The sequence below is a fragment of the Anser cygnoides genome, chromosome 4 (assembly GCF_040182565.1).
Source record: "Anser cygnoides isolate HZ-2024a breed goose chromosome 4, Taihu_goose_T2T_genome, whole genome shotgun sequence".
NCBI classification, from domain to species: domain Eukaryota; kingdom Metazoa; phylum Chordata; class Aves; order Anseriformes; family Anatidae; genus Anser; species Anser cygnoides.
Genome location: NC_089876.1, coordinates 24034092 through 24270812, shown reverse-complemented (window position 1 = coordinate 24270812; position 236721 = coordinate 24034092). Strand labels below are relative to the sequence as shown.

Below are 236721 nucleotides of genomic sequence, written 5' to 3'. Positions count from 1 at the left end.
GTTGAAATATTAGCCAAGAATACACATTCCTTTTGCGAAAAGTCATGAAAGGACTCATTTTGAAATGAGAAAAATGAGAAAAATCCACAAATCTAAATTCACTGTGTTGAATGGATCTGCATGAGCCTGGCTGCTCAAGACCACCAGGCAAGTAGAGAAAATTATTCTGCCTTAGAGCCTGAAAAAACAATATCCTATACAGCATGTTTGGGAGAAATACATCAAATCATTACGGCAGTATATTCCAGTAACATGAAGTGGATTCCTTGCACAAACTGACCACTTAGATTGTTTCCTCCTACCCTACTTGTTCAGTAACAGCAACCAATGCAATTCACTGCAGAGACATAGAACTTGGGGCAGGGGAAGAAGTGGTGTCCCATGGTGAACCAAATCGTCACCAGTAAAACAGCACAGCTCCGTTGGCTTCTGGAGAATTGTGCTGATCAACATAAGCTGAAGATCTGACTCTTGCTGTTCAAGAACAGTTGAGCCTGTGTTGCTTGATCTTGCATCAAAATTATTGCCCGTTGTCATAGCAGACACTTCATAATAAGATCTAGCAATTAGAATCTGGCTTCCACATTGCATTTTTAACGTCCACAGATAAGAGTGTTGGTCAAAGAGGGCATCTGAAAGAAATGTACTTCGATGCATGGCAATAAATATTAACGCAACAAATATATATATACACATATATACACACAACTTTTTAAAGGTTACATTATTCTTGCTTGTATAGAAAGTTATATCTTACATAATGTTAATTGGAAATACAGCAATAATTTCTAGCCAAAGATGACAAGTAGGAAGCTTAAAAATAAAAAAAAAGGATTTTGCATTTAGAGGTTGTATTATTATGTCCTCCAAGCTATAAATGGTGAAACAGAGGAATAATGCAGTTTTCAGACTTATAGCTGCTTTAAAATTCTTGATGTTTTTTAAATTTCCTCTAATATTTCTTCTGAAAAAAATATCCTTAAAATCTAAGAGAAGATATGAGAGCCAGAAAAATATATTTCTTGAGCACGTTGATGAAAAAGAAAAACAAACAAACAAACAAATGCTCCATATCATTTCAAAGGTCACAGACAGTGGTTCAATTTAATAAATAAAACAAAATTAGAAAACATACAGGACCTCAGTTAAGAGCAGAACTTGTAGATGAAATGATAAATGATAGACTGAACATGACTGGCAAGGAAATGACCCACAGAAACCCTCACAGGACTGGACACCACCAAGCACTCTGTGTAACACATAAAATCTGATTTTTTTGTTGTGGTGGGGGTGGTGAGTAAAAATCTGCTTTTTTTCAGAATTCCTAGTTATTCCTAGCCTTCCTAGCCTTTCCCATTTCATTTTCAAATGAACTTTTCCCTCTTGAAGAAATATTAGCTTGCAAATTGAATCACAAGCATATCTTATATTTGACATCCCCCAGCTGATTTCTTCTTTTGGGCTTCAGTATGTAGGGGAAAGAGATTAAGCCAAATTTGCTTTTAGCTGTTCTAAAACAGCGGATCAAATCTTTACCTATTTTATGTGAAAATTGTTAAGGCAATGGGAGAACCTTACTAAGGAAAATCCTTCAAATAAGTCATGCTACAAGATGATTTCCAGTGGGGCTGTGATGAAAAGCAGTTCCCTATCTGACTGTTCTTATGTCCATTGCACTACTTTTAGCATTTAAAACTTCCTTATTGTTTTATTGAAATGGTTGTTATGCCTGAAATCTCCCTCCTGTTGGGAGATTATTATGCTCCATATTCATAATGACAATTCTGCTGCCCACAGCCCTGTTTCTGAAGGAAGAGCTTTGATGTCTGGTATAATGTCTGTGGTTTTCAGAAGAACATCAGAAGAAGAAAAAAAAAAGAGGTATTTACTAAACAATAGATAAGGCCTTAACTGTAATCATGCCTGGGAGGAAGTGTGAATAATTTCTGTGTATACAAAGAGATTTAAATAATCTAATTAGAGGAAGGTCATATACTGGAAAGCAAAACTTTGTCAGGCAATAAATAAAAGCATAGGGTTTGAAAGGACATTCTCATCAGGTTTCAGGGTGGTCTTTGATTTTTAAAGGTTATTTCAATCCTGCATGACCTTGTGGTTTTATTTATGCCGCAGTATTGTCTGTGAGTCCAGCTGTCCAGATGCCCTAGGCTCTGTATGAAAAGGCATGCTGGCCCTGACCCCAAACTCACTGCATCTGGGGACAAATAATTGCAGTTTGAGGGTGCTGGTTGTCACCAACAAAAACGCTGTATCAGATTATTCATAAACAGTTTGAGCTTTCAAAGGGTCAGACCCAAGAGCAGAGTCAATGCTCTGGTGAGCAGGAGAGGCAGAGGTGAGACGAGTGCGTAGGCCACAGCGTGCCAGGCAGAAAATGAGTTCCTCTGTCTCATCGTGACTCGTGGCTCTGCCTCTGCGCCAGGAGCTGTTATGGTTGGCTCCAAACACACGTGGGAGCGCTGGCACCCAGCTGCACGTCCTCCTCGCAAGTATCCAAAACTGCCGTATGGTTTTCGTCACGCAGCTGCGCTCCTTTTCCAAAGGAGCGCACATGCCCAGTCCCACACGTCCCTGTGTAATCTATTTAGCTGCGTCTCCTTCCTTCCTCTCAGCATTGTAAAACACAAAGCGCGGATTCAGATACTGATCCAACAGGTCTGTGGGCAAGTCTTCTGGGTGCTCTTGTCCCTCGCTCTGGGACTGCTGCCCAATAGCTCAGATTTCTGTTGCATGGGGGATGTCCCCCTGGCTGGGCTGCGCAAGAAGTTAAAGCAAGGCTTTATAGACAATGGTGTTTGTTGAATCTGTGTCAGATGTCAGTGTCACACACTGGTTGCACAAACACAGCTGCCTTTAGTTAATGATCAGCTAAAACTGGCAGGGAATTAATCTGGCATTAGACACTCACTATATAAGATACAAAACTCCTTTCATATCCGAGGCTCCTTGCTTGCCTTTCCTTTCACCTCCAACGTCAGGGTGCTGACCGGGAGATTACACAATCACGAACTCGTATGTTCTTTTTTTTTTTTTTTTTTTTTACCTTCCCCTCCCCTCATCCCACAAATCCTTCATAAGTCATCATTTCTCTCCTGTGTCATGGAACAGCTTGTGTATGAGAGGTGACGAGTGGCCCCTCCGCCCAGCTCTGGCATCCCCATCACCCTTAGCTCCACGGCTTCTGCAGGGGTGGAGACATGGCCTTGAGCCCACCCCACCATTTTTCACAGGAAAATAACACAGAATCGGATCTCTTGCTGCCAGTACATGCTCTGGCCACTAAGCTGTTATACTAAAAGGACATTACCACTTGCCTTGGCCAAGTTTCTTTGAATGAAGCAGTCTTAAAACTTTGGCTTGTATGCAGCTTGATCCTGCTGGTGTTAGACTTTGAGCGCACATTAAAGACAAGGTCTCTGAGAGCATGTAGCAATGGGACAGCTCATTTTCAGAACCAGGTCAAGTTTAGATATGAGATAGGCAACTGAGCTGAATCAGGCCTGATTAGATTAATGCAGACCTGAGCACACACAGAAGATGTGCCTTTAGTTATATAAGGAGATGTATTGTTAAAACTTTAGTATCTTTTCCTATTATATACCTTTTGGAGTCCATCCCCTAACACTAGGTTATTGACTAGGTTATTAATTCTGTCTGATGTGTATCTGTATTCTAAGACTTCCAAATACCTCTAAAAATGCCTGTTGTCCTCAAGCATGTTCGTATGTCTCATGGGAGTCACCAAACTTTCTTAGTCGTGGGTGCCTCCATGAAGTGCAGTGCTGGCTGTTAATATCAGGATCTGAAAAGGTGATCTTCCAGCAGGATGTGTACATGAGCAGTGCTGTCATAAGTATAGATTAGTTATAGCTAAATTATTGTGCAAATGTCAGTCTTTAAAATGTAAAATCCTGAATGAATGAACAGTGACTCATCAGTCTTATCAGTAGATTTCTCAATTTTTGATTCCAAAATGCCACACAGGAACTTAACCAAAAAAAAAAAGAAGAGGATGAATACTATGAGGAAAGCTTTGAAGCTTTGACTCAGTTTGCAGGAAATTTTTTTAGGATAGTGGCAATCCTTCACTGATGCTGTTGTTTAACTGAATGGATGACCCACCAAGATATCTTTCAGCAATTAGCTAAGGGAGTGTTTTAGTTTAAAACCTGCATAATATACATATTAAACTCTTAAATTATAAAGCCAGACTGGGCTACTGTGAACATCTGTTTTGACATCCTGTATAGAACAAACCACAGGATTTACATTAATTAATTAATTTTTAATTTTTTTTTTTTCACTAGAAAATATCTTTTAGAAAAGCTTTTCAGAGATGGACGATCTCTGAACTGTGTCAGTACTTATTTATCTTCACTATTGGAAGACATCTGTCTTGAATCAGAATTTGACAGGCTAATGACAAACATATACCTGAAATACCATCCCTCATGTTATTTGAGTTATTACCCCTGAACTGCAAAAAGACTCATAACTTGCACATAGCCTTCAAAAAAACAAAGCAGAATTCACACTTATTTTAAAATGTGGCCAGAAGTAAACCAGCCTCATCTGTTTTGCCTGTAGCCCAGGGCTGTGTTTCCCAAGCAGCAAGCTTCAGAAGGTTCAAAGGTATGCCCCAAAGCATTACAGAAGCTTTATTGCCTCTGTGCAGTGTTGTAAAACATTCTATATACTGGTAAATGATGGGTCTGCCTGAACCAAAAAAAAAAAAAAAAAGAAAAAAAAGAAAAAAAGAGAGAGAGAGAGAAAAACAGTAATTTAGAAGTTAGATTATTCAGTAACAAGACTTTGTTATTTCATTCCAGTGACTTCAAGCCCTGCATTTTCCCCCTCCCAGCAGTGCCCTAACCACTAGAATAGAGGTTACGGGGAAATAACAAAAGCAGTCCCCTTCCTAGGGACTTTGTAAGGACTGTGTAGTCCTGCCAAAGAGAATTCAAGATGCATGTCATCGGCAGGCAGTGTGACAATGTAGTCTATCAAGAAGGCCCTTTGCTAAGAGAAAAGACCGGGCTCCATGACTTGCTCCAAGGACTGCATGCTGAATGTGCAGAGACCAGATGAAGTCTGGTCTAGTACAAATTCATGCATTTTTAGCTATTCTAAGACAGCTATTTTAGCTATAATAAGAGATTGGTCGGCAGGGTTTTGAAGATGATGGTATAGATAAGGCTGTTGGGCTGGCTCAGGAGTGAGAACTCTCTGTGGTTTAATTTGCTTAGCCTAGGATCGGTCTTCCCCAGAAAAAAGGATGTGTTCAGAGTTGAGACATCTGTGCAAATTAGCAATGAGACAAGGCATTACTTGTTTTTACTTCAGGATAAACACAGTGAACCCTACAGCCTCATCAGGGAGCTGTTTGGCTAACCACACTGACCCTACCAGGATCCTGCACTGGGACTAAGGCTTGAGTAGGTTCTTTCAGTCGAAACAGACACATTTTGTGGTACTATTTCTAAAGGACCAGTGAGTTAGGATATGTTCTTGCTTAGGTAAGCACAGAGTCTTCTAGGGAAAGAGCAGATCTTTTTTCAGAGTAAAATAGTAACACAGTAAAATATAAAACAGAAATACTGAATCCAATCTGTTTTAAACATACTTTAACATCTATGGATGAAAACGCCATATGAGAACAAGGCAACACTTATCAACATTGTCAGCTAGGCTTTACATGTATTACCCATCTAATCTGGAAACATTTGACATAGAAATAGTGATCTCTTAAAAGCATAAAGACTACAGTATTGCAGTTGTCACACAAAAGTAATCTTCTAAGTGACTGGAGAAGAAGGCAAGAGATTTGTCACACTCTTTCCAGTCCCAAGGTCAGACAAAGTGTAACAGAAATACACGGCATTTATACAAAAGGCAAGAGTCATATCCAAGAACTTTGATACAAAAGGGCACCAGATCCCTGGGCAGTGGCCAGATCACGAGGGCAAGAAAGTGCGAGTTCATTGCAGTGCCTTACTGTGGCAATGTTTGCCACTGGACTTTAAACGCTGTATTTTTATTGTTACCTATCCACGTTTGTAACAACACTTCTTTGCTCAGAGGGCCCTGTAGTACACGAGGGAGAAGGAATGATGAATTTCACTGGAACTGGTTTGCCCAGGGAGGTGGTGGAGTCACCGGCCCTGGGGGTGTTCAAGGAAAGGTTGAACGTGGTGCTTAGGGACGTGGTTTTGTGGGTGATAGTGGTGGTAGGGGGTTGGTTGGACCAGATGATCTTGGAGGTCTTTTCCAACTTTAATGATTCTGTGCTTCTAATTTTGTTTTCTGGTAAGCACAGCCGAAGGACCAAACATGCTTCACCCTCATAGTCGGCCACCAAAACGCAGCCCTTCCCTCACAACGCCCTGAAGCGGCCCAAGAGGCGACCCCGGCCCCACACGCCGCCATCCCCTCCGATCGCCCCGAGCCAAACGGAGCTCGGGGGGGGGGGGGCCCGGCGCTGCCCGCAGCCTCCTCACAGCGGGGGGCTGCGGGAGGCGGCCGCGGCGGGGCCGGGCCGCGGAGACCCCAGGCGGGCCCGGGGGCCCTGCGGCCCCTCAGCGGCGGGGCGGTGGCGGGGCCTGCGCGGCGGGCTCGGCGCCTGAGGTGTCCGGCGCCCATTCGCCGGCGGGGCCGGAGGAGGGAGGGAGGGAGGGAGGGAGGGAGGCGGGCGGGCTCCGCTCCGCTCCGCTCCGCTCCGCTCCGCCCCGGCCCCGCGGGAAGGGAGGAACCGGGGCCGGGCCTCGCTCGGCTTCCACGGCATGAAGCAGCCGCCTCAACCCCGCGGCGGCCCTTTAAATAGCCGCCGCCCGGCTCGCAGCGGAGCGTCGCTTTGAGCTCGCCGAGCATCCATCGCCTCAGCCCCGCTGCCCGCAGGCTGTAAGTCCCGCGGCTGCCGGCCTGCGCCTTCCCCGGGCTGCGGAGGCCGCGGCCGAGGCGCCTTTCCCCTTCCTTTTCCCTTCCCTTTCTCTCCCTCCCCGCCGCTGGGGGCCCCCAGCCCTTCCCCCGTGCCCCCAGCCCTTTCCCGGCTGAAGGGGGGTGTTTGTGCTGCGGGGTGGCCGCCAAAAATGCTTCCTCGATGCTCTGGATCTGAAAGCTTTCCCTATTAATTGTGTCGCGCATTTAGGATCCAGCTGTATGAACGCGCTTCTTTGTGGCAGCCCAGCAGAGGAGCACGGATGCTTTGAGGTTTCCTTTCAAGGCGGGCGCCTGGCCGGCCGTTCCCTGTTGTGACCCCCCGCTTCTCTTGTTTCCTCTCCCCTTCTTGCCAGAGCAATCATGTTCGAAATCAAGAAGATCTGCTGCATCGGTGCCGGTTATGTCGGAGGGCCAACCTGCAGCGTGATTGCACAGATGTGCCCTAATATCACCGTTACCGTTGTGGATGTCAACGAGGCCAGAATCAACGCCTGGAATTCGGACACGCTTCCCATTTACGAGGTAAACTTGTCTCCCTGGCATCTCTCCTTTGAGCCAGCCCTGCATTTGCTTCCCTTCCACCGCATGGCATCTCCTCATGGCCCTCTCCTGAAGCTTGAGAAGTGTAGCACAATGATGGCCTTCAAAATGAGCGTTCTGGAACAGCCGCTCATTAAATCAGATTTTTGAAACAAGAATTTGATATCTGGTGTGGGAGGGTACTTAAAGGTTATTTACCAATGGCCTAGTAATGACAAACGTTACTGTTTTCCTAGTGAGTTGTGCTAAATCATGCTGACTTTCTCTTGCGATCTATTTAACCATAACGTAGTCCTCTTAATCAGTTATAGATATCTGCTGTGTTGTTGCACAACATTAATGTGTAATAGTGGGCGATAAGCTTCTTCTGTTCTGAATGCTGCCAAAATCTAGCCTGTGCTGCCCATCTTAACTGTGTTGTTAGGTGAGGACAGTCATGTTCCTGACTTGCTTATACCATATATATTTAGGCTAGGAATATTAGGACATATTAAAACGATTTCTAAAAGTATCATACTGTTTTTTCCTTTGTTACAGAAGGCTTTTAATTTGAAAGTGTAGTAAGTACTTCCCTAATGCTAAAGAGGATTAGTGTCCTTCGTCAGTCTTTTCTCTCTTCTTCGTTGTTTCGGGAGATATAGTTGTTCTAGGTTCAGGTTCCATTCTTAAATGGTAATGAAAACTTATCTTCATGTGGCTCCCAATGACAAGGTGCTGTTACTAACAGTTACTGCTTCTTCTGGCTATAAGAAGTCTTCTGAATCCTGTCTGTGCTGTAGCACTTAATTTGTAAGAGCAGGAAAAAAAAATACAAAAAATAGTTTGACTCTAAGCAGAGATGAGTAGACTTCCTTTGTCAAGCATATTCAAAGGAAAATGTGTGTAATGCTCAGATTAGCAGGCAAGACTTGAAAAAAGATCACAAAAGGAAGTACTTTGTTTGGTATTAACACTTAGACTACTAACACTTCGAGTTTAAGTAAAAATAATCTTGGCTCTTTTTTTTTTAAAAAAAAAAGCTAAAAGCACACACACAAAAAAACTAAACAGCGCAACATCTGTTTCCTGGAACTGTCCTTTCCTTACAAAGAATGTACAAAAACTGCCAAGAACTAGTTCAGACAGTTGTGAATTTGAGTCATTGCACACAGAGGTTTTTGTATTTTTTTTATTTTTTTTCTATCCAGTGTCAGAAGGTACAGTGAAATTCTTTCACTTTCTAGTGAGCTACCTCTCTATTTACATCCCAATAAGACTATAGATGAAATATTTGATGGGTGGTTCTGCCTATGTTGACTTTTCCTTTTCAGTTAGATATCTGGTATAAAGTGAGACGGCAAAAATGCCTTGCATAAGAAAGCTTCTACTTCATTTTCCTTCTCTCTCTCTACAGTGAACCTTTGCCTTCCTGGCACTTACTCAAATACCTCATGTCATGATAGGCATCTCACAAGTTGGAGACTTGATTGCAAGGTTACAGTGTGTGTGACTTTATTATCAAACAGAATATAAAGGCTTCTCTTATCTATGACAAACATATCTAAATTAAAACATTCTATAGCCCATCCTAGTACAGAGGCTTGTTTGCGTACACATGACCTGCTCCCCTTGTCTGAGTGGAGGTGTTGAGGGAAGGAAAAGTGTTCTAGCACTGTCTGTGTATCTGGAAAGAATCTCATCAAATTGTGCCTGTGATTCTTCTGCACTGCAGGTGTGGTTCCTGGATAAATTTAGTATTTAGTCTGGTAATCTGGTACAAACACGTGTGGTAGACACAGGAGAGAAAGACAACTCCTTTTGTCAATCTGTTGCCTCTTTCATTGGATTTGAGCTTGCTAACTTAGTGTAAATTGATTCTGTGGGTTTGTTTGTTTGTTTGTTTTTTTAATAGTGAATCAGTTTATTAGATCTGAGTTCATTTGTTTGGGAGATCATGGAATGTGTAGCTGAGGGACAAGGAGAGGTGCAGACACGTTTTTTTTTTTTTTTTTTCTCCCCACAGCCTTGGGAGTATTGTAAGACTTTGTTCCTGAATCTACTTAAAGAACCTGTAGAGTGATGTTAATTGTTGTTCATGGCAATAGAGCTAAGCATGTGAATAACTGGAGCCTAAAACCTGTTGTGTAAATAGCAACTCAGTGTGGCTGAAATCTGAGACTGTTTTGAGTGTCTTGACTAAGAAAAGGATTTATTTATTTTTGCCCTTGTATAAAGCTACAGAAGCTTTACTTTACATCTGACAGACTGAAAATATGCCACACTGAGCAAAAAAGTATCTGAAATTACATGCTGTCTGTTTGGGCATGTACTTCCACTGTTCTGTATGCCCCAAAAGACTAATGTACGGCATTAACCTTAACTGCTTTTTTTTTGTTTTCTTTCAGCCAGGGTTAAAAGAAGTGGTAGAGTCGTGCCGAGGAAAAAACCTCTTCTTTTCCACCAGTATTGATGATGCCATTAGAGAAGCTGATCTTGTATTTATTTCTGTAAGTTTAGGGGGTGATGTATGTCTGTATCTCCTATGTATTGCTGTTTTTATGTTGGGAAGAGGTCTTTGGTTTAGCGTATGGATTCATTTAGTCATGTCATGTCACTGTGTCACAGATTCTTCCTTGTCTGCATACTGTGGGGAACAGTAGTAAGCTTTTTATTTTATCTTTATCTTGCACTTGGTTTCTTGTAGCCAGTAGAACACTTGGCAGGCCAACAAGCCCTGATTCCAAATGATAATGCTGATGTTTAGCTTGGTTAAGTATTTGGGGCCCTGGAGCAGGATTTAGTGCAGATCCTTCATTGTAGTGTACTGAAGGCCGTGGGAGTTTGATAGGATTCCGAGACTGGGATGGAAAATCATATACTGAGCACTGGTTACAAAGGTGACTTATTTCTAGAGGCTATGTATTAATGGTAGGAGCTGGCAGGAATTTTCCTTAATATCCTTTAGGAGGCCTTAATATTTCTAAGCTGTTGACACCTCTAAGAAGCAGATCCAGTCAAACATAAGCAGTGTGACCTCTCTTAAGTTTCTCAATGCGGAGTCCAGAAGGACTGACTTCTATTCATCTTGGTAGGCCGCAGCTGAGACTCGTTACTGAAGTCCTCTTTTCTTGAGATCCTCTCTTTGTTAGGGCACCTCAGTACAGAGCTCTCCTGATAGTATATTTCTCCATTCATGAAGGCTAAAATAAATGCTACTTGGCTGGAAGATTGCCACTAATACAACCCATGTATTGCCACCTGGGTTCCTGTCAGACTTGTAAAATCCCAGCAGTTCTTATGTTGTTGCTATTTCTTTGAGTTTCTAATAAAAAAGACCCTTTGTCTTAATCTAATTCTAATTAAAAAAAAAAAAAATCTTTCTTAAACTGAACAACATTTTCTGTATACTTCACTATAGTGATTTTTCAGCAGCTCTACACTTAAGTTTAAACCCACTTTGCAGTGCGTTTCACTGCCTCACTAGTTGCAAGACTCTTATAATGTGAATTTTAACACTTCCTACATTGGACAGGAAATAAAAGATGGCTGTCTGTAGCAATAAATAAATTGTTGCTGTGTCCAGGATAGGGCCTAAGCTTAATAGAAGCCTGCAGAGCTGTTATGAATTGCTCTTGTTTAAATTCTATTTGAATAGAGGCTAGTGAGCTTTCTTTGGAAGACAAAATGAGTAACTGAGAAAGCTAATAGCTGTTCACCTGATACTGCAGCTGGAGTAATTGAGGGGCAGAACCAAACTGGGCTCAGGGAAACAAAGTGTCTGTCCTAACACAGGACCAACTGAATAGGTGAAATTGAGAGACCAATAATGTTTCTTCTCTGCCTGTGTATCTGTAACTAGGTTAACACTCCCACAAAGACCTATGGGATGGGAAAAGGCCGAGCTGCTGACCTGAAATACATTGAAGCTTGTGCTAGACGAATTGTACAAAACTCCAATGGCTACAAAATTGTCACTGAGAAGAGCACAGTTCCAGTACGTGCTGCAGAGAGCATTCGTCGAATATTTGATGCCAATACGAAGCCTAACTTGGATTTGCAGGTAAGCATGATCTTTGAGTTGTGTTTTAAGGGTGCTGGCTTTTGCTTTTTAGGTGTTCTTTATTTCACACTTCAACTGTGTGCTTGCAGGTGCTGTCTAACCCAGAGTTCCTCGCAGAAGGAACAGCCATCAAGGACCTGAAGAACCCTGACAGAGTGCTTATTGGTGGAGATGACTCTCCAGAGGGACAGAAAGCTGTCCGTGCACTTTGTGCTGTTTATGAGCACTGGGTGCCCAAAGAGAAAATCCTCACAACTAACACCTGGTCATCAGAACTTTCTAAACTGGTTAGTACTACTCACCACTTGTCTCTGTAGTGAGTGAAGGATGCAAGAGAGACAAAGCTCTTAAGCAGTTCACCGAAACTGAGTGATGCAGCTAGCAAAGACAGACAGGGTCTGGAGGACCCAGTGTATGTCAAAGGATATTTGTCTTTATCAATGATCTTGGTTGATCTAATAGATTGTATCAATTTCCCATGAAATCCTTGCCTCACATTTATTGCTGTGTTATTACTAAATAAGCCATCAGTACTGCAGAAATTGTCTACCTTCACAAAATGTTTCCAGGTCTGCAAGTTAAGTATTATGTTATTCTGCTTAGATCTCATTAATTAGCATTTATGTATTAAACTGCTTATTACCATTTAGTTGCTCAACTGAGCTACACAGTACTGGGGGAAGAATTACTTTAGTATCTTACTCATTGATCTGTGGGCACCCTGGTTTCCAGAAGAATTACATTTTCTATACTATGTTGTTTTTTCTTATCTACAGGCAGCTAATGCTTTCCTTGCCCAAAGAATCAGCAGCATTAACTCAATCAGTGCTCTGTGTGAAGCTACGGGGGCAGATGTTGAAGAAGTAGCAAGAGCTATTGGAACAGACCAAAGAATTGGAAATAAGTTCCTGAAAGCCAGTGTTGGTAAGTGGATTTTTTTTTCTCCTTCTGGGCTTCCATTTATTACTGCAATAGATCTATTAATAGCATTTTGAAATACATGATCTGATAATCTAAAATCATCTACATCATGGAAAAATACTGCTGTGAAGTGCCAGCACAAAAACACTTTCTGGTGAAATGTCTAGGATGGAGGGTGTTCTAGACTGGGTAATGTGAAGCACAAAATAACCTTATTAAATTAACCTCTTTTAGAAGTTCATGCAAGAGTGAAAGTATATAGTAAATACACTTCCAAAATTCTATTTGGTTATTAAAATTTATCCTACAATGTGTTGCTTCTGGGACTCTGAGTAAAGTTCTACGGGTCAAGGATCCTTCTACTGATTATTTCAATTCTCTCTTAGCTGTGGTGATCTCTTGGTTCTTGGCTATGATTAAATAGCCATTTGGGGTTGGGGGGAAGGGGAAGAACCTAATCTTTGCATGTTTATTCTGAGAAATACTTGTACACATCTCTAGGTGGGGGATGAGCAAACCTAGGAGCTTGTCTACCTTTGCTTGATAAAAACGTCCTACAATCTAGAGACTCTTACGATTCATTGAGACAGGTTTAAAACTTCTATTGACTTAATGGGATCTGAAGCAGACATTAAGGCTTTTGTAATTGACAAAAAGTAGCTCCAGGTGTTGGACTCTGAAAGATCCCTAGGGGTTTTCATTTGTTAGCAGTGACATCCTGGGGAAAAACTATAAAGCTGACTGTCAATGATTGCCAAAAACTACTTGATTACAAAGAGTGGGTTAGAGTAGTACCTTATTAATGCAAGGCACCTGTAAAATAACAGCCTTCTTTTTCAGGGTTTGGAGGTAGCTGTTTTCAGAAGGATGTCTTGAATTTGGTGTACCTTTGTGAGGCACTGAACTTACCTGAAGTAGCCAGATACTGGCAACAGGTACAAGTTTCCTTTTCACTTTTTTTTTTTTCCACAGGGTGTTGTTTCTTCAGCTCTTGAGTATTGTCCATGTGTACGCTCTGTAGGCTTTATTTGGAGTGAATTAACTTGTCTGAACCAAATGGATTGGGAAGTTGTTTGGAAGTAGCAATAGAAAATGCAAAGTACAAGTATATCTGGACTCCTAGTTCTGGCTTTGCAGGAGTCTATTCCCCAAAAAGTGCAAAGTACTCTTTTCTAATTATCTGAAATGTGGCTGGATGTTTCTTGTAACTCCTCAAACCTGTGAAACTCAGACATCCTTCAGTTTACTCAGTATAAAATGAAAGCAGACAATCCCTGGAGCAGTGAGGGCTGCAGGAACTAACCACACCAACTTGATAATCTGGTGAAGAATGGTAAAGCTACTAGTCTTTAAAGAGACAAGAGACAAATTGGTTTGGCTCTTTAGTCTCTGAGATCATAAGGATACTTCCCTTATGCAACCTAGCTGAAGTCTTGGCAGCCCAAATGTTTAGGAACACTTATGGTTTGCTCTCTATGGGGTTGTTTTTTAATTAACAATGAACCCTTTAGGCTTATGTTAATATAAACAAACTAGTTTAAAATTTTTACTGCCTTTAAGTTCTCTTACTCTGGTTTAAGAGTAATTCTTTGCAGTGTTTCTCTATGACTTAAGCTGTGGACAGATCAGACAGTAAGAATACCTTATTCTAACCCTGCAGCAGCCAAAGTGCTGTGTTCATGTAGTGTGATCCTGTACCTGCACCTTCTTCCTCAGAGCACTGTCAGCTTGCAGAGGTCCATCTATCCCAGCCCACTGTGCTCAGGTGCTCACGTAATCCATACGTGCAATAAGCAACTGTGAATCCCTTCCCTGCACCATGAATATGGCACTGTCAGCGGACTAAAGTCTTCTTCACTTGACAACACACATACAGAAAGAAATGTATCTCTCTTGCCCTGTCACCTGTTGGGCTTATGTTCCCCATCACCACCTTACCCTGCTGACTTGTATAATCTCACTGCTTTTATTTCCTTTCCTCAAAGAAACCCAGCTCACCCATATCCTTCTTTATTGTTTATACCTCATGTTCCATAACATAAGCTTAACATAGCTGCTATTAATTCCTGCTTTGAGTTTAACTATACTTTTCTATTGATTTCTGACACTTCCATGTCAGTTCATGGTAAACATTGACTAGGTGGGGAACCTGCCTTCCCTGTTCTACCAGCGATCTGGTGCCCCGTGTGTTCGAGCCTGGGAATCAAAGTTTGAAGCAGGCTGGAAGGAAAGCACTAAAGCAGCCAAGTTGAATGAACCTACTTCTATGTAATAACAAAACCAAGACACTTCAAGGTCTAGTTTAGTCACGCTAGTTTTATGCACTGAAATCAGTTAAAGTAGATTAAAAAAAATATGATTGCTGTGAGAACACTTCAGATATGGCAGGTAGGGAAACATTCATCTGGCGATGGGATATCCATGTGACTTCAGGTACTCTGAAACTGCTTTCCATGTTTCTGCCTAGAATGAACATGTAGTAACTCACTTTTTTTACATCACAAACCAGAAAAAGCCTAGCCTTTGAACTAGCTGATACAAGATGGGGTGTGTGTATATAAACGCATTTGTAGTCACTGATTAAAACTGTATGTATCTCAAGTTGATAAATGAACTGAATTAATCTTTGGGCTATTTATGATACTGAGCAAAAATACGTGGCTTTGTCTTTCAAGCCTCTTTTAAACTTGCATAGCTAGTTTGGCTTTGAATATTAGCAGAATCCAGTTACAGTTTAAAATGGCTCTCTTCTAAGCCGTAACGTTTTTTTATAATTTCAGGTAATAGACATGAATGATTACCAGAGGCGAAGATTTGCTTCCCGTATTATTGACAGTTTGTTCAATACTGTCACTGATAAGAAGATTGCTATTCTAGGGTTTGCATTCAAAAAGGATACTGGGGACACCAGGTAAGACAGTGAATTCAGTGTGCTAATGTGGATTCCCTACACTTGTCACAGCTGTGCAGCTAAATCCACCAGCTCAATTCTGTTAAGGAAAACAGATCAAACATGGGATCCTTCAGCTCTTCTGAATGAATTGCTTTGTTGTATGGATAGTGGTTCCTAAATGAGTAAGACAGCTGATTACTGATCTCTGTAACATACCTGAATCTTTCAGTAGCTAGAACAGATAACTCATTGTGTTAAGTCCTTAACTTGCACGGGGAATGATTGTTTGACTCCTTCTCCACAGTAAAGAATGCAAATATTTTTGCAACTGATTCTAAATTGCTGTTTGAAGCCAAAGTTTCAGCTTTGTTTCCCCAAAGATGTTTAATTCCCTCTTTCTGTAAAGGGCAGACTTGATAATAAAATTCTCCCCAACTGCAATTTGTGGGGCACACTTATGAGAGTGATGCCTCGTTACTTGTGGTCGGCAGGAGTGTTGGGGTGTACTGTCTTTCTTTTATGATTCAGCAGAAGAGACGTAAGCTTTTTTTTTCCCTTTGTATTATTCTTCTTGGCCTCCCTCAAGATTTTTAATTTATTGTTGGCATGGATTACCACTAAGACTTTTAATGTAAAACCAGTATAAAGGCTCTGGCATTACATATCATGACACTTGAAGACTTGCATTATTTAGAACATAACATCAGGTTCTTCAGCTGTTTAATTCTCCTCCCTAGAGAGTCATCCAGTATCTACATTAGCAAGTATTTAATGGATGAAGGAGCAAAGCTCCACATCTATGATCCTAAAGTACCTAAGGAACAAATCATCTTGGATCTCTCACACCCAGGTGTCTCAGAAGATAATCAAGGTAAGAATGCTCATGTAAAGCTTCCATGCCCCCACAACAAGAAGAAATCCCCCCAAACCTATTCTCAAAATATGCAAGGTCTGTTTAAATACTGTGCAATCACTTTCACCCTGGCATGATGTACTGTTGGTTCTACTTAATGTACAAGATTGCCATAGCTCAGAAGATTACTGTAACTCTTCTCCCTTTCCCCTTAACCTTTATAGGCAAAGGCTAATTCTGTACTGTTGTATCACTTTTCTTTTAACAAATAATCCTTTGAATACATGGAAAAAAGTTTTCTCTGCATAATTTAAAGGAAAAGAAACAAGAAGGTCCTGTAGTAGGAGAGAATAGTGTTATTCTGTGAACAACTTTGTGTGCTGAGTCCTATCTTGCCTGCTCATGTAAAGCAGAAGTAAAGAAATAATTCTGGAATTCACTGTAGAGCTTCCTCTTCAGTTGTTTCCAGTGGTGAAGAGTGGCCGGAAATGACCTGTGGTGAGGAAGGTGTGTGTTATTTGACAAGTCCTTGAATTTGAGGATGATGGGAGGGGTGCCTCTAGGCAGCTGCTGAGGCAGAAAGAGGGTAAAGGCAGCCCTTAGTGTATGCAATGAGACGTGTATTTTTTCTAGTGTGAAGTGAGCATTAAACAGCAACTGTGGCGTGCTGGTGTTGTACAGTCTATAACCTTTATGGGAGTTGGCGTTTGATCAGTTGATAGTAACTTCCAGGTCTAGAGATGCTCTTGACTGTGTTTAAATCAAATTTGAGTGCTTAACTTCAAACATCAAAATACCAGATTCTATTTGGACGCCAGGTACAAATGTAATGAAAGCAGCTTGTCACTTTGTCATTAAATAATGACATAAGACGTGTCTAGATAAGTGACCCAAAACTCACCTTGTTTGAACAGGGTGACAAAGACTCTCTTGCCAGGAGTGCACCAGATTGCCACAGATGTGTGCAGAACAAAACTTTATTTTCCTTGTTACAGTGTCTCGGCTGGTGACTATAAGTAAAGATCCCTATGAAGCCTGTGATGGTGCTCATGCCCTTGTAATTTGCACTGAATGGGATATGTTTAAGGTAAAAATATCATCTTTAAATTTAACTGAAGGAAAATAAAGTGTCAAGCTACGTATTTATTCTGTATGCTTTAATTGCTTTTTACAGGAGCTGGATTATGAACGTATTCACAAGAAGATGCTGAAGCCTGCATTTATCTTTGATGGTAGGAGAGTTCTTGATGATCTTCACAATGAGCTGCAAGTCATTGGCTTCCAGGTAACCAGCTGGGTGATGCTTCAGGGTTTTCCTTCTGCTTCTGCACAGTGAAATGAGGGAATAGCAAGGAGGGGGAGGGGAAACTCTTCTCTTCAGGAGAGGTTTTAAATTTAAATCAATCTGTACTTAAGTCTCTCTTCACTAGTGCACTTTTCCTCCAGTACCTTCCTGGTACTTTAAAAACTCGTACTCCAAAACACCAAGCTACGTTAGACTCTGCCATCAACATTCAACAGTATAAGCACACCTTGAAACACTTCTAGTAGAGACAGAATCTGAGTAATACTAAAATCACCAAATCCCTGAATAATCTGATAAAGCATCTCAGCCAGTCACAATTAGAACAAAATCAACAAGACTGGATGCACATTTCAATTTCATATTGTGTATCCCTGAGCACAGTGACTACTTGCCTAATGGCCATAGACTTTCCCTCTTGATATCTTTTTCTCTTTTTTTTTTTTTTGTACTGATAGTCCTATGGAAGATAAGGCACACAAATGCTTAAATTTGCAGGATGCAGCTCTTTAGATACATGAAGTGGGAACCTGTGAAAGGCTTTTTTTATTATTTTTATTTTTTTAACTCTTTGCACTTGCACTTGTATTTTCAGAAACTGTCCCTGGGCACACTGCTTTATAGCTTCTATTATGCTAGTGTTCATCAAATGTAGTCATCACCCTGGCTTTAGTTTCTGTATTCCTCGTGATTCTGCCTACATGACTCTGCTACTTCGCCGTGCTCACTTGCTAAATGTGCTTTGTCTTTCAGATTGAAACAATTGGGAAGAAGGTGTCAGCCAAAAGAATCCCTTTTGCTTCTTCTTGTGAAATTCCTAAGTTCAGCCTGCAGGACCCACCTGTCAAAAAGCCTAGAGTATAATGTTTAGTAGGTACTAAAGGAATTATGTGGACCTTCTTAAGGATAATAACTGTAAGCCTATGCTTTTTTTAAGGAAAAATATTTTTCATAAACTAAAGGCAATTTTACACTAGAAATGGTACCCGGTACATGTGAATTCAGTCTATTTTCAAATATCTATTTTTATAGCAATTTTTTGGTTACTGAAGATGGTACTGACCTGTTTTTAATAATGAAACAACCTTTTAAGTGGAAAAGTTACCATCAAACTGCAAATTTTTACTTCCAGAAATGTTCCTAAATTGCACTTTAAATGTTTCAAGTGATGTGAGCGGGGGGGGGGGGGGAAGAAATGGAACATCTCTCTACTTCAGTCCAGTTATAGATAGTGATCAGGAACTTTGGCCTCACTTCTTAAAATTTTCCTCTGGGGTTAATTCTTTCCCCTGTTAAATGCCTGTTTTAACTGGCATTGAAGTCAAATTCACTTAGAACTTCTCTTAATAGGTTTGGGTTGAGCCCTACCCCAGAGCTGACTGCAACCGTAATGCCCTGATCCTGACCGGGATCAATGGGCATGGATGCAGTCTGAGCTGCAGCTGTTGGGAGGCCGGATAGATGTCTGCAAAACTATCATGTCATTGGCAGTGGACTAGCAGCCATAAACTGATCCGCTGGTAAATCTCGCTTGTGATTCTTGGTTGTCTTGCCTACATTCCATGTGCAGCACATAAATTATTGAGTTAATCAGATTCCTGGGGCAAGTTTTTCCTAAGTTACCACAATACAACCCATCTTCAGCAGAGGAGCATTCTGCTTGCTGCTTGTTTAAATGTTGAATTTAAGCAGAATTACCTTAATCCAGTATCAGCCCAAGCAGAAAGCAAATGGTAGCTTCGAAGCTACCTGATGGTTATTTTTTTTCCATCCTTTCTGCTTATATACTTCAACTGAAAGCAGCTTTCTTAATGAATCTGCAAAACTTATCCTCTGCTGTTCAGAAAATAAAAATTCAGCCCCATAAGTTAGTCAGCTTTCTACCTCATTTAATTAGCAGGAATTAATAGTTCCTATGTATCTTGATACTTTTTGCCTTTATTTTTACTTGTTTTTATTCTCAATTGGCCAGTGCTATTAAAATCCTTGAGATTATGAAGTTTGTGTTCGGCTTGTTGCATGAGGTTGTGGAGAGGAATGCAGTTCTAGAGAAAGATGACCATAAACAGGTTTTGGACTAGAAGGCATAGAAGTCTTAGTTGAATAATAGTGTTGGGATGTCTTTTTAAAAAATAAATAAATCCTGTAACTAGTCACAGAACACCTTCTGGTTTTATTCAACAGACGTGCCTTCAAGTATGCTATACCAATAGTTGTACTGGGAGCACAAGATCAGCGACTTGGTAACGAGAGTGCTGTTATTGGAACTATTTACCCACAGCAATGCAGATACAATGTGAGCTTTAGCACAGATCTTTGAAGACTTAAGGAATTTATGTAACAAATTGAGGAGACAATGCAAGGCAGTGTTATCTGTTCTGGCTGCAATAGCTGTATTCTTGTGCCAGATGCCCTCAGATCCTGTACCTCAATGGCTTCTAGATGAGGACTTGCTAAGTAGCAATTGTTCAATGCTTTGGGCAAATACACCTCGAGCTTTTTGCTGTATCACAAGACTCTTCTTTGAATATGTTATAAGATAGCCACAGAGAGCGGAGATTATGGGGGCTTGAATGCACTCAAACTATCATCTTCCATCATGACATCTTTTCTTCCCGAATCATTAGTGCTGCTTTCATACAACACCCAGAGGGCAAGGACAACCCTGCGGTACCCTTGTGGTCTGTGTAGCTGTAACGCAAAGGGGAGATCACACCCTCTGTGCAGGCAGACACCTTCAGGGCTTCCCCTAGCAGTACCAGAGGGCAAGCTGGTAACTTCTTGGGGATTAAGAGGGTACTGCCAACAGCCTCCTAGCACAACTTCAGTCAGCATGAGTGCTCTCTTGTCCTGAGCTGTGTGCAGGGTAGCAGCACACTGTTTCAGGACTCAACAGGATGGGTGGATAGCGACTACAGAGAATCAGAATGCTATTCAAAAACTTGCACGTAGCTCTAATAGTGGCCTCTCTATCGGACCTGTCTTCATCAGTTTGAAGTAGCAACATGAAACACTTAACTTCCTCTGAAGTGTTTCTCCTGTTGGCCATGCAAGAGCTGTAAGGCTGATTAGGACTCCTGAGGCTTCCAGTGCCTTTTCACACACTCCCAAGGAGACCGAGGAACCAGGAACAGCCCTATTCCTGTTCTGTTTTTCCTGAGGACTTGGCCGAAGCCTGGAGTGTGACCTGTCCTAATCATCAAGATGACAAAGACTGGGAAATTTTGTTATACTGGGACCACTCTAACTGGGGAGTGGCAGATGGTTTTCTGAAGATCACTAGGTGGTGACTGGTACTGGTGTTTCTCTTGCTTTCTTGAGTCAACTTTTTTCATCTGCTGCATTCTTTCAGTGGGACACTAGGATTCTGGGATGAATCAGGTTTAGGGATTTGAACAGCTGGTGGTGCATGCCTTCAGGATACCAAATACCTTGCATATATGCAAGAGAACCTTGCCACATGCCAAAAGAAACACGTTCAGAAGCTTTTGCAGCACTGTGAATAACCAGTTATCCTCTTCAGAGTACGGTTGCCAGGGAAATAGAGTTGGAGATGACTTGCATTCCTGCTTTGAAGAGTTTGTGCTCACAAGTAATGCATGGAAGAGGTGGTTCTTAATGTGATCGAGTCTGTGTTTATGAGATATTAGAGCATGTAACTCTTGATGAGAATTGTATACTATGAATAATAGACTTCTGTGCTGTTTTTTGATTTTTTTTTAATAAAATACAATCCAACATTAATATGGCTTTCCATTGCAAAAGCGTGACTGTAACAGCTGAAGCAAATGTGGCTTAATGCAAGCCTATGAACAGCATATGGACCGCACGTATGCATGGTCTTACTCAGCGTGTACTTAGACAAATCCATGTGCCAGACAAGATGTACTGCTTTTTCTTCTATATGTCTCTTAGTCCAGCTAAAACTAGTCTGGTTGCTGGAGTGAGGTAGTCAAGAATACTACAAGTGAATAGAACAAACACATTTTTGATCAAGCTAGTAGTTAGAGGAGAACTTTCATAGCAGCTAACAACTTTATACCTCTCTTTGTCCCTTAAAGTTCAGTTCTTCTGTTGGAGGTGATTGTGAATTTATAGTATTCTATAGTCTTGCTCAACAAGTTGAGTTTGAAATGAATTGTAAAACAATGCAGGAAATAACAGGTAACTGATGATTGCTTAGTGTCAGGTTTCATTACTTTTTTTTTCCCCTCCCTGTTCCAAGGCAAAATTTTTACTGTAAGTTGAACATCATCTTTGATAAGAAGTTGTAAAGAAGCATACCCCTTTAATTTTTATATAAATGGGACACCAATATTATTTGCTGATGAAGTGTGTGTGGGGGAAATTAGAACTATTCTTAAATGAACACTTGCTTTGTTTATTTAACCTAGAGACTCTAAGTCACAGATGCAGCAATTCTCTAGTCAGCTGCATAAGACTTAATTATGCTTCAGACATTGTAGTAGATTGATATAATGTTTAAAAAAAAAAGCTACTCTCTTAAAGAATCTGTGTCAATTTGAGATCATAGTCCCAAAAGTGTTCGTTTTCCTGCTTGTGAGGAAAATTATTGTTTTTATAGTACTTTATGGCTGTTTTGTGAAACGCTGACAAAAGGGAGTGACATCCAGAAAGAAAATGTCACTAACCATGAAACTTCATCAGAAACAAAACTGGAAAGGTCACGAGTTCTTGAAATATTTGGTGCCTTTAAAAATGTAGTTATAGGAAAAAATGGGTAATAGGGAAGAAAGATGGTTGTAAAACCAGTTTCTCACCTAGGAAAAGAATTTTAAGACTAGACAGTTCTATTGCACAAATTGTCAGAGGTCCTCAAAGACTAATTATATTTTTTTCTGTTTTGTATACTCATTTATAAAGTCAAAATGGATCTGCTTTCTGTAGAAACCATAGCAAAATGTGATTAGAAAATAGTTTATATAGCTTGTGTATCTTGATGCCTCCTGTCAGACAGTTGTGTAAAAGCATGAGATCATCTGAACCACCCATGGGCAGTTCACAAAATACTTCTACCATGAAATAACATTACTGGGTTTAGAGAAGCATTATTTCTCTCGCTAGAAAAAAAAGAAGTCACGGATAATTATTGTGCAATGTCCTCTTATCGGCTTTAAAATAACTGTGTGGCTCAGAATTCCTTTTTCTATTTTTCTGGTGTCAATATGCTGAAAGAGTAGTAAGTTGGCAAAAGCAACGGAAATTCTCTTAAATCTGCTCTACAGGCAAGTCAACAACATTATTCATAGCAGGACGTCTAATAAACGCTGGCAGCTGTTAAACGTGTGGGTATCCTGGTGTTGGGGAGGGAGCATTCCATTTCCTTACCACAGCCAGTGATAACCTTCCCCTGCTCTGGTATTTGGTGTATTTCAGCTGGCCAGGCTCAAAATGTGCCTGGTCTTTCCAAGACTAATGGGCAGACAGTTTATTATAACTTATGTTTTGTGCCATTATAACATGTAGCTATTACTACGTTCTTTATGACCCAGGTATGTCTCCCCCTAATTTACACTACCATTATGCTGTTTAATTAATACTGCCTTAAGACTGTTTGTATTCATAATGCTTTAATACTGCTCTACTTAATTTCGTGACGAGTTAATTGTGCGCCCCTGGCCTCGGTGGTATAATTTGACTGTTGTTGTTTGTGACAATACCAAGTTTCTGTTATTCTATTAACTTGCTAATTAGCTGTCATCCTTCTAACATCTTGCTGTGTGGAGCGTCCACTCTCCTTCCTCTAGACAACAGCAGCGTACAGAAGTACTGCAGCCAGCTACAGGATTACTTCAACGAGGTTGGTTTGGAACTAGAGAACCCCTTCCTGGCGTGTTTCCCAAACAACTTCATGAAGGAAAAAAAAGCTTAAACCACCTCAAAAACTGTATATGATGTTCAGAGCAGACAACGGAGAGACTATCATGACTGAAAAGAGAAAAATCTACAACTGCTAGTATACCATAAGCCATGCTTTAATTTCACTTGAGCTTAGTACAGTATATAACAGATTCCACATTTCATCCACATCTCTGCGTTCAGATTTAACAGCCAGATCAGGCCTCCAAGGGGCAGGTAACCAGACCAATTAAACAAAACCACTCCAGTCTTAGGCTGGGTATTGAACTCTCCCCTTCAGTGCTCAGACAATACCTATGGCGTACAAACACAGCACGGAACATCCACGGCTCTGTACAGATGAAGAGCGTTAGCTATCAGAAGGGCACAGTTAGTTTTTGTAAGATGCAGATAAGAGACACCACTTCTTGAAAGATCATTAACAGTACTTCCTCTGGTGTGGCTAACCGTAGCCCTACTGTGGTCCTTTGACATATACACCTCTCTATTTCCCGGAGTCCCTGCAAGCTTGCATTGCATGATAATGGTAAGATACATCAAGAGATCAGTACCTTTTGAATTACCCGTTATTAGCATCGTAACAAGGATCTAATTGCAGCAATATTGATGGTACTATCACACCTGTTTATTTAAACCCATCTGATTATTTCAGCTTACATTTCCTCCACCTCAATTCCTTTGCTCTTTCAGAAGCAGTTCTGTCTCCTGACTTGTTACTGAACACTAGAAGTACTACGTAGTTGTAGCACTGCCAGGAGGAATTAGGTAAAATGATGTTAAGTGTTTTGGCGAGAGTAAAGTGTTCTAGAAGGAGAGTAAGCTTATTCATGCCTCCACTATCTGGTCTTCTGTATTTCTGGAACTGAGTGTAATTATGAGCTGAAAAAAGGATCCTTAAAACTGACTGCTTTAAATAGGTTCGCTCTCATTTTCAGATGACTTTTGTCTTCCTTTTTTCTACTAAGTTCTTCAAGAAGAATTCACCTAGTTGAAGGGGAAAAAAAACCACAGCAAAAGTGATTTTTGTGTTTCCATGAAATAAACGAAAATACACATTCTTACTTAATGAGCATTGTATTCTACAATACAATTGCTCTTACCACTATTCTGTAGCAATTATATTCTACACAATGCTGCTTTCAATATGTACAGCAAGGACATAAGAAAACCCAAACCCATAATCCAACAAGCAACAGCTCTCACCCCCTAAAAATCCTTATTTTCTTCATGCCCAATTTTATAGACAACCTCTGCTGCTTTGTGCTTTCGCCCAGGCCAAGGTGAATTGATTTAATTAAAAATTAATTCCTATTTTATAAAGTATCAGCAAGCTGTAGCGAAGCCTGCTATAAATCTTGTTTGAATTGGCATTAAAGTCGTCTGAGAAGCAGGGTGCCCCTGGATGATGATTACTCCCTGCTCTCTGCTTAGGAAAAGGCAGGATGTTGGATCTGCACAACAGTTCAGTAAGATCAGTTGCTACTTACTACCCAGTGCTTTGTCAGAAAATGCACTGCCGTAAGTGCAGCTAATTATTTCTAGGGCACTGCAAATAAATTCTGCCAACAGCAACAAAATTGTATCACGAAGGGCCCCCTTAAACCCTGAAGTGTTTAAGAGGCAGAATGTAATGGAAATCTTGAAGCTGGTGCCCCCTCTAAATGGATCCTGCCTCCCGCATTAAGCTATCGTACAAATACCGGGTAGTGCCACACTGATGCACTCAGATGAACTACAGAAGACAGGAAGTGTAAATAATAAAAAAACAAAGGATGACTAGATAAGTTGCCCTTGAGCAAAGGTGAGCTTTGCTGACCATTACTTCACAGTTTTAATTTTTATATAAAAGTCATGTCCTAAATAATCTAACACTTTGTAGTAATTTACCTGCTTTATAGGAGGAACGCACTAAAGGCCCACTGGCTGTGTAATGGAATCCAAGCTCGTTTCCTACTTTTTCCCAGTATTTAAATTTTTCAGGAGTTATATACTCCTCAACCTAGGTAAAAAAGAATTAATTTTGATCAGGTCTTAATATAAAAGAAATAAATATAGACAGCACATAGTGACATGAAACAGTTACATCTCAAGTTCAAAACATAACATTCCAAAACTTTCAACAGTCAAGTCATGAAAACTATTTTCCTCTCTGCTTTTCACCCACAGGGTGTATTTTATTCGCTTTTCAGATATAGCTGATAAGTTTAGAATATAATTTCTAGTTGTTGCTTCATCATTTTCTTTACTCTGTTTTTGAATGGTCCTTTTGCACAATCCTTTTTTTGTCCAAATTTGTAAAAAAAACACCCCACAGTAGTCCTACAAATCTCTTCACTAACAGTTATTTCAGTGGAACACAGGAACAGAACAAAGACCCTGGCTCTGGACAGATTACAGAAGGAGAAAATGGTAATTTTCACAGCTGAAGTGGCACCATTACAGGACAGCCTATGAGGCAGCGAACGAGAGCTGGCTTGAGCCATTACGTTCGAGGCATACACTGAGGCTCTTGTTTTGCAGAATCATGCCTCAGCTCCAGCTGTCTCCCCAGCTAACAGTAGCAAGTAGCAATGTGAAGTCTGCAGGAGACGGAAAGGATTAGACAGTTGAAGTCATTTCTAGCAAGGAGCCTGTAACACGAAAATCAAGTTCAGCGAAGAAGGAAATTTTTCCCAACATCCATGGTCAAGGATGCATATCAAATCCCACTGTAGAAAGAAGAAACTTTACTGCAAGGTAAAGACCAAAACACTGCATGTAAATTAAAGGCATGTTTACCTTTAGGTGACGTTTTGTTGGTTGCATGTATTGTCCCAGGGTCAAACAATCTACATCTGCTTCACGCAATACTGTGAAAAGAAAATTCCTCATCAGTGGCAAAAGTATCACAAGGGATTGCCAGCAGCTGGGAAACACCCTACTTGCAAGGCTGAACCAGGGTCACCCCGCAGCATCTCGTGGGGGTTACATCCCGCAGTCTCCATGAGCAGTAACCACGCACTGCATTCTGCAATCCTCACTCGTGCAAGACCTGATGTAGCTCAGAGCCAGAGAGAACATCGTCACTCTGCACTGCAGTCACTTGTCTCACTGCAGAGATGACACGCTCTTTTTTATTTTACTGCTTTTCACTGTGTCTTTAGGTCAGAGCCCTTGTTTGACAAAAAATGGATGCACGCGCATACACTTGGCACTTCTACATTGTTTCAAAGTCTTCATGCTGAAGTTATGCATACTTGTCTGAAGAGATATAAATCCAAGGGAAGTTGTCAACATCTTTTAACAGTTTTACACACTTAAGGCTATATGTTAGTTTTGATGCCTGCAGAAACTTGCAAGCGGTCTGCTAATACGAGGCAGGAAGGATGGGAAAATCAGGAACTGTAACCTTATGTAACTTATGGTCCAGACTGTAGGATAGGTGTAGAAAAAATAGACTATATCACTGCATTCTAACTATGGGTTGTTGTGCACAAAAGAAAGTACGAGGTAGACATTCTTTCAGCTGGATATAGGAGAAATGTTATATAATTAAATAATTTCTTCTTAAAAGTACATTGTATTCACTTACCACTGTGAACTTTTCTCCTATTAAAAATAAATTGGAAAAAAAAAAAACCAAAAAAACAACACATAAGAAAATGCTACAACTCCAGGGATAGCCTTTTTTTTTTTTTTAACAACTAAGTAAGCCAAAGTAAACTAAACAATAACGTCTTATTTCTAAAAAGAAATGTGCACTAAGGCAACTATGTTGCAAGCCCATTGCTTGATTACTGCAAGGATTAGGGATGTTAAAATAGTCACAGAAAGATAGTTATAACTGCCACTGAAATCAACAGGGAATGGATGTACATGTCAAATTGTTTCTGAAAATCTGACAGCCATACGGAAGCTAAATATTTCAGAAGTTTGGTCATTTTTAACCAAACTTTTTTTCCCATAAAGCCTTGAAAGCCTTTCCTCCAGGAAACTGATTTGTGAGGATGCTCACCGCTGTTTTCAAACATAATAAAGTTCATACACGCAAACGTGTATTTCAGCCCCAACTCACGTTTCATCGTTGCGTACACCTGTTCATCCGTCTCGCCCAGCCCCAGCATGATGGAGGTTTTCGAGATAACCCCAGGCTGGACCTTTTTAGCATGCTTCAGCACGCGCACAGACTGCTCAAAGTTGGCTCGGGGGTCGCGGACCTTCCTTTTAACATTTTCGGCACAAGGAAAAAAAAGAAAGAGAGAGAGGAAGAAGGCAGGTAACTCAGAGATGCCGAGAGAGCTTAATCCTGCTAAATTCTACGAAGAAAAAGAGAGAGTTCAGAGGTTTCACTCAGGGGTCTCGCACCAGCAGGCGGCTGCTGACACTCCCCCTGCTGTGGACGAGGCTCCGCGGGCAGGCAGGGAGCAGCGAGGGGGCACGGCGGGGCCTCTCGCCGCCCCCCCGGAGCCTCTCGGTGCCCCCGGGGCCCCTCGGGGCGCTGCGGGGCCGGGCCGGGTCGCGGCGGATCCCGTCAGGACCCCCCGGGTGCGGGGCCGGCGCCCTCTGGCGGCGGGCGGCGGGCAGGGAGGCGCCGCCGCGCCCGGGGCACGCCGGGAGCTGCGCCCGGCCCCCGCCATTTCGCCGCCCGGCCCGGCCCCGCTCCTCAGCGCTCCCCGCCGGGCACCGGGGGCCGTGAGGAGCCCCCCCGGCGGGGCTGGGGGCTTCTTGGTTCGCTTCTGCGGCTCCTTCCCCAGCTGGCGGCTTCTGGCAGCCTCCCCAGCCTGGGGTTGGGCGTTAGTCCCTGTGCCGTGTCAGGGATGAGGTCTGACGCCCCACATTGGTCTAGTTTTAGAGAGTTTTCCTGTCTTAGCAAAGTTTTTCTCATGTCGAGGTGTGATGATGATGCCCTTACAACTGCAGAAAAACAACATGCTAAAGACTGACATGAACATACCCAACAAAGCAAGCACGTTTCCTTCCAAAACACAATCCAAAACACAAAACAAAAAAAAAGTGTAGGCTAAAGTTGGGTAAAAACACTTACTATTGAGAAAGTTTTGCAAATAGAGTACCTCACAAAATACAACTTTTTACTTTTAGGACAATCCTTTCCCTTGAAAAGCCTATATAAAACCCCAGGGTAAACAGATACATAACATTTTTTCCATTGGCAGGTTATATAAGACAGGAAAATGTTGGGGTGTCAGTACCACTCGTGAATGGAATGTAGAGAACTGAGAGCCAAAGCCTTAACGATGATTTAAATAATTAGCTCTGACTCTCTCTGTCATAAAGAATCCCTTTTACAAAATCCCTTTTGTTTTTATACCATCTTCTACTTCCATTTATACATACTACTTTTGCTTACCTTTGTAATTCTGGAACGGTTTCCACATTGTGAGCATACACATCTAGTCCTGACAATGCCACTTTCTCCACAGCTTGAAGGTCCCCTCGAAAATCAGGAGTTAGGCATTCTACAAGAATTTTTGAATTCCTGAAAAATAGAGACAGAAAATGAACAAATCTATGGGATTTGTATCAATGTTGCTAAAAAGCTCAATACAGCAAAAACAGAACAAAAAAACCTGAATCAACAATGCTCTGATAAGCAAAGCAAAGTTAATTCAGGATACATTGCTAAAACAAGAGACTTCTCCAAACACTAAGGATTACTGTTCTGTTTGAACTACAATATTATTAAAGAGCAATATGTTTATTTCCAATTTTACTGATGTGAGCTAACACAGAATGAAAGTCAAATTATATAAAAGCCATTCTTGCAGTCTCTTAAACAATCACACTTATTGTCTGTACGTGATTTTTTGTCAGTTGCAGGTTAACTTAACAAGGTTTTCAATATTATTTTAATATCATAGCTTTGATATACAGAGGAGATATATTCCTGACCTGACACATGGTTAAAGAAATAATCCAGAGCTTAGCTTTAAATAAACCTGAATTGGAAATGTATTAAAATTGAGACCATACTTTGGGACCATTACACCAGAAAGATGAAAAACAGGGAAAAAAGGTATACAAGCAGGCTAAAGGCAGACTTTTGTACATGTATGGTCCCTGAAATAACTCAGCAGAAGGTAATTTTGACCTACATGCCATACCACTCTCTAAAGGTTTCATAGTAATACATTATTAATATACCTTTCTTTCAGATGAGAGACTGTCTTGGCAAAGTGTTCTGCTCCACCATCAGGCATATCTAGAAGCATTTCAATTACTCAGTTAAGCTTTCTGTTCAAGAAATGTATTCACTTATTAGCAGTGCCACAAAAAATGCCGAGTCACATTTAAATACAAACAAATAAAGCAGCAGTTCTTGGTCAAAAGCTGAAACACCAGTCTTATCTTACTGCTTATGCCTGAAGGTTACAACAGATATTCTACCAAGCCTCATTCTGCACGCAGACTAAATATGATCATTTAGGGCAGGCTTCAAATGTTTACTCTAAATTTACTTGGTTTTGTGGGTGCACTGTCGGCCTAAGCAAAAAATGACTTGAACCATTTATGGTTTTGATCTGACAAACAGACTTACAAAAAATAAATATTTCCAACTAAGTATTATTGCTCTTTTATTGTAAGCTACTTTGAAGCTACTGGACTTTCAACTGAAGTATACTGAAGAGTCTTCACAACAGTTTTGCCCACCTATGTGGTGTCACCACAAAGGAGCTACTACAACCATAGAAAAAAGCAACTTTCAGTATTGTTAAGAATAATTTATTCAGCTTTAGCTGTTGGGAGGAAGTTCTGTAATATTATTCTGTATGAATGTGGATTTATTTTTTTATTTGCTCAGCAAGTAACAGAATACAGTGCACATGTTTGTACTTTGCAAAAAAAAGTAATTATATTTAATAAAATATTGTGATATTTTTAATGTCTAGACCTCATTGCTCTCTACAACTACCTAAAAAGAGGGTTTTTAGAAAGGAGAGTGTCAGTCTCCTTTCTGAGGTGACGTGGTAGAACACAAGGCAACATCTTCAAGTAGCTCCAGGGGAGGTTCAGATTGTTGACTCCTTTAAAATAGGAATCCACAACAACTGTGCTGAGCAGTAAGGTCTGTCTTTACCCCATGTAACGCATATGAGAGCTTACACTGGAAGATGTTAATGACAACGTACTAACCGTCTCTGTCCACAGATGTCAATACAACGTAATCCAAGCCCCACTCAGCAATAGCTTTAGCTGTGTTGTAAGGCTCCTCAGGATCCAGTGGAGGTGGATTTTTTGCTGTCTTTACTGAGCAAAATCTGCAACCTCTAGTGCACGTGTCACCCATCAGCTGAAATAAGAAAGGCATTCCTACATCTACATGTCACACATCACTACCGTTCAGCCGAGAAACAGCCACATGTGCCAAATCAGACAAATCCCAATAATAATGAAAATAGTAAGGACAGTGACATACCATAGATTTCATATAACAGACCCAAAACACTGTAGCAGAAATTGTAGCATATTGTCGGAGATACAACAATCAGCTCAAACAGCAAGAGAATACTTATGAAAAAGGTAATAGCTTACCATAATAGTAGCTGTAGCTGTAGCATATTCGCCACCTCCCCAGCATTCTCCAATGTTGGGACAACGTGCTTCCTCACATACCTGAGGTTAAACAGACAGTCCTGTGATGTGTATTTCAACACTAGCCTACAAACTAAACCTAAGTCCTTCTGCGATAAATGAGATTTAACAGTCACACATTGTTATTGAAGCAGTCAGCAGAATTGCTAGGAAGAAAGTCATTGGTGCATTACATCCATTTCCACTCCTTTCCTCTACCACAACTCCAAAAATTCCTCAGACAAGTAACAGCCTTATTAATTAGCGCAGCGCCATTAATATTTTACATTTACCAATTGCACAAGATTCAATATTCACAAGATCTATGATACATCAAAGCATGATCTTGCTCTGAAAAAAAAAAACAACCCTCCATGCGTACCCACCCCTTTTTATCATCTTGAACATATATTTAATGAAATGGGTATTTCTAAAATTTCTTTTCTTACAAAACAGTTATATAGCTCTGAAACTGTTTCCATTAAAAATAGTCACATGTAGCATCTTCTGACCTCAGTGGTGATGCAAGCAGTAAACTCTAATATTTAAAATCATAGCAGAAAAGCATGAAATTCTCTATAGGATTTTTTTTTCATTAAGGGTAAAATTCACCACAGTCAAAAAGGACCAGCTTTGGGCTTGCAAGACCATGCAAGACATAATTTCTACCTGTCTTCCACAAAAAAATAACTCTGCATCATTAGAAAAATCCCTTATTTCTACAGGAAAATTTGGTTGGTACTAGACTTACCGTGTGAAGATTTAAACTTCTCAAGGTATTCTTTAGTTTATTGTAATTCTTTCCCATGGGAATCTTTGTTTTCAGCCATGGTGGAAGCCGCAGCCTGAAAAAGAAATCAAGCAAACAGGATTAATAAAATTATGATTAATAAAATATTTACACAAGTTTCCATTAATTTCTTAGATCTACATCAACTTGTTACATATCACAATGAGGAAAGGTTCCCTGGATATTGACACAGCTCAGTGACCAATATTAACATCGCTCATAGTCATAACAGACTTCCGTCTTCCATGCTTATTACCATCCCAATATTCAAAAGTAGGAGTTTGTTGTCATTGGAAGGTTTAAAACTGTTAGCAGTGGGATTTAATAGTGCAACAGTGGAGATGGCAGCAATTAATGGCAGTGTAATTTGCACGCCTATCACAAAGTCTGATCAAATTGCTAACTAGAAATGTTTTAAGCATTTTAAAATTTACTCTGCATTAATTTGTTTTTCAATATCGATAATAGTTTTTCACCACTTCACTATACTCACCTCTTTATGTATACTTATAATTCGATACACAAGCACTCAAGTGAGCAAAATACCACGATGTTTTAATGTTTCACCGTGTATTTAAAGTTATTACTGTGTTTTTTCTTCAAAAATCAAATTGGCAAGCACTTTGATAAGATAATTTAAAGACAGCGCACTGTGTGTGTTCTGTAGTTCATACTAAACATGCGAGATACTGCATGGGCGCAACTGCAGCTGCTCGAAATGACCATTACCTTTCGCCTTTCTGGCGTTTTAAATTGCCCGTATACTCAGCCCAGGCACTCTTGTCCGCCAAATCTCCAGAGACAAAGTCCTGTAAGTCCGGTCCGTTTTGGAGAAATTTCTTCTTTTCCTCTGGCAGGGAACCTGATGTCCCGTACCGGTTACACACGTGGCTCCCCGACACCTGAAAATAAACAAGAGATGGCACAGTTTATTGATTTATAAATGTATCGGTTATAAATACCGCCAGTTCACAACCACCCAAGCCCATAACACTAAATACTCCTCAGCAGGCTCCCCCCGGCCGACCGCCGCCCCCTCACCCGTGCGCGGGGCCCCAGCAGCAGCCGCCGGGCGCTGATCACGGCGGTGCCGGTCCCGCAGCGGCCGCCCCGCGGCAGCAGCGACATGGCGGCCGCCCCCCCCAGCCCTTCCCCCGATCGATGCGCTCGGCGCTCGGCTGCCCGCCCCCGTTGGCGCGCGTCGAGCCTCGCTCCCTCCTGCCTGCCTCCCCGTGATGACGTCAGGGGGCCGAGCGGGTATAACTACGTGATGACGTCACGCACCGCCCCTTTCCGCCCCGCGCGCCGCCAGGTGAGGGGGAGCCCGCGGCCGCCATCCGCCCCGCGGCCGCCCCGCATCCGCCGCCATCCGCCGCGGGCGGTCCCCGCAGCGCCCCGCGGGGGGTGCGGGCAGATTCCCGGGGCGGTGCCGGCCGCCATCGCGGCGCTCTGATGGGGCTCTGCGGGCCGGGAGCCGCCCCGATGGCGCCTCCTCCCCCCCCCCCCCCCCCCCGGCGGAGGCCTCACCGCGGCCTAGCCTGGGCTTGTGGGGCGGCGCCCGTAGCTGGGGGGCTTGGGGGGCGTGAGGGGGGGAGGGGGGCGGCGAGGGGCTCGTCTTCGAGGCTCCCAACTCCTTCTGGTTGTCGCCCGTAGGATGAAGACCATTCTCAGCAACCAGACCGTTGACATCCCCGACAAAGGTACGGCTGCGTGCGGAAAGCCCCCCGGGTAGCGGCACCGCGGCCGGCTAACGCGCTTCTGTCTTTGGTTCGCAGTCAGCGTGTTGCTGAAGGGCCGCACCGTCATTGTGAAGGGGCCCCGGGGAACCCTGCGGAGGGATTTTAACCACATCAACGTGGAGCTGTCTCTGCTGGGGAAGAAACACAAGAAGGTGAGTGCTGCACGGTTGGGGTTTATGCTCCTAGGGAGAAGGTGGGGACGCATAACAGGTCTTTCATGCTGCAAGTAAATTATTGAGTGTTTATTTTTGTATTTTCTGAAAGAAAGTGGAGTTGTGGGGCACTGACCCACTCAGCCTCCGTGACAGTCCTGAAGTTCTGTCATGTTTAGGGATGAAGTTGTTGGTTGATTTCCTTCGTAGCTGCAGTTATAACTACCAGGGAAAGGGTTCCCTGTTGTATGCTGTTTTTTGAGCTGGCCTGTTTAAACTAGATAAAATTAATTCTGTGCATTTAAGTTTTCAGAATTGGCAAGTTACATTGGGAGAGCTGGTGTTTTCCAAATAGGTGCATAATATTTTTGTGTAGTCTTAAGGATTTAAGAAAAAACGGGAAGAGTGGGTGATTTCAGTAACTTATTGACAAGCACCTGCTGGATCATAAAAACACTGGCTCCTTATGTAGTGCATCATTAAGAAGCTGATAGATTACATATGGGTGACTGACCCCAGAACAACTGGTGTGCTATTCGGAAGGTTATCGTATTCTTCAGCCAAGGTGTCAGAGCTTTTTTATATCCACTGCCTGTCCTAGTTTCTCTGAACTTTTGTGGGTAATGGGGCAAAAAGAAGATGAAAAACTTTGCATTGGGTGTTGGGACATAAGGCTTGAGCTGGATGGGCATTCAACAGTCATCCAATAATACTTCTACACTTCTAGTAGTTAACTTGAACTTCTCCCTCTTAGTTTGTCACAAAGTTCTTTGGTTTTGGTTTTGAAATGTCCTGAAAGCTTTGTTATTTTTTTCTTAACCCAGCTGCGTGTTGACAAGTGGTGGGGTAACAGGAAGGAGCTGGCAACAGTTCGCACAATTTGCAGCCATGTACAGAACATGATTAAGGGTGTTACGCTGGTAAGTTGTATTTTGATGTAGGAGAACCACGTCGTTTTTGTTGCAATAGCCTTTTACTTCAGTGCAAGCTTTTTTCAGTATTCAAGTTAGTGTGCATGTATGCTTCTTTTTTCTCCCCTTGCTGTCAAACAAGTTCTGCAGGTGGAGAAAAACCTGAACAATAAGCTTCAAATATTTCTTGGGCTTAGCAACTTGTCCTTACTAGGAAACTATCGTCAGTATATTTCATTTTTAAATGTATCCAGTAAGCATTATGCACCTGTGTTTTTTTGGATGTGCTTTTATTTCAGTATCTGACGATGTCCTTTATCCCAGGGCTTTCGTTACAAGATGAGGTCAGTGTACGCTCACTTCCCCATCAACGTAGTTATCCAGGATAACGGCTCACTGGTGGAAATCCGAAACTTCTTGGGAGAGAAGTACATCCGCAGGGTGCGCATGAGGCCAGGTGAGCGCACCTGCAGGTGTTGCACTTAACTGTTTGTGACGGGGTTTCTAAACTGTCTTCTTTAGGCTGCCATGGACAGCAGGAGATGGCAAATGACTGTCAAAGCAGCATTTTCCAGTCTGTCTGAATATATGGAACCTTACAATATGTTTACTACTGTTCAGATTTATAATTGACAATGATTGTAACTTGCTTTTCATAAATCTTTAGTAGGGAGAAAGCTTAAAGCTAGTTAATGCAATAGGAATTACAAGGATCTCAGTTTAATTTCATCATCGTTCAATCTTGACAGTGTTCATTGGCATTATAACTGCTGGTGCTCAATTTTAAATTGGTGTTTCTGTTTCAAATGTAGTATGTGAACTAATTTTACAGTACCTCATATTTTTGGTCTTTAAAGTGTTACTTTGTTCTGAGTATCTTGATTAGCCAGTAGCACACATCGTGATTTTCATCTTACCCAGTTTTGCATAATTGGAGTTTTAGCTAGGTGTCTGACAGGGCAGGCGTTCGATGGATCTTATTAAAGTTCCACAAGGAAGAGACAAAACATTTCTTAAACACAGTTACCCTAAGATTGTAGGGGGTACTTCCCAGATGAAACTTTTTTTTTTGGTAGTTCTACTGCTGATGAAGGTATTGGTGTTACAGATGGTGTTTGAGGGTGGGTTTAGATGAAAGCACCAGGCTGGTCTGATGTGATACAGTGTAGAGTGATTTACAGTAGCTGCAACTTCAATTTACAGTGGAATATTAATTTGACTACTTGCTTTCTTTAAAAATTGGCTTTTATTTTAAAGATACGTGTTAGTTAAAATGCTAGCTTAACATCTATTAATTAAATAGATCAAGCTATGAAACCTTACTTGTGTTTTTCTTGCAAGTGAAAGTTTCCCATTCAGTTCTTGAGTGTGGTAGTGCTTAACCCCGTGAATGCCTCCAGTGTCTGGTGACATGTTGCTGAACGTGTCAGAGGGTGGGGTTTTTCCTGATGACTCTTAGTTTGGGTGAATCCAGTTTTGTCTGTGCGTAAGAATGTGGAAAATGGCACCACCTAGCTGACAATGTCATGCTGGCAAAATGTCTAGTCTGTGTGCTGCGGGGGTGATTAATGCTGTAATGCAGGAACGCTTCAGTAGGAACGTTACTCGGTGCAGGTCATCTTCTGGATTGAAGGCAGCTAATCTTTGTGTGCTGGAACTCTTGAGGGAGGGCAGCCCTGGAAGAGCTTTTGGGGAGACTTTTTTAACTAAGTCATTGAAGCTCGTTATTACCTAGAGTAATACTGTCAGGATCCATGAATTGTGGTAGGACAGAACCGCTGTGTCCTGAATACATCTTTGCTGTCTTCATCATTGACAGATGGTTTGTGCGTTTTGCTTTCTGTAGGTGTTACCTGTGCAGTGTCTCAGGCCCAGAAAGATGAGCTGATCCTTGAAGGAAATGACATTGAATTGGTCTCCAACTCAGGTTTGTGAAGTCAATGCAGGGGGAGATTTAATGACACCGTCACTTTTACCTGAAGATGTCAGTTTAGCAAACTTCTTTTCCTTTTTCTCTAATACTGAGGTAAATGACAGTTCAGTGTGTTTGTTCTTTTAAATCTGGTCAGTGTAATTTGCTTTTTATTGGTGGTTGTGCTTTTTTAAAGCTTAGAGAAAACCTCAGCTTCTCAGATGTACAAGTATGCAGTAATAGACCATCTCTGCCCAAAGTTGCGAAGCTAGGCTCAGTGAAATGTATTCTTTCTTCATCAGAACTGACAGTTTTTCAAGCTATTGTTTCCCTTCTCTAAGTGACAGTGTTATTTATTAGTTGAAATACTGGAGAGGCATTTGGTTGGGCCGCTTGTTTTGCGCTAACGGTCTTGCTTTGTTTGTAGCTGCCTTGATCCAGCAAGCTACTACGGTCAAGAACAAGGATATCAGGAAATTCTTGGACGGTATCTACGTCTCTGAGAAGGGAACAGTACAGCAGGCAGATGAGTAAAACTCTAACAGGTTGGTGTCGTCTTAGGGAGAGTGGTGTTATTTTGTACGTTACTATGCTGTGTTTGTCAGGTGTGCTAAGTTCTTTCTGAGGACAAGGCTGGCACCTTAGCTTGTTTCTTCAAATCTGTGATTTTGGGAATGTGGGAGCTGGGAACAACAGGGATGTGAGGCAACGTGCTTGAGAAGCAAACACCTAGAGATGGTTACCTGAATGGGGGACTTGACAGGGCTCATCTGCCTCAGTGAGGCAGTGCTGAACCACGTTGCCTATAGAGATGCAGTGGTATAAGGCTTCTTGTAAAACTTCTACCAGATTTCTTGATTTTTCTTAATGACTTGGCTTTACACTGCTGTAGGGATAAACATCTAACTGAGGCGCTGTATTTCTGTGCTGTGAATGCCAGTTGTGGTAGCTATTGGGAACTGAAAACCAACTGACCTGGGATGAAAGACCAGTTTCCAGCTATTTACACAGAAGACTTCCTGGTTGGACACTGACTTCACTTTAAAAAAAAAAGTGGATAGCACTTAATTTATATATAGGGGTCTTCTGTGTAGTGTGTGTAAATTCTTGTAAACAAAGTCAATGTGACAGACAACTATTTAACGTTGTGTATGCACATTTGCTACTGAAGTTGAGTTCAAGGATTTGGGGTTGATTTAAGAATTTTAACTGGTGGAGTAGTTTGAGACATCTCAGCTACATATGATTCCATACGTGGTACAAAATACTTGTGTAGGATGAGTCAGGCTGAGTTGTATTTAAAATAAATGTTGTGTGGCTTCTGAACCTGAGCAGGAAAGAGGATCCTCATGAAGTGACTTTCATAAACTAAATCTTAGTGGCAGCCAGATACCGGGCGCTTACAGGCTACTGAAAAAAATATTTTTAGTGCTGTTCAGAGTTCTTGAGAGACAGGGTGACTTGTTACCTTTGCTAAGCAATTTTGAACCATTTCTCATTGTCAAGTAATATTTTCTGCATAAACTTAAGTACATTTTTGAGCTATTAATTTTTGTCTTGCCTTAAACCTGTCAGATCAATTAACTTGTCATGTGTACATAAACGTTCAATTTCACATTTGCTATGTTAAAGCCTTTCTAAAATCTCTTTCACTTTCTGTTTACAGTTGTCTAGATCTTGAAACAAACCACCATGAGACAGCGTATCAGCAAGTGCTGGATTGAAGCATCTGATACAAAAACTGAACAAGATGAGAGGTTTAATAAAATAAAACCTATTTCATATATTGGCCTCTTCTTTAAGAACTAAACAGTGATGATGTGATCCTGCTCAAGGTCTGTCTTCGAGAGAAGCAGATTGTCACAGGGTGATGCAAAATAGTTTAATGCTGCGTACATGCTTGCAGCCTCAGTTTGTGCAGTGCTGCGTGTGGGTCTCGGGACATTCAGACTGAATGAAGGCTGATGGATGGGAATCCTTGTGCCACATAAAGCCATGAAGCGGTAGTTTTAAACCAGAGTGTTAAGAAACAGCAAAAGCCTTGTTTTCACAGAGAGGAAATTAGTGTTCAGTGTTATATCAAAACCTCAAACCGACGACTGCAAAACCTGAGCCCAGCAAAGGAGTGATCCTAAACTTTGCGGGCATGGCAGTTGTACGTGGCCTTCTACTGTTCAAGCTGTCCCACTAAATCAGTCCCAGAATTCTGTATGATGATCACAGAATTCAAGAGGAGCTTTGTCCTGGGATTTTTTGAGTGGTAATTTGTGACTTTGGGTAATGGAAGGATGTGTGCACCTCTAATACCTCTACCATTTGCTGCACAGGTAGAATGTTTTATTGTGTAAAACAGTAAAGTGATCAGGGAGGTTTGGTCTGGTACTTACCTTTGGATAAATGAACCTTCTGTGATGGCCGATACATGCAATATATTGGAACGAATAGTGTGCATGTATGGATTGACACAGGGTTCAGCCAGGTAGTGGGAGTTGGGGTTCAGTCGGTTGTGCAATGTGCTAGTTCAAGGATACGTGAGAAGCTTCTGTAGGTTCTGCATAAGGAGCTGCCACAGTTCTTTGATGTCAGAGCGCACATTTGGTACCTCAGGCAGTTCTCCCTGGACGTACTGACTGGTGGGAGCTCACAGCCACAAGTGAGATTCTGGGTGGGTGAGGATGTCACAAGACTGAGGCAGCTAGCTTGTAGTGGGAACACTGGGCTCTCTGCATCCTGAACATGTATTTACCACAGGGGAAGGTTGTAAAGCGGAGAAAGGTGGTAGGAGGTCGATTGCTCTTGCTTGTACTTGCATCTTCCACCCCCCAGCTCTTCCCTCAAGCTGTGGCTCTAGCTTCTGCAGTGCTCTGTGTCAGAGACCCATTACAGGGCTAAACATGGCCAACAGTTTGCTGGAAGTCAGGTGTTTAGAGGAGAGGAAAACCAAAAAAAGAGTTCAGCTATAGAAGCTGCTAGGGATACATTGCTCTGGAAGTTCTCTAGCATAGCAAAACGTGGGTGAAAACAAACTGGAAACAAGTTACATCTTGTCAGTACATCCCTAGAGCTGCCTCCCTGCCTCTCTCCAGGTGTGTTGTACCTGCACAGCCATGTGTGATCTGTGCAGGCATTTTGGATGCATTGATGGGATGACTGAGAAGGCTGGCCGCTGTGAATTTAAGTGATGGTACAGCTTGTGGGGAAAAAAACGGGGCTTGTTTTGAGATTGCTGAAAGCAAACTAGGGGAAACCTCCGGTACCTGAAAAATTATTAGAAGGTTCATTTATCCTTGAAGTCCGTTATGCCCAGGTTGGTAGCTTTCATTTAATGCAGCGCTATCATGAAACCCAGCCTAGAGGACAGAAATAAAATGGTAACACAACTTCAGTATTGTTTTCTGCTCAACAGTTTAAAGTCCTTGCTAGATTAAGAGAGAATTCAAAAGGAACTGAAGAGGTCGAATAAAGTCTAGCCTAGGGAAGCTACGTAGGACAACTGTATCCTGTATTCCACTGCCCGCAGGCTGTTGGAGGCCAGTTTTTCATGTACTGAGACCAGTTCTGCAGCACACGAACCGAATTGCTCTAGGTTGATGCTAAACAGGTGGGGTGCTGCAGGAGTTTCCACGATGAGCTCCATCCACCAGCACAGCATTCCCGGGGCCAGTCTAGAGCTTCACTAAAGTAAACCCCATCAAAACGTGGAGGAGTTTTGTCTTCAGCACAGTTTCACTCGCTAGATCTTGTATTGCACTGACTGCTAATCCAAGCACACCTCTTGCCGTGGCGTACTGCAATGAGCAGCTCTGGCAGCGGGTTGGAACGGTTGGTGGGGCTGGGAGAGGAGCTTCCGACGGTCCCCTTCGCTTCTACAGCTGAAGGGCTGGCTTTAGGCTGGCTTCTCCTATGGACTTGATGTAACAAATCTATGGGGAGATATTACAATTTAGCGTTGTCATGCTGCAGAGCTTGCACTAGGCAAGGTATCTTCTGTAAATGCAAGGGAGTCCCTTGGTCATTGCTAACTAGGTACTCACAAAATAACCCAGACTCACAAGTTACTCAAAAATGAACAAAACAAAAAGCATACATTTCAGTCCAAATACAACAAAATAGAGCTGCTGTTAGAAAACATTTTTGGTAGAATAGCATCTCTGAATATTATTTAATTTGTCAAATAAGGTCTTTGCAGCAAACCTCATGCAAAGAAAGGTGTCTTGGCAGAAACCTGTGAAAATGTCATTTTCACTAAAAAGATTGCACACAATTCTTAATGGAATAAATACTTCAAAATAATAAACTTATCTCATGGGATTTATACCAGCCATGGTTTGCAATGGTACTTTAGCAGAGCTAAGATGATGATTTATATCAGATTTTCTATTGAAAATATATTTGATGAACTATCAAAGTGCAGTTTAGATTAATCACTCAAGTATATTAATATTTACTACTTATTTTCATGTTCTCTGCTCATAAAAAGTTTATGACTGCCCCATTTTGGAGAGGAAAGATAGTGATTATATATAATTATGACTTGTTTCCTGTGGCTAATGTTAAAATCTGATCTCTTTGTCTAATATATGAGATACAAGTATGTTGGTCGATAATGGAGTTAACCTGGATTTGTTCTTGTAGAGGTATCGTCAGACGATGGCCCAGCACATTTCATTCCTGGTGTTGCACTTACTCGAAAGCTTGTGGGCTTTAATAACGCTTTTATTTATAAATCCTAACGACTGCAGTTTCATGCTCAACAACATTTACGACATGAATATACATCACAGAAAGTTCTGGTCCAAAGAGGTTCATATAAAAGTGCGCATCAGTTCTCACAGCTTAATATCTCTTTTCAAGTCAGACTGTTTGTAAGGTTATTCCAAGGCACAGGAGAGTCGTAAAATTTTCTTCTTTCCTTTTTTAAATAGACGAATTTTTCTTCTATGTACAGAAGGTGAAGAAAAGTAATTTCACGAGAGACAAATGTTGTCGTAGCTCTTCTTCCTGTGCATGCAATTACCTTCTGTTTCCAAACGAAATGCTTGGTGAGTATAACTGGAGTGACTCGTAGTGCTTTTCTGCAACTGTCTATTCTGTGTGGCCCTCTGTAGAACGCACGCAGCAATGAATCTTGTTGAAAGTGGGCTCGTGCCCCCTTTTAAAGTGACACACAGATGCGCTGGATATTCTTTACCTTAAAACGTTTTCTTCTTTTTCTTTTGTGAAAAACAATGATGGTTAAGAGCAAGATAAGAGTAGAGAAAAGACAGCAGGCAAAGAATATTAATGGTTTCTTCTGAGAAATAAATAAACAGAAGCTACACTCCTTTTCTTTGTTGGAAGGATCACAGATTGAATAGTCGGCAGGAAAGCCATTATTACTTATCAGCTTGTTGTAAAATTTTATTGAAGGTTTCCCTTTTGAGTCAGAAGTGAAGAATCCAAATCTGGGCTTGGATTTTTCTTCAGTCAGTTTAAATGCGTAGTAACCTCTAATCTTGACTTTATCAATGTAGTATGCTGGGAGGGAAAAAAAAAAAAAGAGAGAAATGAATGATTATCAATGTAAAAAGCATAACCATCAGAAAATATTTACTTACAATTAGTGCTTCCAATAATGCTCAGCTCCAGCTATCTTAATTATAAGACTGTTTCAAAATAAATAAATAAAAGAATTTGGGATTTTCTGGACCTACTCTGTGAAAGGTGGATTTACAAAGATACTTAGCCTGTATCTTTGAATTCCTGCATTTATTAATGGCACTTTGGAAGGTAAGTGCTTGCCAGCCTTCTTCCCACCCCCTGCATTGAGTTGGGCAATGGGACCATGCCTGAACCCACCTGCAGTGACCCACAGGGAGCAGCTGCTTGTCTGGGTCCTGAGAGAAACATTCACACAATTCCTGCCTTATTCCAGATCCAGCTGCTCAGCCCCTCAGTGTACTTGGCTGTTAGTATGCTGCACGCAAGCACTGAGTGAAAATACTTTAATAAAATCATAAGTAGCAGTCCTTGGTGAGTAAAGGTCTCTCCAATCCATATGTAAGCAGGGAGCATGACTGGGGATGTGAGCCGGACTCAGCAAGAACATTGTAAAGTGGGGAGACCTTTCTGTGAAGTATCTGAAGTATCATGCTATCTGAAAACCAAAATGGGAACGCTATGATGAGTGCCCTTTAAATGACCTTTTCCTTTGGGTAACAGCAGAATAACTTATTGTCCTCTTGTTTGTAATGTGAAGTCAGCACGAAAAGTAAATCAGCAAATACTCATTAGTCCTGTGGTGACTGAGAAAGAGCTAAGTGCTGGAGGGGGAATGCTCTGGTTATTGTTAGTGTCCAGAAGTAATCTGAAGCCATGTTTAGCCATGAGTAATTTGATTTTTTACATAGCTAGCTTCTAGAGAGCCAGTATACGCAGGCTGTGTTTGGGGACAGGCTCCTCAGCAGAGCTTTTGGACACCCCATGTCCTGATCAGGGAAGTCTTCAGTGACTGCCAGTAGGAAGTAGTGCAGCGTTATACTGAAAGTCTTATTTTGGGTGTATGGTTCAGTTACTGCCTTTCAGGTAACTTTTTGTGGCTGCCTGGGTCCCAGCCTAATGGCTGAGCTCTGCTGTGTTTCTCATGAAAAGCTGTGCGGAGCTCACTGCTCCTTTTTAATGTCTGGTTGGAGGAGAAGGGATGGGAGGGATGAGGCCTCCATGGCATTGCTACAAAACAATAAGCTATTGCTGAAGATCATTGCCTTGGACAAAGAAAGAGTCTTGGGTTTTGTTCTCTACTTCCATAACTATTAATTTTTCTCAAAAGTAAAGAACTAGATTTCTGTAGGTGCAGAGCGAAGAGCAAGTAGAGGAGCAGGAATTGGAACTCTCCCTTCAATAGGAGCTCCTTAAAATCTGATGACCTGCCATCTTTCCTCTGTGTCCCCCTCCAGGTCTCATTGGGCCTGTTTCTGCTTTACTGTCCAATGACTCTAGGTAAGCAAGCAAGCAAGGAGGCTCTTGCCTTTCTCTGTAGAGCAGAAATTAGAGTTGTCTCTTGGTATTTGTTGATCTGAAATAACATCTTCTATGAAGTTCTGAGACTAGCTACTCTGTTGATGCAGGCCCCTCCCCTCGTCCAAGCTACTTGCACTGCTTGGGGCAAGGCTTAGGTCTATGCCATGAAAAGAGCTCCAAGAGGCTTGAATGTATCATATACTTACCTTTTAAAACCTCTTGTACATATTTTCCTAAGTAATAATTCCGAAGTTCGTCGTTGTCTAAGGACTGGTCGTCTATTCCATTGGCCGTGATGTAAATATCTATGTCACCGTAGGTTCTTTTAATCCACTTCAGAACCTTGCGCACTCCCCAGGGCACCACTGCCAGGCGGGAAGGGGAGCTCAGGCAGGTGATGTCCTGCAGAAACTGGATGTCACGGTCAAACTCGTACTGGCTCCCATTCTGGGGCTCGTGAATCACAAATCGCGTGGTGAAATGATTCAGAGCGTAGAAGTCAGCTGCACCTTTAACGAGCTTCTTTTCCTCGCTCGTGAAAGACGGCAGAGAAGAGTGCGAGAGGCCTTTTCTGTTTTTAAAGAGAATGTATTCCCTCATCGTAGCTGGATAGTCCCCGGTCTTAAATATGGGGTCGGCAAACCAGCCAATTTCAAACTGAAGGAATCTGTTGGCAGCCTTGGCGTGGGATTCGAAGTAGGGGTTGGCAGGCTCGGCCCAGTCCGAGTGCAGGGACAGGGACACTTTGCCATGCTGGAAGGACCGGTACTGCTCATCGTATATCTTCCAGGCCATGGCGTGAGCTATTAATAAGTTGTGCGCAGCCCGGTACGTGTCGCTGCTGCTCCTATTGTAGACATCGCTGAGTCGGTTAGGCTCGTTTATTGTAATCCAAAGTTTCACCAGATCACCCAGCTCCCGAAAACATAAAGCTGCGTAGTCTTGAAAAGCGTAGGCAGTAGAGTGGTTCAGCCACCCTCCCGTCTGCAGCAAAGGGGCCGGCAGGCCCAGGTAGGCGTGCGTCGGGTGGTACAGGGTGACCATAGACTGGACATTGAGTTTTAGCACCTCGCTGATCACACACCTGTAATACCTCAGCACTTGCCTGTTGACCACTGACAGATCTCCGTTGGGTAAGATTAGTGACCAGTCAAGTGCAAATCTGTAGTGGGTGACTTTCATTTTTTCCAGGAGGTCGAGTTGCTTTTTAATACTGACGAAATCCGTACACTGTGCTGGCCGGGTTTTTAGCTTCACCCCTTCCACTTTGTGCAGGAGCCCGTCTCCTGTGACGTTCCACAGGTAGAGGTTTGAATCGCAGAACTGGGGTGAGGAAGCCACGGACTCCGCCTGTGGAATCGAAAATAGTGTGTTAAAGTGGGGTCACACCGACCCTGCCACCAGCCTACACTACATACATTTTCACACAGATAAATCTTTCTCATGGGGTTCACTCTGTGGTCATGCAAAGAGTGGTTCTCATGGTGCTGACAGGACCACGAGGTGGTTAAGAAGAAGCAACAGGGGATGCAAAAGGCAGACATGGACTGTTTTGGCACTGCTGCTAAGATCAATCTTGTGAAACCATGGTACAGCGATCCTTGTTCTTACCGGTAGTCCTTCTGCCTATGCAAATATCTGACACAAACAATTTGTAGTGTTTAGTATGAGTTATATCCTTGCTATCTTCTACATGTTAACAAGATTTTGTGTCACGCAATATATTTTTTTACTATTCCAAATTTTAAACATTTTTGTAGGATTTATAATCATACAGTGAAGTTCAAAATAGTTAGATTAAATCTGTCCTTTTTTTTTTTAAGGAAATGGACTTTTCTGTGCTGTGTGTTTACATGGAATGATTAACAAAATGTATAGAAGCTTTACTTTTTTTTTTTTCTATAGGTGTCAGTGAATCTGTTACATTACAAAGTTTTGTTGGTATTTTTTGAAGCTGACTTTTTTCATTGGACTACTTTTCTGTATACGATGACAAAGAGCATCTCAACACTGACAATAGATATTGGTCATATTATCTACCAAATTTGAAGCAGAACTAGGTACTTTGGGAAACAGTTTAGGAAAAAAAATGGCATGATCTGTTTTTAGATGTGAGCAAAAATGATAAAGGCTACATGTGCTGATGTTGGTTATCTTCACCTGTGGCCTAGTCTTTTTAAAGAATGGCTTATTGCCCGCTTGTGTAAGTGGCACTTCTGGCCAGGCTCAACCCAAGAATCTGTTCCTGTCTTGTTCAGTAGCTTTAGATGAGGTCTCTAGTGCAAAGTTAACTCTCCTTGCACGAGGGTGGCCACCTTGTCCCTGCTCTGTGCCACCCTTTCCCCTGTGCTGCTGTGGGTAACCACATATCCATGCTGTGAACTGCATTGGCAAACTCCCCTGGTTGAAAAACGACCCAGTCTGGAGCAATGTCTTGGCCTAAAATTCCCTGATCTGATCTGCAGCTGGGAGCAGGTGAGCAGAGCAAAGGACTGGGGTCTGCTGCTGCTAAGGACACGTGCCCAGCACCCTGTGACTAGCTCACACTAGGAACCCATTAAACCAATAAAACTGAACCTATACAGTTATGACTAGGCTTAAAAGGTCTGCTTGTAATGTGCACTGAGACTCCTGAACAAAAGGTGCTATACTCAGTCCTCTATTCACAAAGTAAAACTCTGAATTGCCCTCCCAGCACCGGTCTTTTCAGTATTTTTACGCTTACCTTAAGAACAGATTCTGTGATACCCCAGGAGAAGTCACAGGAAAACTGAGCTTGCAAACTTGGGGTAGACTCTCTTGGGAAGAAGCCATTTTCTTGTATGATTTGCTTATAATACCGTGCAGATGACTTGGGAATCCTTTCCTTTTTTTCGCTTTTGAAGTCTACATAAAACAACCCGCGCCGGATGTTGTAAGCATGTTGCCATTCAAAGCCGTCAAGGAGCGACCAGGCTGTGTAACCGAACACATCTATGTTGTCGTATTTAATAGCTGCATAAAAGAAATTAACATTCATTAGCCATATATTTAGGACTCTAACATATATGAGGGATGATTTATGAGAAAGGTCTATTCACTTTGAAAATCTTGAGGGTTTTGTCAGTGCTAAGAGGGTTATTGGCCCATTGTAATTCATTGCAAAACTGTGATAGAAATTGTATAGCCTAGTCCTTACTCAGTAAAAATATGAAACCAAAACCTACCAACCAACCAAAAATCAACCACCTGTCACTGGTTCTTTAAGAAAGTGTTGAATGTTTTGTGTGGTTTTTTTTGTTTTTTTTTTTAGCTGCATTTGGTGATTTTTCCGTAACAAATCTTTGCCAATAAAATTAGAGAATTCTGACTAAAAAGTAAGACTAAAAATCACTTGTTTTAGATTGCTTCTTTCTTTGTACTTGTCATGAGGCTAAAGCCTTCTTTTATTGTCCAACCTTTACTTAAAGTATCCCTGCAAGTTCTAACATTCATGAATGTCTCTTCAGCTTCTAAAAATTAAATGTGTTGGTATGGACATATGACTTCAGAAGAAGCTGGATGGATCAACCCAGAGATGGAAATGCTTGGTTTAGTCACATGAAATGCATGTTTCTTCTTATTGTCTCTATACTTTGTAAAAGATTATGCTCTTACGTCTAGCGTGTGAGGAAGATAACAAAATTAATGCTTTCTCTGATGTGGAACATGATCACTAGGAAGGATGGTAAAACTTCCAAACCAGCTTCTTGCTGGACACCAAGTAATATCAACATTCATCACGCACTTAGACCACATGCCAACTGGCAACCTGGAAGAAAAAAGTCCAAATTCCACAATCAGTCCTGTTAATGGCTAATTGCCACCTTTTAGCTAGGAACTAATGCAGGATAACTCCCCACGCTAACTCATAAGGGCTGGAATATCAAGGGCAAAGCAGTGAGCAAACAGGGTTACTGTGGATGTTGACACAGACAAATGGACAGCCATATTTTACCTGTCTGCCAAGTAATAAAGATGAAGTATTCCGATGTAAAGCTCTCACCCAACAATATTTTGCCTTATTTTCCCAGGACAGCATTTCAGCTTGCATAATTTTATATTTCCAGTCAACTTTTTTGCCTTAGTCACAACATGCTGCAACGTCAGAAGATGGTTTTGCACAGTATTTGTATTCAAACAGCAGAGAACAAGGTACCCAGGTGTACTGTCATAGTCCAGCAGTGTATTTTACTGGCTGCTGCTTAAAAAGATCAGAAAGCCCAAGAATTTAGTGTAAGTATATAAGAAACAGTTAGATAAGGATGGAGCACTGGCAAGAAGATAAGGGAATTTAATGAAGTAATGCACGTATTTTGAAGAGAAGCAACTTCTAAATATTAGGGTAACCATGGGAGAAGACACAAAAATCTTTGAGAATATCAAATGCAAAACCTGGAGGCGGAGAATGATGTAGAGAATAAAGAAATAGGCCAGAATGCTCTTGAAAGCAAAGATGAGTACTTCATGTCTGAAATTGGGAAGGTTTAGTCACTGGAAGTAGTCACATAGGGACAGCCTAAGTGACATTTTTGAAAAATTATTTTTTGTAGAAGCACTCTGAATAGGTGGAGTCTAAATTAAATTCTCTGAGCAAAAGGCACTGCAATAATTGTGATGATGCATGCCTAGATGAGAGATTTGGCTGTTTAAATGGCTAGGACCCCCCCCCCCCCCCCCCCACACACACTATTTTATGTACATTTTGTGGTAAAAATAATTAATATTTAGACGGATGATAGGTAGAGATCCTGTGGATCACAATGAGAGTATATTTGTAGTGTTTGCAGTGGCAGCAAAAGGAGATGGATGAATGTGGTGAAGAAATTAAGGAGGGCTACTTGCCTTGCTGAGCTTTACTAATACCTAACCATCCACATAGTGACACCAGAGAGAAAAAGACCAAGTTTTGCATTTAGACAAAAAAGAGAGATCTGTTGAATAGACACATAGATCTGTGCATTGCCTGCAAAGAAGCGTCTGAACTGGTGTCTGTTGCCTATGCAGAGAATACAGTGTAGGAGGAGAAGACAACAGAAGTCAGGATCTTCACTTGAAATTCGGAGCGAGAAGGAGAAAAGTCCTCCTAAAAACTAAGGGGATGGCCAAGGGGCAAGAACAAGGGGCTGAATGTAGAAGAGGTCAGGAGTTAATTTGTCACCAGAGTTAACATCCATGGAAGCAGATCTTGAGGCATTTATGAGTCTACTATAGTTGGAGTCTTGGGGTCCTCCTGTAGAAGTGTTGGTTTCAATATTGACAGATTTATGCGTGCCACCAAAAAGCTATAGCTCCAATTAGAATCACAGAATATCCTGAGTTGGAAGGGACCCACAAGGATCATTGAGTCCAGCTCCTGGCTCCACACAGGACCACCCAAAAAATAGCCACGAGCCCATTACAATCTGGCCTATATAAATGACATTTTGAGGTTAAAAAGATCTCATTGGTTTTGCTGCAAGGAGCACCTTTATGTTATACCTGACTTCTCTGTCAGTTAAAATATGAGAATATATTCCAAATGGTACTCCTGATTAGACAAAGTTTGCTTCACCAGAAAATGCGTTAGTTAAGAGGTAATCCTGTATTTTGAAGCAGGGATTGAAGTATCATTATACATATAAATGTAGATTACAGTTCTGTGGTTATTGGTTGAACATTGAACCAAGTATTTCAGAAGTTTGGATGCACAGATGTTTTTTACAGGCAGGTCTGCTCTAGAAGATTGAAAAGGCGCATGCTATGGATTTCTTCCATAAGTGTCCAGAAATCTACCTGCTACGCATCTTCAAATCCAGGCCTGCACCTAGGATTCCCCGCTGTGTCAATGCAGTATTTAAAATAGCATAAACTGGATACTGGAACGTAACCTCCTCAAAATCTGGCAAAGTCAGGCCATACCGTATATATTAGCCTGTGTGAAGTTTACGACTTGGATCAACTTTACATGGACAATCTTCATTAGAAGCTTAATTATGTTTTTTGGTGATACAGGACTTCCTGACTTCCTGACTTCTCACGTTTTCCCTTTTCTGAGGATAAGAAAGGTTTTTCATGAAGGATCTGAGCCAACCCATGACAACAATATGGCATGTGGTATATGATGCAGAAGGCACCGCCCTGCTCTAAGGCTCAGTAGGTGTCACTCCCCCAGCACCGAAGCTGAAAAATGGGATGGGGAAAAATAATACTGGTTTTGCAGAGGCTTCAGTTATTAACAGTGTTTATGTTTTGTATAATATTAAATCTTTTGCCTTCAGACAGCACACCCTGCACTCTGGCATTACGAAGGGAAAATACCGAGATTAAAACGGTGTATTTAAAACACATTATCTCTGTTTGCCATTCCGTAATCTTGAGGAACGATTACTGTTTTTCTGCTGATTTACTTTGTGTGTTTGGCACTAGAGTAGAACCTCAGCATGGCGATGACAGCCTGTTGTCACTGCCTCATTTTCCTGCTGTCAAGGTATGTACCCACATGAAGATTTTACAGTTGGGCTGCCATCAGTGAAAAGTGATATGCAATATATTTGTTTACATTCATTTCTGACTCAGTTTTGTACCCAGATGTTGGACTTTAGCTTCCTGGGACAGAGACTACATTTTTTTTTCTGTTTGTACAACACCTAGCACCAGTGGATCCTGATCCATGACTTGTACTCATGCAGTAGAAAAAAATTAATAATTAACTTAGTCACCATTATGTCTTTTAAAAAAGATTAAATCATTAAAAAGCTAAATGATCTTAGAAATGATATTTAAAAACTCTCCAAAAATCCAACAACTAACTTGCACACAAACCTTGTAAAACCTTATTTATGAAGTTTTTCATCATGTAGATGGCTGTGGTGTCATCGGTTTTCACATGGCTGTCAGTGAACCAGCCATTCTCCGCAATCAAGATCCGAGGACTGTCGTATTCCAGTTTAATCCAGTTCAGTACTTCCCTCAAATTGAGTGACAAGTTTTGTCCCATTTTCGGTAGAGTGTTTGGAGGTTTGAAGTTATTAGGACCAAAGGAAAATGCAAAGAAGTCAGCTGTTCCTTTTATGTACTTTTTTTCATCCTCAGTAAAGCGTGGCAAAAAAGATAATTCATTTTTCAGTTCTTCTGGATAATCACCATCCCCGTGGATGGGTTTAGCAAACCATCCAAGTACTCTCTCCACAGACTGCTGGCATTTAGAGATGTCCAAAGCATCATCTGATCTGTTGGGTTCGATCCAGTGGGATCCCAAGACTATGGACATCAGCCCCTTCTGATATGGTTCAAAGTGTTTTTTGTAGTTATGCCAAACTTTTGCATGAGCCTGGTAAGAGAAAAATAACATTAAATTATTACTCTTTAATAAATCCCTGCATGTGCAAGCAGCTAGACAACCAGGTAGCTAGATCTGATTTGCTGCAAAATTCTATGGCAATATTGATGAATGGTTAAGGTACAATAACCACACTGCACAGCTGCAGTGGGCAATAACTGTTGTAATGCAAGGTCCTCAGATGATGGTAATGCTCAGCATCTCCTGTGTGCTGTTCCTGTGACACATCAGGCTTGTGGCTTTTTGTCTTTTAACATGGGTCTGAAGGTTGCAAGATGTCCCAGCAGGTATGTGGAATAGCTCTTCCAGGCACTTTGGGGCTAAACTGCTGTTGACAGTGGGATTTGAACTCAGAGAACAGAGTCCCAGCTAGTTCTTTCTTTGTAAAGCAGTGATTACTGACACGGTTAAAATTTTAAACTGTTTTTCCAATTTTTACATAAATGATAAACCTCAAATTATGTTTCCTTTGTCAACGTTGGCTCTGTGCTATTGATTGGTCTGTACTATGGGGGCAACCTGGATTTACTCTGATGAAACCACGTCCACCCCATATTGTTGTTCTTGCCATTTACTTCCAGCGGTTTGAATTTGGACTAATCATACAAGTGTTCAACTTTTAAGTATTTGCACAGACTCTAACTATAAAATTTAGAGAAAGGTGCAAGCTGCAGCTGCAAAGTTTGAAATAAAATGTCAAGTTTTATAGTTCTGTGTGAGAATTTTGATCCAGGCTTTTAGTTCATTTCTTCTTTGAAGATATAACGTGATAATTTTCCTGACAGTACATGAAATAGAGCAAAATATTCATTTTAAGTATTCATTCTGAGAGCAGTACCACTTTCATTTGAAAAGAAAATCTGTCAGCCTCATCTCCTAAATTTTATTGGTTATGACATGATTCGGTACTCATGATAGGCCAAATACGGACTTCTCTAGGATAGACAGAAGTTTTGCTAAGAGCGTTAGTGGCAATGAAAGCATGCCTTGTATCACATCTTAATTCAATTTTTCTGATCTTCATCACATTTTATAAGGCTTAACATTGTCACACACCAGAATTACCTTCAAATGTCACATTGTTAATTGCTTAAATAAGAGATCACAGCACTCAAGCTTTCTATGGCCTATGCATTAACAGGAATATATGGGAGATTTAGGAACCACTAGCATTGTCCTGAGTCCTATAGGAAAACAGGATTGTTAGGGTGTCAGAGAAGGATGGCTCTGGATCAGGGTGAAGGAGGAGGATGTGACAGAGGAGAGGAGCTGACCTCTCTCCAGCTGATGAGTTGTTAAATAACTCAAGGTTTACATTGCTCCTGAAGTGTGGCTCTATACGCTGAGCTAGAAAGAAAATAACTGTTTGCACCCAGAAAAAACATCAAGAAGCATTGTGAAACACTTAGAGTGCTGAGTTAGACTGTCATCATTACCAAACCAAACAGCGTTGCTTACATTTGACAAAAATTTCAGTTAATTTATCTAGAAATGCACAGCCTTGACAGCTTAAAAAAACCCCAAACCAACAAATGGCCTGGTGTCAGGTAGATATTTAGCTAAGCTCAGGACTACTGCAGAAGTACCGTTTGTGAAATTTTTTGTATCGGTTGTTTATGGTTTCTAAGGTCATGCTCGTAACATTCGTTCAAGGTCTGTCTTTGAAAGTACTGATAAAGCAACATTAACCTTTGAGATTCAGGCTAAAGGGAAATCAGCAAAGTTGTACTCAGGAGACGAACTGCAAGATACAGTTATGATATTATAAAAGGGATTTCCTACTGGTCTTGTCAGAAAATGTATATGGCCAATGCCATCCCCTCACTGTCCTCTCCAGAAGGTCCCTTCAGCCCCAGGTGGCCAGGCTTGTTTTGGTGTTAGCCTGCACAGGCATCTGCCCCAAGGGATTTCTCACATGGTTGATATATATTTTTTTCCCAGACACAGCCTACTACCACCACTGTTTAATGAAAGGTGTATATTTGCATTGGCTTAACAAGAAAAACCCTGCTGAAATCAACTGTGTTATTCACAGGGCCAAGTAGCATGACAGTGGCATCAGGTAAATCTTAGCAATTCCATGTTTCTAAATGAGGTGGAGAAAGAAGTCTTTGCCAAAAAAACAACTAATTAGCATGCATGACCGACAAAACAACCAGGGAGAACTCATTATATTCATACACAATTTCAGGAGGTTGATTAGAGGAAAGTAAAGTTACTACTAAAACATTGCCTGCACCTGTGAAAACAGCCACAGGTACAATTGTACAGGAGCAGACGTCTAGTACAAATACAAATACGTACATTTAGGGTAAGTCAAGATAGCATTTTCACAGCACAAATTCATGTGTGTCATCTCCTAGTTCCGAAGGTTACATCTATTCAAAAATAATTGTGGCTGGTCTATATTAAGGTCTTTACAGATGTAGCAGAGGCAATAGCATCTGCTTGTCAATATTTCTGGTTTTAGTTAATTGTCTGTAAGGCAGCTTAGCACCCTCAGATGAAGGGTGTTCTCTAAACACACTATTATTGATGGAACCAACCGATTGTTAGCATTTGTTCTGTAAGACAGCATGAAATAAACATCATTTTAAAAGCTCTATCTTATATATATATCTTATAGCCATTATAATGGCTATTTTGAGAAAATCTTGACTATTTTTTTTTCTTTTTCTCTCCCCCCCCCCCCCCCCCCCCCCTTCAGTTACAGTTTAATCCCTAATCTTTCACTTTCCTTGTTAGATCAAGGACAAATGTCAAGGCTAAGTACACAGTGAAAGCAGGATCAATATTGTGTATTTATTCTAGATATGCATGACATTAATTTCAGCATATTGTCCTGGTATTAGTATAGCAATTATTCCATAGATTTGAAAGGCACAGCAAGTGCTATGTCAGTTAGCATTAACCCTGTAAAAAGGCTAAATAGAATGAGTTGATTTAATAAAATAAAGACAACTGTGTTGTTCTCCCCTCTTCTTGAAATATTCTCATAGTGCTTCAAACTCTGACCCTGTAAATTATGTTGTATGTAGACAAAAAGCCTATTCTTGAAAGACCGACACTTTCAAGTTCATAAGGTTTATTAAAGTAAAGCAATTTTCCCTGAATGCCTCAGCAATGAGCACACAAAACAAAGCCAGGTGTATACGGAGTTATTTCAGAGTGCTAGAGAGCAAGAACATTTAGAATTAGAATTTAAAAAATCCTAATAAAATGATTCTCACTTTGTGTTGTTTGTTTTTTCAAACCATGAGGAGCTAGAATAGAGAATTTGATGACGATGGTGTAAAAATCACTTTAGAAGAAGAACAGGTGTGTGGGGCTCATTTGGAGAGTTTATTTCAGTTCAAGGCACTTCTGGTCTGTGGTAAAGATGACATGTGGTCAGTAGAGCTAAAACTTTTTTTTTTTTCTTTTTTTTTGGCAAACTGACTCTGAAGCTGAATCCTTGTGAAGAAAAAAAAAGGCTCTTGACATGCAGGTGACTAAGTTTCTGAACGAGTGGTTTGAAGGACTGAGGTTTTACTATCAAATTTGTTGTATGCTATCCATCTTGCATTTGGCTTGCATCTTTCCTGATGATTTCCAAGAAGTGTAAGAAAGCTAGGCTGAAAATAACTAATTGTATAAAAAGGTGTGAATCAGTTCTGATTCAAAACTTGCAAAATACTGTCATCACTGATGATGGCCACTGTTTGAAAAATCCTCTGGCAAAGACATTTACAAGCATAGACAAATCCACTGTCTGTCCTAGAGCTATCCTTGATGGAGACCAATTTCCCTCCTCCAGTAAGAAATATGGGCACTGGCGTAGCTTCATCCTTCTAGACCCTGAGGAGAGGAGGACCCTTTGCAGAAAAGGAAGAAAGTGTCTGGGTGGACTTAGAGATAAAAATGATTCCCCATTCATTCGGTAGAATTTTTTTTTAAGAGAATGAATTATGGTACTTCTTTGGGAAAAGCTCATCCAAACATCCCAAAGATGATGGTGTCCATGAAGAGATCCTGGCATAGAGACTGCTACCAAAGAGCAGGGAGTAACACAGCTGGGCTCAGAGATGAACCTGATCTGTAACAGATCTATATGGAGACATCATATTTGAAAGGGAATGTGTTGCCTTTTCCCAGTATATGTCATGAAACCAAGCCCATGAAAATAAAATAAAAAATTGTAGGGAGATTTCTGTATTCTGATAGTTTTCTCCTTGGGTTTTCTGCAAGATGGAAGGAAATGGGGAGTGTGAATGGTCTTTAACAGAAAACAAACAAACAAACAAAAAAGCAAGCCTGTATCTGCCTGTTACTTAGCAAAGGCAGAAGTGCCTGGAGGGCACCAATACAGAGAACGAAAAGGCAGCCTGGTCTGTAGTTTGTGATATTTACAAACCTCAGTCTAAGTAATATATAGAAAGAACATAACTAGATCCAGAGTTAATGGTGATGATAGATCAGGTAAATATCTGATTTAGCTCCAGTCACAATGATTCACCTGCTTTATACTTTCCTGCTTCTTGTCCAATTTAGTTACTATTAAATCAAAGAAATCCATGTAATTTTTCTGTGTGCAATTTTTTTCTTCTCTATCTCAGTATGACAGCTGCCTCAGAAGCAAGCTCACAGTTTCTGTGTCTTTGATGTGTCTTTCAAGTGTCACATGGCAAGTCACATCTTATTAATTGCTTTGCAATGTTGCTTTGGTAAAGTGGTGTCTGCTTTAATGAATAAAGGAGATACAGATTGACTGTCACTCTCCATACGGTATAAGATTTCATGTGTTCCAAATATTAGTGATAATGATCATCCAGCCGAATAGAGTTTTACCTACGTGAACACCTTAGCAATTCATAAGCTTCAAACTTCAGATTTCCTATTCATTTCCTGGCAAGTAGTATCAGGTCCTTTAAAATGGTTGGCAGCCATTATGACCCTCTGTGTTTATCATACATAGTAACATGCAATGTGTATTTTAAATTGAAATGGTGTTCTTCTATATATTGTTTTCCCTGTGTGGCGTTCCTAAGCACTCTGCTTAGCAGCCTTTGCCTCTCCATTCAATAGTCCTCTTTATTTATGTAAAAGGCAAGACTGTCTCTTGCCTTTAGATGTAGATGCATCTGGTATTGCCTTAGAGGGATGCAAGCAGGAAAGAAGGAAAGCACATGTGTTAGCTGATACATAATACTTCATGCTAATAACAGTATATGTCTCTTGAGTTTGATGAAGATAGGTAAGCCCTCCTTTTGTTGAAAATCCTTGATAAGATAATTATCAACCTAATGACCTACCAGAATTCATTCACGGAAGCAGACTGTTATTTTATTGGTTTTAAATTGTATGGACTTCTTCCTTTTGCCACCCAATTCTTTGAGTTTTGAGCTGTTGGGTTTCTTTAATCTACTAAAACTGTCAGTTAAGAATTAAGAGAAAAATTCTTCAGCCCTCTTCTAGAGACACAAAAATCTTCATTGACTTTCAAACTGTTCTTACAACAAAATAATCCAAAGTCCAGAAAAGCTGCAGTTTATGATCTGTTATATTGTTTTTGTGATTCTCTGAAACCTAGCTTCAGTTTATAATGGATATACCATATAAAGGCACTCCCTTATGCAACTGGTAGTTTGTTCTCACAACACTGCAATTGCAACAGTGCACTGGCAAATTAAACTAAAAGTAGGACTAACGAGAGAGACCCATCTATGGTTTATCTAAAGATACTCCGTATATTTCTACAAAAAGGCTTTAGAATGATTATTCAGCTGTTTGCTAAGTAACAGAGTGATGGCTAGATTAGTTTAGATTAGTTTCTCTTGAGCATTACAGATCTGGTTTTCCTGCTCAGCATATTTAACAGGTGGACCTGGTAATGTACCTAGGATGGGATAAGAATATTGTCTTTCAACAGGCTGTCCAAAAAGGAAGCCTTCATATGGACAAGAACTTGGCTCTTCCTAAAGCCACTGACATAAATGGGAATTTTTACAACAAAATTGACTCATGTCAACAGGCTCCTCAAGAGCTTCAATTCCATCTCCAACCCCAAAATATCATGCTCCAGTTTCTCAAATGCATTACTACAAAGTTAAGATACTTTGTAATGAAGACCTAAAATCTTCAGGAATTTTAGTGTCACAGGAGAAAATTGCTAGTACATCAGGCAATTTTCATGGTGCTGTGAGAAAGATACCACATGAAAATAACTTCTGCCCAGTAACAACAATAACTGTTAATGGATTGTGCGTTGCTGAAAAGTCTCATTAAATCTTTCATTTAAGTAATTTGTTTTATACTTGGATGCACAGATTTTAAGGCTAGAATGAACTATTAGATAAAGACTGAGTTAAATAGGAAATTAAGGAAATTAATTAATTAATTTGAATATCAGACCCAGCTGTGCTTGACTTCCTGGCACACCTAGTTGATTCTTCAGCAGAGGTATTGCTCTCTGTGCTGTGTGCTGCTTACATGGATTTTAGAGTGGGAAAATTTAGAAATTGCCTAGTGGATAACCCAATTTTGATTGTGCCACTCAGAAACTCAGGCAAGCAATACCACAAACTCGTGTTGTGTCTTTTACATGTATTGTATCATATATAACACTTGAGAATGAAAAAAATGATTGGACGTCAGTTCTCTTTGAGACGCTTCACAAATCTCTATAGTTAGATTATTTTTGTGCTGTCTGAAATCAGTAACTCTAGATACTGAATGACTTTTTTTTTTTTTTTTTGTATAAATCTTCTACTGACTGCAGAGTGAGTTTTCTGAAAAAGGTTATTCTCCAAGTCGAGGCCTGGAAACTAATACATGAAATAGAAGTTGCAGAATGTTTTAACTGCTCTGGTAGTTAATATTTCCCAACATAAATATTTCTTTCTGTATGACAAATATATTCAGATTTATTTCTTAATTATATTTGTAATGCAGGGTATGTAGTACAAAAATTCTCTTTGTGACAGCTAGGAATTGTTTGAGCAGGGGGCATTATACTAGCTTCTCTATCAAACAGACAGGACCATGACTTGCTCTTTATAGTACTTTGAGCACTACAGATAAAAAAAGCTATATTTATATTGTTAATTATCTTAAACTGCTGTTATTGGAAATTGTTTTAAATAATAGCATGAGAAAATAAGAATATATATTCTTATGCATACAGACAAGCTACTCTGTAGAATGAAATTCATAATCTATTAGAGATGCTGTAAACTCTGTAAAGCACCAGCATGAATGTCTCCGCATTTTTCCTTAAAGATACAACCCACTTCAGACTTTTCTTTTTGTCCTTTCCAAAAAAAAAATACCATGAACTTAGGACCCAGTACTGCAGCTGCTGAAGCTATTGATCATGGGATCAAGCCTTTCAGTTGTGTAATTCTGTAGAAGATAGCCAATACATAAAATAGCACCAACATAAAAATTAAAATGCTGAAAATGCTACAGAAATAATGTAATTTTGAAACTCTTAAATACTGAAGGGGACATTTGTTTTCTTCTCAAACCAAGAACTGATGACCTCGCTAATTCAGTGATAAACATTTTGCAGTATGATCTTACTAAGCCAGAAGTAATCATATATACACATCTTCTACTGATAGTAAAACTGATCCAATAGGCAAATAGAACTAAATCTCTGTATAAACTAATGGAACGGTCATTTTAGCGTAGCTGAATGACTGAACAGTCATTTCAGTGTAACTAAATGAAAAGAAAAAAGAGGGAAAACTATGGTCTTTAATAGACAGATGTTGTAGGCAAAAAGAAATTTAAATAAATCAATAAACAAGCACCTTAAAACAAATAATTACTGAGTCAGCTGTTGTGACTACAACATTGAAATCAATTTGAGATTTTGAAAAAAAACAACTGCCTTAGCTAAGGGTTATTTCTTGATGTTTTCACATTCTTTGATTATTTTTTTAACATTGATTACACGATTGATTCATCCCATTATTTCCTATGACAGTGCAAGATCAGTTTATAAAACCTTACTATACTGTACCTTGATCAGATTGTGTCCTACAGTGTAGACAGTGGTTACTTTCCCTTTCTCTCCGGGAGCATGAATACCTGTGCCATACCCATGCCAAGCAACTAAGTAAGGATTATGGATGGTAATCCAATACTTAACACGATCCCCAAAGGTCTGGAAGCAAAAGGTGGCATAGTCGTTGAATATATCAATTACTGATTCATTTTTCCATCCCCCATATTGTTCTTGCAGTGTCAAGGGCAGGTCCCAGTGGTACAGGGTAACCACGGGGTCAATATTTCTGTAGACTAGAGAGTCAATAAGGGTGTTATAGTACTGGAGTCCTTTTTCGTTGGGAGCTGCTACCACCCCAGTGGGAAAAAGCCTCGACCACGAAATTGAAAACTGGTAAAAGGTAACTCCCAAAAAATCCAGAGCTGACAGATCTTTGTCCAGCAAGTTGTAACTGTCACTGGAAACGTCCGTGCTGTCAGCATCTCTGAACTCCGTGTGGATGAAGCGGTCCCAGATGGAGGATCCTTTCCCGTCCTTCCTCCAGCTGCCTTCCACCTGGAACGCCCCTGTCCCTATGCCCCAGAGAAACTCTTTGGGGAAAGTGTCATACAAAAACATCTGTGTTTCACTCACGGGACTGGAGTTAGGGTCCTTTTTCCACACAGATCTTCCCTCTCCGGCAAGCCCAGCGACTATCCTTATGAAAACTAATGTCCAAAAAGCAACAAATCTCTTCAGCCGTCGGCCACACATTATGCCGTTTTATAACGCCAGTGTTAAAAGTCAGATTTCCTTTACTGCCGCTGAAAAAAATCCATTCATTCCCTGGAGTCCCTGCTGTGCAGACTGTCTTCATTTGCCACTAACTGCTGGAGTGTCTTATCAAAGCTTCACTAAAAGCTTGCGATCGTAAAAGCCCTGTCAATGATTAGCCTGAACTGTGAGACCTGGAGTGGGTCAGAGAACAGCGTAATTTTTAGGGAGGTGGCCTCTGTATGATCACCGAGACACCTAGGCTGAGTTCTTCCTGCAGGAAAACATGTTACCTGAGCAATACGAAAAGCTCGGTCACTCGATGAGAGCATATAGGTGACAAAGGGTGCTCAGAAGCTATCCCATTCTTTGTTCCTCGTGCAGCTGTTTCAAGGAGAAGAAATAGAATTCAGACTACAGCCTCCATTTAAAAGGCAATTTATCAATTTTTAATGAATCACATGTTAAATAAAAAGAGCATGCCAGAAGGGTTTGGGGTCTTTTCCCAGAGTTTAACTTTACCTATGTGAAATTTAACGTACAACATTAGGATACAGTTTATTACTAGAACCAAGACAGACTCAATAAAAACAAACCAAACTCCATTTTTCCCCTCTCTGGACCATATTAATTTCTCTCTGAATTTTTTTCTTTGGGTACAAATCTCCACATATTTACCAATATCTTGTGAATATTTCCTCATATCATCCACTCAGAGAAAAGACCGAGCTTGCTCCTTTTCTGGGGAGACCCCTGAGTGCTATTTTGTCTCTCCCCACAGCATAGCAACTTAATGAAGATTACAACACTTAGACATATGCACATCCCACTGACTATGTATAAACACAAAGCAGGTCAATATTTCTTCCAAATACATGCACCCTTATAAAAGTCCTCTGTGCAGCTCTATGCACAGCAGCAGTACAAAATTAACAAGGTCTGTTCTAGTCCTTAAGCAATTTCCCTTAATTTCTTTAAATAAAAATAATTAGCAAAGATAATTAGGCTTGAGAGATGCTATTTTGGTATTGATTAATTTAACAATCTCAGTATATGCAGCTGGGTTATCAGTACAGTGAATATCTTACAGAGCAGCTAGACAATATTTTATAATCTCATCTTTTAACATATTTCAAATTACAGCAAAACTACATGCGTCAAGACATGGTAAATTTACTAAATACAGTAAGGCTGATGCCTGCTATTTTTGCTTTTCTTCAGGCACAGTAATATAAAATGTATTCACACTTAGATCACAGCTGCTCAAGAGCAATACGAGGCATCTTTACATGCAAGACAGTTATACACTGAAACCTGAGCATGGGAACCACTTACCACATAAGTATAGCACCGTGTTTGGATGAATTAGTCCTGCTGACATGTAGGAGATGAAAGTCCAGATGGACTGCTGGGCTACTGCTGCTTTATTGTTCCTGCTACCTCTGCGAGCATGTTTGCAAGCAGCCTGGGTGTCTTTGGCCAGCATTGCATAATGCCATTCAGACATACCTTGAGTTTAACAATTAAGCTGATTAAGACAATGGAAGATGGAAGACATATTATATTTGTTTTAAGATAAACAACAGAACATCTACCTTGACGCGTGTTTGTAAACATTTCTCTGCAGTGCCTGTACAAGAAACAGTTTCATCATAGATGTTGAAGAAAGCTCCCACCGACATCTTCTGCACTGCAGATCTCTACTGGCTGGGCTCTACTGTATTGTATGTTGTGAAACAGAACTGCAACACAAGTCTTTGTAGATGCTGCTATATCACTAAGGTAGTTTGTTACCACGATTACTGGATGTTTGAGTTCAGAACGCCCATAGAAGCTCTGTAACACTGTGGCTTTTTATTGGTGAGGTAAAACCATCAGGCTTCTCCCCAGCAACTAGAGCAGAGTTTGCACAACCTGCATCTTATTGCAGGCAACGGGGTGCATATACATGAGATGTGAAAGGTGCAGCAGAGACTTGTGCTCCCAGATGCTTAATCTGGACAAAGTCACGAACTGGATTTCTTTCCTTATTATTGATATGACTTGGAGCATGCCCCAATCAAGGTTTGGAAATGTTTTTCACTACAAGACTCCAAATCTAGTTTCTTACTGCTTTGTCACTTCAACTGTTCAGTCTATAATGTAACTTCATAAAGTTAAAGAGGAAGCAATTAAACTGATGAGAATCAAGTAGTGACTTGAATTTGGAAGGGGGCTGTGATTAGCTAGCTGAGCAGAGAGGGGGAAAGGAAATATGTGACTGTTAATTTAGAAAACAATTAACACAGGCTAGTGAGATGTGATCAGGGACTGTTGAGAAGCGAGGTTGCGGAGGGAGGGGAAGAGAAGAGGCAGGAATTAATTATTCCACTAGCTCAAGTGGTAAAGTCAGAGCAGGCTCTAGCCCTGATGCTGTTTGTGGATGTCAGTAAGATGCTGCACAGTGGGACTTCCTGCCCCCAGCCGTGCATTTAATGGCCCTGGTTTCAGAATGAATCACGGCTGGGAGAGGCTGTGGTCTCCAGGGCACCTGCCATTGCTGTTACAGTAGTCAGGAGGCCTAATAATTACACAGTTCAATTCACATCTATCAAATTTCCTTTTCTATTCTTGCCTCTGCCAAGATTAAGTGATTCAAATTCTGAAACCAGCTTCTCACTTGACCACAGATTATGTTTCTTGGGTCAGGGTTTCATCTTGAAAACCTGGGGTTTGATCTGCAGAAATGTTGAACACGTTACTTGCAAAGTTTGAATGTATACAATGTCAGCATGAGTTAAGACACTCATTCTGTCTAGATATTCAAATGAAGATAGAGAAAAGACTTAAACACAAAGTTCACTTAGAAAAAGTGTGATGTTTACAATAGCATCAGCTGCTCAGATCTGCTAATGTTAAGTGCTCCAGAAGCATGACTTATGTAACTGTCCTTCACGCTGCAATGCAAGTCTAAAACTTATCTTTGCCTTATACAGCAGAAACTGTTTGAGATGGGATCAACTCTTTTCTGAAGACACATAATCGTGATGGCTACTATAGAAAGCTTAACGTCAATAGAAACTAGAGCACAGATTTACAAGGAATTTTTGGTCTGCAACAAAATGCAAATTCCTGTTTCTAAAAGTTTTTTTTTTTTTTTAACCAGAGACTCTAATAAACAGACTATTACCTACAGGATTCATCCAAAATACAGCCTACCATCTAGTAAATGAGTACTTTAATGTTTATTAATGCCATGAAAAAATGTAGAATTCAACCTGAAATTTTAATTTCAAGAAACATACTCTTGCTGTGTTTTCCCACAGAATTATGATACCATACTTCTTTAGGGCAATTCCTAACCTCTGAGGTTCTTTGGACATCTGTGAAGCTCAGAACATCTCTGTTGCATGATACATCATAAAGATTTCTTAAACATGACATGAATTGTCCCCTAAAACAGTCCAGAAACACTGCCTTATGGACTTCAGAAGTATATCAGTGTTACGTTACAATGTTATCTATGCTGTACTTCAGTTAAGTTTCATGTAATTCAAATCTGTAGAGCAGTAAAAACATTACCTCAAGATAGTTACAATGAAAGCTGATTTCAATTCCAAAATGGTATCAACATAGTAAAATACAAAAATGTGAAAATAAACAAAAAGAAACAGACTATTTTTCATTTATCAGTATAAGAAAACACTTCTGCCTTATAAACTTGAAAAGGCCTTCCCTAATAACAACAGTAAGACTGGTTTTGTTCAATAGGGAAGAAGCCTAAAGCTAAATTAACATTTCAGTTTTTTTTTTTTTTAATGTAGAAAACATCAACTGAAAAGTCAAACAGTCTGATTTTCAAAAATTTTTCAAACTGATTTTCAAGTCTGATTTTTTATTATTTGTGTTTCATAAATACAGTGGTGACATTGAGTGTACTTTTGCTATGTTTTAAAAAATCAGCATTTTAAATGGGATAATATACCTTTAAAACATAACCCATGATCAATTAGAGGATCAGGAGGGATACTGCCTTCATTTTACCTTGCAAAGCACATCTTAATACAATGATTATTCAGGTTTGTTTCCTGTGGAAGTACGTGTTTTTTCCTATTTGCAGTGGTTTCACAGCTATGCATGCAGAAACAGACCATCCCCCTGCTGTACCCAGAAATGAATTCCAAACATTCAGTCTAAAGGGTTTAACCCTTCTTCATGAAGGGTTAAACTCATGCCTTCCAAGAAACATGAACATGTCACAAGCCCACAAGCAGATACTGCTCTGCTGGATGTTATTCTCGGTAGCTTTATCAAGTACAAACAGAGATAACCACCTGCAATAATTCTTTTAGCATTATTTAAACAGTTTGTGTGGCTCTTACAAATGTCAGCCTTTTTAACTCCTCTTCAATTCTTGTATCAGGGACATGCACAGCTTTAAAAATGACGTAAGAATTAAACAGGTAAATACAAACATATAGCTAGAGATGTTTTTCTAAAGAGATACTGGTTTTGTTTGCATAGCCATTATAGTTGAGTAGATACAGAATGGCTTGCAAAAAGTACTGAAAAGTGTAGCCTGTATTCTGGTCTACATTTACTTGCTTGCTCTTTCATGTGCTTCTTAAGCATTAATCCAAATTTGCAAGCTGTGCTAATGTTACAGATATAAAAGAAAGAATCCACCAGCAACTTCTATACAAACAGGATCTTTCAATTACTTGACGTCCAACTTAAAGAAGTAAACTTGAACAGTAATTCGTATCATTAACGTGCATGATTTCTCAGATTAGGCAAATGGATCTGTCTTTTATCTGTGCAAGTGTCTTTGCTGGAGTTTGATCATGTCACCGAATGGTCTTGTTATGGGGAAAAAAAAAAAAAGAGGTGAATACAGAAGGTATATAAATACAGAAGGTATAGAAATGATAGCATGGGAAATAGGACTATGAGACAAGTACAAATTGAACTTGGACTTTTTGCTGTTTTATGAGTGGTTTTCTATACCAATGGCAGTATTTTAAATGTCAGAAATTCTGCTTGTCCTCTCCTTTTTTTTTTCTTTCTTTTTTTTTTTTTTTTTCTGCAAGACTGGCAATAATTTGAGATTCAGTAGGTTGGGTGAATTTAAACATCAAATATTTATTGAGAGGGGATCTAATTAGAAAATTAATTAGCAAGTAGAGAAGAAAATGGAAGAAAACATGCACGATTTCACTGGAAATGGATGCAAAAAGGTGACTGGGTGTGCTGGGCCTGTAGCTTGTGCTTCTCACAAGACTCCCTGCTAGGCCTGGGACTTCCCTGGGGCTTTAGGGATGCGGGAGAATCCGGCAGAGGAATAAACTCCTGGCACTTCCTGCAGGACCAGGGAAGGGGAAGAAAAAGCAGGGAGATTGTTATGGCAGGGAGGCGATGTTAGGGCCGGCTGTATCCCCTGTGGGGATACACTGCCCCTGTGTGCCTCACGCGCTTCAGCGCAAAAAAAAATAATGATTTATCTAGCGGAGGTAAACCTCGCCAGTGCAAATGGCAGGGCTAAGGAAACACCTGTTCCTCTAGACCTGCACGTACTGCAAGGCCACCATTTTGAGGTGAGCTGCCACCTCCATTAGGGAGCTGGGGTTGTTTAGTCTGGAGGAGGCTCAAGGGAGGCCTTATTGCTCTCTGCAACTGCCTGAAAGGAAGGTGTGGGGAGCTGGGGGTCGGCCTCTTCTCACAGGTAACCAGTGATAGGCCTAGAGGGAATGGCCTCAAGTTGCGCCAAGGGAGGTTCAGGTTGGAAATGAGGAGACATTTCTCCTCAGAAAGAGCAGTCAGGCACTGGGACGGGCTGCCCAGGGAGGTGGTGGAGTCACCGGCCCTGGGAGTGTTCAAGGAGAAGCTGGACGTGGTGCCTGGGGACGTGGTTTTGTGGGTGACAGTGGCGGCAGGGGGGTGGTTGGACCCGAAGATCTCGGATCCCTTCTCCACCCTAACGACCCCAGCGTTAGCTCCCGGGGCCGAGCCCTGCCGCCGCCCCGCCCTTCGCGCCTGTGACGACAGCGGCGCGCGCCGCGGTGGCGGGAGTTGGCGCGAAGCTTTGCGGGGTTCCGGGGTTAGGGGGGGCGGCGGCGGCCATGGAGCCGGAGGCGTCCCGCTGAGGAGGCAGCGCGCCGCCAGCAGCATGGTGAGACGGGGCGGGGGCTGCCCAGCCAAGGCCGCGGGCCCGGCCCGGCCCGGCCCGGCCGGCGCGGCCCTCCGCCGGCTGGGGGTGGGCACGGGAGCGTTGCGCAGATGGCGCGCGGCGGCCGGTGGGCGCCTGCCCGGCTGCGCGCGGCTGCAGCCCCGCGACCGTTGGGGCCGTTGGGGCCGTTGGCACGCGGCGCGCGCCGCCCCCCCCCCCCATCTCCTGAGGGTGCGGGGATCCCGCCGCCCTGAGGGGAAAATAGAGCCGTGCCCAGGGGAGCAGCGGCCCTGGGGTGCTCGTCCCCGGGTGGCTGTGACTGCCCTGCTTCCTCCTCCCCCCCAGAAAATGGTGGGGAAACGAGGCACAGGCCGTGTGCTCAGCCCGGGTGGGAGGCAGCCTGCCCCTGCTGCGGCTCCGCGCCCCTTTTGGTCAACGTACGTCGGGGTGTTCCTGTGTCAAAACGGGGCAGTGTTGGTACAGAAAGGGGGAAAGATAACTTGGAGATTGGAACTCGATGATAAACAACGGAGGATGCAGTCCTAAACAGGGCGTGAAGAGATTGTAAAATATAAGCTTCTATCTGTGTGTGTGTGTGTATTTGCTTTCCAAAATGTGCATACTTTACAAACTGCTGCTCGCTTATGCAGCCATTATAAGATGGTATCCCCTCGTCACCTCTTGCTCAGACACGTTTGCCTCTGCTTAGGTGGAGTCTCCGTGCAGATGTTTTACGGGCTTACCTAAAAATGCAGTTCAAAGCCAGTTTAGCTTTGGTTTTGGCCCCTTCACATAGAGTTTAACTTTTTTAAAACATCTCACACTCAATATTCAGCCATGATGGGCGATACCATATCAGCCTGCCAGCACTAAGAATCCTGAAACTAATAAACGGTGGTATTTTAGTCATCAGCCACAAACTACCCATGTTCTTTGGGAGGGTGAGGCTTCTGCTGACTACCCTGTTCCCCTGCCAACACCTTGTTAAAAAACAGCTTACTGGAAGACTTGTTTCCTCCTTTTCTACCCCCGGGTATAAAGGCACTCTCTCCCTGTGTAGTGTCTTTTTGAATGTTACACATCTCTCAATGTCTGGCACTTTCCTAGAAGAGAGGAAGGTAGCTAACATTTTGGAAAAGTATGAGTTGCCTCAGTCCATTCCCTTTTTTTTTTTTTTTTTTTTCAGTGCTGAAAAGAGGCAGAACTATCACTGTACAGCTGTGGAGATAGAGGCAAAAATACAGAGATGCTAGTTGCCTTGTCCCCAGCTCGGTGATGTGCAGTGACAGCTCAGGCTTACTGGGATTTAATATCAGACTCTTTCAAACAGGCCTTTTTCATGTACTGCCAAACATAAGTGGCCTTTGTCGGGTTGGTTCTGCAGCATCTTCTCAGCTGTGCTGAGTGGATGTGTGCGGAGTTACACAACGAACTGATCTGTGTTTGAGGGGATTTATTTTTACTCAGATTAGTTGCCTGACCCAGTTCCCATGCAGAGAACTATACTGGTACAACTGAGGGGAATGAGTGATTGGGAGCAGGGGCTCCTTGAGCTGCTTTTAGCTGAGAAAAGCAGTCATATGGATGGCTGTAGCATTAGCTGGAATGTACTCAGAACTGTGATACTGCTCTGAAAATACCGTATAGTACTTGTGCTTCAGCAGCCTGGTTTAGTGAGAGGTGTCCCTGCCCATGGAACTAGGTGATCTTTAAGGTCCCTTCCAACCCAAACCATTCTCTGATTCAGTTACCACTATTATCTTCAATTTAATATGATTAAACAAGCAGGTGTTACTGGTTTAACTCAAGTGATACTACAAATTTGATTTCAGCCAGTGCAATTTTTCTGGATGTGCCAGATATCAGAGGTGGTATTTGCAGAAAACTTGCACTGAAATAGACAGACAGTAAATACATACAAATGACTCTTTAGATGGAAGGCTCTTACAGACACTCTTTGGAGTACCTGAAGTTGTGCTACTTCCTATTGAGCTAGCTAGGTTGATAAAATTCAGTTTTCTACCTCATAATGTAGTTTTGAGATGCAAACTTAGTAATGTTATTTTGAAAAATATTCTGCTTTACTGGACGCTAGTCTTCCAAAAACACTGCCTGTTATGGTTAATGGGTTTTATGGTGTTGAGATTGTTCCAGCATCCAGGTGTTGGTCTTTGGTCTAGGATGCTTTTGAAATGCAGGAAAAAAATGTGCCAGAAAGCCAATATGGAATGCTTATGACTTTTATAACTGACTTTTTTTTTTGAATTGGGTACTTACTGAAGCCTGAAGGGTCGCCCTTACAAACTCTTTGAGCCTTTCTACTACCTAACAAATAGGTTTCATTCTACTAGCCTTATTTCTCCTCAGTAAAACTGATGTATAACAATCTTCCAAGAGAAAACTTGCAGCCTACCATGATTAATTTCAGTTGTCTACTGCTACTGCATAAGATTGAGGATTTGAAACAATAGTCAGAGCTGGCAAGACCTAGCCTGCATAGCCGTTACTGAGGTCGTACCGCTGCGCAGACAGCTCGGCAGGAAGCAGTGCACCTGAACACAGCTTTTCAGGCTGTCCAGACGCTATGCATGAGCTACCCCCCTAATTTAGTGAGAGTGATCAGAAATAGCGCCTTATCTGGGGCTGTGGCTAGGTCTCTGCGACATTTGGTGTCAAGATGTGGATCAGAATCCTTGGTTTAGTAGCATTGGTTTAAAAGATGCCTCTAAACTGAAGTGCTCGGTAGTAATTTCATCATATGTATTTTCAGATCTGACTGGTACAGACCAGAGTAAAAAACTCTCAACCCTCCCTCTTACTTGGGTGAAACTGCTCAAAGTTACACTTAGCGTTGCTGTTGCTGAAGCTCCCGTGAGGAGCCAGAGTAATACAGTCCCAGCTCTTTAATTCCAGTCCCGTGGGGATCACCTGGGACAGCCATGCTGGTGAATGTGTCTCCAGAGATACATATATTGCTTCATTTCTGCAGTTGGTTGTGCAGTGAATTAATTATTCATCTGGCTTCTCTTAATAAATAGCAAAAAAAAAAAAATCTTTCTCTTTTGAGTCTCAGATAAAAGCATCTGTGAAAGATAACTTTCTTGTTGTACTGTGACGTACTTGTCTCCCAAGCAATTCTGAATTCACAATCTGTTACCGTCCAGCGGTGTCTAACAAGGTTACCTAGAGTAGGCTGGCTGAAGAAGATTGGAGAATGTATAACTCTGAAGATTGAAGAAGACTGTACATAGTTGCTGAATTTCCTTTGTAGCTTAGGGCTGTGTAGTTTAGTCGCTCCTAAGTAGATTGTGACCAGGGGAAATGAAAATTTATTACCCGTACAGAATCTTCTACTCAAAAATGTCTAGGTGGCTTCTGTGCTGTTATATTTACAGTATTTTTGAAAAAAAACAACAACAACTAAACACAAACACGTAATGATAAAAAAAAAGAGTTGCAATTTCTTGAGGACTGAGGTGTAATTTGCAGCAAGAGAGTAGACTGTAGTGTTAGCACAGGGAGGCGATTTTGGACTCTAGATGCTGTCTCACAACAGTATTTTCAAGGAATAAGTAGCAATTTAATGGTGATTTCTTGATGGTTAGAAGATACTGCTTTGAGTAAAAAAAAAAAAAGTGATCTGATGAGGCAGAAAAGAATAATTTACGTGGTATAATTTGGGCTTTAGCAGTTGAGGAACTGGGATTAAAATAGTGGAAGTAGCTGGGTCTTTGGCCAATTGTCAGGGCAATTTCATGTATTTTGTTTATTAAATCTGCATTTAATAACCCAGGATACAGTAGTATTGTCTTATAGCAGTACCTAAAAAATATCAAGTATTACTGCATATAATGCTAGCAGGGCAGCTCATTTACTAGTTAAGAGTTTTTTGTTAAATTACTGAAACAAATAGAGAGTTACTGTTGATTTAAAATTAATTGTTCTCCAAATATTTTAAGCTTAAAGTAACATTATCACTATAAAAAATAGAAATAGTGTTGCAGTATTTAAATCATTTTACTATGTAAAAGATCTAATGAGAAGTGTTGCCTGTGTTACCTTATGACTAAGAAGTCAGTGATGATGATTGAGTGATCTAGTCCATGAATCTATTTTGTAACTTTTTACATAGGTGCTTTCCTCAGACGTTTTGAATACAGGTATCTGCAGTTACAATTTCAGAGTTGTATAGTACTGCGTTTATATTGTAGGAGTACATGCAAAATAGCTAAGTGATGAAAATTTATGCCTCGAGGCATGAATTCGATAGACAGAAGCGTGTGTAGTCTCACTGCTTCTCAGTTCTTCATTTGCTGAATCAGTAACATTTTATGCAGGTAAAATGTAAACAATCCTTTTTTTTTCCAGGAAATAATACTTCTGAGTCTAGAAAATTGTTTTAAGCTAAATATACTAAATAAATCTATATGTGTCCCATACTTTGTTCGTGCTTTCAAGTCATGTATTCCCTTGGTTTTAGCCCTATAAGCTTTGATAATCCAAATCCAAACCATCACAGGACTGATAAGAGAAAAGGAGCCTGATACACACATAATCGTCGGTCATGGTTTTATGGAGATTTTAAATAAGATTTTCTTAACAATTTACTACTTTACCCCTAGATCCTATAAGAAGGAAGCACAACCCAGATGTGTGATAGCTCTCACTCTCTGATGGGGAGTAGCTGCCAGCTGGGTAGAGTATGGCCCTGAGCCACACCCCTTACCTGCCATATATTTAGGCCATACCAGAAACTTTCTGTCTTTCTTTACAATGGCAGCTACCCCTGGGGGTAGTGGTACCACAGAGGTACAATTTTTGTGTTTGTTTTTTAATGGAGCTGTAATATTAGGTTTTTAAACAGATTGGTGTTTGTGTGTAGGCTAGTGCATGTTGTAATTGAAGCTTCAGCTACTAATCTTACTTATTTAGGAAGCTTTTTATAGTTGTACTCTGGTAAGATAACAAAACAAGGTTACAAAACCGACCTTTCTGGAGCTCTTTGTATTATATTCTTAATGTATTTTTTCTCAATTTATTTCTTGCTGGCTAATTCTCTTAGTGAGATCAGATTTACTGACCTAAATTTATAAAAAGGTGGAGGATGCAGTAAGTCCCACTAATTGACTGCTTTCTAGATCTTGGTGCTTTTTTCCTGTTTACATCGTATGCTACTTCCTACCTGAGTTGGTCATTTCAACAATAAAAACACTGAGCTAGGTTTGTGATAACTAATTGAGGAAAAAAATCTAGTTAGACATCTGTTTGAAGTTACTGTATGCCATTGCTAGTGGAAGTTTTCAATTGTATATTGCTGAAGAATTTGGTAGAAGGGGAAAATAAACTTTTTTTCATGATTCAGACACAAGAGAAAGGTTGTGCAGTATCTGAGCAGCTGTTTTTAACTAGCTGGTCTTTGTTGTCTTAATTTTAAACAAAACTTGTAGATCAACAAGTATTGTAACAGGAGTTGCTGAGAGAGTATCTTTCTTTTAAACACACTGCTGTTTTGCAGCTTGAAACTTCTAAGAGTTATTTGTATTTAAAAACTTACGAAAGTAATTTTCCTTTTAATAGGATATCCGGAAATTCTTTGGTGTTGTACCCCCTGGGAAGCGACAAGAATGCGAGAATGTGAAAAAGAGTGACAAAATAAAAAATGGGGAAGGAGACTCGAGTGGGAAAAAGAGGGGAAAAGAGACTAAGGTTAGTTTTGCTTTTCTTATTTGTAAAGTGCTTGGTTTCTCTGATATGCAATTGTTTGTATCTTTTTTTTAAAGTCATAATTCTTCTCAGATACTTAAAAAACAATGTGGTATGTCAGTTTTTTTATTGGTATGGCTGTAAACTTGCTTAATGCTTACTTCTAGCAGCAAAACTTTGTGGGTGATGAAGGGGGAATGACTAATTTTCAAAATATTTGGATTGTAGGAAAAAGGAAAGGTAGGTAGAAGTTAAGATGGTCAGGTGCTAATGTAGGAGCAATCTGATGTATTTGAAGTTATTTTAGGTATGGCCTGTAGTTCTCTAAGCAGTTCTCTTATTTTTTGATTAAGGCTGATGCTTATGCACAGTAGATGTATTGTAAAGATTTCATACTGTCCAGTCAGGTAAATGTCTGTGGGAAGATGCTCTCTGACTGTTTTTTTTTTTTTTTAAACACCTGTGAGGGAGGCATTAACATTACCTTTCTTGGAGGGGACACTTAGGCAAACTTGTTGCAAAGACCGAATATTGTAAAATGACAAGTTAAATAAGGGTGTGCTCTAGATTCACAGTACTTTTCATGTTATTCATCTGAACTGTTATAAAACAGAAAGGAGTGGCTTTAGAGGGCTTTAAAATCACTTAGAGGGAGGAAAGATTGCTAATGGGATTGCTTAATCTGAAGCATCAAAATCAAGAAGTAAGGTGGCCTTTTAAAAAACAAAAAGAAGTGTAGTGCGTGTGCATATAATTTCAGTGCTTCAATGTGAATATAAAGGGCCATTCAGTGGAATGGAAAGACATCACAGTTACATTGTGAGCTGTTATTTTTACTTTGCACTTCTCCAATTACATCAAGAATTTTACAAGCTTCAGGTTAGAATTGGATGCAAATCATAAAGCATATACAGTTATGTTTATCTAGGATTACATTTTTCAAAGCATTTACAGCTGCGTGTGACTACCAAAACAGCATAACCAATAGTTTTTTTATTTTGCCAAGGACCATCCTTTCTTTCTGTGCAGCTTGTGATTTTCCTAAATACCTAAAACATCTCAGTGGTTTTTTGTTTGTTTGTTTTTTTATAATAATAAAAATAAATCCTTAAGGTGAGTTAATACTAGCTACTGCCAGATAAAACATGTTTGTCCACTGTGACAATTGGTGCAGTGTGTTAGGTAGTTGCACTGTCTAACCAGTGAGAAGAGAAGGTGCAAGCAACTAGGATGCTGAATAGGAAATCAGTCTAGCTTCATCTGTTGTGTATGGTGCTTTTTTTCCTCCTTCTCTTTTTCAATCAGCTGTTACTCTGAAGTTATGTCAAATTATGGTGGTTATGGCTGAGCCGTGTCCAGAATAGAACCAAGAGCGTACTGGCTGAATTCCTTAGAAGTAGTGTATTGGCCTGTACCACCTTTGTTTCGGGTGGGACCGTGCAGTTTCTTTTTTTGTATTAAAACTTGGAACTTTGAAAATCTGTTTGATTTACTTTAATTGGCATTAAACCTGAATACTAATTCTCAAAATAATCATCTGCTGTTTACATGGATCACGGTGAGCTTTGCTAGTGCACTTTGTTCCTTGTTTCTTCTCCCCTGCCCCTCTTCTCCCATTCATGAGTTAGAAAAAAGCTGTTCTCAACTGTAATAAATAAATAATTTCTGTTAGGATTTGTTTGAAACTTCCAACTTTTACTCAGTTAAATTTAGGACTCATTTACTGGTTGAACTAATAGGCTGTTACTCTTAGGTGAAGAATTCCCCCAGTGAAGATGTTCCCAAACAAAAGCAGACATACAAGAAAAAAAGAATCATCTATGATTCAGGTAATGTTTGCAGTGGTTTCAGAATGCTCCTTTGTGTCTTTGCATAAACGTTCAAGGTGGATTAGGTAAATGTACATCTGAAAGAAAGCTGTGCTTGGTTTATTTGTTGTTGTCTTCGATAAATGCAATATTAAAACCACTTTATATGCCACCCTTCTAGAAGAGGGGGAGATCTTTGAATGCACCGGTAATTTTTATTACTTCATACTAATTATTGTTGGATATTTAAAATGATTGTTGGATAGTTAAAGTGATTCTTAATAGTGCAGTGTGTACCGTGCATGTAATATACAGTGCACGCTATATACTATATACAGTAATTTTTAACGAAGCTTCTGTTTAAAAAAGTAAAATAAAAACTAGTCCAGACAGCCAATTCTATCAAAATTCCAGAACTTTTTGATTACAAAGATGTATATAAAATGTGGGGAGTTTCAGGCTCGCTGCTGTGTTAGGGATAAATAACATCCAACTTTGGGTACAGGAAGCTGACTGTGTACTGTAACATCACAATTACAGACAATGCATGAGCAGCATAATACAGGAGACTATTTTAAAAGAGTAACATATATTGATACATGCCTTTCTCTATTAGAAATCTTGTAAATGTTAATCCCATAGTTGTAAATTTACCATGTGGAACACCCACAATACTGTTTAAAGCACTCATCAAATATTCTAAAATACTGTTTGGAATATAATATTAAGGAAAACACCTTTTATAGTGCTTGTATTTTAAAAAAAATCACAAAAAAGCCACTTACCTGTCAAGTTAGTTAAATTAAACTAGGAATTTCAAGCTTTTAAATTATTCTCAGTTGTTAGGTGATTTAATTCCTCTTTTGTTGGATTCTAAGTTTTGAATAGCTGTGAAACTGAAAAGATAGCAGGAGTTTGTACAATTCTTGACTTCTACTGAAGCCTTTAGCTTGAATTTTTAGTGACTTAATAGAAGATTGCTTCTTTTGTATAAGAAAAAGGATGACAGACATCTGTCAGATTGATGCTATTATAAACAGGAGAAATTGTTCAAATCTTCAGATAAACTGTTTTTAAAACAGTTCGTTTTGCTGTGGGGAATTGCAGTGGAAATATTTCTGCATTTAGATTTGGAGTACAAAAGTAATAAATAATTCAACTGCTACCTTTAAAATATTTGTACACCTCCGCTTTAGTGCTGTTATCATCTGGAGGTTTTGTTACTTCTAGCCCATTAGCAGTTGGAAAAGAAAAAGAGAAATACTCTAAGTACATAATGATGGAGAAGGTTTTTAGGGACTGAAGTCAACTGATGATACAAAATTTATACACATGTTTATATGTATTGTAATTTTAATTAAGATATATATTAGGTTTTAGCATGGAAAAAGGTAGGCTCTGAAGAGTGGCTATCTGTTACATGTTAGTTGTCTCAGCTTCTTCAGCTAGTCCTGCATACTTATTTGGGTATTGGCATATATAATCTTCAGTGGTGTAAGTTTGTCCTCTTGACAGCTTTTGGGATGTAGAGAATGTTGAGGAGAGTGGCGGTCTACCAGTGCTCTCCTGAAAAATCAGGGAGTAGAACCCCAGTGATACACTCCCCCCATGGCAGCGGGGTTGGAATTAGATGATCTTTAAGGTCCCTCCCAACCCAAACCATTCAATGATTCTACTCTAGCCTGATGTTAGCTTTTGCAGTAGATGTTGTGGAATACACCAACATAATATATAAGTTTAATCAGGCTAATGAATCTATGTTAAAAGTTTGTTGTTGTGGGGGTGTTTGTTTTTTTTCTTTTAAAAATAATCTGATGTGGTAATCTGCCAATTATACTAATTTTTGGAAAGGCTTTTACACAGATGTAGCAGTTCTTAAACATGTAACCGTATTTCATTTTACTTAAAACAAACAAACAAAAAAAAAAAAAACAAAAAACCAAACTACTGGCTAGACTGAGTTCTCTACAAATTTTGATTTAGCCATGTACATGCTAGAGTAAATGATGGCTCGAATATTAGCTGATGGAGAAAAATGAAGCTGTGCTTTGACCTTCTACGTAATATTTTTTTCTCAGCTGGTTGTATGTGAACATGTTAACTGATGTTATAAGATTTGTTACTTAAAGTATGTATTGTATATGGAGGAAATCTACATTTGTGCTGTGGTCAAAATACAGATTCAGAAGAGGAGGTGCAGTCAGTGAAAAAGTCCAAGAAGCCATCAGAGAAAAAAGCAGCCACTCCAAAACTTGGTAAAGTTCTAAAGCAGCATCCTGTTGTTTATGTTTCAGAGACAGGTAATGGAAGTGCGTCGTATGTTCAGCTGTAGTGGGGTGGATTGTGTTACAGATGGGATGCATTGTTTGACTGATGTACTCTTAAATACATCTATAAGACCTAATATGGAGGACAAAAAATTATATTCTCCCTAAGCTAAAGCACTTTAGAAGTTAGTCTCCAATGTTGTAAAGAGCAGGGTAAAACTGAGGTGATGTTGGGTAGTGGCTTAGTTGATTTAATTAGGCATATAACTTCATGAGATAACACTTCTTCTGTTTGAGTATTTCATAGATTTAGGGAAAGCAGTTAAGTACAGGATGTCTTTTTAATATAGTTAAGCGACTCACTAGCACATTTTGTGAAATGATTACCATACATAGGTCTGAAAACCTGGATTTTTTAAACTTGGTATATGATTTTTCCCTGTCTTTAACCTTTGCCTTTAACCAATATATTGGTGACTGAAAAAAAAAACAACCACCACTTTTTTGTTTTATTTCCTTGACAGCATAAGACCTTTTTTAACATTATTTGTCTATTAGCCTTTTAGGAAGAACAGTAATTGGAAAAAACAATGGTAATGAACTTGTATATACCATACTTCTCAGTCTTGCATTTCAGCTTTCTAAATGATGGTTTTTGCTTTTTGTAAAGAGGAGTGGATATAATTAATCACTCTTGATCATTTTGGGGTATTCTGTAGTCTTCTGAAAAGAATCATGAAAGTGATTAACTGTTATATTCTAAGCAGTTTTGCCTAGAACTAGCCTCCTCTTTAGAAGCTGTATAGTTCAGCCAAAACCACAATCTTAATTCAAGCTATAAATACACTTCACTGGAACAAATAAGAGCAAATTCTGTCAGTTTGAAGATTATTGTGCATTAATTTGTTGTGGTGGTTATTTGCATGGTTGTGGTTCCTTAGTATCACTTTTCAGTGTTGCTTTTTGTGTGATCCCTGATATTTGTGCTCTCGGGGAGAGTCTTGTTAGATTGCAAACTTGAAGGAGACATTCATCTGCTGTTATGGAACCTGTATCCTGCAGAATCCTCATTGAAGAGGTTTCCTTCTCAGCGCCAAAACAAAATACTGATAGTGATTTTTTCTTCCTTCAGGTTTTCCTAGTTTTATCATGAAGCAGTTTTGTTTATAATTATTTACTTCATATCATGCATTTTCCTCTATTAAATTGGAGATGTTATGAGAAGTTGTATTGGTATTAGTTGACTGGCAAACATCAGTTTATGCAGGCTTGTGTCTCACTTGTGAATTGAGCGTTCTTAAAGGTATGCCACCAACATAGATGAAAATACAGTTTTTGTGAAAATTGATCTGTGGAAGAAAATAAACAAGTCTTCTAGTATTCACGTAACATTTCAGTACTTCTTGAATATGAACTTTACTTCTTTTGGCATCTGCAGACACTTGGCTGAATATGTGTTCATGTGTGTTGTCATGTGAAGACTGGTTTTTTTTTTTTTGAGAGCATTTGAAATATGTGCAAGTATCCTTGCAGCTTCAGGGTGTGCTTTTACTAGTAGTAGTTCTCCCATTCTGTTTTAACTAAGAGAGCTGTTAGTAGCATATAAGCAAAGATTAAGGTTATATGCAGGCAGAAAGAATTCACGTTCTAAGATTCTGACAGTAGGATGAATTATATTCATGACTTACTGAATAGCATAGATTGGAAACATATCAAATTTGACTGAAGTTCACTTTATAAGATAGAAAATAGTGTTTTACTTTTTTGATACATTGTTTCGAGCTGAGAGCTACCCAAGTAAAATGTTGTCTTGTTAGGTTTGTTCTTTTCAGACAGATTTGCTTTTAAAAAGTGATTTTATTTATTTATTTTTCTGGACTGGGTCTATGGTAACTTCATGTTAATTTGTTGTAATGCAGATAAACTGAGGTATTTGATACCAAACACCAGTTACTGTACTCAGATCACCAGTGTAACACCAGCTGTAGAATCTCCTCTGAGTTGCCCACTGGGTGGGCACATTTTGGTCACAGAGATGTTTCTTACATTTGTGATGCATCTGCCCACTTCTTACTGCTTTACTTTACTTTACTTACTTTATCCAGTCTGAGTTTAGCTGAGGCTTTAAATATCAGGTCTTACACATTTGTCTCATAGTGTAGTTTTTTACTAGTTGCAGTACTTCCTTGGTATATATTCTTAGAAACTGTGATCAAATTTAAGGCCTATGCAGACTTGAATAAATTTATATACCTTGTATAAAACATGTTTCTCTAAGTGTTAGATTGCCAATTCTTCTGGTATCACTCTTTGAGTTTTAGAACGCATAACTTGGAAAAGTGGACACCGTCCCTGGGTTTGGTATCTCTTTTGTTAAGATAATTGCTGAATATAAACATTGCCTCCCTAATCCTTCCTTGTGTTTTTAAAACAAAAAAGTATTGTTTGCTGCTGTGTCCAATTAGAGGCATGACTGAGTTGGCTTCCTCCCCAGCCTTTTTGTTTCTCCAGGCTCTCTTCACAATCATGGTTTCTGAGATGGATTGTAATTATTTTATTTGTCCTAGGTATTTGACCTGGCGTTTAGCTGTAACATGTCACATACTGAGATGAGCCCAATTTAATAAACTATCCTGAACACTTTATCTATCTTATATGTCCATATCTGTTTCTCAAAACTTAATTTCTTTTGACAGTTTTGCCAACAACTCTTTCCTAATTAATTATAAATAATATTTAATAGCATTGATGCCAGAGTAGATAAAAGATCAGATTCCTGAGGAATAAATGGTAGCTATTTAGCTTTATTACACAATTCTAGGTGGTGTAATCGAGCTTTTCTTCATAGGGATACCATGGGAATGCTGGTCAAGGTTATTAGTGAAATCCCTGAAAACTGCGGCTCAAGGTTACTGTTATCTAAAGAGCCTTAAGTACACACAGGTGACTTATAGTCTGTGACTAAAACAATGCTTTTATAATCTTGAGATTTAACACTTGACTTTCATTTATATTTAATCCATATAAATTGTTTCTTCAGCATATTGGAGCTGGGGAGAGGTTGTCTCAAGTGAGTGTGAGACTGCTATTAGCTTGGGCTAAACACATTTTATAAGAATAGGAATATAGAGAAGATACTAATGACACTGTAGGAATTTGTCCTTTTCTTGTTTTTAGTGTTACGCAGTTGAAAACTCAGATCAAGAATAGTGTCGTTGGACTTGCCCCAAAGTCAGTATCGTTCTCCAGGGCTATATCCTCAGAAATGTTTGAAAAAGTCTTTTGACATCAAGTAGTCGGTAGGAGCTTGGTAGTCAATTGTCTCAACCCATTTTTGAATCTGATTTGAAACCTCCTGTGATTACTTGAACTTTATTTCAGCTCTCCTTTATGGCTTAGTGGGATACAGTTTTCTTGAAGATTATTGTGGGAATTACTTTTTGGTTTGTCTAAGAGTAGATTTATTAGCTTGAAAAGTATGTAGTTTTTATCAAAAAAAAAAAAGACAAAGTAAAGCAAAAGTGGTTTCTCTCTGTGGTTATGTAAGTAATACTTTGTTATTGAAATATTTAATTTAAAGAATTATCTAGTTTACTGATGGCCAGAGTAGAAGCCATTTTAGCAGGTAACAAGGGAAAAAGAAAAGCCTGCCTTGTGATAGAAGAGTCTGGCAGATTGGGAAAAACCCAAATGTTTGTTGTACTTGTTAAACAGTCGAACAAAGTGTTATTTTAATGAAGTATGGAACCTTGAGTTTTGTTTGTGGGAGATGACCTGCTGTTGTGATGCATTGAGCCTGGTCTCGTTTCATCATAAGTGGCTGTTTGACAGGAACTGGGACTTGAATTGCTTTTAGTGAACACTTGATCTTTCATATATGTTGTGTAGCAGTAATTATGTCTATGTAGGAATTGCCTTAACAGTCTGAATATTGCAAAATGTAACTTTAAAAGAAATTAGCCTTGTTCTAGGTGGTAGGCTGAATTATTTATAAAGCTAGGAAAAGTGAAGGTGGTAGAAAGCGCGTAGGATTGTAGGTTACTGGAAAGCCGTTCCTTGAGGGCTTAGAATACAGGGCAAGAAGAATAGCTTGTGAATGTGCAGGCTGAATATCACTGCTTTTAATATAGAGAATATGAAAAGGAAAAATCAGGAAGAGTTGGATAACTGCTAGTGACCAAAGAAGCCCTCAAGTCCAAGCACTGTTTCAAGTTAGCAGCAGATTGTCAGTGAATAAGCACGTCTCACATTGAACTATCTAATAGGGGAGTAAAAAATTGTCACTTTTACTTTCTGGGCAATATTGGCACAGTATATGCTTACAGAAGTAGCTATGCTCGTGGAAAACAGCTCTTCATGTAGCAGCTTTCCTTTAAAATGCTTTTTGAAAGGTCAGTTGAGAGTATGCAGTTGAACCTCAAGGGAGTTTGTCTTAAAATGCACTTTGTGGAAGGAGTTACGAGTTCTGGCAGAAATGCTATGAAGAATCAAGAACTGGTGTTGCAGAGGGCAATGTTAGAAGGTACTTAAGAGCAAGCCCTACAGAAATGTACTTCATTAGGTGCCAAGGTGCGCTCTTTACTCCTGATAACTTGTCTCTGTGCCTAATTTCTCCTTGCATAAATTTAGGAAAACCAGCAGTACATTGTAAGGGTCCTGTAATAACTGCACTCAGAAGTGGTGAGAACAGCATTTATTCAACCAATTAATGTCTGTTCTCCTTTTCACCTCTAGTATGACTCATGAATCCAGTTGCAGCTTAGGCAGGTTATTTTTCACTTAATAAAATACTTCACCAGATTGTAATGGTTTTTGACCTGTAAGTAAAAACAAATCACTTTTTTTTTCAGGCTGTGTGTCATGTACAGGACAGCACACTTTTAAGCTAGAACCTAGGAGCATATTTGGGAGTAAAATTTCATAAATATGGACTCTTGCAGGTTAATTCTGTTTACAAAGTAACTGCCATTTGAAAAAAACATTATTTACTACATCACTGATTAGTACACTGTTACTGTAGGTACTTGAGTGGCATGGATACAGGTAATTTATTTGCAGGTACCTTCGCTTTTTATTTTTCACTTCGAGGGTTATGGTACGGAGTTTATATATATATATTTTTTTTGGTATAGATATCACATGGCACACCTATTGTGTTAAAATTTTCTTGGTAATTATTCACTAGTTAAAAATTTAAGATGTAGGAGAGTATTTTTACAGCCTTATTGCAGGTTTTTAATTATTTTCAAAAGCATGTGAAAAGAGACTGGAAAGTTTTGTATTTAACCGGATAAAAGTTTTTGGAAGAAAAATTAGAATTTCAGAAGTTCTTACAGTTCACGTTGTTTGCTGTAGATCCTCTCCTTTTAATTTTCTTCAATGCTTACACAAATAACCTCATGGTATTTCTGAGAAAAGGTCATTTTAGCTATTCAGTATATTGTATTTGAACGATAACATTGGGCAGGTGAAGTTCCCTAGTTCCCATTCTCCTGTATGAACTTCCCGTGACTGTAACACTTCCTTCAGATTCTCATGGGCTTGAGGAAAGCATAGCACTTGTTGAAAATTTTCTCCTTTGGATCTTCTGATAGAGCAATTAAATAGGGGCTTTTTTCAGTTCCTTTGTAGTGTATATGCATTTGTTGTTTCTTTTGCAGCGATTATTAGTGTGCTGAGTGCTAGTAAAGTTTTCTGGAGTTATGCTGTTAGGCACTAAAGTTACAGTTTTTCTGTGGATAAAGTTATTTTTAAGGCATATTGTTTTAAAAAAAGCAAACTAGGAAAATTTCTTTCAGAATTCGTAGCATCTCTTAGAATGGGTGTATGGTTTTCTGCTTTACCTGTTCCCATTGGAATAAAGCAATATTCATCATGAAATCAGTGTGTTAAGAAAACTACCAAGCCTGTTTTATTTAGACTAATAATAAAAGGGAACTTTCTTGACCTCAGATGCAGATCCTTTAAAAAAAAAAATCCACCTAGTCATTAAGATGTAGTTATTGTTAAAACAGTCTGGAGTTGCAATTTAAAATAGAAGAACACTTCTTATGCAGTAACGTTTTACCTCTCTTAAGCTGTGGTCTCACATGGCATAGGTTTTTTAAATAAAATTTTTCATAACACTGTCAGGTTGTTTAGTTTTGCATTTAAGATATAGTATTGCAGTTCAGTTTTCTTGCATTGTTATCTTAAAAATCTCAGTGTAAAGGTTTCTTCTGATGACTTGTTCATTTTTGAGGTAAAGGCTTTGAGTTTTTTTCTGAAAGCTCTTTTAAAGAGGAATGATGCTCTGTCTTGACTGCACTTAGACTTATCAAGCAGCCAGTTAGCGGTCTGCTCAACAGATGAAGTGTAAAGACTTAAATCTCTGAAATAGTGCATCATTTGCCCATTACATTTGTAAGTTGCTCTTTAAAAAACAAACAAACAAAAAACACACACCAAACTCTATCCACCTGAGTAACCCTCAACCAAAGTAAAAATACTTTATTTGTTGGTTTGTGTTCTCTGCTGAAACTGGTACCAGCATATGAGCTGCCTTGTTTTGCTTATTATTCATAAGTTGCCTGAAGCTTTTGTTATAGTTCATATTGACTGCCCCATTCTAAATAAATTGACTTAAATATGAATGTGATGTTTTGATGTCACTTAGCAAGTTCATTCTTTAGAGTAGGGGCTTGTCAATAGTGGCTTCAGAGTAGCAGCTTTATTAGTAGCTTTATTAGCTGAAGACGTTGCTGCTTTGCTCTGACCATTCCTTTCTTCTTGGTGGAGATGTCCCTTTCCTCCTTTCAGGTATTTTTACTGAGCTACTTAAGTAGTGAGTTTGACTTTACTCAGTTATTTTGCTGGATTAGTTTAAAAGTGTTTCTTGGTAGACTGTTTCATTTTATCTAAAGTGGATCAGTGTGACCTGAGTAGCTCAGTAAGTTGAGCTGCCTGAGCTGCAGCTGGGGGAAAAAAAAAAAAAAAAAGAAAGAAAGAAACAAACAAAAAAACACTAAACAAACATTTATACTTGCCAGGATTTTTTCAAGGTTCCTCCCCTACCTTGTTTTTTTCTTTGACAGTGCTGAATATTCCTGTCATGCAGATAACTTTAGACAATGAAGCAGAAGAGGGAGTTTGATTGCATGGTGGGGATTCATATCTGCTTTTGGGAAATAAAGCTGCTATTATGGTGAAACTAACCAGTTCAAGTGAATGAACTGGAATAAACTCTGTAATAAACTGGAATTTTATATGGCAGGTATGATTATTTAATTGGAAAAGTTGCAATAATTGGTGGTTTTGCAGATCATTTATGATGATAGTTTATTTCAGCTTAAATATATTCAGCCTTCTGATATATTGTAGTGCCACCGAAGTGCCTTTCTAAAGATTAAAAAAAATAAATATATAAATATACATATTTGACTATGAATTTCATTTGGCACATGCTGGACAAAAGACTTCATACAGCTATGTGGTTTGGCACTGAAGTGTCCAGTTACAATTAGACATGGCAGTTACTGCATTAAAGTTTGGGGATCCCAAACCACTTTCCCTTAGTGAAAAATGTGACAGACAAATTCTTGAAATTATCTCTGATAATTGGAAAAGCCAAAGAGATGTAAGTTGATTTCAGAGGAGTAAAACTTGTATGGTTCTGGTAGGCTTTGTATTTTTATAACAGGATGCGACCTTGACATGTGGATATAGGCAGAGTGCTAACAATTGTGGTTTAAAGTGCATGTTTGTAGTACATCTGAAATCAATGAGCTTGTTGAGAAATGACATTAAAAACCTAAATGACTACACAGGCCAGTTTTTAAAAGGTAGGTTGCAACTACTGTGTTTTTAGAGCAGGAAGACAATAGGAAAAAACACTTCACCAGTCGTACATAGCATCTGTTTAATTCGTTTTGAAAAGAGTTATACTTCATGAGCTCAAATACAGTTGTTGGCTTTTTTTTTTTTGAGGAGTGGTGGTTATCTTGCAGTTTTTAAAGACTTACTTTAAGCAAAAGATGAATACAAAACATGTAGACCTAACAAGTATTGGGACTGTTAAGTACTGATAAATGCGTACTAACATAATGAAAGCCTGATGCAATGACTTCTCTTCATACAAGCACTATTTCCTCCACCTTAAACTTCAGTTTGGACAGTAGTACCTACTGCAAATTAGGGCAGGAGCTGCCTGAAGTACTTCTGCAAATGTGTGACACTAAAAATTATCAATGTCCAGGATATTGTCGTCTTGTACAAGTAGTGTAGGGTTAGTGACTTTTGGATAGGATACAGTCCTCTAGCTCCATGTGGAAGTCCTTTATATGGTAGTCTGCAAACATTTACTGGTTTAGCGTATGTTTATCCTGATAAGTACTAGTTACTGTTAACATCTGGTTGCACTGCTTATGTTTGGAGTTGGTTTTAGAACATCCTGGAGGTTGTCTCTGCCTGGAAATATTTAGCATTCTAAACAGGATAGGAACCAGGGAATTATACACTCTACTGATGAGGAGCTCAACAGTACAGCAGGATCAAATGGAGATGAATAAATACGCGGTTCAGAAGGCCACAGGGTACCATCCTGTGCTGCTTGTCACCATTGTCACTCCCTGCAGTAGGTCGCTACCTTTTCAGATTGGCTGAGGCCATTCCTGAACCCAAGTCTTTTAAGTGAGCTGAATTTAATGAAATGCGTAAAACATCCTAGATAATTTTTGCTAGAGTAGGGTTAGGGAACAACCACGTGTGTTGCTCTGTAATCAGCAGGTGAGAGCCAGTCGAGGAAGGACAGGGACAGGAAAGAGGAAGAGCAATAACAAACAGTTGCAGGTGGGCTGCGGGCATTAGTTTATTAACCTAGTTGTGCTGCTACTAGAGCAGCCTGTAAAACAGAGCCAGATGTGCTCAAGTGTCACAGAATAGTTCCCAAACCCCTCAGGATTTAACAGTTGTTTGTTGCTAGGGAAGCTTGTTCTTGGAAATTACCTGGCATAATGGGGCTCGGCTTCATGTGTAAGGCTTGCATCCAAACTAATTGAAAGCAATCTCCTGGCTGTCACGCCTGTCTGTTCCATTAATCACATGAGTATCTTGCTCTTTTGTCACATCTACTTAATTTCCAGAAACCTTGACCAGAAGACGTGCTGTTGGCTTGCATTTGCAAGTCTTCAGAGCTGGGAGGGCGAGGGTGGGGGGAATGACAACACCACGGATGTGTATTTTCTGGGTACTTGTTCCTTGTATAGCACACAAGAAATGTGTGGATGTAAACAGCAAATAGGATTCTGAGAATAGTCGTGTTCTGTTATACAAAGATTTTGCAAAGTAAAAGTTGTCTAGTTGATGATAAAATTGATTCCCATTTCTTAGCCTTGTGTGGAGGCAGGTAGTTAACAACAACAACAACAACAAACCCACCACCGCCCTATTTCAACTCTTCACCTAGCAATTGCTCTTTAACATGGCTATAAAAATGCAGTTGAACTACAACTGACTTTTTTATAAGCCAAAATCCAAATTTTTGTGCTTGTTTTCTCATAAATTGTGTGGGAGGGGAATGTCTTTCTCCCCCTTTTGTAGGCTGCAAGTGATTTACAGGTGCTGTGTTGCAAAACATAGATCTGAACAGACCAGTAGCAGTGCTGGGGCTCCCCTGGTATTTTCAAAGCTGCAAATTAAGTCATCTTCATCCTTCTAGTGGAACCGAGAGTGTACAACTGATTGATCAAGCGTGGTGTTCACTTCTGGGGCAGTAGGCATGCGCGAGCGGTTTGCTTCAAGGAAGAAGTGTTAAGGTGAAGGGTTACTGCAAGAGTTGAAGTTCTTATGTATTTGAAGTAAGGGAGAATGCCTGGAGATCATGCAAACTTGTGGTGTGCCTTGTGGATTTCATGAACCTGGGATGAAACTAGCCTGAGCACCTGTCTGCTAAAACATCTGTTGAAACCCACTTAACAGACTTGGGATGAATTTTGTTTCCTAATGACCACTTCCGTGTTTTCATCCTGTCTTTCACTATTTACATTTGTAGATGACTGTCCCAAAGTGCTCTTGTTCTTCTTGAGCTACTACTTACAGAGCATAAATGCTTCTAATTCTGTCGTTTCTAGGAAGGACGTAATTAAAGCAAAGCTCTAACCATTGATAATATTTAGTACTGGCATCATAAATGACTCAAATCCACATCCTTTTTAATTAAAAACTTAATTATATTTACTCTGCATCTCTCTACTTGAGAGAAAGCAATATCCTGTTTTTTTATTATTTAAATGGTTATGAGTGAATAAGGAAAAAAATAAATCAATATTGCTTGCAGACCATGTGATAACAATGATGAATAGAGATTCTTTTCTAGCATTGTAGCAGTCCCTAGGTTAAGAAAAGTGCGTGAGTGGTCAACAGAACAGAATCTGTTTTTTTTCCCCAGACGAATATAATTATCTCTGCATTATCTGTTGATTTTTAGCAATAGGTACATTTTACTCCTGCAAATGTATTTTCTCATTTAAACTGGAAAAATCAAAAGAAGCAGAATATTCTGAAATTAGCTTTGAGATAAGCAGTCTTTTATATTCAGATCTCAAACTATTACAAATTAGGAGCCTAAAGCATCTAGTGTCTAAATCTCCCAGATATGTAATAGTTAAATTAAGCTAAATGGCAGTAAGAGATTTACCTCTGCCTAAGGAAAGTACATAATTTGGCTAAGAATCGTAAAGCTTTTAGCTTCTTGGTAAAATTTGCTGCTGATGTTCCCATTTGAGGGACCTGGGCTTGAGTTTTATCATTCACGTGTCTTTGTGAATCAAATTGGCTAAAATGCCTTTTTCTGGTAGATAACTTCTTTTGGGGGGGGGGGGGGGGGCCTTGATTTTAAATGCTGAGACAATTTCTTCCCTTACGGTCATATCTCTGCTTTATTTTTCCTTGTCTGAATTTTCTCTCACGGGAATTGCCAGGATCCCCATTTATATTATTTGCTGCTTAGTAAGTGATGAGTAGCAGACAGTTCCAGCTGATGACTAAAATGCCCTTGTTGCTGCTATCTACTGAGAAAAGGTTACACAGGAAAAAATTCCCTCTGTTGCGTGTCTAATATATAACAAATTATAGATCCAATAGACATACAACATAAGCTAAACTTAGGGAAGTGATTAAGAAAAATTTATGTATGAAAAAGGAAATATGGGGGCTTAAGTTAGTGACTGGAAAATGAACGTATGTTTGCAATAGTAGTGTGAATTTAAGTTTAATTATAAAACGTGTTTAGAACGTTCTTTGTGTCTGATATGTTGAGGGGAGTGGTCTAAACATCCACACTTTGAGAAGTGTAAAACCAGACTTCAGTTAGAAGCATGCAAATAAGACTGCCTCTGTTTCTGTTCCCGCCAAGTCTTTGTGCTTTATTCCTTTTGTATCTTCTGTTAATTTTAGGACTTCTCTTGCAGTTTGCTTCTTAGCCCTTTCACGCTTTTGAAATCTGAAGATTTCACAAAGAAACTGCTTTTATCACTGATCATAAAGTTTGTCCAGCAATGTTTCATTTTTTTTTTTGTGTTCAGTGATCTGTGGGCTAATACTAAACATTGTGTGAGCCATTTCCCCCATCTAGTGTGTTTAATGGTGGTTATTTGGTGTTTTTAATTTTTTTTCTTAATTGAAAAATCTGATCTGTATGGTGAGCTCTTGTATGATTCCAGTTTCCTGTGAAATGGCTGCATTTCTTTAAGATGCTTCTGACTGTACTGGAAGGAGGCTGTGTTTTAGTACAGAGACGTAGAGGATAGAAAACAGCTCACAGAATATTTGTAAAAAGGGCAAAGCAGAAACATTTTGACACCATTATTTAACAAAAACATTCATAAGGTATGAGCAGTACTTTACAAATAACTGAGTAACTGCTGTCCTATAATCTTATGCAAGAAGCTACCATGTGGGCTCTTTGTAAATACAATGTTGTAATATTTTTTCCCTGCTTGATAGTACAATGTTGAGGGATTAAGAGTATATAAGTCTACAAAGCATGCATTATCTGTTCTATTAGTGAATGCTACAAAATAACAAAACATATGTGAAATACAAAGCTACACTTTTTATATGAAGGTTGTGCTATGCAGTTGGATGTTGTGTTGGGGGAGGAGAGAGTTCAAATTTCAGTGACCTAGATTTCTGTTACATCCTTGCATAAGGATCTGCTTCCTTACAGAAGAAGGGAAGGCATTCTTTGCAAACCTTTCTAAATGCATTTATACAAGTAGCAGACTTCTGTCTCTCTATTTTAGCTCTCAATTTATTCAGACTTAGCTATTAGCTATTTAGATGCTAAATATTATATTATGGAACTTTACTTTTTTTTCTTATTCTTTCTTTTTCCAAATCAACTTCTAAACACTTGTAGTATTTTCTTAAGGTCTGTGTTAATGGATCTGCCCAAAATGTTTCTCTTGACATAAGAACTCTCAAGAATTATAAGAACCATCTACTAGAATTAATAAAATATTATTCATGTTTAGATGAAGATGACGACTTTGTCAATAAGAGAATTTCCCTGAAACCAAAGGAGAATGGGGCATCAGCAATCAGTTGTCCAGGAACAACGACGGTGAAAAAGGAAGATGTAAAACCACGAGCTAAACCTAAACCATTATCTCCAGTGAAGCTGACTCCCACCTCAGCTCTCGATTTCTTTGGAACAAGTAGTGTCCAGCGATCAGAAAAGAAACTGGTAGCAAGTAAAAGGAAGGAAGTGAGTACTAATGATGTTCCTTTAGGTTACTTGTGTGTTTGATAGGAGAACAAAATAGCCAACTTAATAACTTTAAGAACCTTCTTATCTGCTTGTCCTATTGGATGTTACATTTTCATAACCAGTCAGGTGTAAGGTCAATTTTGATGGTATGTAACAAGCATATTAAATCCTCAAAGACAACAGCAGAGTAAAACTTCCATGTTTGAGAAGAAAGTACAAAGTTGAAAGTAGTATTTTCTTTATTACTGTTTCCCATATGATTTTCCTTAAAATTTTTACAGTCTTTTGAGAGGAGTGAGTGGATGGGGTAGCTTATAGCTCGGGGGGAGGAGTTGCGCAGAGGGTAGAGGTAGCATGTTGTTTTCCAAAGCTTTATGGCATATATATTTATGGAATAACAAAGCACCAAATAAAGTATGGAGGAAGTTCAAAATTCACCATGTAGCTTTTGTCTCTGTCAAGCTGGCCAGCTGTGGTAGCATCAGAGGTGTTCAGCATTCTTTGAAAAAATGGCATGTAGATGATGTGGCTTTGTTTTGAATAGTAAAATCTCTGGAAAACAACTGTGGTTAATAATGTATAGGTTAGAGAGCTAGGAATAAAATGCTGCATGTCTAATTACCAGTCCTTTTCTAGAAGTACACAAAATGAGTTGTACAGGTTAAATTATTACAGTTTACACAATATTGGAGAAACTGAACTGTTGATACTTTTTTTTTTTCTTTCCCCTCTTAAATATAGCCCTCACAAAGCAGGGACAGCACAGTGGACGATGAAGCTATTGCTAGGCAACTGCAGCTTGAAGAAGATTCAGAGGTAACAGCTGTATACATTTGTTGCTGCATGCCAGGAGCAATTTGTTTAACTTAAAATAGTTTTTAAGAAATTAAGATGGACTTTCCATGTACGCTATATATAAATAAATATGTTCATGTAATCTGTATACTTGAACTCTTCTGCATGTGTGCAAACATAGTCACACGGATGTTATTTCAGCGAGGTAAATAGAACCATGTCTCACCTAATGTATTTTCCATCTGTGCAGACTGTCTCTACCTATGCAGTTGATGGTATCTAGAATAGTTTTGTTTTTCACTTTTTGCTTCTTTGTGGTTTTTTTCCCTATTCCCTCAGATGAAAAACTAAAAACCATTCTCACCTGTGACTGTTTCATCTGTTGTCATCTGAGTTTTCTTGTAGTTGAGAAAAATGTGAATGACCCATAACTCATCTGTGGTGAGGTGCTGGCACAGGTTGCCCAGAGAAGCTGTGGATGCCTCATCTATCCCTGGGGGTGTTTGAGGCCGGGCTGGATGAGGCCCTGGTCAACCTGATCTGGTGGGAGGTGTTCCTGCCCATGGCAGGGCATTGGAAATGGATGGTCTTTAAGGTCCCTTCCAACCCGAGCCATTCTATGATTCTGTGATAGGTGTGTATCTCACTTACCTATTTGAATAGGTGCTAATGTGAGAGACAGGTGTACTTGTCATACGTTTCCTTCACTCCGGGAAAATCAATTCATTTCCCATTGGTAATATTGAGCATCCTTTAAAATAAACATCACAGATGCAAAATATGGTCTTATCCTTGACCTCCCCAGAGGTCAATATTTATTGACAACAATGCACGTTGTATTAAGGAAGAGAGAAGGTTTTACCCCAAAGGGCCGTGTTGGTTAGAAAAGTTAACTTGAAGATCAGTTGTCACGCTGTATGCCACAGCATCATGTTAGGTGAAACAGAAACGAAACCAAACCTGACTTTGTTTTGTACGATTTAATAAGTAACTTTCTTAGACTCCATGTGCAATATTTGAGTATTTGTTCTTGATGGCTCTTTCTATCAAAGAAAATCAGTTAAGTAAATATCAGTATTAAAAACTTACAATATATTTTAATTAAATTCCATGAAGTAAACAAAATAAAAGTAGAGCTAAGGGCAGTAGTTAACTTCTCCAAAATTGCCACATCATTTTTTTATAATGTTAGTAGTAAACAAAGAGTAAAACTCATTATTGAGACATCATAATACTTGGCCTTTGTTCCTACTTTTCTATTGGGACCATTGTTGAAAGCTTTTCTGAAGCTAACAGGTTGCATCTCAACGCAAGCTGGTGGTTGTGAGATGCTGTCTTCAAGTTTCGATCACTTATTAAATGGAAAGGATACACAGCAATAAAATTATGAAGGGACAGAAATTGTCTTTGAAAACAGATTGTTTGGGCCTATTGATATTTCTAGTACAACAAACCCAAACTCTGCTCTTTGCATTAGAGTTCTGTCTGTCATTTTTGAAGAAACAAGTCATTCTGCAGTATCACCTTCACAAGTTTATTTGCATCTGGTAGGATATGTATGTTTCTAGTTATGTGCTGTCTTATTTTAGATAACTGTTTTGTCTTGAACAGCAAATAGTTTTAAAAGATAGTAGAATTAAAACTTGTCAGATGTTAATCTAAAACTTTTTTCCCCTCATTACAGCTGGAGAGACAGTTGCATGAAGATGAAGAATTTGCTAGGACTTTGGCCATGTTGGATGAAACACCACAGAAGAAAAAGGTTGAATTCTTTTTAAACTTCATTTTCTAGAAAGTGTGTTGGTAATTGTGTTATATAGACACCTGATCTATGTCTAAAGTCTTGAGGCTTCCATACAGATGCCTTAAAAACAGCAAGAAGGTGTTTTTTCATGAAAAGAACATGGTCAATTTTTTATAGTTTCTTCTTGGATTTTCCTCGCTCAGTAAATTGTTTCATTTCCAATAAAACTACAGACATTACTGTATTTTTGTGCAATTTATTTTGAAATGTAAATATAAGCTATAGTTCTAATTACCCACTGACAATTATGTTGAAGTTATATCCAAGATGTTTTGTTTTCATTGTTTTCACCGTTGCTCATCATCTTATCAAATATGTACTTGAATGCAAATATTTAGGTAAATCAGTTATGAAAAGATTTTTAAAGTTTATAAGGCTCTATATCATAATATCATAGTTTCTAAGAATGCAGCTTTTGTGATGATGGCATTTATATAATCAGAATCTGCTATACTGAGTCAAATGTCCCCTGTTATTTAGTTGCAGTGAATGAAAGCATATACCTAAAAAAGCATGAGAATGGTTTGAGTAATAGAATGCTTCTCCTAGGAGTTTTCCCATTCTCCAACCATTCCCAGTTCACTGACTTGAACCAGATTTGATTTTTATGTATTTAGGATCTCACAAGGTTCTTTTTAGTGGGCAATCACCCACAACATGCTGAGATTTGCTGTTGAACCAATTGCAAATCTGAGGGGATGTATGCACAATAGAGCACCAGAGAAATTGGCAGTTGGAATGGTGTGGCTGTGGCAGAATGGAGCATATTCTGTAGGTTAATTTTTACTCATCTCAAATGAGTGGACTGCCTCTCTGTAATAAGTGAAGTGAGGTGCCGAAGACTGATGCCTTAGATCAGTCATGGCTCCTCTGTTTCAGGAGGACCAGATCAAGTAAAATGAGCCAAAGGCACCAGTTGATGAAAAATAATGGGAGAAAAAGGAAGGAGGAAAATACTTTTCTTCATCAGAACAAGCAGGAATCTCAAGTTTTTAACTCTAACCTCAGTGATGTGAGTTCTCCCAGTTTCCATAGTTTGTGTTGTAAGGCAAAAGACTAAGTCTGGCACAGTGAAGTATTTGTTGGGTTGTACATCAAAGCTTTTATAATTTAGGATTGCTAATATGAATATAGCAAACATTAGTACTTCCAGATTATTCAGTAAACTGATTAGGATTGATACTTACTGTAACCTGGGAGTTTGTCGGGTGTTTGAAATGAGGAATAATTACGTGCATGGCTGAGTGTAGGATTTGCTCACCTGCCCACCTTAGAAAGAGTTTGTATTCTGACTTGTGGTAGGGATCAGTGTGTCTTTTTTTGTAGGTGTGTCATTCAGCCTGATGTACTTAACAGAAGGGGAACCTAACAGATCTGGACTTGATGGTAACATGGGACATGGCATCTCTGACTTTGGCATTGTTTGTTCACTTAGGCTCGGAGGGATTCAGAAGAGCAGGCAGTACTGAGCTTCAAGAGCAGTCCTAATGTGACAGACAGATACAAGCAATCTCAAAGAGGTAGGATGCTAATATTATAGATCTGATGAAATGTTCTCAATTTTCAATTAGATACATTCTTATGTATGTGCTCTTCTCCAATCTTTAAAGTGAAAGCAACAAACTCAGCAGGTGAAGCAAAACAACCTAAATCTGAAAATTCAAAAGGGTCCCATTTACCCCCACGATCAACTGATGGTAAACTAGCAGAAGAGTCAACTGATAAGACCTTGCCTTTGAAACCTACCTCTAAGCTTGTGGCTCTTAAACGAAAAGAAGAGAGTGCTGAAAAGGAAAGAGGCACTCAAAGTTCAGTATCAAAAGAAAAACTTCAGGGAAAAGAAGAGAAGAAAACACCAAAGAAGGAGAAAATTTCTCCAAAGAAGGCTGAGGTAGGAGCTATCCATAGGTATTTAGTTAGCTTGGTAGAGTTCACAGGGAAACGGTTTTCTATTGTTATTGTTTATATATCACTGTTGTCACTTGGTACTTTGTTTGAGCCTTCTAGGTGACTTTCAAATCTTACCAGAATTCAAGTTCCTAGCAACTGTAGAAATGTAGGAAAGAAATTAGCTGGAAAAATATAAATTGAATACATCAAAGAACTGAGAGTTCATTAATGCTCACTAAGGTGTGCATGTACACTGAAAAATCAATTCACTGTCCTTTCACACTTAACTTTCCTGAAAATTTGCAGAATGCAGGAGTTCTGCTACTTGACTGGTGAGTGAAACTTCTTATGTGAGCGTAGGTGACCTTGTGAATGCTATACTGCTGTTAAAAATCAATGCCACTATCATTCTTTTTTTCCCCCCCTCTCTTCCATCTCCAATTTCATGTTTCTGAAGTATATTTCTTATATTTGTACATAATACGTTAACAATAACTTAGTGTTCTCTTAACTGTCTGATTCAATAACTATAATTAGCGAACATATTCCATCCCGGCCACTTAAAAATGTACTTTTTAATCCTAAATACAAAATAGCACGTTTATTTGACATTTAATTAACAGTTGTAATTGGGAGGGAGAGCCTGCAACTGTTTCTGGTGAGTTTTAAATAGATTTTTACAAATAAAAAGCTTAGATGTCTTAAGTAGAAACACTAAAAGTAGATTTTATAGAAGTGTAGATCTTACCAATACCTGATCATCATTCTGGAATCAAATAGGATGTGAATTTAAAACAACAATTTATTAATAAAATGACTATGTATATGCAGAATGCAGATGAATGTACTGAGAATAAAGGTTGGGTACAATGTTTTTAAATTAAAACAAACAAAGCCCCCAAGCCAAAAACCTGAGCTTTGTATTCCTTGGCAATAAGTTAAAAACATTTAAACTTCCTTTTTCTTTGCTGCGTAAAAATGACTTAAATTGTGATCCTTGAGTTTATTTCATTGCTTTTTTTAATGTACCATATATGTATTTTTATATATACCATGTATTTATCTATTTTTCTTTTGTCCAAGTCTGTAAGTCCTGAGGACTCTGAAAAGAAGCGAAACAATTATCAAGCCTACCGAAGCTTCCTTAATCGCGAGGGTCCGAAAGCTCTGGGTTCCAAAGAGATACCCCAAGTAAGTTTGGCTACAGTAGAATTTCTGTGTGTAGCAGTGGTGTGCATCATAGACTTCCCTCCAGTTCATAAAAGTGATCTAACAAGTATCAGCTAAACTATTTAAAAACTGGCATATATATTTTTTCTCAAATACCAAGTATATATTGGGGGAAAAAAGCTAAACTGGAATGCAAAACGGTGACTATATGAAAGGAAATATATTGAGAAATGAAACTCAGTACCTGGTTTATAAAGCCATTATGATGGAAAATAGTTATTGGTCTTAAAGTCTGAAGTCAGTCGGTCTGTCAGTCCTTTAACGCTGTGCTTCAAGCACAGCATGTTAGTCACAGGTATGATAGGGATAGGTAAACTCTGTGATACTTTGTTGGCAGCTACTCCTTTTAATAGTTTTTGAACTTCTACAGCTGCTATCTATATTCAGGCAGGTTAGGTTCATTTTTAAAGTTTCCTTGAGCACTTGACATGGTAGAAGTTTAAAAAGGTTTGTGGTGAAAGGGGTATCTGTAGCATTGCATCAGTTAATGGCGTTTTCTACAATGTTACGGTTCTCAGGGAGCTGAAAACTGCTTGGAAGGCCTGACGTTCGTAATTACAGGAGTTCTGGAGTCTATTGAAAGAGATGAGGCCAAATCTCTGATTGAACGTTACGGAGGAAAAGTAACTGGGAATGTCAGCAAGAAGACGAACTACCTGGTTATGGGACGAGACTGTGGCCAATCTAAATGTGAAAAGGTGAGTAGTGTTGTGCCTGAGCTAGGCAGAAGTGAAAATGTGAATTTTTGTATATTACTGGAAATCAATACAGTAATCTCCTCTGAAATGGAGTGCTATGAATAAAATTTATGTTAAAAAGGAAAAATTACCTAGTATGGTTTAGGGCTTCATTTTATTTTATTTATGTCATAAATATAAATATGAAACTGTGATGGGGAGGTTCAGGCTGGGAATCAGGAAAAAGTTCTTCACAGAGAGGGTGGTCGGGCACTGGGACAGGCTCCCCAGGGCAGTGGTCACAGCACTGAGCCTGTTAGAGTTAAAGAAGTGTTTGGGCAGTGCTATCAGACACAGGATCTGATTTTTTGGGTGGTTCTGAGGGGACCCAGGAGTTGGACTCAGTGATCCTTGTGGGTCCCTTCCAAGTTGGGATTTTCTACGATTCTATATATGCATACACACATTAACAACAACACAACAAAAACAGCTTTTTGTTGCTCTTATTTTGTGTTCCTAAACATAACCTTTACTGGAAAGGATTTTGAAGTGAATTATGTAAATCTCATTAACCTTCTAATTCTTATTTTCCCAGGCATCGGCTTTAGGGACAAAAATTATTGATGAGGATGGCCTATTTGATCTTGTTCGAACTATGCCAGGCAAAAAGTCCAAATATGAGCTGGCAGCTGAATCGGAGGTTTGTTCACTTGTTACAAACGTAGTTGTGTGTCGTGTGTGGTTCCCCAGATTGCAGGGAGCTTTGATCTCTTGTTCCGTGGACAGCAATCCTATGATTTGACCTACTAGGTTAGAAGTATTGAAAAGGAAAAAAAAATTGCTTGTGCTTTAAGGATTCTGCTTTAGAGAGGTAAGGTTTATTCTAATCAGACATTTTGTATTTTTAGGTATCTGACTGAGGGAGTAATCATGTCTTCTTAGATGACTTCAGTTTTAAACCCTGAGCCTTTGTTTATTCTTTGATGATATATGGTACCTGGAAAGGCCAATTAAAAAATTCTACTGTAAACATGGGACAGCTACTTGTAAACCATGTATATAGATAATGGATTTAATCTTTGTGGTACTTACTGTAAAAAACAGTAATAAGGTTTTTATGCACAATTAAATCTAGCCTGTAGTGGCTGATAAAATGTTATTAAAAATTCAGTTAGCTCTAGCATGCTTGATGTTCAGTATACATACTGCTTTGTTGTTTCCGATGCGGCTGTGAATTGTGTGTAGATACTGTTAGTACCTTCAGGAAAAGCAACTCTAAGCCTGTACTAGCTAATTACTTTAGTTCCCTTTTGAATTGCTTTGGGTTGAATACTTTCAGCTTATTTTTAAATGACAACTGTGTTTCTCTTTAGCCAGTGTGTGCTTGAAGAGCACTTCATTTATGGAATGCAGGTTGTTCCCCATTCCTGCTCCCTTCATCCTGCTCCAGGCGTGTTTTTTTTTTGTGTGTGTGTGTGTTCAAGCTTGGAAGTGTTGCTTTGAGAGCTGCACTTCCACTTCATGTGTGTCTGATGGCCTGTTCTTTACACCTTGTCAGTCATCAGTTTTGGATTATTTTGTTTAATGACCTGTCAGGCTTGGTGAGTAAGGAGACTGCTGGAACTTTTACTGTTCTTGGAATGCCCAGAATGTTTCCTGCCTCTTCTGTGGGCTGTGCTACAGAACCAGGTGACATCGTGTTTAACAGTGGTTTATTTTTCAAAGAACACTCTTTGATCTCCTCTTGGAAGTTTTTTAAAATCAATACAGAAGATTTGTTACTTTTTTAAGCACTCTTGTGCGTATGTGCAAACATAGCATGTTTGATTAACGTATTTATTTCTGGAAATTTTTCTTTAATTTTCTTATCTTTTGTTTTCCTAAGGCAAAGAAAACAGAGTCGAGACATAAAAAGACACCACAGAAAACTGAAACTGGCAAAAAGAATTTTAGCCCCCTCAAAAGGGAAGCTGATATTAAAAAAAGAAATTCTACTCCTGAGAAGGGAGGTACCTTCAAATCTGTTAAGAAAGAAACTGCTGCCGCTCGAAAGCTTGCAGACTTTAAACAGCAAACAGCGGAGAAGAAAGAAGTCCCAGAACCTAAGGGGACCTTGGTCTCTGAGATTAATGAAAATGGAACAGAGAGATTGCTATGGGTGGATAAATACAAGCCTACGTCTCTCAAGGCAATCATTGGACAGCAGGGTGAGCAGAGCTGTGCCAATAAACTTCTGCGATGGCTCCGAAACTGGCACAAGAATACCTCGGAAGACGGACAAGGTGACCAGCGCGGTTAACTTCTCTGTGCTCTTCCATGCCAGTCACGTTGCTTGGTTCTGTGTGTTGACATAGGTCCTCTGGGAGAGGGGAACAACTCCAGAAATCAGGAATGAGTCTGAAGTCAAATGCATTTTTTAGCAGCAGTTGAGTCCGAGGGTTTTGTTGAAGCAGTTGCTCACTTATCCCCTCCGCTTTCCCCCAAAAACAGAACAGCCAACTGTCTGAAGATATGTTTTTTTAGAATTGTGTGATATTTTCTTAAATGTGACTATTTCCAAAATAGACTAAAATAAGCTGGCAGCGTGCGTACATGTACATACATACATGCATTATATGTGTGTGTATAAATATAAAATACACACACACATAAAATGCCCTCACATTCAGTCTGTTGCATTATTTTTCACTATGAGAAGTGCTAGCCAGTGCTGACCCGTGTACACATGGGGAAAAAGCGGGATAGCAGTATGTCTAGAGGGCTGTCATCACATGTGGGGAAGAGATGAATTGTTAAGGCCCTTGTTCTTTGTCATGTAGCCAGTGTCATGCATAGTGCATAATCCTGTGGACAGTTTTTTGTGATAAAATAGCATACAAGCTTCACTGCAACCATAATAGGTAGTGTTTTTTTTTTTGTGGTGTATTTTTTTTGTTCTTTGTTATGATGTGGGTGTGAGAAAATTGCCGAAATAGTTGTGTTCCAGTAACATTTTTCAGTTTAGAATCTCTGCAAGTGTTACCTAATATGACTTAAACTGCTTTTCCCCATATGCTTAGGATGCAGGTGTGCATGTATTTTTTTGATACTCGTATCAATCCTTAAATGTAGAACTCAGTAATAGTTGATGTCCCTAAAGATTTACATGATGTGTGCAGATTATTTGGTAATATATATGTAGATAAAACCTGGAATCTTCTTTTATAGCAAAGGCCAGCAAACTTGGAGGCAAAGATGATGGTATTAGTTCTAAAGCAGCATTACTTTCTGGTCCACCTGGAGTTGGTAAAACTACTACAGCTGCTTTAGTTTGTAAGGTAAGTCCACATTAATAGTTGTTCCCAAGAGTATTTGTTTTGTGTTGATTCTGTAGCTGGATGTGTGCAGGTGGCTATCTCCAAAATTACCGGGTTCTGCTCCCAGCCTAGCTCCACCTGGTCAGAACAGGTTTGCAGGTGGCCTGGGGAGGGCCATGAAGGTGAGCAGAGGGCTGGAGCACCTCTCCTATGAGGACAGGCTGGGGGAGTTGGGGTGGTTCAGCCTGGAGAAGACAAAGCTCCGGGGAGCCCTTACAGCTGCCTTCCAGTACCAAAAGGGGGCCTACAGGAAAGCTCTGGAAGGACTCTTCATCAGGGAGTGTAAGGATAGGACAAGGAGTAATGGCCTTAAACTAAAAAAGGGTAGGCTTAGAGTAGATATAAGAATGAAATTCCTTACTTTGACAAGTTTCCTTGATTGTGATTTTTTTTAATATATCTAACAAAGATACCTTTCCCAGACTTATTCAAATTCAAATGTCTCTGTAGGATGAGTGAAGTTAACAGCAGGATGTCTGTTACTAAATCTGAATTTAGGAATTTGTTTTTGTGAACTTAGGGTTATGCTGTGTTCAACTGTTCATGAGAGTCAGCTGGGGATTCCATACTGTAAGAATGCCCTTAAAGCTAAGCATTAGTACTGACTTTGCAGATCATTTTGTTCTTAAGTGACTTGCAAGAACTCTCTTAAAATAGGATATTAAGAATTAGCAGCTGTCTGGTCTTTGTGCTGGGAAAGAGAGATTACGTGTTGTCTACAGCTCAAATGCTAAAATATCTTGCTTCATTTTTTTATTCCAACTGTGCTTCTCCTTCTCCAGAGACCTTAGAGCTTTGTGCTTACAGAAAGGTAGATGATCCAGAGCTTGTTTCTCTGGCTAATGCTGCACCTAGAGCTGGGTGTGCTGACTTGGGCTCATTTCTACGCCAGCGTGGTATTTTTTGCCTTTAGTTTGCAACTTAGCTTGCTCACAGCTGCCTTGGGTCTCTCTGCAGAGTGTTTCACTGTGCTCCCCAGACACAACTGACAAAACTGGGTTATCCAGACCCCAAGAACAAAGCTGTGCGCAGCACGCTGCTGTGGCGTGGCATGCCCTGGTGGGAGAGTTTGCTGATAAAGGAGCAGCTGGGTTGAGGTCCTGAAGGGAGTGACAGGCAGCCCAGCCCTGCTGTGAAGAGGTCGGGCTGCTGGGAGAGCCATGTATTTTCTAGCTGTTAAATAGTTAAAAGCTTTTCTTTCCATCAGCTTTCTGAGGGATGCGGCATGCTTCTTCTCCTGACTCTGAACACAAGATTTTAATGTGCATCTGGAGATAGTACGGAGCTTAGTCAGCCTCAGCTCATAGTTCTGTTTCTGTCCCTTGTGGAAGCTCTGTTAATCTTTCACAGCTAAATCTGTGCCTCTGACTTCTTCATGCAAAAATTTTGTGCTCTTTTGGGCACGTCTGTTCCATGTCTGGTTGTAAGTATTTTTGGAGTACAAGAGAGAAGTAGTATAACGGGAGAAAGAAATCGAAGCCACAAATTAGATCTGGAAGTGCTGTTAGAAGAGCTTTCTTCTTGAACTCTGAAAATGATGTTTTTAATTGAGTATGCTTATGCTCTTCTCACTGATCTGTGTTCTCATTTTTGTGTGTTTGAACTAGGAACTGGGGTATAGCTACGTGGAGCTGAATGCCAGTGACACTCGAAGTAAGAACAGTCTAAAGGAAGTAGTTGCTGAATCGCTTAACAACACCAGCATCAAAGACTTCTGTTCTGGTATGTCTGTTGTTTGAAGGAGGATTCTTCTTGTGCTAAGTGTCTGGTTACAGGAGGGACAGAGCTTCCTTATTGCACAGCAGTGTTAGGAAGAGAATCAGAGAATCAGTTATTAATCAGCAGAAACTACTAAGGAGCTCTGCAGTTGCTCTTGTGATGCATGGGGTTTAATTCTTGGAAGATATGCAATGCCAGCTCTATTCTGTGAACATAAATTCTGCATCAGCAAGTGGTAGAATGAGAACAGAAGGTTCATCAGCACTTCAGTTGTGTGGGTTGGGCTCGCATCAGTATAAAGTGTGGGGTAAAACTCTGAGCAAGCCCCTATTTTATTCCCGTGGGAATAAAATACTCTATTGCAATCTCATTCTCTTGTCCATGTTCATTTTCAGGCACATCCTCATCAGTTAGCGGGAAACATGTATTGATCATGGATGAAGTGGATGGTATGGCAGGCAATGAAGACAGAGGAGGGATTCAGGTGAAACTGCTACAGTTACTAGCTAATGCCATTGCTAAGAGTGCACACCATATTTCACGCCAGTCTACTGTCCTCAGTCTGTGGTCTGTAGAGTCTCCAGAGTACCTGTTTTAGAAGTTTGTCCTTTGGACTTTGGAAGTCTGAAAGAACTATGCAGTGGTAGAGATGGAGAAAAGACATTTCTGTTTTTAAAAACAAAAAGAAAAGCACAACCAAAACCACCCAATTTGTCCCAAGGTCTCTGCAACTGGTACTTGTTCTCTTCAGCAACTCAGGTTTTAGATTCTGAAGATTACCTGTGGTTGCATGCAGTACTTTGACAATAAGGGGCATACAGACCTTTAGCTCAAATACAGGTATTTACGTTGCAAGAATCTGAAACTGGTTTTCACCTTCATTTGAACAGACAAAGTTTGCTCTGCTAAGTCCACTAATGCCGAAGCCTCAGGGCTGAGCTCTTTGGGCTTCCTCCTTGTTTATGGCAAGGTGTGTTTGAAAAGCAGGGTGCTCCCTCTGGGCATGCACAGGCTGGGTCAAACTGATCTTTGGATGAACTGATCTAGTCCTTCTGGTGGACAGCTGTACTCTGGACTATTTATCTTTGTTGCTTCTTGAAAAATGGTCAAAACGTGATTGCTGGTAGTGGAAGCAGATAGATGCACCAATACTACTGCAGCTGAATAGAATCACAAGCAGATGAAGTAGGAAAAGGGGGGCAAAGTTTTCAGTGTGGAAATCACAGTAGCAAGTATGTTATAGGCTTGAATCTGACAAGGATCTGATTTAAGGCAGGGACTGATGCTGCTTGGTATGACATCTTAATCATTCTTCTGAAGTATCTGATGCGATCGTAATGTGTTTATATTGCAGGAGTTGATTGGTTTGATTAAACACACAAAAATCCCCATCATCTGCATGTGTAATGATCGAAACCATCCTAAAATCCGTTCCTTGGTCCACTACTGCTTTGATCTTCGTTTTCAGAGACCTCGTCTAGAGCAGATTAAGGTAAGGAGGATGGCTCTATGGGCTACGCTGAATTACCATCAGCAACTTCTGTCTCCGTGTGGCAGAAGTCATACAGAATTGGAAACATTGCTTGAAACTTAATGGATTACCTCACTGAGTATCTCTGCTTTACCAGCTGGGTTGTCTAGTTGTTTGGGAAGAAAGGCTCAAGGATTACAAAGCCTTTCAGATTTAGAAGCCCATCTGAACTATATCCAAAGACTTGTTTTAGATGATCATTTATGTTTTTTTACATTTTATGTTTTTACATTTATGTTTTTTAATACCAATGAGAAGGGCTGACTTGTATTTTGCAAGAAAACTATTTAAATTATACTTGATTCAAAAAAGGAAAAAAATGCAACTCTCTGTGTCAATGTGTTCTGTAGGGGAAAAGAATTAATGGGAATTCTCTGGTGACAATTTCTCAGAGAACTGTCTGTGTTACAGGGTGCCATGATGTCTATTGCGTTTAAAGAAGGCTTAAAAATTCCACCACCTGCTATGCATGAGATAATCCTGGCAGCAAATCAAGACATCAGACAGGTCAGTGCCAGTTCAGCATTAGCATCAATTCAGAGAAGTATGAAGTCGTCCTTGACTTCAGTGTGGTATTTGAATGATACTATTATTTTTAGGTATAGGGATCCCGCTTTTTTCTGCTCAAGTCTTAATCTTTCATTTAAGTGCTTTTATGCTACCAAATTGTCACTCTTGTTCTCTAGGTTTTGCATAATCTTAATATGTGGTGTGCAAAAGATAAGTCATTGACTTATGATGAGGCCAAAACAGATGCCAGCAGAGCTAAAAAGGATATCAAACTGGTGAGTGTAAAATACTGGACTGGCTTTTATTGTGTTATTTTGATACAAATACTTGGCTTTATAAGCATCTTCTGAAATAAAGTACTAATAGCTTGGATACAAAGAGCTGACTAGTGTTTTGAGTACATGTCAAACTTGCCACAAATAGTTGAAGAGCAGTAAATCCAGGACTGAGTATGTTTTTTGATATACTGGTCTTCTAAGAAAGATGCAGTTACGAAGCTCATACTTTGCACTTTGATTCTTTCCTTTAGGAGAAAATTCTTTTAATGTCAAAAGTAAAACTCATTTCTCAAAACTGGCAAAGCGCTATTCATAAAGTACATTTAAAAGTAGAATAAAGAACATCGAGCTTGTGCTGCTGAGTCCAGATATTGTTGGGTGCAATCAGTGTAGCAATTCTGTGCTGTGTCTTAGTGTTTGTTTGACTTGCAACCCATTGACTTCTTGAAATATTTACTTAGGGCCCTTTTGACGTTGTCCGGAAGGTTTTTGCTGCTGGAGAGGAGGCTTCTCGTATGTCTCTTATAGACAAATCCGACCTTTTCTTCCACGACTATTCCCTAGCACCTCTTTTTGTCCAAGAGAACTACGTACATGTGAAACCGGCTGCTGCTGGGTGAGTTAGTCTATACCTTAAATTGACAGCTTTTGTGCCGGGGTGTGAAATTAGACTAAAACCTATATGGATGTTTCTGCTATGTAATAAAATCAACTCTTTTTTCCCCTCAGGGGAGATCTGAAAAAGCACTTGATGCTCTTGAGTAGAGCAGCTGATAGTATATGTGATGGTGATCTAGTGGACAAACAGATTCGCACCAAGCAAAACTGGAACCTTCTACCAACACAGGTGAGTGTTCAACGCTCATTTTGTGTGCTTCATGGTATGGGTGTGCAGTATACAAGGCTGATCCCTCAAAACTGAGGTTTCTGTGTAATTTAATGACCTATTATAGCTCATGCTTCATGTAGTATTCTTCTGTTCTGCTGGGGAGTAGAGCAGTTTCCACATAAACACGAGGTTGAACCCATGCTGTCTCGTGAAATGAAGTCTCTGAAACATTGAAAAGCTTGAGCCTTCTTTATAAAGTGTGGGAACATGTGGCATGTACAAGTTCTGACGTGGTTACAAGCCTACTGGGTTTTGTTTCCTATTCCAGCCTTTTACCAGGCCAGTATTTCTCCTAAAGCACAGAGGACTGAAGCTTCTTCACTGTACCTCTTTCAGTGATCACAGAAACTTTGACAAGATGTATGCTTAAAGGATCATGTCTGGCACCAGAGAATGTATCATAGGTAAAGCTGGAAGGGACCTCGGAAGGTCACTGAGCACATGCCTGCCCTGCTTAATGCAGGTCCGAGTAGACAAGTTGCTTATGTAGCTTTGTTCTAGAGATCTCTAAGTCGTTGTGTTCTTTTGAAATGTCTCCCTCACTATGCCCGTCTGCTGGAGATGATAGCACTTGTTTGTGTGAAGTCAGCTGTCTGTGTGACTGTATTCGGAACTGGACAGGCAAAACAAGCCATTCTAAATAAAGGCTTTTGAAAACCCAGACCACTTCATAGCTATTTTAGAACATGATAAATAGGGTGGTACAAGAGATGAAGCTGTAACCTGGAAGTGGTAGGATGTAGAAGAGAAACAAGCAAAGTTCTCTTAAAACTCGCTGTTTAGAGTGAGGAGCTATCTGTATTCACCTACCTACTTTCATTGAAACAAGTGGAGTAGTATGTCTTGGTGTCAGCGAGACTAAATTCATTGTGATTTAAGTTTGGCATGTGTGTTACTTTTTTTTTTCAGGCTATTTATTCGAGTGTTCTCCCCGGGGAGCTGATGAGAGGTTACATGTCCCAGTTTCCTGTCTTTCCCAGCTGGCTGGGGAAATTTTCATCCACAGGCAAACACGAACGGATCGTTCAAGAACTGGCAATGCACATGAGTCTCAGGTAGTACTGACTCTTCTCTTTGGTTTATATCAGTAGGGATATCTGGTTCTCCTGTAGCTCGTTGCCTACCAGTAATTCCTTGCTGTGCTTGGTACAAGTTTACATGTGTATTCTAGGAATACCCTTGGGTGTTGTTGGTGACATTTTCTTAGCATTAATCTGGACTTGGGGCACTTTCAGTACAGTTGACTGACTTTTTTTGGAGGCTGTTTTTTTTCTTCTTCTTTTAAGTTGGGTTGTGTTATCCCTGCCCATGGCGGGGGGGGTTGGAACTAGATGATCTTTAAGGTCTTTTCCAACCTAACCTATTTTGTGATTCTTTAATTCCCCAGACTGCTCAGTTCTTGGGTGCTGAATTCCTTGCACCAGGTTATCCCTAGTCCAGATATTGCAAAAGAAATGACACAATTCAGCTTGCAGTTAACTCTTAAGGCAGCTGATAATCCATTTGGTGAGAGCCCACCTACAGGTTGGTTGCGTTGAGGAGCGAGCTGTGAGTTGCTGTAGAGATTTACTCCTCTCTTTTAATTTGACAAAGAACCCAGATGTGCAAGAGGACAGTAAACATGGAGTATCTGTCTTATCTGCGGGATGCACTTGTCCAGCCTTTGAAAGACTTTGGAGCAGATGGTGTACAACAAGCTATAACTTTCATGGACTCTTACTGCCTGATGAAAGAAGATGTTGAAAATATCATGGAAATAAGCATGTGGGGAGGCAAACCCAGTCCTTTTTCAAAGCTGGATCCCAAGGTAAAAATTTACAAGTAATTTTTTTCTTTATCTTACATATTTTAAAAGGAAATTCTACAATGGTAGTCATGGTATGGATATGCTGTTGAAAGGCTGAAGCTGGGGAAGATGCAAATAAATTATCTTATTAACTATAATTTGAGACCATAGAAGGCCTTTGCAGCTCAGCTGTCAGGCATGCTACTAAGGGTTCAGGGACACGTCCTGAAAGATAAAGGCTGCGCTTCATTCAGCAGTCTTTCATGTTGCCCCCAAAGTAGAGGATCACTGGGAGTCAGCTGTGTCAGGGGCATAGTGAGAAGTGGAACAGAGAAGGGAAAGGGAAAGCAGGATTGCGCAGGTGCTTCCTACATGCAGGCTCCTGACTGCAAGCTGTATCAGCTTCTCGCACTGCTCTTGAATGCTTTCCTGTATCCTTTTGTAAAAAACAAACAAACAAACAAAACCCTTTTGGTCACATCACCCCAAAGGAAAGGTGATGTAGACTCTTGGCTAGAGAGTTGGTTAGCTAAGCTGATGCTCAGAGTCTCCTTCCTACAGGTCAAAGCCGCTTTTACACGTGCGTACAACAAAGAGGCACATCTGACTCCGTATTCCCTTAATTCTGTGAAGACATCTAAAAGGCAGTCAGGATCCGTGGCGACCTCTGAACTGAGTGAAGACCTGAATGTGGATGAGATCCAGTCTGATGAGGATGAGCAAGACAGTGTTGAAAGCGATGCAATGATTAAGGTGACTTAGTTTCTTCAGTGCTAAACTACCACACTAAACTTTTTTTTTAGTTAACTAAAATGTCTAAAATGGGATTCCTGGAAGGGGAGGGGAGAGATGAGCAAATCTCCCCCCTGTTTTCCCCCATTGATTGCATTTTTGATACGTGCTTTTTGTCAGGTTACAGTTGAATTTTAAACTGTCCGCTTATTCTGTTTGTAGCAAAAAAAGGCGAAGTCTTCCAAGCTGCCAAAAAGAGAGAAAAACGAAGAACCAACAAAAAAAGAAGGGAAAAGGAAGGAGAAAACAAGACATTAAACACAGTAATCTTGCTCTGGATGTGGCTTTGCTTATCTAACTTCTGTCAGGAACATGAACGCTCCACTGATGTAGCTGGGAAAGTAGAACCAGCGCGTTGAAAATGCTCCTCTTATAGAGGTGATGTAGCTACTGTATTCTCACACTATGCAGTGCTGTACTTACTCTTAACGTGCTACGTTACAAGCTATAAATATTCTTGTAAAACAAGCTCCAGGGTGCATGAACATGATACAAATGTGATGCTTAGTTACCTGGTGTTTTTGCTAAGTCTTCGTAGGACTTCCATTTTTTTTATAAATCCCTGTTATTATGTGGTGAAATCTTGTAAATAGTACATGATGCAAGAAATCTGATTTGCATATTTGTACATTATAGGAATTAAGCAGTATAAAAGATTACAATAAAAGGTGTTTCACACAAGTTTTTTTTAAATTTTGCTTAAGTTCCTGGAATGTTTGTCTTTCTCCTTTCCTTTTGAGGTTCTGGCTTTTCTGCATCTGTCAGGATGTGGTTATATTTTTTCCCCCAGCTTTGCTTTTGTGTTTTAGAGATGCAGAAAAGCAGTGAGGGATTTAAGCACTGTCTCTTCAAAGTTTGGAACTAAAATGTTCTCTTTAATCAAAGCTAGAACAGAATACCTAAGAATACCTAAATACTGTTTAATACCTAAAACTGTTTAACAGACACTGTTAAATAGAAATTAGCATGATTAAAACTCACTTGATGTTGGATAAGAGAACACGTAGGTCTTCCGCCACCCACATCACACGGTGCCCCTTGCCTTTGGTGCAGACGAAATGTAAGTTTTGCTTGATAAGATTTTAATTTAATCAGTGGGGTTTATTACTATAATAAATCAAAGTACAAAATTTATCAAAAGCTAAATATTTACAGATTATCACAAAATAGAAGTGATATGGTGGTTGTTAAATCCCAGTGGAGAAAACGTGTAATGCAGTGATAGAGTTCCTTGCAGCTTGCTGAACAAGACAGGCTGTTCTGAAAACAAACAAACAGTTAGTCAGATCCCAAAATGAAGATTCTGGTAGCAAACTACATGATCGTCTGTGAGTAAATAGAAAAAAGTGATTAAAAATGCAAAAATAAGGTCAGTATGGTGTGTGTGTGTGTGTGTATATATATATATGTATATATATATATAAATTCACAATGGCACTTCCTGTTACTTTGCCTTTATAGCTAAGTTTTCATATAAGGTATCTGCACCAATACATCAGCCTTCAACTGTTACAGTTAAATAAATGAGGAACTTTGTTCGTGCATTTTCAGTTACCAGTTCAACAAAACCAAACCGCTGGATCCAGCTGTGCGGTACAGACAAAGCCTTGGTTTCAGTCTTTGAAGTAAGCATGTCAAGCCAATAGTATGTTGCTGTTATCCTGTGATAGCTTCCGTGTTAAATATATTTGGAACTTACTGTACAGATCGTTTCTCTATCATGGAAACCCTACAGCATAAGATCATGTAACCTGCATTTCAGCTCTGTTCCTTCTAGTTAGGAGCTCTTCCCTCCTCCCGTCCTCCTAAAATCCGATGGCTGATCAGTAGAAGGATTTGCTGAGATCTTCAAACGGCTCCCTGTGCCACTAAAACACAGCTGGTGTTCAGGAACACACCAACCCAGACTGCTGCAGATGATAACCTGGTCATAAAGGTAAACCGGTTCCGAAGTCTCACAGGGGGAATGATGTAACAGCTAGGTTCCTTCCAGTTCCAAAAACTACTGGGCTGCGTGCACTTGAGTGCAAATATGTGATAAATCTGCACCTCAGTGATCTGAGGGAGAGAGGCCTAGGCTTTAAGTTAAATTCTTGGAACACTGAGCTTTCCTTGCTGGGAAAGACTTCAAGTGTCTTCTAGAATGAGCCCTGTTAAATAAAAACAAGCAACAAAAGAACCCAAACACAATACAACACAAAAACCGTTTCTTGTACGTACCGGAACTTACTGGTCCATGTCTTCTTGTTTGAGGTATTGTGTGCAGTCACTTATTTTCTTAAGATGAACAATGTTAATTCTTTCAGAACACATTGGACATATATTCTCAGTCTGTAACATGCTGTTTTAAAAGAAGGGTGGCAGATCAAAGGGTAGTTCTAACACTAGCAAACCTGTAAAACCTATACTCTGTAAAAATAAAGGCTAGAGCAATACATTGTGCTTCTGTCTAGGTGGAGAAAAGTTTTGTTTTTTTTTTAAACATTTGAGAACTAAGATTGCAACAGGAAGGTTGCTGCTGTTTACAGGGGCATGAGGAAAATGTGGCCGTTAGAGCACAGACAAAGCATTGGGGCTAGAAGGTAGTTTCTGGAGAAGCAGTTCCTGACTGCAGTACAAGCTACCCAAGCCCATTCCCATACAGATGGGTAGCAGGGACAAGCGGTGGTAGTTGTGTTAGTGGGTGCATATTCTTGTTTCAGTGGCTGCTGCTGTGCCTGGTTCACTTGAAAGTAATGCTCTGGGAGTATGTTCGATGAAATGCTCAAGTAAGAGTTTTTCCCCACCCTCAGAGGCTTGCTTGTTTTTAAGTACCAAAGAAAACTGTTTGCTGCTAAACTGTGAACAAACTAACATTGGAATCCTTCAACAGAAAAAATGAAGTAAAAATCCCAACTTACTTCTTGAATTCTGAATAGAGGGCAGGGAAGTCACAGTGGGGGCAGACTGTCCAGTCATCTTGTACCATGTGCCGGCCCTGCACGCAAAGGCAACAAGTTGTTAAAAGGTATGTAGTGTCCTAGCAGACTGGGCGCTGAGGTGTCGATCTGTTACTGTGAGAAAGTCTCAGCGACAGCATTCTAAAGGTCTTGATGAATTTAAAAACAAAAACAACAAAACAACCCCACCATAATAGTGTTACTTATTGTGTAAATTCTGTGACTAGAAAAAGAGCTCTGAATGAGACAGCATTTTCATGACGATTTGTATTTCCTTTTTTTAAAAAAAAAAAGTATTAAATTACCGCTTTATTTTAGTTTGGCAATTTTATAATGCTATTTGTAAATCTGCATAGGGAGGGCTGTTTGTAAATTTACAACAATTTTTTTTGATGTTACGTGACATTCAAAAAATGTCCCCAAGCCACGTCACCTGAGCCCTGGGGGCTGCATTTGACTGTCAGTCTGTGAGCATAGCGGCAGTCCGGAGACTTGCCACTTGAAGCAGAGATTATTTCCTTTTTTTTTTTCGGTATGGTTTCTAATTTGCTCTTGATACAGAGAATTGTTATATAGGTTGGTCAACATTATAACATGCAACAGTGCCTTGAACTGTATTCAGCAATTTATGCTCTAATACAATATACAACAGTAAACTCTTCTGACGCTTTCAAAAGATACTAGAAAATTCTGCTGTCCTCATGATGTTACAAATACCTGTGATGTAACTGAGCTGTAACTAAGAGGTGGCCTAATTACGTGAAATGTACATGAATACGTACTTCGGTTTTTGGCTTGCAAAGTTATGTATTTAAGAACTTTTTTTTTCCTCTTAAGATAGTACTTCTGAAATATACTGATCATAATATTCTGCTAATCCAATAGTTTAAAAAGAAAAGCTATATATCTTTTGTAAGACTGATTCTTTAGTTTTAATAAAGAATGTTTATTTAAGCAGGCATCGAATGTTGGAGTTAATCTGTGATTATTCTGTAATTCTAGTGTGACAAATCACTTCAACCTTGTAAAAAGTGTTACACAGGATCTAACCTCAGTATAAAGAATTTGTAATGATATTAGTAACAGTGAGAGGCATAGCTCTTCCGCTAGGAAATGTGCTCCATGCCTCTTCAATATACTGTAAAGAATCCTGAAACAAAAATATCAGGGCTTCTCATTTCTGTTAGGATCAGTAGTACTGAAATAACCTACCATTACTTAACCTTGGAAGTGCCCTAAACTTCTGTTATGTTCTGGCCGTTCCTAACAATGGAGTTTTGTGGAGCCTTTCCCTTTTTTAAAAGCAGTCCTGGCAGCTTGAAGTTTAGGGGAGGAGAGCTGTGCCCTTCACAAGCACCTGCCCAAAGACCAAAGGGGGACTTCTACATCCACCAGTAATGCTCTGCCTGTCAGTGCGCTCTGCCACGCACCCGCTGCACCCAGCTCTACATGTGACGGGTGTTCAGGGCAGTCCTGGCACATGAGCTGCTGTCCCAGGGAGGTGAAGCCTCCCAGAACCACTCTGATTTTTAGGGTTAGCCTTATGGGCCGGCACTGTGTGGGTGGCAGCTGAGGACACTGCTGGGTGTTCCTTCAGTGATAGCTGAAGATGAGTTTCACTCATGTGGTAACAGCTTGGAGAAAGCAAACAAACCTCAGCTTGAAACTACTAGCGAAGTGAAGGTTCTATTTTTAACACCCAGAAGGATTTTAAAAAAAAAAAGCTTTGTGCTCATCATCACCAGCAGCACTCACGGTTGCAATGCAGTAAGGCAGGCTGTTTTTGCACCCGGGACACAGGAGTTCGCACTCGGGGAGCTGGAAGGCGCAGTGCGGGCAGGCTGTCGTTGGCTCTTCTGCCTCACTTGTGTCGGGACGTCTAGAAGTAAGGCACCAGTGTGAATAAAAAGTCAAGCTCTGAACTCGAACAAAGGTGTTTACAATGCTTTTGATACTTAGCAGGTGTTTTTCCTTTTAGCTAGCTGCGTGGCTTCCAGTTGCTATTTTGTTCTACCAGATAATTTCCTGCAATTATCACCTGAGCTTCATCACCGTTACGTAAAGTCAGAAATGGGTCAGTTTTTAGTCTAATTGTAAACAACATAACTGTAGTTTGATATCTTTCTTTCAAAACTGGCCACAAAGTAACAAGAATTAAACCTGCCATCTGACTGGGCCAACACCACATCACAAGTCTGTTTTTGTCAACTGTTTGCCAGAATGCTGGGCCTGATCCAGACATCCTGGCCTTGGTTAAGGGGAGGGGGAAGAGGAGGACTCTTTTTTTTTCTTTTTTTCAGGTCTTTTATGTGGCCTTAATGTTTAATGTTCTAGGGAGTATTTGTAGAAAAATACTTTAGATTCACTTTTAGCATGTTTTCATTTCAACAATGAACGAGATACATTTTTTTCCTGATGTTTAGCCTAGCAAGTTTTGAGACAAGTAGGTGGCTTCCTGTGCTAGTCTGTAGGGAGACTGATTTCACATTTGATTAACCTGAGCACGCATCTCTGTCCCTTGCAATGGCCTATTCTTTTGTCTCCACTTAAGAAACCCAAGGCATGGATAAGTAAGATACATTAAGGACAAGTTAAGATACATTAAGGACAAGTCAACACAACTTTTAAAGTTGATGTCCTATTTTAGAAGCTTCCTGGAATTTTCTAGAAATATCAACAAGCAGTAGGGATGGACCTTGCGTGAATTTAAAACAAAATGGTTAAAAGACACTAAGCAGGATAGGATAAATGGTTCTCACAGGACACTTCTCTGTTCAGCATGCTCATAAAATATGGTGTTGATGCCAGCTCATAAATAATATTGAGACTTAATATGGGCCAGCATCAAAGAATTCCAGAAGAACTTTGAGACCAAATGACAAGAAAATAAAGGGGTGGGGGGAGCCAGAGCGAGCCTTTAGACTGTAGGCTTTAGGAGCAAAAATAACATTGCAAATAAAACCTTGATATTGGGTACACCTGAAAGCACAGATTAACACCGCTCACCTGACCATTGCTTCAATTTTCTTTTTGTATTTCGGATCTATTTTATTTCGGTACTCGGGTCTCATCAACATGGCAGCAAAATTGAAGGCGGAGTTCTTCAGTCCTGCTCTGTGACACTCAATTACTGTTGAAGTCAAAATTGGTACGATGTCTGCAACAGAATGAAATAATACCAAATATTTATCTACTAATATTAATGTTGAAAGCCTTTGAGCTACTAGGGCTTAACAAGTATCGATGAAAAATGACAGTATTTGTCTTCTGCCTCACAGTACACAGTTGCACAAACCTGCAATTCCCATAACCATAACCAAAAAATTATGTTTTCACCTCTCACTGCCTTGCACCAGGACTGTTTTGATTACAACAATTTCTCACAAAGCTGGTCTTCGCAGTTTAAAGACATAATTTGTAATGAAGTATTTGGGAACACTGGCTGTAAAAAGATAAACTGGGATTACAACTGAGCGGGAATTAACAAAGGACAGGCTGACCTGCGGCACAGAGAAGGGCCTGTGTGCACATGCAAAGACGGATGCACTCACTGTCAGTACTGTGGTCATATGTGACAGGAGTCTGCACACAGCGGTCTCAAAGAAAATTTGTCTTTAATGAAGCTCAATATAACAAAAAATGGTATTTTTCAAAAGAAGCCTGATTAAAACCTTGTGATGAAGTCACAGGATTGACCAGCTCGTTACATACAATCCTGAGATTTGGGCATGGCTCAGGCAACTCAGTGTTGCAGTCACAGTGGTTAAGGCCACTTTAAATGACGGATGAGGAACTCGGGTACTGAAGAGCTGTCCCGTGGAGGAGGGCAGGGCACTGAAGAGTCTTTGTTGCGTGTGCAGTAAGATCGCAGGAGGACAATGCACCTCTAACACAATGGCTTAATGAACTCCTCTGCGCTGCCAGTACTTACGTGACGGGAACTTGCTGATGTTGTTGGCTACACGTATGAGCATACGCGCTCCCTTCATGTGATCTCCACGTTTCACGTGAGCCTGGAACACAACAAACAGCAAATTACCTGCAGCCTTCAGAAGGTATGCATCCGTATGTACACTTCAGTAAATCAGAGACTGTGCAACATATGTGCAAACTCAGTTTTTAAGTTCAATACCTTTACTAAAATATAGCTGTGTAGAATCATCAGGTTTGTAGCCATCTCAGAAGGAATTTTAATCTTCTGGGTCTTTAATTCTGAATACATACTGAAAAGAACATCGTGTGCGTTTCGGTAGTTTCCTTAAAAACAAACAAAACTGAACAGTAAATTTAACTTTTCTTAACAATTTCTTTACTAATAACATAAAAGGAAGCTAGACAGGAAGCTATATTAACTCTTAGAGCAAAACCTTTGCATGACAATTTCTTTGGAAAGTCAAGCAGCTGCTTGTCGTTGTATCCTAAACAGTATCAGCCAGGGAGTTAAATAAGAAAAAAATTACACTTGCAGAAGACATCTAAACAGCAGCAAAATACACACGTGGATGACAATTTTGCATAACAGAACTTTAAAAATGGAAGATGCTGTATCCAATACATTGCTCCCACAGTAATGTAGAGAAAAGGTTCTGTGAGAGCATCAGAGCACTTAGACCTGTTACCTTTTTCTGTTCTTCAGTGTCAGGTATTTAAAAGTTAATGCTTAAATTTTAATGTAAAGAACTTCTACTTTATCATTTGCTCTGACATCTCCTTGCCTCTGCAACTGAACAAGCCCCAGACCTTTCAGAAATGATTTACATTGAGTGTTACTTCACTAGATTATACTGCTTCAAGGTTACTGGCCCGGACTTTCCAGAAACCACAGGATTCCCCTGACTTACCAACGCAGCTGAATTAGTTGTTTCAGCAATAGTTTTTCTCTACATCTCTACAAAGCAGTTTGTTTTGTTTTGTTACAGACTATAATTGAATCAAGCTGCTGTATTGGTGTGACAGCTGAGTATCACTCCAGAATTAGCTGCTGGAAAACAGTATTAATTTTTCATGCGGTGTCACTGACTCTCAGTATAGCATGGTCAGTCTTAAAATCAGGTGAACATAAAATGGCATACCCAAAGGAAAACGCCCAACAGTACAGACTTATGTTTAAGTTTTAGTGGATTTTTAAGGAAAAGAATAAACTATATTGGTGAAAACTTCAAAATCAAACTCACTGAAATCTCCTGAAGGAAGAGGGGAAAATCTAAACCTGTGCCTCTGCAGAGGGAACAGCTACTGCAAGACAGGTGACTTTACTGAGAAAAATGTGCTACTTATTTACACACTGCTGCAGAACACATCGATACCGGCAGGGAATATGACATACAACACGGGGTACGGCATTTTAGGTGTATGTTTTCAGATTCAAAGCATCTAGTGAATTGAATAATTAAACCCCTGAGCCTTTACATTTCTGGCTTACATAATTAGCACAAATGAATTATTTACTGCTATGATGAATTGGGAAATCATGCTTTTCAAAGGCATAAGAGATTTCCCCCCCAAGCTTAGCCCACTGCTGAGGAGCAGTCCATAAATGTTAATTTGCATGGGCATAACTGTCCTCCTGTTCCTGAGGCTGCTACTTTTCCTTTAGAGATTATCTTTCTTAACTTATATGAAATGAAAAGTGAGCAGTGTTACAGTAGGGCTGTCGCCATGGCTACAGAAAAATGCAGCTAATGGAGGAGACAGAAATAAGGGCTAGAAACGAAATTAGCTAATTTCTTTTTTTCTGTTTCTAACTTCAGGGGAAAACAAGACTTAAGTAAACAGGTATCTGATCCTTCAGCAGAAAACATCTCCTGTGCACATCTCCTACTGAAAAAAATCAAGAGCTTAAATGTGCAAAGACTAAAGGATCAGTAAACTGATTGCATGGGAACTGCATGTAGTTTAACTGCAGTTGTAACATCTGTGCTATACAGATAAGCAGAGTTGCAGCTAGACCCCATTAATAAATTTACTTGGATATACGGAATAGAGTTATTTGCCATAATTTTCTGTTTTCCAAACATGTAATATGCAGTTACGAGTCCCAGTCTTTTCACAAAGGCTACTTCAAATTCAAAACTAAACTTGAATATAATTAAAAACTTTGTATTTACAGAACAGATTTGTTCTAAGGCTATATAGGATACATTATATAGTATAATCCTATATGAATAACGGTACCTGCAGTATTGCAAGGCTGTAGCATCAGATACGTTGTGATATCAGGAAGAGAAAGGCTTACCTGAGCACTGCTCCTCCCTGGCAATTATTATAGCAGTCCTGGCAGCTTCTCGGTATTGCTTCAGTGCCATGTACAAGCGGAACAGGTACTTGGCATCCTTAATTAAACGATACAAAAGCAATTAATACTGACTAAACACATACTGTTGTGCTCCCCTTCTTGACCTGCCTGTCCCACCACCACGCTTTCCAAAGGACGTGGACAAGCTGCCTTGGTTTGTGAAGCACTGTCCACACCACCAGGCTTTAGCCACGCTACGTTTGTTCCCCTGGGAGCTCTGGCTGCTCGGCCAGGGCCAGACGAATGCCCCCTGAGGGCCCTGGGGTTAGCTGCCCTGTACGGGTGGAAAGCTAACAACTTCCAACCTGAAGTCATCTACGGCAACAGGAGAGAACCAAAGGACTCCAAAATCTTGCTGGAGATGCTTGAAGTTGTTATTGTGTCTCTAGATGCAGATAGTGCTTAGCGTGATAGTGCTTAGCATGAATAAGGATGGCTATAGGTGGTTGTGAAAGCCTGTACTGCACCAGGACAATAGGGCAGACACCCAAGACAGATAAAAGAGTTGAAAACTATGGGGACAATCAGCTAACAAAGTGCATAAAATTTCTAGTTTGCTATACTATGTACTGTTGATATAAGAGGACTCAAGAATGGCAAATGCAGCAAAGGGTTCACACAAGAACTGGCAATCCAACATCAAAAAAACGAGTGAAATATTTTTAAACCAAAACTTTAAAAAGCAAGATGGCAGCATTGGTACCCAAATAGCTAGCACACTCATCAAGAGAACTGCACTTCCATGGGTATTTTGAGAAAACCCTCAAAACCCTTTTGTTATTCCTAAAAACACAGCCAAAATACAAACTGCAAGATAATATGGCCTTGCTTATGAGGAAAAGGAACAGTTATTAAAAAAATAATAATCTGGCCTAGGGCCACTATTTTATATCTTTAACAGTGATTTCAAAAATGGAATAAAAAAAAAAAGAAGTGTGTAACAATCTTTGAAATAATCAAGATTAATTTAATCTGCAATACTGTACATAATGGTATGTTCCCAACTTAAATACAGGCAAATCAGAAAAAAAAAAAAACCAAACACTGGTAGCTTTATGGACAGCTTAGCAAAACCAAACCAATCAAAAAAAAAAAAAAGCCAAACACAACTAATTCTGTGATATTATTAGTAAAACCAAACACTTACAAAGTATATATTTATGTTAAAATAATAAAAAAATCCTTAAAAATAATTGTATTAATCAACGTGCTGTTCTCTGGAATACTGTGTAGCTTCTGTATGCAAGTCTCAAACACACAAACAAAAGACATTAAAAGGAAGAGAAATATGAAAGGTATAAATGCGTTTCCTGATAAAGAAGACAACTGCAAAGATTAACTTCTTACTTGAGAGGCAGGGAAAAAAAAATAAATAAATAAACAGAAGAAAAATCACTGAAATAAAAGCAAGAGAGGAAGACTGGTATACAGAAAGAAAAAGGGCAGGTCAACTTCTTCTTTTTAACTCTCAATATGAGGCAAAATGTTAAGTGACTGAAAGTAAACTAATGATGGAATGGAATTTTAAGTAACACTCAATCCAAAGTTAGAACATGGTAAGTACCTTAATTTAACAATTTTGAAACAGTTATTTGTACAATAAAGTAAACACAACTGCGTCTATTAGTGAATATTATTTATCCTGAGTTCCCTGAGTTGAGCCGAAAGAAAAATATTATGAGTGGTAGGTCAGGATGTAATTTTTCCCAGCTCCTGACACCTCCTAGCACAGACGCAGACAGCTGCTACACCGCGGTAGCAGAAGGCTGCGCTTCCCCCTCCAGGCTGCACCTCTCCCTGTTCTCCTGCCCAGGAAGAAGGATCCTGTCCCAGAGAAGACCAGCCACCCAATATGGTATTTGCCATGCCCTCAGTTGTGTTTTCATTAAATAAAATATTTAAATAATTCACGCAGCAGCTGTATGTAGAAGGAAATATAAAAGTAGAAGGCATTTAAGAAGAAGTGAGTCTTATGTTCTACTTTCATATCATAACTTTCAAAATTAGCTGTTTAAAAGCAATAAATAGAGGAAGGAATAATCAGTTGTCACCACATTTCCTAAAATCTTCAGAAAAAAAGAATTATTGCAATCTAACTGACCTTAATTTTAGATAGCCAGAATTTTAATTTAGTTTTGCTTTTTAAACCACTTGTACTTAGAAACTATGCACACATAAAACAGCAGAACCTTGCTAGTTAATGTTTCCTGAAAAATACAACAGGACACACGTGAAAAATTAAGAATCTTTGCAAGTTAATAAATACAGTAGGCAACATAATAACACATTAAAAGAAAGGGTTTATTATTAGACAATAGTGCAGCAAAATTATGCTAGGTATAATAATTTTCTTAATATGGTACTTCATTAAAATCCCATAAGGTTGTTGGGTGAGAAAAGCAACCAGGCTGCTCTGAGCAATTACCTGGTTCGAAGATGAATGCCAAAAGGATTAGCAAGTTTCTGCTGCACGGCTATTTTAAATTCACTCTCACTTTCAGCTTTACAAAAGTACTACCACATAAAAGCTGCTATTCTCTAAAACCAACCCCATGTGCTTGGTATGGCTCCATAGCATAATAAGGATAAGGGTGAATTGCTTTCTAAGTCGATTTTTTAAACAAATAGGTATGATTTGATTAAGTAAAATTATGTTACTCACTGAGAGAGACTATGGCAGATTGGATTATAGCATTCAGAAGAACAAGAAAGAGCTTTTAAACACAGAAAAGAAAGCTCTACATTGAATTTCAAAACAATGTTAAATATGGCAATTACGGCATTCACACAATTGCTGGATGTCTTCTAAAATCTTTAAAACCTCTTCACTATGGAGATTATGCTGTAACTCGCTCCCCTTACCCAATCCTAGGCACTTTTTTCAACCAGATGGCTAGGCTGCTGCTCACAGAAGAAAGACAGGATGCTACAGCTACTATCCACCCTACTTTCAGCATAAATATGAAATTACTTCTGCTTACACAGATGCTGCTCAGATTTTTCACACTGTGCCTCTATCGGCTTCATTCTCTTCTGGTCTCCTGCAGTTGGATTCTGTTTGCTTGATTACGTTTTGCTTCTCTCATAATTTTATTATTGTTAACATTCAAATCACAGATGAATAGTAAGAGGTAAATAAAAAGAGATCCTATAGACATAGAGGATTTTTTTCTTAATTTTAATTTTATAAAAGCAAGGTTGACTCGGCCATCAGCTGTCTAGTTGTGTCTAAAAATCCGACATATCAAATCTGTTGACACTATATGGAGAGCAGAGAGACAGAATATTTAATCTCGCTAAAGAATCAAAAACCACATCTGTAACATTAGGGGTGAAATAGCCTTACTGCACCAAGACCACGTCATCTCCATTGTTACCAAACCTTACTCCCCTCAGTAAGGCAGAATTTACTCTCTTCTATAAATATAATTTTGTATCTGACTATATTTACTGTGAGTTTGAGCTCAAGAGCTTAAGTTCCTTGACTGAGGAATAAATTGCAGACTGCAGTGCCTGCACCTGAGGTCTGGCTTCCATAGCAGAAAACCTTGTGTGCAGTGCCATTTGGCTCACTGATCACACACCAGCAGTCACCCTGCAACAGAGCTGTTCGTCATCGTAACCTCAATGCTGATGTTGTGATGTCTAGCACCGTATTTACAGTGGACGTTTTTAATCTTCCCTGAAAAAAAAAAATCACAAACCGAGTATGATCAAAATTTACTTCTTGTATTTCAAGCATAAATCCAACACACGTTCTGCTTACACTGTGAATTATCCTTTTCTATTATCACCAAACCTATGGTATTGGCTACTAATACACAAAAATCTGTCAGCAAATATCTTTCAACTCCCACATGCCTACCTATATACATAAGAGATGAAATAGTCTACCAAAAGCCTTTTATTACACCCAGTGAATGCTTTGCAATTAACAAAGGAGCACGAAACCTGGAAGGAAAGGCAGTGGTCATTTCTAAATTTTATCACATGACTTTAAAAGAAGCCTCACAGCTGCCTCTTAGCACACAGAGCACCTCCTAAATCATATCCAAAAAAAAATATGGTTTTAAGGATCCAAGGAAGATTTCCTATGAATGACAACATAAAAATCAACATCCACAGTATTTCCTATTGTTAATCAAACTTCCATGCTAGTAAGGTCTGACACCAAAAACCTTCAAATGTACTTCCTGTTATTTCATTTTTCTTTTTTATCATAAATATGTATTCTCCAACACAGAGCAGAAACTGTTTTAGTTTACAGAAGTGCAGCCTCTATTTGCAGATAAAACTAACTTGATGAATAACCAATCTGAAATTTAAAGTAAACATACTAAGAAAAACAAAGATTTTTTTTTTTCAAAAAAAAAGTTTCCGTTGTCATATGGGCATTCACACGAAGCCGGTACATTTTCAGGTGATCTCAGTGGCAAATCTTCCCTTCGATTCACATTTTAAAACTGAACTGCTTTGGGTTAAGCTCTTTTTGAGTCATTGATCACTTAAGAAACAACAGAGAGCTGAATAATTCTGAAAGCCTGTCCACAACTTTTGTCCTAAGTTGATGTGTAAATGGTTTTTGTCCTTCATTCACTACTACTACCACCTTACTTTCTTCCACTGCAACAACAATAAGACCAATTCCCCATTCTGCTAGAAGACGTCAGTGCTGCAGCTTGTCTTGCTGACTGACCATCTGGGAAAGGCAACTGCCAGTTGGCTTGCTGCTATGACCAAACAGCTAAGTTTTGTCTCTTTTCCTCAGTGTGAGCATTAATTTGGATCTACTCTGCTAAGCTTAGAGAAAGATGATTGTACCTAAGATAGTTACTTGCTTTCTTATCTTTCTGAAACTGGAATTACTGGGTGAAATGGCTCAAAGAGTGATCATATATGCGTTACTCCCCAATAAGAGCAAGCTAAAAAGCAATCTGTAGCTACCAAAAAATTTAGGACAAAATAAACTCAAAAGACCTTGCAGTACAGCAACAGGATGCAACAGCAGTGATAGAAATCCAGTACCTTAGGCATGCCATCGCTCTCTCCCATAAGATAATCTATCAGCTGATTTGTTAGGGCTTCATCTTTTGCCTGTCCCACCTATTAAATAAAGACAGAAGAAATTATCATTACATGAAAGAGGAAGGAAAAAATACTTATACACAAGGAGACTTTTTATTAAAAACTGAAACTAGATATATTTAAAATACATTTTTTCTTAGTTCTGTGTGCTTAAACCAGATGGTTACTTGGTTCACCAGCTCTGACATGCAGTAGGTTCACATTTATTTTTTAATGCGCTATGTCGGGATTATAACCAACAGGTCTCTATCAGCACGAACTGTTCCTCTGCTTCAGGGTTACGAATCTAGGCACCACGAACTGAAGCGCAATCACAAAGCTATGTCTATCAACCCAGCACAATTTGTATCTCAGAGGAATATTCAGTGCTGATCAATAGAATAAAGCCAGCACTATCTGGCCAAAGTTGAAGAGACAGTCTGAAAACATGGCTGAGATGTTGGATTCCACAGTGATCCATATCATACAACTGCAGCAATAGCCTTTGTGCTGTTTCATAGCCTTTGGCTTACTCATCTGGGCTGAAACATCTGGATCCAGAATGAATCATTCAACACCTCAAACATCAGTCTTACAAGCCTTGCCCATAGCTCTGTGAGCTGGAAGGCCTTCAGAGTAGCTGTGCTAGCTCCATGCGGAGTCAGCTCTACCGTTTTAAGGATCTGAAAAAACTCTAATGATACCCAACAAGATTTTCAAAGCTGGGAGTCCTTCAAGGGGACAGATGCAGTCAGAGCATAGTTTGCACAGTGGAAAGAAGATAGCACTAAACACTAGTGCTAAGTATTTCCCCCCTGCTCGGCCCTGGTGAAGCCACATCTGGAGTACTGTGTCCAGTTCTGGGCCCCCCAGTACAAGGGGGATAATGGATGTACTGGAGAGAGTCCAGCAAAGGGCCATGCAGATGACTACGAGCCAGAAGCATCTCTCATACGAGGAAATGCTCAGAAAGCTGGGACTGTTTTTCCTAGAGAAGAGAAGGCTCAGAGGGAATCTCCTCAATGTATGTAAATACCTGAAGGGAGGGTGCAAAGAGGACATATCCAGGCTCTTTTCAGTGGTGCCCAGTGATGGGACAAGAGGCAATGGGCACAAGGTGAAACACAGGGAATTCCACCTGAACACAGGGAAACACTATTTTACTGCAAGGGTGACTGAGCACTAGAACAGATTGCCCAGAGAAGTTGTGGTGTCTCCACCCATGGAAATATTCAAAACTTGACCAGAAGTGGTCCTGGGCAACCTGCTCTAGGTGCCCCTGTTTGAGCAGAAGGCTTGGACCACATGACCTTCAGAGGTCCCTTCCAACCCCACCAATTCTGTGATTCTGTGAGAGAAGAAGAGAGAATGGAGGCATGTTGACCTCTCTTACCACAGTGCACAGACTGGAAAAATCAGCAAGACTGAGAAGTCATATACAAATATTGTTACAAAAAGAAAGTTCCACACTCAGGTATCTCTGACTCGAAACCATAAAGGTACTAATGTATTAATAAACTCTCCTAGGAACACTGAAAACACTTTTTCCACTTGTGTCAGAACTAATTTACTCAATGTAAATATCACCTTTATTGATAGGGTTTTCCTTCTATTTGCAATCTGTCCAAACACACTCATTGACACTAAGAAAATGCAATAATACTGAAAGTACACCTCTTGAAAAGATGAGATTTTTTGTTGTTGTAACAAAGTTGCTTACCGTTTCAATTGCCATTTCTATAGATAAGTTATCTTCTGTGCTTGGACTTTTTATAAAGTGCTTTAATGCCTAAAATGAAAAAAAAAAAGAGTTAAAACTGAGATACATGAACTTAACATTCACCTCACTTTTATCAGGTTGTTTCTTTCTGTCTTTTGACAGAAAAGTAGTGCACTAGATGCTTATAGCCATCAGGATAACCACATATGCTATAAAGGTAGCAGCAGCTCTTACTCTTGCAAGAAAGAGTATTTACACTTAGTAGGCATCATCTGACAGACCTGTGTGTCAGGAGTGTCAATTGAAATACTTCCTTCTTTTAAAATAATGGTTTAAGTTTGGATATGCAACGCTATTTAATAACCTATTTCTTCAGTGACCAAATCTTCACTGGTTAAGCAAATAAACTCTAAGTAAATTCTACTTATCCGTTCACGTCATTTAGAGATTCACAGAGAATAGTGTGTTGTTGATTCACCTGGAGCCTCTACTGTTTGAAAAATTTATGTGCGTGGCACTGTATAATTCATAATTCATAATTCAATAATAAATACAGAGAGCTCACTCTAATATAAAAAGGTGTAAAAAAAGCTAAGTATGTATATCAGTTACGGCAGATAAAAAGTCTACCATGAACGTCTCTAATCTGGAAGTCCTGTACTTTGGACAGTTTCTATGACCCTTCAACTCTCATTGGTTTATCTTTTAAGTACTGACCCGTGCATATTGGCCACACAGCAAGAAAAATTTTCCTGCTTGAAAATGTTTCTTTTCTCCTTCAAAATATAGTGCAATGCTCTGATAATCTTCATTGCTAGTATTCTCAGAACCTGCAACACAAAGAAAGGAAGGATAGCAGAGTATTCTTATTAAGTAAGACAAAAGCCTACCAAAGAATTAAATTCCTATTTTACAAAGGAAAACAAAGCCAGCTAGACTCAAATTGTCTTACGCATTCGTTTTTCTACTTAATCAAAGACTAAATGTCAGACATCAGGAGCTAATAACGCAGCGTAATAATTGTTTCCATAGGTTTTACACTGTAATGGGATTTCTGTTTTTTATTTAACAGACATAATAAAATGGCATAACTATGACCCAGTAATTATTTTTTTTTCATTATGTCTTGGCAACAATAAAACAGAAGAAATAATTACGAGATTATCACTGGGATTATTTTATTTAAGATTATGAGAATATATCTGTATTGCACAGTAAAAGACTATCAGGAGCAATCTAACCATGTAGCAGCAGGGAATACTACCAAGTCTTCTAACCAAGTTTCCATTTTACTGCACACATCTAAAACAAAGACAGCCACTTCTTCAGAGTAAGTTTTAAAGTTTTTCCACCCACTTAAATTACAATTTGAGACACCCTATTCTGGATAGGAGGGAAGGAAGAAAGCGTAAGGAATAATAGGACAATACTGCCCACCTTGAAAAGCAGCTGTAATAGTACATCACTAAGCTAACTGTTGTCAATCTTTTATAGTTACCATAGCAAGAATAGATTTTTAAAGGAAGAGATTAATCAATAACACGAGACAATTTGGTAGAAACTTATGTACTTATGTGAAACTGTGTCCACAAAGAAGGCTGCCTGACAGGGGAGAAAAACAGAAAATGCGTTGCAAATCAACAAGCTGGCCACTAACTGACTTGATAACCTGAGGTAAAAGTGAGCTTCTCAGCAAGTCCTCCTTTTGCCTTCCACTGAGACAACAGGAGGCCATGAAGGGCCTTAAGGGAAGATAAAAAAAAAAAAAAAAAAAAAGGACAAGTAACATAAATGTTTTAAAAAAAAAAAGATCTGGAACCATGACAAAAAGAAAAGAGGGGATAAAAATCAATTTTACTAGTAAAAATCTAAGTTTCAGAAAAGTAGTACTAACTATATTAAGGTCAAAGAAAAAGATTCCACAACTGACATAGGAAAACAGTCTAGACAAATGCTTTACCTCTGTAGATAAACAAACAAAGCTCCAACACAGTCAAGAATTTAAGAACAACCTATACTGAGGATCACGGGAGACACCTGAGCTGAAAGTGAACCCTAGCTTATAGGCCTGAATGAGACACAGGGTGACAAATCTGACCATGGTGACTGAAAATAGACCAGAAATGGAAACCAAATTTCACAGCCCTTGTCTTATCATTTCAAATTGGTCTAAAGCAACTAAAAGAATAGCACAAAACATTACAAACAAACTGCTGAACTCGCATACTCACTGATGATATCAGCATAAATCTCCATCTTGTTGTGTTGTTGAGCTAATGTGAAAGCCTCATTATTGCACTTGGACATGACCAGGAATTGGATGGCAGAGCCATAGTCACCAAGCTTCAGGAAGAATCTAGTCAAAAGGAACAAATTAATACTTTAGTTAAGTAACATAATGAATAATACTCCAAATGTTTTAAGAAACATACTGTATTTTGTGGCCTACAAGTATAATACATTTCTGGTTTATTTTATATCTCTAATATTTTAAGTAGGTTACTAAAACTAACTTAGTATAAATAATACAGTATGGCAACTTTTATTATTGTCTAAACTCACTACTTCAGGATAATATAATTGTTAAAAAGTTAAAGATAAATTAATAAAACAGTACCTGCTTAATTGCCCCAAATTTTAGAGAACTCAAATCACTAAACTGAAATATATAGTCATTGACCAAGCACTAATAACCAGAGTCTGACACATTAGCATGCCTCACCAACTTCCAATACGTATGGCCTCTCTTACCCTTTTTAAACTCTGACTGCCCATCCCATAAACGGAAAGTTCAATAAAACAGGAACACTAAGAATATAACTCCTGAGAGAAGTTAATAAGAATACTGTGTATAACAATTGATATTACTATGTTCTCCATAGTTGCATCTAGAAAATCACTAACTTCATAAATACAATTGTGGTTTAAGAGTGATACATGATTTAAACAGAAAAGAAAGCAAATGTAAGAAGAGAGATGTTATGGGATGCATAAAGACTGCTGTTATGGAAATATTATATATTCTACAAGCTTACAAGATTTATTTAAATTCAGTTTACTATACTAAGCACAATTTTAGTCTCAGACAACAACATGGAAGAAAGAAACATAGTTAACAGCTCTCAAAGGTTTTTAATCTATGATTAAAAGATTTGATGATCAAAGATTTTTTAATCTATGTCATATATTATTACCTGGCCACCATCTTTGCTCCATCAAGAGACTGTGTTTCTCTCACAATATTAACAGCCTTTTCAGGATTATTAAGGTGATCCAAATACAGTCGGATTACGCTGTCCCACTGTTTTGCATTTTCATAAGCCATCACAGCTTCCTTGTAACTGTAAAAGCAATGGTTTCAGTTTTTCTAACTTTTAAATAACTCTTTACAGTATGGTATGAAAGAAACAAACAGTATTTTACTTCTAAGAGGTTATTCTATGTCACCTTCTTTTCAGTTTGCATTTAATAGCCTTGTTCTGTATTTACCAAGATTTTTTTCTCTCTTTCTTTTTTCTTCTTTCACTCTTTATCTTGGGAGATGGAAGGTTGAGACAACAGAAAAATTTCTGCCACACCAGTATTTTTGACCTACTCTGCCAGCATCCCTTTGGGTATATCTTAGTAGTAGTTAATCTGTTCCATCAGTGAACATCATCTGTTCCATCGGTTCTATATTAAATCACTTGGGACCGAGAGAATAATAAAATCCACACAGATGATAGATAGTTGTAGAATTTCGAAAATTATACTTTATTTTCTGCTCTGTAAACAAGTTCAATGTCTCATTCTCACACTATGGAATTGTCACAAACAGTATTTTTTTTCTTATCAACCCAATCATTTAGCTTTGGTGGTCTCCCATTATAAGCTGTCGTTATTCTGGAGCGCATTTACTTAGAAGCAATGACAAGCTGAAAACTACTTTTTGTGATTAAATATAACCTATCTGGGGCTTTTTCATTCATTCAATAGTTTCACTGTATTCAGTATTTTGCAAGGGCAGTTAAGATGTAACAGTCATGTGTTTCTAGAATGAATTTTTTTCATGATTATTCACACTTTGAATGACCTTAAAAATCACAGCTTTATGAAAGGAGCTGTTAGAAACAAACTAGACTTCAATGCTCTGCTAACTGAAATGCTGCATTGGGTGCAGTACCTTAAAACCTTTAATAATTTTTGTTAAAAAGACAGTAATGCTTGAATGGGAAAAAAAAAACACACAAAAAAACAATTAAAACACATCTTTGATACTAGTGGTAGGTCCTTAGACTATGTTAAAATCTTTATGTAACACTTAAACTTACGGATTTCAGAAGCCCTTTTCACAAGGATGTTCTGTGTAAAATTTGAAGTCTTTTATAGAAAGAACAATGTATTCCATAAATAATATTATTTTATAAATGCAGATAAGCATGCAAACACACCTGCCATCTGCTTCTTTGGCCTTTGCATATTGTAGATGAATCTTCGGAGATGACACATGAGAAAGAAGCTCACCAACCTTTGCCCTAGACAGACGAGATAGTAGTCATTTAAGAAATATTTCTGATTTCAGATTTTCTCCAGTAAAACAGGCATATTTATATTGATACTGAAAAAGAGTTAGGAAAAAGCAGTAACTGAACATAACCTATAAGCTTTGAAGGCATTTTTATATTTTCAAAAGGCTGCACTTGATGGAAACGGAACTGGAAATTATAGACTGCTTCATGGGCATACAAGCCTTAAGTAGCACAGTACCTTCCTTGTTTGAGATGTATGAGCATAAGAAGTGCCAGACTGACCATTTCTGTCTCTATTATTCTCCAACTCATCTACAGAAGCAGCACAGTATTAAAACTGTACCTACAGGAGGGGTATTTCTGATCTCTACTATAATCTACTCTTGATATTAAAAATGCATAAAACGTAATTAGGTAAAAACTAAGGCTTCAAGTCTCTCCACAAATTGTACTTATCCCCTGTAAGTTTCACAATAACCAAACTCACTTTAGACATTAATATTATTGAACATTATGTTAGTTGCTTTGACAGCTCATGATACTGACTCCGTTTGAACCACAAACTTAGAACTGTTTCCAACCATCTGAATATTCAGTCTCAGCCATGTATTTTACAACCAAAGAAATTTAATGAACTAAACAGTAACTACAAGAATAAAATGATTAAATCCAGTGCACACACACACACACAAAGGACTCAAAACCGCACGTAACTAATTTAAACATATCACACAACCAGAAGAAACAGGAAGACTATCCTCCATTTCCAGGAAGACTCTATTTAAGCCAACGTTAGCTTTTGAGAATATCTGGTGAACACTGTTCTTCTTCAAGCTTGGTGGAGGGAACCATAAAAATCAATGAAACATAAGACATTTTGCAGTATTAACAGATTTGTCCTTTCCTAAAGAGCACACAGCACTTCCTCTGTCTCAAGAAATGTAACACTTCCCTGGAACCCGTACGTACCAGTTTTTACACCGGATGTATACTGATGCTGCCTTGTCATAATATTGTCCCTTTTCATACAGCTGAGCAGCTTCTGAAAATTGCTGTAATATTGAAAATCAATATAATATCATTTGTAAATTCTGATTACAAGTAAATATCTGAATGTATTCACAAATTCAACCTTAGCTTTATTAACTCATCTGCATACCTTCATGCTCTCCAGAATAGTTCCACAGTCTCTTTTTAGTAACCTACTGGGATGCTTAATGGCCTGGTTTACCCCTCGACGGATATCTCCCGTTCGAATGGACATTTGAGCTATTCCAGCGAGGCAAGCTTCATCATGCTCCTGGTACTAGCAATCAAATAAAAAGCAGTAACTATACGTTATACATCAGAAACCTCAGCTCACAAAACTGTAGCAACAAAGCACAGAATCAAATTAACAAAATATTACATGGTCTCAGTTAAATCAATTTTTGTCTAGCAATTCTTGCTTAACTTCAACTATTATTTACTTATTAAGAACTCCACTTAGTTTTCTTCTTAACCTTTGGTGTTAAATTTTTACATTTTACTTACAAAATCTGTCCAGGCCAAGCCTACAGAGAATGTTTTTACAGTTGGCTCAGTACTATTCCTCTTTTTCATTCAAAGCCAACAGTAAAAACAGAAAAAGAAGGAAATATTACACTTGCAGTCTCCCTTCATTTTTTTTTAAAAGGTGGTGATCCCACTGATATTTTATAAAGCCAAATGGCCTGAATTCAGAAAACAATTGCTATTTTCCCTATTACGTTTCCCTATTATCATTTGATCTGTTTCATAATAGACATTTTGCAAATATCAGGGAAAACAATGCCAGAATAAGGGAGGATCTATTGAACATTATGTTTATTTTCTAATGCAATCCTTGTCTATCTTTATGCAGATAACAACTCAGTAAAGAAGAACAGAAGGAATAATTAGGACTTTTGTTTCAACAATGAAAATCCTGGCAATATTACCCATGGTATTTGCATGTCTATTATGAAACTGTTCAAATGATAAAAAAAACTAAGTCTAGTTGTGCCATGTTAATACAATGGCAGTACTGCCTTAAAAGTAGAGAAAGCATCGTTCTGTGTATTAAAAATAACAGAAGTGCAAAGACTACTATCCCAAAAGCGGTAGTTGTACAGATTTAGAGCTGAATACAAAAACCTAGTAAATCTGAAACATGACAACTAAATGTGCAGTATGATAGTACACATGCTATCGTTACTAAAAAGGAATTACCTTATTGTCTCCAGTGATTCCCTTCTCATAATGTGCCAGAGCATTAATATAATCACCCCTAAAAGAAAATTGGAAGTTATATGGAACAACAGTTTTAACAGGAAGTGATAATTACCTTCCCACTACAACAAATCTTTGAGACAGGTTATGCATCTATTTGTCTTGCTTCAGACATAAAGACTGCATACAAGGATGCAAGGTATACAAAAGATGGAAGTCACACAGTATGTGATTGTGTTTCCCTCACACTTTATTAAGCAATTAGTGAAAAGGGCCATCCGTTTCTCAATTCCTTTACACTGAGACCAATACAATTCCCTGAAAGACAGGCAAAGAGTACCCAAGTGTGCAATATGCCTCAATAATTCAATCTCTACTTCTACACATTTTGCTGGAAAATAAACCAATCTTCTAAAATTATTTAGTATTTTTTTATCCTAAAAATGAAAGCTTTTTTTTCTTAAGTACCTTCAGTTTTCTTAAGTACAACACAAGTTACAGATGGTCACATAGCTTCAGTTGCCCATTCCCTCCTCTTTCTGTGACCAGCAAGCGTCCTCCCACAGATCTAGGGGCATTATGGAGATGGGAAAGAGTTTTTCCAGGAATTTTACTAATATATAGAAATTTTCCCCTCGGTTTTGATGTTAAACAGACTGTGTTTAATCTACAAAGAATTACCTATAGAACAGACTTTAAAATCTGGCAAATGGATGATACATTCTCTCCTTCAGAGACTGTCAGGCTTGAAATTTGACACTCCTCTATCTAAAATGTGTGAGAATATGAAGGTTCTTGGGTGTTGAAAGAAAGACAGGCTAAAGTTTTAAATGCAAGGCTTTCATCTGATATAAGAAGTGTTAAATGCTGTAAATTTTCTCTATTTTCCAAACACTGATCTGCAACAAAGTACTATTTAGTAGATTATATTATATAGTTGACCTACCAGTTGAAAAGAACACAGATATACTGTAATTAATCAAAAGTAACTATTATTTTCTAACCTATGTCTCTAGCGTGAAGTATTCACACAAAACTAGTTTTCCTGGCACTATAGTGGCAAGAACTGACAGGCTCCCTTTTCAGCAATAACGTAAGCTAATGTATCTCAATTCCATTGTTTTTCTAATTAGCATGAGCACTGGTTTAATATTTTTATACAGCAGCATTTTAGGAGAACTTACGTGAATTCAAGCTGCATTGCATACTCCTTTGATATGAATGGGATTTGGTCTGGGGCCAACCGCTTAGCCAGCTGAAGTGCACTGTCCCAGTGTTGCAAGTCTTTTCGCATCTATGAAAAAGAGTAACATTTTCTGATGCAGATATCAAATTCTGAATTGTAATACGAAATTTATACTTGCACAATTATAATACTATAATATTTATAATACTTATAATATTATATAAATACAGTTATAGAGCTAGTACTCTAGAAGGAAGCAGACAATTTGAGAGAGCTACATACATCCTAAAAGAATGTCGGGTGGTCACACAATAGCACGAACAAAATTATAAAAGGGCAAAATTATCAGAAGGTAAAATATTCCAACATTAAGGTGAAGATTGCAGAAAAAAATTTCACACATCTTGAATACCTCAAGTGCAGCAGTAGGACGGGAGGATGCCAGATATAAATCCTGAGCCAGATTAAAATCACCAGTAAACATGGCAAGATGTCCTGCTAAAAGGTTGTGGTCTTCTATTCCCTGTAAAAAGACACAATAGGTCCAATAGAATGCCAAAAGACAAGAAAAAAAAAGGTCATAAACAACATAATCCATTATACACAGTAAAACAATACATCTGGACATTTGACAATTACACATATCAGATTCTACAAACCAGAAAAAGCCCTCACTTTCTTTTTGTAGCTCAAAGCCAGTATTGCAATCACTGTCTAAAATCAGCATTTTGCAGAAGCATATTCTTAAGGTACAATTTCACGTACACTTTTAGAAGTCTAATTTCAATCTGCCTAAAAAACATTAGTGGCCTTAAACATTTTCTCACAAATAACAAAGGCAAAGAGCCTGTCTGACACATGAACATATCCTGCTGCTCTCAAGCAAATGTGGGAAACAATGTTGTGCATCCCAGTAGAATGCTGCAGCCACCTGAAGAGCAAACTGTCAAGAGTTCTGCAGTCTGAATGTCTGACTACTAACTCCCTTGAAAATAATTCACCTTTTATTTAAAAAGAAACAAAATTTCCACAAAAAGAATAATAATTCAGCAATTCTTAAGAAGAATTAATGCATAATGTTTCCCATTAAAAGGGACTTTACATTCTACCTTTATTTGTTCTAGTGACATCACCATCCCAGCATTACCAAATGTCCGATAAACACGTATTGCAAAATCCACCTCCATATGATATAAGCAGGCTTTGGCCAGTTCATTCCAACCAGACGGGTCATTCAGAAGCCTGCATATCTCCCATGCTTCAGAAAACCTATAGAAGACAAAAGTAATTTAAAACTAATATTACTTGTATCTAAAATTCCTTCTCAACGCATTCTGTTCCTAATACTAGAGCAGGGAAAACCCAAGAAGTCTCTACTTCTAAGCCATGGAGAAACAATTACCAGAAAGAAGGGAGAAATACAAATATATAACTTACAGCACTGTTTTCTCCTCCTTCTACCACACTTTTTCAGGAAATCACCTGCTTTTCCTATTCTGGCATTCTTTCCGTTATACTGATTTTTCTTTGTTTCATTACATTGTGAGGTGAATGGGCAAGAATCACTTTTAGCTGGGTTTGGAAGAGCCACTGTCACAGAACCACAGATCAGTTTTGAAAAAATTACTTTTACTTGACAGTGGAAAAACAAATAAAGCAGCAGTGTGTCACTTACTTTGGTCTGCATAGACAGCTACATGGCCTGAGGGATCAATATCATTTATCAATACTCAGTATGACATTTTTAGATCGCTAGGATACACTGTATAGAGCTATAAGCACAGAAGAAAACATTTTACACAATATAATTAAAACACAGATGTACCTTTTCAACATTAACGTTTGAGTAAGCATTTCTGCCAGCTCATTAGGTCCAAAGTCTTTCAAATTTCCAAGGAAACTGTGAGTACTGAGATAGATATTGTTTGTTTTCCCACTCTGAGTCTGACAAGTTAGTTCTCCATTATACAACAGCAAAGGTTTATGGGAAAAGGGGACATCCGTGCCACCTGCCAATATAACCTTGGACCCTAGATTTCAGGATCAGGAAGAAAAGAAGACATCATTTAAAAAAATCCCTACTTGGTAAAAAATATAGTAAGCAGTCAGCGTAGATCTGCTGGGTATTAAACTCAAGGCTTCTAATTCTCATAGTCACGATCTACTGTACAAGTGTATGCTTTTTAGCATTGTAGAAATACATAATTTAAATCTTCTAAATTATTACAGTCATTTTCCAAATGTTTGTAGATAAATTTACTGGTGCTTGTCAAAAATACAGAAATTGCTATGATTACAGTTTTGGTAAACAGTAAGTGAATACGAGTTTTGTCATCTCAATCTGAAGAGTTTCTCATGAATATTTCAAAATTCAGTTAAAGCACAACATGTAAATTTCAGACAAAAGATTATAGTAGCAAAAAGCCTGAAGGGTTAAGACCAACTTTACAGAGAAACCTACGCAACATCTAGTTTTCTGTTAATCAGTTACACTTCAAAACTTGTGTACCACTGTTCATTTTCATACGCAGTTACGAAAATATTTAACAGAAAAGAAAAAATAGAACATGCTTTGCTTTATTAACTGAAATAGTTAATAAGATTTTAAAAGAATTTACAGTACCTTGAATGGCATCTTTATGAAAGACATAAGTATATGCTTTATCATCATCATAAGCAACAAAAACACCTTTATCCATTGGCCAGTTTTCCCACAGGATTCCTTTAATAGTTGGTGAGAAATTTGGAATCTCATATAATCTATCACTTACCTACAAATAATGCAAAAGTAAAATTACTAGGAAGCAAGACTAATGACACAAGGTAAATTTTCATCATGATAATGATTAAAAATAAAGAAACAAAAGTAGTGCAGAAATATGAAATTCATATTACAAAGAAGTTTTCTTATGAGCAGCGACTCTGAATAACAATAATTGTTTAACTCATAAAGGAAGTAAGTAAGTGTTATAAGCATGATATTTACTTTCCTTAGAAGAAGGGTATTGAGACAGGCAGTGAAACTGAAAGGTAGTACTTGTTACCTGGCTAAATTATCTGTATTTGAATACACAAATACATTCATTTCTGACAACTACTGACAAGGAAATTAGTATAATTAAATTGTCCTGATCTACTGTGACATTTGTATTTCCTTACATTACCATTAGGTTATCTTCAAGCCTTTCTGGCAATTTCTTCTTCCAGCATACATGCTGGAGTGACATAAGTTTTTTCATTCTCTACTACATGCACTGTAAGAGCTCACTTGTAAATACAATGGCATGGGTATCCCACACTAACTTACTGGACAGTAGACAAAGCCATCACTTTTTTCATCTATGAAAGCCAGCCTGGTTCCATTGGGATCGGGAAAAATTTTTCTCACGCTGACAGGATGACGATATTCATTCACATATTGCCAGTCTTCAATGTAGAAATAATGAATAACTCCAGTCTAACAAGAAATATCAGAAAAATCTAATAACGGCACTAATAAATGACAAATAGATAATTAACAGGATCGTAGTTTTTCCCTTCCTAGAATTCTGAGCATGAAGTGTGTTTAAAGAAATTATTTCCAGCTTTTTTTTTGGCTTCTTTCCTCCTTCACAGATGTTACTGGGCAGGACAGGAAAACTTGAGTCTTTTCAGGGGGTGGGTAAAAAAAAAAAAAGGATGTTTGAAGATTTTTGTTTATTTATTATTATTATTTTAATGAAAACCCCATTTCCTGCTTTCCCTAATAAAAAGATACAAGTATCCATTACTGTAGCAGGACAGAGCTTTCTCTTTCTTCTCTGATTAGTACTAGTTGTGAATTCCAGTACATGTGACTGCAAAAAACAGAAATAAACTAAGAATCCAGAGATCTGAATTCATCCAAGTAAACTTAAGACATCCTAATGTAAGAGCAAAATTAACCAACATAACAATAAGATCTTCAGCCAAGATCTGAATTACCTACTGAAAGTGCTTCTTTCTCTGCACATATACAGGAGAAAATGGAAACTAACCTATTTATTTGGTTCTGTTTTGGTTCCTATTACTTGACTTCTCTTCAAGCAAAACATAACCATGAGAGAGTTTTAGAGAAGGGGATAGAAAAGGTGTGCTCTTGTTCTCTCTCTGCTTTACGGAGAACAACTATCTTTACTGCAAAGTTCTCAAACCAGGGGAAATTTCTGCCTCTTTCCTGAAAGGAGCTTAACCTTCAACCCGTGCTGAAAAATTTGCCTCCCAGGAAGAACTACAAATTCTTAAGTACAGGTGTACCTAATCCAGGGGGAAAAAAAGTAATCAAACTTACTGTTGAAAAATTGTGTTAATCACCTAGTACTGCACAAAGAACAACAGAAGTAAAAGAAGGCTTTCGAAGTCAATTGTAAAACTTGCACACACCAAATTGATCAGCTTTGAATCTGGCATTTTAAATTCATCAATACCAGTTTTACCTAGATAAAAAGGCAACTGAGGAGACAGGAAAGCACTTGACTCCTAGAAAACCATTCAAGTTATTAAACCAGTGATAACACCAAAGACAGCAATTCTGTCTTTCCTCTGGAAGGTCACACCTTGTCTTATAAAGAGCACAGAACTACAATGTCAAACGTACCTTGTAATCCCAGTGGCAGAAAATACTAAACCCGAAGAAACTACCCCCCCCCCCCCCCCCCCAAATCTCCCCCCAAAACCATAACAATGTGCACATGTTCACATCGTTTTTTCAGTGCCCTCTTAATTTCTATCCTGGTTGAAACACCCCTAAAAAATTATCTTCTGACAAAAGCTTCAATAGTAAGTCAAGACCTCCATTTACGTATCATACCTGCTTACCTCATTACCTTTTTGTCCACATCTATCACATTACCACCTAATTCAACATATTTTCAAGGGCTATCTTTTTGCTTATATTTGGAAGACACATTGATTCCCAAACCTCTCACTACTGCAATAGCATTAAATTCTGCTATTAAAAAGCAGCCCTTTGCACTAAACACTAGTAAAAGCAAAACTTAACCCTCCTGCCAAAGCATCTCATACAAATTCAATAGTAAAGGAAGTTGGATGCAATTTTGACTGCTTTTGCATAGAAGATAATCCACATTAAATTTCTCAGAAGCATAATTTCTGCTAAAAATATAATGAGTAATAATCCAAATCATTTGGTAGAAATGTATTCTGTTTACAAAGACACTTAAAAACAGAAATAATACTCACATCCGTGCCATATATGAGGAAGTCACCAGTTAAAGCATGGCACAAAATTCGGCATTTATCATCACCAGCTGGGAAGAGTCGAGTTTCCCGTTCTTCCTGAGCATCCAAACCTTCACTTTCTATCTAAATATGAAGAATAAAATGAACTTAAAAACTCCACCGTTAACAACAATGTATCAAAGTTTGGCCTGTATCAAACTGTATGCAAATGAGATGAAAACAACTTTTCCTGTCCACAGGAAATAATTCAAAAGAAAACATTTTCTCTCACCTGTTCTAGAGTAGTTTATATTTCTAAAGTCTCTAGAAACTCAGTTTTATATTTTAATTAGCCAGAAAAAAAATATCTGAAGAGTTTTTATTTTTATCTCCTTTAACAGAAGATTACACCATTTTCTCTCAAGTTTAAAACTTAACTTGTTTAACTTAAATCTACTCATTAGTTCAGCACTCCAAATTGCCAGAGCTCTTACCATATGCAATTGGACTTTACCCTCAAAGAGAGCAGCAGCATAATCAGAATTAAGATGCATGTTTGCTACCGTACCCAGGTACTCCACATCTTTGAGCTTTTTTACATCTACAGAATTCAAACGGAAAAGAAACAGATATAAGCATTTTGATTTTGTATAGGTCTTCATTTATCATAATCTAAATTTGCAGCTGAGTAACCAGATGTGAAGAACTCACAAATAAGCAGAGAGACAAGTCATACATACAGAGACTTTCTTCTTAGCAGTCAGAAAACTAGTTAGAAAGTACAAGAGAATCTCTTCCTATGCAACTGTGACTAATATTCTTACAGTCTTGATTAATCTATTGTTATTCAAAAAAAGGTTCTGGTTAGAGAGGCATGAAAGCTATAGACACCACTGTCCAAAATCTGATTATAGCATAACAAATTTCACCTTACACCACACAAACAACATAAACATTTACCAAACTCAGCATTTAATACAGATCATACAGATCCTTAGTATTTAAAGACAGGGTCAAACAATTTCTCAAAAACTTAGAAGGCTTTCAGTAATTAACAACATGATCTAATAAATAAATAAAATTCTACATTTCATTACCTATACCTTGAACCTAAACCAATACTTTGTTTTATCTAATGTCCCTGCCCATGACAGGGGTTTGGAACTAGATGATCTTTAAGGTCCCTTCCAACCCAAACCTTTCCATGATTCTACTTACAATGTCTTGTCATGACTACTTCAGTTTGTGAAAATCATTATCTGGTCCTAATAGGACCATATGGCAATTCCAGTTGTTATTGTACAATGCAGAATGTCCAGCATTGCTAAACACAATACTGCATTTACAAAAAAAAAAAAAAAAAAAAAAAGAAAAGACATGCAATGATGCAGTAGTTTAAAATAAGAGAATGAAATCTCTGCTTACTGTTCTCTCCAAGTGCATAAAACCAAGCCCGATTGTTCATTCCCACAGCCAAATGATAGACACCAATAGCAACAAAACTGGGCTCTACTTCAACAGAGACAGTGACTGGTAGCTCCTGTAAGAAAAAGAGTATCAATTTCCATCCACTATTAATTCTTACTTTACTTTTATCTAAACGAAGTTTAAAAGGAAGAGGCTATCATACTCTCTCCACGTGATTGGCTATAGTAACTTCAAGAAGAGAAGTGAGGTATGCGATCCGCGTACTGCAAGCATCTCCCAGGATTGGAAGCTTTGTCAAGAAAACATGAAGGGATGCTCTTCGTGTAGATACTGCCAACAACTGTCCATCATCTGTCCAAGCCAGATGTTCTACACCTAAAACATTTACAAGTTTTTGCAAAAAATCATTTACAGGACTACTGAAATGAAACCAAGAAGCAATCACTTCACTTTAGAATGCGACAATGACAGGAATTCCTACCTAGGAATATGTGTACTAATGTATTACAACCTAACCAATTAATATAATCTCAGGATTAACTAGAATCACTCAAACCAAAACCATAATTTACTAATTTAGCATTTTCCTAAGAGTGAGTATAATAATAACTGAAATATCTACAGATATTGCAACAGGAGATGATAGCAGTAACTCGTTACTCAAGAACTTATAACAATGTTCTGGAAGCTACTTGCACAAATCAGGATGAGAACAGATTAGGCATCATCCCATAGTCCAAGAGATGAAGAAAAGCTCCAAAAGACTCAATCACCCAAAAAAGGTGGAAATAAGCAGAAAACGGTTAAGTATATTATCTTAGTAATCTGAATAGAACATATTACAGATTCAAAAAAAAAAATCAACCAAACAAAAAACCACCAACAAAACAACCACAACCAAACCCGAAAAACTGACAACCTCTAATTAATCAAATATTCTTAGAGCTGTACTTCTCTATACTTCAAACAGATAAAGTAAAACTTGTTAGAAATAACTGTATTTTCCCATTTTGCTATGAGTCACTGAATGTATACTAATTGAGAAAGAAGGACTTTATGGTAATTTCTATATTTATACAGTTTTTCAGCAACAATGCTTTTTGTTAATGCATGAATGTAAACAGAGTCGCCATCAAAATTCTGTTTTACCCAATTGAAAAAATTTCAGTCCTCAAGCAGAAGACTATTAACATACCTTTGTTTTCATCATCCAAGTTTATTATAGCATACATCTCCCTCAGGTCTGACAGATCATGGATTTTAATGCTAAAACAAAAATAAACAGTCATTCTCACTACTATAATTTTCAGTCATCATAAACTGGAATAAACCCAATCCAGCCCTATCAAGACAGCCTAATTGAGCAAAATTAGAGCATGAATGTAAAATGCCTTCTATTTCCTAAAGAGCAATACACACACTCTCTTTCTTTCTCTCTCGTTGTTATCCACCACTCTAAATAGATTATCACTGCAACCGTACAAAATGATTTGTTCACAGAACTAAAGTCTGAGGAAAAGGCACAATTCATCCAGTTTGGAAGGCCTCCAGGGTGGGAAAGAAACAGATGAAGTTACAAGAGATGAACCCTATTTGTTATGTATAAAACTATCCCTTACCAATTGTCTCCACATGACGCAGCTTTGTTCAATGACTGTGATATAGCAATGCTGGTTAGATTATCCTTATGATTATGAGCTTGAAAGATTTCTTGACCTATTTCACGAATGTGCGTAGAAATGACTACAAAACACCCTCGTGAGAAACCAATCATAATGTAGCCATCACCATACCTGTTAAATTCAGAGAAGAGACATTTGTTGTACGAAAATCTGTCAATGCCTCTCTTTAATGGGAAAAATAATCAAAGTATGGGAATTTATATATATAGTGTAGTACAATACAGTATAGTACAGATTAAGGTGAAAAAAACACAAATATCTTAAAGGAGAAAAACAAAATTTTCATGCAAGTGTGCTCAGCGTTTAATCTTAAATCTTCTTTATTCTCTCTTCTAAATTCTTTAATGCCCTTCTACTTTCAGCAAGCAGAATACATGACAGTGATGCTAGGAGAAAGAATGTGAGTATCATCACTAGAATAAGCATTCCAGAAGATGGAAAATTCCATTTCAAGGTCATGGCTGACTCTGTCACTTCAAAGCTATGCTAAAAACAATAATGGCAGTCATTTTGCCCTTAAGGCATGCTGCTACAAACACAGTGAAAGTACCAAAGCTACAGTGTGTATTTGTGATTAGATAGCTTGTTTACTTTTCACAGTGTCAAGTACAAATAACCAGGTTAAACCAGAAATAGTTACTTGTTTGAATTAACCCTGACATGCTGTATCTGATCTGCTTAATTGAAAAAAAAAAATCACAAAGGAAACCGTCTGGGTTCACCTTGTTAGATACGTGGCCACAAATAAAGAAACATACAGCTACAAATTTTCTTACAGAGTTTATGTGTCAGCAATAAATGTCAATAACACATTGACTGAACAAAGACTGTGTCAAAGATACAGAAACAGGATGGCTACTTTTGGGTACAGAATGGAAACTTCTGGTTAGGGGTTTCTTCAAGTGAATATTACTAATTAGATTACCTAGCAGGGAGGCTACAAGAACTTTACTTAAGTTTGTAAACCCAGAAAAAAAGCCAAAAGATTCAACTCCACCCCCAGCTCTTTCATCAGTTACTCATCAAAATAGAGAGCAACTTATAAAGCCCTCAATTTTACCTACTGTCAGGACAGCAACAGTATTATTGTTCTAAAACAGAGCATACCAATGGCGAATACATTTTGACAACACTGCTTTCGTAGCCAGTGAATTGTTAAATAAAAGAATTACAAAATGTAGATTCATACATCCAAGAGAAGTCCAGTGTGAGCAAGGGATATATGCTTTCATTTCCAGCATTTATCAGAACTACTGGGAAAATCTTCAACTTGTTAATATGAGAATGCTGCATTAAGGAAGTTCTGCTCACCATCTGTAGGTTACAATACTGCCATAAGACTGCTGAAATTTCAGATCAATCGGGTTATCAGGATCATTCAAATTAAAAAGAAAGAGAGTCTTCTTGCCGACCACTACACTTACCTGCCAATGAATGAAAAGAAAAAATTAACTCAGTAAGAATGGCATCACTTTAAAATAAAGCCCTACATTCTCCCTAAAAGATGAGATTCAGCACTTAAGGTAATCCTTAAGAGCCCCATGGATTTGAATCCTGAGTCTTAATTAATAATGGAAGAGATTTTCAGGATATTTCCCTTGTGAGCCAGTGGTTCACAGATCTAAATGCAAGCCCAGGAGAGCACACATCTCAGATTCAACACTTGTCCCTGCAGAAGCATTATGCGAACCTATTTCCTCAGAGGAAAAGACAGCAGGCCACATGGATCCTGTTGGACTACTCTCACTTGATCAACAACGTGTTTTTCAATCTACAGAATTTCTATCTGGAAGGTTGTAGTGATGGCTATCACAACACTGTTATTTCAAGTAACTTGCTGAGATTTCAAACACAAAAACACCAATTCAAACACACACACAAACAACCAAACCAAACCAAACCAAACACACAAGAAACAGCCTGTTCAGATTGTATTAACCATGCATATTTACAGTTTGATATCAGTCGAGGTAAGCACATTTATTTTGATGAAAACCACAGAGTTGTTGGACTTCACAGTCGAAGGCAGGGTGATGGAACCTTTTTTCTTTTAATATTATTTTTGTTAGCAGTGCGTGTGTGATTGTCAGGCAAGAGTAAAGCACTCATTTTAGAAAGAGAAAGGAGGAGAAGATTGTTTCACCTTACTCTTTAACAAAGATACTTTGAAGGGCTGTTTACAAGTCCATTTTACATTTCTTTCTGTTCCAGCCCTCCTTGTCTAAAAAGAAGAGGATGGTTTATTTGTAAAATAAGTGCTGAAAGACTGAAATACAAAGCTGTACTTTGACATAGCAGGTACTTTCAAACTGAGCATGTGCTGACCTAGAAATCCATTAATTCAGAAATACAAACTCAAATTCAGACCTGTAATTCCTAAATTTACTCCCTTTTTTTAAGTATGTTTTCTGTCTCTTAAGACAATTTGCTTATAATTCCATTGCAGCTTAATGATGAACTATTTAAGAAGTACTATTTCTTAAACTCTTCTAAGAAATTATAGGAATTATTTAATTACAGAATCACAGAATCGTCTAGGTTGGAAGAGACCTCCAAGATCACCTAGTCCAATCTCTGACCTAGTACTAACAAGTCCTCCACTAAACCACATCACTAATTAATATTTCAATGCATGTTAACACACTACTTATTTTGATCCAACTTGTAATTTTTTTTCCAGGGTCATTAAGTACCAGACTGGAATTGATCGTTATCAAGCCATGCTCCCTACAAGAGCAGACACCTAGACAATAAATGGTATGTGGCTTAAGCTGCTGACACACCATTCAAGCACAAACCAAGAACTACAGAATTACAGAACGTTCTCTAATGTTTTACAGCAAACTTGAGAGCTGAAACAAACTAAACTAAAAAAGGAGAAGCCTAGCCTATTGCATATCCTGAGGAGCAGCAGAGGAAATCAATGGTGTCAAAGCCCTCGGTTCCTGCATTTTCAAAACATCTGTTAATTAAAATTACCCTAGGAGGCAGAGAACACTGCACTTCATCCAGAGAGAAAAAAAAAAACCCTACAGGTCCTTGTCAATGTAATACAGGGGAAATTCTTTCCTGATCCTTATACTGCATAGACTATATCTGATTTTGAAAATTGAATTATCTGTCTATAGTTAAGTGTATGGATCTGGACTAAGTGTAACACAGTACCACTTTGCTATCCACAGATTTTAGTTTTAGTACGTAACTGCTGATCATTTACTAACATGCTCTGCTAACCCTTATCATTGCCCCATTTTTCTGTACTTCACCATTGACTGATCTAACGGACCTTGATTCACTCAAGGAAGACAATGAAGACAAAGAAAATGCAGCCATCTAGACAGAAGCAGCATCATGCTCACACGGAAGATTGATACCGGGCTTCTAGTCTCACCAATGCTGAGGTTTGCACAAGACAAAAACCCAAAGACCATTGACCTGTTCCCAAAACAGATCTGCTGTCTGCTGAAAAACTGGCCTCTGAAAGGAGGCATCTCTGCAGGTTTGACATTCCTGTACTGTTTCCATCTACATATTGCATACATTGTTGTGTATTTATATTGTGTCTTTCTGTAAGTTCCTGCACACATCTCCATCTATTATGTTTACTACTACTGCAAAACTGCTGTCATCTGTCTTATTGCTAACCGCTGCCCTTTTTATGAACACATCCTTAGTGAACAAAGGGGTATAGCTTTGCTTTAATGGAAGTTTTTTGGGGGAAGAAAAAAAACCTAAAAACTAAAAAACAAAATGAAAGCTTTACCATCAAATTTTAAGTCAGGGGAAAAAAAAATCCTGGCCCACACTTATTGCCAGCAGATTAACACTTTTTGCAGGATTTTGTATTAACTTCTTACTGTGCTTTCCCTGGTTGATACTCTTTCGTCAGTCTTCATAACTGAGAACTGCATATCACTGGGTTCTGAGTTCACTGAGGTCTGCAAGAAAGAAGTTCAGATTGAAAAATTAGTACTTAATGCAACAAATACCAATGATAAACAAGATAGACAGAGTTATTGCATTTAGTAACAAAAAAAAAAAAGTTGGAACAAACACGAAGCCAGTTTGGATTATAATGACATGTTAGAATCTCTGCAGAGATTCTAATATCATAAATCATGCTGCATAACACAGAGGCTCAAATGTTTAGATAAACCCTCATTCTATGTGAGTTTTCCCAAAGCCTCTTTATCCTTGCAAGCAGAGGGACTTAAAAGGCATAGACTCCCATAGGTCCTAGTTCCTTTACGCTGTAGCTCTCTCAAGAACCAGGAGTATCAATGTATGTCTTAAAATCAAATGTGGGTTATAAATACTACCTGTCTTATAGTATCCCCTTCCTGATTGCTTATAGTAATCATTTTATCTTCACCGCCTAGAGCCAGAAGGTTTTCAGTGCTCCAACAACCACAAGTAATCCGCTTGGTGTGCTTACCTGAAAAAGAAAGAAACCTATACAACACCAATGAACACAACCACAGAAAAAATCTGGAATGGAAATATATTCTATTTGGCTGCTAAAATGATCAGAATGTGAAGCAACTTATCAAAGAAATAACAAGCTCAATAGTCAAATTTTATTTTTTAACTTTCTAATGCCAGATTGAAGTCTTTCGACCTTATAGAACTTGCAGAGCCCCTGCTCTTCCATTTCTTTGCATCAAATTTCTATTGTTAATTTTTCTGTCCACAGGTGTCCTAAGCAGATAAGAAAAGTAACTTAGCAACACCAATAACCACATAAATCCCTTGCAAGTTGTAAAGGAAGAAAGATAGCACAAGTTTCTCATGAGACAGTATCACGTATGTGTATATATATTTTTAACGTACTGAACTATAAAAAACACTAATATAAAAAATGGAAGGTGCAAGTTGAGTATAAGCACAGTTTTGACTTGTGTACTCACATACAGAACAAAAAAGAAAAGCGTGCACATTAACAAAATTCCACCATTTCAAATGTGCAAGCCTAATTTCAAAACAATGCATACCAAGAACAGGAATCTTGCGAGAAGTCTGGCGGTTATATATAAGCAAGTTTCCCTTAGTGGTTCCAACGGCAAGTAAAGTTCCAACTCGAGACCATAACAAGAAAGACATTGCATCCCTAAAATAAACAAAATATTTACTTTGTGTAGTAGCTTCCTTTCATGTGCTTACATACAAAAGCATTTTGCATACTTGGTTTGAAGTTTTATGAAACCATACAGACCAAAGCAGAACTTCTAAATGAAGCAAATGTTCTCTACAAGAAGTATCAGAGTTAAGTGTCCAAAAATTGTGAAAGTAATAAAAAAGTGCTAGTAAGTAATGGAATAAGACCTGTACAAGTGGAAATGTGCCTGCAAACCCAGTGGCTTTGATGGATTCATAGGTAATTTGACCAAATACGCAGCTTTAAGAAGCACTCTAAGTTATCATGTAGGTAAGTGCTATTTTCCAGGTGCTTTCTGCATTGTTTTTTGTACTTAATTCAATTGCTGTGCATTCAGTCAATTCCAAATGAGTAGATCTACTTCTTTGATATTAGTCAATGTAATACAAAAAACTTTGATAGAGCTGTTTTAACTTGAATTTTTTGATAAAGCAGGGATAGTTTTAGTGTATATTTAAGGGCCCGCAGAAAAGTACTACATAGGACATTTTAAAAAAGCAAAACAATTTTAATCAGAATTTTCTAATTAGTGTGGCTATTTCCATCAATGCCTCTCAGATCATCTTAACTTTTACTGCAAGAACACTATATCAATTTCAAACAAATTTCATTCATTAATTAATAACATTTGAATACATACTTATTTTGCATGTGAGGGGTTTTGCCTGTGATTTTTTAATTTCAAGAAAAAGATACCAAAAAAGCCCAATTACCACATGGTTTATATGACTTAGTGCTTGTTCTGCTTACATCCAGTTCTGCTTGTTCTGCTTATGTCCAGTTTTAATATACTCATATATGGTACTAGATTTTAAAATGCAGAAATATCTCATAATACAATATTCCTATTGAAATTTACGAACTACAAGTGTAAACAGCAGTGGAAAGATGGAATATTTCCATATTCTAGACTCAGAGTTTTCAACCTAAATCCAGAAAAAAAAATATCCTCCAAAAACCCAGCATCTCTCCCCACCTCCATTTTTCCAGCTGACCTATTTTGTTGTTGACCTTTTTTTTTTTTTTTTAGTGGATGAAACACTCGGATTTTAATATCTTTGACTATTTTTTACTGTAAAAGAACATATAAAAAGAAGGGTTAAATCAGAAGACTTTGTCTCCATTTAGGTTAATAAAACAGAGGCAGTACCCAATCAGCTGTTTCTCTGCTCAGGTGAGTGCCCTAATAACCAGATGACAGATTCAGTTCCACTCTCTTTCCTACACACAGTGAATGTTAATGTACAGTAGAATAGTTTAGTGGAATAGATCCAAAAAATCTATGAGTTTAATTGTTAAACCAAGCTTATTTGTTAACCTAATGCTTGATTGTTATGTAAACCTCAGAAGAGGGTCTGTGACCCAGTTCAGAAAGACAGGGATCTGAACCTGTGCCTTCAATATCCCCTCTCATCCTGACACAGTCTCTTTTCTGAATGCCACTTCTGTCCCTTCATAACTCTACGGGAAACAAATACTAACAGCACTACAAATCACCCCTCTTACTTTTAAGTTCCTGTTTACTTGGGTGATACACTTTGGAGAATGCATGGCTTGTACAGATACCTAAAAAAAGTCACCCATCCTTGCTGCTACCAGACTGGAAATACTGAGAAACTCTTTTGGGACTTTAGCCTTGTTGACAATTAAAAAAAGAAATAAACGCCACCAACCGAAAACCACTTCAAAACCAGCAAATCATACCAGAAAGAAACCAGCAACAAACTGTAGCATATTAGCTTAAGAGTAAATGTGCTATGAGGGTTCCAGTAAAAAGATGATCTTTGCAATATATCCTCCACATCAACAAGCCCTTTAAAGAAGCTCTTTAAAAATACTAGAAAAAAGAAATTCCAAAGCTGAGAAGTGGAACGGGATGGTAACTCCTATGTTCGAACTGTACATATCTAACTTAGCTATCTCCTAGTCTTTCTGTACTCTTAGTAAACAAACAGTAAGGTTCCCTTCAGAGGGTAACTCGAGCACTTGGGTACCCAATTTGCAAGGTTATCTTTTTTCTCTCTACTGGAAGCCTGAAGTTGGACTTCAACGTTAGAGAATATAAGTGCTTTCACACCAGATGAATGGGCCCGTGGTTCACATGTCAGCATGCATTCCAGTTTCTGGAAAAACACACATGAATCAACAGGCTTCTCAAATAGCCGCATAACTATAGGATTTTACAAGTTAAATGCAACACATACTTGACACTCAAGCAAAAAAAAAAAAAGATTACAAAGCATGAGTATGATGCCTTGATGGCAATTCAACCAAGTTAAAAACCAAACTCCTTTATTCTACCTTCACATCAGCTTCTTAGCTGACATAAAAGAGAGCACAGAGAGCAGCAGCGCAGAGTGGTCTGTCTTCAAATACACTTTAAAAACAAAACAAGACTTCCTTACCTCATGCCACTGTCTAATTGGCTGGTTTTGTTTGTGTTGGCATCCCAGAGATAAATGGCACTAGATTTATCTGTGATTATTGCTAAAGTATCTCCATCTTTATCCCAGTCCAGAGTAACACAGTTACTGAAGAAAAAAAAAGTAGGGTTTCACTAATAACATTATAATATGTTTGAAAATATAAAGAAACAGGCAGAATTAACCAGTTGAAGTCCCCATCCTTCCTTTTCCCTCCCTGGCAAACCCATGACAAACTGGATTTATCTGGAAAGTTTATTTTTATAGCAACCATGCCCTTACCCAAATCTCATCAAAATGACACAGGTTGAAAGGAAGGTCAATAACTAAAAGAACTGCTATCTACATTCTAATACTTGAAATACCAACACCTCAATTTTCAAGTGACAATAAAACCTCCTGTACGGTTCGATTTTTCTAGAGACTATTTAGTGTTGGAATTATTTTTCTCCTAGATCAACAAGTATGATGATCTTGGACAAGAAAACTATGCAGAAGTATACCTGGTAACTTTCCTCTCTTTTGGCATTTTGCTCAACAGAGCGAGCACTTATCATAATTGCTGGGCAATGCTGTGCAGAATAAGTACAGGCAAAAGTACTCTAAAACATACAAAATCTTTCCTCAGTAAGACTATGATACAAAGTACCACAAAATGCACAGTACCAAGAATATAGTCACAATTAGCATAGCATGGATATTCTGTTTATGACCTTACTATATTCTTTCTTACTGTCATGATACATATCTTCTAACATTTGTAATGAATTAGATTGAGTTTGCTATTGATAAGAAGTGTTTTGGGTTTGAAGATGTATTTTTCTGACTAACCTTGACAGCTTACTATGAATTCAGCTTTTACCGTCTCATATTCCATATGTGCTCATCAGTTTGTCTTCTTTTCCAGGCACAAACACCAGAGTTAGTATCTATGCCTATGAAGTTCTCTTACTGTATAAGCACCTCACCAGAAGAATAGCACTTCTAAAGAAAACAATTTGAAGAAAACAATTTAAATCCATCTCAGTACCTACCCTGGTAAGGTAATTTCATTTCTCTTCTGACCATGACGATCAAAAATGCTCACAGTGCGATCACCTCTAAAAAATATTAACATATGGAATAATTCCCTTTCTTTATCTGCAAATAACGGGTTAAAACTTTTTCCACATTGAGGTTTTATAATTGCAGTAACATTGCTCAGGAGTATCATGTATTTACATTTGTAAGGAGTTGACAGATATCTTGCTTTGGTTTAGATCTATTTAATAATGCTTTTTCCTCTACTTTCAATGATTTCTATGCAATAAATAGTTGTAATCTTACCCTGTTACAGCAAGGAAATTTCCCAAAGTTTTCTGCCAAGCAAACTGCACAGAGGAACCAGACCAAGATTTTTCTATTAGACTGAAGACTTGCTGTGGAACGAAAAGAGGAAAATTGCACATCTTAACGTCGTAAGCATAAAACAATGTCAGAACTTTCTACACGAAGATAACCAACAACTTTTGGATGATTCTAATGTACTGAAGTACCAAAATGCCAAAAAAAAAATTTTGGTTTGTGCTGGAAAAGTTGAAGTTTCTGGTGCTGGGTGTTTGCACTGAGAACTACTGGGACTCTACCCACAACTACCATTTTTTCCACTTAGTGTTCCTAGAATCAAGATTGCACAAGGCTCCCCCCTTCACATCCAAAGACCAACACATCTAATTCTTCAAATTTCATGCCAAAGTGCAAGACCAAATAGCATCTTCAGTGCATAAAACAGAGCTCACTATCTACTCTTTTAAAAGATGTGTAAGTATCTTGTTCTCCCTAAATCGTTGGGTCTTAAAAGTTGGGGCCACAAAGCAACTCAACTGTAAAAACTTTCTATTTCTCACTAAGTTCATCAACTTTCTTTTAACTTTCACACTACCCTCATAACTTTTCCATAACTAGGGTGTAGGATAAACCCAACAACTTTTAGGACTTTTTCCCTCTCCCACATCATCAGCTGAACACCACTGTCTGGCATCCCACAAAAGGCAGGAAGGCTTGTTTTCGTATTATTTTTTCCCCCAAAAGGTCTCTATTCCTTCTTCTGAGGCATTCTTTACGTTTAATTTACGTTTTAGTGAACAAAACGAGCAACACCACAAGCGCTGCGCGCCAGAGGCACAAAAACCACCCGACAACAGCGTTCAGCTTTGAAGCGAGTTTAATGAAAGACGCAATTTTAACGAGCATTTAACCGACGACGACTAACAGGGGAGCACAGACGGGCTCCAGCACTTCACGCTCAGCAACAGGAGGCCCCAGGGCCGCCGGTGACGGCTCGGGAGCCGCCGGTGGTCGGCCATGAGGGGCGCGACGTCCGCTCCCCAACCCCCGCCTCAGGCCCCCACCGGAGCGCGCTCCCCCCCCCCCCCGTGCGGCCTCACCTTCATCGCGCCCACCGCTCGCTGCGCAGCGCCCCCGTGCGCATGCGCCGCCCCCCCCAAAGCCGAGCAGGGAGCCGGACCCCCCTCACCCCGCCCGGCGTCGGCGTTGTTGTGGAGATGGGGAAGGCGGGAGAAGGCCGGAGCCAATCAAGGGTGGTGGGCGGGGCCACGTCCCGCCCCGGAACCAATGGGAAAGCGAGGCCTGCGGAGGAGGCTCCCATAGAGTCGTACGTTACGCACAGTGCGTTACGGGGCGCCGTAGGGGGCGCAGACTGCGCAAGTGCTGACAGGCTACGACGGCCGTTCGTAAAAGAACATTAATTATTAACATAATAGTCACCCCCCAAAAGCTACAGAAAAAAAGGCACTGTCCGCCCGAACTGCGTTTAAGTTTAGCTGTATTCAGTTTCAAACAGTGCAGGTTTCGTCACAAAGTTTGGCAATTTCCTTTAAACCAATAAATAGTTCGTTAAGAGCACTGACACACGTCAATTTAAAATTACAAACGTACAAGACTTTGGGTGTTGGACGCTTCGATTTGGGAAACATTCAATGAGCTCACATCTCCACATCCTCCATTACAAGCAACCGCCTACTGTTGTCAAAAGGGGAGGAGCAAGGCACAGAAAAGCAAATACAGAAAGACCGTCAGAAACATTCAGACCCTCCAAAGCCACTGTGTGACATAGCAGAGGAGCCAAAAAAGGCAAATCATAAAGCCTCTGAAAAAAATTAAGCAACTGTTAAATAAGGTAGCTGATTTGGTATAATCCCGCCAGGAGCACACAGCTCTCCTATAAGATGCTGAACATGCTTAAGTGGTGGTAGTTGAGCATCTTGTAGGACAGGGCTGTTTACATTTTGAAATCATCTTATTGGGAAAAAAAAAGACAGACAACAGTTTCATTTCATCTTATAAAATCATACTTCTCAAATTAGTGCAAAGCCTCATGTAAAATACAACTAAAGAGGATCAAAGTAGACTCTTAGTCTAGATGCAATGGAATGCTTTGAAAATTCCAAAGTGCTCTTATTGAATTGGTTAACTAATTACACTTTAGAATTTTTTCAACTAATAACTCATGCTTACAGCTTTTTCCTTAAAAATAATAACAATGTAAATATAAGAACCAAAGTAGAGAAAAAGGTATGATGTTCTCCATCTTATGGAAAACCTTTTAAAAAAAGTACACTGGATATCAAAAATCTGCAGATATTATTAAATAGCAGATTTCTGTTAGCATAATAAGACAATATTTAAAATAAGGCTTTGGTTAAATAAAAAGTTTTCTAAACTAGGAATGATGATAAAAGTGCAAAAGATTCACCAAATACACAACTTCATTTTTAAGGCAAGCATTACACCTGCCATTTACAATGGTTTGCATTGGTTTGTCAGACTGCATTGTAATAGTTCAGATACCTATAGCAAAACATGTTTATTATAGGCAAATTAAATATATGGGGCCCAATCCTGGAACTTGTTTCACCAGAGATAGACTCAATGACATCAGTGGAGCTATATCCATTAATAACATCACTCCTCTGCATTTTAGAGGGATCAAGGCCCTAAATAACATTTCATTATCCCAGTGAGTTCACAATGAGTTTGCTCTTTTCTTAGTATTTCCTCAACGGAAGTCCTCCTATGGCAACATCTTGGTTGCAGCTGATTTGCTTGCAGTTCTTCTAATGTACAGGTAACAAAGATGATTCTTTAAAAAGTGCTTAATATTGGTCTGTAAGAACAACAGGTAGGTGTACGTCAGCTGGAGACCAAACACTTTGCTGTTGTAGATATCCTGCACCTGGTGTTTACTGGTGCACTTTTAGTTGGCTAGAGGAAATAAGAAATTCTCCTACAGAAGAGACTGTCACCTTCACAGAGGAAATAATTTATAGTTTTACAGTCACAACACATGCTCCAGCTCTTCCTAAGCACAATGGTGCAACCTGTAAGTGAAAAAAAAGTAAAAATCCATGAGAGAAATATAGTCAGGTTTAAGTATTTTTTTCTTAAACTGACAGTATTTAATGCTTTTAATAACAGCTGTACAGCTGCAGTAGAAGCAGTATCATCTGCACACTTTTACCTTAACGTAAAAAAGTAGCAAATTGGCTCAAAACTTGGATAAAAACATGCAGAAAAAAGAGAAGCTGTTACATATTAAAGGATAAGACACTTCAAAAGCATAGAAAAAGACAAGAACATGAAACAATTCTTAATTTCTATTGCTTAGTATTACAGGAAAAATAATCCTTTCTTATGGCACAAACTAGATACCTGAGCTAGACAGTCTGAGTAATTGTTGGCAAAACTATAGATTATTTTCTCAGCCAGAGAATGCCAAATGTCAGGAGCAACCTGTCTTTTTTACTTAAGTATTTGATAAAATCCTGTTGAATGGAAACTGGGAAATGATTCTGATTTGAAAAGCTTTTTTTTTTTTTTTGTAACCATAAATTACTTCTCACAAGACCCTTTTCTGATGAGATTCTGTTGGACTTGCAAAGATGAAGGTAGTTGTCTAACACTCACCTTAGCTTCCCCTTTTAAATTTCACAACATGCTATTTTTATGCTCCAATACTAAGTGCTACAGAGACTGTCCTTAAGACAAAAAAGGTTTTTGGTGTTTATACCAATTCTCCTGTAACTTTTTTTCCAGGAACAGACTTACCCCTGAGCTGTCTGTGGCTCTAACAAATTTAAGCTGAGAAAATTGCACTACTCGTACTTCAGCTGTGTGTGGATGAAGTGGTGGCAGACTGCTGAGATAACAAGAAAAGGAAAGGACAGAGATGCTTCCAAGTACCTCTAGTAAGGTTTCAAAACTATCCTATGTACTGGGATTGGGAATCAGAGAGATGCATAGTGTCAAGGCTACGAATACAAAGAGACAGAGGATAAGGACAGAGACAGTCACCACCTAGCTGTCATACATGGTTCATTTAAAAGCAACGGCCAGATGCACAGCTCCTCCCCTCTGGTACACATTTTTGCTTTTCCTTTAGCACAACGAGTGCTGTCATGGGTTACCACTATCAGTTCTGGTACTGGAGGACCCCAGGTCTGATGACCTACCCTTTTAAAAAATCTTGTAGAACCAGTATGAAGTGAGGGGAAATGGAGAGTTCAGTTTTCTGCATCACAAAGATTTTGATAGAGAACAGTTTAGGAAACAATAAACTCCTTATTCTCTTTTTGAACGAGCAATTTGGGGCCACTATTGGAATAGCATACTCATAAGGTCAGAATTCAATTGCCTAATTAAGTCAGAATCCAGCTGCCTCAATACTGGTGTCTAACGCTGTTTTAATGACCTAGAACATTCATCCTGTAACTGGACTCCAGAAGGGCCTCTGTCTCCTACAGATTCCCTGTCGTATCCTCCAGCCTTCTGTGGATGTCTCAGACACTCCTTGTATCTTAAATGCCAGAAAATACCTAATGACAGGTTGCCTAGGCTCCTCTCACAGAAAGGCACATTCCTGGAGCTGTAAAAAAGTGAAAGTAACCAAGCTTTGAATTGACAGTAATGGTTTCTGATCATGAATTGAAGATTATTTTTTTGAGATGGGTAAAAAGATACGGGAAAAGGCTTTCTGAAAGTTGTACACACTGTACATAGCATTCATATCAGGAAGGGATTATTTATGAAAAGATGACCAAAACCTTGAAGAAATTGATAAGCTTGCTGAGAGATGTTAGAGCTAAAACTAATCTACATTTATCATTAATCCTCAGCATAAGCAGAATCTTTTATGACAATTTCAGGAACATGTCAATACATTTTCTTACAGTAGCTGAAATTGTCAGAGAAAATAGCTATATTATTGCCAAAGAAACAAGGGCAGTTTATTAGACTTTAACAACTGTCTGTTCAAAGAAAACCACCTTGAACTGGCAGATGAGAGAGAGAGAGAGACAGAGACTGATTGACTAACTTACAACAGGCTAACAAGAAAGTGCTTCTTAGAAAAGGATTAATTGTAATTTTTTTCTCCTTGCAAAACGAAGCATGCTTGAAATAACTACAAAATAATTAGTAGTGTGTGACCTGGTCAGAAACTATACCTGTGTCCATTCATTTGTCTGGGGATCATAAGACTCCACTGTATTAAGGTATGTTTGACCATCATATCCTCCAACAGCATACAACTTGTCACCAAGAAGACATACTCCCACTGCATCTCTGCTAATGCTCATAGAGGCCACAGCAGTCCACATATCTGTTTTTGGATCATACCTAAAAGATAATTTGTGTTATGCTCTAAAACTGTTGCCAAAATTTAATGAAAAAAAAGTACTGGAATTGACACACAACATAGTAGAGAACAGGTATTACTAGGAGATCACAGACTTGGTTGTTAATATTTCAAAGGACTTTTTTCCCCAGACACTCTCTTTTAAAGTGTTTCCTTAGTCATCTGGTAACACAGTCAGTACTAGTTACCTACTAGTACTATCTAGATTCTTATCTATCTAGTGCTGCTTTCCATACAGTGATATATACGTATGCATACAGATGCTCTTACTGTATTTTTTATTGCACTGATAAACATACCACTCTGGAAACAGTTCTGCTGCTATATGACAGTAGAGCAAGTGCTTGCATTATGTGGTAACTACTAAATGTCAAAGCACCGGCTGTTTGGATTGAATGTGGTTCTAAAGACAGTTAACTTGTCAAGGAAGATTACCATTCCAAAGGGCAAAGCTGGAGAAAAATGCAAAATTCTTAAGACAATCTACAGCACTGCTTGAATCATAACTCCATATCATCAGAATCATCAGTAAAAACAGTTTAATGAAAAAAATGTCATTCTAGAATAATATCTGCGTTCTTTAAAAGTCAATAATTAGATAGGAGGGTCCATTCTATTCTTATATCAAGAAACACATTGTAACCTGACTGAAGGAGATGATGTAAGATTACAGATGCTTACAGCACAACTGATGGAATCCCAGGCTCTGAAGGGCTCTAAGGAACTATACAAGGAAAATACTTATTTGGCCAGGACACCACCTTAAGACCATACTTATTAGAAGCAAATGGTCTCAATTTGTTTGCATGAAGAACATGGATGTAATGAGCGGTAACATTTTCATCTTTTGTTCCATGCTCAAAGTATTGCAGAAATGTATGTTTTATGCGAGCATAGTTGTAACACGAAAATACCACCCAAAGCACATGCTGCAAACAGAAGTATAATGTAGCGAAAGAAGGTGATTCATGAGCTACATATATAATTTATTTTTTAATTTAAGCTAGTTTATAATTCATTTATAAATCAATGTATTTCTCTAGGAAAAGTGACTTTTATTGCAGAATGTAGTGGTAAACAACTATTTGGAAGCTTAATGCCATTTTTTGAAACAAGAATTTTTTAGAGGAGCTACTCCCATGAGGTTCATTTTCCTCCATCTTCACCTCATTTAAAAAACAAGGACAACATGCATTACAAGATCATTCGTAATTATTAAAGTAATATGTTATGTAACTGTTTCAGAGAATACTGATGCAGAAGAATAATGAACCTATTGCTTTCTCTTGGGCTAATTAATTATTTATACTTCTCTAAGAATTTGATATTAGCTAAGAGGTAGCTTCCAATCTGTAAACCTTTCTGGGGCCTTTTTCAACAACTTTCACATTTTAAGTGGTACAGACCATATTATGTATTTTGGGGTCTATTAGAACACAAAGTTTGAAAACTACTTTATTTTTTTTTCTCTAAGAGGGCAAATCAGATAAGGAAATCTAGTAAATGGAGATGAGTAACAAAGAATCACTTTTGTTAAGTGCTGGGAGATAAGGAAAAAGAAATAAAATTTGAGGAAAAAAGGAGAATTAAAGCATATTTCAGAAATACTTGAAATGACAGTGAAGACTTAATGCATTGCATTATGAAGAATTTACTGTCATTTTTACTTTTTTTTTTTTTTAATGGATCAGACGTGATTCTACCATTTCTAATACAGCAATTCCACAATAACTTTACGTTAAGGACATACCAACTTTGGAATAACTGAATTACAAGCGTTCCAGTGTCACCAGGGGGTACAAGAAAGAATATATTTAAGGGTCCACCAACTTGGATTAATTATTCATTTTCAAGTTATAATATGAACTGGTACAGGTTTCTTTTGTGAAAGAGTAACTACTCCATTTTTAAACATCTTAGACTCCAAATTGTTCTCAATAATCAATCATCATGCATTTTACTTTAAATAATCCGTCCTGGCAACGTTCTGAATCAGCTTACGACTACACAGTATGTTTTTATATATAGGTTTCCTCTGCTCACCTTAAAAATATGTCTATTTTATTGGGTTTCTACTTACAGATCTTTCTCTAAATCACTCTATAGACTGGCATTTTTAGGACTACTAGCAGGATACACCTTCATCAGGATATTACCTTTCTACGCAGTCTGACAGCCTGGATGTTAAGTTTGATGCTGGGGCATCATGACCACCTATTGCATACAAGAACCCATTCCAAGTGGTTACACCTACACCACCTCTTCTTTTTGACATTTGAGCACAGAGAGTCCATTTGTTTGTATGAGGATCAAAACATTCTACCGACTTAAGACAAGAACTTCCATCTCGACCACCAACTGCATAAAGCCTGTAAAGTAAAAAGAAAAAAAAGGTATTAATAAGTATTGTCTGAACAAGATAGAAGTTACATAAGTTTCCAGTGATGTATGAAGGCCTTCCAAGTTTATTAAAAAGTTTAGGAGACTTTGAACTTTCATTAGAACATTCTGGTTCTAACACTGAGATTGTACATTTTCGCTCCAATCTTTTTGTATTGTGATTAGTATACAATAACGATCATTTACAGAAAATGGATTATATCTATAACACAGCATTTGTTTTCCAACCTCTGCCCAGAGCTAAGATTTTCAAAATGTGTGACTTGACAAAGTTACATTTCTAACGGGGTCATAGTGAAAATCCAGTAATAGATGTGTGCATGTAAGAACTGCCTTTTGAAGTATTTTTCTCGATCTGAACTTTAGTTTATGAATGGCAGTGCTTTGTTAAGTCCCTCACACCCACTAGGTGGCCTATTTTGCTCAGTTCTTACATAAGGGTTTCTAGCATTTGATATAAAACAAAGGGTTATTATTTTTTTTTTGAAAATAAGGATGGAAGGAAAAGATGGGTTTTAGGAGCAATGCATCACTAATGAATCTTCAAAACTAATCAGTTGCATTTAAAGAGTTTATGCAACTTTTATGAGCAACATAGGCTTAAAAGCAGAAATGCCAAGCAATGTTATTTTGAAAGGTAAGAATGCAGAAGGCATTCTAAAAAGGAAGCAACACATCAGAAGTGAATTCTGGTTTGAGAGATCAGATGAAGCATCATTAATGAAATCCCTTCATGGTCTAAGGCAGATTAGTACAGTTCAATAATCATATAAACATTAAGTACTGTGTTTAGTGGTGGACTTGGTAGTGTTAGGTGATGGCTGGGCTTGATGATCATAAAGGTCTTTTCCAACCTAGATGATTCTATGGCTTCACATGATGATAGAGCGAACACTTCACAACAGTTACCATGAAGCACTACTTAAGATGTCCTCAGTTTGGGAAACACTTTGTGTTTGTTTGTTTTGAGTAGATTGACCAACAAACTTAAATATAAACCTCTTGTAAATATGGTTGACCCAGTAGTTCTCCATATAAATTTTAATACTCTTTAAATAATGCATTTCCATGGGAGTGCTCATGTTTAATAACACAAATTGTTTAACATAAGGAATGTACTGAAGTATATTTAAAAAATCATATTGCAGTTCCAAAAAACTTGTGACTAAAAATCAATCCGCTATGCAACACAGCATTTAAATGAAGCCCCCTGCTCTCTCTCCCCCAAAAACATGTCAGAATTTTGATCACTTCTGCAGTGATTTCACATGCAGAATATGGAGAATAAATTAATTTCTCTTCATGAAGGTTTTGAGCAAGTCATCTGAAATATATCAAGTTACAGACACATATTACTAGAACATGCAGAAGTTACTGCTCCCTCAGCTCAAAGGCAATAAATTTGCATGTGCTTTCAAACCTTTTAACTATAGGCATCTAGTGTTGCTGCCTATGTTAAGAGTCTAGGCTATGTTCTAAAATAATAGAGAAATGTGAGACTAATTCTGGTGTTTTTTACCACACCTGGGACTCTCTGCTGAATATATAGGAAGCTTCAGACCTAACTTAGGCATCTGAGACTGCAGTTCCAAGGCAGCTCAAGGCACTCTGCTTGCTGGTTGTTCAAGTTCTTCCCTCCTTCCTGCACCCAGGTGAGCATTTCCACTCATTCCTGGACTTGTTCCAGATCTCACAGGACCCTTTGCAGGTGCATTTCAGCTGTACTAATTTAGCAGGTGACTAACCTTCCAAAAAAAAAAAAAAAAGAAGAAATCGTGAAAAGCTTTTTGCTAGCTCACAATACTCAAACAGCTCAAGGGAGACGTGTCAGATAGGATATAAGCAGGAAGTTAAAATTTCTTGTCAAGAGTGTAAATATTCTGATATAACCACAGTAAGTAAGTTAGGTTGACTTGGTATTCTGTAGCCACACTGGCAAATACGTGATTTAGATAAACTGCCTAAAAGGCTGGTGGAAAGTTGGATGGACTGCTCAGAAGAAGGGGCTGTGATCAGCAGCATGAAGTAACCAGCTGGCAGCTGGTTACCAGTATTGTTCCTCCCAGGCTGATATTGTGGCTTGATACTGCTTAATGTCTTCATTAATTATCTGTAAGATGTAACGGAAATCAGCCTTGGGAGGTTTGCTGATAATATCAAATTAAGGGGAGTAGCTGATACGCTGGAGGGCCTGGCTATTATTCAGAGAGACTTATACAGGCTTGAAAAGCGGGCTGACTGAATTTGCCTTTGTTGAACTTTGTAAGAGTGCAAAGTCCTGTACCTGGAATGGCCTATTCCCATGCAATAGTACGGGCTGGGAGCTGACTGGAGAGAAACCAACTTAGCAAAAATAGACTTGGAGGTCTTGGCAGACAACAAATTGAACTGAAATCAACGGTATGCCCTTGAAGTAATTAAAATTGATCTCCCTTACTCAGTACATATAAGACTGCTCCTGGATACTGTGTCCATCTTTGGGCTCCTGGTAAGAGAAAGATCTTACCATACTGGAGCAAGTCCAGCTGATGGTCACTAAGATAAGGGAGCTGGAACACATGATACACGAGAACTGTGCAGTCTTAAAAAGAGACAGCTAAGGAGACATCTTCAAACACCTAATGGGAGGTTATATAGAAAACAGTTATCAGAGATACACAGTGAAAGAAGAGAAAAGTTGAAACACAGGAAATTCCAATTATATCATAGAAGAAAGATGTTCAGTGCAACGGTGGTCAAGTATTGGAACAGGCTGCCCAGAGGGTGCGTTAAATCTCCATCCTTAGGAGACATTTAAAATTCAATTAGATATGACCTGAGCTACCTCAGTTAACTCTGAAACTAGGTCCAAGGACTTTAAGGGTGGTCCTGTTTTGAATTGGTGTTAGATCAGATGACTCCGGAGGGTCTCTTCCTTTGTTTAAGGAACTAAGCATATTTTCACTGAAAAAACAGCTGTAGAAATTTCAGGTACCACTCCAGATCAGATTTCATTCTGACAGAGTTTTGTTCGCACTGAGTTAATGTAATATAACACAAGTACTCCCCACCTTTACAATAATTTCAGAAGTTGATTGTTTAAGCTATCATGGTAAGAGGAAATCACTGGTGTCTCACTGGTTCTTAATGCTATTGACATGTATCTATCAAGAGAAGTTATAGTCATTTAGGATGTCCTATAATTACATTAAAATAATGAGATAGAAATTGAAAGTTGCCTTCACGTACTTTCCATTTAATATTGCTACACCAACAGTGCTCCTTGGAGTTGACATACTAGCTACAAAGTTCCACTGACGAGCCTGTGGATCCCATCTTTCTACCGTGTTCAGGTAGCTCCAGCCATCATGTCCTCCTACAGCGTACATGGGACCTTCCAATACGGCTACTCCTAAAAACACAAATATGAAAAGCTGGAGAAAAAAAAGATCTCATTTTCCTAGCGACAGTCCAGCATGCACCAAAAAATATTTTAAAACAAAAAACAAGTTTCCTTTTGGCAGCCAATGCTGGATATAATCTGAAGGAGAAAAGAAGTTCAATAACAAGTTGGCATGAAACAGACACCTCTCCCCCCTCCAACTTTAATTTCTGAATAATTTTCAACCAATCCTAAAGAAACAGATAACCTTTTTAAAAAAAGCATTCAGTCTTCACAGAAAGCTACATACCAAGACCATGACGATGTGTGGACATCGGTGGCATTACACTCCAAGTTTTCGTTCTAGGGTTGTAGCACTCCACAGTATTCAATGTTTTCAGTCCGTCTCTGCCACCAACAACATACAATTTATCATCTAAGACTGCAACTCCAAACTGTAGTCTTCGTCCATTCATGTTTGCAACGGGAGTCCACATGTTGGTACGAAGTTCATACTTTTCAATGCTTGTAGCTCCTAAATGACAACACCCACAAGTTACGAAAAAGTGTAATCTGAATTAAGGTAACTTTTATTCCAGCTGATCCTACAAGACAGCAAGAAATCCTACTGCATGTTTTTAATCCTATGTATATGAATAGTCTTTTTTGACTTCCTCAAGAATCAACTGCACCATTATAAATAAGGATTTTTCAGTGTTTTTCAAGACAAAAAGCAGAATTTCTAACATCTTTTCTAACATACAGAATGAGTCCTTTAGAAAAATGCATGTTAGGAATACAAAAGAACATTATGAAATGCAACTATATATTGAAATCAGCTTTTTCATAACACTAAAAAATACGAGAATACTAGAAATACTAGAATACTAGAAAAAACCCGGTGTTATATGACATGAAGCTTTCAAGCACAACACACAGACTATGAAACAAGAAACAACTACCAATATCCATGTAATCTGTACTAGAAGTATTAACTTTAAAACAAAGACTGAACCTTCTGTACCATAAATTTTCTAACTTGCCAGATTCCTTCTAAATGCAACTAGACAGTACTGGAGGTTACATAAGATAAAAAAATCAAGTAGCTTTGGCGGAGCTATCTAACAATTAGTCAAAAAGCATATTTTTGGTTTTATACAAGTGCACGTCATCTCTGTGCATTTTCTGTCATCTTCTCCCTTTCCAAATTACTTCCCACACAAGTAAATAAGTATATAGTTTATACTCAATTCAACATTTAACTACTCAGAAATCCAATATTCCCCTGACAATTTCAAATCAATCATAACTCTAGCTTCCAGAATGTTTACAGTATCTTCAATGCTACCTATTTTTTTTAAACCAATAGTGGTTTTTATGATGTTTGTTTTATATTGCGAAATCTTTGAATTTTAGAATTAACACGTTATAAAAACATCTGTCAAACATTTCTTAAAAACAAAACAAACAAAACCCCCAGCTCATCAACTACTCATTATATAAGCCAACACCTTTTGTTGCATCCATTCCTCCAACAGCAAACAACACTCCCACTGTAGATTTTCTAGGTTTGGTGCGAGGACTTTGCAACATAGGCCGTCTCTCTGGCAACAGATGGTACTTCATTGCTTCCATAATGAGTTTTTGACACTCAATGTCATCCCTAAAGAGTGCATTATTTTCCATATCTGCCAGAAACTGCAAACATGAAAGAAAATTAAACAAGCTGAATTGTTATAAACTACATGGAGAATAAAAACAAGATTAGAAGAAAACATTTTATCCAAAAATTTCCATTGCTGGATTTAGAATAAATGTATATTCAAAAAGGTCATATAAATAAGACTAGGGTAAAGATAAACAAAACATTCACATTTGATGCTAAACCACTGAGTATAAAAAACAGAAAGACCATCTGATCTTAATGGATGACTTAAGCTTAATGGTCCAAAGAAGAAAACAAAATCTCCTCATGTTTCAGTGCTGCTGAAAGTGTGTTCAAAGAAATGGATCAAACTCCAAGTATGTGTGTCAGTTTAACCTCACTCTCTGATTCCCAAGCCCACCCATTCCAGATGCCGATAAAAGCGGTTTCAGGAGCAGGCTGAATATTTTAATATACATTCTATTCATAACTTTTTAACTGACCTATGGTATGATATCAATTATTACAAAGCTTTGTTAAATATTTTCAAATCAAGGATGCTAGCAAATTTGAGAAGTGTTACATTTTAACTCTAACCTAAATAAAAACTAATAGAAGTTCTGAACTTTGAAGATTCTGGAGCCTTTGGTATTCCGCATTTGTCAGACTGCAGGAAAAATGTATTAATAGGTTATAAGTCCCAGCTGTAATTATTAGAAGTCTAGACAACTGGTGTTCTGAGCTGCAAGACATGACCTGAGTAACAGAAGAAAAAAAACAAGGGAAGCACCCCACTGGGACTCTGGCAGTTGTCAGGACAGCAAGACAAACGCCTCTCACTCCCCATCACAAAATCCAAACGCTGTAAATACGAGAAATACAAAGTCCACAAACCACGATGAGATGTTGTTGTTGAGCTGTTGACAGCCAGCTGATGACAGGTATAAAAATGCTGTGAAAGCAGGAATCATGAGCTCTAAAGGAACTCATGATGAAATAGTTGTGCATACAATGGTGTGCATATCCCTGGCTTAAAACTGCCTTAGGACTGTCAGGTAGCAAATGACATCCATGGCTCCAGAAGAGATACAGATAGTTACAGGCTGCTAAACTGGACATTTCTCTATCAAGGCAAATCAACAGAAACTATGACAGAAAGCAGAATTAACATACACAGAATAAAAAACTAAACTAAACTAAACTTTTAAAGTCACTAGAGACTTTTAAGGAAACTAAGCCCGACTTTTTCATTATTTCTGTAATTGGCTAATGCTCTATTTGTAATAGCAAATTAAAATATTCTCATAAATTATCTAAAGGAACTTAATTTTCATTCCTTAATTTCAGTCCTTCCCTCCCTTGGTTCTTCTCTTGACACAAAGCACTGCTCACCTCTTTTATCACTTCATAGAGCCACTTCGTGATTATAAAATAATACACTAAAATCCATTTTTACCTGTCAGTATGTAATGCCATGTTATTTTATGTAGTTAAAAAAAAAAATAACAGTGAATTAATACTGTCCTAAACTGAACACTGTCATAGTTGCATGCACTGAAAACTGCAGCTTGTACTCAACATTGCCAATTCAGATCCCCGATACATTTGTCTAACAGATGAATAGCATTTAATATTTAAAGCAACACTATGTCTGTATGCGTGAGTTTTGTGTACAACCCACCTTTCCCCCAGTTTTCTCACCTCCTCCTACCTACAGAGAAGTTCTCATAGCACAAAGTCTCACTCTGAAAGCTGCTTCATCTCAGTTAAAAAAAAAAAAAAAGCAATCTAAGATAGTTTTGGTACCCTAAAAATCTGCACACTCTTTAGACCGAACTTATTGTACTAGAATTTTCTGTAAACATCCTTAACTTAAAAGTACTTGGAATTGTCTTATTTAAGAGAAATCTTCCTATTATTTCCAAGTTTTATTATATATGTAGCTCCTTGTACTAAAAGCATTTATAACTGAGCACGTGTTAGCATGAAACTCTAGTAACTGGAAACCTGATGACGAGAAGTGTAGTACAGCTACTTGAGTACTACGAGTTCCAGAATGAAAGGAAGCTGAACTCATCTTGTAGCTCAGGAATTGGTAAATCACCTTTTTCACGTATTTATCAGAGATGAAACACTTGCTATCTTACAACTTACGAAAATGATACATATTCATCTTTAGCCTCTTACAAGTATTTAGGACACTGCATTAACCAAAGAGATAACAGTGTTATATACAAAGAGATGCATAAAAAGATTAATGGAAAAAAAAAGATTTTTCTTTTTTTTGGCTTACATTGCTGCAGTTTCAAAGTATTTCCTGAAGCTTTTTTTTTCCTTAAGTATACGGATCTAGTATTCTTCACATCTCTCCTCGCAACATTATTGATTTCAGCAAGTTGTTCAATTTTCTAATTTAATTTCTTTCAAACAGCTTTAACTCTTCAACCGTAACACTGGAAACCTTTTCATTATGTTAGGTTTGCTGTCAGATTGCCTAACGTCATGGGATCATGAAGCAAAACATGATCCTGAAAACTCATTAAGACTCTTTTGTGCACTTCAACCCAATTTATTCAATGCACTAATTGTTGCCTTATTAAAATCACAGCTGTAGCACTTTACCTTGTTAAAGTAATAAATAAAAAGGCGACAGTGAAATATGATATTAAAAATATAAGTATGTATTTGGAGAACACATGAAAAAATAAGGATAAAATAATTAATGAAATATGATATTAGCTTTTGTGTTTCATTCTGCTATTTTTCTAATCAGTTATTGACTGGACATAATTTGATTTCAGTATATACTTCTGGGTAAATTCTTTACTTTCAATTTATAAAGATGTTTCAATTGCAGTTAATTAAATAAAAGGAACACAGAAGTGGTTATAGACTTTATACGTGATCATCAATTAATTAAATGTGCAAAAATAGAATGATTTCCTCCAGGTCAACTGGCTTGCACTGTATTACGTTTCTAGAAGAAGTGAATTGCAAGGTCAAGGCTGCACTTGAGAAAATCCTGCCAATGCATATGTAATCATCAGTATGGAAACACTAATACTAAAATGCTTCCTTGTGAATCTTACCAGCCAGCAAGATACTGAATGAGAGACAACACACGGAATGTTTTGTATGTATCGCTGCGAATCAAGTAATCTCACTTTTTGTTGTATTAATGACTTCTACTTATTATACATATTTCATAAAAAAATCTCTTCTTATTTAAGAGATAATTCCCAGGAAAAATGCATGGCAAAGTCCTTTGACTTTATAATAAGCGTTAAATATTACTAAAGAAAGGACAGCAAGGAGGGATAACAAAAGGGGAAAAAAAAACAGTTTATATGCCTGCTAACAGATAACAACTACAGTCCTACACGTGACACTAACAAGAGGAGTCATTCCCACAAGACTGGGAAAACTGTCATTCACAACTGTTCAAACAAACCAAACTCAAGACTTCCTCAACAATGCGTGTAAATGTTCAAGAAAAATAAAAAGTACCGTCTGGGAAAAAAAAAAATGTACCCGAAGATGTATTACCAAGAGTAAATGGAAGAAAAGAATAACTCCAAATGATTTATTCAAATTGTATCTCCTACATCTCAAGGACAATTATAACTATCATGCCTATACAACATGTTAAATCCTTACACGCAGCTCTAAGAAACCAAATCACTAAAGAATTTAGAAGTTTTTGTGTGTTGTCACTATCGCTATACAGATGCTGTAGGCATGCCCACTATAACCACGGTATATGCTAGGAAGGAGAGAAACTAGGCAGAAATTGAGCAATTTACCTGTGGAGCAAGCAGAGGCAGTCTAATGTAAGCCAGGAGTTTACTGAGATCCTTCCTTCTCTGTTCCAAATCATGTCGAACCCATGTAAGTAGTGCATTCAATATAGTTTCTTCATTAGGAATATTCATGTCATCACTTGCCAAAAGCTTTGCAATTTCGGTGGCTGGCAATAGCAGAAATTCCTGGTTTCTAATTACTTCCATGAAATTTTCCTGAAAAAGAAAAAGAAAAGTATTTTGAATACAGATGACAGCTTCCTTTGAGGACAGGTTTTTTTTGGTGCTTTTATTATTTATTTATTTATTTTTATTATTTATTAAGGAGTTTATTTAACTCCTACTACATCTTCCCCACTTGTCCGTCCTTCATGCTACCTCTCAGTTGTGCCAGGAAATACCACTGGAGGAATGACCAGGGAGAATAAAATATGAGTTATTTTGACTAATTATCATTTCCCAGACTCTACCACCAGGTTCCACAAACAAATGTGCTGGAACAACCGACGGCGAAGTGCATGGACAGAAATGAGCACTGGGTTGTGGGGGTAATCATCATGACGCTGCAAATTGAAGAAATACTTTCTGAAGTACATGTTAAAAAAATAAAAGGTGTAGTTTGTTTCTGTTGTCTATGTAGAACGCAATGTGAGATGCTCTGTGAAGCAAAGAGCATAACATGCTGCAACACCTACTGGGTACACTTTTAACTGTTTTCATTACTGCTACATTAAGCTATGGTGATTCAAGTTTTCAGAGGAAATAAACAACACTGACAATTTCATTGTTCATTTTCAATTGGACATTTGAAGTTTATTTTACTGTTTTTCAGGTTTTATACAGCTTATCTGATAGGCTGAGGGGGAGAAAAATATACAAAGAATCCACAATATTGTACACTCTGATTTATTAACAATGTTTACTTCGATAGGAGTATTCAATTTTCTAACCTGTTCTGTCATTTCCAGCAACAGATTCTTACTTCAAAGGAAGAAAATTTGCAATATATAGCACTTTTCACACTGATATCCCATTACCTCAGAACAATACGACTTGCAGAATATTCTATATGGATTCTCACGGGCTTAGACAGAAAAAGCAGAAAAACATATAGAAATACAATCAACATTATGAGCTTACAGTAAGAAACCTGATTTTTTTTGGAATGCGAGAGAAAAGGGTGAGACGATATATATTCCTTTCCCATACACCTTTAGGCAGAACAGGAAAGAAAAGTAGAAGCACATAATCACAACATGTTCTATAAATCACAACATGTTCTTATACTTTGATAGCTCAAAAACCAATTAACTCATACTCCAAAGTGAGGGTAGATTCATGACAGTAAAATGGTATTACAATCAATTTAGTAAACGTACTGTTAATTGCTAGATAGCTAAACAACTGCGTTCTGGTTTTGCTACCTATGCTTATAAAACACATGGAGGATTAAATGCATTAGGATCCACAGATGGGGAAGTCTAACTGGACCAAATACCAAAATCACTCTTAGTGAGTATCTTGTTTATTGACTTAGAAAGAAATGCACACTAATGAAAAACCTCTGCATTAGAAGCATCTACAAACTGGGAAAAAAATAGCATTTTTAGGGTGAAAAATAGGGATCAAGGTGTGAACAGAAGCAGGACGGGCACTGCAAAACAGGTATAAATTTGGCAACAAAATGGCAAACAAAACATACAGCACAGTTTGGCACTGCATATGCCAAAAGACACCATGACAACAAAGGCATTAAATTCAAAGTGGAGTACCTCAGTACTCCAAAAATACTAATGAACTGAACAATATTGAGCAAAGAGAAAAAGAATAGTAAGGATTAAAACAATCCATCTTATTTGAACGCTACACACATATAATTATGCTACAAGATGTCTAAGAGGAAAGATCAAAGTGACTCCACTACACGGGTAACTCTGGAGTTGATTTAAGAATAGGAAACATTAGGAAAATAACTCGAAGTGTTAATCTGTGCACATAGTAACTGTGTATTCCTGGACAGAATTTGGAAAGGAAATTTTGAGATTTAGTATCTGAAAAGCTTTCCTAGTAGACAGAACCAACTGGCTACGCAAACATAGCGCTTCTGCATGAAAACTGTAATAGGTTACAAGGGGGACAGAACTCTCTTTTCCTCTTTAATTAATTCCGTGTATTACAAAATTAAAGTTAAGAAAATGAGCAAATGCAGATAACAAAAATGGTGAAAGGACCATATAAATATTCTGTAGCATTACCCACACCCACTTTTATTTATTTTACTCTGGGAGTAAGTTGAAGCTGAAAAACCATCAAAATTATTTCCAGGTTTAAACACGCTGTTCACAGAAATTCAGATTCCACTGAAGTCATTTCTTTCACGGCTGCTTTTTGGTTGATTCTGTGCTAGAGCATATGCAAGCTGGAGCTGTCCTTTTAGTTTTGCGGAATATACAGGAAAATCTACAGCAGTATACATTCTGAATATACAGCTGTGACAAAGAGAAAAGCCAACACTTACTACCTTAAACTTCCCATATTGTCTATCCGGGTCACAGGAAGAGGAAGGGGAAAGCACCTGCAGGGAAACTTTCCTTTGTCTCTGAAGGCAGTGACAAGCTGATAAGACAGTTACCAATCTTCTTTAGAAAGCTTTTTTCCAACTGGATTTAATCACTTCAACAGCTGTTGTGTGTAAAAAGCCTGATTTTCCTTCTTGTTGCTTGTAGACAATTGCTTTCTGATGGGAACAAATTCAACTTCCTCTTGCTCCAATTCTATTTTTAAAGTAGATTCCTTGTGAGCACAGTATCAAAGCATTCCACTGGGAATACAGCCACAATCTTTGGCCTATGTCTGTTTTTCTTTTCTTTTTTTTTTATGATCAAAATCTGACAATTCCTCTTCCTCTACAGACAGAGATTCTGAAGACAAAAATGAGGAGCCAGCGTGTCATCTCCTAGCATTCTTAACCTCCTCATTAGCCTTTGCTTTCCTTCTTCTTATGGGAACTCTCTGTGGAGGAACAGGATATTTCAGAGAACAAATGGTCTGCAGTTTCGGTTGGAAACTTTATCAAACAAGTAGCCTGAGTTTTATGTACTGGCTAAAACAGGGACACAGTGGCATTGTTCATCCAGACCGTAGCCTTAAATTCACCCCTCAGCAGCTGCAGAGTGAATAATACTGATATTCTTAACCAGAGGTCTGTCTTGGTACAGAGCAAAAAATATTAGGAGCACATGAAGGAGGTCATGATATTTATTTTTAAGTGATACTTCATCCCCACAGTTGAATCCAGTTAGATAGTTAGGCTCCCTCTGTACTATATCAGAAGGATTAAAATCTCAGAGTGCATCAAAATACCCACAGGCTGAGAAGAACTGTACGCAGGAGTCCCACAGGATGCTCTAACCACAGGGATCTGTTTGAACTCCAAACTTGGGCAAAACTGAAAAGCAAGATGCGTTTGACTCATAGGATCTGAGGAGGAATATAATTTTGTCATCTAATGGCTGCTTTGGTCAGCCGGTCAACTGAGGTATGCATTAACCAAGAAGAACTGAGCTATCTGACCTCCTGGTAAACTGTTATAGGCAGATATATATAGGATGGCAGCTACTTTCCTTTTAGACAGCTTTCACTGCTGTGTTTAGCAATAAACCAACCTAAGGGTTCTTCGCATGCCCTGGGTTTGTTTTAGAGTACAGCTATTGCAGCTTTGCACCTCCCTACGTAGTTTTGGGATTCTGAGACAGGCCGGGCAGCATGCAGAAAACTATTTAGTCTCACCAAGACAATACTGATCTTTTGTGCTAGTCAGAACTGTACTGAACTTAAAAGACAGAAATATCCTGAGTTTTCACAGCTGAAAACAAGTGTACAACTATTTTCAAAATTACTGAGCAGGGTACTGCAATTTCAGGTGCAAGAATATAAAATCATTGTTTTAGGCATTGACACAAATTTTGGGTCTGGTCTTCTGTAGACAAAAGAGTGTTGAAATTTCTTCCCTTTTCATGTCCAGAAGACTTCTGATGAAATGTAACATGACTTTTCACTATGCTTTAATGTGTGGAGAGGTGAAAAACAAACATTACAAAACTATCTACACACGGATTGTCTTAAGCACTATCACATTTAATGTTTAAAGTATCTTTTTTTTAAAATTGTAATTAAAGTATAAATTTGGCTACTGATGAAGCTACTGATGCTTACCTAAGCACAGCTACCTCTACTCACCACAGATATTTCATGTTCTGAAAATAACATTGGCTACCTTTTTCTCATCTGAAAATATTAACTTCCCTTTTGTGTGAAAGAGGAGTGAATGGTTTTCATTCAAGGTACGCTATCAACTATTTCAAACAAGCAAAAAGACAAAAACAGCTGTTTCTCTGACCTGAAGACAGCTAAATTCATCAGCAAGCATTATGCTAGAGGGCATGAAAAATGCACAGAAGGCACTCTGTTTGAAAAGGCATTATGAATTAATGTGAACAGATATACTACTGTCTAGCCTAATAAAATTTCTAGATTTATAATTGTATGACCCCAATACTACGTAAAAACTACAACAAAACAGGATAATCTCTGTACAAAAGATACCTTGATCTAAACACATCTGATGATCCTGTCAATTGTATTATAAACCCAATGCATGAAAATCAAACACAGAGTTACTCTTTAAAGTGCATTACACCCACAAGTGATCACTTCAGTTTATTTCATATTTCACTTAATGCACCCTGAGGATTTTTCAAGCTTTGCTTAGCTTGCAGTGTCAAAAAATTGACCTGTTTTGGTGATAACTTTGAAAATTTCTCTCTTCTGAATAAACAGCTTAACTGTCTACAGAGTAACCAATAAAATAATGCAACACTGAAGCCCTTTTAGCGTAACATACATCTATATAACTCTGATATGAAGAGATGCAGCATTCAAATCCATCTGACTCATTTATATTTTTAATCACATTGTATGGTGCAATTAAAACCATGCCACAAAATCATGCTAATGTTTTCCAGTGACACTAATGAATATTACTTAGACAGAGCAGGTCTATTAACAGAGGTAAGCCTACTGGGATAACTCACTGATTGGTCCTTCAGTTTAACCAAATGCTCATCTCATCTGAATATCTGGTCTTCATGTAAAGAAATATTTTAATTAAGCTGGTGAGATGCTAATCAAAATAATGCATGTGTCATAAAAACTGTTAAAACTGAGAAGTTGCTTTAATTGAAGAAAAACAGGTATATGACAATTTCATTTTATGAAAGGAAAAGAAAATCTCACAGAATGTAACATATATGAATTAAAATACAACCATTTTGTATTATTCATTACCTCCTACTTCAAAAAGGAGCACAATTACATGGAAAAGCCAGAAGTATATAACTACTCAGTGTAATCCCTCATTATTGCAGCATATAATTAGTTCACTGTTTTAATAAGCAGAATTTACAGGTACTACCAGTGTGCTTAACCCTTATGCTCTAATACTTCTATACTTCTTAATGGAAAGAGCACTGAGTGGCCAGCACTTAGTACTGCTGAACATTTTCTTCTTTCAAACAGCTTTTAAACAAATGAAATTACTTGGGGATTTATTTTAATTGACAATTCAATTGGACTATATATTTCTATGCAGTTTCCATAGCAACATTCATTTCAAGCTAAAGAAGCTGCTTCTCTATTACTCATTATTACAAAAATTCAATTTCATGTCTCCATTGGAACTAAACAACATTAAAAGAGGCCTCGGGAAGAATCCATCTAGCACAACTAATTAGTTTTGAAAATGGCTTTTTAAAATCCACCTAATTTAAATTTCATCCACATCAAAGCCTTTAAAAGCAACAATTTTGCCACAGAAGTAAACAATGGCCAAAAGGCATAGAACTATTTTCCTGGGGTCAAAAAGAAAGATGCTGTAAGAGAGAAGTTCGTAGCCTCTTTCCCCCATAAAAAGCCATGAATTGTCAATCAAAATAGTATGACTACAATCCCTAATAGTGATCTTAAGGATACATGAGTCTAACATTTATTAACTTTCTGATCTTGGCAGTTGACTGATAAAGGTTGGGAGGGACATGGAAATAACACACAGGCTTATTCTGAAAAAGAACAAACAGGTCAAAGGAGGAAGTCTCTCTTTGTGCTTTTCGTGTCACTGTTTCTCTCTACGTTAATTCTAATAGTCCTCAAAGGCATAAAACACGTTTATCTTTGCTGTTTCATCTAACTGTCTATCTAATTGAAGTCTTCTTGTTTTCATTTAAGCAATAATGAAGGTCAAGAATGGAACCATGTAAGTTACAATCTACACACTATTTATTGACCTCTTTTGGTAAATTTCTACGTGTACGTAATTTAAAAAGATTAGAGATCCACTCACTGAGGAAGAACAATGATATCATTGTAAAAGAGATGGCTACTTTAAACTGTAATAAATACTAAACTAAATTTACTTTAAGCCAAGAAGAAACAAAAAAGATGACAGCACTTTCTAAAACTGCACAAATTCAGAAAGCAGAAGGAAAGCCATGGGCTTCTAATAGCAATTGCACAACAAAAAATTAAACCTCTTGGATCCATCTAAACATAGTGACAATGCAACACCAAACTACACAGGCAAATTAAGTACTATCTCCATTCCCACATCCCTAATGCAGTATCTTCATGACCTCATTCAGGTCCCAGGAGCTTACACACGCAAAATTTCATCAAGAAGAGAGAAAAATACCTCACAAAACTCTGCAAATAACAGATGAACTGACTTAACTCAGAGATAAGTATCCTGCCTTCTTCTGCTGATAACATTACTAAAATATGCTGGTGAGAAGGAAAAGAACATTTACATTAAAATAAAAGCATGATTATTGAAAAGATGAAATTTAATTAAGTTGGCAGGTCAATCTCTCTCTAAATGAACTCTGCAAATATCATTTGCAAATTTGCATTTGGCCACATATAGCCTAAGATCAAATCGTTTGATGCCATGCTGATATTCTATTACTAAGAAGTCAAGTATAATACAGAATCTACCTTGGTGAATACTTAAATTTATACCCCAGGTGTAACTTAGAACCTGATTACTCCAGCTCATTATGAAATTTTTTGATTTATTGATCTGTTATTTTGGATAGACGGCAGCTAGCCCGCTGTTAAGTGTGTAGTTTTTGACTGAGAGAAATACGAACTAGCCTTTGAATGATTTTATTGAACGCGTATCACACAATTCCACTGCCATTACAAGGAAGCATTATGCATGCCTCCTTTCTTCCAACTCTAAACCAGCAACTTTACAGTTATTCTGTCATTTCTCATCATGGTAACATATGTGCATTCTTGTTTGGAAAATGGTCAAGGCTTTTTGTAGGAAAAACACTGCTATTTTACTCAGACAAACATTCTGTATTTTGCTTATTAAAATAACTGGATGATGCTTAAAAGAACAACATACCATAGTGTAATTGTGAGCCACTTTGTGCAAGTCAGTGCAACCCTGCGCATCAGCAAAAGATCGGATTCCAAGGCAATTGGACGGGTGAAGCTGCTTCATGAGGAATTTACAGCATGCTTCTACAACCTGAGAGAGCTGAAGAAGGCAAGCTGTAGACAACAGGCACTCAATATTATCTTCTTTTAATTCAAGGCGACCTATCAACATTAAAAAGCAGATGATACATTTTTGCATTTAAAATTAGTTAAATTCTGCAAAACTCAGATGCAACAGAATTATTTACAGGTTGTGTGACAGAACATAAGGCTTGGCAAATATCACCTTCAACTTTAGATAACCAGCTTTTAAAAATCAGCACCTATAATGATGCAAGGAAAGGGAATCCTAATAAAATTCCTTTTTCATCAGTCATTATACATTCAAAACATTGAGTTAATTTGTTAACTCAGCATATAGTATTATCAGAGAAACTACGTCTAACCAGGTTGCCTCAGGTAACAGCAATGGGTTTTTTAATGTAAACGCGGAATTAAATTATGTGAATGACAATTCCTAAGAGCATTTGAAATCTAGTAATAGAATATAATGCTCACAGGAGGACAATTCATTAGATCAAATTGCCATTTTCATTCTAATTACCTGTATATGCATATTGAACCAGAGCCCACAATGCATTTGGCTCCACACCTTCCATCTTGATTTCCTCCTGTCTTGCTTCCCTTACATCATTGGTAAACATCGCTGCAAAGTAGTCCGAAACAGATGAGAGAACCAATCTGAGCACATCATGCAGGAGAAAGACAAAGAGAGGAAAAGAAAAAAGCTTAGTCAACCTGATTTTTGTTCATTTATGAGTCATTATTTTACAATTTGAAAAAATGTTGTACTGAGAAAAACATTTTTAAATTGACAAACTGCTCCACACTCCAGTTCCCCTCTATGCATAACGAAGTACTGTGACTGAATCTACATTTGCTGCTGAAGTAAACAAATTACTCTTTCAAAGCTCAGTGACTTTTGATAATCTACGTGGCAACAACCCACAAAACCACATAAATTGGAAATTGAATATAAAGAAACATAATGGAAATTAGAAAAAAAAAGTTGAGATCCATTTGTATTATATCGGTTACGTTTTCAAAGGTGAAAGAATGACTTGCTAGTCCTTTTTCAAAGTGCTTTAAAACGCTTTTACTCTTGATGCACACATACATTCATCTACTAATGCTGGTAACAGGACTACACACAGTCAACATGGAGATGGTACAGACAACAAAACCCCATAAGGAGGAAAATATGCCGCACAGGACAAACTAATTAACAAAGTAATCTCTTTTGTGGATACGTACTGAGCATTTTATTAATTCTGATTATTTGAAGATACGGAGTAAGTAAATGTGGTAATATGCTCAACAGTGGTTTTTTTTTGCATTATTTTTATATGTACTTCATGTTTTATTCTCAGTGCCACTCCACATGTGTAAGCATGAAGATGTCTCAATATGCGTTCACAAGGCTAGAGCTAAAGAAGGAGATCCACTGAAGACAGAATATTCAATCCATAGTTCTGCTGTGTGAAACCTACCCGAACTATTAAGGAAGCCTGCTGTTCTTGTTCCCAAAATACCTCCAGGAACAGCCTTGTAGGTTGGATCAATGTTTGTGCTGCAGCAGCACGCTATTGTCCCTCTCACATAGAATTCAAATCTAAATACACTTGCATAGTTACTGAGCCACAGAAACACCAAACACAAGAATCAAGCCTACAGCAAATATGCTACACAGTCCATCTGCATATATTCAATAAATCTGATACTTCAGGAAACATCAGTTTATCCTGTGTTGAGTCATTACATTGGCTTGTTAAGATGATAGAGATGCGGGACCTCAAAAGAGAATAAAATTCACTTAAAATTCGAGCACCAGAAGAATAAACCTCAAATGTATTAATGGCAAGGATTTGCAGGTACATATATGAAGTCATAAATTTAAAAAAAAAACCCCTGCCTCTTAATTAACTGCAAAATTAACTGCGAAGAACTGTCTCTTAGTTAATTAACTGCATAGTAATAAATATTGACTGCTCTCAACTACTTTTTTTTTCCCTGCACATCTTCTGAACAATAACCATTTGGACAGGTCTACAGTCAGGTAATCATTTTTTTCTACTTGCTAAGTCAACAGTGTTCTGTAAGAGTGTACATGGAAAAAAATCTTTTTAAAATCTTGTATATTTGAAGAAGTTTTGTAATGAGAAATAAGGTTCTGTTATTTTAAAGAATATATGGTTCTTGAAATACAAGATTTATTCTGTATCTCATTTGTGAAGAAAAATTAGAATAGAACCTCTAAATGCATCACTTCTAAGCGTTTTAACCTCACGTTTAATGATACCTGCAATTGAATGGAAATATTGCCTCCTAAAGATCTGCAGAAGTTCAGTGAAATTAGAGTAAAATCATATAAACAACATGGGAGAGTTTCTACAACTGCTTTTTGATTTCACAAGATTAGATCTGTGTGTGCAAAATAGAAGTTCTTACCACAAAGCAAAGTGTGTAGATGGACAGATTTAAATAATCCAAGTATCCCTGCAATTCTAATTAAAAAAAAAAGAAAAAGAAAAAAGCAAACGAAATATTCAAACTCTGGCAATATCGTCTTGAACTTCTATGTAGAATAGAGCATGAAGAAGAAAGGTTCTGTTTCCCACGGCACAGACCTAACACCGAATATTGACTTTTTTTTTTTTTTAAACTAACAGCGCAACTGTTTTAGTTAGCTGCACCATTATATACAAAATGGTTGGACTGTACTTATCTTAGCAACAACTGTTGAAGAAACGCCAAATAATAACCCAAAGCTCTGGACAAACATCTCCTACCAGCTGCGGTGGTATCAGCAAAATTCTCCCTGTCATTTCCAGTCTTGAAGTCCTCCAGAAGAAATTATTTGAAATTCAAAATGCAATCCACTTCGTGTTTTTGCTAACCTTGTTCAGATTGATGAGAAGGTATATACGCTTCACAATGTTATGTGCTTTCCAGAGAGTGACTTCCATATGCCAAAACAGCACGTCCAGCCCAGGAGCAGATTAAAACAAGTAATGTACCAAAGCATATACTACATGGATAACAAATTTAATTTTAGCCAACAAGCATGTTCACAATAAAAAGTCTTCGAACAGGTATCCACATATTTCTCTAAATATAACTTTTTCAAAGAAAGAAAGAGGATTGAAAGATACAGTGACAACACATCAAGGTGACACTGAGCTAGCATAAAAGAAAACACAGCCAGACTCTCAGTCATCTGGCCTTATTTTGTCCCATGTTTTTCTCAGTAGTCAATAAAAATCAATTACTACTTTACTCATGTCATTTGACACCCACTTGTTCATTGATTTCTTAATCTCATTACTAGTAACTGATTTTTCTTTCGATTTTTTTTTAGATTGTCTGAAGATAAACTGCATTCCTACATACAGATTGTACAATGTGAAGCAGTTATACCTTCATGTAACTGAACTGTCCACAGAAGGATTTCCCCACCCTTATTTGATGTTTTTGCCAAAAAAGCTCTGACATAGCTATGTGACAAGTACAATTTTTCAGAAGAAAATCTGTGCAATGACTATAGAAACTACACTTATAAATAATATCCACAATCTCCCTGACAGCTTGAGCCATCATCTGCAAATCTGGGCTTCCTAAGTATTTAACACCAAAAGATTCTCTATTATTTATAAATCATTAAATTAAAAATATTTGACCAAATCAAGAGTTCACTGGGAACTACTGATGCTACAAAATGCTGCCTTTCCTCATTTAGAAACTGAAGTTATGTTTTTTTTGTATTCTTAGTTTGTAGTCTTTTTTCTATCACTAACATTTCTTTCCTAAGTGGCCCAACCAAAATGCCTGAGAGAGCAGTTGTGGTGGTATTCAGCTGCCCAGCTGGGTACAGCCACGGCACCCACAAGGATCCCTGAGCCCTACTGATCAGTCTCTCATGCAGACAAAAAAGTATGCAAATGCCAAAATTTTTCATCTGGAAAATCGTAAAGTGTGTGAACAGTTAGTCTCTCTGGAAAAACATTCAATGGTTACGCACTAAATGCTGGCAAAATCTGCATGTTTCAGTAAGTTCTCCTGTTCTTACGGGAGGTTCTAGGGTTACTGATTTCTTCAATTTCTGTGGTTTGTACTGATCCAAAACCAGAAAGAGGCACCACGACAGCTTAACTCACTTTGAAGAGCTAGGCTAACTTCATTGTTACTTACTAAGAGCCAGTAAAACGTGTACTTCTTGAGGGAATGGCCATAAGGTGCATCATCTAGACAGTTTTCTAGGCTTTCAAAGCAATTATTGGGTAAAATGCTGACAGCTGCCAAACCTGGCACTTTATAGATTCAGTATCTCCTAATCTGATTCACCTGTCGGAATGAAATTAAGCTTCCTAACATCTTCAAGATAAAAGGGGCAGTTCCTAGGCACCTCCTGGTTTCTGGCTGCATAGCGGCTGAGAGTAGTCCTATGGAATTCGACAGCTTGACCTCCTGCTACGAAGCACCACGTACAGTGGTTGCTTCAGCTAGTTTCTACTCTCGATAACAAAACATGTCAGTAATAAAAGGTGTATATAAAAGTGGTACCATCCCATACAACCACTGTGTTTATTTAAATTAAATTCATTTAAAATACCCAAAAATACATGTAGCGTGCAGAATTTGATGTTGAAATGACATCCAGTTACATCTTTCTTCCAGGGAAATCAAACCTTTCAAAATTCCTTTGCCACTTCTGACACAAAACGATGGTTACAATAAATCCTTTAGTAAAATCTTTCAGAACAATCACAGTTAGCAGCAACAAATAACTTTTTCGCATAAACCTAGCACAGAACTGCTTTTAGATATATTTTGATTTTTCAGAAACATACCGTGTTCAACTTTTATAAACATGTAATTACAACAATAAAAAAACTGCAGTGCAGAATTTACAAAGTAAGATAATACAGTATGTGAAAGTAAGGAAGTATTATTAAGCCATATGGAAAAGAAGTACAAAGATAAATAGACCTCAAGATAAAAAAAAAAAAATGTCTGCAGACCAGGATTTGTACTCTTCCAAACAAGTTTACTAGCCACTAGAGTACATAAGCTTCCATTTCCCTTCTTTCCTTCAGTGCCATGCCTTTTAATATTTTCATCTGTCAGTGTCAACATGAAGGAAAAAAAATAAAAAGGCTCTGCACAGATTTTCAGATTGCTGGTTAAAGAATGTGATGCAGTGCAGGCTTTAAATCCCCTCTGGCCAGAGATCTCCCATTCCTTAAGTGAGTTCTGACCATCAAGTTATTACTAAACTTTTACTGTGGATATAGCAGTTAGATGAATGTAATAAACAGAAACGTAGTAAATGACCTGAAATGTCTGAAATTGCTGTGGACGCATGAACACCACCTGATACAAAAAACTAGACTCCATTTCTCACATTTAATAGAGTCCAGCAACATTTCTTTACAGAAGTGGAGGGTTAGGGAGTAGAAGTATAATGCATTTTTTTCCTTGTAGAGAACTGTCCCCTTTTCTACTTACTTTTTGATCTCTTAAATAAGTTCTAAGCTATAATTTCAGCACAGAAGGAAAAGATAAACAGCCTTAAAAGAACAGAAAATGCCATATTCAGAAAGATTCTGGCTATGTGTGATACTCTTACCTGTAGTAGACTCAGAGCCCTAATTCTTTGAATAGACTCAAATGAAAACCTCTCAGAATTTTACAGTAATGTACTACCTGTGCTTTTTACTATTGCAGACACCAAACTCACTGCTCTTTTCTCCAATATATACTTACTTCATATACTTCAGAACATTCAAGTATCATGAAAAGCAGAAACTGGGAATTAAGAAAAAAGATACAAGAACTATTCAAAATTGCAGGTTCAAACCAGAAAATCTGCAAATTGCTCTATACAAGAGAGTGATTAATAATAATGAAAAATATTCTTACTAATTCTATGTGACCACATACCGAGAAAAACTTTTTTAAATTAAAAAAGCTGTCCAGTGTAAACAAACTTTGTTTTCTTACATGCCCTTAGTGTGCTAAGCCTTTAATCTAGTATCTATTTAATAAATATTGTTAGTTATTAAACCTTAAGGTAAAATATTCACGACTCTTCTGAAATATACGGAGAGTTCCAGCCTGCGGACAATGCTAAAGAAGTCAGAATTTGGACAGGTTGATGCAGGCAGTACAAATCCTACAGAATTTTTTCTTACAACACAGGCTACAACAAATGCATCAAGCCAATCTTCTCACTGATTTGCTTTTTGTAAATTTCTGAACCAAATGTGACATTTCCATCTTTATATTTTGTGCTCTGGAAAAGCTCAATTTTCAGTGAGGTGCTTTGAATGCACCGAGATGAAGACCGTAGTTATTTCTATGTTTCCCTCAGAAAATAACTTAAAACAGTAAGAGAAAGAACTTACTGTTGCAAAAGGCAAAGCTTCTTTGTAGGCTGTTCTAACATTAAAAAAGTGAACTAAGGACAAACATAAGCCTCCCACCTCCTGCTACAAGCACACAGTGTGCTTCTTTGGCCTAACTTTTGTGCATATTTAAAACACAATATTCCAACTACAGCAAGATGCTTCTCCTCCTGAAGAGGAGGACAGAGCAAGTAACAGGTGGCAGCATGAGCCTAATGCACTACAGAAACAGATGCAGTAGCAGAAACTGAGGGAGCAAAGTCAGTTCTATAAATAAATGAGGAACAGGTAAAAAAACACATTAAAGAACTTTTTAGCATACAGAATGTTGTGTTTATCTTGTTGAATCAAAATCTTCCAGTCCTTAGGAGATAGTTGCAGCTGTCCTCTGCACCCTTTCCACGCTTTTTAATCATTAAATAAACCAAACCCAGAACTATATACTGCAAAGGTGCCATAAGGAAGTTAAATTATTTCTGTACTATTATCACAACTATTTTTTTCTGTTTACAGCAGTTTACAGCAAGCAGTAAAAAAGCTCTTTGACTTCTAAATTACTTCAGTGGGTGCAAGTCCAGTAGGGGTACGTGCATTCCCTGTTTTCATCTGATTTACTCTTTGCATAGGAACCATGAAGTTTTGTGATTAATTTGAACAAGCTGAGCACTGATCTTACGCAACTCTGTAGCCATAGGGAAAGTCAAATCAGCTTGCTCAACCACACTTCCTTTGTCTCTCCAAAAAAATTCATCATCCGCAAAAGTGTTTACAAAGGAATCGAGGTCAGGGGCTGGGGGGAGAGCAGGGCCACCCATTTTAGCAGTAATTGCAGAAAGATTTGCTTTATCCCTGATTTTTCCGTGTTGATTACAGTCTTGACTGTTTAAAAATGAGGTTTCATAAAACAAAGGCTCACTCTGAGAGCAACAGCAAGTTATACTGTAACTACCTCCCTGCTCCCCAAGTTGGTTCCCATCCCCATGCTGTCCTTCCTTCAGCTGCGTTAGTACAACAGTGTGGCTGAATAAAAAAGCAGAAATCTGGCTTTTTAAAGAAAAATACCAAACCCAAACCAGAAACCTATCCCAGACTTTATTAACTATAACAGCATTAAGCTGTGGTTTCACTGCGAGGGTAGAAATCAGCGATGGAAAACAGGAATGCTTTAGGCTATTACTCCTGCTGTAGAACTGATCTTACAAAAACACAGTTTAATTACACCTAGGTTCCTATTCAAACTATTAATCCTGTGCATTAAATATCATAACATGCTTCAGTTATTCATACTTCTGTTTCATAATCTTTGGTATTTTCCTAGCATTTAAATGGCATACTGTATTATCTGTTAATTATGCAGACGGCACATACGGTAATGTTTGATCAAATTCAGCCTATTAACACTTACTGTCAGTGCTCAGTAATCTGCTATCAAAGGACTTGTTACTATGGGAGACAAAAAACTTCATGTGGACAAGGGACTGTCCTTGTTGCTAATTATGACTCCAAAAACTTAATTATAAGTTGAAAGAAAAACTCAGTCTATGAAAATTTATTTACTCCATTCAATGGTACAAAAACTACTGCTGCTGTTAATGGTCTTAGGCTGCATTTGGGACTTTTTTGGGGTCTTACTTTGTTATTCAAATACCTTACTATATGCTTGGAGACAAAAAGTGTAATGTGAAAACACCCCAAACATTTTTGATGCTATGTCACATACAACAGACAGAAATTAACTTTTAGTTTACAAATAAATGTTAAAAAAACATAAGCATGTTTAAAGTATTCCAAACTGTTTAGGATGTTTGGATGTTTTACAAAGCACAGAACACACACTTTGACACCACATTTGTAAACTGATAAAAGGTTACTCCAAATTATAACAAACTTACCTGTGAGCAGGAATTCTCCGATCACCAGCAACTAACACCACATCACATAGCTGTTTGTGTCTTAGATAATTCTCCATCTTTTTAAAAGTTTGTTCAGCGTGATTGAGAGCCTGAAAAAACTCATCTGATGTACAGGGCTCCATAGTTTGACAAGATGATAAGGTATGACTGCTGTTGGAGGTTCTGCCGAAGACAATAACAGAAATCTTAGTTTGCACAATATTAAGGTGCAGCAATTCTCCATGCAGATGATAAAATGAAAACCACATCCATACTCCCTTCCAATTTTATTTCTGTTCATATTCATACTTTCTTTCTCCAAACCCAATCTAAGCCCTTATGAAAACAGATACAATAATTCGGTGCTGTACTTTTCAACTAACGGACATGCAGCGATCAGTCCAGTAATCACATCTATCTATCACTGTCAGACAGGAGAAAGAACAGGCATCTACCACGACCCTGCAAAGTGAAAAAATGATGGAAGGATGCAATAAGGAATCACACCTCTCCCTGCCACACCATCATGCACATATGTTAAAATCTTACTTCACACTTAGCTTGGGATGCCTAGAGCAAAACTTGGCATATATGGAGCCAGAAAAGGAGTGTGGATGCAAGGGAAAAAAAACACATGAAGAAACACATCAATATACTACCACTCCTGCTGCATGAAGCCTTAAGTATTTGAAATGAGATCCAGCACAGAAGTCAGTAGGGGGGGAAAGCAAGGGTGGATGGGGAGAAAAATTATTCCTGTCCATACACAGAGCAGTTAACAAGAAAGAAGAAGAAAAATATAAATGGAATGCATGGGTCTAGGATATACAGGAGCCAGATCCTAACTATGTAGACTGAGGGAAGCACACCTTTTCTTGATCACAATTTTTTCACTGACTACTTCTTACTTTGCACTGTGCAGGCAACTTAAAAATATACTCTAGACCTACTATAGTATTTGGAAAGACATGGATTCATGAGACCGACATCCTGAGCCCTGTTCTCACAAAGCTCAGTCCTCAGCTTGGGATACTCATTTGAAGAGGAATCCTCAAATATCAAAGTCTAAATTTTCAGCAGAAAGATGTTCTGTAAAGTTTCTGGGGTGTGCACATGTGCCCAGATAGCTAAATAGGCCAAGTAATCTGACACTGAAACTCAGATCTAGTAATGGATCAGAAACGAGATACCTGCCTACCTACTTCCCTGGAAGGACTTTATCTGAAACGTGCTCTGAAGTTGTGGTTAGGCATTTATTTAAGCTGTGTCAAGTTCTTCTCACCCCCCATGAGTCACTTGTTCTGCTCCACCACCGGCCCCTCTGACATGCTGGAACAAGTCTTCTTTGTGGCCATGTGTGAAACCGAATCAAGGAACTCATATACCTGGAAAATAAATGAGGGTAGGAAAAAAACTACCTTTCTCCCGTATCAACTCCTTGACCTGACTCACTCTGTAACCACGCAAAACATGATGTTGTCAAACTGGGTGGCGTTTCACAGCGAAGGAGCTAGTACTTAGGGAAAGGGACTCTTTTGTTGCACCGTATTTTAAATCTGATTCTTCAACTTACCCCATTGAAAACGATCTCAAAGAAGAAAAAAAAAATCTACCAGGTATCAGGGATCTGACTTATATTACAGCCTCATAAAAGAGCTGTGCAGATATGACCGAAGAAACTGGTACGGAGAAGCAAAAAACGTTCTCAGCCAGCGCTTTCCTGGCCCACACCCTCAGCAGAGCTACTGCCAGTCCCCAGGGTGCACACGTGCACCCTCTGTGCAGGGCTCACTGACAGCCCTGATTTTGGTCAATAAGGAAAAGGAACCGCAGTGATGTCTGTTTTCCACGAGCCCAAGATAAAGCACTTAGGACACAGCAGAGCCAGGCTCAGTTTGTTCCCTTACCTGAAGAAGTTCAGCACCACACCTGTCCTCTCTTCTAGCAAATAACTTATAAAACATTTTCCATAGAGAAATGAAAAGGGAAGGGAAAGAAAGATTAAGTTTAATAGTCTATAAAGAGAACACGAAAGAGACACCTGAATAGTTGAGGTGCTTGCACAAAAGGGGAGATATGGGCTATTTATGCCTATTGCCCAATGACTGCCTATGAAAATTTCAAATCCTCCCACCCTTTCCCCAAACTCTCTTCCAAATCTGCTTCCCAGTTCAGTTCACCACAGCCTCAGCCAGGACAGCTGCAAGAAGAGCGGCAGGGCAAGCCCTGCTTTTCTCCCACCCAGTAGCAGCACCAAAATGCCTCTCCAAATTCTTGCCTGACATCCTTCGCTCCTCGAGAGGAAAGCTGGGTACCTAACGCTGACCTGTGGTCTCCGTGCTCTGAGCAAACATCCAGCCGAGGGGACCTGCACCTCGGAGCATCACGGCAGTCCTGCTCCTTTGGGATTTGGCTCTCGACTCAGATTCATCTTTAAGTACAGCACAAACTTTCCCTCCCACAGGCTAGAGGCTCATCTGCACACCTCACACATTAGACTGATGCTGTCAGCATGTAAGATGGTTACATGTATTGAAGAACCCTTTCTACACAGTCCTTTAAGATTTAAAATATTTTTACCAAGTTAAGTGAAATTATCATTATTTCCTTATTTTTATTATTGATAACTTAATGTTAGTAGCGTGTTTTTTTTTTGTAGTCTTCAACTTTAATCTCACTTCAGTGTTTCTTTTCATTCCCTGTTTATGCCAAACAATCCTATCTAACACTAACCAACCAATAACTTTATTAAGTATTTAAATATAATAATTTATTAGGATGATCATATAAACTTAAGTTACTCTAAGGACAAGCTCTTTCCCATGCTAGCTACTCACTTTACTATCCTGGTGACAAATGTAAAGAAAATAATATACTAAAAATGCTGGGTTTCTTGGACTTCTCTGTCTGACGAAGCATTTATATATGAGCATGCCTTTTTAAAATCAAAGCTATGTACAAACCATGCTATAAAACCATTCACTTTCAAAGGATTTTATTTCTTGAAGTAGGATGTTTGGAACAAGAAGCTCTGCCCAGTCAAACAGCTCATCGCAAAGCAATGAAGCAATTAACCGAGCTGGTAGCAAAACAGGCATAAATGAGTTTCAAAAGTAACAGCATAGACGATGGTGGCTGGAGAGCTGAATTCACACCTCTCCTTCTGCTGTTTTTTGAGGTTTCATCGTTGTAGCTTACACGAAGCCACAGCACAGTTTGCAATGTAAAAAACAAAACACATACCAGACTTCTTCTTTCCTCCCACTTTTACTAAATCTCTCTTCCACATAAGACTTGTGTATCTCAGTTTATGGGGGAGAAGCACAATCTGCTCCTATTAAGAGGATTTGCATCTTTCTTTTAAAGTATTATTATTTTAAAGGAGGAGTTACAGTAGTTATTGTATACCAATCACGTTAGTTAAAACTTAAGAATTCCTGTAAGTGTTAACCTTGGTTACAACAAAGTTTCCAAAACTTTTTTTTCAAGCACGTTACTTCGTGGTCTATATTCTAAATTATTTTTCTGACGGTATCTTTTAGGTTAGCTATCTCCATGTTTGTTTCTTAAATAAAAACCAAACAAGAAAGACTTCAATATGACCAGGAAAAAATAAATATACATTTCAAACTATTAATTTTGGAACACAGAGGGAGGAGTGAACTATGAATTTGAAATTAATTTTAAAATCTTTTTCTGAAAAATATGTAAAACTTTCTGAAAAACATTGTCTGAAAATTATATGCAAATTTACTTTTCTCATCATCTAAGATGCTTCCAGTGAACACCTGTTTTTTTTCAGAGAATAAGGCAACAGCCCTCAACATTTTAAATCTTCATGTATTACATGAAGAATATAACCTTTTAAATTATGACATTTAAACAAACAGAAAATCAACAAGCCAATATGGATACCTCAAAGTGCAGACAGATTGACAAAAGTAAGCTTAATGACATTTCAAAGAAGACTAACAATAATAATTTTGTTTACACACCTCAAGATGGTTCAAATAATAAAAGAGGTGTAGAGATAAGTAATCTTTACTGTCGCATTAAGGTGGTTTCCTGCATTGGAGTTTTTACATAAAACTTGTCAAAATATATATTTTTTAATCAGTTCTGTTACTTACAGTGATTCCTCCAAGCTAGCTGACATTTTATTGCATGGGGAGACATGAAATAATAATCTGCCAGCTTCCATTATTTAATATGATGCTTTACAGAGTCAAATATTTCCTTCTTCAAAGTTAGAAGGACAAGAATCTCAGCTGATGACATTTCTGTGCTTATATCTACAGCAAACCACTTCCAATGCTTTAATATATGCCTGCGTGAAATGAACCAAACATAACTATACAATGCATACTAGGTATGCTCTAGGTCTTTTCAGCTTGTTATCCATGGTGCCTTCAAGGTCTGAGGACTGCTTTTAAGGCACCCACTAAAAGCAGAGGAAAAGAAATCTATTGCTAATACAGCGATCTGTACCCCATGGGAGAATTTTGCAATGTCTACAAATCCAGAATGATGACCATCGCCTCAGGAATGCAGGAGAGTTAACAAACAGCAGCAAGAGAGGAAATCGGAGAGATGAAATGCAGCAAACTATCCTTCAAGATCATACTGGTCGCAGCACATAAGAGCATGACATGAGCAGCTTTACGGCCAGCTAGCTCTGATCCCTGAATGTGAATGATCTGTTTGCATCTGAGATAATTATGATATCAGCCTTTGTCAGAAATTGGGAACCAAACCTGGAATTCACTTACCCTTATGCCACCAAGCTCTGTACTAATGACAACCGAATTCTACATCCTCTCTCCTCAGAATGAATCCTATAGTGATCCAAAGCTTGCAGAACGCCACAGGCCTGACCAAAATGCTCTTCTACCTGTGCCATATGACCCAGCAAAGAAGAAAGGTACACACAGAGCAGCGAAGCTGCTCCTGTCACCGCAGGCTTTCAAGGCTCATAACCAGGCAAGAAGTTCAGAGAAGTGAAGAAGCAAGATAACTCTGTAGCGTCCACAAAGTTTTTTGTCTCTTTTTTGAAGGATTTTTTCATACACATAACTTGTTTCTAACGGAGGAAACACGGGGTTTTCACAAGGGAAAAAAGCCCTCTGAAAACTACATGCACAAGTGAGTTCTGTTTTCTTTACTCAAGTCAATAGGTAAGCAGCTGTATCTGATGATAATGAAAAAGAGGACCACCTTATCATGTTCTTAACAAAGGAAAACAACAGTTGTTGGGCAGACTTATGTGGGTTATACATTCTTAATGAAGGGAATGAACAAGATATGCTGTCAGTACAACCTCCCCTGGAGAACAAAAACACAGACAACAATACCAAGCGAGTCCTTATACTACCATTAGTTACATATTAAATTGTACCAACACCGAACTCAAAAATTACCTACAATACTTATTTTAAAGCACGTAAATAAAACCCTAGCAAGAATTACAAGACAAAGAAATTACAAAACAAGTCCAAACACTGTATGTGACTAGATACATAATTAAAAGACACTTAACATTGACTTATTTCAAATACTAAATGCATTGAAGTCTGCTACTCCGTCTGCAAAAACAAACGGACCCAAACCCATAAATAAAATAGTAGTACTAAAAAGACTTCTCCCACCCCCTCAATACGTATCTGCAGTTCAATTCTACAAAGTGACAAGTTACTTTTGTCATATGTAAATTCTCCTACAATTATAACCAAATCTGTACTAATTTTAAGCTACACGTTTATCTCCCTGAATTACGTGTTTTTTTCTGCACTGATTGCTTTGCTACGGTGAGAATATCCTACTTGGGGTAACGCGGTACATAAAAATTTCACACCACAGATAAGTGTGATACGGTGATGTTACATCTATATCGTATATGTTATCTAGTGACACCGCTATTTAAAAATTCATACCTGAATACCACCTAAAATAAGAACTCTTCAGAGGCACGTTATTTATAGCTCTGTAGTTGTTGCAGCACGGTAAGGCTGCTGTTACGAAGAATCAGTAGGCATTACTTCCTTTCCCTGTAATTTTAGTACTTTTGCAGTAAGTGACAAAAACAAATACACTGTGTTGACTCCTAAGCATTTTTACCCTTCCTCCTTTCCTCCGGTCTATAAAGGTTGCATAAACCACAAATAGTTAGTGTTTATATTCTGGACTGCTTTGCCCTTGCACTAAATGAATTCTTCTCCTGGGGAATGGAAAACAGTAAAACTGCTTTAACTAGATTGATCTGTCCCTAACATGCTTTATTAAACACCGTACCCTTTAAATAGGCATGCTTTCCAAAATGCTTTATCATTGCAAAGTTATCTTACAATCAAGAAAGCAAATACCATAAAATTTACTCGAAATGGTAAGCTAACTACTCTGCAATATATGCAGTATAAAAGAGGAAAAATACTTCCAGTGAAGAATGGCTGACTTAAGCACTAAAAGGAGGTAAAAGAAAGAAACTAATACTTAACAAGAAAGATATTGCCTTGCCTAATTTTCCACCAACTGTTAAACACCTTTCACATTTAATAACAAATTGTAAGGTTTCATCTTTAGTAACAATAGGCAAGAGAAGAACACCAAAACATCTTTATAGACACAATAAAACCATTCTTTCTTTTAAACTAGGTACAGTTTAAGGCAGCTGAGCAGACAACTGCAATCATTGTAAAGCAACCTTCTGGTATTAGTTTACAGCACAACCTGGTTGACTTTCAATAGATTATTTCTTTCTTCAAGTTGTACATGCACAAACAAAAATGATATTTTTTGTCTTACAGCCTAAATATTCTTTACTGTTTCATCTCCCTCATCTATAGAAATACGTGGAAAGATCAGATAAGAGTGACAAGTAGCTTTAATTTTCACGGTTTTCTCCGAACTGGGACAGATTCTCAGCATAGCTAGACAGTCAGTTATCACTTCAAAATAATTTAGAAAGCATCCTGTAACATCACCATGTAATGGACATCACCTTATTCATAGCAGCAAGTTTTAGGTATAACATTTAAACCAGCAGTGAGTGCACGCACGTCTTTGCACTTTACTTATCCACATTGACTAAATAACATTACCTTTTAAAAAGGTCAGAGTAAACACACCAAAACCTGTTTATAAATCATTTTCTGTTTCGGATGCACAGCAACTGCTAGGTTTCTGAAGCATTTCAATCTAGGATAAAGGCTAGCCTACACATGCATGCCATCTGTAAACATGAAATAAAAACACATTGCTCACAATAGGAAAGTAATAATTAACCTGCACGAACTGCTGTCCGATTCATTTTCTTCTTCACTTGCTCTATCATCTGTTTCTTGTCTGTCAAGCCAACGTGCACCTCCACAGTCTTCTGCAGAGAATTCAAATGCAGGGATTTCTGAGGTGGATGCCATTGGCCAAGGAGATGAATTCTGGAAATCCTGTTGGCTAGACCTTCTGTAACCGACTGCTGTTAAAGGTAGGTTACCCGAATCTAAAAACTTTGTGCCACCAGTTGTTACATTTTGTCCTCTATTCCAGAAGTCTCCCTGGTGGCTTTCGATTGCGGAATTAGGGGCTGATGCCTGATGACCAAACCACCTCCATCTGATTTTTAAAATCTGCTTCACGTCAAACTCTTTACGAGAACCAGACATCCTTAGTGAGAGCCAGTGATCGTCTAGGCAACAGGGTAAGAAGCAGCACACATAAAAGAAGATTTGTGCACCCAACCAAGACAAGAGAAACACATGCTCTGCCCGTCTGTGGCAGGCAGAGATTCTACAGAAGGAGGGGGAAAGGACTGCATTCACACCGAAGCGGCTTCCTTAACCGTATGTCATTTCAGTACCAACAAAAGGCAACGGAGGATGAAAAATCTCGTGGTAAAAAGGGAAGGTGAAACAACCATCTCAATTGGGAAAAATGCTAATCGGTTTACCCTAAAAGCTCCGAGGCTGTTTCTGTTGCTCTCCTCTGACCATTAGCTTTCAAACACACCAAACAGTGTTCATTAAAGCCCTTTCAAGAGCTGAATACCACCCCCTCTTCCTAAACCACAAATGCACGTAATTCCTGTACTGCATCACACAATCTCTGCTTCTCTCGCTGTTAACTCTTGCTACTACGGGGGGTGGGGGGGGGGAAACTGCACAAAGCAATCAAAATTCTTCCTGCACTGCTGAAGAATAAACGCACAGAAAAGACTAAAACCAGCCCAAAATAACTGACTGTACTGAGGAGAAACTGAACTGGGTATTGAACGGGAAGAAGCTGAATGATTTTCTCCTGTTACGGGACAAGCACTAATTTAAAAAAAAAAAAAAAAAGGTAAAAGAAAACAATAAAAGAACAGCCTGGAAGGCTCAAGGGACTGATACTGGGTTATGGAGCCTTTCATCTTGCTGTGCTTCGATTCAAATCTAGGTCTGCAGTAACCCAAAATTTCTCACATTCTGTTTCTGAAGCGAGCGAATGGTTGCCATTCACTTGCACATCACTGAAAGAAGCAGCAACCAAAGCCAACTGGTCACTGTCCAAGACACCAGAAACACCCCCTGCAAAATAGCCAGCAGAAGACCTTTGCTTCTTTCTCATCGCATGGAGTCAGCTGTTTCAGATCAGGATAAAGACACTGTGACAAAGGAGGGAAAAAGACGTACGTGTACTTCTGGGACAGAATTCCCACTAGGCGGTCTGGGTATGTAATGTTTGAAACTATGCAAATATGTTTTCACTTGAATGAGGAAAAATCAAGTCAAAAGGACAAAATACACAACAACCAATTTATATTTCCTCTGAAAAACTAGCCTGTTTCCTCTATGACATATGGAGCTAGTTAGGTCTAAAATGCTGGGACTCGTTGCAATCACACGCTAACAACAATTTCAGAATGCCAAAGACACTGGATTTCATCAGTCCTTAATGGACAGAACTGCATTTTCGATCTTCACAGTTCAGCTAGTCTGTTCAGATCTCCAGGATACAAATTCAACAAGTTTATAGGAACTGCTTCTTTTCCATCCTTTCCCCTTACCATCAGAAGTGGAAGTTACTACCTCTCAGATGAGCATTACCAGCTACAATATATGCTTCTCTGATCTTGTGATTAGGATTTGTGTAGGGTTCTTTAGAACAGCTTATACGCAGAGCCCATGTGAAAACGTAAATAGTGCCCAATTTTACCACCCAAAAAGCAAACACTCTGCTTCATGTCAGGAGAAAAACATGCTATTTTCTTGGGAACAGCAATGCTGAAAGGGCTAGTTTTAACCTCAAAAGCTCACCCACCATTACTCAGAACATAATTATTTATGAAACTGCTTCTCACAAAAGCTATCAAAGCTCATTTCTACAGAAACAGTGTTCCAGCTGTTCTCTACAAGAGATGCTGAATTTCAAAGTTTCTACCTTGCTAACATCTTGGTCTACCAGAAGGTACGTACCATGGCCTTTGCAGCATACCCAGAGAACAGTTAAGGGTAACCCAGGAGGTGAGATGATCAAGTAAATAAATATATGATGTTGTAGTCATCTTCGCTGGGGATTTCATGTAAGCACAGTCAAACGTGGAAATATTTTAGAAGGATAATAATTTAACATAGAAGCATAAATCTGCACACATGTTGAACCGAAAAGATATGAAATGCAGTCCCTATCCATCTTGTACAGCTATGCAATTTTCAAAAGCTTAAGTGCAGTGTTCCAACACTTTGTGCAACTGCAAGTTGGGTGAAACTACAGTACCTTTCAAGAAGAATTAACAAAATGGCATCTTTATTTATCCTCGCCTTACGTTTTGTGTTGGTGTTTGGTGTTCCCCAAAGGTGGACAAACAGGATAAGCGACTGGTGTATTTGTTAATGTTCACCATAGTAGTAGGTTTTTAATTATCTGTTTAACAATAAAAAGTAAATTTTAAATACCTTTACTTCTGCTGGTATGGTAAATCCATTATACATAAGGACTGACCTGAATTTTCTTTCTTGCATAACAGACTCATTTGAAATTCAAACTGTCCCAGTAAAAGTCTACTACAACAATGGCAGATTTGCCAATTCTGGTGCTTTTTCAGCACTTTCTTATGACTCACTGGGAAACACAGCCTAATTATTGCTTTTTTCCAGCTGTGCAGCTATGGGCTCAAACAGAGAATAGAAAAAACAAGATGTGTGGTAGTTTTAAAAGATGAAAAACAACTTTTCTATTTTCTTTAATTTTTCTAGATTATACAAACTCCTGTTCCTCTATACACTCTCCCAACTTACAGTTTTAAAGTACATTTTTATATATATAAAAATATTTTCTGTTTCATATGAATTAGATACAAGCTTGTATACAAAGAAGGACAAAATGAGGCAAGTGGCACTTAATTCTTCAGTGTGAATTGGTAAGATTGCTCAGGAATAATTGAGGTCCTCTTCTTGTTCTCCAACAATTTTTCTTATTGTGACTATGATAGATTTTATAAGGTCCCCCTGCTGGCAGTTAACAGACTTCTGAGGAGATCTCAAATGAGTTGGTAGGACCACTGCTTACTTGGACCACCTTACCTCTGACATCTTTTCTGGTTGTGGGTGCTCACAGATCCAAACACTCACACCCAGCCTATATCTGCTCCCACCATAAATCTTTCTAATGCACTAAAACTTTCCTTAGAAAACTGCTAAAAAATAAGGTTGTATGACAGCGTCTTAATCCAACACAGCATATACAGACTTTGCAAGGATTCTAAAATATTTTTTTTCATTTACTAAGGCAAAATATGTTAAAATATGTTAAACTCGCAATAGTGCCAGTAAGTAACACCGAGAACATGGCATGGCAGCTTTATGAATTGCTCATTTCAATATTTTCAGAACAGTTTATCTACACAGAGATAGAGAAAGCAGAAAAAAAATCAGCAAAATTAGCTTTACTGACATTCTTTGATTTGCATATGATCTATTTATTTACACAAATGTTAAAGGAAAAATGCAATTCAGCAAATAGTTAATACAGTAAAAATGTTGCCTAAATTTTATTTCCAAATATTCAGACATACCTAAGTGCATCGCTGGGCTATGTATAAAAATTATTATTTAACTTATTAGATCTAAGTGCTTTTACTCATTACAACTTCTCCTTTTTCACTAGGAAGTCAGATAAATTCTCAAATAAGCAAATACATCTATTGAATACATTTTTGTGGCGTTTTTAAGATTTGAAGCTCAACATCACTTTTCATGGCAACATTTTTACTGTTACAGCTACATTTTGGCTTCAAAAACCTATTGCCATCCAACTTCAAGGCAACTCAGATACAATATTTGTCAAGGTATATATTCTGTCAAGTTAATTTAAAACTAACAATTTTTAAATTGGAGATCTAGGGAAATAAAGGCTCAGCTAGTCCTTATACTAAAGGCCTAGATATTAATGATCCTTTTAAGTGCCAATTAAGAACGAACATGTCAAAATAATTAAGTCCTTGTTTTGACTGCAGGAGAGCTGTTTCTCTCCTGAAAAAAAAATACTTTACTTCTCAACAAAAGCATTACATAGAAAAAGATAAATCTGAGACATAACTAGACTTGTTAAGAGGTAATGAGGTACTATATTATTGCCAATGTTTAAGATCCTAGATACTTATTCTGAAGCATAAGAATGGCTCATTGACCGTAAGATGTTCATCAATTAATCAAATGCATACTTACAGCAATAAAAGACGTTCAAAATTTAACACCTTTTAAAAAGGTATTTTAAAATTTAAAATATCTGGAGGCATTAAAATAACTGTCTGAAGAAAATTGCTATAGACAAACCCTGGTTTTGCAATTCCACTTTTAAGTATGATTATGTTAAAAGAAGTGTTAAATGTTTCCTTTTTCTGTGTTCCAGTCCAAAAATTATAGAAATTGATGAACAAAGACTTCAGAAAGATAGTTACACTCATGCTCTGTGATCCTATAAAGCAGTAACTACTTCCTATACCAAAGTTTTTGTAACCACAAACACTTCTGATTCATGTTTAGGTGAAAAGTCCCTTACAGCTGCAACAGTGTAATTCATACAGGAGGAAAAGAGAAAACTACTACAGCTACTGGCTGTACTGACTATATGTATTTAAAGTCATTGTTCTGACTTGCAGAAATGAGCTGCTGCCAAATTCTGGGCACTGCATGGCAACTTTCTGCCACTTAGCACTACACATCCCCCTCGAGAGGTACAAGCCATATGTTTAGAAACACTGCCTTCACAGCACACAGCTTTACATTAGCATGAAAAGACCTGTACAGAGCAACAGCTTGTTTTGCAGTTTTATTGAAATAGAAAGGAAAAAAATGGACACAGATTTCCATACGTTATAGAAGACTATGGTTGTCAGATCCTAGATTTTTTTGGCTCAAGCATCATAGTGGTTCACACAGAACAACAGTTGTGACCCAACACATTTACATTTCTTTAACCTTCGAACATTAAACATCGGTTTCTGTCTAAGTGACACCCAAGCACTATCAAGAACTGCACCATTTGCAAGTAAAAGTAATGCAGAGCTAATCCTGAGTAACACCACAGTAAGCACCCTGAAGCCTATTCACTCTCAAGTTTGCACTCCAAGTACATCAGGTGTTTTTTCAGTTAAAATTCAGGTATAACACAAGATGGACAACACTATGACATGTCAATCCCCAAACTCATAAAAGTTTTCTCAACCAAAAGATTCAAAGTCACACAAAGATTAAGAGAAGCAAAAGATTCCCAGTTGGTACTCTCCAGGAGCACTCATACAGCTGATTCTAATGAAAACAAGGTAAAATCAGTCTGGAAACACTAACACTCCAGCACAAATCATCTCTTCTAGAAACCTCACTGCTACGGACAAGTTCTGCAAAATGCTGTTCTCCAGCTATTTCATACAACGATAGAATACCCCAAGCTGGAAGGGACCCACAAGGATCATCGAGTCCTACTCCTGGCTCCACAGAGGATGACCTAAAAATCAAACCATATTTCCGATAGCACTGTCCAAACACTTCTTGAGCTCTGGCAGGCTCAGTGCTGTGACCACTGCCCTGGGGAGCCTGTCCCAGTGCCTGACCACCCTCTGGGTGCAGAACCTTTCCCTAACACCCAGCCTGACCCTCCCCTGCCCCAGCTCCATGCCGTTCCCTCGGGTCCTGTCGCTGTCCCCAGAGAGCAGAGCTCAGCGCCTGCCCCTCCGCTCCCCTCGTGAGGGAGCTGCAGGCCGCCATGAGGCCTCCCCTCAGCCTGCTCTGCTCTGGGCAGAACAAACCAAGGAACCTCAGCTGCTCCTCGTACATCTTCCTCTCCAGACCCTTCACTACCTTGTCTTCTAAACTTCATGTGATTGGTGATTGCCCAGCCCTCTAATCTGTCAAGATTTTTCTGCAAAAGCTCTCTATCCTGAAGGGAGTCAGCAGCTCCTCCCAATTTAGTGTCATCCCCAAACTTAGTATGAATTTGAGTCCTGCATCCAGATCAATTATAAAAACATTGAAGAGAACGGGTCCTCGAACAGAGCCCTGCAGAACGCCACCAGTGACCAGCCGCCAGCCTGATGTAACCTCATTTATCCACAGCAGGATACTGTGGGAGACAGCATCAAAAGCTTTGCTGAAATCCCAAAAGATTGCAACTATTAGCCTCCGTTGGTCAACTGGGTGGGCAACCTTGTCATAAAGGAAATCAAGTTAGTTAAGCAGGATTTTCCCCTCATGAACTTGTTAACAAGTCCTGCCAAAAGGAAAGCCTTTCTTTAGTACCAGTTTATGAAGGTATTGCCTAATAAAGCTACAAAAGGCCATATACTACCATTAAAAGAACAAGGGAAACCCAAACAAAATCACATGGTGGTGGTTTCCTGTTATCAAGGTAATACAAACATGGGCAAGGTCACCTCTGACGATAAATCTGCAGACCAACTGAAGGTAGGCAAACTAATTTGCAGGCAAACTAGGGAAGGTATTTTTACATTTTTCCAAGACATCAGCAGCTTTATTTCACCACAAAATCTTGAGTTTCCCTCAGACACCCACAGGAAAAATCAGTAAAGAACACCACTACCAGTGTTGTCAATAAAGGAGTGGATGCTTGTTCAGCAAAATATTACAGGTGCTCCCAGTTTGGTGTTAGGCCCCATATAGTGAACTACCAGATTTTAACACAATAAGAAGAAAGTACGTGTGCATGTCATCAGGTAATAGAAGATAACACTCCATGACAGTCTATATAAACTTCAAGTACTACATAGATGTCTGTGGGCAAAAAGTTTATTTAAACGTCAAGCTACACAATGCCACAGTTGCTGAAGCAAGGCATTTCAAGACACAGATGTAAACATCCTAAACAAATGATTTAACACTGAAAGACACCTCAAGAGACTCACTGTATCTTTCTCATTGAGGACTTCTGCTTAATTAGTAGCTTCAGTTAACAAGCCCCTACTCCCCCACGAGACAACAGGCTGCAAAAGGGATATAAGGATATCATGGTTTATTATATTCTTATAAAATAAACACTGTGACCTCATTTGGAATTTTTTTTTGTGTACAACTGTAACTCAAAAATAGGATGGCAGAATACGAGGTTCACAGAATTCCAGCACAAATGATCAAAGTACAAAAGAAACATCTCACTAAAAGACAATGCTTATGAGAATCATATCAGTGGCTGTAAGAATCATATTAATGTCTCATTAACACGAAAACCAGAACTCGTCTTTAAGTTGAAGAATTATTGTTACACTTGTTATACGTAGTGTTACACAAGACACACATGACATGACCCAATTGTGCATAGCATCACGGATGTCAAACAGAATCTTGCAATAAAAGTCTTACCACTGTTTTAAAAGCTGTAGTACTCAAAAGTCAATTAATCTGCAGTTTTTCTACATTATAAAAGTAGAACTACATTTAAAAATGGGATGAACCTCTCAGAAGGAAAAAAAAGCCTCTGAAATTCCACCACTAACTGATTCTACTATTCTCTTAAGCACCCTGAATTTACTTTTCCAATGTAGTCAAAACCGAATGGTAGCCAAGGGTTTGTTGGGGATATGAAGGTCAAAGGCAGCCTTGACCTGCAGTGACCGTGAGATGGTAGAGTTCAGGGTGGTACCAGTTCCTGAGAGGAGGGAGTAGGGCAAAACCCAAGATCATGAACCCGGACTTCAGGACAGCAGATTTAGCCTACTCAGGGATCTGCTGGAAAAAGTCCCACAGGATAAAGGCCCTGGAGGTAAGAGGGAGCCCCCCTCCTCATACTGACTTCACAGGACTGGCTGCTGTGACAATGAAAGACTTGTGTCTATTAATAACACCTTGAACGTAATCACACAAGTAACATGAAAGCGACATAATCTACCAAATGAGCATCCTAATTCCATTTGTGTACTCCCATAGAAAAGTGCCTTTATGGAATAAGAGCCTTAAAAGTAACAGCTGGACAGAAATAAATCATTTTGGTAAGCTCAAGATTGGGTAGATAGAAAACATTTTGATCTACTGCCACTTTGTGGTTGTGATCCTTACAAGTACTGAAGATGACTGCCAAGCATAGTAACTAGGAGTACAGGAAGAGAGGAGTTCAAACCATGAATTCCACAAAACTCATGGAATGGAAGTGTTGTTCCAGAACAGGATGTTCTCATCTCTGCTGCTAAATGAAGAATTCATTCATCTCTTATACAAAATAAACAAACGTAATAAATGCCTTACTTTCTAAACAAATACTTTAGAAGTATTCTTTCCTAGAACGTTACCACAAGGATACCGTTTGTGCACACTTTCTTCTCCCCCTTCCAGTATGGTATGAAATTTTCTAGGCTAACTCTAAATATATGAGATTTAACTCAATACAGCAGCACAGTGCAAAGCAGCAGTTTTCCAATTCAGCTTGTCAATGATGATTGCTCTTTATACAATTCACTGAACACAGATGAAGAAATGACTACACAAGAAATGCCGCAGAAAGAAATTATCTCAATTCCTTATGAAATATATGTATTACAGTGAAGATTTTTAAAAGAGCATTTAAATGTTATTCCAATTAAGGGCTAGTGAGGTGCATCAACACCAATCACTACTAAAAATCCTGTTTAGCTGCAGTAGACACACTAGCATCTGGCAGATGTATGTTACTAGAAAGGATTATTTTGGAGAATAGAAAACCCAACCCTTTAATCTTATTTTGCCATAATGAGTAACATTTACATCAGTAACTGTACATTTGAAATAAAGCACTGAAATGTGAAATCAATACCAGAGTGCAGTATTCTTAATCAAATAGTCCTAGATATTTAAACTGGATCATATATGTATTTGTTTATAAATACACAATAAAATGCCTTGTATTACTTGCTTTAATTACAAGCATCATATCTTGACAATAGGGTTTTCACATTACAATAAGCTTCACGAAGTCATAAAATCAACATGATTAAATTAGAGATGCTAATTAAAGGTTTCCATTGATTTTACCAGTGATTTGGCTCAAGGAAGTATTATTAGGAAAAAAATGCAGAACAAATCATGGTACATTTAATTATCCCCTTCACTCTAAAACAAAACTAGTCTTCCGCCTTGAGTCAAAGTTGCTTAAAATAATATGTATCTGAGGCACGTAAGGGAAAATATCCTTTAATTCTCTATTTGGATGCTATTTAATTTCAGATTAAATCATGTATCAAATCACCACATATTCCTAACCATAATCACTGATCCTACATAAAATTGCATGAAGATATATTTGAAGAACAGCAGTGGAATTTAACACCAATAGAAGTAATTCTCTTATTCTGACCTGAAAGAAACCCTACTTTTTGAATTTTGTGACCAGAAAGGAAATCTTAAACTATAAATAGATACAGTAAGTAAAGAGAAAATGTTAATTGCTGAATAGTGTTTATCAAATATACATTTACTTGAATCAACGGCAGTAAACAAATTGATCTGAGAATTGTAAAACTAGCCCAGACTGATTTCTTTTGCTCTCCCTTCTCTTTCTGCAGTTTTGTGCAGAAGTAATCCCCATTTTTATTTATTTTACAGTTTTACAGTTTTATTTACAGTTAGGTTCCCCACTTTTATTTATTTTACAGGCTATTCTAACGTTAACTCCTGTTCTCCTGGATGCTTCTTCTCACTTGGTCCCCTCACCCACAGGCACACAGATCCCTCCCAACCTGACACCCGACAGGCAGGACGAGCAAATCCTTTGCCATATTCAGACCCAGATGCAGACAGGCTTATCAGCTGACAAGTCAGGTAATATTACTTATTCAGACTTCCCTACTTATCCAATATTTTCAATACCTTTCAGAAATTTAAACATGTGAAAAGCTCGGTTCTGTCAGAGTTTGCCTGAAACTGGCAAATAGACACACAAGATATTAGGGAGGAATTGATAAAACAAAAGACATAAATCCAGCTTGTCTCGGGAACTTGCAGGCTCACAAGCTTCCTCCTTACCTTGGAATGGCTACATATCACCTAAGCCTAAGATTTAGAAAGAGAGTGGAACAGAAACCACTGTGTCTGACATTGTTGAAACACAACAATGAGCTCCTACCTTTCCACAGCTGCATAAAACTAAAATGACCTTGAGAAAGAAAGCAACGATGGTAGAAGTCTAGGCCATCCATTAAACCTCCTAATCATTAAAGCACTTGCCGAGTCAACTGTTTAGCTACCCCAAGAGGCACACCGACCCATCATCATAGCTGCCTCACCCCTGCTTTTACAGAATTCCTAATATATTTCCTATTCTACACAGAAAATGAGAACAAGGCAAGAGCAACATAAATTAACTGCGAGGAGGAACACAGGATACTAATCCAAACCGCGGGAGTACAAGAACCTTTGGTATTCCTAGGGACATTAATCCACTATCTAGGTGGCATGCTCAAAAAAGAGACAACTCTTGAAGTCAGTTTGCTAAGCTGCCAGAGGGAAAAGGCATAATTGACAGAGAGCTTTCATTATTTGCTTACTGGGTATTTTTTTCTTTATCAACTCCATCTAAATCTTAAGGAAAATACAAAACTAACATATTGTACTACTGCATGTAGCTATCATTAGCTTTAGATAGTTTGCAATCACTTCATCTATCTTCCCCATTAGCTCAAAGTTCTAAAAATTCCTTATCTAGCTTACAGTATTTATATATAAAGTGTTCTCATTTATTGAGTTTATACATTTCCAGAAAATAATGTTTGAATATTTACAGAAATTATCACAATCTGTTTTAAGTGCACTTGTTCTTCAGTCTAAAAGCCAATTTATTATGCAAAGGTGCAACTTAAATTTGTATTTGTTAATGAAAAAAATCTATCAGGAAGTGAGAGCAGTGAAGTTGTTACTTATCACTTGATCTGCCTACATTTTTATGAATGCATAGATTAATTTTAGTTAATTACTTTTATTTGTTTGGAAAATACTTCCAAGCCGAAAATGGTAGTTCTTGGCGAAGAGCATGCCAAGCCTTATCAAGTTACGATAACATCATTAACTGCTCTACTTTCATAATGTTTTAATTATAGTCTGAATACATAAGCTCGTGATTATATTTACATCCAAAATAGCATTTCTCTCACTGCACATAGAAAAGCAAGCTTTAAAATTTGGTTTTATCTTTGAAAATGACTGAGCGATCATTTAATATTCAAAAGCAGTTGTTTTTAGACTGTCAGAATACATTTTCGAATATCTACCCGCCAAATGCATTTTGCTTATACTGTATGCAATGAATACTCACTGCAGAATATTTACCTGGAATGGCAAACATCAGGCTAATAGCTTATTTGCACAAATGACAATGTAAATTGTCTGCTCTGACAACAAATAAGAACTTGCATGCAAACAATCCAATTGCCAAAACCACTGAAAAAAGGTAGACTTTCACATGAGCTTCTCTCATTTCTCCTCACTGCATACATGCTACTTGTTAATATGGTAATTCAGCCATATTTCATTTCTACCTGTATTCTTTACAGCTCAGGTTAGTAAACCTCTCTGAACTCGATTTGTTTCTTACTGTACATTGTACCTAGCCCACAGACTATGATTATTTTATCTGTTCTATTGGTATACTTTAGCTCGATTTTGACAAGTTCTGTTGGCTCTGAAATCGAGGCTACAATGGTGTGCATTTTTTAAATAATGAATTATACTGTTTCCCCTCAAATCAACTCAAATCTGTACTAAACAGATTATGTTACCATCTTCATCATGCCTATAAAACTCATACCAAAATGTTATCAGCATTTTCTCTTGAACTTCTTAAGATAGGGGAGAAAGGAGGGGAGGCAGAAGATATGAGACAGAAGACACACCAGAAAAAATACACCAGAAAATAATCTAGAAGAGATGAGGCAGCTCCCTTTTAAAAATTTTATTCTGAATAACTATGATTGCGTGACAGCTTAGCACACTTTGAAATAAATTTTAGATAGCAGGATGATACAAAGAATGAAGGAGGTGTTCTGACCACAGATTTTTCTTTTCTCCCCTTCTCTTTCTTCATTGCTCTTTCCCTTTTATAAACAATGTATATACAGCAAGTGGGTTCAAGAATGCCAGGAGTAAACAGGAGTCCTTAGAAACTGAAACAGCTAACAGTTTGATGGGTTGCAAGATCTCCATATTCCAAGCCATTACAGAAAAGCAGTTCCTGTAGCTGAGAATACAGCTGCCAATAAGCAACATTGAGCATAAAAGGGTTACCAGACCATAAGCAGATTACAGTACAACGCCCTTTCATTTATTCTGAAAACACTGTGTGAAACATATGGAAGCAGGAATAGGAAATCCATTTTGCTCCATCTAAGTCCAGCTTTTAAAATATATCACCTATTGATTAAACTGATGAAAAGAGAAAAATGAAAAGAGGTAACTTCACGGAAACTAGCAGGAAGCAAATAGAGCAGAAATAGTTTAAAAATCAAAACATTTCACTCAACTGAAAACGTACAGCTGCAAATTTGAACTATTTTTTAATATTTCATGCTTAGCTTTTTTTTAGATTGTCGTGGTCCTTTTTCTATTATTTTTTACTAACTGCTATTAATACGATATTTCAGAAGAAGAAATATGTACCTCAGGTATTAAATAAAGTGTGTCCTGTAGAGTCCCTATCTTAAAGGTTTAAGTTCTAATTGGAACTGAGGTTGGAAAGGATGTTGGTTTTTTTTTTGTTTGTTTGTTTTTTAATTTTATAATCACTTTCCAGAACACTATAATCACAAAACAAAAATGATGAAACAAATAGTCATGGTTCTGGCCTCATAATGCCCAATGTTTCACAAAATTAATTAAGTTTTCATTTAATGTTGTCCTTTCCAATGCTACTTGCGTAGTGTTTTGCTAAGGTGAGAACTGCTTTATTGATGCAGACAAAAAGCCTAACTGAACAAAGAGCCTTCAATTACAACCCAAAGGAAATACTCAAGTAAAGATCATCAGAAACAGGACTGAAAGCACAAAATTGTCCACAGCACTATGTTACTTAGGTTTTCATTCTTTTTAGATAAGACATTCTCTCCTTCCCCCCAGTAAAGCCAAGTATGTGTAAGAATGAGAAACTCCTTACACATTTTCAAAGTATTTCCCACAGGTTCAACAGGCTGTAATCACACAAAACACTTGGACAAATTGCAGCTTTTTGAAACTGTAAGGGGTGACACTTCTCCAAGTTAAAAACGTATGTACCCCTTAGATAGGAAAACACTTAGAATATAGCTAAAAGGATGTCCAGAAAAATCAATACACTCTGAAGAAAAAAACTAATCCACCACTGTACACATAATACAGGACCACAGAATGTTTCACAAAATAAAAGTAGAATGGTGATTTAAGTGACAATTTCTTGAATTGTAAACCATCTCAAATTTCAAGCGAGTTTGTTAATTTCTTATTAAAGTTTTCAATAAAGAGTCAATACAAAGTACACTGATTATTTTGACAGAGTATTAACTAAGGCAGTAGGACAAGTCTATTTGGATGTATTTTAGAAGAGATCTAGACATTCGTGTGTGTTAAATTTCTGTTTTACAAATGCTTCCTGTACAATTTTATAAACAGTTTTCCACTAATTCTGAAAGTCTTAAGGATGTTCTTGGAAGAATCCAAGTTGCTATCCAAAAATTCTTCAAAATAAATCCTGCTGTCAAGTAGGACATCAGAATTTCAACATCAATTGTACTTACAGCTGAAGAGGTAATTCATTGGCAAAGTATCAATCTCTGAACAGACTGAAATCAATTCCTTTATCAACTTTACAGAAATTAGTCCTCTGGGAAAATGCCAGCATAGACCATAAAACAATTATTCTTCAGCATCGCTGCTTGATAGTTATTCGACCTTGCAGTAAGACACAAAGGCGTATTTCTTCTTCTTTCTTTCTTTTTTTTTTTTTTTTGAGTACATTTTGGCATTTCCTTTGAATTCTTTTCAACTTCCACGATCACTAAAGAAAAAGGTGCAGGTCAAGTCTAAAAATTCTGAAAATCTGGATGAGGCTGGCTATTTTTGATAAGTGAAGCTACCATATTTTGAACTATTGCAAAATAGTGAAAACAAAAAGCCTGTTCTCAAAGTAATTTTAGGGGAACCTTAGCAGTTTCAATCCTTTTTAAAGCTGTGAAAATTTTCTAAGTCATCTACAGTAGAAGATACCAACAAGAATATAAATTGACTGGGGGAAGGGAACAGAAGAAAAGGAAAAAAGAATGAAATGGGATAAAAAGCCTGACTGGAATTCAATCCTCTCAGTATTTTCTGTCTTTTGTTTGTGGTATTGCGCTGGTAACGAGTGGATCACTAACAAGGCTGAAGCAGTAAGAGTCCAGACCCAGATTAATATTCAGGCACAGGGAACGCTTAAGGAGTGGGTGCTGAGACACTCAGTAATACCAGGGTAGACCAGAAAGGTAGAACGTTTCTGGTAAGACCAGAAATTAAATAAGGCCTACTATTTCCCAGAAAATATGGCAGCCAGCCTGAAGGAAGACAGATTGACACTTATTCAAGACAGTTTCATTCTGATCTTCATAACCCCGTGCTTTTAACTTATCAGACCCGAATAAAGTCAGAGGAAGACTGAGCTTAAGCAGGTGCCTCTCAACTTCCACTTGGGCACCGTGTCTGCAGCAACAGGTACCAAAAGCATCCTTCCACTCTACAATACTGAAACATTTGATATGGATGACAGCAATGGGGAGCGAGAAACAGGTTCTTGTTTTGGTATTATCTGAGCCTGCATTGACAAAAAATGCACAGGAGATTAATATAACACCAAATTCTCTCCTGCAGTTGATATTGATGATTGCCACAGGTCGTGCAAGCAGTTTGACTGCTCACTACTTGCCACTATCTATATTACTTTGGCGATGCTAAATTTGGAATACACTACTTAAATGTTTAACAAGCATTTTCTTCTTCAGGACCTAAAGAAATAGGAATACTGAAGTGCTGTTTTGATCCATGTTTCAAAGTACTAGAGGCTTAAAAGGACGAATTCCATTTAGCCTGAATACTCACTATACTAACTAAAACCATGGTGGCTTTTTGGATGCACTGATGGTTGAGAAGTCAGCATTTGAAATGTGAAATAAGACTAATTAATTTATATGTCAGAAAATAGCAATCTAGAGTAAAAATACTGAAGTTCTCCTAACTGCCTAATATGAAACAATACACAAAAACGAGTGACCAAATTGCTCACTGTGTTCTTTGAAGGGACAGCGGATGGCAATGGACTCAGAACGTCCAAACCTCATGATATCTTAACTCAGAAGTGTGATGGCCAAACATGGGAAATGCTCAGAGAAAAATAAGACCTGTAATAACTACTACCAGAATTCTCAAGTATTTTGTCACCACCCTTAATAAAAGTTGCCTTGAGAGTTGTGTACTTCTTGACTAGAATCGTCTCAGCAAGCAGCCACAAGGGACACTGCATCTGGTGCTCAGCAATCACTCTGAGCTCAATTAACTTAAAGCAGACTTTCTGTTATTACAGCGTGTAGAACTGCAACATTCCTCTGGACTGCCTGCTTCTGGAAAGCTACGCAAAGTTTGCAGTTCCCCAAAATACACTATGCTGTGCCAAAGAGTTTGTCAAGAACCAGGTAAGTAGAAATATACACAACAGAACAAATTAAAGCATCTACTGCCAAAAATGGTATGTATATTGTAAATTGCTAGTGACTTGAGAAATGATGAAATAAAGAGTGAGAAAAAACACCTCTCTTCTGCATTTGTATAATGACATGAACGAATTCTAGACAACAGAGAGGTACACAGTTATTTCAAAAAAGTTACATTACCAACACTCCCAAAGCAGGAATATCTCACTGCCAAGAAAGAATATTTTTTTTCATTTTGGTACAGCCTACTATCTCTAAATTAATGGCACTGCCTTTCTTACCCTCATCACTATTTTTCCAGCAGTATTTTACTTTACAAAGAATTCATATAATACCAAGTTCTTTCATGTATTCATGCATTCAACATTCTTTTACCCCTTTGCTTTGTGTCAATGTCAAAGCTATTCCCTTTGAAAATGACTTTGGCTTAGAAAAGTCTTACTACTTTCCTTCTAAAAAAATGAAGGAAAGCAAAAGCCAGTTAGTACTAATGGCATAATGAGGTTTGACTGAGCAGTTGGTAGGCTTCTATCATAAGCATTTCTCTAAAGAAATATTTTCTCTTACAAAGTCACTATCAAATTTTCCTGGTTTTCTCACAATGGTTAAAAGATTAAAGGTTAGAGCTTTCTCTAACCTTTCTCTAAAGATTAAAACTTAATTTTATAGTAAATATAACAGTCTTCCATAAAGCATGCTTTGATAAAGATGGTAACTTTGAGAAGTGGTAAGTGATGAAATTACATAAAAATCTCCCAAATACTAGGATCTGCAGTCATACACACATCAGCAGGAAGCCCTCACAAGCCGTGTAACACAAAAATCAGTGAAGGTGTAACCTGGAAGTTACAATACATTTGTGGGCTCAAATCACATTCATTGTAGCATCACACTGTTGGAATTGAGTAAGTACAATAATTACCTACAACACCAGAATGATCTCTAGGTGTTCACAGAATCATGTAGTTCCATTTGTCTTCCTCTTTCCAAAAAGATGAGGTAGGCAGAAAAAATCTAGAGGGAGAAAAATAACAGAGCAAAAATATCAGAACCAGGCACTGAAAAAAATCTTGGAAGCAGATCGCTTAGTCTATTCCGATACAACTCCCTTCCATTTGTCCTGCGATTCCTAAGCTGAAAGAAGAAAGGAGATGGAAGCGTGCCCCTGCACAACTGTCACCTCAGTTCCTTCCACAACTGCAAGTTACATACATGACAACAAATACTGCAAAGAAAGAGGGGAAACGTGTATGAAACCTGAATACATAAACTCTCCAGAAATACTGCATTACAAGACAGTATTTTTTTTCTTTTAAATAGTGCATTTTCATTATCTTTGGTTAGCCATAATTGCACAAAGGACAGAGAATTGAAGAACTGCTCTGCCTGATGAACCACCTAAGCTAAGAAGTATTGCCAAAGAGTAACATCAACTACATCAGTGAAAAAAGCCTTGGATCACCACTGAACATCCTTCAACAAATGGAGCAGCTTTATACAAAGTCTCAAACCCTTACCATTGGAGTGGCTCTCGGGCCTTTTCTATTTGCAGGCCACCAATATTTTTTTGGTCAAAGAAAGACTCCTACTCAAAGAATCTACCCTGCTGAGACAGTATGTGTCTACTTTTGGAACCAAACAAGTCGACTACAGTCACTGTAAGAAAGAAAACATAGCCCTGGAAGGCACTTGCATGCATGCATAAAGGGAATATCTAATATCTGTCCGTTCACGTTCTGATCTTTTCTGTTAGCTGCAGGAACATTCCACCAAAGGTAGAAAGGAGTCAAACTATCACCTTCTCTTTTGTAAGGGAAATGTAAAATCACACTGCGGTGTCCTAAACGCTGCAATAACTTTCATTATTGGGTCACATTATGTTTAGGTAGTCTTCCTTACCATACCCTGAAACACTGAAATACATCTAGAAAAAACACAGAACATCAAAATAACTGGAGGCTGATCTTTGTTAAAAGCACTGGTGATACAAAGGTCCAGATAACTGAAACAGGTTCATGAATATGAATCGCCAGTTGACAACAATTTGCAATTAGCTTGACCATAATGGTTTAATGCAAGATCTTTACGTCTTTGTGGCAAGTTTTTCTCGTTTTATATTCATACTCACTGCAGTTCTGTGAAACACAGTGCTTCAAAATCCACTGCCACGGGGTACATACACACGCTGGCTTCAGGAGCAGCGCTGCCCATCCAGGGGACACACTCGAGGCTTGGCTCAATGAAGTGTGACAGAGGAAAACACTGTCTGACACAGACTGGGGTTGTTACGGGTAGCTTAGCCCCATCCTGCTTTATGCTCCTTAGCATTGTTCAGCAAGTGGAAAACAGGAAAAGCGTACGATGGGAACATGATCTCCACGATCAGGAACGCAGCCGTGAAGTTCAAGTTTTGTGGTGGTTTTTGTTTTGGTTTTTAAACCTCCATCTACACGCATCTGCTGAAGTCCTGACGCAAAAATATGTTCACAAGACATGAACAGCGACCGTTTCTGGCAAAACTAATGAACCAGTCACGAGAACACATCTTGTGAGTTGTTTTTTAAACAGGACAGCCTCCCCCACGCACTACGTATATAAATGGGGTTTCTCTGTTAGACCTACACTGACACAACGACGAGTTCGGTTCTTTTATTCCCATTCACGCTAGTAAGAAAACCCCAGCGACAGCTTTCCCCGAAACCGGGATCGGCCTCCAGCCTGTGCAACGCCACAACAAGTTGTTAAGCACGAGCAACAGACCCCAAGCTGCCCCCTTCCCGCTACCACAGGCCGGCTGTGGGTGCCCCCCGGGACCCCCCGGTGCCCCCCGGCCGCTCCCCCTCCGCCGCCGGGAGCCCGCCCCTGGGCAGCAGCCTTCCTCCTCCTCCTCCTCCTCCTCCTTCTCCCCCCCTCCGCCAAGCCCCCGCCGCCCTCTCACCTCTCTCGGTCCGGGGAAGGGTGTGTGTATGGGGTAGCTTGGGAGTGGCCGGGAAAATAAAAAAAAAAATAAAAAATTTTAAAATTAAAAATAATGATGAAAAAAAAAAATCCCGAGGGAGGCCCCGGCACCCCCCCTCCCTTCGCCCCGCCCCGCCCCGTCCCGGCGGCGGGCAGCGCCCCCGCTCTGCCAGGGAAGGCGGCGGGCCCGGGGCGAGCCCTCCCGCCGCTAACGGGTCCCCATCGGCCCCGGCCCGGCCCCGGCCCCGGCCCCCCCCCGGGCCGGCCGCGCACACCGGGGGAGGGCAGGGGCGGCCCCGCCGCCGGCTCCGCCTCCTGCCGCCCGCCGCCTTCAGCGCGAAGGCCCTGGCGGAGGGGGTGCGCGTGGCCTTCTGTGGGGTTTCTCTTGGTTAACCCCACTGAAGGCCCCGTCCTGCGCCATGGGTAGCCTGGTCTGTCTCGAAACCGCAGCGCTAAGCACTGCTGTCACGCCGCTCCCTCCCTTTAGGTGAAATAAATAATTAGTGACACGGCAGTTAACCTCCTCTCGGGGCCTTGGTGCTGTGTGGTGTTGAGGCAGCCCATTCTCACCCTTTAATGGACACGCATACCTTGGCTTTTGCCAGATTCGTCATATTTGCCTTACCTCTGGCACCCAAAGCTAGGATACTTTGCCAAATTATCAGCCCCCGTGACAAGTCAGCTTTTCTTCCTACTGATAAAACTGATCTAAGGGTGTGCGAGATCATAGCTGAGGCGTGGTGGCAGAAGTTTGACGCTGCGGTGATCTACGTAGGGCTTTCTTTGCCTCATTAGTAAGCATAGGAAGCTTACCTCGTTGTGTGGTTTGCCTGCCTGTGCTCTTCCTGGCTGACTTTAAAAGATTTACCCGCTTTTAACTAAATTTGACTGAGGAGTACAGTTTTCAGAGGCACTAATTGTTTCATGCTGTGGACAACTTATTAGCTACATGGAGAAAAGTGTGTCCCCGAGAAGGAAAACCCCCACGTTTCACTGCAGTTGGCCAGTCAGTCCAGGCAGGTGCTAGTTTACACACACATGGCCATCTCAGGCTAATGGTGTGTAAGGCTTAGGGTGTCCCTGTGAGTTGTGGGGTCAGGTTGTTACGTGGTTCTCCTAACTCAGAGACTGAGCTGAAACATGCCTGAAAAAAAGTCTGAACGTATTAGAAAGGGATAGATACACATATTGCTTGCCAAAATCCTCCTGCAGTCCCTAAGAGACTTCATTCCTTCTGGGCAGAAAAGATGGGCAAACACCATAAACCCTTGAAAACAGGAAAGTACAAGCAGCTGATATGGCAGATATTTAAGGGGCAGCACAGTCTCTCACAAAGTAAAGCCAATTTGTTAACACAACAAATATAAATTGTGCAGTGGGTGTATTTTACATTTTAAATTCATACCTACGAATTTCTGTATCCTTACTACTTAGGTTGCACCATACTGTTAAAAAAAAATCATTTTGCTTTAATTTTATTGTTTTCATTGCATAAAAATGCCACATTTAAAATAGTGCATTAAATTTATATTCATTAAAGCTCCATTACGAGTCTTCCTATAGGATGATTACTGTATTTACTTCCACCTGGCTTACTCATCTTCTGAGCCAGCTGGATGCCAAGAAGGGCATTTCAGGTTTGTAGGACATTTCTTATTTTAACTTCAGTGGCATTGTTTCAGTTTGGTAGTACTCAGCACTAAATGGGTTGTGGGAAAAATTCCGTGTCAGAAGAGAGATTTCTGAATTAATTAAATCCTTCATACTATAGGTAATCTATATTTGCGTAAAATTGTTTGCTTTTACTTACGCATTATTCAGAGTACTTTTATATGGAACATTTCAGAAATGCTCTTTGCAGTCTCATCTGTAGAAAGAATTTATAGAATATCATGGTGGACTTCACTTTTCTAATTGGAAAGTTTAACTGTAAAATTATGACTACTATGTATAGAAATAGCAATGGCTCTTCCCAGTCTTCCTGTGATGTAAAGATTAGTAACGTACGCACTGAAGACACCGTACAGATTGGCAACACATCCATTGTCTTTTGAGAATATAGCAGCAGTGATACTATGAACATCTCACACTCAGTTCCTTGTACTTAAAACATTGTTTATTTACTAGATTAGAATTTTAATGATCAAATTAATAGTTTATTCAAGTCTTAAAGATACTGTATTATGTCAAATTATAACACGCACACATGCCAGCCCCAGGGCATAGGTATATAAATAAAACAATAAAATCTCCATATCTGACTCATCTGGCTCTGACTGATTTTTGTAATGTGGTTCTGACTCACTTTTTAAAGAATCTTCTTGGCCAAGTGAGAATAAAATTCCTTCACAAAGATGATTACGTTGTTGTTCAGAAGGTATATGAAAGTGGCCATTAGGGGGTGATGTTCCTAAAACAAAATTGCCCCAAATGAGTAAAATGGTTTCTGTGCATTTTTCTCATATTTTCATCCCAGTACATTAGTTTTATCTTCATTTTATTCATTTGAATCATGCGCAGCCATGCCAATGTAAGAACAGAAGTTACCTCTCTTCAACTTAACGTAGCATGAAGCAAAAAGAAAAGTCATATGAGAAAAAGGAAATGGATAGATGTTATTTTGCATAAAGCCTGCACTAAGTTAAAAGCTAAACCAGGAAGTTACCACCACTATGCTAGGTGGGAGCGCTTCAGTGGCATGTGCTTGATTTTGAGAAAATCAGAACTCTTCAGATTAGTACTAGGAGTACTTACCATGTTTATTTTATGCTTACCTGAATTTTTCAAAATCCATGAAGGTGAGTGATCAGCTTCTAAAAGTGCCTTTATTTATTCTAAACTCTGATTGTAGTTGAAAAGTTGACATGTGCTTTCCTGAAAGTGGTGGTTATTATATGGACTTACATGGACTTTGTAAAACATATAGATTGTTTTCTTTAGATTTTTTAACCAAAGAGTTAATTATATGTGTTAATTTGGAAGGAGTTTGCCATTCATTTATGTACATAGCAAAAATGTTGTAACTATTTCCATGCAACTGTACTTTTACTATCTTCAGCATGAAGGTAGTATTTAAAATGCTTATGTTCTTCCATAGCAGCTACTCATGTCTTAAAAAATAACTTTTTTGAAATTCCTGTACTTAAATGCCTATAAATCTTTGTACAGTTACTATCTTGTGTGAGATAGTGTTTATGCAAGTGATATGCAGTGGTAGCATGATAAAAAAAAAATAATAGAGCAGGATAGGTGAAATTATTGAAGCAAATCTTTTAACCCAAATCCCAAATACATATTGGTGACTCTAAAGGTCAATACTGTATTTAGGATGAATGCAAAATCTACATGTATAAGTAATGCATTCAGTGCTTTCTTAAAAATTCATAAATAAATTAATATTAAAATAGTTTTGTTACAGCTGTTCCTAAGTAAGCTTTTGTATGAGATAAATCTAATAATAAAAATAATCCCCTTGCCAAATGGTGTGTGTTCCTAGACATCATTAAATTATTTACGAAGCATAATTTTCTGCAAACAAATTAGTATCAAAGCATGCCCAGATTAGGTTACTTACATCTACATTTTTATTTTCATTCACCAAAAAATGTAATTGTGATACTAACTAGAATATAATTTATACATATTTATAGATTATAAACCAACACACTTGATGTCATAAGTGTCAAATGTTATAAAAACAATCATACGGTTTAAGATGTTGGAACAACTAATGTTTTACCTCCACTCAGAAGTAACCAAAGTACTTGCTATCACAGACCACACAAACAAACAATGGCATGAATATTACCAGAAGAAAACATTGATATTACTGTCAAACATTAAAGAGCAATTGCACTTTTCCATGATATTTGCCCCAGATTATCCTTGGAGTTGCTTTATGCCGCAATAGCATGATCATTGCAGTTCTGCTATTGATGTATGGTCTTGATCACATTATGTCTAAAGTAAGATGTATATGGGCAGAGTGGAGCACAGAATTATATTTAGAAAATTATGATCATAGTCATATTTTGGATGTTCTAAAAACTATAGGACTGTATTACAATGTCTTAATTATGTGAGGAAGTAAATATGCTGAACAATTTAATTTGAAAATTCCAAGGAATTGGAGTTTCTGGTTCACTGAAAATCTTCTGTTGGAAACTGGTTTTAATTCATGTTTGTAGCAAGCCTAAAATGTACAAAATTCCATTGCTGTAGCTGTTTCAGATTTCTGTCTACCACATGAGGCTGTGGACATTACTTCCCCACACAAATTTGTTGTCAGAAATCTTCTTTGAGATGTGAAACATAGGCACTGTACCTTCCTCTACAGGTGATTCCTAAATGAGTGGTTGAGACCTAATCCCATAGGCTTTTCTAAAATCACATTAAAGCTGTGGTTGCTTCAGATTTTTAATATAACGTAAGTGAAACTTAGATATTTTTTTTACAGAAATTTTGGGGAAAATGAATTTGCAGAAAAAACAAGCCTTTAAAAATTTATCAAAAAGAATACAGTTCAGCATTGCCAAAAGTGAAAAGTTTCTTTTATATTTGTAAAGCAACCCACCAGTTTTGGTCTCTGAAACTTTAAACTGTGTTGCTTTAGAACAGGAACTTGTTTTGGAGCCTGAGGCACTCAGTCCCAGTCCTGTACGGTTTGGTGGACTGCATCTCCTATAATCTCTCAGTTATGCGTTCCCCAAGTTGTACAGAAGGCTTTGTATCTGCCATATTATGGGATTGCTACCATTTCTGTAAGGAAGTGATAAAAATGCAATTTTACACACTGCTGAATTGACTCAAAACAGGGCATCACAGATCAAATTAAAAAAAAAAGTTAAGCTAATCCAAAAGTGAAATATTTATGATTTTCTGGATGGAAACAAGTTTTTTGTTTTTGTTTTAAATTCAAATTTTTCCTGCGAATAATTTCATTTTAATGGACTTGGATTTTCTATAGGAAGCAAACAAACAAACAAACAAACCCAACCTGTAAATAGAAGCTTAGTAAAGGAATTTCATAGTCACAGAACTTAACATTAAGCATGTGAGTTACAGATTTTTGAATATAAAGCAGTTTCCTAAAGATGCTTTGCATGGTTTTGTCTCAGTAATCCTCATAATTCTTAAGGTTGTCTGCGTTCATATTTCTTGAAACCCTTTCCACGTTTCCAGTGGTGCTTACATTTGGGAAAGGATGTTTCCCAATCCTGTACTGAGCAGCAAAACTCTGGTACAGCTGTCTGTCTGCCATGTAATCCACTGGGAAAATCCCACCTTTTTGCTGCCATGCTTACTGCTCAGCAATGCATATTCTTCCCTGGAAAGTCCACAGTCCTGTGAGATGGGAGAAAGTGGGGTTTAGTGATACTGAATGGCTTTCTCAGTAAAGATCTTTTGAGAGGAGAGTAATACCCTCCCTAACAGGACAGCATTCAAGGTTTTCCATTAGTTTAACATGCCTTTTACATACCTACAACACGACCAATGCTAGGCAGCTCTAGAGCTTGTTTGCTCATGCGGAGCATGTGATGCAAAACGGAGTGCATGGTGCTGTACATAGAGCCCTGCCTCAGCACAGTCAGTGGGTTCACAAGTCCTGGTACAAACTCCTTGGTGAAAGCGACACAGCAGGGAATTGCCGTTGGTTGACCCTGAAAGCTGCAGCAGTGGTTTTAGACTAGTTGCCCAGATGCACCATGCCTTGCCAGGAGGGTAGAGTAGGCATAGGTAACTGACTTTGGTGCTGGATTTCAGGTTTTATTTCTGTGCTCTGCCTGAAATCCCTCACTGAACTGTTTCTGAGGCAAGCCCGCTACGGTGTGAGCACAGATGGCTGTTGAAACTGTCAGATTGCAGCTGAGTACTGGAGCAATCAAAGGCTGCTTTCCTGCCTATACATAAGGATTTACGAACGTATTATCCCAATTACTCATAATGAGTGGTAGATGCAAAATTTCCTCTTCAGAGGTGCAAAGGTAATACCAGAATTGGAAGCTCAGCTATAAAACTATGGGCTAGTGCCACGTCAACACATGAGCCTGATTGTTTGTGTTCATAAATACAGATTTCATGCTGGGGTCCCAGAAGTTTTTTACTCTTACAGTTCTTTCATATTGAAAAAATAGTTCAAGGTTAACTCAAGTAAAAATACATGATTCATACAATAAAGCCTTACTTTAATATGGAGGACAGCTAAAATAGCACTCGTTAATAATGAATACTATGTGTTTTTTGTCATTTGCTAGAATTGCATTAATGTGCTCCAGCTGCAGTAATTTGATACTGAAACTCAGCTAACAAAATTGGTTATAATTAATTTTCGTGACTGAATATCAGAGAGCAGGAAGGGTGTGGTTGGACAAATCAGCAGCATTTCTCTGTAGTTTCACTGTAAGGTTTCAATGTCACTGAAGAGAAAGTTTTCATCCTCATTATAGCTCTTTTACAGCATGATCACCCTGGTGTATGGCAACTGCACAGTTCCAGGGCTGTGTTACCCTTTTCAAACATGAGCAGTCTCATCTTCTCTTCAAGTACAATGAAATCTGAACAAGTTTGAAACAGGAATGAGACTAGAGATGACCGCAAATGCAAGTTAGTACAGCAAGATATTCCATGTAATTCAGCAATGCATTCACTGTGCTGCTGTAATTCTCGAGAAAGAAAGTGCATTTCATTGTATGATGGTTAAAGGATATGTTACGTGATACGTAAACACACGTACTTGTCTATACCCTTTGAGATGGTTTTGCTAATATGACACTCTTCGTTTTTCAGCTAACACTATCATTGTTTCGTGCATGGATACCTGTTCATTAAGTAACACCACTTTTCCACTTTGCACTTTTAATAATTCTTGCAAAAGATCACTGCAACAAAGAAGAGAAAACCAGACTATCTTACTGAAGACCATTGTAAATCATTCCAGTTTCCAAAATATTCCATGTATTTGCCAGTCCTCTAGTAGGGAACAACAGCCACATACTAAATACTCAGAATGTGAATCCAACAGAGATGTGGATGTTGATCATCAAGGATCAGGAGTTATAACTAAAAAAAGTAAGTAGGAAAGCATAATACTTCATTTGGAAGTATTAATTACAGCATAAAATGCATGGTTTTGTTTGCTATTTGAAAGAAAATGATAACACGGTGCTGGTTCTCTATGGGCTTTGCAAGATCTATGAACATTGTTTTTTTGTTTGGTTGTTTGTTGTTGTTTGTTTTTGTTTTGTTTTTTGTCCTTAATAGCTTTTCTTTGCATTGCTGCAAAATGCAGGTTTTATGACAGATTCTCAGTAGAAAAACATGAGCCGCAAAATGCCGATTTCTTCTCTTTGAGGATCTTATGTAAAACCATGTGTGTGAGGGAGGGTTCATTATCTTCAGGGGGATTTGTATTAGTCTGCAAGCAGGGTGCTGTGAGAAAAGAGTGCCTTATCCAGCAGCCACCTGGAATGTTTCTGTTGCAAATCTGACCTCTGCCATCTGTTTTTTATGAGCACTCTTATATCTCTATCTTTATTCTATAATTCTTGCTGGGTTTTCCAAAATATTTCATTTATTTATAAAGAGTTGTAGTTTTTGATGAGTTTTCTTGAAGAATTTTTTTTTAAGTCATTGTGGAACTCTGTTGATGGCTGATATGATGAAAGCAAGTATCTGAAGAACTAAATCAAGATGGTAACAGTCTAGGTGGCAGCTACACAAGAAATAAAAGAACTAAAATAACAATTTTTCTGCTTATAGCCTGTGGTATCCACAACTGTTTAGCATCAAAAATGGCCTTACCTGTTTGATGGAAGGCAGCACTGAGTAAGGACTGGCCCAGCAATATGAAGAAGAGCTCAGCAACAACCACAGTTTTTCAGAGCAGTAGCAGCATATTCCTTCTTTGCCTTATGCACTTGTATCTGGCAATCTGGGGAGAGGATGCTTCTGAATTTTGCTTTCCTAACATTGTCAGCAACAGGGGCAAGAGGCCAAGTCCTAGGTATGAGAAATGCAGTTCTTTTCAAATTGCATCACTTTAGTAAAAGGTAGCTGTCTTTCCGAGTGTGGAAAACACCAATGCAGAAAATATGTGGACAATCTCTGTTCTCATTTATACCTGTACAACTCTAACACAACTGACACAGTCTCACCTACATGTATTTGTTAACATTCTGCAAGTCTCACAGCTTGTGGTTGGAAATGGAACAAAACCCTTCTGCAACTGATAGCACAGAGGCTAGATGTACACTTCAGATGTCTAGCATCATACAGCTTTTCCTGTTGTTTTTCTTCATAGCCCAATTTTTGTCTTTATTAGCTTTGACAACAGCTGACAAAGCAACAAAAATATTAAAAGCTTCGAAGCTGGTAGTAAAGCAAAAAAAGAAAAAAAAAGGCTATAATTTGCTAAGGAAATGTATTATGTGTAGATAATCAATACTCCTCAGATCTGTTTAGAATGGTTTTACATTTTATCCTTTTGTCCATTTTTATCATAGTCAGTAATGTAAAAAATTACTATTTGTTTTCACAAATGAGACAGAAAAAATATTTATCACTCCTTCTAAGAGTTGTCTTCCTTTGTCTATCATTATATAACAGTTTTTGTTTTAATTTGTAGATCCAAAAGAAAAAGGCTCATTGGAAGAGCAAACAGAAGACGTTATTTATTTTTACAAATATTTTAATTTCACTATGCTTCATGCAAATGAAGAAGTAGAGGATAGTATCTTCTATATGCTGGAAATCTGCATCAACAACTCTACAGTCAGAGGAAGAAATGCAGCTGAGGAATACCTAAATCACTCCTGTCTAGCAGCAATGATCGACGACCAAAATGACTGCATAAATATTTCACTGCAACTGGAGTCTTACGTGGAATGTAAGTTACAAAGGAGAGTCAGAAGGGAAATCAAACTCGGAAACAATTTGAATGTTCGAGAAAATCTCCAGTAGGTAGTTCTCTGCTTTCAGAAACCACTTGAAAGTATTTCACAACAAAACAACGCGATTTTGATCATCCCACAGAAAAAGACCATCGTTAATAGTCACCTGACAGTTGTCTATAGTCAACTGTTTAGCTCTGCTTTTATTTTTCCTAGAAGCTATACAGCAAAACAAGTGTCTGTACATTCAGTTTGCCGTTTTTTTTTCTTTTTTTTTTTTTTTTTTTTCTCCACTTAATAATGACAGACTTACAAAATACATGTTTGAAAAAATCTGGAATTACTTTTTCCTATTCCCTCCCTCATATTGGCATAACTCTGCTGTGGTAAATTAAACAATTTCAGTTAACTAGAAAGAGCTAGAAGAACCAGAAGACACGTTTGACTTTTCCTAATGTCCTGCTGCAATATCCTATGTTCAGCCTGACTTAAAAGAGAAATTATTCAACTGAGCTAGGCTTAGTTTTCCCAGAGGACAAACCATCAGCTTTTCAAGTTTCACTTTGTGCTGCAGGAGATTGCCTGACCACAATCAGGGCATCCAGTACATGTATGCAACACCTCCCATCAGGGAATTGGTGAATTATATTACATTCATTTAGTTTTATACGGCAAATACATTTTATGCTGTAACTTTAATGGAAAACAGTAAGTGTTTTTGAGTTGGCTAAAGCAGTGTAAAATAATTCCAGGGAAAATCCTCTTGAAGAGAGGGCAGATTATGTCTTGTTTTTTGTTCGTTTATTTGTTTGTTTTTAGTAAGTAGGCCTAGCTATGATACTAGTATAGTTTTTAACTTTTTCAGACATGGAGGGACAGATACAGATGAAAATGAAACTAAATTCTGGGTAGAAAACTCAATTGCAAACAACAAAGAAGGCTGAAAGAGAAAGGCGCAACCTTCTGTTTTGTTTAAATTTTCATCTGTGGGGATAGGCATAGTCAAAAAAACTATCAAGACAAATTATTCTGCTTTTTTCTGTCAGTGTTTTCCTGCTTTATTTAATCCCTCCTACTTTTTCTGGACAGATCCAATGTGTATGGCGAAGATCATTTGGCTCAGTATGATTCTAGTCATTATTGTGTTTACTATTTCAATCGTCATCTACAAAATAGTTCATGAAAATGGACAAAACTGTAAGTAACAAAAAGTTAATCTACATGAATTTAAATTTCTACACAATGAAAAATCTACTATAAGGAAGTTGGTGATTATTAATGTGGTTCAGACAACAGTATTTTAATTGTAATATGATAGGAGTTTCTTAGAGAGGAACTGGAATACTCAGGTGATTGATGCTATCCCCTTTCACCTTGGAATTGTGGATGCAAATCCAGCTTGGTGGTGGTGAATGAAGTATGTTTTTTTGACAGATGCTTGGTGGCCTATGATCTTTAGTCCAATGAACTTCTGGTTTCAGAGTCATTTTAATAGATCTTAAGATTAAAGTTGAGCCTTAACAAAGGTCTTAAGCAGAAATGCCAATGACCAATAGAAATAGATAGAAATACCTTTTCCTTCCTGAAGATGATTCATCTAGGTCATGGTCAAGAAAAATTATGGGTTAGATATGAGGAGATACGCACTCAGCCGTCTGTCCTAAAAACTGGTCATCTGAATTCACAGTGGGGGTGCAACGCCACACAGGTCAACCAAGTGGTGTCTTCTTAGTCCCAGAGCTGAATTAAGCTCAGATAACATTTCTTCTCTGTGCTGTTATTGCAGCAAAGAAAATAATGCTGTGATTTCTGAAACAGCACTATTTGACTACTCCAAGTGATTAAAAAAGTAACTTTGCTATGGAAGAATTTGTCCTTACTTCAGAGACTGAAACAATTGTTTGTGCATAATGCACTCACCACCCAAAACAGGCTCTTCCTATGCAATTCGCTTGGAATAGAGGCTGAAACCAGGGTTTACGGTATTTCTCCTAGCAATACACAATGGAGAAAGCAACAATAAGTGGTAGGAGCACCTTAAGCATGAGACGGTTGAGCAACCAAGATAAAGTCCTCTGTGCAAAAAGAGTGCAGAAAATTGACCTTTTCAGCTGCTGGTCTTCATTTTTCATCAGAAGTCAGAGGTAGGTGGTACAGGGAGCAAACTCCCTTTCGTCAATGTGAAATGAGTGTTACTTAACCTGCTACCTGGGATAATAGCTTTCAGATGCTTTTCACAGCAATTTCCTGAGACTTTCTGCCTGTTTCAGCCCTGAGTGGGTAGAAAGCCTCTGGAGAACCAGCATTTAGTTGCTATTACCAGACAGCTGTCCATTTCTCTTGTAGTCCAGAGCTGCAGAACAGAGACCTTCATCACAGGGGTAATGAAAAAATGATAAGCTACATCCATTCCCGTGATCATCCTAATTGTATCCACAAGCAGTTTTGTAATGAAAGAGCAATAAAAGTTGAGATTTAGTCATAACTGAACAGAAGGCAGAAGGATGCCTACACTCAAGATGTTTCTGTGATTTTTAAAATGTAAATATTTTATGCATTTATTTTTAATCAATTAAGTGAAACAGTAGCTTAAAATGACATCTGTTGCATCCCCCTCCAAATAACAAAAGAAATTCCTTATCAGATTATCTTGATTGAATAGCATGATCTTTTACTTATTGCTGGAACAAAAGTCTGAACCCTATTTTATGTACATAAGAATCACACAAACTGTAAAATAGGTCTTTATAAGTGGGCCATTAACTATTCTAGTTTGAAGGACTTTTACTTGCAATTTGAAAGCTACCATAAATGTCATGAGTTAGATTTTCTATGCTTTGAGTCATAACATCTCATTTTTAATGCAGAACCATTAGTAGCGATGAGTAATGATTTTACTGCCTTTATCCTTAAACATCGTTTTTCTATTAAATGCAAGTTTTTCAGAATTGTTGTGGACACAAGCAGGGAGGAAAAGATGCCCTTTTTGGGCTTCTGATTTCTGATTTACTTCTAGAATATGTTTTCTGTTAATAGAGGAATAGTATTTTCATGAGTTAAATTTACAATGTATATCATATACAACAGCAGTATCTTACTGGCAAAAAGATAAGCACATAAAATTAGTTTTAAGGGTTTTATTTCTTGTATGTATATATTATGCCACCTTTAATTAAAAGTCTACATGCTGCTTTTTTTTCTATGGTGCCTAAAGAATCTATCAGAATATTACTATGTGCCTAAAACAGCTGCTCAGAATTTTTACAGTCATAATTCAGTTACTAGTTTTTCTCTCACTTTCTGAGCACTAGTGAAAGCTGGTAAGAAATATGGAATTATTCATTTCCTCTCGAGACCTTCCAAGACTTTCTTCTAGGCAGACTCTGAGACTCTTTGAAACATTAATGAAGTTATTTCCAAGAGTGCATAAAATAAAATATCCAAATAAACTTTGAGGAGGTTACAACTGATCCATGACAAAGGAGCTAAATTTGAAATTAGTCCTTTTGCCTTTACTCTTCCACTCTTGTCTTACAGCCAGTTCTAGAGTTTCTTTTGACATTGTCAGAGCACATATTTAAGGCTTCAGCATATTAGCTCTCACCTGGGTATTCATAAAAACGTCATGACCTAAATAATGCTAATTTAATGAATTTTTAAAGATGATTTTTTTTTTCCTGGCATTCTCAAAAGAAAAAAAAAATCAGTTCTGTTGTGTAGAAGTGGGGCAAGTCTGCTGTCAGAAGCTGAGTCTTGAGCTGCTGTCACTGTAGAAGACTGCCATCAAGAGAGCGGCAGGATGATGGAAAGCACTGGGTGCTGAGGGCAGTCAGAGGTGTTCAACCCAGCTCTATCTTGTCTCGGTGGTGTAGGGCTTGTTCCTGTACTGTGCTCCCAAAAATGAACACCACACACTTGCAAACAAGCTGTCAGCTTCCTAGGGAGCCAGTACACTTCATCCTTGCTATTACCACAGCATGCGTGGTTACATTTTTTTATAATCTTACGAAGTCTGCTTAAGTTACATGCTATAGAGAAGGAAAGAAGAATTTGAAAAGGGCAAACATGGAGTCATAAAAATTCACTTGGGAAAATATAAAACATCTGACCCTAGGTTTTCCTCCTGACCTTACTTCAAAACCTTCCTGTTTCTTCATGGAAAATGTTAAACAATTTAGGCATAAGGGCTGTACCAGCTTTCCTTCTAATGAGTGCTGTCTGTATTTCTATAGCTGAAGATATCTCATTTTGTTTAAAACAGATTGTAAACACAGAGGAGCAGCAGCAGTTTATACTATTCAAAGCAAAGAAGATTCCAGACATGCAATAACCACCATTTCTGCTACTAAAATTAAACTTTTTCCTGGTAAGTAATGTAAAATAAAAACCTAACAATTTGTGAAGCCTGGGGAGTTCAAGAAAGGCCTTTTAAGACTTTCCTGTCAAGGGATGTTTCAGTTTTGTTTCAGAGTTACCTTGATCCTACACAAATTTGATCTGGCTTATGTTACGGATACATATTTCTATCGGAAATAAATATTTCTCACAGTGAAACTCTACAAAGACTTATGTATGTGGGAATGCTTCTCTTAGTCTTCCAAATGTTTTGCATGAAGGACTTTGCTGTTGTTTTCTTTTACCTCCTTTTAATTTTTGGTGATCTTGTGTGCCATATTTGAAGCCTGGCAGCTGAGTGCTTTGAGTGTGTATGAAAAGTGTACACAAATATACACACATATATGTATGCTCTGTGTGTTTTTGGCTTGACAAAATCTGCTAGCAAAGAATGGAATGGACGCTTGCAGCAGGACTCAGGAAATGGCTCTGCTGGCATTTAGAGACTATTCCTAGAAAAAAATCCCAACAAAGTACAATTTAATAGTTTCAGATAGGTATTAAAATGCGATCTGCGAGTATAATGTGGCTAGCCCAGATAAATTAAGAGGCATGGCTAAACTCCACGTTTTGGTTGCAGAAATTAGAATTTGATCATAAATCTCTGGGTGAGGGGAAATTAGCAGATACAGCTCTGAATGTTACTGATACTGCCGGAAAAGTCGTATAAATAAATAATAAATAAATTCAATAAATGCCATAGATTCTGGTTTCACAAAGGGAGCTCTGGCTTTTTAAATATTAATATGAACATGAAGAATAATAGCTTTGAATGGGAAAAACAAAACAAAACAACAAAAAAAAACAAAACCACCACCACCACCAAAAAAAAAAAACCAACCACAAAACACCACCAACAAAAATCTCCCACCAAAACAAGAACTACAAAGCCAGCAAATGAAACAAATGGTTTTAAATTTGTCTAGGTTTGGCTACCTTGCTTTTTGTCTTGTCAATTCCTTGAGAAATAGAGGAGGCTTGATAATTTCCCTCTGCAACTCAATAACTCACTGCATTTCAATTTTACCTAGAAAATAGTGAATAGCTAGCTCTCCGTCTGTCTGAACTCTCCTGGGAGTACAATTTATGCTCCTCAGTTTTAGAGTGCTGGCTACCTCTAAGATTTTATTTAAGGTTTAAGATATTTATGAGCTCATTATTTTCATCCCCCAGGAAAGGAATTATCTCTCTGCCACCTTTTGTCTTTAGTAGCTTCACTAATACCATAACTGTTTTATCAGCATGTTCACAATGGCAACTTTAATGTTGTATATCCAAAGGCATTTTTGATGATAAAGTTTTATGGAAATTCAAATCTAGTTTTACTGTGCTGAAGAGAACAGGAATCACATATTGGTCTGTTGTTCTTACCTCTGTATTCCTCCCGGTTCAACCTATCAGTTTAACCCAGAAAGATGCTTAGTTGTAACTGCAGTAATGGGCCTTATTCTAATCTGATACTCATTGATTTCACACACCATAGTTCCGATCAATCCAGTCAATTTCCTGATTTATACTTATATAATTAAAAGTAGAATCAAGACCATATGAAAAATGTTTACATGAAAAATTTTTTTCCAGTTCCTAAGTTTAAGATTTGCTACTGTGATAGTGGATTATAAATAGTGTTAGATTACTTATTCAACAGCCCTTGATAATAGTGTAATTATCATTAGTGTACAGCTTGGAATCTCTGAACACAACATTGAGGTGCACCAAAGACAATACAACCATCCTGGAAACACTGCAATGAGGATAAATAACTGTATATATAAGCGAATGTGACAGTATCTCATATAGATGAAAAGATGTACAGGTGCTTCTCAAAGGTTAGTCAAAGTTCAGAAAGTATGAGGAAAGAAAAAGAAGGAAACCTGCACTTTGAAAATTAGAATGTTTTCCTACATAGGCTCAGTAAATTAGTGGCTTAATATCACTGGGGTCCTACAAATAGATAATTTACAGCATGTATGCTAGTCTTGTGAAACTGTTAGTGCCTCTACATCCACAAATTATCATCATCCAGTCCAGTGTCCCTTTTTTCCAAGCAGGAAAAACCTTCAGTAAATTCTCTAGGGCAGGATTAAAATTACAACCTTCCAACTTTAGAAATTCATGGTACTGTGAATGATTAGGCACATACAGTGGAAATAGGGAAGCTTTAAAACATTCTGGTCATAAACGTTGGCTGTATCATGTCTGTGCTGTTAAGCTAAAGAAAAAAAAAAAGAATGTGAAAGAGCGTGTACAGAGCTGTACAGTGCATGTTTTCTAGACTTTAGATCTGTTTCTGCCATTACATTTATGTAAAATAGTCCTTTGAGTGGTTTGAATTGACAAAACTCAGTTGCCCTTTAGTGCAGCCACAAGAGAAAGGAAAGAGAACAGGATGCTTTTTCATCAGTGCAAGAAATATGTGTTCTTTAAGCAGCTGACCTGTATTTCCAGACACAGAGCATTTTCATATCAAATAGGACTCGCTAGTAGTAGTTCGTGGAAAATAAACCAAAGGTGAAAAATCTATTCCTTGCTTTGTGTTCATCACAGAGAATGTCAGGGAGATTCCCACATCAGAGGCTTTTATTGCAAGACTTTCTTTTCTCAAACTGAAGAGGCAGTTGAAGAGGTTTTGGAACAACTTAATAAATTAATAATAGCAATTATAAGGACTAGATGGTATTCCCCGAAGTGTTTTAAAAGAACTCAGATAGAAATTGCTAAACTGTCACGTACAGCTCACTGCTTAAATCGCCTTGGTTCCAGTGAAATGGAAGGTAGCTATACTTACTCTGCTCTTACACTTTTCCTTAACCCACTTTCCCTGAAACACTTAAATACCCTTTCCACTACTAGGAACTGATTAAGTATAGCTATTCTCATATGACTGTATCCTAAAAAATTAACTCCTGGGGACATGGCACATGTTGGGAGCAGGCCAGCGTCTATGAACTATACACTACACTGTTCAAAAAAAAAAAAGAAATGTTGCACAAGAAAGACAAATTGCATAAATGAGTGCTTTTGGTACCTATGAGTGAATCTGCCTAGCAGGGTCTTTTCATACTGGAAGTTTCATTAATGTAAGTATGTGGGTTATAAGATGCAGTGTGAATTTATGTCGCTACAAGTTTACCACTATAAATTCCCATCTAGACCATATTTCTGTAGCATAAAAATGACATTCCTTATTTATTTTTGTCCTGTTTTGAAAGCAGCATAAGGTCTGTTGGAAAAAAAACCTGCTCCCACTCCCATTCTAGAATGGGACTGTGCAAACACGCAACCGTACTGTTAATATCATCATGTTATTACCCTGCAGTCTATGTGAGCAACCTTAGTTCTGACATAATGCTTTCTATATTGCTGAAATTGTGTATTACTTCTCTCGTTTTCAGCAATACTCCATTGGCTCAAAGTAATAATTTGGTTCATTACATTTTGGGATACAAATACAAGATTCCCTGACTCGTCTGGCTCACAGTAATGCAAAGTTAATTCTGATGTATTTGAGTATGTTTTCTTCTGATTATATTATGATGCTCTTGGCTTTCAACCATATCAAATTAATATTCATATTGAATTTGCTGGAACAGATTTTGAACGTATCCTAGTCATGGTATCGGGTATTCCGAAGACTGTATTTGTTGAAGCAGTAACATATTTAATTGAGATTTCAATAGACTGTGAATTACAAGATGTATTTGTATATTCATATCTATGCTACTTATCTGGCATCTTAGACTTACTTATACCTTTTCTCTAATGAAAATGAAAGTAGCACAGTGTCAGCAAATGTGCAGAGCACCTGGCTACTCTGTGGCCTGCTGAGCTCTATATTAGCAAAGACCCAGGTTGGGGTTTTGGCCTCAGCCCCCAGCAGCAATGGAAATTCCTCCCACAGACCAGCAGCCGTTCCCGATACAGCAGCAGCCACCCACCCCTGTGGGTCGGGCTGGGCAGATGGTCAGCAGTTGGTACAGCTTTTGCTACTGCAGAGGTGTTTTGTGTTTCTCCTAGGGGAAAGGTTGAATTTGAGTGTCTGGTTTGACTCAATTGGTTCAGGCTAAGAGAAATGCAGAAGTAGAAAAATAGCCTAGATGCTGGAAGCAAAGGGAAATAGCTACAGTTCTTAGATATAGAAATTTTGGACTTTCCAGTTACATGAAAAGTGGGGTAGCTTGGTTAAAACACATGCTTTAAATTGCTGAAAGACCTGCAGCCACTAAGCAATTGGGTGGTAACTTCATAACTCATCCTGAAAGAAGAACTTTATACGATCATGGTGACAACCAGGACTCAGAGAATAAAACCTCAGGGTTTCTGGCCTGCCGTTGTTTTCTGGACTGTTCAGACTTTGTGACATCCATAGCATCTGATATAAGTGGGCTTGACAACTATAATTTGCACATAAGAAACAATAAGACAAATTTCGCCTCGGTCATTTGAGTTCCTATATTGTTTTCTGTGCTACCCTATTAAAATAATAGTTCCTTGCCTATAAGATTAGAAGAAGTGGGCCAAGTTCTGCCATATCTTGATGTATTGCTACAGCTTCAGGTTAGTTGACAGGCTGGAAATAGACCCAATCCCTGGCTCAGCAGTGTCAGGGCTGGCATCTCAATGAATTCGGACTCAGTCCTCCTTGTGTTCTGTGGCACCTTCTCTTTTTAGCAAAGAGGACAGGCAGGATGCATCCTCTGCAGCACCAAATACGTGCAAAGCCAAGAAAGGAGAAATTTGTTTAATCTTGGCTAAGTGAACCATCACATATTTTATTCCGATCCTTTCTAGTTAGTTCTTGACATAGCTGTGTAGTTGTCTCTGCCTCAGCAACGTAGATGAATAATGCTGAGAAAAGCAAAGCTTGTCACGGTGTTCAGTACTCAACACAGATGTACATGTTTCTAAGATGCAATGTTTCCAGAGAAAAATGTGAAGCCTAATTACCACTTCGGGTCTTTTGCTGTTTCAGAAGGGAGAATAAAATCTATAGGAGACAGGTAATTTTAGGGAGCTTTTTATAGCCCCTGTATTCTTTCAGTAGAGCACCAATACATGAGGGGCCATTTCCCTGCTCCGTTTGCATGCGTGCAGAGCAGCCTTACACACGGGCTCCGAAGGGAATATCAGCCTACGTTCCCATTCTCTTCAGGTTCAGCCTGAGGGTGGAATACGATCCACTGCTATTTTTAAACCTACCCCAGTTTTGTTTTAACTTTGTCTTTCATACTCAGCTGCTTAATTACCAAGATCCAAACCCCACTTTTTAATTGCATTTGTAAAGGAGAGAAGCCCAGTTGATATTGAAAGTAGAGAAAGGATATGGCTAAATATAAATGGCATGGTTCTTCCTCTTGTTATGAACTCAGGAGAAATCTGTTTGTAGGTTAACAGAAGTTATGGATGGTCAGGGACAGGGTGGACCTGGAGTCAAAATGCTGTGTCTTCTACTGTAGTTCTTCGAAAAATACATTGCATCAAAGCATCGTTAGCCTGGCAACTCTGCTTCTGTGCTTCCTTACGTGTATCCCAGCAAGACACCAGGTCTGCGTGTCAGCGTGCTAACGGCATCACCATGTCTCTGCCTGTTTCTGAAGTGCATGCTGTCATCTCTGTTAAGCACTGTACGACGCCTGGTTACTCTCCCTGTGTGTATGGCAAGCTCTCTGAGGCACAGTCTGGGCTGTCCTTCTGTGAGAATGAATCGGAAAGTTCACACTCTAAATTTCACTTGGTTCTGCTTAACTGGCCACCTGTAGCTTTTCGTGTTCTGGGAGACCCTTAGTTAACCCCATATTTGCATGCTTTTGCATTTTCACTACTAGTAAATTTTCAAGAGAATTTAGTGGCCTACCCTCAAGCTGTTTTCCATGAAGACTTAGGATCAACTTGTAGTCTGGGTAGTGCCAAGAGGAAGCGAAATACCAGAACGTGGTTAGTACTTGCAGGACTCCCAGACGTGTATCTGCATTTCTAGGCACTGAAATCCCATTGAAAAACTGGCTGTGCACCTCTGTCTCGCATTCAGATAGCTCTCAGTGATCTTCAAAACTGCATATTCAAAGCGTAGCACTCTGCAGATGTATTTGTTGTTTAGCAGTATGGATAAAAATATTTTACCTTTTCCTAGTGAAGACCAACGAACAACAGGTTCCACTTACTGCACAGGCCAGGAAGATACTGCCCATAATTCCTGAACAAGAACATTGTCATCTGAGTGCATCACCTGTAGAAGGTAAGTAAATACCGTGCAACTGTCAGGTTTTTTTTGTTTAGCCTCATATTTTCAGAACTAGGGGTAAGCAATATCTGCTCAAAATAAATTACGACTTCTTCTAGCCAAATATACGAGATGACAAACTGGAAAATGTGTTTTGCGAGAGCTAGATGGCAAGAAAACAAAATCAATTTTCCTTCTGGTACCAAGAGTGATCTGTAAACTTATCTGTTAGCCTTTTAAACCCTGTGTGCCCCTGAAGGCAGCCCTGCTAATTCTGACACTATTTTTCTGGTGCAGAACATCAAGTCCTAGACTTCAGCGTTGCGCTGACATTTGTTTCTGACAAGAGCAGAAGAAAGAAGCATTTTTCAGATGATCTCTGAAGAGAATCATGTGTTTGAAATAAATAGTGAGCTGGTAAAATTCACAAAATAAAAGAAAATAATTGCTCTGTTATTACACCAGCCAGAATAAGTGACAAGAAGTTGGTTTTAGCTTGGAACTAAAACTAGTACGCCACTTCTAACTTTCTTCAGCCGTTGTACTCCAATAATTGTTTCAGGAAGTCCAGATGTAATGAAACAAGTTGGAAGAGAAATGTACAGTAAGAGATTCCTCTTTCTGGCAATACTTGTAATGCCTAGAAGCTGATTACTCAAATGAGTGATACAGACAGACTGATGTATCAGTTGCATACTTGGGGTTATGGCTATTTGCATAGATTTATATTACTGCACATGGTGAGTTTTTTAGGTTAAAAGCATAAGAAGTCATTCTTTACATATATTTAAATTGGATGGAGTTATATTGAAAATGCAGTATCGTATCGCACTATCTTTTTAACGTGTTAAAAAAGTTGATGTATGGTGTGGTTTTGTGCCTCACATGGACCCATAAACAGTGAGGTTGTATGTTGACAGCAGAGCTAAAGAAGCAATTTGGAACAGCATTGTTGGCAAAAGGTGAGGTACTTTCATAATAAATTAATAATTGAGCTAGGCTATTGTTTGGCTTCTGAGAGAGACTAGCTGTGTTACGGGACAGCATAAAGTCATGATTAAAAATGCTGACAACTTTTTAATGGCACCCATCCACAGATCTTACGAGGACTTGTAAAGATGGAAAGTTGGCATTGTTACCATCCTAAAATGAGGCTATCAGGAGGCAGAGAAAGATGACTTGGGAAGTCAGTGACATAGGCAACAGCAGTTCTCATATCACCTGTGTTCATCTGTTTGCCGTTTGGATGTCATGAGCTTTCTCAGAGCCCCATCAACCTTTCTGTAGGACACTTTCCATTCTTCAGGGACCTCTCCCATCCACTTCAGTACAAGCCCTCTTGTTTTTCTGATAGGTGTCAACTATCTTGCAGGTAGTATCTTCCTGGGTCCCCATCTGCCATGTACCTGCCCACCTTAATTGTTCCTTGTGAAGAGAGGCAGCATTTACTCTTGGGTTAGAAATAGATATTTCTGAGGTTGCAATAGCATGTATTACTGAGGGGGTGGGTGCTCAGTAGTGTTCAGTGCCTTCATTTATCCTGTATAGTGGTTGAGCAGTAGCAAACTATGTCCGTCCAGGATATTGGCTTCACCAAAACTCATCTTTTAGAAGCAGGAAGCAAAATGCTGTGCATTTGCTTGTGTGCTCCATTTCCATGCAAATTTAACTTCTGTGTTCCTGGAAGTAAGAGTAACCATTCAGACTGACCTGCTAGTACTCCTTAAGCTGTTACTGTATTGCATATTATGTATTAAAGGGTAAAAAGGAGAGATAGAGCAGCTTTGCAGATTTTTTGATTGCTCTGTGAGGTAATATACGAAATTCAGGACATTCTGGGATGAAGTAATCCATTTGCTTAACTCTGGGCCTGTCACTGAAAGATTGGGTGTCCTGAGAAACCCCAAATATCTTGTTCCAGTGCTGTGCTGTACTGAAGCAGGCTTGTTTTCCTGGGCATAACACAATCTTCCTGTAAGAACCACTGCTGGCAGTGAGGTGAAATGGATGTGATGCTTGGGATTAATGCTTGATAGTATTTTAATGTTACATGACATTGTGTGGAAAGATTATTAAAGGGTGTGGCTGGAGAAGGACTAACTTGTGCCTGGGGAGACAATAACTTAGATCTAGATCTTGCCTTTTGTTGCAACTGGGTTTTGAATAATATTTCTCACAGGAATACTGTCTTGAAGCTAAATACTCTGCAGAACCAACAAAGGCACTTCCTGTTTAGTCTTGCTTCATTTCCTGCAAAGAAACACTTCCCCCTTCCTCCAAAAAGGTCAGATTCAACTCCTTGCTACCTGTGTTTGCAGGCGGCTCAGTAGGTAACAATGCTGCAGGGACAGCCTACAGGACAGCTTGCTGGCTGGAAAACTTTGGGTTACTTCGTCTGTGGAAGGAGGCTGCGATCTACTTTTGCCATGAGTGCTAGGGTCATCTTTATTAAGTCAGCGCAGGCTGTCAGCTGAGTTCTCTTTGCTCGACCAAGGCACCTTCTTCCTCTTCTTTGTAGAGGAGCACGTTTGAAAATCCTTCTGCTGTTGAGGTGGGCTTCAGGCAATCTGCTTGTCTTTGAGTCGTGCTTTTCCTGATTTCCAGGTAGCCGAATATGTGCTCGTAGAAAACATTAACCACAGCCCAGCACAAAATGTTTATCTGATTCTTCTGAGGTTAGCTATGCAGAGATGCAGTAGGTGTAACAGCAGCTACAAGAGGGAGGGAGAGGAAGGCTCGCTCTTCTCCCCGTGAGCTGGAGAACCTGCTGGTGGCCTCAGCAACATCCCTTAGCCTGGGGCTCATAGGCAACACATTGCCTGAAAGACTCCAAAGCACTGTTTGTAGCCACAGAAAATTAGCAAGTTAAAATCCAGACTAGACAGGAGAGCAAAGTATAAGGCACATTACTCTCTCATTGGCCCTTCTGCTATAGAAAAGCATTTGTCTTGCAAATAGATGGAGGCAGATAAAGAGTTGATGACATTGCTGCTTTCTGCTGAATATTTCTTTTGATGTCAGGAAATAGTCTTCATTGTGTTTGTTAGGGATTCAGAAATAAATAATACTTATTTTTAACAAACAACATTGCATTCTGTAAGTTTTTAAGGTGAGAATATGAGAGGACTTTGTGTAGTTACCTATATCTCAGCATCTCTGAGAGTTCTCAAATGAAGGTTTGATATGATTGATTTTTCAATTGGAAGTAGCCTATAGTTAGCCACAAACTAGACTTTGCTGCTTTTAAGCCTAGTAGGAAAAGACCTGATCCAAAATGTAGTGAAGGCAGGAGTGGGTCTCTCTGTTAGCATCACCGAATTTTGTTTATGACAAAATATATTAAATAAAGTAAGTAAAAATCAGGGTGATCTCCTGCTGGATGGCTAACAAACAAAATGAAGACTGGCAGTGTGATAGTAAGTAATGGTGCGTGCATTTCTGTGCACACATATACCAAAAGGCACACAAATAAAAATTCAGCTAATAAAAAATGCACCATCTTCTGTACCCATACACCTTTGACAAAGGAGAATCTTTTCAGTAGAGGTCACTTGAATATCTCTGTGTATTTTCAGGGAAAATATTATTATTACATGTGAGTGCTGAACTTCAGAATCCCTCTCTGTTTCTGCCATCTTTCATTAAAGAGCCACATTAGCAACTGTCCTGGAAAAAATGAAGGAGCCAAATCTCTCAGCTGCTTTAAGACAGTTCTCTGTTTATGCATGACAGCTGTAGATGTTTTTCCTTAGTGCTGTCAAATGGTGACATAAGAATTATTGCAGATTTCAGGGCTGCTTTTATTTGGTTAGAAAGCATGAACATTTTATTCAGGGCAAATATTTGCGCGAGGAGGTAGCGCTGTTCAGGGGACAGCCTGCTAGAATAAAGCTCTGGAGACCCAACTTCTTTTTCAGTCTCTGCCCGTGACTCCTCATTACTAATTGCACCATGGTAATCACAGTTTATCCCAGCTAAAACAGAGACTGTGTTGTGCTTTTAACTTATGAAGCACTACTTGCATCAACCGGTGCTTTTAACTTAAAGAGCACTACTTACATCAACTATTATTTTTAGCAGCTCTAAAATGCTGTGAGATGTTTATCTGGGTCTGCTGCTTTATTTATTTATTTATTTATTTTTCGGAAGCGTCAGCAGTGAATATCCTCCTTGTGATAAATGGAAAGACAGAAACTCAAAGCTGCACTGCTAGCAAGAAATCTGGAAAAGCAGATCAGAAGAATAAATACTGAATTTATGTATGAAAGCTAGACGACTAGCTCCTTTTCCCTAAAGAAATTAGCATGGCAAACCACAGGAAGACTAACATTTCTGAATGCACTGGGTTCAATGGCACTTCCCTAAAACAGTGGAGGCAAAGAATTATTGCAGTAAGGAATAAAAGTGGGCAAGTAAGTGTCAAATCACTGTTGCCATTAAAACAACCCTATGTATGGTGAACAGCCTATCCGAAGAGCATTCAGCAAGACGATTTTGCTGATGGTTAGCCCTGAAATCATTGTTACGTAGGGAAGCCTTTGGTTAAACTTATCCTTTGAGGCTGAAGTAAGCAGGTCCCAAGGAGCAACTTCTCTCCAGTCCTGCCCTTGGTGGTGGTCTGTCCTTCCCCAGTGGTGGGGCCGTGTGGAGTCCAGGCAGACTGGTGCAGGACGTGCTGGACTTTTCCGTGCCACAGACACACTTCAGCCTTACAGTGATCAGGGCAGAGTAATAATTGTATGTGTTATGGCATGAAGAGTAACTGTGAGCCCTCCCCTACAGTATTTCTGTCCTCTGCCCTTTCAGGCAGCGTTGTGTTCTCCAAATCAAAAGGAGCATTAAGGGATTTCATGGGTGACTAAGGACAGAACAGAGTTCTGCCTTATTGGGGGACCTTAGAGACAGACACAGAACTGACAGCTTTGGGATGAAGTGCTGCCATGTTATAAGGAAAGAAGAAAGAAGAGAGAGAAAGAGAAGGAAGAGAAAGAAAAATGAAAGAAAGAATAGAGAAAGAAAAGAAAGAAGGACAGAAGGAAAGAAAAGGAAAAAAAAAGGAGAAGAAAAAAAGAAAGAAAAAGGGAAAGAAAAAGAAAAAAAAGAAAAAGAAAGAAAAAGGAAGAAAGGGAAAGAAAGAAGGGAGAGAGAAAACTCCATGTCTTACAGCCAACAGTGGTGGACTTGTTGTTGTTGTGGTAGTAAAAACTGTCCAGTGTCACGCTCTGAGCTGCTGTTAGATCAAATTCCCACAAATTGGTCACTGTTACCTCAAACACTTTATTTACTACATCAGTCTTTTTGACAGTCAGTTCCCCAAGGACAAGATGAAATAACCTTAACGTCTTCCCTCCCATTAATTCTCTTAATAAAAGTGGTTGAGGTGTCAAAGGCTGCATAAAAGCTAATGAAAGTTCCACATCAGCAATTGCCAACAATTTTTAGTGCACTTCCCTTTGCCATCAGCACCTCCATCTCTCTTTGTAAAGAGCTTTCAGATCCTCGAATACGTAAGGTGCTTCACGTCTCTATATTTCTTCCTGAGTGGCAGTGTAGCTGTACAGTTAAACAAGACGAGTTGGCCTCTCAGTGAATGCATAATTTAAGGCACAATCTTATCTTCAGGTGAAATGGATTATAAAATTGGAGCATAAGGTAGATGACAGGCAACTGACAGGGACGATGCACTGGGGAAGAACGTGTATGGCTGAAAAGATGAGAACCTCTTTTGCAGAAAATACAAGAATTGATGCATCCCTCTCCTCTCTTGCAGTCTAAAAGCAGGTGGACACACCACCTCCCGTGTGGGCTGGTCGGCACAAGAGCTCAGTAAGTAACTATGTGTATGAGCCTGACTCCCATCCAGATATGTTCAGCGTTTCTTTACTGCTGTCATTTTCTAAGGATGCCCTCCCCTTGCAGTGTAGAAAGGTAGTGGTAGAGTCTGGTCTAATACCATGCTAATACCCGATTCAGTGCTGGTCCACCTAGGGAATTACCTGGGTTTGGGCTCAGACCCTTCTGCCGTCCTGAAGAGGCCTCCAAATACTATCAGTACAGAATTTAGTAGCATCAACAGAAAGGGCAACTAAAAATATTTTTGCTTTTCCTTACGTGATCATGGCATTGCAAAAATGTTTTCCTATTTCAAAGAACGCCTCTGTGGTGTGTCTTCAAGCAAGACACCCACACAAACAACAGAAGATAGTAATTATGCAGGGGAAACAGTGGCACTGATAGTTCAAAGCATTCTAGCAAAGGCACATAGCAAATGTGCTCAGGAGCGAGAGCAAGATTAGTTAGGCTGCTTTTGTAAATAGTATGTCTATTTGTAAAGAACAGTAGCTGTGATTTCAGATTTGTGGGATCCTTCCAGTTATCCTTTTGATGCTTTTTCTGGAAAACATCATTTCAGTTCTCAGAAGTGATAGATAGATGTGCTGTGGCTAACGTCATAATAAAATTGGGTGTGATGATGCTGAAGGCAGAAGTTCCAACCAGCCACATCTGGATTTGCCAGTTGGCCATTTATATAAGCTGTCATTTTTTATGCTTTCATGAATTCCTGTAGATAACTATGAAAAAAGGGTTTTTGCATGCAGCTTTAAATTCTTTTGAGGACTGCATGCAGTCTCTCAATTATATATTTATTTTTAAAATATCACAAAAGATAATTCCTCCACTGTTCCTGCTTCCATAATAGATTCAAGTCTTAATCACACATTGAATCTAAAACTCCCCTTAGTTAGGAAACAGCTCACAGAATCAGATGGCTGAATACATTCCAGGGTACTTGGCACGATTACTGGTCTCTGCTTAAAATGCATACCAGGATGCGTTTCATTCCAAACCAGACATTCATAGGGTTTTGAAGGGAAGCACTCCCGCTTGCTTGCAGAACTGGACTGTAATGGGTGCTGCACAGGCTGTTTAAAACCTCTGTTCCATTAGCTGGCATCAATTTTTGATGCATTGTATCCTGCCTACACTTGTCATTTTCTAGCTTGCTTTAGCAGCTGCTGCCTCCAGTATGATTTCACAGCCAAAGAAACACTTCTTATCCCAGTTCTTATGATGTAAAGGAAAAGGGAAACAGATGTTGTTATTCGGCCCTCAGCTACACGAACTACCAGAATGGGTGACAAGCTGCATTTGCTTTTTCACTCAGTGGGAGAATAAGGACTAAAGAAATGCTGTACTTTTTTCCCCCCAGCATTGTATAGTTCATTATTTCCAAATTTATCCTGCTGTAAATGGGTGTACTACATGAAATGAAATTGGGCACAGGTTTGCAAATTCTTCCTCACAGCTGGTGGTTTGGATTGTTTTTTTTTTTTTTTTTTTTTTTTTTTTTGTTTTTTAAACTTTCATTAGGATAATTTAGCTTATTTTGGTCGAGCTGCAATAAGACCTTTTAGTACCCCAAATTTACTTCTGAACACTCTGCTGCAGATGGATCAGCTCACAAAGAGACATCCAGGAGCTGACACAGAGTAAGAGAGTGCGGAAAGGAGGCAGGTGTTACACAAAACTCCTCTCCCCTCATCCAGCTGCTGGGAGGGAAGAAAAGAGACTGAAGCCTGCTCAGTTATTTCAAAGAAAGAGACCAGTCACCGCCTACCTTTAAAGGAGAGTTCCAGATAGCTCTGTGGAGATGGAGACACTCTGCATAAACCAGTCTGGGACACTTCAGGGACATCCTTCCTGGCTCACTTCAGCTGGGTGTACGTGGCCAGTGCTTTAGAGGGGCACGTGCTGCCAAGCTTCCCTGAAAGCAAGGTGCAGTGTTTCTCACTCAGGTTCCTGTACCACAGTCTTGTGGGGCAGGTACCTATAGCACTGTCCTATTGGTAGGTATCATTTGTAGGCCTTTAGCTCCAATCTGGGGTATATCCTCTATTTTTTCTACTACTTAATCATTTTTTATTTTTTTTCCTTCTGTGGGAGAGGAAAATTAGTTACTGTAAAAGTTAAAAGAAGCGTAGACTTGTGAATTACATTGCAACGACATTTAAAGTAAATTAGAAAATACTGCTTTCTAACCTTCTCTTATTTCTGATACCAATGTTTTCTTTTGTTTCAGGTGGTGCCACGTGAAGTACAGTTCCAACTGCATGAAAGGAGAAACATAATACACCACAGAAGAAAGCATATCCATTTTCAGTCTGGGGAGCTCTGTTATCCGTCTTCTCATGAGAATGCCAACTGCGCCGTTTAGTTGAGAAGCTTCATTTTATCTATCAGGACTACCTGGTATTAAGAAAATATGAATAATGGACAAACACATTTTGCTGTAGAATCAACTTCAGTAGGAAATTATAGATTTCCTATCTATTTTCTGTTCCTTTGGGATTTAATGCTTAATCATAAGGCTGTGAGATAATCCTTGCAATAATTTATTTTTCCAGCTGGGAAGAAATTTATCTTCTCCACAGGATAAAATCCTGATTGAAGGTAGAAATGAACCTGTATTTTCATGAAATGAACATAGTTTTCAGACTTTTTAATGCTCTAGGTGACTAAGATGCTTAAGAGAGAATTTCTGGCTGATGAGGAGAGTGGCCAAAGGAATAGAGAAGGAAGGAGTTCTGCAGTACATTTTAATTTCTGCAGTAAACCAGGAAGACATTCATAAATTCTGCAACATCTTGGTGGATAAAGAAGAAAAATGTGGAAAAAAAATATACATTTGGCTTCAATCCACTAAATCGTTATTGTTATTATTTCTTTTATAACTCATTAAGACACCAAATGGGTTTTATACTCTTTGATAAATTGCATTTCCATCTTTTGTATTAGCTTAGGTCATTAGTATTCAGACTCATTGTCTCCTGGAACTTTTCCTTACTTTCCATTTATTGCTGCTCCTCTGAGTGTAGTGGAGCTGTTTGGGCTGAGCAGGGTCCCAAACTCATTCGGTGCTAACCCATTATTTGTGGGTACAATCTGACCATAAATTACTAGGCAGAGACAGAAATTGCAGAGCTAGGACTTCAGACTCCCTTGTGCTAAATCCATCAGGATGAACAGATTGTAAACTGCCCATTGCAAATATGATATGCAGCAATTTAGCATCATGTTAATACTTCATAACCTCCATCCCTTACATTTATATAGCTTTTCCCTCCTGAAGCTTTCTGAAATTGCTTATCCAGTCATTACACCGCACCAAGCAGTTCAGATTTAATAGGAATAGTTGGGAACATTAGCTTCTGAATGATTTGAGACCATATGGAATTTTTAAAATTTAGTTGGATAAATTGGAAGCATTTGTTTCTATTGTTTGTTACCATCTTTTATAAAAAACAAACAGACAAGAAAAATACTGTCTTTCTTGATTTGGGGGCTTTTGAGGCTTTATTGCTTGTCTATGGTAATATCTTAAGGCTTTTCAGAAATGAATTTTCTAATGCATCCTATAAACTTCTCACATTTTTTATTATTTTTCCTTACCTTACTGTAGAACCACACCTTACACATGACAGATGGAAGCGAAATACCTATCTCAAACCACTGCAGAATTGCTAAGGCCATTTCAGCCAGTGTGTAAATGCTTCCTTCAAATGATGGCACTATCTATCACTCTTCCCCTTCAGTAATCCAGGGATCTTGATAGTAGGGACAGCCCTGCTCCTTGTGACCCTGATTTAATTTCCTTCCTCCTGTAATTTAATTCTATTTTTCTTGTTGCCTGTAACTCCCCCTTTTCTTTCCCTTGGATGGCTGAACTGTCCCGTTATTACCCCCACTTATCCCACAGCTTCCCAGGTGTTTGGTCTCACTACCTTGGAAGTTTGCATCTCCCGAGCTACCTCTGCAAAACACCACCACCAAGTAAAACCCAGAGGCTCTTACAAGCCTTTAATCTGTCGAGTAGAGCTTACCGTGTCCTGCAAGCATGATCCAAGCCACAGGAAAGCACGGCCTCTCAGCCTCTCACGGGGCAGCTCCTCCAGCACCGGCTGCCCAGCCTGGTGCCCCTCTGCTGAGCTCACCCCAGTTTACTGACGCATTTCTTGCACTGGGGAGTCCCAAACCAGATGCGGTGCTGGAGTCATGGTCTCATGCACGCCCAGGTGGATAACTGACTCTCTTGACCGACTGGCAGTGCTCCTTTTACTGCAGCTGAGGAGGCTGTCGGCCTGCTTTCTGCCCGGGCACGCTGCTGGCTCACGCCCGACTCGCTCCTCACCATGGCCCCGAGGTCCTTTGTAGCAGAGCTCTCCCTGGTCAGCCTGTCAGAGCGGTGACACCGCTCTTTCACACCACTCATGAAGAAGTGTGATTCTGGGATATATGTATACAAGTTCCCTTCATTTCCCCTCCCTGTTGGCAAGGTCCTGCTGTTAAGTCTCCTTTTCACAAGGGTCTGTCTTATTTTTTTTTTTTAACTTCTGCATTATTGTACTGTCACGTAAGAAATATTCTTTCACTCCCTGGGTAAAATATTTGAAAGGCAGAGCAAATGGCTAGTGCTTGTTCCTGAGTCTGTTAGGGCACCTGCTTGAGAGTCTGTAAGAGAAGCCGTGTAAAGGAGATCAAAGTGGGGAGAGTAGTAAGTTCTTAGCAGATCTGTGCTCAGAGACTTTTGGGGTACAGGTAATAAAGGGAGAATGAGCTCTGCAGATCTAGTGTGATCAATTTTGCTGTCTTCTTTCCTCTCAGTTTTACCTCTTTGAATGTTCTTATCTTTGCCTCACTTCCTTCAACTTCACGCAGATTTTTCTTTTACTTCAGAAGTGCTGTTATTCCAGTTCTGCTGGAACTAATCAGATGTCATTTCTTGTTTATTTTGAACAATGTTGAAAAATTCTTTGAAAAAGTCTTTTCTTTAATCCAACCTTGAAAATTGTTCCTCTTTCCAGAGAGTATGTCATTGCTGGTTTTTTTTTTGTGCCTTTGAAAAATCATCTTCCCTCTCCTATCTAAGACAGCTCAACTTTTGACATTTTATTTTCTGTTTTCTTAATTCCAAGGCTGCACACCATCATCAATACACTTCTAGAAATACTGTCTGTTGTGAATGCTGGGGCAGGTGTCCAAGCATGGAAAACGTACAGGTTGCACAATAAAAGCAGCTGTTTGTGTCCTCATAGTCTCAGCAACAAAGGTTGACCCAAGCCAGAAAAAAAAACTGTTTAAAGTCCAGAGGGTTTTCCAGTCAGACTGTAGGAATCTCAAAAGTAGGTCAGGCTGGCTGATGGTGTCACTTTAAGCCTTGCTCTGAGATGGTTTTTAAAAGAACTTGGGAAAGCCATTTTCCACTCTTTACACTCTTTTGAGTCGAACTGAAAGGACAGGGCTGTCATTTGAGATAGAAGTGGAATGTCTCAAAGATAATCCTATGAGCAGGGTGACTGCTTGTATGCTAAAAAACACTCCTGTGATTCAGAAAAAAAGGTGAAAATCTGTATTTGTCACTCAAAATGCTGTGGGGTTTCAGACTCATTGAAGTTGTTATGCATCCTGACCGGTGGTGACTCTGGAAACATCATTAAAAAACACCTCATCTTGTGATGGCTGTAATTTTGTATTGTCTGCTTAGGGCACATTTTAGAGAAAGATCTTAATGGCTTCAATGGATGATCTAAGCAACATGAAAGAAACGGGAGAGACGGTTCTTTTGTTTAGCTGTCTGAGGCAGTGGATGCAGGAGTGTTGGAGCAAATCATAGGGAAGAGATGTTTACACATGAATAGACTACACCCTGAAAAGCAGCAAAGAAATTACAGCTTGCTTTGTTTGCCAAAAAAAATGCAAATACCTTTAATATATGAATACAATAAGTGACCTGTCTCATAGTTTCCTTCACTGATGACGTATGACAGTGGATTATTTGTGAGTCTGTAGGTGTGCAGACACTGCTTTAAGTTTCACCTTGACACATTTCTCAACTTTGCGTGCTCAAAAGCCTGCCTCAGCCAAAGCTCTCTTCTCTGCATACAAAAGGGTACTCAAAAGTGAGAAAATTGTTATGAAAAACACATCTGCTCAAGATAACAGGTAATTTCACAATTGAAGTTATTTTTTTTAAATAAGTACCTAAAACCTAGTAGTTTGACAAATGC

General features: G+C 38.6%; 8 protein-coding genes across 25 annotated transcripts; 4 read left to right on the top strand and 4 right to left on the bottom strand.

Annotated features, from left to right (window-relative positions):
- The first annotated feature begins 6749 nt into the window (after positions 1 to 6749).
- UGDH (UDP-glucose 6-dehydrogenase) lies at positions 6750 to 21226 on the top strand. The gene is made up of 12 exons (XM_048072870.2): positions 6750 to 6918; positions 7311 to 7479; positions 9882 to 9983; positions 11336 to 11536; positions 11626 to 11823; positions 12313 to 12460; positions 13298 to 13392; positions 15238 to 15368; positions 16088 to 16221; positions 17199 to 17290; positions 17378 to 17488; positions 18260 to 21226. The coding sequence occupies exons 2-12, from the start codon at positions 7318 to 7320 to the stop codon at positions 18368 to 18370; spliced, it is 1485 nt and encodes a 494-aa protein (XP_047928827.1). The 5' UTR covers positions 6750 to 6918; positions 7311 to 7317; the 3' UTR covers positions 18371 to 21226.
- A 2255-nt stretch (positions 21227 to 23481) lies between these two features.
- On the bottom strand, positions 23482 to 32941 carry LIAS (lipoic acid synthetase). Its single transcript, XM_013185935.3, has 11 exons — positions 32787 to 32941; positions 32475 to 32647; positions 31707 to 31800; positions 30917 to 30997; positions 30518 to 30674; positions 29528 to 29585; positions 28734 to 28862; positions 27441 to 27586; positions 26165 to 26235; positions 25274 to 25385; positions 23482 to 24370 (listed from the first exon to the last, which is right to left on the bottom strand). Exons 1-11 carry the CDS (start codon positions 32871 to 32873, stop codon positions 24318 to 24320), a joined length of 1161 nt encoding a protein of 386 aa, XP_013041389.3. The 5' UTR covers positions 32874 to 32941; the 3' UTR covers positions 23482 to 24317.
- A 16-nt stretch (positions 32942 to 32957) lies between these two features.
- RPL9 (ribosomal protein L9) lies at positions 32958 to 38243 on the top strand. Its single transcript, XM_048072872.2, has 8 exons — positions 32958 to 33057; positions 33399 to 33445; positions 33521 to 33636; positions 34461 to 34556; positions 34872 to 35004; positions 36394 to 36474; positions 36887 to 37004; positions 38126 to 38243. Exons 2-7 carry the CDS (start codon positions 33400 to 33402, stop codon positions 36991 to 36993), a joined length of 579 nt encoding a protein of 192 aa, XP_047928829.1. The 5' UTR covers positions 32958 to 33057; position 33399; the 3' UTR covers positions 36994 to 37004; positions 38126 to 38243.
- Positions 38244 to 40644: 2401 nt separating this feature from the next.
- On the bottom strand, positions 40645 to 59635 carry KLB (klotho beta). The gene is made up of 5 exons (XM_048072865.2): positions 58803 to 59635; positions 50281 to 50788; positions 46184 to 46452; positions 43665 to 44808; positions 40645 to 41976 (listed from the first exon to the last, which is right to left on the bottom strand). Exons 1-5 carry the CDS (start codon positions 59538 to 59540, stop codon positions 41615 to 41617), a joined length of 3021 nt encoding a protein of 1006 aa, XP_047928822.2. The 5' UTR covers positions 59541 to 59635; the 3' UTR covers positions 40645 to 41614.
- A 5654-nt stretch (positions 59636 to 65289) lies between these two features.
- RFC1 (replication factor C subunit 1) lies at positions 65290 to 106146 on the top strand. Of its 4 annotated transcripts, none has more exons than XM_048072862.2 (25): positions 65290 to 65688; positions 71263 to 71391; positions 73142 to 73217; positions 75377 to 75451; positions 87973 to 88205; positions 88950 to 89024; positions 90688 to 90765; positions 92243 to 92327; positions 92418 to 92698; positions 93781 to 93888; positions 94446 to 94625; positions 95200 to 95304; positions 96490 to 96886; positions 97812 to 97921; positions 99568 to 99682; positions 100075 to 100163; positions 101034 to 101171; positions 101622 to 101717; positions 101897 to 101995; positions 102460 to 102614; positions 102728 to 102845; positions 103797 to 103942; positions 104481 to 104694; positions 105235 to 105426; positions 105628 to 106146. In XM_048072862.2, the coding sequence occupies exons 1-25, from the start codon at positions 65305 to 65307 to the stop codon at positions 105721 to 105723; spliced, it is 3774 nt and encodes a 1257-aa protein (XP_047928819.2). In that variant the 5' UTR covers positions 65290 to 65304; the 3' UTR covers positions 105724 to 106146. The 4 variants fall into 4 exon arrangements, with proteins under 4 accessions (XP_047928819.2, XP_047928818.2, XP_047928821.2 ...); XM_048072861.2 differs by having other exon boundaries at positions 75377 to 75496; XM_013186003.3 differs by lacking the exon at positions 65290 to 65688 and adding an exon at positions 70383 to 70494 and having other exon boundaries at positions 75377 to 75496.
- On the bottom strand, positions 103761 to 147961 carry WDR19 (WD repeat domain 19). 10 transcript variants are annotated; one of them, XR_007166585.2, is made up of 37 exons: positions 147720 to 147961; positions 146620 to 146711; positions 146328 to 146393; positions 145276 to 145401; positions 142707 to 142822; positions 142035 to 142150; positions 141573 to 141653; positions 139027 to 139139; positions 137653 to 137826; positions 137229 to 137299; positions 136236 to 136408; positions 136031 to 136145; positions 135100 to 135206; positions 134627 to 134749; positions 132714 to 132863; positions 132030 to 132177; positions 131232 to 131436; positions 130516 to 130675; positions 129819 to 129929; positions 129405 to 129514; positions 128221 to 128278; positions 127151 to 127297; positions 126961 to 127043; positions 125914 to 125997; positions 124678 to 124824; positions 123715 to 123839; positions 122201 to 122313; positions 121484 to 121552; positions 119725 to 119802; positions 114640 to 114736; positions 112537 to 112661; positions 112336 to 112417; positions 111411 to 111561; positions 110160 to 110283; positions 108366 to 108442; positions 107165 to 107806; positions 103761 to 106725 (listed from the first exon to the last, which is right to left on the bottom strand). XR_007166585.2 is itself a non-coding variant. In XM_048072857.2 (37 exons), exons 1-36 carry the CDS (start codon positions 147723 to 147725, stop codon positions 107692 to 107694), a joined length of 4038 nt encoding a protein of 1345 aa, XP_047928814.2. In that variant the 5' UTR covers positions 147726 to 147961; the 3' UTR covers positions 103761 to 106725; positions 107686 to 107691. The 10 variants fall into 10 exon arrangements, 7 of the variants coding, with proteins under 7 accessions (XP_047928814.2, XP_047928815.2, XP_047928811.2 ...); XR_007166586.2 differs by having other exon boundaries at positions 107217 to 107806; XR_007166587.2 differs by having other exon boundaries at positions 103761 to 106720; positions 107217 to 107806.
- Positions 147962 to 148100: 139 nt separating this feature from the next.
- Positions 148101 to 205308, bottom strand: KLHL5 (kelch like family member 5). 4 transcript variants are annotated; one of them, XM_066995757.1, is made up of 12 exons: positions 205134 to 205308; positions 203122 to 203209; positions 179050 to 179232; positions 171298 to 171434; positions 170659 to 170855; positions 163197 to 163409; positions 159260 to 159446; positions 158059 to 158283; positions 157616 to 157778; positions 154144 to 154356; positions 151797 to 151968; positions 148101 to 149672 (listed from the first exon to the last, which is right to left on the bottom strand). In XM_066995757.1, the coding sequence occupies exons 3-12, from the start codon at positions 179190 to 179192 to the stop codon at positions 149616 to 149618; spliced, it is 1707 nt and encodes a 568-aa protein (XP_066851858.1). In that variant the 5' UTR covers positions 179193 to 179232; positions 203122 to 203209; positions 205134 to 205308; the 3' UTR covers positions 148101 to 149615. The 4 variants fall into 4 exon arrangements, with proteins under 4 accessions (XP_066851858.1, XP_066851857.1, XP_047928823.1 ...); XM_066995756.1 differs by having other exon boundaries at positions 203118 to 203209; positions 205134 to 205305; XM_048072866.2 differs by lacking the exon at positions 205134 to 205308 and adding an exon at positions 204324 to 204344 and having other exon boundaries at positions 203118 to 203209.
- Positions 205309 to 207245: 1937 nt separating this feature from the next.
- On the top strand, positions 207246 to 236167 carry TMEM156 (transmembrane protein 156). 3 transcript variants are annotated; one of them, XR_001209040.3, is made up of 9 exons: positions 207246 to 207951; positions 211940 to 212221; positions 213777 to 214037; positions 215131 to 215238; positions 218303 to 218407; positions 224567 to 224671; positions 224954 to 226940; positions 230427 to 230482; positions 232737 to 236167. XR_001209040.3 is itself a non-coding variant. In XM_013185970.3 (7 exons), exons 1-7 carry the CDS (start codon positions 207744 to 207746, stop codon positions 232748 to 232750), a joined length of 1083 nt encoding a protein of 360 aa, XP_013041424.3. In that variant the 5' UTR covers positions 207248 to 207743; the 3' UTR covers positions 232751 to 236167. The 3 variants fall into 3 exon arrangements, 1 of the variants encoding a protein (XP_013041424.3); XR_001209041.3 differs by lacking the exon at positions 224954 to 226940 and having other exon boundaries at positions 207250 to 207951; XM_013185970.3 differs by lacking the exons at positions 224954 to 226940; positions 230427 to 230482 and having other exon boundaries at positions 207248 to 207951.
- The last annotated feature ends 554 nt before the right edge of the window (positions 236168 to 236721 follow it).

Bases quoted from the DNA above. Each gene is read 5' to 3' on its own strand.
- KLHL5 (XM_013186015.3), bottom strand. From the start codon at position 186,704: ATGTCTGGTTCTCGTAAAGAGTTTGACGTGAAGCAGATTTTAAAAATC. The intron at 171,435-179,049 runs GTAAGTTTGTTA...TGATGTGCTCAG, and splicing joins CGGAGAATTCCTGCTCACAG to ATTGGTTCTCTCATCTGTTT. The intron at 149,673-151,796 runs GTATAGTTTCTG...TTTCACTTACAG, and splicing joins AGACAAATGAATGGACACAG to GTTGCACCATTGTGCTTAGG.
- RPL9 (XM_048072872.2), top strand. From the start codon at position 33,400: ATGAAGACCATTCTCAGCAACCAGACCGTTGACATCCCCGACAAAG. The intron at 33,637-34,460 runs GTGAGTGCTGCA...TTCTTAACCCAG, and splicing joins TGGGGAAGAAACACAAGAAG to CTGCGTGTTGACAAGTGGTG. The intron at 34,557-34,871 runs GTAAGTTGTATT...CCTTTATCCCAG, and splicing joins TGATTAAGGGTGTTACGCTG to GGCTTTCGTTACAAGATGAG.
- TMEM156 (XM_013185970.3), top strand. From the start codon at position 207,744: ATGAGAAAAAGGAAATGGATAGATGTTATTTTGCATAAAGCCTGCACT. The intron at 212,222-213,776 runs GTAAGTAGGAAA...TTTAATTTGTAG, and splicing joins AGGAGTTATAACTAAAAAAA to ATCCAAAAGAAAAAGGCTCA. The intron at 215,239-218,302 runs GTAAGTAACAAA...TGTTTAAAACAG, and splicing joins TCATGAAAATGGACAAAACT to ATTGTAAACACAGAGGAGCA.
- KLB (XM_048072865.2), bottom strand. From the start codon at position 59,540: ATGTGTGGCCGACGGCTGAAGAGATTTGTTGCTTTTTGGACATTAGTT. The intron at 50,789-58,802 runs GTACAGTATAGT...TTCTCTTACCAG, and splicing joins TAGGACACAATCTGATCAAG to GCTCATGCAAAAGTTTGGCA. The intron at 41,977-43,664 runs GTAAGTATATGA...TTTCCCTCCCAG, and splicing joins TGTACAAGAGGTTTTAAAAG to CATACTACATTGATAAAGTC.
- UGDH (XM_048072870.2), top strand. From the start codon at position 7,318: ATGTTCGAAATCAAGAAGATCTGCTGCATCGGTGCCGGTTATGTCGGA. The intron at 11,537-11,625 runs GTAAGCATGATC...GTGTGCTTGCAG, and splicing joins AGCCTAACTTGGATTTGCAG to GTGCTGTCTAACCCAGAGTT. The intron at 12,461-13,297 runs GTAAGTGGATTT...CTTCTTTTTCAG, and splicing joins GTTCCTGAAAGCCAGTGTTG to GGTTTGGAGGTAGCTGTTTT.
- LIAS (XM_013185935.3), bottom strand. From the start codon at position 32,873: ATGTCGCTGCTGCCGCGGGGCGGCCGCTGCGGGACCGGCACCGCCGTG. The intron at 29,586-30,517 runs GTTAGTACGTTG...AAATGCTTCTAG, and splicing joins GACATCTGTGGACAGAGACG to ATATGCCTGATGGTGGAGCA. The intron at 26,236-27,440 runs GTGAGTTGGGGC...TTCTTTTCACAG, and splicing joins GGTGTACGCAACGATGAAAC to TATTGCGTGAAGCAGATGTA.
- RFC1 (XM_048072861.2), top strand. From the start codon at position 65,305: ATGAGGAGACATTTCTCCTCAGAAAGAGCAGTCAGGCACTGGGACGGG. The intron at 101,172-101,621 runs GTAAGGAGGATG...TCTGTGTTACAG, and splicing joins CTCGTCTAGAGCAGATTAAG to GGTGCCATGATGTCTATTGC. The intron at 102,615-102,727 runs GTGAGTTAGTCT...TTTTCCCCTCAG, and splicing joins GTGAAACCGGCTGCTGCTGG to GGGAGATCTGAAAAAGCACT.
- WDR19 (XM_048072854.2), bottom strand. The intron at 137,300-137,652 runs GTAAGGGATAGT...TTTTTGTTTTAG, and splicing joins GCGTCATGTGGAGACAATTG to CATTAAAATCCATGATCTGT. The intron at 112,662-114,639 runs GTAAGCCTTTCT...TTTGTTTTTAAG, and splicing joins CAGGGAGGAGCAGTGCTCAG to GAAACTACCGAAACGCACAC.